Source organism: Mercenaria mercenaria, chromosome 15 (assembly GCF_021730395.1).
Source record: "Mercenaria mercenaria strain notata chromosome 15, MADL_Memer_1, whole genome shotgun sequence".
Lineage (NCBI taxonomy): Eukaryota > Metazoa > Mollusca > Bivalvia > Venerida > Veneridae > Mercenaria > Mercenaria mercenaria.
Window position 1 is genome coordinate 68,099,770 of NC_069375.1, and position 263,401 is coordinate 68,363,170.

A 263,401-nucleotide genomic window follows, 5' to 3' on the forward strand; every position below is an offset into this window, starting at 1 on the left:
GTCTAATAGATAAGCCTTTGTTCAGTCTGTCTGATTACGATCATATGTGAAATAAACGAGCACACATTTAAAAATTGCTTTAAGTAGGACATTTTTAGTTCAACTGACGCTTCTCTTCTCTGGCTTTCGACTCTGAGCAATAACTTTCAAATGGCTTCCCTTTTACTTTTTCTATTAATAACGTATTAAAAGAAGTTGTTTTATAATCCCTGCATACAATAGAAATTATATAGCAAATACTACAATCCCTATTTATATCGACTATGAATGTGTAATGAATGTAATATAAATTTATACGGTACATATAGTTCAGATTCGCCAAATGTCAGCTCACTATTTCCTTAAAAATGAAACATCAATAATAAGATACCTATCCAAAGAATTTAGGTTTTCTTCGTCTTAAAAGCTTCTGACAAACCTGACTCTTGTCCTAAATATAAAAGTGAGAATCTTTTTAATTAGATTAACAATCCCATTCTCGTATTTGCATATATTAATAACTGTATATTTGATATATTTCTTTTTCCTTGTGACATCTTATTTGCCTGCATCGTAGCTAGTTATATTATTGGAAATTAATTATTAATATTCAAGACAGTTCTCAATTCTCAAGTTTTCAAGTATATAATATTTTGTGGTCATTTACGATCGATAAGTCCATTCAATATCCATGAAATAGAATTTGCTTAAATCGGTGCTCAGCGGGGATAATCTTGAAAGGTGTTGCATTAAATGTTTTATTTACCTCTCATGATCATGTCAACCCGAGTCTGTTTTTATTTTAATTGGCCAATGTACAATTTCATATTCATTGTATACCTTTAGGTGGACTGCTATGGTTGACAGTTGGTGAACTCCTGTTTTAGCCGATATTGATAGTAAGGTTCTTTGCATTTTTTTCCCTATGGACATCTTGTGTCCTCCAATAAGAAGGCTTTTTCGATATGATCGTTGTTCCCCCACGCAGAACGATGGAGGAAAACGCTGGTCCATCCACCTATACTAAAAGCTCGGCCCGATTTGTGTGCAGGTTGGCTAGCACAATGGGGAGAAAAGTTGTTTAGAGCAGTAAATATTCTCTAAAGCATTCACTTTAAATGCTTGACAAGAAATTACCCATGTTAAATGTACTGGGTTTCCATAATCTCTATAATGATCAGAGTCTCTGTTGTTGGCAGACGTTTTATATTTATCACAGAAAGTATCCATCTAAAATATAACATTTTATGATTGAGTATTGAATAAAGGATATTTCTTTATGAATAAACTACTTCGTATTGGTCAAAACAGCTACCACTGCCTAAAAATAAATGTTATAATCAATTTATTTTATTGGTTTGGTTGTCAATGTAGGATATATTATACATCGACTTAGTGGCCCTCTACTTGCTAATTTAGCAGAGAACAAAAACAATAAACCGGCTCTGTCAACTTTATTGACATATCCATAGATGATACTTTTGGTGTTATCTACATGTGTCGAAGCAAACACAGCTTTTTCGTTTAGGGTTGATTATAAACAGGTATCAGTAGCACATATTTCCCACCAAGGATCGACAAAACCTTTGAACACAATAGTACTGGAAAACCCAAAGTGTACTCCAGTAACAGTTGAATAACGAAGATAATATCAGTCACCATGCTAAATATACATCTTTCTCCAATTATTTATTCTCTTGCATATACATACGACTGTTACATGTCGTTTGCTGTCACTGCGAATGCTACATATTGAATAGTCCATGATTATCAGTCATCCGGAAGAGAATAGAAATTCAAACCACTAAAATTTGTGGGAAAAAAAAAACAATTTAAAGAGTTTTCATGATAAAATATTTAGAAATGTGTTTCAAACGAATGCCATGATTTACTTATGCAAAAAGAATAACTTGAAAACTTTCCTTTGTGCAAATTCAAAACAACTAATATTTAAATGAATAAAGGTTAAAATCAGACGTAAAAGCTTTTAAAAAAAATTGTAATACATGTTATAATCAGTGTACGTATATGGGGAATACCAACAACGTTTGACATAGGATCTATTTTTATCGACCTCAATATGAACGATTCGAAACTAGGTAGTCCAGATAAAGTCTATTTTCACATAATACTATTCCAAATTAACTGTTTTAGGGCATTAAGAAAATTCACAACATTTGTCTTGCATAAAATCATCACTTGCTCTATCCTCTATACCTGCGACTGCGAACGTGCGTATGTTTCACATATCTACTTAACGGAAAAAATCATTTAAAAAGTGATCGTCGATATTATTTACAATGCACGTAAAATCGCACTTTTATTCAGTAAAGAAAGAGCTATATTCGTATTGTTTCAGTTGGGGTTAATACATAATGGCGGTTCCTTTGTATCAAATATGATAACTGACAATCAGGAGTCCTAACGTAGTCACATCCTTGACTTTAATCTCACTGATTTAGGTGTTAAAAACACGCACTTGCCTTAATTGATAATTCGTCCGTTATCACAGCACTTTATGTATCAATTAGATCATTAATCTATTATTACTAGCAGCTATATAACGCCTACTAGGAAAATATTACGACAGGATACGTACACAGTCAACTTCCTGGTTTCTGAAACGGGAAGACGAGTTTTTTGTGTTTTAAACAATGACAATCTAGATATATGTCCATTTTGGGAACTAATTAAGAGTTAGAATGATTGATGATTCAATGTACAGATGTATAAAATACTTTCATGTGGACTTAAAGTAGGCAGGAAGTTTCAGTTTTGTTAATACAAACTATCTATCATATAAAATACTAGTAAATGAAATATATACATGTACCTATATTTTTATTATTCACATATCAATTTTATCATTTAAACATTGTGGCGATTGCATCTGCTACAAGTCTTAAAAGGGCTGCTAGTACGCAAGTACCATAGCAATCGTGAATCCAGAGTATTCCCAGTTTACCTTAGGGATTTAAGAAAGCTTGAGTAGAAGTTTTAGTGGTGACGTTATGAACCGTCTAAAAGACACTTTGTTTGCTAAATGAACAAGCACGATAGGGCAAATGAGCAAGCAGGGTGGTCCCACTAAATGTGTCAAACTCGCATTAAATTTTATCGTAGAAACAGACAATTGTGATAACTATGTTTTGGAGAAAAGGTTCAAATCAAATATAGGCATCACTTAGGCAATGCCGATCCAGGCTTATAAACGTTATGATGAGATGATCCACAAAAAAGTATTTTACATGTTTGACCACAGTTTTTATACTTGTAACGCTCTTGTATGTATTTGTTTATCCTATAATTATTTTTCTCTTCCAATCAATGATTTGCATTGTGTTTGGGGCCTTGCGCATGTGCGCGTTGTCTTGTGTGCGTCCTTGCTTACACTGATGTGGCTTGTGATCTAGAGAGGCTGCGATCTTGTTGCCTGGCTTTCCCTGTTGAATATATCACTTCTCCAACACCCCAAGCCCTTTTTTCTTACCTATCCTCATGTCAGTATTATGTATAAAATTCGGCCTACTTTGCGATGTTTGATTGTTTTCGAAAACAGTTGATAAAAGGAGGTGATCCTCAGGCTACTTTTTAATGCATTCTAATTCCTTTACAAAGCAGGGTTTGGAAGTTGCTTTCTACAAAATATGTCTTGGTATAATTGTAGATTCTCTATACGCATGATATTACCGACCTTCACCATATCTGCACCCTGCTCAATACAATATTCTTCTGGCCAATCTGATCTTAATTGTCGATCAATTCTCTCATTATAGTACCAATTTGGATAACCACAAAGCAACATTGTTACAACTACAACACTTCCATTTTCAAAAACTAGCATACCAGGGCTTCCGGATGCACCCTTACTAAATTTGCAATGAAACAAGATTCTATTTTCATTTGTTAGCGTATTATAAGGTGGAAATTCATATGACTCGTTCGTTTTTGTATTGTTATACTCCTTTACCAACTGAATGTCTTCTAATGTGATATGATGATCTCTGTTAATAATCTGGTCCACCGTATTATATTTCATTATACTTCCCTCGTGTCCCATCAGTGTAAATCTGCCGGTGAGGTCCGGAAATCCAAACAGTTCGAACGGCGGTGGCATGGGTGTACCATCTAAATTATCCACCAACTCTATAATAGCTGTATCAGTTTCTTCATTCTTGAAAGGTATCGTTGGCTTGAAACGATATTTTCTTTCTTTCTCAGGTTCATTGTTTTTAAAATATTCAAATGCACAATATACGCTGCTGTTTTGCAGTGAATCAATGATATCGTGGTCATTTGATCCAAGTCTTTGATAAGCTGCAAAATATGAGACAGTACTTTAGTTTTTGAATTATTATAAAAGCATTTATCAGTCGATGTTGTGGCTGAAATTCATGTGAATAAGTACATACATAAAGAACGGCTGGAATGTTGAAATCATTGTTCCGGTTCATATCCACGAAATAAACTGTCAAATTATGTGTTGATATGGTTAATATTTACTTTAGATAAGTGGGCATAATTTGGTTCTGGATAAGTTACATGCTGCATCAATTGTATATGGTTAATCATTTTCAGAGCATACAAAACGGTAAATTTATTGAAAAACGATGGCTTCGTCAGATTTATTAACATAATCTGTTAACATGTTATTCCTCTACTAAGCCGTTACTAGTATATAAAGGGACGTGGATTCTGATCGATGCCATATCTTCCTAAATTTAGCCTAGGTAATGTGAATATATATAATTCATATCTAGCATGTAATGCCTATGAACTAGCCAGTCAGACGATTCAAGTTGTGTTGAAGCAGAAAAGTTTAGATGTACTTTAAATCACACAACACAAATATAGATTTTAGTAATACAGATATTTTTTTGGAGTTTTCTGTTTCATATTTTAATATTGGAGACAATCGAACTGGTACAATCATTCACTGAAAGCATCTATTCGATATTATATGACATCTATTATACGCACATGCTGCAAGAATTCCTTTCACGACATGGTATGCAGTCATTATATATTTTGAACCAACTCTGAACCCTGTCCCTGTTCCTCCCGGGAATCGTATTTGGCACACACTGTGAGAAAACGTTTCTAGTTCTTGAATAAAATATATGTAGTCCATAATATGAACATTCCTGTTGTCTATGAAATTGCCAGCTGATACAGAATCAAATGTTCTGTTTTCCAGGTTTGCAGCAGATGTTTTCGTGTATCTACTGGTGAATATGTCTTTTCTTTCTTGGTGTCCATCTGTAAATGACTCATATGTTGTCAATTCATACAAACGTCTATGGCACTTTAAGAAAGTATTACTAAAATTGATATATTGTGTTAAAACTACATTGTTATTATGTTTAATCAACTATACGTTGTTCATAGTTTCATGTCAATGAATATTTCTACTTACATTAATCTTTATAGGGAAATGGTTGACTTATATATATATATTTCAAAACTAGTTTATATTGTCTGCTTACATTAACTTTTATAGGGAATCTGTTCATTTTTATATATTTCTCAGGATTAGTTTACATTGCGTGTTATAGAGAATACCATTAAAGATATATGACGAAATGTCAAATGTATATAATTATTATACGAAATTGGTCCAAAAATTTCAATTAAGACCTGATCTTGGGTTAGGTTTATATCTTTAAGAGATAATGAGTAGTCTAAAGGCATGGAATACTTTCAAACCGCCCAATATAAGGAAATTCTAAGATCAATAATTACTTCCAAAACTTACCCTTTGCAATAGACTTTGTTGTTGTTTTAGATTTGTTTTCTCCAAGGTGATTGATAGTAACATTCCTAGCGTTTTGACCGATAGAAAGTTTGCATGTTCCTATTTCCACTTTATTTGAAATTATAGTCGTTCCTTCGTTTTTGTTTCGTGAATATCTCCTACTCTCAGACCCTGTAGTGTAATGTATAATCTAATATATAAACTAATGTCAAGTGAATGAATTTGGCATGTAAACAGATTTACACTGTTCTTTTAGTTAACACGTGTACATAACTCTTGTGTTATAATTAATGTTACATAGAATTTCATCTTGTTTTGTCTTAAAAGAATATGGACCATTACTAACAATGTTCAGTCTTTCATCAAATAGCTGTTTTGTATCGATATCCTACATAAGATTCCTTACCCATAAACCACGGGCTCTAACCCCAACTGTAGCTTAATATTATCCGCTTCAGTATCTTACAAGGCCACCATAAAAAGCCAGTAGCTCAGTAAGTTATCAGCGTGAGTGCATTGATAACTTCAGTTCATTTTGATATCAGTCCAGATTCGGCGTAATCAATTAAACTAAGCTTGTTGTTAGTTTTCAGTTCATGTACAGATATTCACTTACGTCCAGCCCGTTCATTTATCTTGCGGTCCCTGGCATCTCCGTTTGTTTTTCTCTCATCTACCTTTTTGTTCACACAACATCTGCTAAATGGGTTTCCCATCTAAGATGATATAAGTGTGGTTGTATGCAACTGTTGTTATTATAGAGGTGCATGTTGAAGTCTGTTTAATAATCTAGCGGTCGGAAGCTTGACTTTAAGATAACACTGTTATGATCAGGAAATATACTGTTACACCGGCATTCATGAACTTTATTAATGCTAAGTACTTCTAAATCAAGTCATCCTAACAAAACGTTTCACTTTTTACATGAATGGCTGAACGTAAATGTATTCCTTACCTTTCGTTTTTATGATAAATTGCGATGTTCTGAAACAACAGAAAACTTTCAACGATATAAAAGTTATATTATATCATTAAAACATTTCTGCCGTTTTGACAAACGTTAGGGATGACATCTAGAACACATATCAGTAATTGAACCGTAAATAACCATCAGATGGAAACAAATGCGTATACTGTATATATCACGCGGCTGGAAATTACCTGAAAAGAAAAAAAGTAAATAGACTTAAACCAACGTTAATTAATGTTTATTCACATTGCGAAACGTATGCACCCTGTCTTGTAACTTTAAAATATGGCGGGAAAGCGCAATAAACCGGGTTTTGCCACCTGCCGTTCCAAGATGGTGTTCCATGTGTTCCCTACAGTGTTTGTTTTGTGGCACTGTCTGTTAGTTTCTCTTCAGTCTGGCATTACATTTTATAGCCAAATATAGTTTTATTTCTCATACAGCTTCCAAAAAAAATTTTATATCCTAGTGTTTCTCCAAAGGTTTCTGTAATATCACTCTGTATAGAAAACTCAACAACAGATACTGAATAAAATAAGGGTATTTATTATTAAAATACCATAAAAGTAAAAGAAACTTAAAAATCAGTGAGAGTTTTCTATATCCGGGCGACCAGAAACCGTCGACCCGTAGAACCTTATGCTTTAATTTAAAAGAAACAAATCATGAGTCGTATATTGGTAATTTGATAGTAAGTGGTTGTTAGGCATATAACAGGAAATAAAAGGGCACGTGTCGCATGCAGCACTTCAGGGAGCACCATGATGTGTAAACAAAGGGGCATGGCGACGTGCCACTGTGAAAAGGCCTAGAAAAAAATATTTGTATTTCATAAATTCTTATCACTGAGGCTGGAGAACTATCTCAAAGTTTAATCTTCCAATTTGCGCTTGAAAAGTGAATCAAATGCAGGAATTCAAAGAATGGCCTCCTAATTCAATGTTTATAATCGTCGGTCCTAATATCATACGATCAAAGTTCGATAAAGTTTGTAAAGATTTCAAAACTATACTTCATTCGTGTCATTTAATTCTTTTCAGAAATCAGATATGCGGACTTAAAACAATTAACAGCACACTTACAAACAAAGCAAATTGTAGCAGATCATTTATCTAAAACGTCAAATATAAAGCAAACTTAAGAGGTCAGGTATCGAGTTCATAGAGAACTTAAAAGATAACAGACATGAAGTAGTACAAATGAACAAACGCCGAATTTATTTGAAACAGTAAAACTAGAAGTATTTGATTACAAATATCAAAATGTCGGTTATCTCCGTATAAACGAATATAATTCATGGCACCGAAAAAGATAAATAGTTTCATATTTAAAGTATATATAATCGGCTATATTAAAATGGTCACCATTACTAAACTCGATTGTTGCCAACTGGTAATATCAATCTAGAACGTAATATTAATTTTACGAACATTGCTACATCATTTATGTCTTTAATTGATAACTGCTAATTGATAAAAAAATATCTTACCGGATATCTGTTTTATCCGAAAGTGCGAATTTGGAAAAATTGGAAATTCCGCTACAAGTTGAATCTAAAATTAGAAAATGACTACGATACTAGATCTATTTTCAGAAATGGGATTCCATTTAACAATATGCTACAAGGACTGATAGGGATGGTTAGGTTTTGGGTTATATTAGTTTTAACTACGGCTTTTGAAACTAACATATGTAAACTAATTTTTACCACACTTTTATATTCAATAAAGGCTAAATTTGTTTTAAGATAATATAGCTGAATTTATATTCTGTATTTTGTCATCAGCAAGGAGGAAAGTCCAACAGGAAAAGTCACATTCACAGAACACAGCCACCCATACAGCACTCCCCATGAAAATAGAGTGTATATGTAAATGTACATACGTACAAACCAATTCAGTACATGTATGTACAAGTCAAATGGTTTATCGCGGCCAAAAATTTGTACAAACCGGACAGAAGTTGCGAAATTGTCATTTGTGCATGAAAGAAGCGTTTACCATAATGTCCAGTACTGGACAGGTATAGTGACCATGCACGGACACAGCCAATTTTCTCAGAGGGGGTCCGATCCCCTGCCCCCTGCTTTGAAATTTAGCACTTCATTTTTTGCATTCTGGCAGTTTTATGGACTAACCTGTTAAATTTGGGAAAATGATAAAATCAAGCTTTCTTGAAGGTAAAATTCTTAGTTTCTTTTAGATAAATAATATGAATTATGTCGGGGTCGTATGTAGCAGCAGCAGCATATACTTTACATGCAGTCCTAATGTTGCCTTTTTCGAAAAACATTTTCTTTTCTTCTTGTCTTCTTTCCTTTTTTAAAGATTTTCCAGAGGGGGTCCGGACCCCCGTCCCCCTCCCCCCCCCCTCTGGATCCGCGCATGGTGACATATCATGCTTTCTGTTTATGCAGGTAAACTTGTGTTTGGTTAAATTTCAACAGAGCACAATTGTCTGAACAGTGTACAAACTCATTACTGTTTTTTTTTCAGGCAAGGGTGGAAAAAAAAGTGATAGACAATGAAAGCAGTAATTAAAAAAAAATAAACAATGAGACAAACATTTCCAACATCTTTGGAAGGTTCAAAAATTCCATGTTAAACAGACGATAAAGCCCGAAACGCGTGAAAATGTTCCGAATGTAAATCGGGTGAAGTAGGCGCTCTATGTATAGAGTTAGATTATGCGTCTAGATACTGTACCAGAGGGGTCGGTCAGTTGTGGGTTATTGATTAAACTAGGCGAGTCTACTTACTTATTACTTGAGGATGAAAAAAAAACTTGTTTTTTAAATGTTCCTCTTAAACAAGGGTGGCGGTTGAACTACTAAAAGTACAACAACAGTTAATTCACGACAAATTGTACGGTATGTTTTATAATCAGTAGAAGCTAGTCGTATTTACGCTTATGAGACCTGTTTCACCCATAAGTAAAGAATTCACCTGTCCATCATGTAATATTTTCCCCAGCGCGCATATACTTTACCTATTCAATATGATCGCGGCCTCGGCCGCGATCAATAAACAGAAATATTTACCTGGCGCCCGCCCGCTTAGGTCAATAGGTAAGAGCGTTGGTCTACGGATCTCGGGGTCGCGAGTTCGATCCTCGGGCGGGGCGTATGTTCTCCGTGACTATTTGGTGAACGACATTGTGTCTGATATCATTAGTCCTCCACCTCTGATTCATGTGGGGAAGTTGGCAGTTACTTGCGGAGAACAGGTTTGTACTGGTACAAAATCCAGGAACATTGGTTAGGTTAACTGCCCGCCGTTACATGCACGTTACCATGGGTTCGAAGATCATGTTTTTAATGTAATGCAATGTTATTGGCTCTGATTTAATTCTTTCATCATTTCATGTATCTTATTTTGATAATTTTAAATGTTTTCTTTTATAATATTTATTTTCTAGATACGCTGGTGACAAGTAATTTGCCTTTTATCTTATGCTTTTAAAACAATTTTTACTCCACTTTTTTCTAAAACGGTTAAATATGACATCTTTTAATAAATGAATACGTTTGATTAGATAATTGGTAAGTTTGCATGTAGAATTAGGAAAAAAAAGAAAAAAGATATGGTCAGACGTAACACTCGAACCTACAAACCTGAGTGTGGCAGCCACCTGTACATGCGACATTACATTCATTATGAAACATAAATGCAATAGTTTTATCGCTATAAAATTAATTTACGGAAATATACGGTATATTCATGGGTGCCATGCAGGTCAATACTTACGGACAATACAATCATTAAAGCAAGGCACCTCCTTAGAGCGGCCTGTGTCAAAATAAATTTAACGTGACTACTGTGTTTGTAGAGTTATACTTAAAATTAAATTAATGTATGATATATTTATATTGTGTATAGTTATACATGTACATGTATTAGGATTTAGGTTTGTACTATTTTAAACCTAACACAAACACAAACATGCTAATTTCATGTTTACACAGATGACATAGATTTACATATATGAAACAAGCTTAGAACATAATTATAGTACTTTTAAGACTGAATTTATTGTTGAGAAATATTGTGAGCTTATTCTCCCCTCTTCTCATAGGGCAGCATTAAGTAAATTTCGTTGTGGCGTTGCTCCTATCAGAATAGAGACAGGCAGGTACGAAAATCTACAAGTCCGTGATCGTACATGCCCATTTTGTAATGCAGTAAAAATCGAGAGTCATGTTTTGTTGGACTATGTTATGTACTCCGATTTACGAATAATGCTGATGCAGAGAGCTGTTTCTGTTGAGCAGAACTTTTTTCACTTGCCAGATCTAAATAAACTGAATGTACTTTTCACTAACCTTTCCTTGATCAGACTGTGCCAAAACCTGTCATAATATTTTAAACAGGAGAATGTTTTATTTGTGTAAATAATTTTTAGTGATTATTTTAATCATGTGCTTAGAATCTTTTTTACACCACCCCAAGATGTAGCTGCTAATCAGTTCATCTACGGTCTGACCGGGGTGATATTTGATATTGTAAAACATTTTTTAATCGTGCATTAGCGCCCTTTTTCTTGTTTCAGTTTTTTAACCATATATTTTCAGTCTTAATTAATTTTAAAACAACTGCTTCTCCTTGGTTTTATTTTATAGATAACTGTGTAAACTTCTAAATGAATTGTATTTGTTTTGCATTGTGCATAGTCTTTTATAATTCATTAATTGAATGGCAATGTATTTCTTGTTAATGATGTCTTCTGTATGTGTACATATGATATGTGATCTACATTGAAGAGACTTAAATAAAGATTAAAATCTTTAGATGCTGTTAAGTAAACGAATTTTGGTCTAATATATCTTTAATGTCTCATTGAATATAAGACAATATTACTTAGATTATACATCATTTCAAAGGACTCCGGCCGATTTTCAAACTGTTTTGGTTAGTTTTAAATTCATCGTCGGGACGATTTTGATAGACTTTTTTTATTACAAATTTCAGTAATTTCGGATACCAAGAAGTTTTGACATTTCAATTGTGACTTTATGAATACATCTGCGGATGTCTCTAAATTGTTGAGTTCCGCTCAACCCGGTGCTAGAGGGCGCGAACGGAAGCATGCATTTCCACTACCGTTCATGAACAGGCTCCATCAAACCGGGTCTGCAACATTTTTATTTTTGTATAGATGGGCAACATGCGTATATTGCTCTTTGGTGGATAGTTTAAAAAAAAGTCATGATTCATGTAAAAATGTTGGGGGTGGCGGGGGGGGGGGGGGAGAATAAACAAACACATATTTCACATATTTTAAGAAATCTTCAAAAGCCTGAATTTTACAGGAGAAATATAGATGATATATCAAAATGTTCCTACTTCTAACTTTAGAGACCTTTAAAATTATTACAACTAGTAACTAAATATCGGATAACAATGCCGCAATTCATGAAAACCCCTGTTTGGGTAGATAACGTCTATCTACGTCTGGGATACCATTCGTACATATGTAATTACTAGTAAGTTATAGTATGTACATAAACAATGAACAAAATGTAATAGTACAGTCTTTTAAATAATATAATAGTGACAAACGTTAATAGCAAGTATCACTTTCAATTGTACAGAAGAGCAACTAAAGTCAACTACTCTTATACGCAAATAACAAGAATGCAAATAATAAAGTAGACGTATGAAGTGTGACCTCCTATGACAATTCTACATATTTTTATTGTTTCTAAATAATTCTTTATGAGAGATCTGTGAATTATACGCAGAATGTTACTTATGGTCAGTATTATATTAGGAGCTTCCGTAGCCGAGTGGTTAAGGTCCCCGGCTTTAAGTCACTTGCCTCTCACTGCTCTCGCTTCTAAACCTCTCTTAGAGAGTAGAATTCTTTCATGTGAGGCACCTATCTATCTTGCTTATGGAAGGTCCTTGTTTCTACTCAAGTACTCACTCGTGCCTGACACAATGCACGGAAGATCTTCCTGACTTTAATCCAAGCAAACTAAACAAAATAATATGATATCGTTAAGCCAAATTTGCTTTCAAATCGTAAAGGTAATTGCACTGTTTTTGAATATCACTTCCGGGTTTCCGGGTACGAAAATAAGACGCAGATTATTGGAAAGGACTGTTTTCTTTTTGGTATTCGTGTAGTTTGTAGTTTTTCTTTTTTATTTGACTTTAAGTTTTGGCTTTCTGTATACTTTGTGGTGGGGTGAGAGTTCACATATGGTTTGATTAATAGAAAACATTATCGTCCTAACGAATTCAAACAAACTTTTACAGAAGTTTAAACACTGTCAATATTCCAGGCATAGATGCATAGATGTAGCCCGTACAGCATCGTATGATACTATTCTGGTCAACATTTCAAATATTTTACATTAGCCAAGTTTGGATGACTTTAATGCTTGAAGCTGTCTCTGTTATGCAAAACAAGTTTCTGGTATATCGGAGACAGTATTAACTTTTTTAGTTGTAACACAGATCTTTAACAATTCGTTTAAGTACTACACAATTTCTATTTGAAATTCGTTAATCATACTACTGATCAACTTAAAATAAAACGCTAATCTCGTGTCCAAAGCTCAGAATTTAGCGCAAGTATGAAGTTGCCAGTTCATAAATCGCTGTAAAGTCCCAAAGCGAATATTTTTAGCGGGTGGTGATCGTACTTTGATGGATTTCATCTTTGCAAAATATTTTCGACATAAAGTCGGCCAACTTGGAGCAAAGTTATGTGCAATTAGAATTACGATAAGGATGTACATTACATGATGTCTTTACTGAATCATTTTAGGTTTTCTTCTTATTTTTGTTAGTACTCTTTAAAAATATAATATTTTGAATTAATGTCAACAACACTCGATAACTTCAGATTTTTGGATTAGGTATCGAATCTGTATGATCACTGAATATGTCACGACAAAGGGTTGGATTTTTCGTTGACATGAGATCGTAGACAGATTTCAGATTAACACCTTGCTCCACACAATATTCTTTAGGCCAATTGTTTTTAATGTTGTCTTGAACGGACATGTCGTAATACCAGTCTGGTAGTCCACAGAGCAGCATTGTTACAACAACGACACGCCCATCTTCTAGAATGACCACGCCTGGTGAGCCCGAAGCTCCTTTTGTAAACTTGCAATGAAAAAGATATCTATCAGGGTTAGTTAACGTGTTGTAGGGTGCGGCCTCGTAATCTTTGCGAGAATGTTGTAGACTCATTTGCTTTACTTTAACTATGTCTCTTTGGGTTTCTGTACTGTTCATATCAATTATTCTATCAACGTGATTGAATTCCATACGATTTCCCTCTGAATGTCCAATGAAGGTAAACCTATTATTCAGTCTTGGAAAACTGAAAAACGTGAATGAAAGCGGCATAGACGTGCCAACAGAATTGTCTTCGAGTTCAAGTATAGCAGTATCTGTTGCATCGTCAAAGAAATGAACAATAGCTCTGAATCGAAATTTATGTCTCTCTGTTATTTGTCCTTCCGTCATGTAGTTAAATACGGCATAGACGCTACTATCCTGTAATCTTGAAAATGCGTTTTGCGTTTGTCCAATTTGCTGATAACCTGAAATGAAGGCAGAAATTATGGATTTCAGTCGTGAAAATGCCCTACTAAAAGCAATTTAAAAATGTGTGCTCGCTTTATTTCACATATGATCATAATCAGATAGGATTGAGCGACCTGTGGAGTTTCCACTTTTTCTATTTTAACAAAGGTTTATCTGATAGACACTGATGTTATAACATAACCACTTGTTAAACTGACAATCACAATCAAAGCATTCGTCTCGCAGGTATTCTCAATTCGATCCAGTACAATTATGTATTAAAAAGAGTAAACAATGCCAATATACTCAGATTGATATATGTCCCGGAAGATTGAAACATTATATTCGAGAAACATGACCTTTCCGATAAAAGCAACACCATATTTATGCACGTAAACGCGATAAATTGCTTTAGAAATGGTGTAATTGTATAGTGAACAGTCTACCTATAATAAATATATAACGCCTATTGTTACAGTATGCAATATTTGGGCATCCTTGTGATTTGTATATATAATCACTTTACTGCGCGTTAACGGAAAGGTTACTTTAAATCGACTATGACAATACAACAGAAAAATAAATAGACTGTTTACCTGCATCTAAAATATGTTTCACGACATGATTTGCAGTCATAATATATTTTGTCCCAACCCTAAATCCAGTGCCACTTCCTCCAGGAAAGCAAATCATGCAAACCCAGCGGGATGCATCTACTCGAACAGAGGATTCGAACACGTACTCCTTGACATGGATATCTCGTGTATCAATAAAGTTACCACCAGGCAATGCTGTATTGTGTTCCCATAGTGAGGTAAACTGGCGCTGCTCCTCTTCTCTGGCTGTCGCCTCCGAGTAATAACTTTCAAATGGCTTCCCTTTTTCTTTTTCTATCAATAAAGAAATAAAAGAAGTTTTTCATAATCCCTGCCTACCACAGGAAGTATATGGCAAATACTACAATCCCTGTATATATCGTCTTTAAATATGCAATGAAAGTAATATCAACTTATGGAGTATTATATATATAATTCAGATTCGCTAAAAGCCAGCTCAATACATCCTTAAAAATGAAACATTAATAATAAGATACCCATCCATAGAATTTAGGTTTTCTTCGTCTTAAAACTTTCTGACAAAACTGACTCTTGTCCTAAATATAAAAGTGAGAATATTGTTAATTAGATTAACAATCCTCTTCTCGTCTTTGCATATATTAATAACTGTATATTTGATATTTTTTCCTTCTGCCATCTTATTTGCCTGCATTGTAGTTAGTTAAGTTATCGGATATATATGTTTACGACTGTTTTCAATTCTCAAGTTTTCAAGTCTGTACCATGAAAAAGAATTCTGCATAAACCGGTGTTCGGAGGCGGGGGATAATCTTGAACCAGTCAATCCGAGTATGTTATTATCTTAATTGGCCAATGTACAATTTTATATTTATTGTATACCTTTAGGTGGACTGCTTTGGTTGACGGTTGGTGAACTCTTGTTTGAGCCGATATTAATAGTAAGGTTCTTTGCATTTTTCCCTATGGACATCTTGTGTCCTCCTATCACAGTCTTCTTCGATATGATTGTTGTTCCCCCACCTTTATTTTTGTAAACTTTTCTGCTGCTTTTGGTGTGTCCAGCGTCAGAATCTGAAAGTATGATACAACAACTTGACGAAACTTTTGTATCTTTCCTAGGTATTCTACAAACTATTCGACTGTTCTTATAAAAATGTAAACACTACCCAGAACTTACCACACCATATAAATACTAGTATTTACTACCACTGAAAGTACTTTTTACGTTTCAAAAACCTTGATATAAATTTGGATGACATCTTTGAGTCCATTTTGACAAATTCAGTATTTATAAAACATACACAGGCTGCTATTTTAAAAATGATATACAAAATCTGGAAAGTAGATCCCTCGGAAGCACCGAGAACAAGGCAGACAGTGAAAATTTAAGTTTAACATGTTGCACAATTCAAAGACTTTGTATAAAATATTTTCGAGAAGTGAACGATTTATTCTTATCAAATGGAATAAATTTGAATGATTAAATCTTTGTATTTCACAGCAGAACACATGTAGTGTTTATCACAAAATGATAAATTTCAAAATAATTTTAATTTAGTAAAATAGAAAAAGTGAAAACTTCAAAGGCCGCCAAAATTGACTAAAATGAAAATGTTGCTGGGTTCTGTCCATAGGCGGTAGTGCAGAATGCGTACTACTGTCCACGCCTTCTTGCAACTCAAAATCTACACATATTATAACTTTTTTCTAAGTACCATAAACAATTTATGTACATCTGCACATATATGTTTATTCGGCGATTTCAAAGTTTAGTTCATATGCTCTCAGCTTGTATATTTATAAAACCATGAGATAAATACATTCATAAATGATATAATCATATAATTCCGCACTCATATGAGGGCAACAATATGAGTATATTATTGTCATATTAACATTTATAAATAATCTCTGTTTATGTCTCATAAGTCAGCAGTGTATTAGAGAAACTTTACACGAAGCGTGAATTTACGAAGCACTCTAAGTTAAGTGTCCACTTACGGAAAGGCGCCTAGCTATACAGTCGGACCGGGAAGTGGCCGTTCTGACTGTACAGTTAGGGGCGTTGTCGTATTTGGACACTAACCTTACAGTGCAATATCACATACAGTATTGTTGTGGAAACTATTTTTTCAAAACCATTGTTACAGATAAAAAATCTAAAATGGAATGTATATAGAAGCTTCGATGATACACAGGAAAGACTGAAGATCGCCTAAAGGTATTTTTACATGTCTTAATTTTAAATTAAGTTGATTTTCAAACAGATTATACATGTACCCGAGTCCGAGGATTCTGAACTTGATGATGTCCAAAAATCACTACTGTCGTCACTGCTCTCAGAGTATTTCTTTCGTTTGTGTTTTCTGTGAGGTTTCTTTTCATCTTTCTTTTCCTTATCTTTCTTATCTGTGGCAGCTCTATCAACCTGAAGCAAAAAAAAAACAATACAGACACTGTTGACTTCATATTACGCTCCCTGTACATTTCAAATATTCGTATATGTATACATTTATAGCCCTGCTATTTCTATTATTAACAGAGGAAATGATCGAGTCAACAATATCTAGTGAGTGTTAAAAGTTTATACCATAATTTACGGGTAAGTACATAGAGTATTAATTACAATTACAATGATATAGGCCTACCTCTTTTGTATCAGGTGTTACCGCTGTGTCACTTGCACTAGGAACGTCCTTTGTGGTTCCAGTATTTGTAGCTACTTTCGCATTCGGATCGTCTTGTTCTGGCTGTATGGCTTTAACCGTTTCTTTCTTTTTCTTGTATTTCCTGCCATCTCGTCCGCAGCATTTACTCACATAATTTCCCATTGTAAAATATTTTAAGAAGTTAAATGCTAGCGAAAAGGAAAGTAGGTCATCAGTAATAGGTTGTTAAAGAATTCGTTTTATCATTAAAATTTAACAAATGTACATTACATTAATGTTACACATGACATTATTTATCGAAACATTTCCTATTATAGAAATGATAACACTATCTATAGTACAGGTATGATTTAACAACAATTTATAACATTGGAAATCCCCTAACGCTACCCAGTTCTTTATTTATCTAATACAAGTATAGTCTATTTCACTGATCTGTCTTATCGAATACAGAAATAATTTTACGTATAAATAGAGAACGATAACGAAAACATTATCTGAAAAGTCGATTATGTCTTTATTGGTATTCATGTTTACTTCATGGTAAATCAGGGTTTTCTTTATAGTCAGTACGATTCAAAATTAGTACAACTATTTTGTCTCGGATAATGGTTTCACTACCCGATTCCCCTTTTCTTAATAGTAACATTTAACATGTTATTGTTACAAATACCGTGTGAGAGTAGTAGTATCTAACGCGTGGAAGAGTCTAATACAAGTAAACACGATTTATGTAGTATCTAACGCGTGGAAGAGTCTAATACATGTAAACACGATTTATTCCCCTTGTTTTCGTACCTGGATGCACACATGTATACATAATAAAAACTATTGAGTTCATGTAAAGTGTTTAGAGACTGTCCCTCTGGTGAATTTTTGTTTCATGTTTTAGGCCTCACAGGCATTTGTTTTGCATAAAATATATATCAAACGGTTCGGCAAAAGTAGAAGTTTCTTTCAAGAGAGGTTGATCTGTTCGTAATTATAAATTGTCTCTTGTCCACATTCTGTTTTGTAGAAAATATCAAACTTCTTTTTCAAAAATATTTGGATATTATGTCTATACTTATTGTGTGCCTAAAATATTTCTCCAGTGTTGAAAATGTTACAAATCATCTACGTTTCAAAACATGAAAGTGAAAGTAGAGGTGTCAAAAATAACAAAATACAGCTTTGTTCATGAATATATAAAAGGTATTCATATTTCATTACGTGGGTACCTAATTAAATATGTTACACACACAATCAAAACAAATGTAAAGAAAAATACTTTTAAAAAAGAAGTTTGATAATTTCTACAAAATAGAATTTTGACAGTCGAAGTACATGTTATATTAAACAAAATACACATTCCTATAGAATTTTACCTTTGTATAGAATATTTCCTGTTTTCTCTTAACAATTTAGTACATTTGTTATAAATAGTAATGGTCTATGGCGTATGAATTTATAATAATTCATTGATGTTATTTGCATATACTTCTCCGCAATAAGTAGTTATGTAAATATAGAAGTGGATATAGTATGGTTTATGACAGAGTTAGGAAAAACGTCAGATAGCCAGAGTTGGACTCTGTCTCCCTTGGGATGCAGTGTAATTAAAAGAAAACAAAACTGTAATTTTACACTTGGCGAAACTTTGCATTTTCCATTACTGCTCATGAACAGACTCAATCAAACCGAGTCTGCAATTTTCACTGTTTGCCTTGTTCTCGGTGCTTCCGAGGGATCTACATTCCAGATTTTATTTTTTTAACGTCCCCTTGCGATTTTTGCAATCTATTAAATTAAAGGTAGTCTAAGAGTATAATTATGAAATTATCACATGTTTAAATGTTTTAAATACCGTATTCAAAATTCAGCTTGGTGCTTTTTAAATTCATTTTAAAACCTCCACTTAACTTAAAAGTCACAAAATACGCATAAATGTTTATAAAAACAAACAGTCAAATGAGTGCGTTTAAGAAGGGCATTATATAACAATTATAGACTTCTGTTTCGGTCAATATGTGTTTTACGGACCTGTAAAAACACATATTGACCTGAACAGAAGTCAATAACTGTATATTAAATGATATCATTGCAATTTTATTGAAATAAGAGAATGATATTTACGTTATATTATTTTTATTTCCCAGACATTGTCTCATATAGTATATTTAAAATGCAACACAAAAATGCACACTTTTTTCACTGCACAACTTGTTTTTCTTGTTTTATTACTTTTTTATTACTTTTTTGAGTGGCTTACATCATACACAATAGAACAGAAATATAGAAAGAACTGGTATCCATGATTTTCCATGTGTTTATTTAGATAGAATACTAAGATTTATTGTGATTTTTGTCAATAACTAACTTCTAGTTATATTCTTTTAAGGAATAGATTTGCTTTTGCTTATTTCTGATAGCCTGTATTGTTAAATATGATTTAATACATATAAATATTAACAATACGAGTATAAACTATTACTATAACATGCAAACATTTTACAACATTTTCTTCTTACCCTGATTTTGATTGCATTTGCCTCTCCATGTGATACAAGGTTTAATCTGTTGAAACATTTTCATTTGATTTACTCTTATTGTCTGATACCGCCTGCAACCAGTAACCAAAAAGAACACTCAGTAACTAACAAATCGACTTCATTTTGTACTTGGTCGCGCACTGTCGAAATTCTGTTGCATGCATTTAATTTTATGAAAATCTTTCCTTCATGGGAAATTGTAAGTCATTTTGTTGATAGCTTTATTTGAGTGATTAAACTTATATTCATATTGATACTTTTATTCATTTAGAAAAATGTATAACAGTTTGCATGTTATTGTTTTCATGTAAGGATTCTTTATTTCCTGTCTTATGAAGGGCCGTATCAAGACGCCTTAAACGAACCTTAAATAGGACAAGTTCAATATACTGGTATTAACTTACTTCTTTACAGGTGGCTACGCACCTAACACTGAAACAAACATATATGCTCTGTGTAGTTTACGTCATTAGAAATCAATTAGAGTTAGTTCAGTTACTGGAAATATAATAAATAAATGACTGTGTAAATATTAAAACAATTAATTAATAACTCAGATATGTCTTTATTATCCTGGCGGCACCAGTTGCCTTAAAATGATAGTATTTGGCGGTTGAGCCAGTATTATAAGAATAATTATATGTATTTTCATTTATCTAATCAGGTGTTCAGTCACATTTGTTTTATAAAATTTACTTCAAACGAGGTAATCAAATACATGTACCTTTAATGAAAGTCAGCAGCAGAACCACATTCTATTTTCAACATGTTAGAACACAGTTATAATTATTATTATAAATTAAAGTATGGTCACTGAATTAAATTTTTGTGATGTGATAGTTATAACTAAGTAAACACGTTAAGAGTTCTATGATTAGCGTACTATGCATATTATAACTTTCATATACACATTGACAGTGCATTATGAAACGTTTCTAAACTTTCAACTGATTAAAATCCCCTTTAAAGCATTAGATAGATGAAATAAATAAATAATCAGCATCTCACGTGTCTGAAATTTATAAACATGTTCGATTTTAAATATGAAAACGGAAAGCAAATTAGTGCTATTTCTCTGCTTAAAGAAAATAGGACTTATATACAAATTCTCAGAAACCATTGTAATGTGTTCCACTAAACAAATGTTTTGGGGAAAAAAATTTTTTTTTCAATAATCAGCAGTAGAAGATGATATCTGAAATGCCAGATGATTGTTGTGTCTAGATTTCTTGTGTAAGGTGTAACATACTGCTTAGGATAAACATCTGCATGATAATAAACCATTTTGTGAAATAAAATAGATCTAATGTATTTGTTGTCTTCTAAGTTGCAATGAGTTCCACTTTAAGGCGATCATCTATAATATTTGAGACTGTATCTAGGCTTGCTATAATTGTTAGTTGCAAATCTTGCAGCCTGTCTTTGAATGTTTACTAGTTTGTCTATGTCCTATCGATAGTAAGGACCCCTTAACCAAGAACAGTATTATAAAGTTGATCTTATTAAAGTATTACAAAATGTATAAGCAAATGCCTTGAACATTTAGCAGAATGTATGTTACTTTTTAAGAAACATAGGCTCTGACCACAGGCACGAGTATCGGACCTGGGACAAAAAATATGAACAGACTGAGTCCAAAATGAAAAATATGTAGTGAAATATGATCCTCCTTCAAAAGAAACATATGTCTACAGTAGACATATGCATCTTTTGAAGGGGCCCATATTTCACTGCATATTTTTAATTTTCGACTCATTTAGGATGAAAACACGGTTTTTTTTTTATTAGTCTGGTCATATTTTTTGTCCCAGATCCGATACTCGTGCCTGTGGCTCTGACTAGCTTTACAAGAAATTTTGCTACATGTGGAACCCAATATATATTTGATGTTACTTCCATACCTAAATAGATAGCTTGACTGAAAACAGACAGAGGCTGATTATGCAAGGTCATGAAAGTGTAAACTGTATCATTTATAGGTTTTCTGAACTAGAGACAAGCATATTGTCAGCAGGCTAAAATATGGTATATATTTTGGAAATGGACCCATATTTTCGAGGACCTAGGTTTCACTAAAAGTAACAGAATCTAGCTGTGTATGGACTACAGAGTCTCATACATGTAAATGACAGATGTTGTTTGTGGATTTTAAGAAATCTTACAAATAAGGTAAAGAAGATTTTAGGGTATAGAGGATGGATTGAAAACTGTTGTATATAGATTTAAATTATTGTATGAATTTTCATATTCATTCTTTCACGGACCTGCAAACAGACAATCAGACATATTCTAAAATGTTTGCTTGTTGTGTTGTTTCTCATATGTCATCATATTCAATTCGACTTAATCAGCGTTTATATGTAGTAAACGTCAGAGGATAGAAATTTAAAAAGCTGAATTTTTTTTAAGAGTATACATTATTATAGAATAAAAATCCTGCGAGGTTTGTTTAGAAATGTATTTTAAACTAATAATTGAAGAAAAAAATGACCAAAGCTGTCCTGTACACACTAAATCAGCGCATATGTAAACAATGGCAAGTAGATGAATGAACACATGATTTTCAGTTAAAAGTTAAATGTTTCGCAAAAAAAAAATAGACATTTTATTTTTCTTTTGATATACAGCAAAAAAACTGTTACCATTAAATTCCGTTTCTTTACATTGGAATAATGCAGGTTAGCTACCCTCTATACCCTAAAGCACTGTACGTATATGCTTATATAATTTTTTTTTGTTTGTATGATTTCTGCTCAGTCTAAGGAAGACGATCTCTGGCCGGTATACGAAAAGTCCAAAAACTGGCATCTGCAGACTGTTACACTTTAAAGCATTAGATAGATAAAATAAATAAATAATCAGCATCTCATGTGTCTGAAATTTATAAATACGTTCGATTTTAAATATGAAAACGGAAAGCAAAATTAGCGCTATTTCTCTGCTTAAAGAAAATAGGACTTATATACAAATTCTCAGAAACCATTGTAATGTGTTCCACTTAACAAATGTTTTGGAGAAATATATATAATCAGCAGTAGAAGATGATATCTGAAATGCCAGATGATTTTTGTGTCTAGATTGTCTTGTGTAAGGTGTAACATACTGCTTAGGATAAACATCTGCATGATAATAAACCATTTTGTGAAATAAAGTGGATCTTATATATATGTACCACTTTGGACACCTTATGTACCACATATATGATATATATTGGATGATCATTTTTGTTTTGATTTGATGAAATGTTATATTTTATGTTACTTGAAATGTTTTTTTACTAAATTTAAATGTTAATTGTCATAATTAATAAGGTAAAATTATATGCACATAGAAATGTTTACAACATTCTATGGACTTCAGCTGATTAAATCAAAGTTGTTTTCACAGGTAATTATCACATATTGACAGTGCTACAAAATGAGATACAATTACTATATAATATATAGGTGGTACACTAAGTGTCAAAGTGGTACATAAAGTCTCTGGTACATAAAGTGACTGGTACATAAGGTGTCGCACCCTATCTGGGCTTGCTATAATTGAAGACGATCTCTGGCCGGTATACGAAAAGTCCAAAAACTGGCATCTGCAGACTGTTACACTCTGCTGTGCATGCCCGTTTTTCAAATAAAACGTTACATACTTTTATAGACTGCGGGAGAGGGAGCCTGAGGGAGTGTCGAATTAAATTGTACGGACCGGGACGGTACGGAGTTAAGTCCTTCCGTAAAAGATGGCGGCCTCCATGTTCGAAATTGTTAGTACCGTTAAAGCGGATGGAAATATCCCTGTATCTAAGTACAAATCCAAAAGTACAGGGTTGTCAGTATGTATTGCTGAAGTGGAGGGACCTCTGGTTAATGGGTATTTTTGTCTAGGTATGTAAATGAATACTGACTGTCGCCTGAACTATTTCGTACTCAAAATATCTCGAACTTTATTAAGAAATTTAAATCAAATTAGGTGTGAAGTAAGATAGTATATGGATAAATCATATACTTTAATATGTGACCAAGAAATTCATAAGACTGGTCTTGTCATGAAGCTGTCAGTAAGACTGCGGGTATAAGCTAGAACCCCTAACACCTTTGTCTTTGACGATTGGCAGTGCCTACAAAACGAATGCTACTGGCTAATGAGCTGTGACAGGTGCGGCAGATCCGAGGTCTGTGCTCCATCACTGATGCAGCAGACCTGAGGTCTAGTGCACTGTCATTTTTGTTATATATAAAATATAGCCTTTATTAGTCTAAATAATGAGACCTCGGGTAGACCGATTTTACATTTTGATATTTTACATAGAGGTCTCAACCAGAAACAATCAAAACTGTACATGTGGCGGAAATTGTGGTCGATTGAAATTACGATTTATCGGTAGTCACGATTTTTTTTAGCCCTAACAGCTTACCTGTTGTTTTAAATCATAAATAGTAAATAAAAAAAATTAGAACAGGTGAAGAATTTCTGTTGTAAAAAATTTAAACCTCTAACGGTTCAGTCGTCTTCATGTAATGGCGGTCGGAGGCGTGACCAATGAAAACGCTTCGTGTAGTAATGTGTTTACCTGTACCGGCCATTTTCCAATATGTAGTACACGCGATTTAAACCTCTGAATTTTTTTAACTGCCATAGTTTGAAAGTTTTTTAAGGAATCTAGATAATATATGCATCATTGGAAAGGAAAAATTAAACGCATTCTATGTATGTATTTCTTTATTTCATCCCTCGCTGTATGTTAACATAATTCCCGCCCAACAGATTGCGTTGGGTATTGCGTACGGAAAGAAGAAAACATTGCCAACACATATTTTACCTTTTCTGGTTTGTACTCGGAGGTGGTTATCGACAAGTCCAAAAAATATAACGATATTCAACTCTCGAGTACAATTATTTGGACTAAGCCTTTATGTGAAGTATAATTATAAGATAGATATTATCATCAGTAATATTAAATAATTAATAAACATTAATTAGTCCAACTAATTGTACTTGAGTCACGATATATTGTGATAATTTTTGCATAGGTCAATATCCTTCCTCCACATACAACAAAGCGTCTACCAGGGTTCGAATTTAAGCTCGCATACTTGCGAAATGCAAGTGCAAATTTCAAACTGCGAGGTGAGATTTCAGACACCAGCATTTTTTTGCGAGTGAAAATTTTTGGCCGAATAATGTGCATTTCTAACTGTCGTCTCGATCTTACACTGTTCTTTCTTTAACAACTCGCGGTCATTGCAGAGCATTGTCATTTGCAGAACGAATTTCGGAGCACTCTTTCATCTTTCGTCGTAAACGGAAGTTTACACTCGATACATGTCCCGTGCGCATGTCTTTTCAACTGCTGACAAATACCTGTGCCAATTTTGATGACGTTTACCGCATCCGGTGGGTTTTTTGGTAATCTGTAATAAGTTACTATTTATATAGCGCAAATACGATTGGCTGGACTCGTCACGTGGATGTTTGGTTTCCCAACCTTTATATCATGTTTTAAACAACGCACCCTAAAGTTTACACAAATTTTACATGGCTCCAATTAATGTCATGTGATCGATAATGACCAACTGCACTGTCAGGCTGTACTGAGTGTAATGGCGGATGTGTAAATACAGTGAGGTAGCCAAAATGAAACATATATAGTGTTTACGCTTTATAAACATGTTTTACTGTTATGTTTAAACCATAAAATGATTCAGTTTTATTTTGTTTTACGATTTCATCGTTTTAAGTTATATACTAAGTATATTGCCTGATTGTGTTTTTACCTAAATCTGTTTTCACCAAAGAAAAGGTCTTTACTGGTTTTGACATAAAGAGAGGGATTCTGCCCTATCACAAAAATATCTCAGAATCAGTTCTGACGTCAAATTATTTGGACTAGAACATTATTAAAAGAATGAAGTACGGTAAACCTTGACTTACCTACAGATAAATTTACCATTTTACCTCAACGGGCTAATCTTCGTTCTTCGGCAACAGTAGTATCCGCCATTTACTAAGATATTTCTGAATAATAACATTGTGTCGCTATCGGCAACGGTCGGTTAATAGATCGTTTAGTTATGACGAAATGATTTTAAAGAAGAGCATTCAGTTATGACAGAATGAATTTCATAATTGAAAAAATGATATTAATTTTGAATTTTCATAAATAGCATATATAATTATGTCAATATTCCATACAATAGGTCGGTAGCTCAAAGAGCGCCACAGAGACTATAATTACAAATTATTTACATCAGCTCGCGTTTCCATATTTTTTACGTTAAATGTTACTGTTGAGTTTTTTTACATAAACAAGTTGTCCACACTTACAGTCGCTACAGAACCAGTTTTGAGCTTTGGGTGAGTTACTGATGCATGCCCATTGTCTGTTTGATTTTTCCAACAGAGATAGTGTAGCCTGTACTTGTGTCCATGCGTTATCTTTAAAATGATTGTATGGTTTTATAAGGTCAGCTGGTACTTCTGTTGCAGCCATGAAAATTTTCTCTTTTTAAAAACTCTTTGTCAAATGTTAAGGTTCACTATGGGAAGATGTATAACTGCTGCTATTTATTTTACTTTGTATATCCCTTTGTTGTAATATGTTCACCTTGAGTGTAATAGAGATCATATATGTCCATCTGACTGTCTTAGGAAAGGCAAAAGGGCTTGTATTGGTCCAAATTTCTTGTCAATAAAATATTGTGTTTGCCTTGAATGTCATTATAACTGGATAGTTTTCTTTATAATCATTTACTGCATGGAATGCCTATTAATAAATTTTAAAAGGTAATTATTTCACACATTGAGGATTAAGGCTGTACTTCTCTTCATGGAACCTGAAATTATGAAATAATGACATCTTTCAAGCAAATGTTTTGTAATGTACATGTACGGTGAAAACTGTTTATAATTTCAATATTTGTTATTTAAATATTATTACCGTAATTGCAATAGTTACATCTCGCGAAATCCATGATAAAAAATAGTGAAAGCAGGGTTTTTTCTAGCTAATTTGGGAACATAGCCTATACACACAAAAGTGGGAATTTTGACACGTAAATGTTCCACATTGGGAAATATTTAGTCCCATAGGATATAGTAAGGATGTGTTTAAGCACTATCTCATACACTTGTTTCACATTGTAGAACATCTCTGACATAGCATAGATCTACTTCCATTACAAAATTGCTGATAACTTGGTCATTTTTTGTACAATTTTGATGGAATTTTGTTCAGAATGTAGACTGGGAATTTTTGCATTCATTTTTGGAAAAATACATACTTTTTGGCATTGGGAATATAACCGAATAACGGCTATAAAAATGGCCGGAAAAAAAACTTGGAAAGACTATAAAGTTTAGATTTAGACAATGAGTGAAGGACTACAAATGTAGGCGTTGTTGGATTGCTTGTTAAAGACCAATTAATGATTGGCTTGTGCGTGTTTGTCTTTGGTGTTGGCAGCCCTGATGTAACTCTGACATGAGATAATTCTGTGTCAAATTCAATGATTATTGTTTTTCACTGTTGTTCTCACAGCTTTATTATTGTCAAGATCATGTCGAATATAAAGCTGTTGTTTTCAAGTGTATATGGATCACTCAGAAATATGGTTTTTAGCTCAACTTTTCGAAGAAAAAGTAGAGCTATTGGACTCACCCCAGTGTTGGTGTCGGTGTCGCCGTTGGTTAAAGTTTTTGATAAAGTCAAATATCTCTGTTACTATCTAAGCTATTGACTTGAAACTTAAAATAAATATTTACTATCAGAGTCTACACCAGAAGAAATAATCCCCATAACTCTGATATGAATTTTGACAGAATTATAGCCCATTTTAACTTAGAATATTTGGTTAAAGTTTTTGATAAAGTCAGATATCTCTGTTACTATCAAAGCTATTGATTTGAAACTTAAAATGCTTATTTACCATCCAAGTCTACACCAGGAGAAACAATCCCTGTAACTCTGTTTGAATTTTGACAGAATTATGCTACTTGTTACAGGGCTTTTTCTGGCCATTTTGGGAAAAAGGCCCCTATGCTTTTTGGGAATTTTCGATTCGCGAATACTGCCATATTGGGAAATATATGTATCGGTTAAACATCCAAATTAGGAAAGTATTTCCATAAAAATCAGTCTTTATTTCTGTGACTTCTACTGCTAATATTCATAAAAGGAAACTGCTTTATATTCAAATTCAAGCTGCAAATTCAATATAATCTACAATACAATGGTTGCACCACTATAATTTGCAACAAAATAGGTCTTTAAAAAAAAAAAAAAAAAAAAAAAAAAATTTTTTTTTTTGCTTTGATTGGGAATTTTTGAACAGCTATTGGGAAAAAATATGCATATTTGCCATTGGGAACGGGGCCGAATTTCGGCCCCGTGGGACACACTGAAAAAGCCCTGTGTTAAGTTTGAATTTTTTGTTAGCTCACATGTCACAAAGTGACAGTGTGAGCTTTTGTGATCGTGCAGCGTCCGTCGTCCGTCCGTGCGTCCGTCCGTGCGTAAACTTTTGCTTGTGACCTCTCTAGAGGTCACATTTTTCATGGGATCTGTATGAAAGTTGGTCTGAATGTTCATCTTGATGATATCTAGGTCAGATTCAAAACTGGGTCACATGAGCTCAAAAACTAGGTCACTATGTTCGAAACTGGGTCACGTGCCTTCAAAAACTAGGTCAGTAGGTCAAATAATAGAAAAACCTTGTGACCTCTCTAGAGGCCATAATTTTCATGGGATCTGTATGAAAGTTGGTCTGAATATTCATCTTGATGATATCTAGGTCAAGTTCGAAACTGGGTCAGCTGCGGGCAAAAACTAGGTCATTAGGTCTAAAAATAGAAAAACCTTGTTACCTCTGTAGAGGTCATACTTTTGAATGGATCTTCATGAAAATTGGTCAGAATGTTCACCTTGATGATATCTAGATCAAGTTTGAAACTGGGTCACGTGCCATCAATAACTAGGTCAGTAGGTCAAATAATAAAAAAAACCTTGTGACCTCTCTAGAAGCCATATTTTTCATGGGATCTTTATGAAATTTGGTCAGAATGTTCATCTTGATGATATCTAGGTCAGATTCGAAACTGGGTCACGTGCGGTCAAAAACTAGGTCAGTAGGTCTAAAAATAGAAAAACCTTGTGACCTCTCTAGAGGCCATATTTTTCACATGATCTTCATGAAAATTGGTCAGAATGTTCATCTTGATGATATCTAGGTCAGGTTCGAAACTGGGTCACGTGCCTTCTAAAACTAGGTCAGTAGGTCAAATAATAGAAAAACCTTGTGACCTCTCTAGAGGCCATAATTTTCATGGGATCTGTATGAAAGTTGGTCTGAATATTCATCTTGATGATATCTAGGTCAAGTTCGAAACTGGGTCAGCTGCGGGCAAAAACTAGGTCATTAGGTCTAAAAATAGAAAAACCTTGTTACCGCTGTAGAGGTCATACTTTTGAATGGATCTTCATGAAAATTGGTCAGAATGTTCACCTTGATGATATCTAGGTCAAGTTTGAAACTGGGTCACGTGCCATCAATAACTAGGTCAGTAGGTCAAATAATAAAAAAACCTTGTGACCTCTCTAGAAGCCATATTTTTCATGGGATCTTTATGAAAGTTGGTCAGAATGTTCATCTTGATGATATCTAGGTCAGATTCGAAACTGGGTCACGTGCGGTCAAAAACTAGGTCAGTAGGTCTAAAAATAGAAAAACCTTGTGACCTCTCTAGAGGCCATATTTTTCACATGATCTTCATGAAAATTGGTCAGAATGTTCATCTTGATGATATCTAGGTCAAGTTCGAAACTGGGTCACGTGCCTTCAAAAACTAGGTCAGTAGGTCAAATAATAGAAAAACCTTGTGACCTCTCTAGAGGCCATACTTTTGAATGGATCTTCATGAAAATTGGTCAGAATGTTCATCTTGATGATGTCTAGGTCAGGTTCGAAACTGGGTCACGTGCCATCAATAACTAGGTCAGTAGGTCAAATAATGAAAAAACATTGTGACCTCTCTAGAGGCCATATTTTTCATGGGATCTGTTTGAAAGTTGGTCTGAATGTTCATCTTGATGATATCTAGATCAATTTCGAAACTGGGTCAGCTGCGGTCAAAAACTAGGTCATTAGGTCTTAAAATAGAAAAAGCTTGTGACCTCTCTAGAGGCCATACTTTTGAGTGGATCTTCATGAAAATTGGTCAGAATGTTCATCTTGATGATATCTAGGTCAAGTTTGAAACTGGGTCACGTGCCATCAATAACTAGGTCAGTAGGTCAAATAATGAAAAAACCTTGTGACCTCTCTAGAGGCCATATTTTTCATGGGATCTGTATGAAAGTTGGTCTGAATGTTCATCTTGATGATATCTAGGTCAGGTTCAAAACTGGGTCACATGAGCTCAAAAACTAGGTCACTATGTCAAATAATAGAAAAAAAACGACGTCATACTCAGTTCAAAACTGGGTCATGTTGGGACAGGTGAGCGATTCAGGACCATCATGGTCCTCTTGTTAAATTTTTTGATAAAGTCAAATATCTCTCTTACTATTAAAGCTTTGACTTGAAACTCAAAATAGTTATTTACTATCAAAGTCTACACCAGGAGACACAATTCCCTTAACTCTGATTTGAATTTTGACAGAATTATGCCCCTTTTTGACTTAGAATTTTTGGTTAAAGTTTTTGATAAAGTCAAATGTCTCTGTTACTATCAAAGCTTTTAACTTGAAACTCAAAATAATTATTTACCATGAAAGTCTACACCAGGGGAAGCAATGCCCATAACTCTGATTTGAATTTTGACAGAATTATGCCCCTTTTTAACTGTGAAATTTTTGTTAAAACTTTTGATAAAATCAAATATCTCTGTTACTATTAAAGCTTTTGACTTGAAACTCAAAATAGTTAGTAACTATCAAAGTCTACACCAGGAGACACAATTCCCATAACTTTGGTTTGAATTTTGACAGAGTTATGTCCCTTTTTAACTTGGAAGTTTTTTACTGGCAAAGCTCTAATTCAGAGTCAAGCACTGAGAAAAATGGAGCGCGCTGTCTTACAGACAGCTCTTGTTCAAGAGTCTTATTGCTGCAACAATGAGAACGGACCACACTATGGCAATTTTGGTCACAGTTTTGTCTGGTATCTTTGTGAACGATGGCAAGTTGGTACTCTATGGAATGACCTACCATGCCGTGGTGAAACACATGTGACAGGAGGACTAGGTGCTGTTAGGTTCCTGCAAAATTTAGAAGAATGAAGTCGGCTAAGTTCGACTTAGTGTTCATACAAATTGGCGAGAATGATATGGAGAAATAAAACAACCATCAACTTCTCACACGATGATGGACATTAAAATATGAATGCAACAGATGTGAATGTGATATAATGATTCTGTGATAAAACTTGAATACAAATTTTACACAACTATATGATAATATAGGAGCTGTGCCATGGGAAAACCAGCATAGTGGCTTTGCGACCAGCATGGATCCAGACCAGCCTGCGCATCCGCGCAGTCTGGTCAAGATCCATGCTGTTCACTTTCAAAGCCTATTGGAATTAGAGAAACTGTTAGCGAACAGTATGGATCCTGACCAGACTGTACGGATGCGCAGGCTGGTCTGGATCCATGCTGGTCGCAAAGCCATTATGTTGGTTTTCTCATTGCACAGCTCATATATACACATAAAAGACAATTTAAAGATTTTACAATCTCTCCTGTCATGGAATCCATTTAAGGTATTAGGCCCATAATAGAGTACCTCCTTTCTGAAGAGTATTCAATTCCTACCATAAACCTACTTTGACTGCAAGTTTCGGGGGCGTAGGTTCAAGCCCCACTGGGACCAATTTTTTTTTCTCCTTATTTTCTTTTTTTCTAGTAAGTTTTTACTTCTTTCAATACTTGTTATTGATTTATTATACAAAAGTGGAAAAAAATTCATTTGATAAGCGATTTCTTGCTGTTCAAAGTGAATTTACCTCTGAAACAGATGGGGGAAAAGATAGACATCTTTAAAAATACTGAGTTACATGTGGTAAAAGTGCTCTGTTTTGCCTTCATTCTTTAGATTACATATTGTGGAAGAAATGTAAGTAGGTTTACTTCCGCCCTACGTTATTTTTGAATGAAGTGATCAAAGTTCAAAACAGATCCACAGGATTCAACCTTAATTTTTCAATGTTGGAGTTAGAGTTCTGTCTCATTAAATATGTTTACTTGAGACACCCTAGTAAAAAATGATATTGACAGTTTTATTTTAAGTTTTATAATTGTTTACCAATAGTTTGATGTTTCTTTCATAAAAAATAATGGTATAATGAACTCTCTGCAAACGTTTTGGATAAAGACCACCTCTTTGAAATTTGTCTCTCCTTGACCTTGAGGAAATACCATAAATTAGAATCTACACAAAATTGATAAAAAAAAACGGCACGGTGAAAGTTTTTGAAAATTTGCAACAGTGTGAAACACGGTCAACAGTAAGAATATACCAAGCAAATGCCATTTTTAGCTCATCTGATTTTTTGAAAAAAAATGATGAGTTATTGTCATCACTTGAGCGGTTGTCGGCGTCGGCGTCGGCGTCGGTGTCGGCGTCTGCGTCGGCGTTGCCTGGTTAAGTTTTATGTTTAGGTCAGCTTTTCTCCTAAACTATCAAAGCTATTGCTTTGAAACTTGGAAGACTTGTTCACCATCATAAGCTAACCCTGTATAGCAAGAAACATAACTCCATCTTGCTTTTTGCAAGATTTATGGCCCCTTTTGTACTTAGAAAATATCAGATTTCTTGGTTAAGTTTTATGTTTAGGTCAACTTTTCTCCTAAACTATCAAAGCTATTGCTTTGAAACTTGGAATACTTGTTCACCATCATTAGCAGACCCTGTACATCAAGAAACATAACTCCATCTTGCTTTTTGCAAGAATTATTGCCCCTTTTGGACTTAGAAAATCAGTTTTCTTGGTTAAGTTTTATGTTTAGGTCAGCTTTTATCCTAAACTATCAAAGCTATTGCTATAAAACTTGCAACACTTGTTCACCATCATAAGCTGACCCTGTACAGCAAGAAACATAACTCCATCCTGCTTTTTGCAAGATTTATGGCCCCTTTTGGACTTAGAAAATATCAGATTTCTTGGTTAAGTTTTATGTTTAGGTCAACTTTTTCTCTTAAACTATCAAAGCTATTGCTTTGAAACTTGCAACACTTGTTCACCATTATAAGCTGACCCTGTACAGCAAGCAACATAACTCCATCCTGCTTTTTGCAATAATTATTGCCCCTTTTGGACTTAGAAAATCATTTTCTTGGTTGAGTATTATGTTTAAGGCAACTTTTCTCATAAACTATCAAAGCTATTGCTTTAAAACTTGCAACAGTTTTTCACAATCATAAGTGGACACTGTACATCAAGAAACGTAACTCTATCCTGCTTTTTGCAAGAATGATGGCCCTTTTTAGACTTAGAAAATCATGGGTAGGACAATATTTCTATTATACAAAAAAAATCAGATGAGCGTCAGCACCCGCAAGGCGGTGCTCTTGTTTGAACATCACTATTAGGGGCCTAATACCTTAATACATAAATCGACATAAATAAATGTTAATTTATAAACTAGAATTGAATATTGATATATTATCAGACAACTTCATTCTGTCATAACTAAATGCTCTATTAACTGACCATTGCCAATAGTGACACAATGTTATTATTCGGAAATATTTTAGTAAATGGCAGATAGTACTGTTGCTGAAGAACGAAGATATGCATGTATAGGTAAAACAGTAGATTAATAGGTAAATCAAGGTTTATCTTACTTCATTTTGTTTAATAATGGGCATATTACTGATGACAATATATTATAATTATACTTCACATAAAGGCTATATTTTATATATAACAAAAATGACGGTGTACTAGATCTCAGGTCTGCTGCACTAGAGAAGGTTCACTAGCCACTGCCTTGACGATTTCAGGAGACAATTGAATTTATTTTGCATGCCTGCCGTTGTGACAAAAAACTGATACTAATAATAGTGCTACATTAACTATTTTCATGGCATTGCCCTTTTCCATAAAAATCTCATTTGGCAGCAGTTTCGACAAAATATATTCCTTAAATAGGGCCAGTGTTTGTTTTAAGTTTTGGGGAAATGGTGGCGGGCCCGTAAGGAGGGGAAAATTGCGCCGTAACCACTAAAATAGAGCGGAAATTGGGTCGTGATAAAAGTAATACATGTATTTTTTATAGGTATGTCACACGTAAAAAAGAAAATGATTTAAATTAAAAGCACATTGTCTCCTGTTTTAAATAGTACAGTTTACATTATCATGTACATCTAAAAAGGATTTTGTTGGTTGGGATATGTAAAGATAGATTTTTTTTTTTTTTGTTTGGAAATTTTTTTTTCAGAAAGAGGGGAAAATAACATACCAAATGGCATAAAAAATCACTGAGGGCCCGGGTTTTTACCCCAAAAGACTGAGGAACTCTAGTTCAAACTAATTGTAGTTTTACTTGCAGCCACAGAAGCCCATGATGATGATGGATTGCCTCACACATTGGAACATCTTGTTTTTATGGGCAGTGAAGACTTTCCATACAAGGTATGTACCAGGATTATGATTTTTTGCTCCAAAATTTGGGAACTTCTTGTCTTTATTGGCAATGAATACAATGTGCTTTCCATTCAAGGTATATACCATGATTATGATTGTTTGCCACAAAAGTCTTGTGTTACTAAAAATGAGTATAAGGAAGAAACCTTCATATGGAAATGGTGGATCAGATGGTAGGTAGTACTTTGTAAACAGTGTTGTTCATGTCTTTAGTTATTAAAAGGGATCCTTCTTGTTCAGATAAATATGTCATATGAGTTAATACCAAAGGCCACTCTTACTAAATACAAGTTTTGACACTCATTTACTTTTTAGATGAATGACTTTTAACATAATTATAGTAATCATAAATTGTTATTATCTTTAACAATCTGTGAAGAGAATGGTCTGATGAGAACGCATCCAAACATACAGGTCTGACTGTACGTGCACACATGCAGGTCTGACTGTGTTTCCACAAATGCAGGTCTGACTTTACATCCACACATGCAGGTCTGACTGTGCATCCACACATACAGGTTAGACTGTACATGCACACATGCAGGTCTGACTGTACATCCACGCATGCAGGTCAGACTGTACATCCACACATACAGGTTAGACTGTACATCCACACATGCAGGTCTGACTGTACATCCACACATGCAGGTCAGACTGTACATGCACACATGCAGGTAAGATTGTACATCCACACATACAGGTTAGACTGTACATCCACACATGCAGGTCTGACTGTACATCCACACATGCAGGTCAGACTGTACATGCACACATGCAGGTCAGATTGTACATCCACACGTGCAGGTCGGACTGTACATCCACGCATGTCTGACTGTACATCAACACATATGCCGCCTGTCTCGCGGTGTAGTGGAAACTGGCAACGCTGATTGGCTATACACGGCTATCGGTGACAAGCGAGTAACTCCGCCCACATATTTTTCTCTCAAGTCAAACCTTGTGTATTTACAGATTTATATAATCAATTAATTTTCATTGCGTCTCACTGCAGAAACATGCGTTCGGGGACTCCCAAGCTGCAATAAACGCGTATTCTGGGACCAATTATGCGTACAGGGACGCCGATTTCGGCATTTCCGAGACTGTGTACATCCACACATTCCAGTCTGACTGTACATGCACACATGCACATGGACTGTACATGCACACATGCAGGTCAGACTGTACATGCACACATGCAGGTCAGACTGTACATGCACACATGCAGGTCGGACTGTACATGCACACATGCAGGTCGGACTGTACATGCACACATGCAGGTCGGACTGTACATGCACACATGCAGGTCGGACTGTACATGCACACATGCAGGTTAGATGGTACATGCACACATGCAGGTCAGATTGTACATGCACACATGCAGGTCAGATTGTACATCCACACATTCAAGTCTGACTGTACATGCACACATGCAGGTCAGACTGTACATGCACACATACAGGTCAGACTGTACATGCACACATGCAGGTCTGACTGTAGATCCACTCATGCAGGTCTGACTGTATGTCCACACATGCAGGTCAGACATACTAGTAACACATTTTCTGTGTACATTTAATGTATTTTTTTTATCTAATTTCTGAAATTTTGTTTAAATTTTCATTTACAAAGTTCCAGGTTTTTTTATGCTAATTTTGCTTATATTTCAGTACCAGTTATTTCTTTTCGATTTTTTCCAGGGTGTTTTGGATTTATTGGCCAATCGTTGTTTGGCTTCTGGCACGAATGCTTGGACTGACACTGACCACACCTGTTATACAATGACAAATGCCGGGAGCCAGGGATTTCTAAATCTGATGCCAATATATCTGGATCACATTCTGTATCCTACACTCACAGTAAGTCTAAACAGGTTTTGAAACAGGAAGGACTGGAGAGGGTTTAGGTAAAGAGATGCAGGAGGGTCAGTAATTTTTTTCCAACCAATTTGGGGCCAAATTTGGCCAAAATCCCAGTGGCAAATTGTATTTAGTAGTTTTCAGTGGTTTATGATTGCTAATAATAATTATTGTGTATTGTGGAATATGAACTTTGCTCAAGATCATTTAGCATGGTTAATTGAAAATGCATTGAGGATAAAGTGACCAATTATTTGCCCAGTTTGTGAGCAGTCTTACCTTACGTGCTTAAGGTACCTGTAATTTTGCTTGCGACTGTTACGTTCTTAAGCTGTTAAATTTTCATGTATTTCACGCCTGCTGTATTCCACGAAGCTTTGTAGCCTCTGAATTGCCCTACATCATAATAACGTGTTCATGTATGTTTCTAGGTTAACAGTATTTCACTTTGCCTTTCCATTTGATGATATGTCAGCTGAAGTAATTATGTACATGAGAATTGAAAAATATGAAGATGAGTTTCAACTGTTATCATCAAAGATAACACTCCAGCCACTAATCCATTTCCCCCTTTGCCGCTGTTGACATCTCCATTTTTTCTTGCAACGTGCCATCCAAATTTTCTGGCAAGAACTCTGGGACCATTAAGTCTTGATTTTACTGGATAACCAAATAAAATTTCATGTCATTTATCGACTTTTATTACAAAACATGTATTTTTTTGTCAGGAATCTGGATATATAACGGAAGTTCATCATATAAACGGGAATGGAGAGGACGCTGGTGTAGTTTATTGTGAAATGCAAGGCAGAGAGAATTCTGGAGAGAGTATTACTCACCTGGAACTCATTCGTGCCTTGTACCCTGGTCATTGTGGGTACAAGTCTGAGACGGGTGGAGTCATGAAAAACCTACGAGAGAGCACATCACATATCAAGGTTTTTATACTATTCTTAATAGGGATGTATTCATCATGCACATGTGTAAGATCAAAAATATCTAAGCATCAGTAGCTGATATGAGCCGTGCCATGAGAAAACCAACATAATGGGTTTGCGACCAGCATGGATCCAGACCAGCCTGCGCATCTGCGCAGTCTGGTCAGGATCCATGCTGTTCGCTAACAGTTTCTCCAATTCCAATAGACTTTAAAAGCGAACAGCATGGATCCTGACCAGACTGCGCGGATGCGCAGGCTGGTCTGGATCCATGCTGGTCGCAAACCCACTATGTTGGTTTTCTCGTGGCGCGGCTCATATGTAGATATATGTAGAACTATCTGAAAGGGAATTTTTCAATATTTCAAAAACATGTATTTGTACTCCCTGCACAACAAAGTTGTAAGAGGGGTATACTGGTTTCAGGTTGTCTTTCTATCTGTAGACACAATCTTGTGCACACCAAATCTCCTTATCCCCTTGATTCAATTTAATTAAGCTTCAGGCAAGTGATCAGTACTAAGTAACATAATTGTGCATGGTGCATGTTAGGGTGTTTCAGAAAAAAATGGCAGAGTTACAGGACTTTGTTTTGGAAATTGAGTTACTATACTAATTATAAGTAATACTATAAACATAAGAGTAGGCATATGCAGTCTTGTGCATGCCTATTCTCCTGAACCCTGGCGCATGTTATGTTCTTTCAGAAAATAAATTTCAGTGTTATTGACTTTGTTTTTAGCTCACCTGTCACATAGTGACAAGGTGAGCTTTTGTGATCACGCAGCGTCCGTCGTCCGTCCGTGCGTGCGTGCGTCCGTCCGTCCGTAAACTTTTGCTTGTGACCACTCTAGAGGTCACATTTTGTGTGGGATCTGTGTGGGTCAGAATGTTCATCTTGATGATATCTAGGTCAAGTTCGAAACTGGGTCACGTGTCTTCAAAAACTAGGTCAGTAGGTCTAAAAATAGAAAAACCTTTTGACCTCTCTAGAGGCCATATATTTCATAAGATCTTCATGAAAATTGGTCAGAATGTTCACCTTGATGATATCTAGACCAAGTTCGAAACTGGGTCACGTGCCGTCAAAAACTAGGTCAGTAGGTCTAAAAATAGAAAAACCTTGTGACCTCTCTAGAGGCCATATATTTCAAAAGATCTTCATGAAAATTGGTCAGAACGTTTACCTTGATGATATCTAGGTCAAGTTCGAAACTGGGTCACGTGCCTTCAAAAACTAGGTCAGTAGGTCAATTAATAGAAAAACCTTGTGACCTCTCTAGAGGCCATATTTTTCATGGGATCTGTATGAAAGTTGGTCTGAATGTTCATCTTGATGATATCTAGGTCAAGTTCGAAAGTGGGTCAAGTGCCGTCAAAAACTAGGTCAGTAGGTCAAATAATAGAAAAACCTTGTGACCTCTCTAGAGGCCATATTTTTCATGGGATCTGTATGAAAGTTTGTCTGAATGTTCATCTTGATGATATCTAGGTCAGGTTCGAAACAGGGTCTTGTGAGGTCAAAAACTAGGTCAGTAGGTCTAAAAATAGAAAAACCTTGTGACCTCTCTAGAGGCCATACTTTTGAATGGATCTCCATAAAAATTGGTCAGAATTTTCATCTTGATGATATCTAGGTCAAGTTTGAAAGTGGGTCACGTGCCTTCAAAAAGTAGGTCAGTAGGTCAAATAATGAAAAAACGTTTTGACCTCTCTAGAGGTCATATTTTTCATGGGATCTGTATGAAAGTTGGTCTGAATGTTTATCTTGATGATATATAGGTCAAGTTAGAAACTGGGTCAACTGCGGTCAAAAACTAGGTCAGTAGGTCTTGAAATAGAAAAACCTTGTGACCTCTCTAGAGGCCATACCCTTGAATGGATCTTCATGAAAATTGGTCAGAATGTTCACCTTGATGATATCTAGGTCAAGTTCGTAACTGGGTCACGTGCCTTAAAAAACTAGGTCAGTAGGTCAAATAATAAAAAAACCTTGTGACCTCTCTAGAGGCCATACTTTTCATGGGATCTGTATGAAAGTTGGTCTGAATGTCCATCTTGTTGATATCTAGGTCAGGTTTGGAACTGGGTCATCTGCGGTTAAAAACAAGGTCAGTAGGTCTAAAATTAGAAAAATCTTTTGACCTCTCTAGAGGCCATATTTTTCAATGGATCTTGATGAAATTTGATCTGAATGTTCACCTTGATGATATCTAGGTCAGTTTCGAAACTGGGTCACGTGCGGTCAAAAACTAGGCCAGTAGGTATAAAAATAGAAAAACCTTGTGACCTCTCTAGAGGCTATATTTTTCATGAGATCTTCATGAAAATTAATGAGAATGTTCACCTTGATGATATCTAGGTAAAGTTTAAAACAGGGTCATGTACCTTTGAAAACTAGGTCAATAGGTCAGATAATAGAAAAACCTTGTGACCTCTCTAGAGACCATATTTTTCAGTAGATCTTCATGAAAATTGGTCAGAATTTTTATCTTGATAATATCTAGGTCAAGTTCAAAACTTGGTCACATGAGCTCAAAAACTAGGTCACTATGTCAAATAATAGAAAAAACGATGTCATACTCAAAACTGGGTCGTGTGGGAACAGGTGAGCGATTCAGGATCATCATGGTCCTCTTGTTTGTTACTTTACATTGTGTGTTTCAAACTGCAATGTCAGTGTCTGTGAGGGGTACAGGGGTGCCTGCGAGGGGTACAGGGGTGCCTGTTGGGGGGTACAGGGGTGCCTTTGGGGGGTGCAGGGGTGCCTGGGGGGGGTACAGGGGTGCCTGCGGGGGGTACAGGGGTGCCTGTGGGGCCCGGGGTTCAGGGGTGCCTGTGGGGGGTACAGGGGTGCCTGTGAGGAGTACAGGGGTGGCAAACTAAATTTTCCGTATTGCCCAGATTGTCCCAAAGCTTGTATGGAAAAGTGAACTTTGACCAGAATTTGATATATAACTGTCATACGAACAAGCACAAAATAGCAATTACAAAAACAGAGAAGCAAGTCAAAATTAGATTTCACCCTGCCCAGGGGGTTACATTTATCACCTTCAGTGATACATATAGCTGTAGTATCAGACAAAATTGTCTTTAAGGTAACTGAATGAGATGAAAGGATTATGAAAATTGGACAATGAATTTATGTTTATGTTACTGTCCTCCATAAAAGCTCATATTGCCTTTGTTTTAAATGTGGCTGCCATATCTTTTGTTGCGAACATGAAATATTTCTTATTTCTAGTTTTATTTTATTTTTTTCATTGTTTTCCATGGTATTCCAGAGGTTTAAATATTGATAAACTTGGTAGGAAATAGTTTTGATTACTTCCCTTTGTTATTCTGGCATAGTTTTGATTACCTCCCTTTGTGATTCTGGCATAGTTTTGATTACCTCCCTTTGTGATTCTGGCATAAAATTGAAAGCCTTACGGAACTTTAAGCATTGGCAGTTGTGTACAATATTTGGGTAATCAAGTATTATAGTAATTGCAATCACTTGTAATTGATTACTCAAATACAAGTATTCAAATGTATTTGATTACTCACCTCAATCTTATTACATGTAATAATAATGTAATCAATGACTTTGAATTTTTTTTTTATCAATGTTCTATCAAAAATTCAAACCATATCTTACAAGATAAAAGATTCCATTATCACTTTTGTAGGTTTTAGAATGATTTAAAAAACAAATGGTATTGTCTGATATTTAAAACGTTATCAAGGAAACGTTACAGGAAAAGGTATTGCCAGGTCTTGTATATATTAAGACTTAGTGATTTTAGCGAGTGACTGATTGTCCGTTTCAACATTTGAGTGCTAAATAATTGGATTTAACAAAATTCTAATTGCTTTTAACTAATCAGTTGTAACTTACTCTTTCTACAACTCTTTCTTTCTATGATTTGGTGACGTTCAATTTTTTTTTTCCAAAACCTGGACCTAACTCTTAAGACTATAATAAGATGGCAAACTGCATTTATTATACCTCTTAATTGTTTAGGGATAATAATGAACTGAAATGTTTTTGACTACATTGAACTTATTAGGAATATTTTCCAGAAGAAGTGAAGCAAGCATATTAGAAAATCACTTACATTGTAAATTTAAATATTTCTACCCTGAAGTCATACTATAATTAAGGGGACGCATATTGCTACATTCACAGTTCATACAGCAATGCGGAAGGGGTGCATATTCAAGAAATCGATGGTGGGAAAATAAAAAACATATTCCTAAACTGATATAATACTGATGAACACCTGTAATATTCAGTATTTTGTGGATAAGGATGTGGTACTATGAATGTAATAGGAAAACAGAGGTGTTTGTGAAAGTACATTCAACACAAAATATTAAGCTTTTGTATAAGGAAAAAACAGGTTTTTTACAATAACAGTGTTCCAAATAATGTTGAAGGGATGAGATTTTCTTTCTTACACACCAGGTTTGCTTAAACATGTAAAAATTTAACGCCACGTCAGTTTATCTCGGGATGGACGCCATATTTCTCATTGATAAAAAATGTAAACAAAAAAATCAGAGTGGGATTAGCATTGCAAGGGCATAACATGACATTCTACACAATGAATACCTTAGAACAGATATCTAAGATGCTACACAGGTCAGGCGGGTTAAATGGATAATGTCGATCACTTGAAATTCATCTTGAAAAGGTGGTTAATTTTAGTTTGTTTACATGGTTTTTAATTTTCCCACAACTTCTCGGCGATTCACTGCAAATGTATTACTGCGCCGGACGAAAGGTAACTCTAATAAACAACGGGAGACAACTTAGGTGTCAGCACGTGTACGATTTTTAAAAAAAAAATGTCGATGATTATAATTTCTTATCAAATAATTAATCCTATACAGATATTCGTCTTTAATTAGAAAATTATTAATTTCTGTGGACATTTGTCAAAAAATATTACCTACAGTGGACTACTTTGTGCATCAAACTGGTTTCCGCTTCAGTTGTGAGGCACTTCCGTTATACTTTTGACAACAATAACAAAACACAAAATTAATCAATAAAGTCACTTACAAACCGACTGCTACTTAAATCAGTGTAAGTAAAGTTGTTGTTACAACATCATACATGTTCGTTACGTTATGAGATAAAGTTTATCTTGAACTGCATAATCCATTAACTACGTTTACATGATATTGCATTTACAACTTATTTGACCCCATTTTTTTACGTGAATGACAGCATTCTCGTGCAACTCGTGCAAACAGAGTTATGAAAAGTATGGTGGAGAATTCAAGGACAAATTATAAATGACATTAAAATGAGGATAACTATATATTCGTCCAGTTTTGATCATTGACATTCCTGCTGTGTATTAGTAACTTTTGTGAACAAGATTAGAATGTTGCTTTTGCACATATACACATTGATTGGACCTCTCAACCAAATTTCATACCTTATTTTAGGGATTTTTAAGACAGTACATTTTCAAAAGTTTGTTGAATGTGTTTTGATATTCAAGTGCATTGCAATTCATGAATACCAAGTTAAAAATTAATAATGGCAACATTTCTAGGCCTTTATTGTAAGCCACTAGACTTCTGTAATGATAAATGTTTAATGTATTAAGGGGAATATACTCTTTTAGTTTTGTAATGTGGCATTCCTTGACCACCGTATCTTTTCTTATGCACTACTTTGTAAACAAACTAAATAATGTGTTTTAGCTCACATATGCCAAATGAAAAGCAAGGCAGTGAACTTATTTCACATTCTTTCTTTAAATTAGAATCTGTAGGACATTGATAAATGTTTGGACAAAGTGAAGCACTATTATTTTCGCACCAAAAAGTCTTAATTGTTGACTTTGAATGTACACAAGAAGTCTTATGTAATTCAACAATAGCTTTCTTGTTTCAGTTTTTCTCATTTTTATTTTAGTGAGCAATCCTTTGTGTACTTATAACAGTTGAAACAGTATTCATTTCATTTACCAAAACCTTGTACTTTTTTGCAGGTAAATTTTATAATACCCCACCCACTTTTTTCTAATTTCAAAGTATGCGTCCCCTTAAAGTGTTTAAAAAGTGGTCTGTTTCTTTTGATATGAATGGCATTTCTTGTTTTACATTGGCATTTAATAAATTTTGGAATATTTCAACTACCTGAAACAAAAAACAAGTTTTAAAACAATGTAAAGCTTTGTAATTCATCTATTTCCAAATTATCTTGGTTGCGCAACTGAGATAGACAAAGGGAGGTAATAACAATTTTTAGTTAAATTTGGCAAAATGTTTTCTTTTCAATGCAAATCTTTGACACTTTTGATAAAGTTTTGCTTATATTCATATTATTCCTTACGCAAGTATGTTTATTTAATTTATACTTAATTATTTATGTTAAAATAATGCTATTATGTTCTGGCAACCAAGATAGGAAAGTCAAATTTGAAAAATACTTCCTGTGAAAACTGCGTGTGTATTAAGAATACTGTGAACACAAGTTGGTGAAAATGATCATCTGATTAAATTTTGAACAAATCCATTACTTGACCAAAATCTGATTAACCACTTCAGTGATTTCTTTTGCCCTTTTGGGAAAAGGTCCGGTACCGGATAAATTGGGAAAAATAGCGGGGTTTTTACTCAGATTGGGAATTTTTATAGTTAATTAATAACATCATTTAGAATGCTTCTTCCTTTAATTCCATGTAAATATCATCAAACAAACTGTTTGAATGGTTAAATCATGGTGAATGTCAATGTAACTACGTTTTTCTTCTGCAATCATCAAAATGCAAACTTAATTTGGTCATTTGGGGAATTTTTGGATGATGATTGGGAAAAAAGATTGCATTTTTCAACTGGGAAAAGTTTCTTTTAGGGGTATTTTATAAAGAAGGAAAAAAATCCCTGCCACTTTGTAATTCCACAATACTTTCATCTTTAAATCATTAAACTTTGTGGGGGTCTAATTTTCGTGGATTCTGTGGTTTAGTTAATCCACAAAATTTTATCCCAATGAAAAAGTAAAATTCATTTTATGATCAAAAGTTGAAATCCACATTCATATCCGTTTTGACCAAAACCACGAAATTTCATACTCAGGAAATTTAATGATTTTACAGTATCTTGTTAACTACCTCCCCTGAAATAATTAAAACTTGTAAATACAAGGATTTATCTTAGTAAGGGACAGAGTGTTAGTTTCATCTGAGGTGAAGTTCACAAGGGGCAGATTTTTTATGCCCCCGAAGGGAGGCATATTAGTTTTCAACTGTCCGTCTGTTCGTTAGTTAGTTAGTTTGTTTGTTCGTTCGTTCGTTTGTCACAACGTTAACATTTTGCATGAAGACACTTTACTAGCGAACCCAGGACGCTGATAGTACTTATTGAGTACACGACCCCTACTGACTTTGGGGTCACCAGGTCAAAGGTCAAGGTCACAGGGCCCAATGTTAACTTTTTGCATGAAGGCTCTTTACTCGCGAACCGCTGCACCCAGGACCTTCAAACTTCACATGCTGATAGTACTTATTTAGTACATGACCCCTATTGACTTTGGGGTCACCAGGTCAAAAGTCAAGGTCACCAGGTCAAAGATCAAGGTGCTGTGGGGGCATTTGTCACCATTAGTGACAGCTCTTGTTTTATTGTGTGTCTAATTTCTAAATTTAATTTACTAGATTTTCTGATCTGCCCATATGATGTAGCCTCATATTTTGTGTAGGTCATACTGTTTTTGTTTAACTAGTCATGTATCAGGTATGAGTTGTTTTGTTTTTTTGCCATTTAGGTGTGTTCATACCACAAGGAATTCTACCGTCCTGATAATTTGTGTTTAATTATCACTGGTCAGATAAAGGCTGAGGAAGTGTTCAAGGTGCTTCAACCATTTGAGGAAAAGATTCTGTCCAAGGTAATGCAGTAACTGTTTTTTGTCCCCCCCCCCCCCCCCACCCCCCCCACCCCATGAGTGGTGGGGGCATATAGATTTGGTCTTGACCGTGCGTCCGTCTGTCTGTCCGAAGTCCGAAGTTCGTGACACGCCTAGCTCAAAAAGTATTTGATATAGATTCATGAAACCTTGCATGAGTCTTTATCATGATATGAACTTGCGTTCCTCCTATTTTTCGTCTTGCTCCGCCTCCTATTTTCAGAGTTATGGCCCCTGAAATAGTCAAAAATGCACATTTTTACCTTGTGACACGCCTAGCTCAAAAAGTATTTGATATAGATTCTTGAAACCTTGCATGAGTCTTAATCATGATATGAACTTGTGCACCTCCTATTTTTCATCTGGCTTCGCCCCCTATTTTTAGAGTTATGGCCCTTGAAATAGTCAAAAATGTACATTTTCACCTTGTGAGGCACCTAGCCCAAAAAGTATTTATTATAAATGGTTGAAAACTTGCACAAGTCTTTATCATGATATTAACTTGCACACCTCTAATATTTTGGCTGGTTCCACCCCCTATTTTTAAAGTTATGGCCCCTGAAATAGTAAAAAAATGCACTTTTTCACCTAATTATGTGCCTAGCTCAAAAAGTATTAGATGTAAATTCAGGAAACCTTGCAGGAGTCTTTATCATGATGTGGCCTTGCACACTTGGCATTCTTCTTGAGAATCTTATTCTTATTACAGAGTTATGGCCCTTGAAATAGCCAAACTAGTAGATTTTTTGTTTGTGATGCTCATAGCTCAAAAAGTATAGGGCCTAGAATAATGAACCCCTTTCATAAAATGTTTGTTGAGGCTATACCCCATTAACTCTTCAAACATTTGAATTATTGCCCCTTATTTGTGACAAATGTACCAGTGGGGAGCACACCCTGTGTCCTACAGACACATTCTAGTTTTTGGCTCACCTGAGCCAAAGGCTTATGGTGAGCTGTTGTGACCGCTCAATGTCCGTCGTGCGTCGTCGGTCCGTCAACATTTCCTAAAAAAATCTTCTTCTTGAAAACCACTGGGTAGAGACCGTACCATAGCTCTTCGCATACTTTGATTTTTCAAACTAAAGTGATTTTTACAAGTGCACCGGTTACGATAAAAATGTAAACAACGGACTCTGTCTATGAAACTTTGAAATGAATGAATGACAGTCGATCTCAGTCATAATACTGATTGACAGTGAATGCTAATGACTCCATGTGTTGCAGAAAGGTATTTAGTTTGTAACTGTAATTTCCCGTCAATTGAAATCCTCTCAAAACTGGTAAAATAATTACTTATATTTGGACAAATCTCATCGTCTTTGCCGTTCGGCAGCTGGAAAAAGGGGAAATATAAAAGATTCAGTGTAAGTAATATTTTACTGGTACTGCCAGTTAGTAAGTTCATACTCTGAACAACACGTCAGAGAAATTTGGGCAGATTTGACCAATTATGACGTTGGCAGCATTAGATTATATTTTTTCTTTACACAAAAATTGCCGTTAGGTAACAAAGCGAATACGCCGATAATCCGGAGTTCACCGATTATTGTTCAAGTTCACGCAATGTAATCCAGCAATTAAACTGCATAGCTATTAGCTACTGCTGTTATAGGGAAGTGGTAGAGTGTCTGCCTTAGGGGTGAGAGGTCCTGGGTTCGAGTCCCAGTTAGAGCTTAACTCTATTTAGATTCTGCTAAAGCATAGTTTTGCTGTTAATAGACTGTTCCAGATGTTCTAAATTTTTAGCACACAGTATCATGGATCAGTTGAATGTTAAATCAAATGCACCCAATTAGAAAATATTGACTATATTATGTCCCTTTGATGTTTATGCTCTCCATGTTCAAGAAGAGTTACATTTCCTTGATCACAAAATTTTCGTTATCATGAAAATATTAAATGCTCATAACTCCGCACTTCTGGTTAAAATATTGTCTATATTTCTGTTTTTGAGAAATATATGGACATTTCTCTTCATTTCAAAGCTTTTTAACTTCAAACCTATGATTTGAAAAACTTAGGTACTATCTCTACACTGGGCAGAATTACACCAAACTTCACAGGAATGATCCTTGGGTGGCCCCCTTTCAAAATTGTTCGAAGAATTGAATTCCATGCAAAACTCTGGTTGCCATGGCAACCGAAAGGAAAAACTTTAAAAATCTTCTTGTCCAAAACCACAGGGCCTAGGGCTTTGATATCTGGTGTGTAGCATCATCTAATGGTCCTCTACTAAAATTGTTCAAAGCATCCCCCTAGGGTCAAATATGGCCCTGCCCCGGGGTCACATGGTTTATATAGACTTGTATAGGGAAAACTTTGAAAATCTTCTTGTACAAAACCACATGGCCTAGGGCTTTGTTATTTGGTATCTAGTGGTCTTCTACCAAGATTGTTCAAATTATCCCCCCAGGATCAAATATGGCCCCGCCCCGGGGGGTCACATGGTTTATATAGAGTTATATAGGGAAAACTTTGAAAATCTTCTTGTACAAAACCACATGGCCTAGGGCTTTGATATTTGGTATGTAGCATCATCTAGTGGTCCTCTACCAATATTGTTCAAATTTTCCCCCTAGGGTCAAATATGGCCCCGCCCTGGGGGTCGCAAGTTTTACATAGACTTACATAGGAAAAAAGTTTAAAAATCTTGTCTGAAACAAAAACTCTTAGACCTTTGATATTTGGTATGTAGCATTGTCTTATGGTCCTCAACCAAAATTATTCAAATTGTACCCCTGGGGTGAAAAGAGGCCCTGGCCTGGGGGTCCCATGTTTTATATAGACTTATATAGGAAAAAACTTTAAAAATCTTGTCAGAAACCATATGACCTAGGCTTTTGATATTTGGTATGATGCATTGTTTAGTAGTCCTCTGCCAAAATTGTTCAGATTATGCCCCTGGAGTTAAAAGAGGCCCCGCCCGGGGTCACTTAGTTATTATGTGAGTTATATAGGAAAAATACTTAAAAAATCATCTGATCCTATTTCCAAGACTGTTTAATTATAATTACCTGATGACCCCAAGTAATATGATGTCACTTGATTGTGACCTTGACCTACTGACCTACTTTCTTGTTTTTAAGATACAGCCTTGAAATATTGATGACTTACACAGTTTTGCACACAAATCGTAAAACTGAATTTCATTGACCATGAATGTGACCTACTGACTTTCTTAATATTTTATCATCAGTTTGACATTTGAAACATGTAGCTCATATTACTCAGGTGAGCGATCCAGGGTCATCATGACCCTCTTGTTTCCTATTTTTCTAGCCAAATAGTGGCTGTTTCCTCTAGCCCAAAAAAGCTGTATTTCCTCCTAAGATACACATAGCAAATACTTCACAAAAATCAGCTTTTATAAGCTGTTAGTAAAAGTCTGTGGTTCAGTGTTTGTCGTCTTCTGTCCGTTGTCAACATTCTTCCTTAAACATCTCTTTGAAACTACTCACTGGTCAGAAATACACCAGACTTGGCCTGTAGCATCCTGGAAAGGTCCCCTCAAGTGTATTCAAAATAGGTGCACTTGGCCCAGTTTTAGGGGTCATTTGAGCTAAAAATAGAAAAACCTGTAAACAACCTCTTTTCATGAGCCATTGGATGGAGCTTCATCAGACCTGGCCTGTAGCATCATTGTAAGGTTCTGACACTCAATTTATTCTGCTAGAGCTGAAAAAAGAAATACTTATAAATGACTTCCCATAAAAGGCTTGATGGATCTTCATCAAACTTGGTTTGTAGGATCAATGTAAGGTCTTCCACAGTTTGTTCAAATAGGGTAACTTGGTCCCTTTTAGTGGCAGCTAGGGCTAAAAATAGAAATATGTTTAAACATCTTCTCATTAATTGCTTGATGAATCTCCTTCAAACTTGGTCAGTAGAATCATTGTAAGGTACTCTCTTTCTGTAAATATGGGCACTTGGTCCCTTTAAGGGGTCACTACAGCTAAATAAAGAAAAAACCTTGAAACAACTTCTCATGAACCCCATGATGGATCTTCGTCAGAATTGGTCTATTGCTTCATTGTATGGTCCTCTCTCAATCTGGTTCAAATAGATGAGCCATGCCATGAGAAAACCAACATAGTGGCTTTGCGACCAGCATGGATCCAGACCAGCCTGCGCATCCTCGCAGTCTGGTCAGGATCCATGCTGTTTGCTAACAGTTTCTCTAATTCCAACAGGCTTTGAAAGCGAACAGCATGGATCCTGACCAGACTGCGGAGCCACTATGTTGGTTTTTGCATGGTGCGGCTCAGATGTAAACAAAGAATAACCTTTAAACAACGCTTGATTGATCACCATCAAATTTGGTCAGTTGCATCATTATTAGGTCCATTCGCATTTTTGTTTCAATGGGGGCACTTGGCCCCAATTAGGAGCAGCTAGAGGTAAACATAGAAAACCATTTAAACAACTTCCCATGAACCATCATTGTAATGCACCCTCACAGTTCTCAGAATTGCTGTTTGTCTCGTGTTGTCTTGTTTTCGTGAAAAATTTTGTGAAAGTTTTGCATGTTTCTAAAGTACTTTACAAAATGTTTTCAAATCACGTAAGTTGAGAGGGGTGGTGGTGGGCTATGGCCAATTGGTTAAGGCCGCAGGTATCAAATCATTTGCCCCTTACTGCTGTGGGTTTGAGACATCATTTTAGAACTTTTTCATGTTAGGAAACCATTAAGCTTGCTTATGAAAGGGCGATGGTTCTACAAGGGTAACTGCACTGTCATGTCTCAAATAATTCTTGATGGAACAATGGTTAAGTTAAAGGCACACCTTAACCCTTATCATGCTGGACAGGATTAATGCTGTCGTTGCGACCAGTGCAGATCTTGATCAGCCTGCACATCCATGCATTGTTATCAAGATCTGCAGTGTTCACCATTCAGTCAGTATCTTTTTGGTAAGCCCCCCTTTTAACAGTGAATGGTACTGTCCAATTTGAAAGATGAACAAGCTCATTACAGGGTAAGGGTTACTGTAAAATCATTTAATTTTGTGGACATGAAATTTCGTGGTTTTTGGTCAAAATGTCAATTTCGTGGGGATATGAATTCGTGGATTTCAACTCTTAAACATAAAATTATTGGGAATTTTACTTGTTCGTTGGGATTAGATTTCATGGATTGACTCAACCACGAAATCCACGTAAATTAGTCTGCCACGAATATTAATGATTTTACGGTATTGTAGTAATCTGAAATACTATTGAAAAATGGCTTTTCACCAAACCCATATCAATAAGTCTATGTTTCAGGGAAGCTTATCAAGTTTCTCCCGACCATGGCAGTCTCCGGTACCATCATTACCAGGAAGTGTAGAGAAGCTGGTGAAATATGCTGCTGACGATGAAACACATGGTATTGTTACTGTGGCATGGAGAGGACCTGCAGCAAAGGTACTTACAGCAGGCCTAATTTGCTTTTTAGCTCACATGTCACAAAGTGACAGTGTGAGCTTTTGTGATCGCGCAGCGTCCGTCGTCCGTGCGTAAACTTTTGCTTGTGACCTCTCTAGATATTGGTCAGAATGTTCACCTTGATGATATCTAGGTCAAGTTCGAAACTGGGTCATGTGCCTTCAAAAAACTAGGTCAGATCTAGAACTATTTTGAAACTGGGTCAGCTGTGGTCAAAAACTAGGTCATTAGGTCTAAAAATAGAAAAACCTTGTGACCTCTCTAGAGGCCATACTTTTGAATGGATCTTCAGGAAAATTGGTCAGAATGTTCACCTTGATGATATCTAGGTCAAGTTTGAAACTGGGTCATGTGCCATCAATAACTAGGTCAGTAGGTCAAATAATGAAAAAACCTTATGACCTCTCTAGAGGCCATATTTTTCATGGGATCTGTATGAAAGTTGGTCTGAATGTTCATCTTTATGATATCTAGATCAGGTTCAAAACTGGGTCACATGAGCTCAAAAACTAGGTCACTATGTCAAATAATAGAAAAAAACGACATCATACTCAGTTCAAAACTGGGTCATGTTGGGACAGGTGTGCTATTCAGGACCATCATGGTCCTCTTGTTTATCTTCTATGTTCTGGTTTTGCTCTTGAATAAAATTGCATTTGTTGGTCGAAGATTCTTGCTGTCATGATTCTAACCAATTTCGCAACATAGCCTCGGATTAATGCAAGCATGTCATGTCACATGTTTTTTTTAGCTCACCTGTACATGAAGTGTTCATGGTGAGCTTCTAGAATTGTTGGATGTTTGTCATCTGTTCATCATCCACATTTTCATAAAAAAAAAACATCTCCTCCTGAACCAGGTCAGTTTCAACCAAACTACATAGATATATATGTTTCTTGCATGGTGTCCTTTCACACTCCAAATTTATACCATCCATGCTGGATGCTGGTTGCCATGACTACCAAAAGGAAAAACTAAAATAAAAAAATTTGATAGTGTTTCAAGGACCACTAACAGTATTATTTCAAGGACCTAATTCTGCTTTGCTAATGCACTTAAGCTAGAATCTTTGCAGATTTTGAGCTTTTCAACAATTAGAAATGTTGACATGGGTCGAAGTGAGCTTTTGAGATCCTCCTGCATTTGTTGTAAGTCTCAAATATTTGAGTGATTACACTACGTCCAGTTGTTTTCCTCAATATAGTCATGGACAAGATTGATACTTGCTCACCTTGAGTAAAAAACTAGGTCACGAGGTCAGATCTCTAGAGGCCACATTTTCTATCTGATCTACGTGGAATATTTCTCAATATAAATTAGAGGTAAATTTTGAAATTCAGTCATCTTGGATGAAAAACTAGAGTACAAGGGTGAATTATAGAAGAATCATTGTTATCTCGCCAGAGGCAACATTTCCTACCTGCTCTTCATAAAACACTGTCAGAATGTGTAGCTTTATGTAATTTAGGTCAGATTCAAACTAGTCTTCAGGTAAATAGGTCAATTTATTGAAAGACCTTGTTAACACTCCAGTGTTCAAATTTTCTACCTTATCTACTTGAACTACATGAAGCTTGGTTACGAGGTTTGTCTCCTCAATAACTAGGCCACATTATAAGCTGGATTTACACGTAACCTGGTCAGAACATGTAAACTTTGTCTTAAAATTAAAATTATGATCAAAAGAAGGTCTTTTTCAGGAAAAAAAACAGGTCACTTGGTCAGATTATGTAATTGCACTTGTAAACACTCCAGAGGCCACTATTTTGATCTGATCTACATGAACCACAGTCAGAAGGATTGTCTTTATTTAAAACTGGATTATATGAGATAAAAAACTAGGCCATGGGGTCATACTTTTGAAAAATTTGAGAGAAAAAACCTTGTTAATGTTTTAGCGATCATAGTTTCTTCTTGATCAGTATGGAAGGTGGTCATGGTGTTTGGATTTTAAGAATCTTGATCATGATTGAAACTGGGTCATCTGAGATGGAAAACTAGGTTACCATGTGGAATCACAGGAAAACTAAGTCACTATGTGGAATCATAGGAAAGCTAGGTCACTATGTGGAATCATAGGAAAACTGCATCACTATGTGATATCATATGAAATCTAGGTCACTATGTGAAATCATAGGAAAACTGGGGCACTGTGTGGAATTATAAAAAGACTAGGTCACTATGTGGAATCCTAGAAAAACATGGTTAGCCATCCAGTGGTCATGTTTCTTGCTTGATCAGTATTTTCCTTGTATAATCTTGGCTGAGTTCAAATTTTCGTCATCTACTTTCAAAAACTGGTATCTTTATTTCTTCTCTGTCAATGCTGAAAAATCACTTCACAAGGTAAATCTTGGGAATAAATGCTAACACTCTAGTTACCAAGATTGTTTACATCGACTGTATGATTTGTAAAATGAAATGGCTTCCCATGTGCAGAGCTAGCTTACATACATGTACATGTTTTTACATTTGTTTGAGTTTGTTGGGACCATCATGACCCTGTTGTACATGTATACAGATATTTTTTAAACAAAAGGATAAGCATTTATGCTTTCTGTAATCTTACAAATAAACAACTATTCACAAAAGTTATCCTTTTATTGCAAATAAGCATTAATAAACATAATGATAGGTACAATGACAGCCTTACAATGCTCCAACAAAAGAAGGAAAAGTGAGTCATTATTATATAGTATAAAAAAATAATACTTCTTAATATAAAGAATTCTTTAACATAACGTTTACAAACAAAACTCCAGGTGTTTATAAAAAAAATACATCTTGCTTGTCTCAAGGAGTTCACTACAACAAAGTTTACTGTATGTAAAACATAATATAACAGTTTATTGATTATTTGTAAGACTTTCAGCAACAACAAAGTGCCACTGTGCGAAAAACAAAGTTAGAGTTTTGTGACCAGTATGGATCATGATCAGCCTATGTGCATGCAATCTGATCTTGATCCATACTGTTCACTTATTTTTGCATACAAATAACTAATAATATAGATTTGGGGATAAAGGAATAGTATTGATGTGCGGGCTGATCTGGATCTCATCTTTTCACACAACCCTTACATTGATTTTCTCACAGCAATACTCGAATGTTTCAGACAAAGGCAAAACCAGTTGTGTGCATTGTGAGTGAAGGATTAGCTCAGAGTGAAAAGGATTAATCTAAATCATAGCTACATTAACAAATTTTTTTTTATTAAACTTACATTAAGCATACATATAGGAGTTGCACCATGAGAAAACCAACATACACGTAGTGCATCTGTGCAGTCTGGTTAGAATGTGTGCTGTTCGCTAATGATTTCTCTAATTGTGAACAGCATGGATCCTGACCAGACTGCACAGATGCGCAGGCTGGTCTGAATCCATGCTGGTCGCATATGCATTATGTTGGTTTTCTCATGGCGCGGCTCATACTTTGATTATCATCTTAAAATTTCTCAAATTTGTTTTGCTCAGTACATTTGAATTCTCGGATAACATTTTTGTAAATTTCAAAATGATAGCAAAATTTAAGTTCTTTTTCAGGATGTTTGAAAATTGCCAGCCAACTGCCTAACACCTATTGTGATGCCTTTCTTACCATTGTCTCTTTGCTGCTTGATTTTCGCTTTTGATTGGGAGGGAGTGAGATATCGAAATGTGCCCTCTGCCCTCATTAACAAGTTTTTTCATGCCTTTTTGAAATTTCTCAAAGTTGTGCACGTAGACAGTTTTTTTGGGAGGTGGGGTTTCTTCTTTCTTTGTTTTTTTATTTTTTTTTTTTATCAAATCCATGATTTCACCAAATTACGTGGTGAAGATACATTTTTGAACATTAAATTAATATTAATGATTGATATTTTAAAAATTAAAAAAAAAAACTTACTACCTTGATGAGTTTTAGAATTACTCCAATAGTGTATAATCTAGATTTTTGCAAGATGAAGCCAGAATTCATTAAAAATCCTTAACAGATTAATAATTAATATATGGATGGAATTATTATGCCACAAAAATAATTCTTTAGTCGAGCTTTTGTAAAAAACTACAGTGCCTTAATCTGATGTGTAATTTTTTTTGGGGGCAGAATATGACTTAACATCTGCAGCATAGCAGTTCTTTACAGTCAGTTCTGAAATCTTTTGATGTGAATGAATACAGAAGGAAATTTAGACTGTTGTTTAAGTAAAAAGTAGTTACAGCTACACTGTCCAAAATATAATATTCTCTCCAAGATAAAGTGAGATCAATCCTCTTATAAATATAAAGACGTTGTATCATTGCTGGAATTACAGAGATACAGTGAAGGATCCCTGCACCTATACTTATGCGTGTGAATTTTGTCAGAATATTTTGTCTTCTACCACTGTGTACACCAGATGTTTTCCTCTTGCATAATTTTACTACAGAGATGTTGTTACATGTCGTTATAATTAGAAATGGTATAATACAAAGCAAATATTGTACTGAGATTTCTTGCATTATGTGGAAAATTTGCCATGAATATTCTGTACCCTTGTCTAACAGAAATTTCAGTGGTAGGTCTATTGCTATAAATATAAGAAAAATTTAAACAAATGCAATTTTTGCTCTCCTGCTGGAACCTTTTGTATGAAATTTGAGTGGGAAACATAAACTGAGCATTCGTTCACCACAAATACATACAATGATCCAAGTTGACAGCTGTGGAAAAAATAAACCTAAGGGAATAGAGATTGACCAGGGTAGTACATATACCTTAAAGTAGTAGTCACATTTACTATAAAGGGTGAAGGATAAACTGAAAATATCACTTGCTGATAAAAACTTGAAGTAGGTGGAGCATGCAAGTTTAGTACTATTTTTGCCTCTAACCCATATGATAAGCGATAAAATATTTCCTATTAGTCCGAAAATGTACTCAGAAACTGTAATAGAAAATTGTACTGTATTAAGAGTTTCATAAAATTCTAACCCATTATAAAAATGTTCATCAGTAGAAGAATTATCATCATAAAAATAATACACATCATAAGAAAACTGACTGCTTTCATTTGATTGAGTAAAGTTCATGATTTCATCCAGAATGATTTTTGTAAAAACTGTTCCTGTTTCAAGTTGAATTGATGTAAAGATGACTGATTCTGCTCAGATTCAACTTTTAAGCAAAATAATATCTCTGATTTTTTTCTGGTAAGTAAGATTTAGCGATTGCAAAAAATGTTTTTTTTCTGTAACACAATTTCTTAATGAACTCGACTTACAGGATTCAGTGAGTGAAAAATGTGCCCCTACCCCAGTTGAGCTGTGAATGGGAAAAAGCTCTCCCTGCAACACAGCCTCTCAGTGAATAAATATGACTAAATTATGAATGAAAAATCAGTACTTCTTTCTCTGCAGCACAGCCTCTCAGTGAGTTCATATGACTTAAGTTAAAGCATAAATCAGCACCTGTTTTTCTGCCAAACAGTATCTTGGTGTATTTATATCTTTATATTAATCCAAATAGTAGTACTCTTTTCTCTGCAACACAGTATCTTGTAAGTGGGTTCATATGACTTAACTGAACCAGAAATCCACACTTTTTTATATCTGCAACATGTATCTTAGTCAGTGTAAGTGACTGAATGAACCAGAAATCAGCTCTAAATCAGTATTTTTTTCTCTCTGCTGTGCAGTTTCTACTGAGTTTATATGACAAATTGGAACCAGAAATAAACACTTTTTTTTCATATTAAGGTGTCTTAGTGAGTTTATATGACTAAATAGAATATAATAATTAGGGTATCAGCACTTTCTATTTATAGTAGAATGTTTATGTTTGTATAATTACTTTCCCCGACAGACAAATGGTAGTAATTAAAGTAATGTTTTCTCTGCAACACTATCTTGAAGTTTTACTGTGATTACTTAGTAGCAATTAATTAGTAGTGTTGTTTTTTTTTTCAATAAGAAAACCTTTTCTGCAAGAGCACAACAAATTTGTTTACCCAACAGTGTTATTCAGTTATCAAATAAGATCCCTTTCTTTGAAAGTCAGCTAACAATTCAACATTACTTTTTTCTGTAAGCACAAACTTGGTAATGAAGATTCACCTGCAACATAATTTCTGTGACCACTTTTAAAAGATTTTTCTGCCTTGGAATTTCCAAGTCAAGCAAAAGGTTCTGCAACACAATCTCTGAGTCAATGAACAAAATTTTTCTGCAACACAATTCAATTTTTGAGTTGGTAAGCACAGATGTTCTGCAACACAATCTCTGAGTCAATGAACAAAATTTTTCTGCAACACAATTTAATTTTTGAGTTGGTAAGCACAGATGTTCTGCAACACAATCTCTAAGTCAATGAACAGGATTTTTGTGCAACGCAATTCAATTTTTGAGTCGGTAAGCACAAATGTTCAACAACACAATCTCTGAGTCAATGAACAAAATTTTTCTGCAACACAATTCAATTTTTGAGTCGGTAAGCACAAATGTTCTACAACACAATCTCTGAGTCAATTAACAAGATTTTTTCTGCAACACAATTCAATCTTTTGAGTCGGTAAGCACAAAATTAATGTTCTGCAACACAATCTCTGAGTCAATGAACAAAATTTTTCTGCAACACAATTCAATTTTTGAGTCGGTAAGCACAGATGTTCTACAACACAATCTCTGAGTCAATTAACAAGATTTTTTCTGCAACACAATTCAATCTTTTGAGTCAGTAAGCACAAAATTAATGTTCTGCAACACAGTCTCTGAGTCAATGAACAAAATTTTTCTGCAACACAATTCTTGAGTTATTGAGCAGCGTTTTTCTGCTGCAAAATAAATTTATTAAAGTCAAAAATTAGGTTTTTTTGAATACCATTTCTGAGTCATTAATGATCATAGAGTTATCAGTCTAGTGTAAGATTAATGTATCCTCTTTAGTTGTCTGATGTTCTTCGTGAACACACTTTGCGTCTGTACTGTTATTCATGTATTCAAACTTATTGTACTGTCCTTTAATCTGTTTCTTATTCTTTTTCTATGTTACTGTCATAGAGATGCAATTTTTTCTTAAAGAACAGCATGGCTCTCCAGGCTAGTTTATTTTCAGTTAAAAGCCAATATCCTTTGGAAGTTTTACCGTTAAAAAGACATTCAGTTGCCTGATAGGATAAGAAAAACAAATTTTACCAACTTGTTTATTTTCAGAGACAGTTCTCTGACAACAGATGTTGTCACTGCGCAGTGTTAAATTCTTTACGTATGAATTAATATCACAGTTTGTTTAATATGCTAAGTCCATGGTAATATATATCAAGTCTCACCACAGAGCTGTTCTGCGCACTTGCAGATATGAGAATAGCTTGGGCGGGGTATATGTTATATATACATCCCCAGTAATGAAATATTATTACGTAATGACATTTCATAAATATCACCATCAAATAACATTCTGATATTAAGTGTAGATTTTCTAATTTCTGAAAGTAGAGTTTATCGCCAAAAAACGTTTTTTCATTATGAAATGAAGTAATTAGCCCCTGTTTTACTGATTATATTGACAAAACGGCAAACCATACTCACATCTGTTAACCGGTTGCGAGCAAAACAGTTCGTGGCGGACAAAAGTAAGTATTTTGGGGTAAGTATTTTCAATCCAAGAATCGGTTGGTGCAAAATATGTTAAAGATCTTTATTTCTATAAGAAGTAGCATGAAAAAGAACATGCCAAGTGATTCCCGTTTAAAAGTAATGTTTATTGAGTAAGTTATGGCGAGTTAAAAGTGTGATTTTGTTGAAAAAATGCGAAAACGAATGTTTATCCTGATATATTTAATTCACTTTTCAACTTACGGCTATACTATTAATGTCAACCCTTAAAACAATGTTTACTCTGAAAATTGTCCACCTTTTAACCGACAAAACGCAATATTCAACAAGTTATAGACATTCAAACATGACATAGTTGAAAAAAATGTGTGGCGGCATTGCACAGTTCAAAATTATTTGTGTGGCGAGACAGAGCAGTTCTGCGTCTTTTGTGATTTTAGTTTAATAAATGGTATAAATAGTGATATCAAGCTCGTTACTCATTGTAAACTGACAAAAGCAATCGGTACTAGCTCAACAATGTCTCAGTGAGTGAAAATTTAGACAAACATAAGCCTTGGATTTAGTACCTTTATCTATAGACATTTTCGTAGTTTTAAGAGCCACGGTGCCGGTAAAGCAACGTGCATTGTGTCTGTTTAGGCTGATCACTACCAAATATAGTGTAAGCCTCCAAGGTCTAGTCACAAGTAGACCCAATTAAAATATAGTGCATTTTTTCCCCATTATTAATCCCCCGCCGTGGCGGAGGGATTATAAGAATGGTCCGTCCGTCTTTCCGTCCTTCCGTCCATAACAAAATCGTGTCCGGTCCATATCTCCTAAACCCCTTGAACGATTTTCATGAAACTTGGGTCAAATGATCACCTCATCAAGACAATGTGCAGAACCCGTGAGTCAGCCTTGTCGGTTCAAGGTCAAGGTCACAACTCAAGGTCAAATGTTTGAGCCTGTCATTTTGTGTCCGCTCTATATCTCATAAACCCCTTGAAGGAATTTTATAAAACTTGGGTCAAATGATCACCTCATCAAGACGATGTGCAGAACCCATGAGTCAGTCATGCCGGCTCAAGGTCAAGGTCACAACTGAAGGTCAAAGGTTTGAGTCTTCCATTTCGTGTCCGCTCTATATCTCCTAAACCCCTTGAAGGAATTTTATAAAACTTGGGTAAAATGATTACCTCATCAAAACGATGTGCAGAAATTATGAGTTAACCATGTCAGCTCAAGGTCAAGGACACAACTAAGGGTCGAAGGTTTAAGCCTTCCATTTTGTGTCCACTCTGTATCTCCTAAACCCGTTGAAGGATTTTCATCAAACTTGGGTCAAATGATCACCTCATCAAGAACTCATGAGTCAGCCATGTCAACTCAAGGTCAAGGTCACAACTGAAGGTGAAAGGTTTCAGCTCTGTATCTCCTAAACCCCTTGAAGGATTTTCATGAAACATGGGTCAAATGATCACCTCATCAAGACATTGTGCAGAATTCATGAGTCAGCCATGTCAGTTCAAGGTCAAGGTCACAGCTAAAATCAAAGGTTTACCCTTTCACTATCCATAGCAGTGGCGGGGGATTTAGCTGTCTTTCAGACTGCCTTGTTGTTTTTTTCATTGGACATTGCTTGATGCCGCTTATGTTGATTGTTAAAGTAATATAGGTTGACATTTAGATGACAGAAGTCACTTTGGGTTAGTGTAATAGGCAATTATGAAAACAGGAAGTGATGCAAAAATACCACTGTCAACCGGTGTAAAAGTTGCTGTATTTTGGATGCTGGTCACAGTTTTCTTATATTAAAGTTAACACCCTATTTTCTTTTGATTTTTTTAATTGCACTAACATTCAGCTTTTGAAAAATGGCAGGCTGCAAAATCTGATATATTAGAAAATAGATTTGCAGAACTGGTTTTGAAATGTGGTTTGTATAGACTTATAAGGGATATAAGGGATGCATTTAGTGGTGTTCAGCCTTTAAGGATTTATTATTTAGTACAGCGGAGATGACATTATGCATTTCTTATGCATACACTGATGTAAAATACGCGTATATTGATTATATACATCGCCAGTCCATAGTTGGTACTATTTTACAAGTTTATCTTGAAATAAAAAACTTGAAAAAAGAACATAGAGCCTAACTTGTGGTACTACCCTGTTCTCCGCAAAAAAAGCCCAACCTTTTGGAGGACGAATGGTTTTAGAAACATGGTCTTCTTTCAAATAGTCACAGAGGACGTAAGTTTCGGCCGGGGACTTAAACTCGAACTCACTGCCTCATTATGTATAGCTCTCTCTCTCTAATGATCTAAGTGAGTGGCCTTTGTTCGGGCTACGGACTGGCTATTTATATAAGGATTCTTATAGTTTAATTACCCTAAACATCCAATCAGCTGCCAGGTATTTCCATTTTTACTCACTTATTGGATTAATATGCAGAGTTCCTACCAGTGAGTCAGCAAAGACACTTATTGTCCATTACTACAAAACGTAAATTTATTAAATGTTCAATAAATGATCTGCTGTTGTCAGAATATAAACATTACTTTTTAAGTGTTACAAGCTCGTAGACACGGAACTGCTCTGTCTCGCCACACAAATAATTTTGAACTGTGCAATGCCGCCACACTTTTTTTCGACCATGTCATATTAGGATGTCTAAAACTCGTTGAATATTGCGTTTTTTCGGTTAAAAGTTGGACAATATTCAATGCAAACATTATTTTAAAGGTTGACGTTAATAGAATAGCCGTAAGTTGAAAAGTGAAATAAATATATTATGATAAACTTTCGTTTTCGCGTTTTTTCAACAAAATCACACTTTTAACTCGCCATAACTTACTTAATATACATTACTTTTAAACAAGAAACACATGGCATGTTCTTTGTTCATGCTACTTTTTATAGAAATAAAGATCTTTGACACATTAAGCGCCAACCGATTCTTGGATCGAAAATACTTACCCCAATATAGATGCCGACAAAAATATCGGAGAACTGTTTGTCCACCACGAACTGTTTTGCTCGCAACCGGTTAACGGGTGTGATACTGTCATAACTTAAATGTCAAAATTTTCATGGGAGTGTTTGACTATTACAAATAATTAGCAGTTAATGTTACATAAATTTTAGTTCATGTTAACGTTCAGACAGCTTGCTGTAGGCCCTGGGCTCTGTCAGGAGCTTGCATTTATGCGAAATAGGTAACCTGGATCTTGCAGGAAATTTGTCATACTATCTAAAATTTGTGGGTGTAACCTGAAAGCCAACAAGAAAAACATTGCATTCTATAAAATATAAAAAATTATTATTGTAATGGAGTAGTGTCAAAGATGTTAATAAATTTGTGTTTTCAAAATGACACTGTTATAAATCCAAGACCTGTTGTACTTGAATGATGCAAAAGGCGGCAGCCTGGGGCAAATACAAAGGTCAGTTCATCAGAAAGAGATTTTTTACTACCCACCCACTTTTAATATGGAGAGCACAGATCTGTGAATAGCTATAGAAAATGCTCTTGCATAATGTGAACTGATTTTCATATATAATATGCACCACTGGTTTGAGCCTAAATCTTGTGGGGAATCTGTTGGTGAGTCGAAATAAAATACAGAACAGAAAAACAAGTAGAAATGTAAACTTCTGATGATCAGGTTTAGCTCCGCAGCCTGATTTACCAGCCATAATGTGTTATGCTGTATATTAGTGACTTCACTACGCTACCCCTGATGGAACACACAGTCATTAATTATCAGCAGTTAGCGAGAAGGCCAACTGTACAAGTGCATAACCAGGGCGATAATATATGCATGGGAAAGGGGTGGGTGTTAAAGGGGGTGTGCCCCTCTCTCCTTACATTTTTGTTGTTCAGTTCTAGATCAGTCATTGATCCTGATGATTTCTAATGGTTTTGTATGCTTCCTGAACAAATTTTTTGGAAGGAGGGCATACAGTTAGTGCTTTGTCCGTCAATTCAGTCTTATCTATTGTCTATTTTTGCATAAATAGATATGTTACCAAACCTCAGGGAAGCCAGAGAACCACATATATGAATATAATATAGCACTCAGCCACCTATTGGCAGATCACAGAGGACCTTGTACTTGCATGAATTGAAACTTCCTAGCCGGTTGCTATATTATGTTCATACATTATGTGGTTCTCTGGCTTCCCCAAAGTTTTGTAACTTATCTATCTGGTGTTCGAGGGACAAACAGTTAACAGGTGCACTTCATGCAAAAACTTTCTAACCAGATAAAATGAGCCGCGCCATGAGAAAACCAACATAGTGGGTTTGCGACCAGCATGGATCCAGACCAGCCTGCGCATCTGCGCAGTCTGGTCAGGATCCATGCTGTTGGCTATCAGTTTCTATAATTCCAATAGGCTTTGAAAGCGAACAGCATGGATCCTGACCAGACTGCGTGGATGCGCAGGCTGGTCTGGATCCATGCTGGTCGCAAACCCACTATGTTGGTTTTCTCATGGCGAGGCTCAAATGCCTTTTGCTCTCAGTTTTTGAAACTGATATGTAAGAAAATTAATTGTTATACATAAGGGTAAAGTGACATTATATCAACACAAATGTAAGTGCCTATGTGGAGAACAAGGCAAAATCATAAGGGTAAAGTGACATTATATCAACACAAATGTAAGTGTCCGTGTGGAGAACAAGGCAAAATCGTCCATATTAAGCACATTAGGTAGATGTAATTTGCACAAAATTTAATGTGTCAAGCACATTATATTTTAATCTGATTCAACTCGCTGTACAATGGTTTGACATATGTAAAATAGTTCAACAAACTTTGTTACAGTTGTATTAGCAAATATATGAGCCATGCCATGGGAAAACCAACATAGTGGGTGTGCGACCAGCATGGATCCAGACCAGCCTGCGCATCCGCGTAGTCTGGTCAGGATCCATGCTGTTCACTTTTAAAGCCTATTGGAACTGGAGAAACTGTTAGCGAACAGCATGGATCCTGACCAGACTGTACGGATGCGCAGGCTGGTCTGGATCCATGCTGGTCGCACACCCACTATGTTGGTTTTCCCATGGCACGGCTCATATACATTGGACAGGATTTTCAGTTAGATTTGCATGTTTACTGGAGAATCAATGGTCTATGTATTAATAAGCTCCTCCTACAGTTTTTAAGAGTTACAGAAAAGTATAACTTACTATGAAGATGATGTGCTCATGTGGTCAGAATATACCTGCACAATTTGCCTGATTTATGAGTTATGGCCCTGTGAAATTTTTGCAAAGTGCAAAATTATACTGAAAGGCTTGTTCGACTATCTTCTCAGGATCTGATCCGAACTTAAAGAAAATTTAATGTATCAGTATGAAGTGAATTTGTGCAGATTGAATCATTCTGGCCTCTTAAAAATAACAGCAAACTCAGCTAAACCTTGAAGAAAATGATCTCCAAAACTAATGCGAATCTGTGTGAAATTTACAATTATGATTAAAACAGCTATATTTCTTATTTTATGCCCCTTAACAGGGCTCTTTTTTCTTTCCGGTGATAGAATTTGACGAATGTTTGGAATAGGCAGGTGAACCTTAACCTTGCTAAATTTCTAAAATGGATTGGTCCAACTTTCAATTTGGGCAGAATCAATCTTTAATTTATCAAAGGGATGTTCACTGAAATTTTACTAACTGAAACTGATCTTGGTCTGCACTGGTCGCAAAAGCAGAATCATTTGCCGCCAGCAGGCTAAAGGTTAATACACAGTCTTCTACACTTTGCCAACAACATTAGCTGTATGCAGGCTAAGTAATTAATTATGCGGCTGTTTATTGGAATAATCCATTTTCTGTCACCAGATTGAAATAGTCGGCATTTAGATAAAATAACTGGAGTGTCAACAGTGAAATTTTAGATGAAAATTTGGATGATATATTTTCCACAATTAGGAATTATAAATGGCATTAAACCTATTGTGACGAACTGCATTGCATGTAATATTCATTAATGTACATAAAATCTAGCTACAAAGTCCATAATTTTCTAGACATTTTGCCTCCTTTTAATTCACCGAAATTGCTGCCATGCCAATTTGACATTTTAAAGCACCATAGAAATTAAATGCCATATTTATTTAGATAACAATTATCACCACTAATTTTTATTATATTATATATTGATATGAAATGTCATATAGCCATTCAGAAATCAGTAACATGTCAGTAAATAACACGTACTATCCAGTGGATTATCTGCAGCAGGGGTGAGACAGAAATATTTCAGATGGAGATGAATCATGCATGCAGCTTGCAAAAATAAATCATAAATACTGTAAAATGGGAAACTTTCGTGAGGGATTTGTTTTCCCTACAGTTGCAAACTGTCTATACTTGCGAAATTTATGCTTCAAAATCATTTAAATTTGTAGACATGAAATTTAGTGTTTTGTGCCAAAATGGTTATTTCATAGGGATATGAATTCATGAACTTTTGAAGAGAAAATGGATGGGAATTTTTTGTTGTTGTGATTTAGTTTTGTGGGGCAGCCATGAAATTGATGGATATAATTCCCCTATGAAAATTTATGATTTTTCAGTTTTTGTGAAAGTTATTAGTAAACCTTTAGCCTCTGAAAATATCTATTAAAACTTTAGATTAAGCTGGAATCATGGAATTTTCACAGCATGTAGACTGGACAGAGTTCATTTTTTTAGCTCATCTAAGCAATGCTCAGGTGAGTTATTGTGATCGCTCGATGTCCGGCGTCTTTCTGTCTGTCTGTCGTCTGATAACATTTAGCTTGTGTATGCGATAGAGGCTGATCTTCATGAAATTTTATCAAAATGAATACCTTGATGAACTCTAGGCCAAGTTTGAAAATGGGTCATCTGGGATAAAAAACTAGGTCACTAGGTCAAATCAAAGAAAAACCTTGTGTATGCAATAGAGGCTGTATTTTTCAATTGATCTTCATGAATATTGGTCAGAATGATAACCTTGATGAAATCTAGGACAAGTTTGAAAATGGGTCATCTGGGGTCAAAAACTAGGTCACTAGGTCAAATCAAAGAAAAACCTTGTGTATATGATAGAGACTGTATTTTTCAACTGATCTTCATGAAATTTTGTCAGAATGATAACCTTAATGAAATCTAGGCCAAGTTCGAAAATGGGTCATCTGGGGTCAAAAAGTAGGTCACTAGGTTAAATCAAAGAAAAACCGTGTGTATGCAATAGAGGCTGTATTTTTCAATTGATCTTCATGAATTTTGGTCAGAATGATTGCCTTAATGAAATTTAGGTCAAGTTCGAATATGGGTCATCTGGGGTCAAAACTAGGTCAATAGGTCACCCAGTCAAATTAAAGAAAAACCTTGTGTACGCAAAAGGGGCTGCATTTTATGCTGGATATTCATAAAATTTAGTCAAAAACTAGGTCACTAGGCCAAATCAAAGAAAAACCTTGTGTATACGATAGAGGCTGTATTTTTCAACTGATCTTCATGAAATTTTGTCAGAATGATTGCCTTGTTGAAATCTAGGTCAAGTTCAAATATGGGTCATCTGTGGTCAAAAACTAGGTCACTAGGTCAAATCAGAGAAAAACCTTGTGTATGCAATAGAGACTGTATTTTTCAATTGATCTTCATGAAATTTGGTTTAAACAATATATATTTAACATAATTGCATTTTTTACAATGTTACATATATCAGCTTATAGGATTGTGTAGGAAGCTTACAGCTTTTTTAGAAACTCTCTATCATTCTGACCAAAGAAAAACTTTGTGTATGTGATAGAGACTGTATTTTTTAATTGATCTTCATGAAATTTGGTCAGAATGATAGCCTTGATGAAATTAAGGTCAAGTTTGAATATGGGTCATCTGGGGTCCAAAACTAGGTCGCTAGGACAAATCAAAGAAAAATGTTTTGTATGCGATAGAGGCTGTATTTTTCAATTGAGGTCATGAAATTTGGTCACAATGTTTCTCTTGATGACTTCTAGGTCAGGTTTGAATCTGGGTCAAAATAGGTCATCCAGTCAAATCAAAGGAAAAAGTTTGATAACACTAGAGGCCACGTTTATGACCATATCTTCATAAGATTTGGTCAGAATGTTTATATTGATGTTTAAAGTCTTGGATGTTGGGTTTAACGCCATTTTTCAACAGTATTTCAGTCATGTAATGACGGGCAGTTAACCTAACTAGTATTCCAGGATTTTGTACCAGTACAAACCTGTTCTCTGCAAGTAACTGCAAACTTCCTTACATGAATTATCAGAGGTGGAGGACGAAGATTTCAGACACAATGTCTTTTATCAAATCGTCATGGAGAACATACTCCCGCCCGGGGATCGAACTCGTGACCCTGCGATCCGTAGACCAACGCTCTCTCTACTGAGCTAAGCGGGCGGGCTAAAGACTTGGGTGATTTCGAATGTGGGTCATGTGGGGCCAAAAACTAGGTCACTAGGTCAAATCAAAGGTAAAGCTTGTATACACTCTAGAGCTCACTTTTGCTCAATTCTTCCTGAAACTTTGTCAGAATGTTTGTTTTTATGGAATCTTGGACAAGCACAAATCTGGGCCATTTAGGGTCAAAACAAGGTCACTCAGTCAAATCAAAGAAAATACTTGTTTACCCTCAAGATTTTTGGTCCAATCTTTATGAAAATTAGTCAGAATATTTGTGTCCATGAAATCATTAGGTCAAACATGTTTACACTGTTATGGTGTGTTTCTCAGGGCCCTCTTGTTTGTTTTTTGTGAAATACTAACAATATATTAATGAAGTTTTGTAATACATTATTCAGTTATATCAATAATAAAAGTTATGTAATTTCAGTTAATATATCAATAATAAAAAGTTTTGTAATTTCAGTAACAGAAATAATGTTTTATAATTTCAGGATCAGTATACATTCAACAGTGTAAGTTTGTTGTTGGATTATCTAACAGACTCGGCGATATCACCTTTGCAGAGGGATTTTGTGGAAATAGAGGAACCTTATTGTTCTGATGTAAGTGCTCCATGGAGGTGTAAAATTGTGTTCGCAGATCAGTTTCAAGATGCAGACTTGCTATTGGCCAGTTTTAATCCTTAGCTCACTAGATTTTTAAGATGGAATGGTCCATCATTCAATTTGAGCAATACCATTAATTATTCAAAGTGGAGTTCAATGAAAATTTACTGAATGAATTGCAAACAGTGCAGACCATGATCAGCCTGCACGAATGTGGTCGCAAAGGCAGATTATCACCACCAGCAGGTGAAGTGTCAAGTTTGTGATTACAAACAGCCAATCAGATGCTTACGTTTAAAGACTGTTTTCTAATTTCAGTTTTATAACCTCAGAGTAAGGTCAGATATGAAAATTGAATTTTGTCTGTTTTCCAAGAAACTTTATTATCAGTTCTTGACTGCTTTCTTTGTCTCTTCTTTTGATGCCCGAATCACTTGTCTGTAACCTCTAGAGTTCAAGCCCTACTCTAGGGTCTTCCTCCACCATTTTAAGCTGGTTCAATAGGTGGAGCCTGTCTCACTGTTCATCCATACTACTGTTTTCAATCTACATGTTTGATTTGAACCAAACTTAGCAGGAAGATTAGCAACCGTAACTCTGTCAAAATAACAATGGCAGAAATATGGCTTTTGTTTATAGGAATATGGTATTTAATTCACAAATGACAGCACATGTTCAAACAAATTTTATTTATAGTGCTTAGTTAAAAGGGATCAGCATTAAAAAGAATATTGTTCCTTCATTTAGATATCTTAGACATGAATTTTTTATTCCAGGTTCATGGCAACATGATAGAAAACTCTGAAAGCAGCATTTATATCAAGTTTGACAATGTATTCAAGGAGAAGTTGAATGCCATCTTTCCAAGGTATGTTATGTTGATTTTCCTGAGTAATCTTTGTCAGAAACTAGGTCAGTAAGTTATGAATTTACGAGACTTTTGAAACTTGGTTACCTGAACAAATTACCATATATCGGGTTAATTCTGTGGGTTTTTATTTCTGCTAAATCTGCAGGTCGAGGCTGTCACGCAGAAATAATTTTAACTCTGATATTTGATCATGCATGGTAATGAAAAGGAATCAGATTTAAACATAAATCAGCTGCGCCAACTTCACTGTCCTAGATTCCGACCTAGATAATGCCACTAAGACATAACTGACGAGAACAATATGCATTTCAGTCGTTAATTATGACATACATGTAGTAATGAGTAAGCTATTTCCCATGCTCAGAATTTACTTCCGGTTTATGCAAGCCGCAAAAATTAATTTAATAGGTCGCAGAAAAAAAAGCAACGCAAAAAAACCAAAAATAAAACCGCAAAATTTTTTGCCAGCAGAATTAACCAGCTATATGGTAGGTCAGCCCATATAAAAGTATGCTTGGCACTTGTAGAAGTCAAGTTAATTACTTAGTCTGAATCTTTATGAAACATTGTTTGTCCTTGTACTCAGGTGAGCGTAAAAGGACCATCATGACCTTCTTGTTTCCTTTTAGGCAAAAAAGTTGAAAAATGAAGGTTAAGATGCAGCTAACTGTATTAAAAGGGGAAGACAACTTTCAATATCCTTGCTTTCAATTTGAATGTTCCTTCTAAGGTAGTTTTGCATCTTGATATGAAGACAATTTTACTATGTAGAATTTTATTCAAAACTGTTCATTAAAACGAAGTCAGGATATATTTAGAAAACTGATCTAGAATAGATGGTAGACTGATTTGAAAGAGTTGGACCAAGGGCAAGTTTTCATAATTCAAGTGTATTGGATAATTACAGTTTCAATGAATTTTGACTTCTCTCACCACAGTTGAAAATCTAAGTAAATTCTATCATATGATCATATAAAATATGTCAGTCTATTTGTGTTTTATAAAATCTGAATACAAAGGGCACATGGTGAAGGTTTTGAAGCTGTAGGTCAGGTTTGAATTTGGGTCATCTTGCTTAGTAAGTAAGTAAGTAAGTAAGTTAAGTAGGTAAGTAAAAGCTTTATTTAACGAGGCTATACATTTGGTTTCCCAGTCTTCCATGTGGGACTCAACATACATGTATATACATATACACACAGCAGAGCATTACACAATGTTACAATACAAAACAAATAAGAATGGTACTTAATCAGAATCAGCTAAAAAACGAGTTATTAATGAGCAAACCCACGACCATTCACACTAGTGAGTGCTGTACCACTAGGCTACCAAGGTGGTTAGAGGTTTCATGTAGAAGTTATATTGTACATTTACAGGTTGAAGGACGTGTTACAGAAGATCGGCAATGGGTCAGAGAAGGTTGACATGACGAGGATGGGCAATCTCATTCAAAGAAAAGTCCTTGATGCTTTGGCTTCAGTAAGTTTAGCTAGCTCCATATGTACTAGCACCTGTGTCCTTTTTAATTGATACTCTGTGATTTGGCTCCAACATATACCCGTACCCATGCTGGTTATCTCGGGTGTCAAGGTTTATGAAGAAATTTTTTTCAGCATCGAGTGTAACAAGGTATTTACCTATCAGGTAATAATGAAAAACCAGAGTACAGTATAGATTAGATAATTTTTGCATAAGCTTTAATTGATGATTTCAGGGTAAGCTGCCTTATTCACAACAATAATAATTCGTGAAACGTGAGTGTTTATGTTTTAGGACATGATGTAGGTTAACCCTTAGCCTGCTGGCGGCAAGTGATTCTGCCTTTGCGACCAGTGCAGACCAAGATCAGCCTGCACATCCGTGCAGTCTGATCATGGTCTGCACTGTTCGCTATTCAGTCAGTACATTTTCAGTGAAAACCCCTTCAAATAATAAATGGTATCGCCCAAAATGAGTGATGGACTAGTCCATTTTAGAAATTTAGCAGGGTAAAGGTTAATAGTCACAAAAAATTTGAATTCTTTAGTGTCATTATTCTCTACTATTGGTGAAAATAAATCCATTGCAAAAAAAAAATGTTTGATCTACAGTATTAAGATCAGTTTGCAAGTGTTTGCCAGGCCGTTCTCTACAGGTAAAACAGGTATGTCACCATATGACCATAGTTATTGTCAGTGTGACTTTAAACCCATCAAAACATGCAGAAATAAATCATGCTTTGTCAGTTTATATAGCTGAGACCTAACAACCTTGGAATTTTATGCTGGGTTTCCAACTGTCAGGCTTTACATATTTGTTTATGTTAAAGAAGGTTTTGTTTTCAAATTCTCTTTGCAAACAATTGACTTTTGGACAAATCTGTCAGGTTAGAGGGCTCTAGTTAAGAGGTGTTACTTTCACTGGAAAGAATTTATTTAAGATCAAGACATTTTGTTTTGTTTTAAGAGGTGGTTGCTTTACTATTTTTAAGTGAAAAATGAAATGTCAGAAAGTTGGGGAAAAATCATGGAAAGATCATTTCATGGATAAAATTTGAAATGGCAAGGGAGAATCCCTATAAAAAGAATTTGCTCACTTTGCTCACAAACGGCCTATTGTTATACATTTTATAGTTTCTGTGACATTGTGTATTTGAAAATATTGCTAAAATTGAGTACAGCTTCCATTGCTAATGATTTTTATGCACCCGGCATCTACTGATGCAGGAGGCATATAGTGATTGTCCTGTCCGTCCGTCCATTCGTTCGTCCGTCCATCCGTATAAGGTTAACCAAATGGGACCTTTTCGTCTAGTATCAATACCCCTCACTAGAATTACTTGGTACTAATGCAAAAGTAACCTGTGACCATTCCTCATCTTCAAACATCACCTGACCTCAGTTTGACCTTGACCTTGACCTCATTTTGGACTTAGGTTGCTTTGCATGTACTATCTCTTGGTTAACCAAATGGGACCATTTCGTCTAGCATCAATACCCCTTACTAGAATGACTTGATACTAATGTAGATGTAACCTGTGACCATTCCTCATCTTCAAACATCACCTGACCTCAGTTTGACCTTGACCTCATTTTGGACTTAGGTTGCTTTGTATGGGCCATCTCATGGTTAACCAAATGGGTCCGTTTTGTCTAGCATCAATACCCCTTACTAGAATGTCTTGATACTAATGCAGATGTAACCTGTGACCATTCCTCATCTTCAAATATCAACTGACCTCAGTTTGACCTTGACCTCGTTTTGGACTTAGGTTGCTTTGTATCGACAAGGATGCCACCGGGGGCATCAAGCGTTTATTGAACGCAGCTTCTTGTTTTTATGATATTTGTTCTCTTTTAAGACTGTTTGTTAGGATCTGAAATGTTTATAGTTAATAAGAGTACATGAACAGACTGGTTTCTTTAGGGAAGAAGAGGTCGAGAATGGTGTGTTTGTCAGCAAAAAGCAGTTTTGGGTCTGTGAAAAGTCAGGGAATTTCATTTGTCCTGTTTGATGGCAATCCTGGTAAAGAATAATATTAAAGGTCACATTTCAGAAATATTTTAGCCACAGAGGAATGGTGTAATTGAATCTCAGATTGTGAGAACACAAAAATATTGTTGCTGCTAGCAATTATTTCATCAGGCAAATGCCAGCAAATGTCATGCACAGACATGGCATGTGAATTCAGAAACTTATTGGAAAAATTTTCCCAGGCAAAATAAAAAAAAGAATCAGCTATTAAGTGATCGCATTTTTAGCTTGCCTATACAAAGTTTTAGGAAAGTTGACCAACTCTCTTTGTAGTCTCATATGCAGTAGTCTCCCCTGACAGTAAAAATTTATTAGAATTCTGATAATCAGTTCTTTGTTCATTTGATATTAAACTTTAATTGAAATCGTTCTGTTTATTTCCCTAAAAATTTTACACTTGTGATAAAATGAAAAGATAAATTGAGAATAAGAATACATTTTTTGCAAGTCAGGTGATTATCATATCATGGTCATTTGGCATTGTTTATCATTCAGTTTGGGCAGCACCATTCATTATTCATGGGGGTGTTCACTCAAAATTTACTGACTGAATAGCAAACTGTGCAGACCATACTGATCTTGGTCTGCACTGGTTGCAAATGTACAATCACTTGCCACCAGCTGGATAAAGGTTAATCTACTGCCAGGGGAGGTAATCACTGCAGGGAGTTTGAATTGCATTTGTGTTGGCAATATTTTATGCATTCAGATCTTTTTGGTTCAATTCTGATGTATTTACTTTTTTCCACTCTGTCTTTGAAAATTACTCAACAGATTTGCTTTTTCACACAAACTCATTTTTATCTTAACCCTTAGTCTGCTAGCGGCAAGTGATTCTGCCTTTGCGACCAGTGTAGACCAAGATCAGCTTGCACATCTGTGCAGTCTGATCATGGTCTGCACTGTTCGCCATTCAGTCAGTATCTTTTTGGTAAGTACCCCTTTTAACAGTTAATGGTACTATCCAAATTGACAAACTCATTTTTATCTTAACCCTTAGCTTGCTAGTGGCAAGTGATTCTGCCAGTCCATTATTTTGCTGGGTAAGGGTTAAAAAGTGTAATGACAGTCACTTATTTCATTGTAGAGTATCGCTAAAGTCTATTCTATCGCCTTTCAGATTGAGGACAATCCCCATAACAAGATGGCATCATTTCTCATTGGAGACTTTCTCTTCGGAGATTCACAGGAAGATGTAAGTATTGAACTTGTTTGTTTGTTTGTTTGTTTTGGGTTTATCGCCGTTTTTCAACAGTATTTTAGTCATGTAACGGCGGGCAGTTAACCTAACCAGTGTTCCTGGATTCTCTACCAGTACAAACCTGTTCTCCGCAAGTAACTGCAAACTTCTCCATATGAATCAGAGGTGGAGATCGAATGAGTTCAGAAACAATGTCTTTTGTCAAATTGTCACAAAGTACATACGCCCCGCCTGGGGATCGAACTCGCAACCCCGCGATCCGTTGACCAACGCAGTTCGTACTGAGCTGTGCGGGCGGTTAGTATTGAATTTGATACAAAATCTTCCTGTTCAGTTTACCTTTTCCATAACAGGATATTTTGTCAATTGCTTTTAAGTGTAGAAATACTGACTTACATTTCATCTCCAAAAATAAATTTTTTTATTAAGGTGTATTTGTCCATTTTATAATTCAGCTGTTTTGGACACCATTTTTGACTTTTATTGGTATTTTTGTTCATTTCTTGCTCAGAGAAACAAGTTGGCATATCAGCATCATTTTTATACAAGAAGTAAGTAAACGAAAGAGAAAATTCATTGTATGATAAATTTTTACTCAGTCTAGGATTTTACTTTGGAGAAAAGTTTTTGCTTGTGGAATTGAAGTTATTAAAGATGTCTTCATAATTAAAAGGTTTCAGTTGAGTTACCATTTCTTGAGCCTATGTAGCAGACTAGTTAAAGAAGCCAACTTTGAATCTCTGACCAATGTGGGCTCAAAATCTCACTGGAGATGTAGAATTCTTCATGACTGTGAAGAAGCCATCCAGTTTGCTTACACAAGGTCAGTGGTTCTACTCATATGCCCGCCCAGGCATGAAACACTGTTCAGAGGGGCACCTAGGGTTTTCCTGTACCATCAAAAAACCTGGAAAAGTCACTCTATGAGCAAAATTCAGTATTTCACTGAAAATCATGACATAAAAGTATGTATATTGTTGTATATGATGAGAATTCTCTATTGCAGCTGGAAGGCCGAGTTCAGACGGTAGAGTTATATACAAAGATGAAAACAGAGCTAGAGTCATACTGGGTTGGACTGATTAACAAATACATGATAGATAAAAATCATGTTCTGGTAATTGGTTTTGACTAACATAATCTATTGCAGTAACTAGTGTCTATTGAGAATCAGTCACATTTTCCGCATCAATTAATCAGTACAAAAAAAATGTGTGAATTTTGATCAGTCATAATGATAATTATAATTATCAATTCTGGCAGAAATTAAATGAAAAAGATAAAACTTTTCAATTTTGGGCAATAACATAGGTTAAGTGTTTTGAACACATTGCCCATTGACTGTCAACAACACTTCACATGCGCATTTATATTTAAGGGTGGCAGTTTTACTAGATTCAGCTTATTTAATAGGCTTTATTAGGAAGCAAAATTAGTCTCAATAATAAAAAATGTTTGTTGACAATCACAGTCATGGACTATTTATTCATGATTTGCCAATGCCATGATTATTCAGCACATCACTAGTAAGTACCTGAAACTGTTTTGTTTAAATAAGTAACAGATAAGAAAATTATTCTGGTATTTTTGTTTTGTCCATGGTAGATACACAACACATCCTGGTAATTTGTTTTCTTTGTGGTAAATATACATCATGTCTTGGTAACTGGTTGGTTCCTTGGTGGTAGATACACACCACTTCCTGGTAATTTGTTTTCTTGGAGTTAGATATACATTATGTCCTTGTAATTTGTTTTCTTAGTGGTAGATATACATCATGTTTTGTAATTTGTTTTCTTAGTGGTAGATATACATCATGTTCTGGTAATTTGTTTTCTTGGTTGTAGATATATGTCATGTCCTGGTAACTGCTTTCTTGGTGTTAGATATATGCCATGTCCTTGTAGCTGGTTTCTTGCAGGTAGATATACATCATGTTCTGGTAACTTGTTTTCTTGGTGGTAGATATACATCATGTTCTGGCAGTTTATTTTCTTGCTGGTAGATATTCATCATGTCCTGGTAATTGTTTTGGTTCTAGGTCCCGTGTGATTCTGTGACGATCTGTGTATGAAACCACTGTCTTACAATTGCATGATTATAAAAGGTGAATAATAAGGTCTGAACACTTAGTTTTGCTGTAATTCTGTGATTCCAGAAAGCCCGCCTACTTAGCTCAGTAGGGAGAGCCTTGGTCTACGGATTGTGGTGTCACAAGTTCGATCCCAAGGCGGGGCATATGTTCTCTGTGACGATTGGATAGAAGACATTGTGTCTTAAATCATTCATCCTCCACCTCTGATACATACATGCCATATTTTCAGATGGTCAATAAGGGAGTTTTGCCTCAACAGGGTTTTTTTTAAGGGAGATTTGGGTAAAAATAAGGGAGACTTTTATTCGCTCATTTTTACGCACTAAATAGCCGTTTTCATGAAAAAATCATCAAGTTTTCTATATTGAACTGATGAGTGGAGCCAACAGTTGTGTACAGAATGCATGATTATTACTTACAGCACTTTACTTAATCCAAGGAAATTCAGAATTCGATGAAAGATTGAACCAGGAACTTTGTTTTTGCTTTATGTGTTGATGCTTCTGCATCTGGAGAGAGTGATCTTTTTGACATGTTTAAGCATACAATACTCAAAAGATTGCGGAGATATCATGTCAAAACAATCTTTTAAGGGCAGTCATTTCTTTTCAGAAATGAAGTTGTTAAAACATAAATGAAAGTCGTTCTTTTGCTGGATTGTCCATATTTAGATTAAAACTACATGTATTTAAACTGGGAATTCTTCTCCCGTTAATTATTGCAACATGACTATATCAAAAAGGAATGGCAGTCAATTCTTTGGGCAGTATGAAATGCAATTTATTTCATAAAATTCCCTTATCCGAATTCATGTTTGTCCGAAATTCTGTGTAGTCTGACATTAACCCGCCAATATTTGTTAAATTTTGCATGCTGTGCAAGTATTTAAATTGAGAACCATAAACTCGGTGTTAGCACTAACCTGTCGCATCTTCTGATGGCTCGATAAATATTGAGGTCAGCGAAAATGAAAGTACACTTTGGCAGATGGCGGTAAAATGACGTAATTTTAAGACTGGTTTACATATTTTTTGAAAACTACAGATCAGCGACTTTGATGTTATTGAATCAGTCTAAAATCTCGCATGCACATGTTTACAATTGCCTAAGGGTAAGATTAAATGGTTTATTGTTTGCAGATGGTGACAGTAGATGGAAAGATAATTAATGCCTCAGGCGTGTATCTCTCGATAAACAAGCTAGGGATTATAGACAACTATCAAAATTTTGTTTTAAGAGTATTTCTGGGCTACTCGATATTGAATTTCAAGTATTTTCTAAAGGTCTACATTGGGTTCGAGATACGATTTTTCGACAGAGGACTTTTTTTCTGAATTTATTTTTTTTACGGGAGGTTTTCATGTCCCGGCGGGAGACCGGGAGATATACTGAAAATACGGGAGAAAAAGACTCCCGGCGGGAGATATGACATGTATGCTGATAATTCATGTTGCGAAGTTGGCACTTGCGGAGAACAGGTTAGTATTAATACAGAATCCAGGAACACTGGTTAGGTTAACTGCCCGCCGTTACATGACTGAAACACTGTTGAAAAATGGCATTAAACCCAAAACAAACAAAGTGATTCCAGAAACAGGCTTTCAAGTGGCCCTAAAATTCCTAAAAAATCCTAATTTTTTTAGGCCTCCCTAAAATTCCTAAAAAAACACTCAGAAAGGGCCAAATTCCTATTTGTTTAGATTATCCCTATTTTTTTGTAATTTCTACTAACTTAATTTTTTTTGGCACCAAGTTATGCATATATAATGATCCAGTTAATTTATTGAAGTTAATATTCTTTAAGATTCATTAAGATTCATTTACAGAGGATGCTTCTATCGGTTTCCATGAGTTCCTAGCTTCATGAAACATAGATATACTTCATTGAATGATCAGGCCCGCCCCCAAGCTGGCCCCCAAGTTGGCCCCCAAGAAGTGACCTATATTAATCAAAGTTGCACCAAACTATATTGGCAAAGAAATAATATTTCCTCAAAATTTATGTCCAAAAACGCACCAGAGGCCACTGTTTCATACCTTTATTTAAAAAATGTCCAGGGGGAGAACCCCCTGACCCCCCCCCCCCCATATTATAAGAAATTACCCCTCCAGTTCCTCAGAATTTAAGTAAAAAATGCACCAGAGGCCACCATTTCATATCTGTATTTCAAAATTTTCCAGAGGGAGAGTCCCCTCACCTCCCTAAAATTACAGGGATACCCCCTCCCACACATCAAAATTTAGACCAAAAAATGCACTACAATCCAGCATTTCATACCTGTATTTCAAGATTTTCCAGGGGGAGAACCCCCCTCCCCCCAAATTGAGAGGAGTACCCCTCCAGTACCTCAACATTTAGACAAAAAATTGCACCAGTGTCCACCATTTCATACCTGTATATCAAAAACTTTCATGGGGAAACCCCAATTTTGCCAACACGGAGAGAGGCCCCCCTCCCGTATCTACCCCCTCTCAGCGCTATGCACTGAACCGGCGATGCCTTTTTAGCTCACCTGTCACATAGTGACAAGGTGAGCTTTTGTGATCACCCTTCATCCGTCGTCAGTCCGTCCGTCCGTCCGTCCGTCAACAATTTCTTGTCTGCATGATAGTGGTTTCATTTATGATTTTATTTTAACCAAACTTGCACACAACTTGTATCACCATAAGATCTCGGTTCCTTTCTTGAACTGGCCAGATCCCCTTATGGGTTCCAGAGTTATGGCCCCTTAAAGGGCCAAAATTAGCTATTTTGAGCTTGTCTGCACAATAGCAGCTTTATTTATGATTTGATTTTTACCAAACTTGCACACAACTTGTATCACCATAAGATCTTGATTCCTTTCTGGAACTGGTAAGATTCCATTATGGGTTCCAGAGTTATGGCCCCTGAAGGGGTCAAAATTAGCTATTTTGACCTTGTCTGCACAATAGCAGCTTCATTTATGATTTGACTTTAATTAAACTTGCACAAAACTTGTGTCACCATAAGATCTTGGTTCCTTTCTTGAACCGGCCAGATCCCATAATGGGTTCCAGAGTTATGGCCCCTGATAGGGCCAGAATTAGCTATTTTGACCTTGTCTGCACAATAGCAGCTTCATTTATGATTTGAATTTAATCAAACTTGCACAAAACTTGTGTCACCATAAGATCTCGGTTCCTTTCTTGAACCGGCCAGATCCCATAATGGGTTCCAGAGTTATGGCCCCTGAAAGGGCCAAAATTGGCTATTTTGACCTTGTCTGCACAATAGCAGCTTCATTTATGATTTGATTTTAACCGAACTTGCACACAACTTGTATCACCACAAGATCTTGGTTCCTTTCTTGAACTGGCCAGATTCCATCATGGGTTCCAGAGTTATGGCCCCTTAAAGGTCCAAAATTGGCTATTTTGGCTTTTGCAGCCATATAGAGACTTCATTTATGGTTTTATTTGATATAAACTTCCAAAATATTTTCAACAACAATAAATCTTGGATTCCATGACAAATCAGATCCAATCGTAGGTTCCAGAGTTATTTTATTAGCTCACCTGTCACATAGTGACAAGGTGAGCTTTTGTGATCACCCTTCGTCCGTCGTCAGTCCGTGCGTCCGTCCGTGCGTCAACAATTTCTTGTCTGCAGGATAGTGGTTTCATTTATGATTTTATTTTAACCAAACTTGCACACAACTTGTATCACCATAAGATCTCGGTTCCTTTCTTGAACTGGCCAGATCCCATTAGGGGTTCCAGAGTTATGGCCCCTGAAAGGGCCAAAATTAGCTATTTTGACCTTGTCTGCACAATAGCAGCTTTATTTATGACTTGATTGGTACCAAATTGGCACACAACTTGTATCACCATAAGATCTTGGTTCCTTTCTTGAACTGGCCAGATTCCATTATAGGTTTCAGAGTTATGGCCCCTGAAAGGGCCAAAATTAGCTATTTTGACCTTGTCTGCACAATAGCAGCTTCATTTATGATTTTATATTAACCAAACTTGCATACAACTTGTATCACCATAAGATCTTGGTTCCTTTCTTGAACTGGCGAGATTCCTTTATGGGTTCCAGAGTGATGGCCCCTGAAAGGGCCAGAAGTAGCTATTTTGACATTGTCTGCACAATAGCAGCTTCATTTATGATTTGATTTTAACCGAACTTGCACAAAACTTGTGTCACCATAAGATCTTGGTTCTTTTATTGAACCGGCCAGATCCCATAATGGGTTCCAGAGTTATGGCCCCTGAAAGAGCCAAAATTAGCTATTTTGACCTTGTCTGCACAATAGCAGCTTCATTTATGACTTGATTTTAACCAAACTTGCACACAACTTGTATCACCACAAGATCTTGCTTCCTTTCTTGAACTGGCCAGATTCCGTCATGGGTTCCAGAGTTATGGCCCCTTAAAGGTCCAAAATTGGCTATTTTGGCTTTTGCAGCCATATAGAGACTTCATTTATGGTTTTATTTGATATTTTATATCTGATTACCTCCCCTGATTGTAATCAAAATGGATTTATATCAGTAAATACTTATAGGACTTATTTGAAATTTCATTATTGTCATTAGTTGGACTGAGCCAATCAGGGTAGATAACTATGGACTGTTTTTATGTCAAATTACCTCCCTTTATTTCAAATTAAAATGAGTATATCTCCGTAAGTAATGAAGATACTGATCTGAAATTTCATTTATGTCAACAGATTTATTTGGCAGATCCTTCTTTTGTTCACTTACAGTAAAAAAAATTTTTAATTACTTCCCTTTTACGTTACTATAAATAGCTTATTTTTAGTAACTTTTTTATTATTGGCCATAGGGGAAAACCGAGACCACTTTTCTGTGGTACAATATGGATGGTACTTCCAATATTTAGGTATATTTTGACTTATCTGTACCTTGTAAGAATTTGTTTTCTTTTTGGTTAACTTTCTTCCCTTTGTTGTTACTGTCCTTTGGACTTAGATATTTTTTCTGAGGACCTTCTTGTCCTCAAGTGCAATGATAACAGGTGAGCGATATAGGGCCATCATGGCCCTCTTGTATCTGATTACCTCCCCTGATTGTAATAAATACGGATTTATATCAGTAAATACTTACAGGACTTATTTGAAATTTCATTATTGTTATTAGTTGGACTGAGACAATCAAATAGATAACTATGTACTGATTTATGTCAAATTACCTCCCTTTATTTCAAATTAAAATGAGTATATCTCCGTAACTAATGAAGATACTGATCTGAAATTTCATTTATGTCAACAGATTTATTTGGCAGATCCTTCATTTGTTCACTTAAAAATTATTTTTTTTAATTACTTCACATTTACTTTACTATAAATAGCTTATTTTTAGTAACTTTTTTATTATTGGCCGTAGGGAAAAACCGAGACCACTTTCCTGTGGTACAACATGGATGGTACCTCCAATATTTAGGTATATTTTGACATATCTATACCTTGTAAGACTTTTTTTTTCTTTTTGGTTAAATTTCTTCCCTTTGTTGTTCCTGTCCTTTGGACTTAGATATTTTTTCTGAGGACCTTCTTGTCCTCAAGTGCAGTGATAACAGGTGAGCGATATAGGGCCATCATGGCCCTCTTGTTTCTGAACTGGTGCTCCCCCCATTCAAATATTTCTGTATCCAGGCGTGGTGATGATGAAAAGCAACAATATATATGGTCAAAAGGCAGGCTCGACATGTTGCCTGTGTGCATCTAGTCATAATTTAGCCCTTATTTTTGGCAAAAATAGCCCTAATTTTAGCCCTAATTTTTTGCCAAATAGTGCTTGAAAGCCTGCAGAAAGTATAAAAGTTTTGATTCCACACCTCCAGTTAATGAGATATGAAACCAAAGTTTTTAGTCCTGTATTGTGTTGTGCCCCTTTAAACCCCAATCCACAAATCTTGAGGGTAGATAAATTTTGTTTTCTTGTTCTTATGTTTGTTTGTGGTAGGGCTGTTTCGAAATGATTGATTGAAATTATGTTGTTGTAATTTGTTTTGTTTTTGGGTCATTTGGTCAAAAGTCAAGGTCAAAGTTGCCTTGAGGTTGAATAATCATTTCCTGCAGATAACTGGACCCAGTTCAAGGGATATTACCTTGTGGTCATAAGATGACTCAATTCTCTTTTGGTCATTAGGTCAAGGGTCCAGGTAGGGGCATCCGTGGCCGAGTGGTTAAGGTCGCTAACTTCAAATCGCCCCTCATCGTTGTGGGTTGGAGCCTCACTCGGGGCATTGAATTCTTCATGTGAGGAAGCCATCCAGCTGGCTTACGGAAGTTCGGTGGTTCCACCCAGGTGCCCGCTCGTGATGATTAGAGCTGTCATCGATAGAAACGATATCGATGTATCAACGATATTTTTTTGTCGATTGATTATCGATTCCCATTTTCAAAAATCGATATTTTACAGAGAGAAAAACAATCCAAATAAACACTAGCTCAGACCCTAAAAAACAACTTAATTTCACAAAGTTGTAAATTTGGATGAATGCAAAAAAGGAGTGAAGGCAAAATAAAAATGAAAGATGTTATTAATTTTTATTTATTTCTTTTATTTCATAAATACAAATACAACACAATCAAACAGAAATATGAAAAGTAGGCAGTAAAACTAAAAATAGCATTTACAGGAAGGTATATAGTATGCATATGAACAAACAGGTCGTTAATCTAACTTAATAATCGATATATCGATGTATCGTCGGTATTTGTCTTCTGATATATCGGTATCGTCGATATGCCTAAGACCCAATCAATGACAGCCCTAGTGATGATATAATGCATAGAGGGGCGCCTGGAGTCTTCTTCCACCATCAAAGCTGGAAAGTCGCCATATGACCTATAACTGTGTCGGTGCGACGTTAAACCCAACAAAGTAAATAAATAAATTGTTCTTAAGTTTGTTCATGGTGGGGCTGTTGTGAAATGATTGATTGAAATTGTGTTGTTGTAATTTGTTTTGTTTTTGGGTCATTTGGTCAAAAGTCAAGGTCAAAGTTGACTTGAGGTTGAATAATCATTTCCTGCAGATAACTGGACCCACAGCAGCCAAGTTCAAAGGATAATACCTTGTGGTCATAAGATGACTCAATTCTCTTTGGGTCATTAGGTCAAGGGTCGAGGGCATGCTGTTCCGGAGACAGAAAATTACATACCCATACCATCATAGGGGCGTATGTGATTTAGCAACAGCTCTTGTCTGGTAATTTGTTTTGCTAGATAAATGTCACGTCATATTTTAGCAATTCCATAATGGTAGATTAACATTTATTGCTACTGTTTTCAGATATGATTTATTAATTTCCTAAAGTGTTTAAATGTTAGAGGTAATTTGTTACGGTAATTTCCCCTTCGGTGTTAGATAATCACCATAATTTTGAATAATTGTTGTTTACTTGATATATTAACATTGCTACCTAATATATGATTACTGGCATTACTGGTATGCCTAATTGACCATTTTTTTGTACAAAATACTTTTAATGCACTCATTTTTCTGTAAAAGTCTGTCCAATATACAGCTTATTAACTCTGCAGTACCATATGTGTGAATTTATTTTTGTGGTATATATGGAAGTGGATCACCACCATGTTTTTCATTGTAAATGTTATGGTCATTGTGTGATCTACCATGGTGACCATGTTTTTCCATGTAAATCTCTTGTTTATAAAGAGGACCATCATGTTATGGTCATTGTATGATCTACCACCATGTTTTTATGCCCCCGGCATCTACTGATGTGGGAAGCATATAGTGATTGTCCTGTCCGTCCATCCGTTTGTTCGTCCGTCCGTCCATTCATTCATTAGTAGTCCGTATGAGGTTAACCAAATGGGACCATTTCGTCTAGCATCAATACCGCTTACAAGAATGAATTGATACTAATACAGATGTAACCTGTGACCATTCCTCATCTTCAAACATCACCTGACCTCAGTTTGACCTTGACCTCGTTTTGGACTAAGGTTGCTTTGTATCGTCAAGCGTTATTGAATGCAGCTCCTTGTTCATTGTAAATCTCTTGTGTTTGTAAAGTCGATCATCGTGTTATGGTCATTGTGTGATACACCACCATACTTCGTACTGTAAAATTCTTATGTATATGGTGATCATTTTATATACATACAAAGTATTTAACCTTTAGCCTGCTGGCGGCAACTTATTCTGCCTTTACGACCAGTGCAGACCAAGATCAGCCTGCAAATACGTGCAGTCTGATCATGGTCTGCACTGTTCGCTATTCAGTTTGTAAATTTTCAATGAACACCCCTTTGATTAAAAGTGGTACTGCCCAAATTGAATGATGGACCAGTCCATTTTAGAAATTTAGCAGGGTAAAGGTTAAAGAAACAAGAACAGAAATGTTGTTGAACAAACAATTTTAGATATAAATAAATCGGTAAGAAGATTTTTCAGAAGCAATGACCACTTCAGTAGCTTATTGTTAGAACACCTGCTTTGAGTGGGGAAGTCGTGGGTTCGCTCATTGACTGGGTGATACAAAAGATATGAAAAATGGTACTGGTAGCTTATTGCTTGTCACTTAGCATTAAGAGGATAGGTTTAGCCCAGTGTCAGTATAATGTGACTTGGTTGGGTATCATTTCATGTGTCTGCAGTGAGATATTCTAGTAAGGCAGCAAAATAAAGTTGCTCACTGCTACAAGTAGACACCTTTGTTTCTATGAATGAAAACTTGTCGAAAAATACACCAAACCTAAACAAACAAAGAGAACTTAGAATCAATGAAAACGTAACAAAGCAGGTTAGACTTAGTTTTATTGAGTAAGTTCATATAAGGTACTGAAAAAGGGAAGACTTGGCTTTATCGAGTATGTTCAGAAAAGGCACCAAAAAAGTGCAAAACATTTTTTATGTCCTCTAACATCAGCCATAAGCTGATTGCTTTTAAAATTTATAAAATTAAATTGAGCGGACTGTATGATCGCAAAGGACCATAAATAATAGCAAAACTGAGATGTACATGTAGCTTATTTAGCGGTATTGCTACAGTGTTTTCAAAGATGAGTGAGAATGAATATAAAGAAAAATGAAGAGGTTAACTATTCAGTAATCTTTAACCCTTACCCTGCTATATTTCTATAATGAACTTTTCCATCTTTCTAATGGACCGTACCATTAACTGTTAAAAGGGATGATTACCAAAAAAACAAGGAGCTGCGTTCAATAAACGCTTGATGCCCCCGGTGGCATCCTTGCCGATACAAAGCAACCTAAGTCCAAAACGAGGTCAAGGTCAAACTGAGGTCAGGTGATGTTTGAAGATGAGGAATGGTCACAGGTTTCATCTGTATTAGTATCAATTCGTTCTTGTAAGCGGTATTGATGCTAGATGAAACAGTCCCATTTGGTTAACCAAGAGATGGCCTATATAAAGCAACCTAAGTCCAAAATGAGGTCAAGGTCAAGGTCAAACTGAGATCAGGTGATGTCTGAAGATGAGGAATGTTCACAGGTTACATCTGCATTAGTATCAAGTCATTCTAGTAAGGGGTATTGACGCTAGACGAAACGGTCCCATTTGGTTAACCTCGGACGGACGGACAGACAGGACGATCACTATATGCCTCCCGCATCAGTAGATGCCGGGGGCATAAAAATACTTACTGAATAGCGAACAGTGCAGATCATGATCAGACTGCATGGATGTGCAGGCTGATCACGATCTGCAAAGGTCGCAAAGACAGAATAAATTGTGTCCAACATGATAAGGCGTAAAAATGTTTTGACTGACCAATGATATGCTACAAACCTGATAATATCATTCTCAGGTAACAGTTAGTACAGTAGGATGTCTGAATTTGTTGACAGTAAGAGTTTTCTTCAGTGATCATAACATGATCCATATATTCATGATTTGTTGGTGCAGTGGTTAATCAGCGCATGACGTTATCATGTTTTGGTCGTTATGTGAAATAGCCTACTTAGCCTAGTGGTTAAGTTAGTTGACTTCTTTCACTTGCCCCTCACTGATTTTGCATTAAAAACCTAGCTTTGGGTATAGAATTCTTTGAATGAGAAAGCCATCTAGCTGGCTTACGGAAAGTCCGTGGTTCTACAGAAATGTCCGCCCATGATGAAATAATGCCTGTTCATTCTCTATCATAATTATGGCCTTGCTTTTGTCAGTGTGCCTGTAAAGCCAATAAAAACAAAGAAACAGTTGACGTTTTTATATGTTTTGTCCATGAAATGAGGGATTATAAGCACCAGTTTTACTCAATAAAAACTAAGAAACAAATGATGTCATGAAGTGATGGTTAAGAACCATTTTATTTTGCACAGGATAAAACAACTATGTCTTAGAAACATAATAAATTCATCTTTCCTACTTATAAAGCCATTTTACCAATGTTGTTTTGGTGTGACCTTATACCCAGTAAAACATCTACAAACTGCCACATATATTTTGCAGATCATAGGAGAGCCCAGTAAAGCAGAGCAGGAACGGCTTGCTAGAGAAGAAAATGAAAGGGTGGAGAAACAGAGAGAAGCCCTTGGAAAAGATGGTCTCCAGCAGAAATCTGACCAGTTAGAGAAGGCGACAGAAGAAAATGAGGTAAAAGCGTAGTTGGTATTTGTTAGTGTATAGTCCTATCGGTCAGCTCAGTTAGTAGAGTGCAAGGTTACGAGCCTAGAGTTTGTGAGTTTGGTCCTGGGAACGGGTGAATGTTTCCACAGAAGACAGTGTTTCTTGAGGCATTTGTCTTTCACTATTGATTCTTAAATTGGAATTGATGGTTACTAGTGAAGTTGACTAATGGACATTTATACATTACTGAAATACTCCTGAAAAATGTGTGGAACCCAGTCGGAACAAAATGAAATATTTTTGTTTACACTTGCCACATTTTATTGTGTGGGCAGTTCTTCCAAAAGAGTGACATTTCAACTTTTTAATGCCCCCCGGCATCTCATTCTCATCACTAGTTCCAGTCATTGTTTTCTTGAACAATTAAAAAATATTTCATTTAGTATTACAGACTATATCAGTAACACATTTTGCAATGTATGCCTTGTTGACAATGTAATTCGAATATTTTCAGTGTAATTAAGAAATAACAAGTTCCCATGAGTGGTTTATTGTAGAATAACACATGTTTTGAGTTCTTATGCGTAAGAATATATCACGAAGTGTTAGATAAAAATGGTGTCTACTTTTTACGACTGTGCTATGCACTTGATTGGAAGACTTCACTGCATGGCATGGGTTATCGCAAAGTAACCGTTGACTGATGTTCTTCTGTGTGTATATACATGTAGGTTATTTGCTGGTCGTGTTAGAATGTTGTATAATCTATATTTAAATTGATAGCCACTTGATATTTGTGTTAAGCTTGATTGTTAATTTAAAATTAAATTTGAACAAGGCTATGGACCAAAAAAAACAAATTCAAAATAGGTAGGGCTGTTATTATCACAAAAGCCGGTAATATGGTGCAAATGACATTGCCATTGAAAAAACATTTAAAATAGGCTTTTGTGGCAAATTTACTGAATTAAAACACATTTAGGGAGGTTCAAAACAGCGAAGTACATGAACGGTCGGCCAAAGAAATTTTGTTCATTTTACACTAAGCACATCTTTAGACTTTGGAAGGACATCGATCATGTTTCATCTACAACAAAAACATGCATACCACTGTATTATACGGTGCAAATGGGTTTGGGTATATTTGAATTACTATAATTTGAATGTTGAATACTTTATAGGATCCATACTTTCAGGCAGAAATTTAAAATCTGATGAATAATCTTAATTCTGCAAATATTTTAAGCATGCGAACTAATAATAAGATGTTATTGTCATGTTGTTTTATTGTGTTATTTTAGACACCATGTTGCATTATTTTAGACTACTCTGTAATTTTTATCGTTTGAGATCACTCCTGTACTACTGATCCCAACAAGAATTACTAAAAACACTTAAAAATATACATATTGTACGTGCCAGTAGCTAAAAACTTGTTTAATATGACTTATTTTATACATTGCATATAGCTAAGTCCTTATAAGCACCATAATACAGGCAATGTAAACAGAGAGCGCGGAGAAGGGTTGTGTTGATGTAAACGTGAAAACAAGTAATGTTCAATATTATATTTGCTTGAAAATCAGTATGATAGATCAAGACTAGTGTTGTTTGTTTTTATAATGAATTTCCCATTTTGGGGGAGAAGTTGGCATTTTTAACATTTTTAGAAAATCGAAAAGTCTTAACTGTGCCATATTACTGGCCACAGGGTTCGAAGAATAGTCTAGCTATTTTACTCACCCTGGCGTTGGCGTCAGCGTCACACCTCGGTTAAGTTTTTGCATGCAAGTACATACAGCTATCATTTAAAGGCATATAGCTTTGAAACTTATCGTTTCTTTTTCTAGGTCAGTTACCAGCCTCACTGGTCCCATAACTCTGACCTTCATTTTGGCCAAATTATGCCCCCTTTTGGACTTAGAAAATTCTGGTTAAAGTTTTGCCTGCAAGTACAAACAGCTAATACTAAAAGACATATAGATTTGAAACTTATTTTTAGCTCGACTATTCGAAGAATAGGGGAGCTATCCTACTCGCTCCGACGTTGGCGTTAGCGTGAGCGTCACACAAATGTTAGAGTTTGCGTACCACCCCAAATATTTTCAAAGTCCATTGAGATATTGCTTTCATATTTTGCGTACTTGTTTACCATCATGACCCCAGTCTGTAAAAAAGAGGAGGCAACTCTACCAAGCATTTTGACTGAGTTATGGCCCCTTTTTGGACTTAGAATAAATGTTAAAGTTTGCGTACCACCCCAAATATTTGCAGTCCATTGAGATATTGCTTTCATATTTTTCATACTTGTTTACCATAATGACCCCAGTCTGTAAAAAGGAGGAGGCAACTCTATCAAGCATTTTGACTGAATTATGGCCCCTTTTCGACTTAGAATATGCTTATTGTAATGTTAAAGTTTTACTCATTGCTTATATTATACTATCAAGCACTGAGAATAGTCGAGCACGCTGTCCACTGACAGCTCTTGTTTTTTTTTTTCTAGGTCAATTAATTAACTGCACTGGGTCAAGTCCCATAACTCTGACATGTATTTTGAGCAAATTATGCCCCCTTTTGGACTTTGAAAATTCTGGTTAAAGTTTTGCATGCAAGTTACTATCTCCAAAACTAATGCAGATATTGAATTGAAATTTTACATGTGTCTTCGGGGTTATAAAACTAGTTGATAGCAGCAAGTCCCATAACTCTGACCTTCATTTTGGCTAAATTATGCCCCCTTTTGGACTTAGAAAATCCTTGTTAATGTTTTGCGTGCAAGTACATACAGCTATTACTAAAAGGCATATAGATTTGAAACTTATTTTTTCTTTTTCTAGATCAATTACCAACCTCACTGGGTCAAGTCCCATAACTCTGACATGTATTTTGGGCAAATTATGCCCACTTTTGGACTTGGAAAATTCTGGTTAAAGTTTTACATGCAAGTTACTATCTCCAAAACTAATGCAGATATTGAATTGAAACTTCACATGTACCTTCGAGCTTATAAAACTAGTTGATAGCAGCAAGTCCCATAACTGATAACTCTGATATGCATTTTGGTTAAATTATGTCCCCTTTTGAACTTAAAACTCTTTTGATATTTAACCTTTTTTATGCCCCTGAAGGGAGGCATATTAGTTTTCAACTGTCCGTCCGTTCGTTCGTTTGTTAGTTATTATGCCCCCGAAGGGAGGCATATTAGTTTTCAACTGTCCGTCCGTTCGTTCGTTAGTTAGTTCATTAGTCACAACGTTAACTTTTTGCATGAAGGCACTTTACTCGCGAACCACTGCACCCAGGACCTTCAAACTTCACATGCTGATAGTACTTATTGAATACACGACCCCTACTGACTTTTAGGTCACCAGGTCAAAGGTCAAGGTGCTGCGGGGGCATTTGTTACCATTAGTGACAGCTCTTTTTGGGTAATATTTTCCTGCTTCTGGGACAATATTTCGAATTGTCGAGCTTGGCTGTCTTACTGACAGCTCTTGTTAGAGATATTGTCAAATGTACAATTTCCTGAAACTGAAAAATGAGTTCAAATCTAGAAGGTATTGCTGAAAGTGTTTTTTGGCTTGGGGGCTTTGTCTGCTGTGGCTGTTTGTATCTGGTTGCTGGTTGCTTCAACAAAAGGTCATTTATAGGGAAGTACAGTGAAACACCGCTCGCTCAAGCATCGATGACTCGAGCACCCGGGCTCGCTCGAGCAATTCATGTGGTCCCAGCCGATTTCCTTCTATTTTCTATGTGAAATTACTAGGGCTGTGTCGAGCATCGATAACTCAATCGCTCAAGCATGGCACCTGGTCCCTGTTTATTACTTTATTCTTTGTTTCTGTTGGCAAATTCGAGCAGAGGTGTCAAAATTTTTCACACCTTCGTCAGTCAGAATGTATGTTTTCACACGCCGTAAGAATTGGGTGGTCTATTTCCCGACTACATGTACCTTAAATGTTTGTTTGTTGATATATTTGATATTATAATGAGATTTATTACTGATAAAAGGTTGAAGAAATGTTTGATCAAATATCGATCAATTACTGATTATTTAAAACATCTTACCTGTGGGATCGAGAAGATAGTTATGAGATCTTAGTATTTTAATCAGCAGTTGTTTGCATGCAAATAAAATGAATAATATAGCCTTTTCATAAAATTTAGACAATATTATGATATGCCCTTGTTGATAAATAAAAATAAAAAAGTCTTTGTTGTTTCATCTCAATGGCCATTTACAAATTACATATTGAAATGTCTGTCATTACCCTGCAAATTATCCCGATGACAATTGGTAAAACAAACTTTAATTTTCTTCGTATGTTGGTCAATGTTTAGGTCGCTCGAAACCATGGATAACTCGAGCATTTTGCTGATCCCCTTGTAACCTCGAGCGAACGGTGTTTTACTGTATCTATAAACTGAAGAGAAAATGTTGTGGAAGTATATAAAGCGCTCTCTTTGATAATCAAAAGTCACTAAATAAAGGTGGTTTGTATATGTATTATCAAACTGTAACTAAAATTATCAGGTTGCATCTGATACATTACGTTTTTAAGAAACAATTTGAAATTATGTTCTTTAAGGGTAAGAGAAATGTTAATCTTAGTCAGACATGTAAGATCATTTTTCTTGCTAACCGTTACTATCTTTGCATTATTTTCTGTTATGAACTGAAAGCATAATCATCAGGTCATTTGAGACACACCTCACACATTAAATGAGGAACTGAAGTTGTAATTATCAGGTCATTGGAGACACAATGCACCCGCTCAGTGATGAACTGAAGTTATAATCATTTGTTCATTGAAGAATCATCGCACGCACTCAATGATGAACTGGTAATGATTTTCTTTGACGTCAGTGGATGAACATCAGAATTAAGGTCTTCATTTAAAATAGGAGGTTCTAATTCCAGGAGCAGTATGTGAACATGTACATGTATTTGCTTAAAATTTCATTCAGAGTGATGAAAAATGTCAATGAATGCAAATAATTATTCATACAAGCGTACAAGGTTTCAGACTTCATTATATTTCTTCAGCATGTCCTCCAAACCAGTTAATATTGACTGTAGTAATACTCTGTAATAATCTGTTATATTTGTGAAGCAGTAGTAAAGGATTTTAATTATAAGCTGGTTCTCTTTCATAAAGTGTTGTGGTCGTTGTCACATTGTTCTGAATTATATTTGCCAGGCATCTGCAAATATGGATTTTGGCTGCATTGTTTTTTCGGCGCAAGTTGAGTGACTTTGCAAAATATTGCAAGGCATCAATAGGTCTGTTCTCCTCTTCCATACACTGACCAATAAGGTTCAGTGCAGTTTCTCGGTGACCTAGATTCGGTGTTGTTTCAGCTGTATTCACTAAATGAAGCAGTGCCGTCTGCTGGGCATCTCCCCTGTGTAGTTGTTTGTATATCTTGTACTGCAGAAAATAGAGGTAAGGGAGCGAATCTACAACAGCCCAGTCCATCCAAGATACTTCCCCATCCCCAGCCGTTTCTTGTCCAGTGGATCGGAACATCTCATACTGCAATTCTTTCGGCACACACTTCATTTCGCATGGTAGAAATACTACACAAAATGCTACATTGTTCTTTACAACCTCATTTTTCACCTCCTGAAATTTCAACATATTGATTGTTTCACTTCGTACCATTATATGTGTGCATCTGCATATTGGTTCAACTGTTCGCAGATCGTATTTAGCCTCTGTGATTTGAAGAATTGACTCTGTCCTTTCCATATCTCCAGAACAGTAAAATGTGGAGGCCAGTTTCAGTCTTCCAGATGAAACATCCGAATCCGAGCCTTCGTTGAGCAAGGCTAATGCCTCATTGGACCGGGTGTTGTCGGAGCAGATACCAAACCGAGATGCTAGTATTGATCCATAAAATGAGGAGACGAAAGGTGCAAAAATATTGTGTACTTCTTGCTGAAATTCATCACCACGGCTTGTTTGATGGTCAAGATTTTGTAGAGACGTTTGTAGGAAATTCTCTTTGTCCTTATAACTTTTGTGATGCATGCACATATGTTTGAGGTATGTTAGTTGATGGGATCTGATAGTCACAGCAGTATCGATGAGGAATTGTGCTTTGATGTGGCAGCATATTTCAAGTGGGGTGTCATCTACTTCTCCTTTGATTGGTAGTCCAAGTTTTTTCGAGAATCTTTGACTTAAATCGTCAATCTTTATCGCCTTTGCTAATACAAGCCGGGTGTAACCAGTAATATATTGCATCATTTCAAGTAAATTCTTTTTGACTTCTGCTGAAAATTTGCCTGCCATCAGATTGTTTTTTGGTATGATAAAGTGTGGGCATCTTTCTTCCCGTATACATGCCTTTAACCTCTCCAAGCATTTTATCAGACATTGAGACAAATTGCTTTTTTGCCATTCGTCGGGAAGTGAAGACTCTATGCAGTACAGCAGGACACTTTTGCACATAAAGCTGGAAATTTTGTTTTTCTGTGTTTCCTTCATAAAAGTTTTTATCAGCATTTTCATAAGGATGTAACACCTCAGCTGTGTGATATTCAAGCTGAACACGAGTTGTCGTTCGGCAATAGAGGTTGAAATTCTCCATTCCATTTCAATATCAGGGCTGCTGCCAGTTGGAACAACAAAACAGCCAGCATTCATACACTTTCTTTTCATTTCATCTGTTGGCCATCCTCCTAAACTTGACTGATTTAACCAGTCTCTGGCTTGGTATGGCCACGTTTTACAATGAAAAGCGGCCACTGTATCTTGATCGGTAAAACCAGTTTGACTAGTTCCTGCCCAGGATGGACCATGGCGTTCCCCATGTCCTGGTATAAAATCTTGCATAACTGTGTTCTTGTAGAATATTCGTCCGTCTCTAACCCTGATATAATGATCATTTTTAAGAGTTACATCTTCAGATGAATACTGCAGTTTCTCATTAAGTACTTCTAGATGGCAGTATCCAGGAGCAATGCTGTCATCTTGTACCATAAGAAGGTTCATTGTGTTAGAACTATCTTCGGGTTGGAGCTCCTTTCTATTCTGTACCACATTTATGTCTTTAACGCAGTAGAGACGATCTATATCAGACTGTAGTCCAACGGTGGTCGTACCTTCTGAACGACTGCCAAAGTGATACTCCGGCCGATCATAGCCCCTTAATTTGGTCACTATAGTCCCCAAAGTTTCAGAAAGTAGTTCGTTTCGCCTTCTTCTCTGAACCATTTCATCGTTTACTCCAATTTCGTCAAGAACCTCGCTCAGTTTGTTGTCAAAGTCAGGAATCTGACACAGCTGTGTTTGTAACACTTTATAATGCTCTGGAATTCCAGACATTCTGTAAAGACAATGTTATTTTTTGTTAACATTTTGTAGTAACTTGTTCACATTTGTTTTGATAAAAATAAAATCATCTTTAATGGACTTAGATTTATTGGGAAGTTTATAATTATGCACAGTCTATCAGTCATTCCTCTTAATTTTTTTAACATTTCTACTCCAATATACCACAAAGAACATCCAGTATTATCGCTACTGTTGACATTGTATTAAAAGACCTCAACAGGGACTGCCAGAAAATGGTCACTTTGGTATATTTCAAAGGACAAGACTTAGATATTATATAGCAAGTGCATCAGAGTTTGGAACTGTTGAAAATATTGTACTAGAGTTGTTTTAAGATGTAGAACACTTTTTTAATAGTCACTGACTGTGACATTTATTTGTTTGCTCGACAGTTTGAAAGACCAAGTGATGAAATTTCACATGAATAGGTTTAACATAATTTTCAGGAATCTTTTATTTCTGGCATTCATTTTAAAGGGGGACAACTTTTTGAGACTACTTAAATTATCTAGTTATACAGGACAGTGCAGCAGAAAATAAAATGCATGATAGATTATTGGTTGATCATTTATAAATTATTTCTGCATGTATGTTTTGAAGATACAGTCCTAAAATTAATCTGTGACATAAAAAAATGAAATAAAACACATGGTAGCATATATTATGGTACTGTAAAATCATTTCATTTTCTCGGGTTTGGACAAAATCGACTTTCGTGTGGACATGAATTCATGGATAATTCACCTTTTAAAAATAAAATGAGCCGCGCCATGAGAAAACCAACATAGTGGGTTTGCAACCAGCATGCATCCAGACCAGCCTGTGCATCCGCGTAGTCTGGTCAGGATCCATGCGGTTTGCCAACGGTTTCTCTAATTGCAGTAGGCTTTAAAAGCAAACAGCATGGGTCCTGACCAGATTGGGCAGATGCGCAGGCTGGTCTGGATCCATGCTGGTCGCAAACCCACTATGTTGATTTTCTCATGGTACGGCTCAAATGAGTGATGATTTTACTTGTTCCTTGTGATGTTGTTTATTAACTCAACTGCCGAATGAGTCGGTTTCAAGGGAACCATTGTGTGGTCTGAGTGGTTGAGGTATTTGATTTTGAATCACTTGCCCCTCAATGCTGCGGGTTCGGAACATTGCTTTTGATGTAGAATTTGTTATGTGTGGAGGGTCAGTGGTTAGACTACTTGTTGCCTGTTTGTGCTTGAAGTAATACACGGAGGGACAACTGGGGTCCACAGTCCACCATCCACCATCCACAATCAAAAGTTGAAAAGTCACGATTTATTATGTAGCTTTTGAGGTGACCTTGATATTAAAGGGATAACCTACAGTACAACCTCTTCAGAATTTCCCTAAGCTAAATAACTCTATGAAATTTACCTCTCCAGAACAACAACCTCTTCATAACAGTCAATATTTCTACCACCCAAAGGATGTTGCTGTACAGAGGTTGCACTGTACTCATTTTAGATGAAATAAAATTACCTCAGAATCCATAAAAAGTGAGTACTCTGAAAGTGAGTAGTGGTGCAGACCTACTGTTATTAGATTTTGAAAGATATTCTCATAAATATAGTCAAAAGTATTGTGCTTAAGGTAGTAAACTGTCAAAACATGTATAAAAATTTCACCCAAATTAAAACACAACCAAAAGAGAAACAAAAATATTATGACTAATCCAAATAAAAAGTGAATGATAAATATTTACCTTCACAAAAAGAATTATTCTGATATCTCTCCCTTCAGTTGAATTCACTTTCAACTAGTTTTCATTTGATATTGATTGAACAAGTCTTTGTAAAATAAATAAAAAATGCCAGTTTATTGTACGTTTATGAACATGCACAATGCATTACCTGTATTACAGATGAGATATAATCTAATGTTTGTTGCACATATTTTGTAACAAGATTTTTTCTAAAGAAAAAAATAGAGATTTTACATGAAACAGGATCATTTACCTGAAACAGGATTGTCCTTTTTTAGCTTATCTGTCACAAAGTGACAAGGTGAGCTTTTGTGATCATGCAGCGTCCGCCGTGCGTCCTTGCGTAAACTTTTGCTTGTGACCACTCTAGAGGTCACATTTTTCATGGGGTCTTTATGAAAATTGGTCAGAATGTTCACCTTGATGATATCTAGGTCAAGTTCGAAACTGGGTCATGTGCGTTCAAAAACTAGGTCAGTAGGTCTAAAAATAGAAAAACCTTGTGACCTCTCTAGAGGCCATATATTTCAAAAGATCTTCATGAAATTTGGTCGGAATGTTCACCTTGATGATATCTAGGTCAAGTTCGAAACTGGGTCACGTGCCTTCAAAAACTAGGTCAGTAGGTCAAATAATAGAAAAACCTTGTGACCTCTCTAAAGGCCATATTTTTCATGGGATCTGTATGAAAGTTGGTCTGAATGTTCATCTTGATGATATCTAGGTCAGATTCGAAACTGGGTCACGTGCGTTCAAAAACTAGGTCAGTAGGTCTAAAAATAGAAAAGCCTTATGACCTCTCTACAGGCCATATATTTCACAAGATCTTTATGAAAATTGGTCAGAATGTCCACCTTGATGATATCTAGGTCAGGTTCGAAACTGGGTCAAGTGCCTTCAAAAACTAGGTCAGTAGGTCAAATAATAGAAAAACCTTGTGACCTCTCTAAAGGCCATATTTTTGATGGGATCTGTATGAAAGTTGGTCTGAATGTTCATCTTGATGATATCTAGGTCAGGTTCGAAACTGGATCACGTGCAGTCAAAAACTAGGTCAGTAGGTCAGACAATAGAAAAACCTTGTGACTTCTGTAGAGGCCGTATTTTTCATGGGATCTGCACGAAAATTGGTCAGAATGTTCATCTTGATGATATCTAGGTCAAGTTCAAAACTGGGTCAACTCGGTAAAAAACTAGGTCAGTAGGTCTAAAAATAGAAAATCCTTGTGACCTCCCTAGAGGCCATATTTTTCAATGGATCTTCATGAAAATTGGTCAGAGTTTTCAACTTGATGATATCTAAGTCAAGTTCGAAACTGGGTCACGTGAGGTCCAAAATTAGGCCAGTTGGTCTAAAAATAGAAAAACCTTGTGACCTCTCTAGAGGTCATATGTTTGTATGGATCTTCATGAAAATTGGTCAGAGTGTTCATCTTGATGATATCTAGGTCAAGTTCGAAACTGGGTCACGTGCCATCAAAAACTAGGTCAGTAGGTCAAGTAATGAAAAAACCTTGTGACTTCTCTAGAGGCCATATTTTTCATGGGATCTGTATGAAACTTGGTCTGAATGTTCATCTTGATGATATCTAGGTCAGGTTCGAAACTGGGTCACATGGCTTAAAAAACTAGGTCAGTAGTTCAAATAATGAAAAAACCTTGTGACCTCGCTAGAGGCCATATTTTTCATGGGATCTGTATGAAAGTTGGTCTGAATGTTCATCTTGATGATATCTAGGTGAAGTTTGAAACTGGGTCAACTGCGGTCAAAAACTAGGTCAGTAGGTCTAAAAATAGAAAAACCTTGTGACCTTTCTAGAGGCCATACTGTTGAATGGATCTTCATGAAAATTGGTCAGAATGTCCACCTTGATGATATCTAGATCAAGTTCGAAACTGGGTCACGTGCCTTCAAAAACTAGGTTAGTAGGTCAAATAATAAAAAAAACTTGTGACCTCTCTTGAGGCCATATTTTTCATGAGATCTTCGTGAAAATTAGTGAGAATGTTCACCTTGATAATATCTAAGTCTTGTTCAAAACTGGGTCACATACCTTCAAAAACTAGGTCAATAGGTCAAATAATAGAAAAACCTTGTGACCTCTCTAAAAGCCATATTTTTCAATGGATCTTCATGAAAATCGGTCAGAATTTTTATCTTGATGATATCTGGATCAAGTTCAAAACTGGGTCACATGAGCTCAAAAACTAGGTCACTATGTCAAATAATAGAAAAAACGACGTCATACTCGAATCTGGGTCATGTGGGAACAGGTGAGTGATTCAGGACCATCATGGTCCTCTTGTTCCAGTTCTCTCTCCAGTTCTTTACATGAAACAGGATCATCGTGTCCAATATTCTACCAGCTTTAGTTAATCTTGTGGATTTATTAAAGATGTATCCTTAAAAATGCCCACTAATAGATGGTAAAGGGAGCTAATCCTTTGAAAGATGATTTCTTTGTTGCTTGTGAAATCAGACAGAAATTTTGAAAAGACTTTTCACAGAACTAACTTATCATGTTTGATATGATTGATTCTGACTTTGTGACCAATATAGATCATTATCAGCCTGCACATCCATGCAGTCTGATCATGATCTGCATTGTTCGCCATTCATTCAGTATCTTTTTTGGTTAGCACCCCTTTTAACTGTTAATTGAAAGATGGACAAGCTCATTATAGAAATTTAGCAGGGTAAGAGTTAAGAAACCAGTCAGTAGAAATATTATTCAGGTATACTTGTCAAACCATTGAAAATATTGATTTCTATCTGTTATACAGGCATATAAAATAGAGACAAAATAAATATTGTTTGTACCTTTACAAATCCTACCTGTCTTGTATTACATATTTTGATACAAGCAAAACTGTATTAAGTTCACTGTAAAATGCTTACATGTATTTCATTTTAGTATCAGCTTGTTAGAAGTTAATTTTTTACTGTATATATTATGTAAGTTGACAAAAATGTTAAAGCAGTTTTAAAGGGTAAATCATAACACATATGAATATATCCTAAATTAAAATGATGTTTCTGTCGTGCAAAAAGGTATGAAATTGCATGAACCACTGACCTTCTGTAAGCCAGCTGGATGGCTTCCTCACATGAAGAATTCAACACCCCGAGTGAGACTCGAACCCCCATCGATGAGGGGCAAGTGATTTGAAGTCAGGGACCTTAACCACTCAGCCACGGAGGCCCCTAGAGTAAACATAGTCTAATTGATATATCTCAGATAATTTAGCTTTTCTTCTTTTTTTATGCCCCTGTCCAGTCCATAACTCTGCCATCTATGAAGGGATTTTCAAATAACTTGGCATGAATGTTCCTCATAATGAGACGATGTGTCAAGCGCAAGATCCAGACCCATAGCTCTAAGGTCAAGGTCACGCTTAGAGGTTAAAGGTTAACAGGGTCTGATTCTTGTACAGTCCATAACACTGCCATTGATGAAGGGATTTTGAAATGACTTGGCATAATTATGTTCCCTATAACGAGATGAGGTGTCATGCACAAGACTCAGATCCCTAGCTCCAAGGTCAAGGTGACACTGAAAAGTCAGAGGTTTTTCATGTCTGGTTCATAAAACAAATGTTAACCGTATTGAGAATGTGTGTCACGCTTTAAATAATGACCCGGGCCTCTTAGGTCAAGGTCAAGCTAGTGAAATGATGTGTGATTTTATGACGCATACAACTGCATTCTTGGGTATGCTTCGGAGGCATTTGTCACCAGTAGTGACAGCTTTTGTTTTGAGACTAATAAATAATATATTGTTAGAATAAACTATCAATAGAAACATACTGGTTTTAAGCAATTACTAGGACCAAAAATTGATTATGATTCAGATATGATTGTGTTTTGCTGTCCAATATACAGTCCTAGTATATATTCATGTGAACCCTGGAATTACCAATACTAGAATAATTTGTGTTTCCTCATCTGATCACTGGAGGAAAGTTATCACTGAAGGAAAGTGATCACTGGAGGAAAGTGATCACTGGAGGAAAGTGATCACTAGCTTGTTAGGAATTTTTGGTTTGCAAAAGTGATGGGAGCACAGAAAATCAGAATGGAAGTAGATGACTGTAGTGTAGGATTAATTGACTAAAACAAGCAAAGTAAACAAGTGTGTATTAATTATCTATTTATTGCTTCTTCTCTTGAGAAGGAACACTAAAACTTGACTGAGCATGTAATTGATACAAGGGTACTGTCAAAAGAAACCCATTAACAATAGGGGGATGCCATCTTGGATTCATGCATATTCATGACAGATATTCTCTATGCCCATACGTGACCATGTGTCTTTAAGTCAACCTATTGTGAAGTACAAGTTTGAAACAGCAGGCAGACAAGATAGACTCCTGCCAGATAATCACATGTTAAAATAGTCATTGGTTATGTGATGTTTAAGATCTTTAGCAAAATTTGCAAATGCTGAAGTTCAGGTTTGCAGAATATCGTCATGTCAGCACAATAACTCAATAAGTGCTTATATAATATATATGCACTTATTGAGTTAATGCGCTGACATGACAACTGATGCTTCCTTTCATTTGTTTTTTACATGACTGTTTAGATTTTTGCTTGAGTTTCTTAAATGCATATGAGTAAGTTTTGTGTGTGTGTGTGTGTTTATCTATATTACACAGGTGCTCACATGTGTTAATCATGTGACAAAAATATCTAGGTAGGGCTTAGACTTCTGCACAGAATTCATAGGGGTCAAATGCACGTATCTTAACTGAACAGATTTCTTGTCACTGTCATATTAAGCATCTGTTACGTGATGCCAAAAACAGATTTTCTTAAAAGAAAGAATATTGCATATGCGATAGAAAGAAGGTTTTGCTCAGCTTAAAATCTGATTTTTTTCATATTTTCAGAAAGAGGCCTCAGATTCTGTACTAACTAGTGTAGATGTTCCAAATGTGGATTCCATTAATTTCCATCCCATAGTTCCCAGCTGTAACAGGAAACCTGAACAAAGTGCAAAGGACTCTGGGAAACAAAATGCTGCATTTCCATTGGACAATATTCCATTCAGGTTTCAGCTGGATGATGTGCACACAAACTTTGTGCAGGTGAGATGAGTAATTTAAAGACTAGTCTCCTGCATTTCTCTGTAAAAGAATATCAGCATTCATATTTATATTTTGTTTTCTACATTGTAATTAATTCTCGGAATCATGCGTATGGTTCTGCTGGGCAAGCATGTAAATATCTGCGTCAGTTTACGTCTTCGAACTGTGTACATGTTGTGATCATTTGTTTTAAAAAATAGTCACTCTTATTAATATGCATGCTCCATAAGAACCTTATATTAAGTTTATTATTATCATTGTTGTTACGTTCAAAAAGAGCAAAAAAACAGCAGTAATTTTATTTGCCACTTCCTAGACGTGAGATGTCAGCACCTATATACATCTGAATTCAGTTATGAATAATTAATGAACAGGCCGTTTAAATACTAAATTGATTAGGTATATATATTAAATTATTAATTGATTAATTAATTGATGGACACAAAATTTGGACTATCAACAATACAGTGTCATGTTCTTACATAAATCAGTAGATAATCTGTGATTTTGAAAATTACTATAATTAATTTCTTTAAAGGTCCATTACTAAGGGAAAGTGAGTTGGCAATTTTTTTCATAGCCAGTGCATAGACTTCTGCAAGACACTAAATAATGAAGATTGGCAGGTCAAAATTTACAGAAGGTCTTTGGAACTCAAAGAAATGTATGTGTATTATGTTGAAATTTCAATGAATCGACAGAATGACCCCCAGATTTTTAACTTTCTTCATACTTCATAGAAAAATAATTGTACATATAGTGCGATTTATTTCGAATTTCTACATATCAACTTTCATTTTCCAATAAAATGAAATAGTTTCAGTGCTTTTTAAAAGAAATTAAAATGTTCACTTTCCTTAGTATTGGACCTTTAAATGACAATCATGTTTAACCTTTAGCCAGCTGGTGCCAAGTGATTCTGCCTTTGCGAGCAGTGCAGACCAAGATTAGCCTGCACATCCGTGCAGGCTGATCATGGTCTACACTGTTCGCTATTCAGTCAGTAAATTTTCAGTGAATACCCCTTCGAATAATAAATGGTATTGCCCAAATTGAATGACGGACCGGTCCATATTAGAAATTTAGCATGCTAAGGGTTAAGAATCCTTAGAAACAGAGACTAAGGTGGATTTTCTGGAATGTTTCAGATGCATGTGATGTTAGATTCTACATGTTTACCACAAGATCTGAAATATTTCCTGCCTCTGTATTGTGAATTACTGTTTGAGAGTCCAGTTCTTAGAGATGGAGGTAAGTTTGAAATGGACTATAGTTTCAATACTGTAGAATGGTCTGAACTTGTAGTTTTAAATAATAGTTTGAAATGAAGCTTAAAACCTTTGAAACACTATAGTTTGAAAACTATGGAAGGACAATAGTATGAAAACTATAGAATAGATTATAGTTTGAAGGCTATGATATTGACTATAGTTTGAAAACTAGGGATGATGACTATTACAAAATGTAGAAAGAACTAAGGAATTGACTGTGATATGAAAAGAAGTGGCAACTTATAATCTAGCTTGGAAGGTGAAATAAAACATTTTGTGCCGCACAGGCAGGCACCTTGAAAAAACCCTAAAACTTTTGCAAGGAAGCCGTATGGCTTACTCACATGAAAGAATTCTGCAAGAAGACTTTTCAACCTTTTATGGAATAAATATTTAGAAATTAGCACTTTGTAGCAGATTATATGGCTGAGATAGTGCTTTTTAACTCTCACAAGACGTAGTGTTTTAAATTGGGTTGATATTTTTGATAATACATATATCACCTACCTACATATACATGTGAACTCGTAAGAAACCTCGGGGTGGCACAGAGGTATAATAGGGAATTAAAATAACGAAAGAAAATTTAATTTTGAATTTTTACCTCCTTTTCAGTTTTGGTATCACATGAGGAGATTATATCTCAGTTAGAGGCCGACACATTGAGTACAGAGTCGTGTATTGGGGTGGATGGGGGTAACTTTAGTTGTGGTAGTTTCCCTCAGGTTGTCAAGATGAAAATACAGGTAGGACACGCATTCATTTGTCTTTTTTCAAAGATCGTTTGGAGTTACAAACTGTTGACTGTCGATCATTTTGCTTTATTTTCTGAGCTGTTACAGTAATTTACTTCACAATATCTGAGTAGTTTTTGGAAAATTGCCAAAATATTAATATTTAAAATAAAAAAAATGAGTTGCCAGTTGTTCAAGAAAGATCATTTTGCTGAAATATAATTAAGCATAGCATTACTGTTGGGGAAAAAATTATTTAATGTATATTCTTATGTCAGGAAAAAGTTATTTTGAATGTGTATACTTGCGTCAGGAGAAGCTAGTTTTTAGCTCACAGTGACAAGGTGAGCTTTTGTGATTGCACAGCGTCCGTCGTCCGTCCAAGCGTCCGTCTGTGCATCCTTAAACTTTTGCTTGTGACCACTCTAGAGGTCACATTTTTCATGGGGTCTTTATGAAAATTGGTCAGAATGTTCACCTTGATGATATCTAGGTCAAGTTCGAAACTGGGTCACATTCGGTCAAAAACTAGGTCAGTAGGTCTAAAAATAGAAAAACCTTGTGACCTTTCTAGAGGCTATATATTTCACAAGATCTTCATGAAAATTGGTCAGAATGATCACCTTAATGATATCTAGGTCAAATTCGAAACTGGGTCACATGCCCTCAAAAACTAGGTCAGTAGGTCAAATAATAGAAAAACCTTGTGACCTCTCTAAAGGCCATATTTTTCATGGGATCTGTATGAAAATTGGTCTGAATGTTCATCTTGATGATATCTAGGTCAGATTCGAAACTGGGTCAGGTGCGGTCAAAAACTAGGTCAGTAGGTCAAATAATAGAAAAACCTTGTGACCTGTGTAGAGGCCGTATTTTTCATGGGATCTTCATGAAAATTGGTCAGAATGTTCATCTTGATGATATCTAGATCATATTTGAAACTGGGTCACGTCCGATCCAAAGCTAGGTCAGTAGGTCAAATAATAGAAAAACCTTGTGACCTCTGTAGAGGCCGTATTTTTCATGGGATCTTCATGAAAATTGGTCAGAATGTTCATCTTGATGATATCTAGGCCAAATTTGAAACTGGGTCACGTGCGGTCCAAAACTAGGTCAGTAGGTCAAATAATAGAAAAACCTTGTGACTTCTGTAGAGGCCATATTTTTCATGGGATCTGCATGAAAACTGGTCAGAATGTTCATCTTGATGATATCTAGGTAAAGTTCGAAACTGGGTCAACTGCGGTCAAAAACTAGGTCAGTAGGTCTAAAAATAGAAAATCCTTGTGACCTCTCTAGAGGCCATATTTTTCAATGGATCTTCATGAAAATTGGTCAGAAACTGGGTCACGTGCCATCAAAAACTAGGTCAGTAGGTCAAATAATAGAAAAACTTTGTGAACTCTCTAGAGGTCATATTTTTCATGGGATCTGCATGAAAATTGGTCAGAATGTTCATCTTGATGATATCTAGATTAAGTTCGAAACTGGGTCACGTGTGGTCAAAAACTAGGTCAGTTGGTCAAATAATAGAAAAACATTGTGACCTCTGTAGAGGCCATCTTTTTCATGGGATCTGCATGAAAATTGGTCAGAATGTTCATCTTGATAATATCTAGGTCAAGTTTGAAACTGGGTCACATGCAGTCAAAAACTAGGTCAGTAGGTCAAATAATAGAAAAACCTTGTGACCACTCTAGAGGTCATATTTTTCATGGGATCTGTATGAAAGTTGGTCTGAATGTTCATCTTGATGATATCTAGGTCAAGTTTGAAACCGGGTCAACTGTGGTCAAAAACTAGGTCACTAGGTCTAAACATAGAAAAACCTTTTGACCTCTCTAGAGGCCATATTTTTCAATGGATCTTCATGAAAATTGGTGAGAATGTTCACCTTGATGATATCTAGGTCAAGTTCAAAACTAAGTCACGTGCGGTCAAAAACTAGGTCAGTAGGTCTAAAAATAGAAAAACCTTGTGACCTCTCTGGAGGCCATATTTTTCTTGAGATCTTCATGAAAATTGGTGAGAATGTTCACCTTGATGATATCTAGGTCAAATTCGAAACTGGGTCACATGCCCTCAAAAACTAGGTCAGTAGGTCAAATAATAGAAAAACCTTGTGACCTCTCTAAAGGCCATATTTTTCATGGGATCTGTATGAAAATTGGTCTGAATGTTCATCTTGATGATATCTAGGTCAGATTCGAAACTGGGTCACGTGCGGTCAAAAACTAGGTCAGTAGGTCAAATAATAGAAAAACCTTGTGACCTGTGTAGAGGCCGTATTTTTCATGGGATCTTCATGAAAATTGGTCAGAATGTTCATCTTGATGATATCTAGATCAAATTTGAAACTGGGTCACGTCCGATCCAAAGCTAGGTCAGTAGGTCAAATAATAGAAAAACCTTGTGACCTCTGTAGAGGCCGTATTTTTCATGGGATCTTCATGAAAATTGGTCAGAATGTTCATCTTGATGATATCTAGGCCAAATTTGAAACTGGGTCACGTGCGGTCCAAAACTAGGTCAGTAGGTCAAATAATAGAAAAACCTTGTGACTTCTGTAGAGGCCATATTTTTCATGGGATCTGCATGAAAACTGGTCAGAATGTTCATCTTGATGATATCTAGGTAAAGTTCGAAACTGGGTCAACTGCGGTCAAAAACTAGGTCAGTAGGTCTAAAAATAGAAAATCCTTGTGACCTCTCTAGAGGCCATATTTTTCAATGGATTTTCATGAAAATTGGTCAGAAACTGGGTCACGTGCCATCAAAAACTAGGTCAGTAGGTCAAATAATAGAAAAACCTTGTGAACTCTCTAGAGGTCATATTTTTCATGGGATCTGCATGAAAATTGGTCAGAATGTTCATCTTGATGATATCTAGATTAAGTTCGAAACTGGGTCACGTGTGGTCAAAAACTAGGTCAGTTGGTCAAATAATAGAAAAACATTGTGACCTCTGTAGAGGCCATCTTTTTCATGGGATCTGCATGAAAATTGGTCAGAATGTTCATCTTGATAATATCTAGGTCAAGTTTGAAACTGGGTCACATGCAGTCAAAAACTAGGTCAGTAGGTCAAATAATAGAAAAACCTTGTGACCACTCTAGAGGTCATATTTTTCATGGGATCTGTATGAAAGTTGGTCTGAATGTTCATCTTGATGATATCTAGGTCAAGTTTGAAACCGGGTCAACTGTGGTCAAAAACTAGGTCACTAGGTCTAAACATAGAAAAACCTTTTGACCTCTCTAGAGGCCATATTTTTCAATGGATCTTCATGAAAATTGGTGAGAATGTTCACCTTGATGATATCTAGGTCAAGTTCAAAACTAAGTCACGTGCGGTCAAAAACTAGATCAGTAGGTCTAAAAATAGAAAAACCTTGTGACCTCTCTGGAGGCCATATTTTTCTTGAGATCTTCATGAAAATTGGTGAGAATGTTCACCTTGATGATATCTAGGTCAGGGTTAAAAACTGGGTCACATGCCTTCAAAAACTAGGTCATTATGTCAAATAATAGAAATACCTTGTGACCTCTCTAGAGGCCATATTTTTCAATGGATCTTCATGAAAATTGGTCAGAATAAACGACGTCATACTCAGTTCATGTGGGGACAGGTGACCGATTCAGGACCATCATGGTCCTCTTGTTAATGTATATACTTGCGTCTGAAAAAGTTCATTTTCAATGTATACACTTGCATCAGGAAAAACTTATCTTCCATGTATATTTTTGCGTCAGGTTGAGAAAGAGAAGTATGAACTTGGTGTGAAATGGTTGCGTGAAATCCTCTACCAGACAAAGTTTCCTGCGGATAGACTTAAGGTCGTGGCGAAGCGAATGAACAATGACATCAGCAAATATAAACGAAAAGGGATCGCAGTTCTTAAAGCTCTCTTTCGGAGTATTGTGTTCTCGCCAGGTGAGTAACATACTTTTCATATTCAAACACAGTGGTCTCCCCTTACAGTAACTGACGTCTCAAAAATAAACAGAAGTTGATAAAATGATTATTTTATCATTTGCATTTAGATTGTTATTGACATTGTTTCGGGTATAGCAGAACTTCATTCACTCGAACTAAACTAGACAAGCAAAATTTATTTGAGTTATTGGTAGTTATTTTGTTGTAACCTGACAATGTGTTTGAGCAAAAGGTCACAGGTTTTTGAATTATCCGTGTTAGAGTGATCTAAGTTCGAATGTATTTCCAAGAGAAATAAGGCTTTTACACTTAATAACATGCAAAAATTAATTTACTATAAAGATATGGTCAGACTTACTCGAGAAACCATGTCTATTAAGAGACCACTTGCGTTAAGGATGAAGGATACATTGTTCCCAGGGTAGATATAATTTTATTAACTGTAGCAATTCATAATTAATGTAATTGAATGTTTTAGCTTCTAAAATGTCGTGTTTATTAGTTTATGTCCCTTCAGGTAAATATTTTTACAGGTTTGAAATGCAGGACCCTTTAAAGGTAAAAACAAAGAAAAATATCAAACAGGGAGTGCCACGCACCAAAAGTGCAGCCTCCTCAAAAAACCCCAGCACGCAAACGCGTGCACCACACACACACTCAAAGCTTACACATCAGGACAAAACGAACAACACACACACACACACTTAAAGCCAACACATAAGGACAAGACGAACAATAAGCATACACACACGCGCGCACACAAAGTCAACACACAAGGACAAAATGAACAAACAAAGGAACAATCATATTGAAAGAGGAAGGAAAATGTGGATGTTAAACTCTTTCCAGCTAATTTTAGTTTTGCTCTTAATTATCCATAGAAGTTTGAATTGCTGATAATATATGCATTAGCTTTCTCATGTAACCAGAAAATGTATGATTTATTGGGCTCATGTTTCCCTGGTAATGCAGTTTCTCTCATTTTTTAACAACTATATTTTACAAAGGGTTTTTCGATGGCTTCATTGTCATTTTTCTTATGACATAAATAAGACATTATTGTTAAGATATGAGCGGAATATTAAACGCTTTTAGATTGTATCTTATTGTATCTTGAAGTAGTATGTTACCATGGCAACAAGGATGTTTAAAATATCTTACAACTTGCTTTTTTTCTTGCTTTCTTTTAAAAAAAAGTATTAAATAAATTTATCTCTCCTGTTTTATGTAGCTTCAGAACATCTTATTTTTGAAGTAGGTAATGTATTTGTTTTATTTTCATATTAAAGCTTGAAATAATCACAGCAATACTACTGGACAGACTTCTTTATAGAAAAATCATGTGTGCTTACAGTTTAAACATTCTCACAAACCTTTTTAGCTCACCTGAGCCAAAGGTTCATGGTGAGCTTTTGTGACCGCTCAATGTTCGTTGTCTGTCAGGTGTCTGTCAACATTTTGTGAAAAAATCTTTTTGAAAACCACTGGGAAGAATTACACCAAACTTCTCAGGAATGATCCTTGGGTGGCCCCCTTTCAAAATTGTTCAAAGAATTAATATTCCTTGCAGAACTCTGAAAAACTTTCAAAAATATTCTTGTCCAAAACCGTAAGGCATAGAGCCTTGATATTTGGCATATGACATCATCTTATGATCCTGTTTGGAGATTGTTCAAATTTTGCCCCTAGGGTGATAAACATTTATTACCATATCTTAATGAAACTTGTTCAGAATGGTAATCTTGATGATTCTATAGGTCAAGTTCGAATTTTGGTCAGGTAGGGTTAAAAACTAGGTCACTAGGTCAGATCAAAGGAAAAGCTTGTTAACCATCCAGAGGTCACATTTTTGACTGTATCTTCATGAAACGTAGTCAGAATGTTAGTCTTTATGATCTTTAGGTCAAGTTCGAATCTGGGTCATGTGGAGTCAAAAACTAGGTCACTGGGTCAAATCAAAGGAAAAGCTAGTTTACACTTTTAGAGACCACATTTATGACCATATCTTAATGAAACTTGGTCAGAATGTTATTCTTGATGATCTTTAAGTCAATAGGTCAGGTAAGCGATACAGGGCCTTCATGGCCCTCTTGTTTGTTCTTTCAGACTGTAACCATCAAGTAAACAGCATGTTGAGACAGAATAGATTCTTGGAAAATTTGCTCAAAACTCTGGAATCTGACCCTAAACAGGTATTTCAGAATTTCTTAATTTAATTTAAAATGTTATATTGGAGTGTCTCCAGATTTGAGTCAATTTTTTATGCCCCCAAAGGGAGGCATATAGTTTTTGAACCGTCTGTCGGTCTGTCAGTCTGTCCGCAATTTTCGTTTCTGGTCCATATCTTTGTCATCCATGGATGGATTTTCAAATAACTTGGCATGAATGTGTACCACAGTAAGACGACATGTCGTGCGCAAGACCCAGGTCCGTAGCTCAAAGGTCAAGGTCACACTTAGACGTTAAAGGTCATTTTTCATGATAGTGCATTCGTGTCTGGTCCATATCTTTGTCATCCATGGATGGATTTTCAAATAACTTAGCATGAATGTGTACCACAGTAAGACGACGTGTCGCGCGCAAGACCCAGGTCCGTAGCTCAAACGTCAAGGTCACACTTAGACGTTAAAGGTCATTTTTCATGATAGTGCATTCGTGTCCGGTCCATATCTTTGTCATCCATGGACGGATTTTCAAATAACTTGGCATGAATGTGTACCACAGTAAGACGATGTGTCGCGCGCAAGACCCAGGTCCGTAGCTCAAAGGTCAAGGTCACACTTAGACGTTAAAGGTCATATTTCATGATAGTGCATTGATGGGCGTGTCCGGTCCATATCTTTGTCATTCATGCATGGATTTTAAAATTATTGGGCATGAATGTGTACCACAGTAAGACGACGTGTCGCACGCAAGACCCAGGTGCGTAGGTCAAAGGTCCTAAACTCTAACATCGGCCATAACTATTCATTCAAAGTGCCATCGGGGGCATGTGTCATCCTATGGAGACAGCTCTTGTTTGAAATCTGGGATTCTTTTTCATGTGTTAGTACAGTTACACCTATTGTTCAAGACCACGATGAGCTTATTATCATTATTCTCAGGTTATTGAGAGTTTCGAGATAATAAGGGCCTGAAAACAATTCTTGGGTTATCCAGAGTTTCAAAAATAGAAAATATAAGGATAACAGTCTGAGACCATGCGATTTTTAGGTGAGCTTTTGTGATCGCCAGCGTCCTTGCGTCCGTCCGTAAACTTTTGCTTGTGACAACTCTAGAGGTCACATTTTTCATGGGAACTTTATGAAATTTGGTCAGAATGTTCATCTTAATGATATCTAGGTCAAGTTCGAAACTGGGTCATGTGCGGTCCAAAACTAGGTCAGTATGTCTAAAAATAGAAAAACCTTGTGACCTCTCTAGAGGCCATACTTTTCAATGGATCTTCATGAAAGTTTGTCAGAATGTTAACCTTGATGATATCTAGGTCAGTTTGAAACTGGGTCACGTGCCTTCAAAAACTAGGTCAGTAGGTCAAATAATAAAAAAACCTTGTGACCTCTCTAGAGGCAGTATTTTTCATGGGATCTGTATGAAAATTGGTCTGTTTGTTCATCTTGATGATATCTAGGTCAAGTTCGAAACTAGGTCAACTGCGGTCAAAAACTAGGTCAGTAGGTCAAATAATTAAAAAAACCTTGTGACCTCTCTAGAGGCTATATTTTTCATGGGATCTGTATGAAAGTTGGTCTGAATGTTTATCTTGATGATATCTAGGTCAAGTTCGAAACTGGGTCAACTGAGATCAAAAACTAGTTCAGTATGTCTAAAAATAGAAAAACCTTGTGACCTCTCTAGAGGCCATACTTTTGAATGGATCTTCATGAAAATTGGTCTGAATGTTTACCTTAATGATATCTAGGTCAAGTTCGAAACTGGGTCACGTGTCATCAATAACTAGGTCAGGAGGTCAAATAATAAAAAAAACCTTGTGACCTCTCTAGAGGCCATCTGTATGAAAGTTGGTCTGAATGTTCATCTTGGTGATATCTAGGTCAAGTTCGAACTGGGTCAGCTGTAGTCAAAAACTAGGTCAGTATGTCTAAAAATAGAAAAACCTTGTGACCTCTCTAGAGGCCATACTTTCGAATGAATCTTCATGAAAATTGGTCAGAATGTTCACCTTGATGATATCTAGATCAAGTTTGAAACTGGGTCACATGCCGTCAATAACTAGGTCAGTAGGTCAAATAATAAAAAACCTTGTGACCTCTCTAGAGGCCATATTTTTCATGGGATCTGTATGAAAGTTGGTCTGAATGTTCATCTTGATGATATCTAGGTCAAGTTCGAAACTGGGTCAGCTGCGATTAAAAACTAGGTCAGTAGGTCTAAAAATTAAAAAACCTTGTGACCTCTCTAGAGGCCATACTTTTGAATGGATCTTCATGAAAATTGGTCAGAATGTTCACCTTGATATCTATGTCAGATTTGAAACTTGGTCTCGTGCCGTCAATAACTAGGTCAGTAGGTTAAATAATAAAAAACCTTGTGACCTCTCTTGAGGCCATATTTTCCAATGGATCTTCATGAAAATAGGTCAGAATTTTTATCTTGATGATATCTAGTTCAGGTTCAAAACAGGGTCACATGAGCTCAAAAACTAGGACACTATGTCAAATAATAGAAAAAACAACGTCATACTCAGTTCAAAACTGGGTCATGTGGGGACAGGTGAGCGATTCAGGACCATCATGGTCCTCTTGTTCACTGTTGTGAATATAATACTAAGTCCTTTTGGACAAATACATAGCAGATATAATCTATATTTGGATGAGATAAATGCTGAGTCTCGAAAACTGGTTGTTACTGGTGTGCACGAGTATACTGTCACCTACAAACAGATGCTGTATATACACGGGCAGAAATCCATATTACTCTTTAAGGCATTTTAAGAGCTGTCCTATGAAATATGAAAAATTATGGACTTCCTGTGTTGGAATACAGTACGAAAAAAATACTGCTTTTCGGGACTTTATGAACTGCATATAACCGGAAAACAATAAAAACTAGAGTGGTGGAACCTATGCTCGCGGTATTCCTGTGCTCGCGGTATTTCAATAAATACGCTCTCTGCAGAAGCACAGATAAAAATATTTCATCATACTAAGTTCAACACCGACCATTTGTGAAATGCCTTTACAACAAACATAGCGATAGCCGCGCGTGCCGCTCACGTGACGTATACAGCAACCGATACATTTTACGCAATCTGTTTTCGTCGCACAAATCTCAGACAAATACGTCAAAATCACCCAGCTAAAGTTAGTCTTTTAGAAATCATGTATTGAATTCAGATATAAGATACATTTAAGAGCAATATGTGATAAATGTGATGCCTGGCTACACTACGAGTGCCTGTCGAACCATGAAAAGATCGTTGTTGATCATAGTATTTTGACGAAGTCCAAATGGCTCTAGCTGAAATGTAGGGAGGAGTAATTATCCTACACACCAAAGAAGTGTAGGAAACATTAGTGAGTTAATCACTGTCGTTGTTTGAATCATTAATTCTTGAACATTCTGTTTTTATATTACATTATTATACGTTTTTAAGCTTTGTTCTAATAGTGATTCCATTTCTGTAAGAGAAATATACACATAGAGGCACATACTAAATTTTATCCTCATTTCTTTTGTTTTTCACATAATAATAATAAATGAGTAATATTCCAAATATTATACTCGCATATGCTTGATTGTTCATTTTTAGCCTGCTGAAATTTTGTTTCATTCTTAGTTTGATAGATATATCATACCGCCAGCACAGGTTCCCTTCAGGGCGACATTTCACATTTTCACGTATGCCGTGTCGATAGCTCACAAGACGACTATGTCATGTGATGACGCACATCAACAATATGTTTCGATAAAAGGAGGATAACTTTATGTTTTTGCATAGGCAAATCGAAATAATAATCTTTTCTTGCTTCTTAAAAGGATAATATATTTACAAAATACCGCGAGCATAGGTTCCACCACTCTACTGTTAATGTCATTTAGTAGGAAACAAAAAATATCCATTGGTTGCATTTTTCGGGTGTGAAATTGAAGGAACCAGGCTGTACTTCTTTGTCATACTCTTATAATATACAGTCTTCTGATATTGAATTAAGATTTATCATATTTTATAAAATTTATTGTTACAGTAGAGATGGTACCTGAAAATTCAAATTGCATCTGATATTACTTTCTGTTGAAAACTTAGTACAGGAGTACCTCAATTATGTATTGGTTTAACTTTCATACTTCATTTTTCATGCTGAAAGACAATATTTAATCCGAAAAATTCGGTCCTACTTGGAAAAGTGAAGCTAGTGACAGATAACTCTTCTAGGACTATTTAGTTATCTGAACAAAGTATGCATAGATTCGGCTGTGTTTCCCAAAAATATAGTTTACTTTAAGATCTATGAATAATCATTCAAACACAAAAGTTGAGCATTATCTTTCATTTTCAAACAAACTAATTCAAAGACATTTATTTATTACTGCTGATAATTTACAGGTATGGTGTGATCGTAGGAAAAATATAAATAGACTATATGAATTTAACGACATCAAATCCCACCACATTTTACAAGATTCGTTTGCCAAGAATAACCAAGGCCTCAAAATGTATGATTTAAAAACAGAGCGATAATAAAATGTTTATCGCATAGTGCGGCAGTTTTCCTTTGATCTTTGCAGTATGTTAAACATGGTAACACACATTAATACTACAAAATCTGTGCTGATATTTTACAAAACTGTTACGATATATATCAACACAGAAATCTCTATAGAGTTTCATTAGAAAAAAACTGTTGCGATATATATCAGCACAGTAAAACTGTTCCGATATATATCACAACACTTCTTCTCTATTGAGGTCCTATCAAGGGAGTATAATTTTTTCCTTTCAAAGAAAAGATGATTTTAGCTCCAATTTACAGTTCACAGAGAAAGAATTGTCACAAACACCTACATTTATAAAGTAAAAGAATAAATAAACTAGAATATTTCAAAAACTTGATAGTTATTGCCAAATTCAGAAATACATGAAATATATGAAATTCTGAGATTTCTCAAATGTTTCTTTTTCTTTGATTTTTTTACAAACAAAACAACAAGTTTTACAATATGTCTGGCCAATGACTGAAATGCAAAGATTTAAAACCAATGCAGAAATCTGTTGGGTACTTTTATCTGGGGAACAATTTTTCCTAAAACAGAAGTTTTGTGTTTCAGTCAGCGAGGCGCAGAAAGGGAATCAAAAGAGTAAAAATAGTAATAAACAAATTTAAATGAAAATAATATATAAATTTTAATGATAAACTATGCGATAAAACAGTTATAATATGTAATGCTTGTGTGTTACCAGGATATATCAGAGCTAGGGGTACATCTCGGTATTTTTCTCTTCACATATCTGTCTCGGCCTACCGGCCTTGACGATATGTGCAGAGAAAAAAACCCTCGATGTACCCCTAACTCTGATATATCCTGGTAACACACTCTCACACATACTATAACTATTACATATTCTTTCTGATGGTCACACCAAAACCATACCAAAATCTTTGCCGAAAGAAGTTATTTCACTTTTTGTGACACGCGCCTTGTGTTTACACATGTACCTAATTAGCATATTGGCCGAGGTGTGCAGAATCGTATTTACCTTGCAGAATCTGCCGTTACAGAAACTTCTGGTAATATAATGCAGGTGTTCTTTAGTATAAATAAAATAGTTGTGTTAGATAAAAAGAAAGGACAATCACCTTTCTTTAGCTATTCCATCAAAACACCTAAGCCGATGTCACTGTCAAAAGTTTCTGTATTTACTGCATGGTGCTATGTTAAAATACTGCTAGACTAAGTATGAGTTAAGCGGTATGCACTTCAGTTTAGCACTTGATTTGTTGTTGTTGTCATTGAATACGTAACCTTAGGTACCATCTCTATTTACTGTTTTCCATTTTAAAGATTGTGCTCATAAACAAGACATGCTAGATCCCATTTCAGAATGTGACACATTAGCATATTAGTAATTAATACTGTAAAAACATTTGGTATCATGGTGAAAAAATTTCATGGTTTTGGCAAAAATGTTTTTTTATTTTGAATATGGATTCACAGGTTTCAACTTTTGAACATAAAATTAGTGGAAATTTTACTTGTTTATTGAGATTTTATGTCACTGATTGACTCACGGTCTTCACCAAATATTAATCATTTCTTAGTAAACATTATTTTACAAAATGGTGTCATAATTATGTCTCCCACCACACAGTGGTGTGGGAGACATATTGATTTACTCCAGTCTGTGTGTGTTTGTCTGTCACAAAGCTTGTCCGCACTCTAAGTCGAACATTTCTCATCCAATTTTCACCAAACTTGAACAAAATGTGTTTGACCATAAGACCTCAGCCAAGTTCGATAACTAGCCAAATCGGTCAAGGCGTCTTGGAGTTATGGCCCTTGAATTACCAAAAATCGGTCTTTTTACTCTTGTCCGCACTCTAACTCGAATATTTCTCATCCAGTCTTCACCAAACTTAAACAAAATGTGTTTGACCATGAGACCTCGGCCATGTTTGATAACTAGCCAAATCGGTCCAGGCATTTTGGAGTTATGGCCCTTGAATTATCGAAAAATTGGCCTTTTTACTCGTGTCCGCACTCTTAATCAAACATTTCTCATGCGATCTTCACCAAACTTGAACAAAATATGTTTGACCATGAGACCTCGGCCAAGTTCAATAACTAGCCAAATCGGTCTAGGCATTTTGGAGTTACGGCCCATGAATTATCGAAAAATCAGCCTTTTTACTCTTGTCCGCGCTCTAAGTCAAACATTTCTCATCCGATCTTCACCAAACTTGAACAAAATGTGTTTGACCATGAGACCTCGGCCAAGTTCGATAACTAGCCAAATCGGTCCAGGCATTTTAGAGTTACGGCCCTTGAATTACCGAAAAAATCCGTCTGTTTACTCTTGTCCACTCTCTAAGTCGAACATTTCTCATCCGATCTTCACCAAACTTGAACAAAATGTGTTTGGCCATAAGACCTTACCCAAGTTTGATAACTAGCCAAATCCGCCCAGGCACTTTTGATTTATGGCCCTTGGATTACTGATTGGATCCACTCATCCAGACCATCTAATTGGATCCACTCGTCTAAAAACGTCTAGAGAAACTAACATTTTTCAGAGGGGCAGTTGTGGGAGACATGCGCTTTTCTCAAAAGCATCTCTAGTATTATTTATTATTTTTCTCAACATTTTTGAGAAAATATCTGAAATTATGAGAAAAGCTACTTTTATCTTCATTATTTTCTAAATTAGGTTGAAGAAAAAATGGAGGAAGTTCGTAGATTACTTACCAGTCCAGATAATTTAACCGTCCACATGTCCGTAGATGTTGAAAAGTTGTCAGCAGATGGCTACAAACCAGCCAGTGTTTGGTCCACTCTGGTGCCAGACAGAAATATCTCCCAGAAAAGGTGGGTGAAATGTATTAAGAATGAAAGTCCTGAATTTCTCACTTTTCTAATCAGTAATAATATTGTCAAGTGGTGCAGTTTAGGATTTAAGAGGGCAAATAACTCTTTTTCAATACTGGTGACTTTGATTGCATATCTTTTTAGCTAACCTGTCACATGGTGACAAGATGAGCTTTTGTGACCACCCTTTGTCCGTCGTCTGTGCGTCCGAGTCCATGAAGGTATAGGTAAATTCTATTCATTCCGTAGTGTTTATTGGGTACTTTTTGTCGCTTATTGGGTACTTTTTAACAAAAGAAATACCAAATAAAGGTCCATCTGTGGGAATGTCCGTAAACTTTTGCTTGTGACCACTCTAGAGGTCACATTTTTCATGGGATATTTATGAAAGTTGGTCAGAATGTTTATCTTGATGATATCTAGGTCAAGTTCGAAACTGGGTCACGTGCGGTCCAAAACTAGGTCAGTAGGTCTAAAAATAGAAAACTTTGTGACCTCCCTAGAGGCCATATTTTTCAATGGATCTTCATGAAAATTGGTCAGAATGTTCATCTTGATGATGATATCTAGGTCAAGTTTGAAACTGGGTCACGTGAGGTCTAAAACTAGGTCAATAGGTCTAAAAATAGAAAATCCTTGTGACCTCCCTAGAGGTCATATTTTTCAATGGATCTTCATGAAAATTGGTCAGATTGTTTACCTTGATGATATTCTAGGTCAAGTTCGAAACTGGGTCACGTGCCATCAAAAACTAGGTCAGTAGGACTAAAAATAGAAAAACCTTGTGACCTCTCTAGAGGCCATATATTTCACAAGATCATCATGAAAATTGGTCTGAATGTTCACCTTGATGATATCTAGGTCAGGTTCGAAAGTTGGTCACATGCGATCAAAAACTAGGTAATTAGGTCTAAAAATAGAAAAACCTTGTGACCTCTCTAGAGGCCATATTTTTCAATGGATCTTCATGAAAATTGGTCAGAATGTTTACCTTGATGATATCTAGGTCAAGTTCGAAAGTGGGTCACGTGCGCATGGCGTCCGTCTATCCGTGCGTGTGTGCGTCTGTCCGTAAACTTTTGTTTGTGACCACTCTAGAGGTCACATTTTTCTTTGGATCTTTATGAAAGTTAGTCAGATTGTTCACCTTGATGATATCTAGGTCAAGTTCGAAACGGGGTTACGTGCAGTCAAAAACTAGATCAGAAGGTGTAAAAATAGAAAAACGTTGTTACCTCCCTAGAGGCCATTTTTTTCAATGGATCTTCATGAAAATTGGTCACAATGTTCAACTTGATAATATCTAGGTCAAGTTCGAAACTGGGTCACATGCGGCCCAAAACTAGGTCAGTAGGTCTAAAAGTAGAAAATCCTTGTGACCTCCCTAGAGGTCATATTTTTCAATGGATCTTCATGAAAATTGGTCAGAATGTTCACCTTGATGATATCTATATCAAATTTGAAACTGGGTCACATGCGGTCCAAAACTAGGTCAGAAGGTCTAAAAATAGAAAAACCTTGTGACCTCTCTAGAGGCTATATTTTTCAATGGATCTTCATGAAAATTGGTCAGAATGTTCACCTTGATGATATCTAGGTGAATTTCGAAATTTGGTCATGTGCCTTCAAAAACTAGGTCATTAGGTCAAATAATAGAAAAACCTTGTGACCTCTCTAGAGGCCATAATTTTCATGAGGTCTTCATGAAAATTGGTGAGAATGTTCATCTTGATGATATCTAGATCAAGTTTGAAACTTGGTCACGTGCCTTCAAAAACTAGGTCATTAGGTCAGATAATAGAAAAACCTTGCGACCTCTCTAGAGGCCATATTTTTCAATGGATCTTCATGAAAATTGGTCAGAATTTTTATCTCGATGATATATAGGTCAAGTTCAGAACTGGGTCACATGAGCTCAAAAACTAGGTCACTATGTCAAACAATAGAAAAAACGACATCATACAGTTCAAAACTGGGTCATGTGGGGACAGGTGAGCGATTCAGGACCATGATGGTCCTCTTGTTTATCTAAATGAATACACCTTAGCAGCTTCTAATGAGATTGGTTTGAAACGTTATTTATGTCTTCCATTGTAAGAAATAGTCATATTAGATAACTCTTGATTAAACATTTATCGATATAAATACTTTACTAATATATTGTTATATAGGCTTGTATTTTGTATCTTCTACATGAATATACCAATGCATGATTGCCTCCCCTGATTTTAATAAAAATGGATATATCTAGATAAATATTTATAGAACTCATTTGAAATTTCATTATTGTCTTTAGTTGGACTGAGGCAATCAGCATAGATAGTATGGACTCATTTTATGTCAAATTACCTCACTTTGTTTCAAATTAAAATGGGTGTATCTCATTTGTGCCATCAGATGGACTTGGACAATCAGGGTAGATAACTTTTGACTGAATTTATGAAAAATTACCTCCCTTCTTTTTATGTAAACGAATATATCACAGCAGCTTCTAATGAGATTGGTTTTAAATGTTATTTAAGTCTTCCAGGGTAAGGAATAGTCATGATAGTACAAAAATGCAGCATTTGAGCCTAGGACCCTCAAACTTGGTATGTAAATTGGCTCTGACTAGGTCAAAATGGACTGTTACAAGAAAATGTTTATCCTGATTATATTAATGTGTATGCCTTTGTGCTCTGTGTCAAAACTTGATCATATCATTTTGAGGAATGATACTCAGGTTAGCGATACTGGGCCATCATGACCCTCTTATTTTTAGCTCAATGTCCGTCATGCGTCGTCCGTCGTGTGTCCATCAACATTTTCTAAAAATATCTTCTTCTTGAAAACCACTGGGCAGAATTACACCAAACTTTACAGAGATGATCCTTGGGTGGTCCCCTTTCAAAATTTGTTCAAAGAAATTAATTCCATGCAGAACTCTGGTTGCCATGGCAACCGAAAGTAAAAACTTTAAAAATCTTCTTATCCAAAACCGCAAGACATAGAGCTTTGATATTTGGCATATGAAATCATCTTATGGTCTTTTATCAAGATTGTTCAAATTGTGCCCAAGGGATGAAAAGAGGTGCCGCCCTGGGGGTCACAAGTTTTACATAGACTTATATAGGAAAAAACTTTAAAAAATCTTCTTGTCTAAAACCACAAGACCTACAACTTTGATATTTGGTATGTAGCATTGCCTTATGGTCCTCTACCAAAAATGTTCAAATTATTACCCTGGGGTGAAAAGAGGCCCCACCCGTTGGGCCTCAAGTTTTAGATAGACTTGTATAGGAAAAATCTTCTTGTCTGAAACTACAAGACCTAAGCCTATGATATTTTGTATGTAGCATTGCCTTGTGGTTCTCTTTGAAGATTGTTCAAATTGTGCCCCAGGGGTGAAAAGGGGCCCCGCATAGGGGGTCCCAAGTTTTACATAGACAAACTTTAAAAGTCTTCTTGTCTGAAACTGCAAGGCCTAGGCTTTTGATATTTGGTGTGTTGCATTGCCTTGAACTTTAAAAGTCTTCTTGTCTGAAACTGCAAGGCCTAGGCTTTTGATATTTGGTGTGTTGCATTGCCTTGAACTTTAAAAGTCTTCTTGTCTGAAACTGCAAGGCCTAGGCATTTGATATTTGGTGCGTTGCATTGCCTTGTGGTCCTCTACCAAAATTGTTCAAATTATTACCCTGGGTTGAAAAGAGGCCCTGTCCCAGGGGTCCCAAGTTTAACATAGACTTACATAGGGAAAAAAATCTTTTTATCTGAAAGTTCAAGGCCTATTTCTTTGATATTTGGTATATATCATCGCCTAGTGGACCTTTTACAGGATTGTTCAAATTATGCCCCTGGGGTTATAAGAGACCCCGCCATGGTGGTCACTTGTTATATGAGTTATATAGGAAAAAATACTTCAAATATTATCAGATCATATTTCCTAGACTGTTTAATTATATTTACCTGATGTACCCAAGTGATTACATGTCACCTTACTGTGACCTTGACCTACTGACCTACTTTCTTGTTTTTTGAGATACAGCCTTGAAATTTGGATGACATGTACAGTTTTGCATACCGATCTTAAAACTGACTTTCAGTTACCATGAATGACCTACCAACCTACTTTCTAATATTTTAGCATCACTTTGCCATTTAAAACATGTGGCTCATATTAATCAGGTGAGCTATTTAGGGTCAACATGACCCTCTTGTATTAGATGATTGTCCTTCAAATTCTGTTGTTATACAAGCCTAGCTCTTTGATGCACAAGCTTGTGTTTAAAAACAGATATATTGGAAGCTCTTTAGTGGCGCAGGCTTGTGTGAATAAATCAACAAAGATTCTTTAAGTGATGCAATTAAAAGCTCTATCAAAGCCTGTGTTTATCAATCAGCATTATGACTATAGTGATGCAAAACCTTTGTTTTTATACCAACTTAAGCTCTATAAATTGCAAACCTTTGTTTATTAATCAATATTAACTTTTTAAGGACACAGTTCTGTGTTTATAAATCAGTATATGCCCTTTAGTGACGCAAGCCCATGTTAACAAATCAGTATGTTAAGCTCTTTAATGACACAAACCTGCATTTTTTTCAGTATTAGATTGTTAACAACACAACTCTATGTTTAAATGAGATCAGCTCTTTAATGATATACATGTAAGCCTGTAAATGAAACTGTATTCTCTCCCTTGAATTTAAAATGTGTTTGTTATATTACAGTAACTGTGTAATGAAGAAGACATATGAGTATGTGATACCACTGTCAGAGTGTAAACACAAGTCTGTCATTGTTGGTGTGGGATCTGTGGAGTCCTCTTTCCTTATACAGGTGAACATGCTTTAAACTATACAAAGGCCTTTTTTCTAAAAAATTGCGAACAGGCCCTAGCCTTCTTGACTTGTGAAAAACAAGCAAGATTTCTTTTTCTTTCGTTTTGTTTTCACAAGAATTATAAAGTAAAATGAACAGTATTGACTTGATTTGTGAAGAACAATTTTACATTAAGGATTCAAATATTTTTTCATAAGAGTTATTTTGCATGGGAATTTCCTTTGGATTTGGATTCATGCAGATGCTGTGCAGCAGCGTTTTATGTTTTGAATCTCTTTATGAATTGTGTAATGAATTTGTCTTTTAAATGACTTTTTTTCTGTTGTATGAATGACTTAAATTTGATGGCAGGTAGTCTCCATGCCAGTGTTAGCTGCCAGAAAAAGCCTGCTATATTAGTGTGGCCATGTAATATTACTCCGTGAAAATTGACTTGAGAGGATAAAACCTGGTACACAGAATCGGAATGGAATATAAGAAGATGTAGATTTATGTAATATTTTTAAGCTCATCAGATTTTTTGAAGAAAAAAAATGATGAGTTTTTGTCATAACTTGATCGGCGGTGGCGTTGCCTGGTTAAGTTTTATGTTTAGGTCAGCTTTTCTCCTAAACTAGCAAAGCTATTGCTTTAAAACTTGCAACACTTGTTCACCATCATTAGCTGAGTCTCTGCAGCAAAAAGCATAACTCTATCCTGCAGCTTTTTGCAAGAACTATGACTATGATGTTTTGCATTTAGGTCAACTTTTCTCCTTAACAGTCAAAGCTATTGCTTTAAAACTAAAGCAGCTGTTCACCATTAAAAACTGACTCTGCACTTCAAATACCGTAACTCTTCATTGCTTTTTGCAAGAATTATGGTCCTTTTTGGACTTAGAAAATATGAGATTTCTTGTTTAAGTTTTGTGTTTAGGTCAGCTTTTCTACTAAATTGTCAAAGCTATTGCTTTAAAACTTTCAACACTTGTCCACCATCAAAAGCTGATTCTGTACTACAAGAAACACAACTCCATCCTGCTTTTAGCAAGAATTATAGCTCCTTTTGGACTTAGAAAATATCATAAAAACAAAATGAGTAGACAATATTTCTGTTATACAGAGACAAAAAATCAGATGAGCGTCTGCACCCACAAGGCTGTGCTCTTGTTAATTCTTATTAAATTGTAAAGTAGCAGTTTATCCAATTTCTGCCTCTGTTGTATAGTGCAAAAAAAAAACCTTTTGAGGTACCTACAACATTGTAGTATTTCAAAACATGTTCACAAAATAACCGAGGGGCCTCCATGACCGAGTGGTTAAGGTCGCTGACTTAAAATCACCTGCCCCTCATCGATGTAGGTTAGAGCCTCACTCGGGGCGTTGAATTCTTCATGTGAGGAAGCCATCCAGCTGGCTTACGTAAGGTTTGTGGTTATACCCAGGTGCCTGCTCGTGATGAAATAATGTACGGAGGAGCCCCTGGGGTCTTCCTCTACCATTAAAGCTGGAAAGTCGCCATATGACCTATCATGTGTCGGTGCACGTTAAATCCAACAAAATAAATAAATAAAATAACCGGTAAATAGCCATGATAGTAAATAACTTTTATAATGAAGCAGGTAGGCTTAAAAATTTTTATTAAATCAGTGATCTTTGTTTGGGAGTCAATAAATGACCCCTGCTGACTAATGGGTCAGGATCAAAGAAAGGTCACAGTGACCTTGAAACTGAAAATGATTGCCAATCAATATCTGAATCATTCTTGAAACTATAGCATTCAGACTTAGAATGTTTTCCTGTGGTCATTAGCTGGCTGATATTATTTTGGGAGTCGGTGTTCTAAAGTCAAAATCACAAGGACCCCCAAAGCTGAAACAATTACTGGTTTATAAGTGAAAATTATATACCCGGTTTTGTCCTAAAGGCCATAATGGCAGACATAAGTGTTTTACAAACATTTCTCATTGTTGACACCTTTAGGATCTTGATGAGACTTGTTTAACAGACACCAGAATTGTATTCTTTTTTAGAAGCAGCATATTAAAAATTGTGGTGAAATCACAGAATGTTCTATAGAAGAGGACACATAGGAATGTAAACTGAAATCTTAGTAGCTCCTGTTCCAAATGTATTAATTAGTGGGGAAAAAACTTGAAAATTTATCATACACTTTTTTCAGGCTGCAGAATGTGTAAAATCTAGCCTTGACCCGGATCTTGCAGCTGTTATGGTATTCATACAGTACCTTACTCAGCTGGAAGGGCCGATGTGGAGACAGATCCGAGGACTAGGTCTCTCTTATAATTACAGGTATATTGTGACATTGTAATGCACTAATAAATAGCACAGGGTTTTTGCCTTAACTTACTGGCATAACTAAATTTGTATTAGCAGAAGGTTAATCGCATAACTAAACTTACAGTGGCATAAGATAAATGGCCTAGCTACAACAGCAGCTACTATATTTTCTGAGGTTATAGGCATGACAAATCCTCTATTGGCACACAGTTATTGACTTGACTAAACATATATTGGCACAAAGTTATTGACTTGACAAAACTTATATTGGCACAAAACCTATATTGGCACAAGGTTATCTTGGCACATTATTGACTTGACAGAACCTATTTTGGCACAAAGTTATTGATGACAAAATCTATCTTGGTACAAAGTTATTGACTTGACAAAACCTATCTTGGCACAAAGTTATTGACTTGACAAAATCTATCTTGGCTCAAAGTTATTGACTTGTCAAAATCTGTCTTGGCACAAAGTTATTGACTTGACAAAACCTATCTTGGCACAATGTTATTGACTTGACAAAACCTATCTTGGCACAAAATTAATGAGTTGACAAAATCTATCTTGGCACAAAGTTATTGACTTGACAAAATCTATCTTGGCACAAAGTTATTGTCTTGACAAAATCTATATTGGCACAAAGTTATTGACTGAAGCTTTATTAACATGAAGTTATTTGAATAACCAAACCTGTATTGGAACAGAGCTACTGACATTGCATTTGGCATTCTGATGGACTCAGTAAGTAACTGTATAATAACTCAAGACTATTAATTCAGAGAGCGAAGGCATTTGTCCTAAACCTTTGGGTAATGCGGAGAATTCATTTGTTACTTGCAAAGGGTAAGTCATTTTACTTGTAGAGAGTAAGTCTGTTCTGGTACAGAACAAAAAAAATGTATCAGGTTAAATGATAACTGTTAAAAAACAGTGTTTTGAACCTCCAATTAAGAGAAACAAAATTCATTTCAGTTAAATAAAACTTGGGTTATGTAAGGTGGGACTGGGGTATGATCATGACTGTCATTGTTTTCTATATTTCAGTGCATTAACTGCACTGGGGAAATGCTGGGTCATATATGCAATATTGGGGTACAGTTGTCACTTGTTCTATATTTCACTAAATTAGTCATACTCTGATACTAGGGTTATGCACATGGTGCTGGGGTATGATTGTCACTTATTCTATGTTTAGGTACATAAGCCGTATTGGGACAATGGGATTTTGTATGTTGATCTTGGGTATTGATCTTTATTTCAATATGTATACTATAATGGGTTATGATAGTCAGATGTTCTATATGTCAGTAAATATACAGAACTGGGTTTACATTATCCATTGTTCTCTATTTCATTTTGTGTGTTATACCGGGCTATGATCACTGTGTATTCTGTATTTCCGTATGTATGTTGTTCCATGGTATGATCACCATGTATTCTGTATTTCCATATGTATGCTGTACTGGGGTATGATCACCATGTATTCTGTGTTTCCATATGATTGCTGTACTGGGGTATGATCACCATGTATTCTGTGTTTCCATTTGTATGCTGTACTGGAGTATGATCACCATGTATTCTGTATTTCCATGTATGCTGTACTGGGGTATGATAACCATGTATTCTGTATTTCCATGTATGCTGTACTGGAGTATGATCACCATGTATTCTGTATTTCCATATGTATGCTGTACTGGGGTATGATCACCATGTATTCTGTATTTCCATATGTATGCTGTACTGGAGTATGATCACCATGTATTCTGTATTTCCATATGTATGCTGTACTGGGGTATGATCACCATGTATTCTGTATTTCCATATGTATGCTGTACTGGGGTATGATCACCATGTATTCTGTATTTCCGTATGTATGATGTACCGGGTTACCATCACCATGTATTCTGTATTTTTGTATGTATGCTGTACCGGGGTACCATCACCATGTATTCTGTATGTATGCTGTTCTGGGGTACGATCACCATGTCTTCTGTATTTCCATATGTATGCTGTACCGTGGTATGATCACCATGTTTTCTGTATGTATGTTGTACTGGGGTACAGTCACCATGTATTCTGTATTTCCGTATGTATGCTGTGCTGGGGTATGATCACCGTGTATTCTGTATTTCCATATGTATGATGTACGATCACCATGTATTCTGTATTTCCGTATGTATGCTGTACTGGGGTATGATCACCATGTATTCTGTATTTCCGTATGTATGATGTACCGGGTTACCATCACCATGTATTCTGTATTTTTGTATGTATGCTGTACCGGGGTACCATCACCATGTATTCTGTATGTATGCTGTACTGGGGTACGATCACCATGTCTTCTGTATTTCCATATGTATGCTGTACCGTGGTATGATCACCATGTTTTCTGTATTTCAGAATGTATGCTGTACCAGAATCTGGTTTACTTTACTTTATATTGGCAAAGTCTACACACATTGTAAATGCATACAAGGAAGGTTACTCTATTGTGGTAAGTTAATTTACATTAACATAGTATGTTGCATGCATTGTTACAAGTTTTTTTTAATAAGGTGTGCTACACTAATAATGGAATGTGGTGGCCAACATGGCTGAGAGGTTAAGGGTGCTGAATTTGAATTGCCTCCCACTAATGTGGATTCATAACATCACTTACACTGTAGAATTTTTTTATGTGAGGAAGCCACAAGCTTACAGTTGGGTGGCGGTTCTCTACCCATGTGCCACCAATGCCTGAAACTGTACCACTAGGAGTACTGGGGGTCTTCCTTCTCTATCAAAAGCTGGAAAAATTTCCTTGTGATCTCAGTTTTGTCGGCCTGACAAAACCAAAAAAAAAAGCATTGAATATGACAGGTGATAGTATAAAAAAGTAAGAAGTGTCTGTAGAATTTTGAAACTATTTAACTCCTAAAATGAATGTTTATTTCAAAAAAAGGGTTTGTTTTTCTAAAATAATCTCCTGCGCATCCTCAGTCTAGTCAGAATCCATGCTGTTCACTAATGGTTTCTCTAATTGCAATAGGGTTTGAAAGCGAATAGCATGGATCCTGAACAGACTGCGCGGATGCGCAGGCTGGTCTGGATCCATGCTAGGTCACAAACGCACTATGTTGGTTTTCTCATGGTGCAGCTCATTTGCAAAACTGAGGTACCTCAGCTGAATTATTATTCTGTCTGACTACTCATTACTCTAAATACTAAAGGTGCGTAATGGTTACTAGTCACAATTTTTTAGTTTCTTCAGTTTTTTATGCCTATTTCAGATGAATTACATCAATGGTAAAACAGAGTTGAATGAAATAGAACTTGAATCAGCAAAGAGCAGTCTTACATTTGAAGTGATTGAGAAGGAAACTACGGTGTCTGATGTATCAACACAATCCATTTTGGCCTACTTCAATGATGTGCCCCATACATATAACAAGTAAGTGTTACTTGAAAGCTGGAAGAGTGCAGCTAAATTGAATAAGGGTAGTAGTATGGTAAGAGAGCTAAGGTGAAGAATGTCTGCATCGTATTATACTTAGGGTTGAATTGAAAGGGTTAAACAAAGCATTTTGGTAAGAAAGTCATTATAAAAGTTCGAAGTCTTGGTTTGGGGCAAAGAAATCATGGTTGCTGTATGCATCAGACAGGAAGTTGCTAGAAATAAGTCTATTTTAATATCACTGTAACTTATGCTAAGAGAGTTAGTTAGAATATGACACCATAGCATTATGTTTAATTAGTCAAACTGAGTTGGGATAGAATTATGCTAAGAAAAGGAAAAGTGAATGTACATACATTGTAGTATTATTTTAAGAGAGTGGATTTGAAAGACTTGTATTGTTTTTAGAGATCTGCTCAAACTGATATCAAAGGTGTCCCTAGACGACCTTAAAAGAGTTGGTGCAAAGTATATTGCTAAGTTGTTTGATGAGAAAGAAGTCCGAAGAGCTGTCTGTTGTAATCCGTCCAAAGTCAACGAGGTTGTTCAGACTTTCAAATCGTAAGTATTATTTGTGTACATTGTTTTCATCAATAAGGCATACATGCTTATAAGACACACCCACCAAAATAAGGCTGGCATTCTGGAGGTTTTTTGTGTTGTTGATTAGTTTGCAGAATAGTTTGGGGTAACTACCGAGTACAGACATTAAATGTTCACTGTTGTCTTAGTTTTTCTCATAGGTTTACGATTCCAATTACAATATAGCTTAACATTTAGCTTGCTAAATTTTTCAAATGGACTGGTCCATCATTCAATTTGGGCTATACAATTCGAAGGAGTGTTCACTGAAAATTTACTGACTGAATAGCGAACAGTGCAGACCATGATCAGTGCAGGCAGATCTTGATTGGCACTGGTCATAAAGGCAGAATCACTTGCCACCAACAGGCTAAGGGTTAAGAGAAAGTCTCAAACAGAGATGACACAGTAAATAACAAAACTGAAAATATAAAAATACCAGGCTTTTAAGTTATGGATCATTTACAAAATGTAGCCTTGCCATTGGTCAGTTTTTAAGACTGGGCTCAGAATGAATCAGTTAGATGCTAGAAGTTTGGTTACTCTCCAATCTCATTTGGACCATGTTTATCTATTGAAGTCGCTTTCTTGCACACATACTGACAAAAATGAGATATTGCAGTCTCTAGTGCACAGTCTTCCTCGGGATACCCTCTATGGCAAATATGCCCAAATGGTTCTGTTAAATTAAGGAAACAAAAGTGCTTAGTAATTTTTATAATATAATACACATTCCCATAAATTGCATGGGCCTAAACTTTTATAGCATACTTAGTTATATTGTGTGACATGTTTATAACAGGACTTTTTTCGGTCATTATTGAAGTTAAAAGGTTATATCATTATTCAATGAATACTGTGAAATCATTAATATTCGTGGGGGACTAATTTTTGTGGATTTCATAGTTGAGTCAACCCACGAAATTTAATCTCAACGAACAAGTAAAATTCCCGTTAATTTCATGTTCAAAAGTTGAAATCCACGAATTCATATTGCAACAACAATGACGCTGACCAAAACCACAAGATTTTATGCCCACAAATGATTTTATAGTAGGTAGGTTACCATATTATTACTATAATTCAGTAACTGTCCTTGATTATTGCAAGTATGGCCCAATATTTGATGGTCATTATTTTAATTTCAGAAGTTTAAGGTAGTTTTATCAAAGAGCTATGAAAAATTATTTTATACATCTTTGGTTTTATAGATCTTTTTCTCAAAAGCAGAATTTGACTTCACGGTTCTTTAAAGCTATGATATTGACTTAGGAAACTGAGTGAAATAAAAGAGGTGTAGGCGTGCATTTTTAGAAGACTGTTAAATTTTTTGAAATGTCAGTCAGTTTTCACAGTGGGAGCTTAATGCAGACTTTTCATTTCCTTGTATAAAAAAAATCTTTAGAAATGAAGGACCAGTATGTTGTCAGGCAGATTATCTCTGTACAGTTGCTCTTTCATTTGTTAAATTGATGAATCACTATACCTGGTTGACTTTTACCACTACATGGTCTGCAGCTATATATACATATATTGAGCTGTGCCATGAGAAAACCAACATAGTGCATTTACGACCATCCATACTGTTCGCTAACGGTTTCTCTAATTGCAATAGACTTTCAAAGCGAACAGCATGGATCTTGACCAGACCCCGCAGACTGCTTGGTCTGGATCTATGCTGGTCATAAACGCACTATGTTGGTTTTCTCATGGCGCAGCTCATATGGATAAAGTATGTTCAAGATTCAGGTTTTATCCTAGACTTTACCCAAGTTACAGTTTTTAGCCATGCCTTTTGAGTTTTACAGACATGCATTCTGGTGATTACCTTAAAGCTCCCGAGTAGCAGTTTTTACATTAAATTGTTCATACACTTTATACATTTCAGGATTGGTGTCGAGATGCAAGTTGTGCCTTCCTTGGATGAAGAATTTCTGTGTGCCTTGTAGGTCAAGTGTCTCAGTGCTTTATAAACATGCTTGGATTTGTCAACCGATGCAAGGATTTTATTCCCTGTTCATGCAGTGCAAAACATGCTATTAGGGCTTTATCACTAATACAACATACTTACATGTAGATGCTGAAAACTATATATGACTGAAATATTATTAAGAACATCTTTCATCATAGCATTTTCACTTTCCAACTTGTTCAGTGCCAGTTATTTACTACTACCTAGGCTGTGAAGTGGCCCCAGAATATAAACATTCTTACTGATATTCTATTGTGTGATTTTTTATCCGCATGGTATCCTAAATCACAAACGTATTGTGAATTTCTTAACACTAATTAAGGCTTACCCTGAAATCGCAAAATGAAGCCAATGTGAAAATTGTTCTGTTTACAGTAGATGAAATTTACATGCTTATAACTTTCGGCTGAGGTTGTACATGTACATTATATAAATTTGCTCAACCCTTACCATGCAAAATTTCTATTATGGACTAGTCCATCCTCCAATTTGGGCAGTACCATTTATCATTTGAAGGGGTGTTTACTAAAAATTTACTGACTGAATAGCGAACAGTGCAGACCATGATCAGACTGCACGGATGTGCAGGCTGATCTTGGTCGCAAAGGCAGAATCACTTGCCGCCAGCAGGCTAAGGGTTAACTGCAGTGGTCTGAATTTTGACACCTCTGACTCTATATTCAATCTCCCCAGTAGGTTGTCTGCCACTTTCAAAGTACATGTAATGTTTTTTTCTTGCATTAACAGGTAGAACCCCCAGTAACACATATCAATAGAAGAACAAGCAGAACAGTTAAATTTGAATAACAAACCAGATACTAGTAGATGTGATTTTTTTTTTTAAATATAATTTATAAAATTCCTTTTAACTGTGTCTAGGTTAGCAAGTTCAAGCACTGACAGAAATTTTTTAACATTTTGAGAGAATGTGTTCAAGATTTTTGATGCTATTTTTTCAGAAACATAAAAAAAAAAGAAAACGAAAGTTCAGTTTCATACAATTGTGAATCTTATATGCAAGACTTCCTTTTTGGTGCACATGCTTAATTATAGCATTATATAAGAAATTATCACCAGTGTTGTTATTATGTTTCCCTTTGAAGAGGTGGGGCTCAGGTCTGTCTGCCTGTTGGTAGTTTGGTTTCTTGTTACTTTAGCTTACAGTGGATGATCGCTTGAGGTTGGTAGAAGACTCCCTGTTTTGGTCATAGCTAGGTCAACTTAGGCCAAGGTCATTTTGATCTTCAGACTGGAAATTGTTTCCAGCCTCTAACTGCAATGACCAAACTTCCAGAGATAACTGCCTGTGGTAAAAAGATGGTCCCAAACGTTCAGTTGGTCAATGGTCAAGGTCACAATGATTTAAACTAGACTTGAAACTTTTTTTTCTGTAAATAACTAGAAAATGATTTTGCCAAAACCTTACAATTTCAAAGAAAGCCTGTAGTAAGTAGATGACCTTGTTTTTGAGGGGTCAGTAAGTCAAATGTCAAGGTCAAAGTGATCTTCATACTAGAAATTGTCTCTTATCAAAACATACAATGTTTGAGTATGTAACCATGAGTTTCATGGCATGATTCTCTATGGTAGGTATTATGCCTCCGTCTGATTTTCGGGACATTAGGTCAAGGTCACAGCATGCTTAAGACTAAACACTACAGGCAGTCACTGAGGACATATTTTACCAACAGCTTTTGTTTGTATTGGAGTTAAAGCTACAGTCACACATACCGATATATCCGTGTGTTGAGGTATGGTGCGGATGGGATGGATCTGAGGGGGGGACACAACCAAGGACTGAGCAGTACGTCTTAGTACAGGAAAAATGATGAGAAACGGGGAATAAAAATTACAGGACGCGATTAAGTACTACATTTTACTGCGCCTGACAACTGGCCCAGCACGTGAACGGGTCTGCGCTGAACTTCATTGAACTACGCTTAAGTACGTGCAGCCTTGGATAACTACATTCAGCTACGAATCAATACAGCAAGGTACGTTTCAGTACGGATAACTACGTTTTAGTACGTTTAACTATGGATGAACAAGTTTCAACCAACTTGGACTAAAGTCGTGCTCAAATGGCTATGGATCACTCAAACTTTTGTGCATGTTCAGAAGTTGGAGAAACTTGCAAGTTTGGGATAAGTTTTGAATACGGTTTGACCAAGTGTTGGTACAGATTACTACTTTCTGGTACGGAGCAATACGGATTACTATGTTTCTATCCGTGGCTAAACGTAGCTATCTGCACTGTGTGACTGGGATAACAAGTTGTAATTTTTCAGAACTTTTCTACAGTTACTAACAACAACTAATTCCCATTAACAAAGAGTTGAAGGACAAAAGATTTGGACATGTTACTGTTTTCGGCAAATCCTAACAAAGGATATCTGCACCACCATGGCAATCACATTTAAGTATGAAATTGTTTTTACATCTACCTAAAAGCTACTCGTTTATAAAGTAGCTAGTTGTTCTACAGCCATTTTTCTCCGATAAGCAGTTTGCTTTAAAATCACATTACAGGCCAATATATCACGTACTGGATACTTTCTATACATTATATTTCCTCCTGAATGATGTATTAAACCTCGTATGAATTTTCAAGTTTTGTAAATAAAAAAAATCTTGACTTAAAAATCACATAAATGTAAAGGTATTTACAAGATGTTTAACATCAGTAAACAACACAATGTTCCGGTATAACATTTTATTGATATTATCTTGCCCATCTCTATTGTATGGAGAAAAATAACCACAAAATAAAAAGATTAACAATGTCCCCTATGAACGAGATATATTCAGACATACATGTGTGTGTCTGAATTATTCATCATCCGCCATGGAAAGTTTTCCATCATTTGTTGGCTGTCAATCCAGAAAACACAATAGGAACAAAAGAAGTGACATTTCAGCTTCAACATAGAACAAGATTATTAAATCTCTCCCTCAAAATTATTCAACAAAGATCCAGCACAAAATAAATGTATCAGCTGTGACAGTGTTCTCCATTAAAGGGGCATGCCTCCATATGTACAACAAAATGTCATATTTTGTAAGACATGCTTCTGTAAAACATCAAGAAGACGCCACTTGGACACTGGGAAGGGGACTGGACCAAGTGATTTTGGCTTTCAATTCTGCATTGTATCCTCATAAGGTAATAACAGATGCAAGTTTTATCAAAATTCTTGTAACAGTCAAGTTAATATGGAGTACACTGTCGGACATTAAATAAAGCAATTAGACCTTGGGCATCTAAGTATAACATTGACCTAATGACCTGGATTATAAGCACTAACAAACCATTTTATAAGGTAAGTAATTGATGCTGATTATTCAAAAATTTATTCCAGCTGTTTAGAACATATGGTCCGACATGAAATAGACCTATCTGACAACCGGCCTCCAACTGGCCTCAACTGTAACCTTGACCTACTAATTTAAAAAATGAGCCGCGCCATGGGAAAACCAACATAGTGGCTTTGCGACCAGCATGGATCCAGACCAGCCTGCACATCCGCGCAGTCTGGTCAGGATCCATGCTGTTCGCTAACAGTTTCTCTGATTCCAATAGGCTTTGAAAGCGAACAGCATGGATCCTGACCAGACTGCGCGGATGTGCAGGCTGGTCTGGATCCATGCTGGTCGCAAAGCCACTATGTTGGTTTTCTCATGGCACGGCTCAAATGTGTTTGGCATGTTGCCTTCATGTGGTAAATACCTGATGCCAGTTTTATGAAATTCCTTTCAGCTGTCAAGAACATATGGGAACAGAAATGAAATGATGCTACTGGACTGCTAAGCGAGACATTTACTTTATACCTAAACTTTAATATTTAGGAACATTTGCGTGTAGTTGAAAATCTACTGAACAGTTTTTAAGGTTACGACTCCGGACAGACAAGCTGATGATGTCACCTATCAGTAGTGTGCAATAAAGCAAACACTGATCACATTTTACGGCTTCTGAAACAGAACATGTCTTATCTATATTCTAAACAGCCATATATATTTGGCCTATTACTGGTATAGTTTTATGTCCAGTTCAGCGTTTTCCAACACAACTGATTTCTACACAAAAATCATCTTGAGGTCACATTTCAGTGTCCTCTAACAGCATGTATGTAATTCCAATGGTATTCTTTGAAAGTATATGAATAATGTCACAAATCATTTAGTTCACATTTCAGTGTTGTGCAAAAGAAAGAAACTGATCACATTTATCTCTATACATAAAATCTTAACTGCTCTCAAAGCACTCCCAAATTAAGTCAGCATAAGATGCCACATATTTAAGTCACTTGTAAAACCATTGTGCCTTAAAATCATCTTTGTACATCACATTTCAGCATTATTAAACCTGTTTTCCATACAAAGTCTTAAAGAATAACAGTATAATGCCACAGTTCAGTTTTCTCCTGAAACCAATAGTGCCTTAAAATCGTCTTTTTGATATCACATTTCCAAGTTCTCAAAATAAAGCCTACAAGACTTTCAAAGCATCCTGTGTTGGTACACCACTGATGTCACACATATTGACGTAGGTTAGCACATTACATTCGTACAATCCACCTTGATCCGGACCCATGTAAGCAACATAGTCCTGTACATCTGCATAGGCATCCCAGAAACTGAAGTGTCCCTTAGCTTCCATACTGTACACTCCAGCTGAAATAAAATTTCAACATCATCATTTTAGAGAATGTTGCATTATGTTCTTTTTATCATATATATGAGGGTTGTTGAAATAACTTAAGACCTGCTGCCAAAAGTTGCTTATGGTGTATAGAGCAATGCAATATAATCATTATTACATACATAGAGGATATTAAATGAGTGTCTTTTAATACTGAATTTATTAAACGAGTTGAATAAAATAATAGCGAGGCTCTGTCGAGCATTTCATCAATTTTATTCAACGAGTTTAAAAAATTCAATGTGGAAAGACACTAATGTAATATTCTTTTTGTCACATGGACACTTTTTCAGATGAAACATCAAAATTTCTTCTTTAACTAATATAGACAAAGTAAATTCGCCCGACGTCTCCTATAAATAAACGAGTGTATTATCAAATTTATATAATTGCTTTATTTCACTCCTGCAACGTCAAACACGTGATAAACATTTATAAACTGTTACATTTCAATGGAGCCTTAAACATCAATGTTTTTCCATACATACATTCAAATTTCATATTGGGTGTGACGTCATTTGTGACTTCTGTTTCATGCATTTCTTCGTGTTTAAAAGTTCTTGGAAAGTGGTCTCTAACTTGGTTATGATTTTATTTTTTGTTTTATTTCCGTTAGGCTCAGAGACAAAGCAATACAATTAATGTCATATGGTGACTTCCTGTTTTATTTAAATTTAATGATGGAGGAAGAGCCGAGTTGTTTCAGGCATGGATTGGCACCTGGGTGGAACTGCAAATCTTCCGAAAAGGACAGCTTCCTCATATGAAGAATTCTACACTCTTAATTGAGATTTCAAACCCAAATGGGGAAGGGGGAAGTACTTCAAAGTCAGGGACCTTCATTTCTCTGCCATGGAGGCTCCTAACTTGGTTATGAATGTATGATAAATAAGGAGGATGTCTTATGTTTCAATTCAAGATACATAATTAGTTCTTTAGGCTTGGGATTCAGTCAAAATACAAAAGCCTGAAAATCTACCTTCTAAAGACTGAAATAAACTTTTTCAATAGTTATAGAACGAAATTCTGGCAGTCAAAAATCTGAAATCAGGACCAATCCTGAAAAATCACGGGACTGTTTAACTTAAACTTCAAATTCTTACTAAGATACAGCTTGACTGCTAGTGGCCTAAAGCCCTCTACAGACGGTAGGTTTTTGTTGTACAACACTAATTATCTCAAAGATGTACAATTTTGAAATTGTACATTTTTCACATACAGACAGTATTCCATTCTCATAAAAATCACAGAGATTTACCAAGTAAACATAGTGCATCAGGTACTGAAAAAAATGTAACTACTAATAATAAAAATAATATTCACCTTTTTATGTTCCATAAATTTGATTACGTATGACACAAATGAGTCACGCCATGAGAAAACCAACATAGTGGCTTTGCGACCAGCATGGATGAAGACCAGCCTGTGCATCCGTGCAGTCTGGTCATGATCAATGATGTTTGCTTTCAAGCTCTATTACAATTAGAGAAACCGTTAGGGAACAGCATGGACCAGACTCGGAAACGCACTATGTTGGTTTTCTCATGGCGCGGCTCAAATCATTTAACTTTTCAGTGTCATCCTTTTTCTATTATGCATTAGAAGCCATTTTATATTAAGATTTGTGTTTATTTTTTGGGCAAATGTTTCTGGAATTTCATTCACTTGCCTTTTATCAACTAATTATTTACCAATTTGTTGCTTGTCAACGTGGGTGGTACGTAAGGCAAAACTTACGAAATAGAACATGTCCTAATCTGTAAGTCAAGACTTAAGATTTACGAAATCAAGGAATAGCATCGTACACACAGTAATATTTGGCTGTACATCTTGAATTTAATTGGTGTTGTACAACAAAAACTTACCGTCTGTAGAGGGCTTAAGGATGTAACAGCAGACAGTTAACCTAACCAGTGTTCCTGGGCTCTGTACCGGTACTAACTTGTCCTTCACAAGTAACCACTCACTTCTCTAATGGAGTAGTTACGGCACTGCTCAGGTTAGAGAAAATCTTTCACTGTTAACTTTTGTTCTTCATTTATAACAGTCCAAATAAATATTTGAAACAAAATTACGCTTCATCCAGTCTGGATCTTTGATATTTTGTTCTTCCATATCGGGACACTGGCTGAGCACACCTATCCATGGAATATCTGCATACATCTTCCATTTAGAGCCATCACTGCTGTCGCCTAAAATAATATATGGTACATGTTTATACATTGCTAAAAAAAAATATTTGGTACATGTTTATGCACAATGACACCTATCTATGGATCACACACCCATTGCAATAACTGCTGTCACCTAAAATAACATATGATACATGTACACACGTGTACAATATTATTCTACCAGATTTATATAGCGCCCTTTTCATGACAAACACACTCAAAGGTGCTTTACATAACGTAAAGGCAGCCAATCCAGGTGCAAAATTCATCCTCTACTAGTACAGACACAGAGCGATCTGACCAGAGGTACAGATCGAGACAAATCCTCCAAGAACAGAGAGAGAAATCCTTTTTTAGATACAGGCCTGTCTGGCTAACTTAGCGAATAGACAGTCTGGTTCTTTAATGTGCCCAGTGTATAGTTAATTTTGAGAATAGCAAATTCAAAGATATCAAGATACAACTGTATCGGTCATTTCAATTCCGTTTTCTTATTTTTTCACAGTGATATATTTGGTCCTTTGTTACATACTTTACACAAACGTCTGAAACAAAATGTCAATTAAGCATACTTTAAAGTAATACATGTCTGAAACAATACTGTCAACCAACGGCTGCAAGTAGTCTAATGATATTATTCAAAGGACTGTGAAATGCTTTAAATTTATGGGTTTTCTTGGTATAACTTTTAATGCAGTTAGCACTAGAAGCTTGATTTTTTTTAATTTTGTTGTTATAAAATATATTAAATGAAGACAGGAGCTTATATAAAAACAGTTACAAGTATATCAAGTTCCTTTTTTTGTCCGACATGTCATCGCACTAAATCTCTCCACTTCTCCCTAATATCTCCCCACTTCTGCCTAATCTTAGCTGAGGGAGAAGTGATTTTTCCCTAAAATCTAAGCCTAGCTTAAGTCCCCAGAAACCATGTGTCAGGTGTAAAGTACTGATATAAGTTTGAGGAACCAGAGTTTGAACACAAAATACTTATTCCATAGTCAAGCATTTTATGTGTGCACTCTGACATAAACTACCTATTATGAACTTTTGTAGTTCCAGTGACTGAGGTGATATAAACAGTATACATTAGTTATGACACCAACCTTCTTCGACCACAAGACCTTTATTTGGATGCTCCATTTCATGGAATCTTTGCCAACCATGGTCCATCATCGTCATCCTGAAAAACAACAGCATGAAATTATTGTTGCCGTGATACAAAGTCCTCCCAGACAAAATTCCCCCTTCTCAATCTGACAAAGGCAGACAAAATCCCCCCTTCTCAATCTGACAAAGGCAGAAAAAACCCCCCCTTCTCAATCTGACAAACGCAGACAATATTCCCCCTTCCATTTTTTCCTATCTTACTCGAACTTTTTTTCATTCTGTTTACAAATGATAATTATTAATATCCAAAAAATTGTATTTGTCTCAATTCTGTTCATCTTCAATAGTTTCAAATCCGTTCAGTCTGATCATGGTCTGCTCTGTTCGCTATTCAGTCAGTAAATTTTCAGTAAATCCCCTTCAAATAATAAATTGTATTGTCCAAATTGAATGACGGACCAGTCCATTTTAGAAATTTAGCAGGGTAAGAGTTAAATCGCAGTATAACAACATTGTTGTCTTACGTTGTCATTCTTTCTAGCATACTGATCCATGATTTCATACGTAGTTTGTTATAGTTGGTCTCGCTGGGTTTGTCACTGTAGTCAAATGTCATCACAGTACCGAAGTTGTAGTGTTGGAAATCACCGAAGAACATCAGGTCATCATACAAACTCTCATCCACCTAGCAAAATAAAATAGCACTCATATTTGAAGACATAATGGTGCAAAATAATCACAACTTAAAAACTTAAAAACTGGCAAGTCACATCATTTTGGAATATTTATAGTAGTACACAATCTGTTTTCCAAATAAACAAAGAAAACTGAAAGTACAATGTTATTACGCAATAAAATCACAGTTAGTATGTCAAAATTATTATACAATAGCATCAAACATCATATTGTGCCCTGTAGATAAATACAACACAAAACTGGCAACTATTTGGTGAATATCGTCAAGGATGTATATCAGCAACCTTGAGGGGGCGGGAGGGGAAGAGAGAAATGGGAGTGTTAAACATGGTATCAACACAAATATAGGACACATATTTTGTGAATGAGGAAGACGGAAATCCTCATGCATCCCTTGGCTTCCTCATGTGAAAGCAATTTTCAAACAAAGTAAGGTTTCGAACCCACTGTGGTAAGGGACAAGTGATTTGAAACCAGTGACTTTAACAACATAGCCATGGATGCCCCCCGCCACCCACACTTCCTTCTTTCTCCCTAAATGATACTGTGAAGTCATCAGTATTTAAGGGGCATGATTTCTCATGGATTTCTTGTGTGCATAAGTCTACATAATTCAATCCCAACAAGTGAAATAAGATTCCCATTATTTTTTAATCATAAAGGTCAGAATCTATGAATAAACGTCCCAACAAAATAAACACTTACATAGTGAAGAGGGCGTAAGGACACAAACTTGCTCCTGTTTGGTGGCAGTCTGTATATTTCATCCAGCAGATTGGATTCATTCACTTTCCTACACTGAGACACATGAACATTTTCAAGGAAAGGAGCCTCTTTCAATTTTACATATTTAAGCACTCTGCATCTTGACACTGAAAGAGAAAGTAATGCCAGAATGATATTTTATAAATATGAATTAATTCCAAGTAAAATTTTACATGGATAAGATACCTCTTGACCTGCTGGTCTGACTTTACCCATGACCAACTAGACATTTCAAATTCTGTCTAAATATGATAACAATTTGTTGAGTGGAAACAATGCACTTCCAATAATCAACGGTCAAAAGTCTTGACTTAATGGTTCAATTTGACCCAATATCAAACTTGACTGAAAACTAATAGCCATACAATTATAACTGCCTAAGCTGCCACCTGTATTATGCAGTCACTTGCAATCAGCAGCCAGTCAGCTAACTTCCTAAATCAAATTTTAGTTGTATTAAATTTTCCCTTGTATTAAGAAGCCAATTTCCAGATGCAGCCAGACTGTGTTGCTCCTACGGACACACAGTCCATGTTTGATTAACCCTTACCCTGCTCAATCTCTATAATGAACTTGTCCATCTATTAATTTGGACAGTACCATTAGCTGTTAAAAGGGGTGCTTACCAAAAAGATGCTAACTGAATGGCGAACAGTGTAGATCATGATCAGACTGCACGGATGTGCAAAGGCAGAATCAATCGTGTCAATCGTGGTAAGTGTTAAAATTGTTTCAGAAATATATGTAGCAGCTAAGAATGAAACAACCCCACTGTGGTCGTATGACAGACATCTGACAAACAAAAAAGCATGCTAAGTTAACATTAACTTTAAAGATGTAGGGAAGTAATGTTTCAAATAACATCAATAAAATAACTTGTATCAAGTTCAAAGTCGTATTTCCAAAATGCCATTTTACCTGTTTGTTGGAATTTCATGTCATGGATTCACTCAACCATGAAATCCATTAAAATTAGTCCCTCTTGAATATCAATTATTGCATTTGTTAAGCCTAACCGACGGGACCCCATTTTTTGAAGTTACTGAACTTTTTGAACATACTGTACCCTGGAAGACACTTCTCCTAATATACTTTGATACATTCAAGTCTTCAAATGATACATTTAAGTGATCTGCAAGATTAGTAAATTTGTAAGGAATTTAATTTCATTTTTTAAATTTCAATGTCTGACCTTGATTTTTTGTTTGTTTGTTTTGGGTTGAACGCCGTTTTTCAACAGTATTTCAGTCATGTCACGGCGGGCAGTTAACCTAACCAGTGTTCCTGGATCCTGTACCAGTACAAACCTGTTCATCAAAAGTAACTGCCAACTTCCCCACATGAATCAGTTTGTTTGTTTGTATTGGGTTTAACGCTGTTTTTCAACAGTATTTCAGTCATGTAACGGTGGGCAGTTAACCTAACCAGTGTTCCTGGTTTCTGTACCAGTACAAACCTGTTCTCCGCAAGTAACTGCCAACTTCCCCACATGAATCAGAGGTGGAGGACTAATGATTTTAGACACTATGTCGTTTATCAAATAGTCACGGAGAACATGCGCCCCGGCCAAGGATCGAACTCGCAACCCCGCGATCCGTAGACCGACGCTCTTACCTACTGAGCTAAGCGGGAGGGCTCCACATGAATCAGAGGTGGAGGACAAATGATTTTAGACACTATGTCGTTTATCAAATGGTCACAGAGAACATACGCCCCGCCTGAGGATCAAACCCACAACCCAGCAATCCGTAGACCAATGCTCTACCTACTGAGCTAAGCGGGCGGGCTCTGACTCTGAAGACTTCAAAGCAAAGATTCATCATTCTTATTTGAAGTTGTTATCAAATATTGTATAAATATTATAATCTTACTTTAAATCATGCCTAACAAGAATTCATGGTAAAATAAGCTTGCCACCTTTAACCTTTACCCTGCTACATTTCTGAAATGGACTGGTCTATCATTCAATCTGGGCAGTACCATTTATCATTCAAAGGGGTGTGTAGATTGTGGATGACAAAGACCTACCTGATAATGTTTGTAGATTGTAGCAGACAACATTTAGTTCTGTAATTCCTACAGCATCAATTTTTAAGTACTCTAATCTTCTATGTAGGATAGTCAACACCTGTAGTAATACATAACTTTGAAATTCATCATTTGTAATAATAATAATTAATACTTTATTTAAAGAGGGTTAACTCCTATATGTAGCATACAAATCTTATTTTCAATATGGTCCAGTAACAAATACAAAACCATTTTTTTAAAGACATATGAAAATATCACACTCGTTCAATAGTGCAGACTGGTCAATCATTCAATTTGGGCAGTACCACTTATTATTCAAAGGAGAGTTCACTGAAATTTTACAGACTGAATAACGAACAGTGCAGACCATGATCAGACTGCATGAATGCATAATGGGTGTTAAATGTTTAAGTTTCTGGGCAGACAAAATACAGGACACAAAAATTCTAAAAAAAATGCCCATGTCCACTTCATGTTGATGATTTATACAAAGTTTTATTTGAATCTGATGAAAAACGAAGGAGTTGAGTACACAAGAAAATGTGATGGAAGGAGAGACAGTTCAAACACAGCATGACTCCCACAGGCAGCTGTAAGTTATGAGCTCACAAAACATCTCTTGCTTGATTTGTTTGTCTGTTTTGAGTTTAACGCCATTTTTCGACAGTATTTAAGCTATGTAACAGCGGGCATTTAACCTAACAGGTGTTGCTGGATTCTGTACCAGTACAAACCTGTTCTCCACAAGTAACTGCCAACTGCCCCACATGTATGAATCAGAGGTGGAGGACAAATGATTTCAGACACAATGTCTTTTATCAAATCATCACAGAATACATACACATCATCCAGGTATCAAACTCATGACCCTTCAATCCCTGGATACACACTCTCTATTGAGCTAAGCGTGCAGGCTTTTTGCATGAACAAACTTTTTTCTGCAAAACAGTTGCAAAAATACTTCCTGCCTCTTTAATGCATTTCCAACAGAACTTTATAAGGCAATATTGTATAGTAATCAAACTTTTGAAAAAAATTCTTTTGAAAGAATTAAATAACTACCATACTGTGGTCCTCTTCCCAGACCGGATCATTCGTACTGTCACATTTGTCCGCCACTGATGGTTTTGACCGCTTCCTACCATGGTGTAATGGGCAGGACGGGCTTGGCCTTGGTGTCTCATACACTGAACTAGGCTTGTATCTTCCTAGAAAATAAATGTAGTAAGTTCACCGCCACTGACAATATAAAACGCATTTTGACCTGATGAAGAATGTACGTAGGATTAGGCTGTGGTCTACAAATACAGTGTTTTGTTTAGTTAATACTAATTTGTTTTAGCTCAATTGTGATGAAAGCTTCAAGCTTATTGGAACCACTCTTGAGTCCACTTCCTGGAAAAGCCATATAAGAATGTGCAGTTGTGACCTCAGATGAGTGGCAGACACCTTATGTTTGTTTAGGCCCTAATCAAAAAATTGCATTTGGTAAAACAACCCAAAATGTTTTGTGCAAAAGCTGGGTCCCAGCGATTTTCACGGGTAGGTTGCATTACGGCAAACAGATGTTTTTTTAATGATAGCCTTACTGTACTGTAAATGATAGAACAAGAGGACCATGATGGTCCTGAATCGCTCACCTGTCCCCACATGACCCAGTTTTGAACTGAGTATGACGTCGTTTTTTCTATTATTTGACATAGTGACTTAGTTTTTGAGCTCATGTAACCCAGTTTTGAACCTGACCTAGATATTATCAAGATAAAAATTCTGACCAATTTCATGAAGATCCATTGAAAAATATGGCCTCTAGAGAGGTCACAAGGTTTTTTATTATTTGACCTACTGACCTAGTTATTGATGGCATGTGACCCAGTTTCGAACTTGACCTAGATATCATCAAGGTGAACATTCTGACCAATTTTCATGAAGATCCATTCAACAGTATGGCCTCTAGAGAGGTCACAAGGTTTTTCTACTTTTAGACCTACTGACCTAGTTTTTGAATGCAGTTGACCCAGTTTCGAACTTGACCTAGATATCATCAAGATGAACATTCAGACCAATTTTCATACAGATCCCATGAAAAATATGGCCTCTAGAGGGGTCACAAGTTTTTTTTATTATTTGACCTACTGACCTAATTATTGAAGGCATGTGACCCAGTTTCGAACTTGACCTAGATATCATCAAGGTGAACATTCCGACCAATTTTTAAGAAGATCCATTCAAAAGTATGGCCTCTAGAGAGGTCATAAGGTTTTTCTATTTTTAGACCTACTGACCTTGTTTTTGACCGCACTTAACCCAGTTTCAAAATTGATCTAGATATCATCAAAATGAACATTCAGACCAACTTTCATACAGATCCCATGAAAAATATGGCCTCTAGAGAGGTCACAAGGTTTTTTTATTATTTGACCTACTGACCTAGTTATTGAAGGCACGTGACCCAGTTTCAAACTTGACCTAGATATCATCAAGGTGAAATTCTGACCAATTTTCATGAAGATCGATTCATAAGTATGGCCTCTAGAGAGGTCAAAAGGTTTTTCTATTTTTAGACCTACTGACCTGGTTTTTGACTGCAGCTGACCCAGTTTCAAACTTGACCTAGATATAATCAAGATGAACATTCTGACCAACTTTCATAAAGATCCCATGAAAAATGTGACCTCTAGAGTGGTCACAAGCAAAAGTTTACACACGGACGCACTGACGCACGGATGCACAGACGACGGACGCTGCACGATCACAAAAGCTCACCTTGTCACTTTGTGACATGTGAGCTAAAAAATGCAAGATAAAAACAAACTCAAACGTGGGACAAGGTTGTTCAGGTAGGTACTCTTAGACAGCACATCATTGAGTTCATAGTTAAAGATTACTAACTAATTCATAATTTCTTTATTTAAACAGCCAACACAAACCTGCTTTAATTATTTTCTCCTTATCCTGAGGTTTCCGAGCAGCCCTCTTTTTTCTTGTGCTTTTCTGACTGCAAGCTTTCCTGATGTCATCATTTGAGGCCTGACAACCAATATCTACTGTCTCTTTCACACAGGTGCAACCTGTATAGTGATGAAATTATAACAAAACTATATGCCTGGTTAGCTCAGATTAAGAAGTTGAGAGTCTGATCCCAAAGCAAGTTGTATTTTCCTCTTGATGGTTTGAAAAATGACAATATACCCGACAGGCAGGTATATTTCCTATCAATCTAGGCCAGGAACCAATGTTGTAAACTTGAGACTGGAAACCAGTCAGAATGCAGCCTAGCCATTGGTCAATTTCTAGACTGAGCCTATGATCATTCAGATGCTTGACATTTGAGACTGTATTCAAATTCTCTTATTTTATAAGCTTGTATACAGTCCATAAGAAGCAGGAATCCTCAATCATTTCAGACTATCTATAAGTATTTTTGTCAATATTTTTAAGACCTTCATCACTATCCTACATCTATGACAAACTTTCTCTAAAATTAAGTTATCAGTCATAAATCATAGGTTTCACTTACTTTATTTACAATTGTGTCAAATATATACTGCTGGCTACCTTTGAAAACTGACCACAACTATGTACATACCTTACCTTGAATTCATGAATAACACATACCATTCTTAACTTTTGAATTCTCTTTTTCAGCATCTGTCTTCAAAGTGTCACTTTCTTTTCCCTTTCCTTTACTTGACTTCACCCTACTGACAAGCCCCTTCTTGGTTACAAGGGCCTTTCCTCTCTTAGAAACCACTCCATTTTTACTCCCTACTGGAACCCCACGCCCATCTGAACTTGATTCATTATTTAAACTTTTGTTTTTATCACAGGCTGCTTGATTAGTATTCTTTTGGGTAGTTTTAGAACTTCGAACATTATGAGATATTCTAGGCGACTTTCTGCTGGAATTTTCAGTCTTATTTTTACTCCTAGTTGTTCTTGATGAGCCTTGTTCAGAATCTGTTTGACAAGAGGCATTTCTTGACGTATGTCTGAAGTTATAACGTTCATTTTGATTTTCAAATTCAGCAGCTGCATTGTGATTGGCTACATTTCCCCTATCTCCATTCTGATTGGCTGCCTCATTTTCAATCCCATCATCCTCTCCCCTGTTATCACCTTGACCTTGTTCAGCTGGTGGATTATTGTCTATAGCACCATCATTTGCACCATTTACAGCTGCATTGTCAGCAGCATCATCATCGTCATTGTTGTTCAAGCCACCGGGATTATTCACTAAAGGCTGGGGGTTTATTAATGCTGCAGATATTCCCAAACCAGTGCCAGCGCTGAGTCCAACCCTGGAACAATTAGAATATAAAAGAAAAGATCACACCACGAGCCCCAAAGTTCCACCTTCATAATGCAGTTATCATGCACATCAGACACACTTTTCTTATTAAGTTAAAATTTATAATGGTTTGCATTTTGCTTTGTTTTGGATTAAGCATTGTTATACAGCAATATTTCAGTAATGTTTCTGTGGGCAGTTAGTATAACAAATGTTCTTGGATTCTGTACCAGAACTAACCTGTTCTCCACAAATAAATGAAAAGATAAAGACTACATTTACCCCAAATATTCTATTTTATTCTGCCTGAATCAACTTGTTAATGTGTAAAGTGGCGGGTTGGGTAACTAACCATAGCGCGAACAAAATATTGTTGAAAATTAGTATAAACAATGTATCTTGGAACAAAAAAAAAGGAATGGAAAGTCTGAAGTAATTGTAAAATTATACCTTGAGCAGCCAAGTGGAGGTTCCTTGAATATTTCTCGCAGTGTGAGGTACCGTAGCTCGGGTAGGAATGTTAGAAAGGCACAGAATTTCTCAACTCGCATACTGTGACAATTCTCCAAGGTCAAATCACGAATATGTCGTAAGTAATGCTGGCCTACAAAGAAGAAAAACATTTTAACTTATATCAAAAAGGAACAGAATTTCTCTACATTCAATCTTTGAAAATGCTCGAAATTCAACTCACAAATACCATAAATTCTGAAATTTTTATGAGAATAAAAATTAGCTTTATGTGAATTTGTAACTGGTTAGAACTGCAGATATAGTTAAGATATATGTCCAACTTTTGTCATATGGACGCTGTCTGTGTGAATACCAACAGTAAGTAAATATAGCAAAATAAATACCTCATGAAAATTTCTGATTTTACAGTATGATGCAAGTTATACTACCATGAAAAGAAACAAAAGACAGCTATATCCCCCGCTGCTGTTATGGATAGTGGTTCAAACCTTAGACCTTGAGTTGTGACCTTGACCTTGAGCCACCATGGCTGACTCATGGGTTCTGCACATCATCTTGATGAAGTGATCATTTGATCCAAGTTTCATGATTACCCTTCACGGGGTTTAGGAAATACAGAGCAGACATGAACTGGAAGGCTCAAATCCTTGACCTTGGGCTGACATGGCTGACTCATGAGTTCTGAATATTGTCTTGATGAGGTGATCATTTGACCCAAGTTTCATAATTATCCTTCAAAGGGTTTAGGAGATACAGAGTGGACATGAAATGGAAGGCTCTGAATTGGAGCTTTGCCAGTAAAAACAAGAGCTGTCACAGGAGACAGCGTGCTCGACTATTCCGATGCTAGATAGTGAAACTGGGCACATCTGAGGAAACTAGAGCTGTCACTGGAGTGTTTAATGACTCCAATTGTGGATGAATATATTGCTCAATAGCCTGAATCTATGTCAAAAATATCAACTTAAAGTAATAAGAGAGGTAAAGATAAAATGTATCAAAACACTATATAAGTATATGCTAAGCAAAAAGGGGCATAATTCATTAAATATTGGTGCCAGAGTTATGCAGCTTGTGTCATATAGTGTAGGTGATGATGTTGAACAACCATTTTAAGTTTGAATCAAATCCATTCAGTAATAACAGAGACAGAGTGAAAGTGCATCAAAACTTTAACCTAAAATTCTAAGTAAAAAGGGGGAATTTTGAATCAAATCCATTCAGTAATAACAGAAACAGAGTGAAAGTGCATTAAAACTTTAACCTAAAATTCTAAGTAAAAAGGGGAAATAATTTATGAAAAATTGGTCCCAGAGTTATGCACCTTGTGTCATATGATAAGGGTAATGATGTTGAACAACTATTTTAAGTCTGAATCAAATCCATTCAGTAATAACAGAGATAGAGTGAAAGCGCATCAAAACTTTAACCTGAAAATCTAAGTGAAAAGGGGGGATAATTCATGAAATATTGGTGCCAGAGTTATTGCCCTTATGTCAGATGATGTGGATGATGATGAGGAATAAGTATTTCAAGTTTGAATCAAATCCATCAAGTAATTACAGAGTTAAGTTGAAAAAAGAGAAAGTGCACCAAAACTTTAACCAAGGTGGGGACGCGGAAAGACGCCGACGCTGGGGCGAGTAGGATAGCTCTCCTTATACTTTGTATAGTCGAGCTAAAAATCCCAGTTAAAAAGGGGCATAACTCTGTCAAAATCCAAATCAGAGTTATGGGAATTGTGTCTCCTGGTGTAGACTTTGATAGTAAATAACTATTTTGAGTTTCAAGTCAAAAGCTTTAATAGAAACAGAGATATTTGAATTTATCAAAAAATTTAACAAAAAATTCTAAGTTAAAAAGGGACACAATTCTGTCAAAATTCAAATTAGAGTTATGGGGATTGTTTCTCCTGCTGTAGACTTTGACGGTAAACAAGTATTTTAAGTTTCAAGTCAAAAGCTTTGATAGTAACAAGAGATATTTGACTTTATTAAAACTCTAACCAAAACTTCTAAGTTAAAAAAAGGGGCTTAATTCTGTCAAAACTCAAATTAGAGTTATTGGAATTGTGTCTCCTGGTGTAGATTTTGATAGTAAATAACTATTTTGAGTTTCAAAGCTTTCATAGTAACAGAGATATTTGACTTTATCAAAAATTTTAACAAACAATTCTATGTTAAAAAGGGGCATAATTCTGTCAAAATTCAAACCAGAGTTATATGGATTGTTTTTCCTGGTGTAGACTTTGATGGTCAATAAGTATTTTAAGTTTCAAGTCAATAGCTTTGATAGTTACAGAGATATTTGACTTTATCAATAAACTTTAACCAAAAATTCTAAGTTAACAAGAGCTCGTCGAACACGAAATGCCCCCTTTGATGCATTCAGTAATTGCACAAGGAACAGAAATTATATGCTCACTGTAAACAGAAGTTCTACCATTCTGGTTTAATCTGACCTTGACCTTTAATCTATTAACCTAACAAGAGATTACAGAGAGATCTTGGCGCCATCCACTCAGCCATTTTTGAATGTTCCAAATTTCAAGACTGCCTCAAGGTCAAAATCAAGGTCAAATTTCATTTCGGTACAAAACAAAGTGTATGTGGTCCAAATTTGAAAGCTGTGGCTTGAGAAATGTGAAAGTAGGTCACTAGATCAATTTCAAGGTCAAAGTTTATTTCTGTAGACAGAACTATGCATGTGCTTCAAATTTGGAGGCTGTAGCTTGAGAAATGTGAAAGTAGGTAATAGGTCAAAATCAATGTCAAATTGCAATTCAGAACACAAAAATAAATATGCATGCAGTCCAAATTTAGAGCCTGTAGCTTCAGAAATGTGAAAGTAGGTCACTAAGTCAATCTCAAGATCAAAGTTCATTTCGGTACACAAAACTATGCATGTGGTTCAAATTTGAAGGCTTTAGCTTCAGAAATGTGAAAGTAGGTCACTAGGTCAAAATCAATGTAAAATTTACTTTCGGAAAACAAAACTATGCAAGTGGTCCAAATTTGAAGGCTGTAGCTTGAGAAATGTGAAAGTAGGTCATTAGGTCAGAATCAAGGTCAAATTTTATTTTGGAACAAAAAACTATGCATGTGGTCCAAATTTGAAGCGTGTACCTTCAAAAATGTGGAAGTAGGTCACTAGGTCAATAACAAGGTCAAAGTTTTTTTCGGTACAACAACCTATGCATGTGGTCCAAATTTGAAGACTGTAGCTACAGAAATGTGAAAGTAGGTCACTAGGTCAAGATCAAGGTCAACTCATGTCAAGGTTCATCTTGCCACTCAAAACTATACATGTGGTCCAAATTTGAATGATGTAAGTTATGGACATGAAGATTCTAAGTTTTTCCCTATATAAGTCTATATGAACCATGTGACCCCTGGGGCGGGGCCATATTTGACTCTAGAGGGATAATTTGAACAAACTTCATAGAGAACCACTAGATGATGCTACAAAATATCAAAGCCATAGTCCTTGTGGTTTCGGCAAGAAGATTTTCAAAGTTTCTCCCTATATAGGTCTATGTAAACCATGTGACCCCCAGGGCGGAGCCATATTTGACCCTAGGGGAATAATTTGAACAATCTTAGTAGAGGACCACTAGATGATTTCATAAACAAAATATCAAAGCCCCAGGCTCTGTGGTTTTGGACAAGAGGTTTTTCAAAGTTTTTTCCTATAAAAGTTTATATAAACCATGTGACCCCCAGGGTGGGGCCATATTTGACCCCAGGGAAATAATCTGAACAATCTTGCTAGAGGACCACTAGATTGTGCTTCATACCAAATATCAAAGCCCTAGACCCTATGGTTTTGAACAAGAAGATCAGAAACCTTAACTGTTCCTGGCCAATGTGACCTTGACCTTTGACCTAATGACCTCAAAATCAATAGGGGTCATCTGCTGGTCATGGCCAATCTAACTATTGATTTTCCTGACACTAGACCCAAGCATTCTTGAGTTATTGCCCGGAAACCATTTAACTGTTCCTGGTCACTGTGACCTTGAACTTTGACATACTGATCTCAAAATCAATAGGGGTCATCTGCTGGTCATGACCAACCTCCCTATCAACTTTCATGATCCTAGGCCCAAGGGTTCTTGAGTTATCATCTGGAAACCGTTTTACTATTCAGGGTAACTGTGACCTTGACCTTTGACATACAGATCTCAAAATCAATAGGGGTCATCTGCTGGTGATGACCAACCTCACTATCAACTTTCATGATCCTAGGCCCAAGAGTTCTTGAGTTATCATCCGGAAACGGACAGGTCTACATTCTGACCAACCGAGCGACAGACATCTGCAAAACAATATACCCCTCCTTCTTCGAAGGGGGGCATAAAAAGGGGCATAATTCTGTCAAAATTTAAATCAGAGTTATGGGGATTATTTCTCCTGGTGTAGACTTTGATAGTAAATAACTATTTTAAGTTTCAAGTCAATAGCTTTGATAGTAACAGAGATATTTGACTTTATCAAAAACTTCAACCAACAGCGACGCTGACGCCAAATCCAAGGCGAGTATAATAGCTCTACTTTTTCTTCGAAAAGTCCAGCTTAAAAGCAAAAGAAGTCAAATCCCCAGCTTAAATCACATTTTTCCTGTAGGAACATTCCTACAGACCTCCTCTCCTCCACACTGATGCACACTACCCCACCACAAATGGTCTGTCTGCACATTTCTGACAGAACATAAATTTTGGGCTGGCTTACAGCCTGATTAGATAAATAATTTTATATCAAGATTTTACACCTAATACAAATATATATATATAAGACTGTAATCACAAATACCACTTTTTTAAAAATTCAAACAACATTTTATCCTCAAGTCTAATGGCCCCTCACATTTCACAAAGCAACTGAAAGAACACAGCGATTATTAGGCCAATCAAATGCAGAAATCGTAAGTACTTACCAGGAGTCAACCACAGTAAAGGATTGATCAAATTTGGACAATTGTGTATCTCTAACTTCTTCAATGGCTGAAAACACTGTCCAACAAGCCGCATACCAGAGTCAGTAATGCGAGACTGCGACTCTGGAAGATCTGCTAGGCCCTCCGCTACCAGCTCCGCATTGGTCCAATTTTCTGTATAAACAGAAAACATAAAACTAAATCAATCCTTATAAACTACATTTACACTTGAATACTAATAATAATCTCAAAAACATCACTGGGCAGAATCAAATTAGCTACCGTAAATAACAACTGAACTGAATTTTGCTTGTAAAATATTCTACGGGTTTAACAGCTACATTCATACAAACCATTAAATGGGACGGCCTCCTTCCATCCTAGACAAAGCTCTTCAAATCCCGGGTTGATTGTGACATCAGCTATCGCCAGAGCTGAAAATACTGCATCTTTTGTGAGACTGGGCTGTATCCTCAATGCTTCAATACTGAAATACATAATGAGCCGCACCATGGGAAAACCCTAACCACCAGTGCATTTGCGACTAGCATGGATGCAGACCAACCTGTGCATTCATGCAGTCTCGTCAGGTTCCATGCCGTTTGCTAATGTTTTCTCTAATTGCAATAGGTTTTGAAAGCGAACAGCATGGATCCTGACCAGACTGCGCAGATATGCAGGCTGGTCTAGATCCATACTGGTCGCAAATGTACTATGTTGGTTTTTTCATGGTGCAGCCCATTATACCAATGCATATTTTTTGGACAAAATATAAGACTTACCAGTTATAAGCTCTGTATCAAGAAATATGCACTAGTTCTGCAGCAGGAATATTGTGTGACAGCTGCAATTTTCCCCGAGGCAAAGCTAATAATCTTATTATAACATAGGTTTTTTGTTGGTTTTTTTGGTTGGTTTTTTGTTGGGTTTAATGTCGCACCAACACAATTATAGGTCATATGGCGACTTTCCAGCTTTTATGTTGGAGGAAGACCCCAATTCCCATCCATGCATTATTTCATCACAAGTGGGCACCTGGGTAAAACCACTGACCTTCCTCACATGTAGAATTCAACGCCTAAAGTAAGACTCCAAACGCCATCGATGAGGGGCAAGTGATTTGAAGTCAGCAACCTTAACCACTCGGGCCACAGCGGCCCCCTTTATTACATAGCTACCTACACATATTAATATTATATAAATATCATGAATTTTTTCAATAACCTGAATAAAATGACAATTCTTACATAAAAAAAAAATACACAGCACACATTTAAATGATGTCACACGCGCAACATGAAATTATGACATCAAAATTAGAAATCTGAAATTATGCATTCATAGATTTCTCTACTGAACCAAGCTAAGAAATTCAAACCAAAGAAAAAATACATTTCCAGCTGACTTATAATTAAAACTGTACACAAGCTTATTTAAATCACACTCAGGAATCTGCAGAAACCAGTACAGGTGTGATATCATGGGAAGGTGCAGTCATGCTCCCAATTAGGGCTTGAATCAACATCCTCATGGTTGAGCCACTACACCTTATACACAAGACCACCAATCTCAATTAAACTCCATTTTACTTACTGTGCAGCTGCAGCTATAATCAGAAAGCCCAGATCAACATCAAGAGCATTCTTACACTCCCCCATTGTGATACTGTTCAGTCGCCTAAACCCTCCATCTTGCCAGTTATCTTCGCATAAATGTTGGATTACTCCCCCTGAAAATATATATGCTGAATTAATCCCCTTGAAAATGTATTCTAATCACTAGCCCTGAAAATATAACCTGAATTACTCTTCCTGAATAATACAGGTGCGTAGCTAGGGCATTTTTCATGGTCCACAGAGGTAATAGGGGTGGGGGTCTTGTTTATTAATGTAAGAACAGCAAAATGTGTGCATTTTAGCATGTATTTGAAGCAAAACCTTATTCTTTCTTATTTTTGTTTACCTTATTCTTTCTTATTTTTGTTTTATTTTACTAGATATTGCACGTGCATTATGTGGTTTAGCAATCCATGTTACATCTGAGCAAGTATCAATTCATAACAAATGGTGACAAACTTTCAAAATATCATTGTGATTGGATATATCATTCAAGAGATATGTCTGTAAGTATAAATACGATACTTAGTCTATTAGCTGCCAAGTCTAGAAACTGAATACTAGACGAGTCAACAAGGACTTACTAAGTTTCATGACACTGATACAAATGTACCAAATATGAAACTGATACCTTGCATAGGGAAAGCATCTACATTACATCAACTTTGTTAAAGGTATTTCCTTCATCTTTTTTACAACTATAAAACAGTATTCTGCAAAATGTTTTCACATCTTTTGAATTTCTTTCGTGGTTTCGCCACCCTGATATCGTGCTTCATGCAGCCTTTGTTAGCCATATGCAAAGCCCTAGATAACCATGGCGAAGCGCATGATCACAGTGGCGAAGTGACAAAGTATGAATTGCAGGCTTTAACATAAGCAGTGGGTAAACATTGTACCAACAATACTGAATCTTAAAAACAAGAGGGTCATGATGACCCTGAATCGCTCACCTGAGTAATATGAGCCATATGTTCAAATGGTAAGCTGATGCTAAAATATTAGACAGTTTTTTGTTTTTTGTTTGTTTTGGGTTTAACGTTGCACCGACACATTTTAGGTCATATGGCGACTTTCCAGCTTTGATGGTGACGAAAGACCCCAGGTGCCCCTCCGTGCATTATTTCATCACAAGCGGGCACCTGGGTAGAACCACCGACCTTCTGTAAGCCAGCTGGATGGCTTCCTCAAATGAAGAATTCAACATCCCGAGTGAGGCTCGAACCCACATCGATGAGGGGCAAGTGATTTGAAGTCAGCGACCTTAACCACTCGGCCACGGAGGCCCCTAAAATATTAGAAAGTAGGTCAGTAGGTCAAATTCATGGTCACTGAAAGTCAGTTTTAAGATCAGTATGCAAAACTGTACATGTCATCCAAATTTCAAGGCTGTATCTTAAAAAACAAGAAAGTAGGTTAGTAGTTCAAGGTCACAGTGAGGTGACTCGTAATCACTTGGGTACATCAGGTAAATATAATTAAACAGTCTAGGAAATATGATCTGATAATTTTTGAAGTATTTTTTCCTAATAACTCATATAACAAGTGACCCCCAAGGTTGGGCCTCTTTTTACCCATGGGGCATAATTTGAACAATTCTGTTAGAGGTCCACTAGGCAATGCTACATACCAAATATCAAAAGCCTAAGTCTTTCAGTTTCAAACAAGAAGATTTTTAAAGTTTTCTCCTATATAAGTCTTGGTAAAACTTGGGACCAACGGGGTGGGGCCTCTTTTCATCCCAGGGGCACAATTTGAACAATCTTCACACAGGACCATAAGGCACTGCTACATACAAAATATCAAAGGCCTAGGTCTTGTAGTTTCAGACAAGAAGATTTTTAAAGCTTTTTGCTACATAAGTCTGTGTAAAACTTGGGACCCCCAGGGTGGGGCCTCTTTTCATCCCAGGAGCACAATTTGAACAATCTTAATAGAGGATCATTAGATAACGTCACATGCCAAATATCAAGGCTCTATGCCTTGCAGTTTTGGACAAGAAGATTTCTAATGTTTTTCCTTTCGGTTGCCATGGCAACCAGAGTCCTGAATGGAATGGAATTCTTTGAACAATTTTGAAAGGGAACCACACAAGGATCATGCCTGTGAAGTTTGGTGTCATTCTGCCCAGTTGTTTACAAGAAGATCTTTTTAGAAAATGTTGACGGACACACAACGGACGCCTGATGACGGACGACTACACTGCATGATGCACGACAGACATTGACCAGTCACAAAAGCTCACCATGAGCCTTTGGCTCAGGTGAGCTAAAAAGTAAAAACATTGCGTGACAGTTGATATATTTCAACGACATCTAATTCCAAGTATTGCACTGAAATCTTGATTTGAAAATTTTTAGAATGTTGTTTAAGGTCATCTGAAATATAATACATAGTAGAGTTTAGTTACTTATTAGGCCATTAAAAAAATTGTTAGAAAGAACATATTTATCTCACTGTGAATTGGTTGTCAAATACTGTAATATCTTACAACTTGTACTGGTGTCAAACCTGGGCTTTACACATAGGATTTAACTAGGTAATTGTTTGTTTTCTATTATATTTTCTACAACACCGGAACCATGCCATAATTGATTATTTCATACATTTAAGTACAATAATAAGATATGTCTATGATATCTGATACCTATATAACGTAATTATTATTATGCGTGACAAATTACGTCTGCAGTTTTATACAAAATGTCCTATTCGAAAGCTTTTAGGCATGAAAATGTCTCTTTGCTGATTTCTCAACCAACATTTTATCAATTTTTGACACTGTATTATAATTTTAAAATAGAAATTTGCCTCTTTAAACCGTTAGCATTGACAGTGTATGATGGTAATATTTCACATGTTCAGGAGTTTTACAAAGTAAGCAATCAATTAGTAGGATAATGAACTAAATTGAAAAACTGTACCTAAATTGTCATAAACTACAAAGACAATTGGTGAATTTCAATGTACTTTAAATTAGGGCCGGGACGATTTCAAAATTTTGAAACTGGTTAATTATTTGTATGAAATCGAATCGAACCGGTTAATCAGCCCCATATTGAAAATGCTCTTTGCTTTCCTGATGACCGTATCAAGGTACTTCAAGCAGTCAACTTCATTAAGAACTTAATACTTTATCGTTTGCAAGCAGTTTAAAAATTAATAAATAATATTTTTGGTGAATTTCATTTTGAACATATCCTGTCAGGCAAATCCGAGACTATTGATTACGTTATGGGATGTGTTTTAGCAGAGATATACTGTGGGTCAATGTGCTGACCAGTCAAAACAAGAGCACCGCCTTGCGGGTGCTGACGCTCATCTGATTTTTTTTGTGTAATAGAAATATTGTCCTACCCATGATTTTCTAAGTCTAAAAAGGGCCATCATTCTTGCAAAAAGCAGGATAGAGTTATGTTTCTTGATGTACAGCGTCCACTTATGATGGTGAAAAACTGTTGCAAGTTTTAAAGCAATAGCTTTGATAGTTTATGAGAAAAGTTGACTTAAACATAATACTCAACCAAGAAAATGATTTTCTAAGTCCAAAAGGGGCAATAATTATTGCAAAAATCAGGATGGAGTTACGCTGCTTGCTGTACAGGGTCAGCTTATGATGGTGAACAAGTGTTGCAAGTTTCAAAGCAATAGCTTTGATAGTTTAAGAGAAAAAGTTGACCTAAACATAAAACTTAACCAAGAAATCTGATATTTTCTAAGTCCAAAAGGGGCCATAAATCTTGCAAAAAGCAGGATGGAGTTATGTTTCTTGCTGTACAGGGTCAACTTATGATGGTGAACAAGTGTTGCAAGTTTTTAAAGCAATAGCTTTGATAGTTTAGGATAAAAGCTGACCTAAACATAAAACTTAACCAAGAAAACTGACTTTCTAAGTCCAAAAGGGGCAATAAATCTTGCAAAAAGCAAGATGGAGTTATGTTTCTTGCTGTACAGGGTCAGCTTATGATGGTGAACAAGTATTCCAAGTTTCAAAGCAATAGCTTTGACAGTTTGGGAGAAAAGTTGACCTAAACATAAAACTTAACCAAGAAATCTGATATTTTCTAAGTACAAAAGGGGCCATAAATCTTGCAAAAAGCAAGATGGAGTTATGTTTCTTGCTATACAGGGTCAGCTTATGATGGTGAACAAGTATTCCAAGTTTCAAAGCAATAGCTTTGATAGTTTAGGAGAAAAGCTGACCTAAACATAAAACTTAACCAGGCAACGCCGACGCAGACGCCGACGCCGACACCGACGCCGACGCCGACGCCGACAACCGCTCAAGTGATGACAATAACTCATCATTTTTTTTCAAAAAATCAGATGAGCTAAAAATATATAAAGATAAAGCACGATTTGTGATGTGTATTGTTTAAGAGCAATAAGCGGTTTTGCAAAATTGAAACCGGTTTTACATAGTTATCGAATCGGATCCGATTAACCGAGTGAAAGGTTTGAATAAAAGAAAAAATTATGTTAAATTTTTTTAACCAAGACTGTCAATATGAATCCACAGAAATTTGAAATACATTATGGCAAATATACTAGCAACTTAATGCATTTATGACCAATTTTTTCTTAAATGTAATATCTGAATAAAAAATCAAATATCACTTTTTTAACAATTCACAATTTTGATGTTTTACGAAGCAATTTTCCCAATTGTAATGGAAAAGGTCCAATTACAAAAAAAAACAAACAAGAGCTGTTTCCATAGGATGACACATGCCCCCGATGGCACTTTGAATGAATAGTTATGGCCGATGTTAGAGTTCAGGACCTTTGACCTACGGAGCTGGGTCTTGCGTGCGACACGTCGTCTTAATGTGTCACACATTCATGCGTAGTTATTTTAAAATCCATGCATGAATGACAAAGATATGGACCGGACACGCCAATAAATGCACTATCATGAAAAATGACCTTTAACGTCTAAGTGTGACCTTGACCTTTGAGCTACAGACCTGGGTCTTGCGCGCGACACGTCGTCTTACCGTGGTACACATTCATGCCAAGTTATTTGAAAATCCATCCATGGATGACAAAGATATGGGCTGGACACGCCCATCAATGCACTATCCTTTAACGTCTAAGTGTGACCTTGATCTTTGAGCTACGGACCTGGGTCTTGCGCGTGACATGTCGTCTTACTGTGGTACACATTCATGCCAAGTTATTTGAAAATCCATCCATCGATGACAAAGATATGGACCGGACACGCCCATCAATGCACTATCCTTTAACGTCTAAGTGTGACCTTGACCTTTGAGCTACAGACCTGGGTCTTGCGCGCGACATGTCGTCTTACTGTGGTAAACATTCACGCCAAGTTATTTGAAAATCCATCCATCGATGACAAAGATACGGACCGGACACAAAAATTGCGGACAGACAGACTGACAGACCGACAGACGGTTCAAAAACTACATGCCTCCCTTCGGGGGCATAAAAATCAACAATTACCTAAGACTGGGACTCTCTGTAGCTCGAGACGTTTCAATCCTCTTGCTTCTGCGAGAGCACTCAGTAACGGAATGTACTTGAGTGCACTGCTTGGACCAATGCAATGTGACATCACAAATGTCTTTAACTTGCACGCTGAGAAATCCTTGAATGGATGATGATGGACGAATTTCACCATCCTAGAATAAGACAAAGGAATTCATGAGCTAGACATTTCAATAGAAAAATATGTTCCAGTTTTTCTCTGTAAGAACCAAAATCATATACTCTTTTAAGGGCTCTTGTACACTTTTAAGTTTCAAGCAAAATTAATACATATATGTTTAAGACATCAAAGTCCAAGGTTCCAAGCTTTTAAGTGAAATCTGGAGACAAATTAATCTGATTGGCTTCTTCAAGCATAACCTAGAACTTGACCAATGGCAAGGCTTCATTTAGACTGGTACCCTTATTCAGTTTCATACTCTTGGAACCAATGCATATCAAGATCTACAGTAACTGTTGTTGTAGCGCATAAAGATTACTCTACACTCGGCCTGGAGGCTGATAATTTGAATAATCTCTCTGGCTTTCATTGCCTTGGAGCCACACCCTGGGTGTAAAGATGTAAATTGAGTTTGGAGAGTAATGGAGACCAAATTCAAAATGGAGGCTTCCTATTGGTCAATTTCAAAATGAGATCAGGATCAACCAATCAGCTTCAGCAATTTTGAGGTAATAATCTCGAAAATGATTCAACTGAGCGTTCCATTTTCTACACGACTGAAGTAAAACTTTCTCGTTAGGCCATAAAAAAATCAGAGTTAAGGATTATCATTCTGATGGGGAAAAAAACAGTAAATATGCATTTTTTTCGTTCCTATTTTTTTTCCTTCAATTATTTAATTTATAGAGAAAGTTCCATAAAATAAATATAGCTATAATTCAAATTTCATATGACTGAATTTTAACAAATGTTACCAAATTCCCTAAAATTCCATTCTGACAGCACAACAGTCTCATTGTTCCATCAAAATGAAAAACACTCTGGTTGGGGCCTAATTTAAGGGTAAGTCAGGTAACCCTAACCAGCGTGGGTTTTTTTCCTGGCATTACATATCTTGCACACCTACCTCAAGTAAAGATGCTCCAGGTGACTGTCCATTTGTGGCATGTAGTACACAGAACAACCGACTAGATGAAGATTTGTAATTCTCGAATCATCTTTCAGCACCGTCGTACTGCCATTTAGCACCGGAAACTGTGGATTACGGTTCTGAAACTTCCCAATAATCTTCGGATGAGAGGTTTTTGACACAATATTTTCTAGTAGATCCATGTTTGATATTTCTATACCTTCTAATGATTTACACGCAACAAGAGTATCAACAACTGCTGCAACAGTTAAAACATCCGAACTCACATTTAGGTACGATGAAATGTTTGCTGGATGAAAGTTATAAATAAACCGTAACCTTGGCAACTTACTGAGAAGACTGGAAAACATTTTGTTTGTCATATTTGGTAGATTATTCTCAAAAAGTCTCTTATCACAGACATCCTCGTTGAAATCGATTTCCTCTCGTATTGATAAACTAGCCTGGACAGCTTTCTGAAGCTTTTTTGACAACGATTCAAACCGTAACATCTCTTTCAGAGTCAAATATTGAAATATATAGCATATCATCTCAACAGACAGTACATTAAAATAATCCACTGCATTTCTTGACTTCTTATCTTTGCCTGAAGCATCTCTATTAAGAAAGGTTTCAAACCCGCCTGTCAGTTTCATGAATTGTTCATATCTTTTACCGCAAGGACATCCTCTGATTAGACCCCCGTCGGTAAAAATGGAAAAATAAACATTCTCTGAACAGTTACAAACTTTATCAAAAATGAAACGAGTCACTCCAACCTTCTTTGCTCTCATTGACCTGGTTGTCACGGTAGCAGGTAACTGTGTCCTTGACCTTTTACAAGGTCGCTCATCACCAGAAATTCCTCCATCTAAATATGAAGCACTTTCCGTACTCTTCCTCTTCCTTTTTGTACCAACCTTTGACTTTGAACTGTCGTTTCTATCTTTAACAAGACCCGATTTCTTCCCCCTTTTCTTGGTCTTCTTTATGAAATTCGATGTTTTTCTATTTTTCTTCCTTTTTGCAGCAGATGGTACAACGGAAGCTGGGCTTGAAGCTGAGGTTGCTACAACACGGTTCCTCAAGTAACACCTTTCCTGAACCATGTTTCTCTTAGCAGCATTGATCACATTTTTCTCATGAATAACAGGAGCACCTGATTCTCGTGACCTTGATCTTTTCAACTCTGTTCTGGTTCCCAGTTTTCGTCCTCCCTCTCTTCTTCTTGAAATATTCTTCTTCAGCTTCTCTAAATTACTGGAAACATCCTTCCTGGTACTAGGCCTTCCTTTTACTTTACCTGTACCTGGCTTTCTTTCATCAATGAGTCCATGGGTTTTTCTCTGTCTGCTTGTGCCTGGCACCTGATTATCCGAAACTATATTATCTGTTTTACGTCTTCTACCCATACTTTATCAACTGATGATTAAGCTTTGTTCCTGAAAAGCCAATAAAAAGTTAAATATGAAACAAGAAACAAGTCAATGTCAAACAAGAGGGTCTTGATGACCCTGAATCACTCACCTGAGTAATATGAGCCAATGTTTCTGATGCTAAAACATTAGAGAGTAGGTCAGTAGGTCATATTCATGGTCACTTAAAGACAGTTTTAAGATTGCTGTGCAAAACTGTACATGTCATCCAAATTTCAAGGCTGCATCTTAAACAAGAGGGCCAAGATGGCCCTAGGTCGCTCACCTGAGAAACACACCATATCATAACACTGTAAACATGTTTGACCTAGTGATTTCATGGAAACAAATATTCTGGCCAATTTTCATTAAGATTGGACCAAAAATGTGGTCTTTTGAGTTTAAACAAGTATTTTCTTAGATATGACCTAGTGACCTAGTTTTTGACCCCAGATGACCCATATTCGAACTTGATCTAGATTTTATCAAGGCATTCATTCTGGCCAAATTTTACGAAGATCAATTGCAAAAAATACAATCTCTATCGCATACACAAAGTTTTTCTTTGATTTGACCTAGTGACCTACTTTTTTACCCCAGATGACCCATTTTCAAACTTGACCTAGATTTCATCAAGGCAATCATTTTGACCAAAATTCATGAAGACTAATTGAAAAATACAGCCTCTATTGCATACACAAGGTTTTTCTTTGATTTGACCTAGTGACCTAGTTTTTGACCGCAGCTGACCCATATTCAAACTTGACCTAGATTTCATCAAGGCAATCATCCTGACTAATTTTATGAAGATCAATTGAAAAATACAGCCTCTATCGCAAACACAAGGTTTTTTCTTTGATTTGATTTAGTAACCTAGTTTTTTATCCCAGATGACCCATATTTGAAATCTGCCTAGATTTCATCAAGGTAAACATTCTGACCAAAATTCATGAAGATCAATTGAAAAATACAGCCTCTATCGCATACACAAGGTTTTTCCTTGATTTGACCTAGTGACCTAGTTTTTGACCCCAGATGACCCATTTTCAAACTCAGCCTAGATTTCATCAAGGCAATCATTCTGACCAAATTTCATAAGGATCAATTGAAAAATACAGCCTCTATTGCATACACAAGTTTTTTTCTTTGATTTGACCTATTGACCTACTTCTTGACCCCAGATGACCCATATTTAAAATCAACCTAGATCGCATACACAAGGCTTTTCTTTTATTTGACCTAGTTTTTGCCCCCAGATGACCCATTTTCGAACTTGGCCTAGATTTCATCAAGGTAATCATTCTGACCAATACTCATGAAGATCAATCGAAAAATACTGCCTCTATCGCATACACAAGGTTTTTCCTTGATTTGACCTAGTGACCTAGTTTTTGACCCCAGATGAACCATTTTCATCAAGGTAATCATTCTGACTAAATTTCATGAAGATCAGTTGAAAAATACAGCCTATATCGCATACACAAGCTAAATGTTGACGGACGACAGACAGACGACTGACACCCGACATCGAGCGATCAGAATTGCTCAGGTAAGCTAAAAACAAGAAAGTAGGTCAGTAGGTCAAGGTCACAGTCAAGTGATCCCTAATTGCTTGGGTCATCAGGTAATAATAATTAAACAGTCTAGGAAATACGACCTGATAATTTCTTAAGAATTTTTTCCTATATAACTCATAATTATAACAAGTGACCCCCAGGATGGGGCCTCTTTTCACCCCAGGGGAATAAATTGAACAGACTTGTTAGAGATCCACCAGGCTATGTTACACACCAAATATCAAATGCCTAGGCCTTGAACATTCAGACAAGAAGATCTTTATTTTTTTTCATAGAGCGTCTATGTTAAACTTGGTACCCCAAGGGCAGGGCTTCTTTTCACCCTAGGGACGTAATTTGAACAATCTTGGTAGAGAAACACTAGGAAAGGCAACATACTTAATATCAAAACTGAGGCCTTGCAGTTTCAGGCAAGAAGATTTCTAAAGATTTTTTTCCTATGTAAGTCTATGTAAAACATGAGACCCCCCGGTTAGGGCCTCTTTTCACCCCAGGGGCATAGTATGAACACTTTTGGTAGAGAACCACAAGGCAATACTACATACAAAATATCAAAGGTCTAAGTCATGTGGTTTTAGACAAGATTCAAATGTTTTTACTATATAAGTCTATGTAAAGCTTTTGACCCCCGGAGCAGGGCCTCTTTTCAACCCAGGGGCACAATTTCAACAATCTTGATAGAGGACTATAAGATGATGTCACACGCCAAATATCAAAGCTCTATGCCTTACAGTTTTGAACAAGAAGATTTTTCAATTTTTTACTTTCGGTTGCCATGGCAACCAGAGTTCTGCACGCCATTAAATTCTTTGAACAATTTTGAAAGGGGACCACCCAAGGATCATTCCTGTGAAGTTTGGTGTAATTCTGCCCAGTGGTTTTCAAGAAGAAGATTTTTTAGAAAACGTTGACGGACGCACGACGCACAACTGACACTGAGCGGTCACAAAAGCTCACCATGAGCCTTTGGCTCAGGTGAGCTAAAAATCAGGTTTTCAACATATGGCCTTGACCCTAGTGGCCCTAAAACAATCTAAGCTAAGTTTTAAAATCAGCTTGATGAACACAAAGTCCATACTGTGACAATGTATGGCTATCAGCTGTTTTATCTTTTTTAGTAACATCAAACATCCAAACAGTCACGAATGTACTCTAAAGCTTGGTCTCCATCATGGGCAGATCCTGAGGGTTAGGGGTGGGAGGTCAGGGGGTCCAGACCCCAACCTAGAATTTTCAAAGTTAATGGTGAAAAATTTTAAAGCTGCGCTCTAACAGTTGAACAAACAATACCAAAATCATATTACAATTTCTGCGACTGCGGGCATCGTGAATCTAAACAATACTTGCTGTGTATAATACTCCATCTCCCTATCAAGTTTCATGATCCTAGACCCAAGCGTTTTCAAGTAATCGTCCGGAAATGGTTTAACTGTTCCCTGTCACTGTAACCTTGACCTTTGACCTACTGACCTCAAAATCAATAGGGTTCATCTGCTGGTCATGATTAACCTCTCTATCAACTTTCATGATCCTTGGCCCAAGCATTCTTGAGTTATCGTCTGGAAACCTTTTAATTGTTCCTGGCCAATGTGACCTTGAACTTTGACTTAATGACCTCAAATTCAAAAGGGGTCATCTGCTGGTCATGACCAACCTCCCTATCAATTTTCCTGATCCTAGGCCCAAATGTCCTTGAGTTATCATCCAGAAACCTTTTAATTAGACCCAAGCGTTCTCAAGTAATCGTCCGGAAATGGTTATACTGTTCCCTGTCACTGTAACCTTGACCTTTGACCTACTGACCTCAAAATCAATAGGGTTCATCTGCTGGTCATGATTAACCTCTCTATCAACTTTCATGATCCTTGGCCCAAGAATTCTTGAGTTATCGTCCGGAAATCTTTTAATTGTTCCTGGTCACTGTGACCTTGATCTTTGACCTACTGATCTCAAAATCTATAGGGTTCAACTGCTGGTAATCATGACCAACCTCCCAATCAACTTTCATGATCTTAAGCCCAAGCGTTCTTGAGTTATCATCCGGAAACGGATTGGTCTACATACCGGCAGACTGACCGAAGTGGGGCATAAAAAGTATTTCAAACAAACATGGCAATTTTTCTAGGATTTCTTCCAAGTTATCCTCAATACCTCACACTTACCTGGATCCTGGACTGAACTCCACTGACAAGTCATTTTGCCAGGCTTCTAGGGAGTGGAGATCATTTTGTAAAGGTTTGATTTAACACGGCACAGGGTAAAACGCAGACAAAAAAGGGAAAGAGGAGTGCAGACCAGTTGAGTTATATAGGGGATCTGCAAAATGCAGACCACAAAGAATATAATAGGTATTGGAAAACGCAGACCACATAGAATGCGTGAAAATTTGGAAATAGCTGTTATGACACTTGTGTTTTATAAGTGGACATGATATGATGACATTGGAATGTTAATTACAAATTATTGTGAATTTGTAGAACTTCATTGAATAAAGAGACTCATTTTTTTGTTGTTATTTTTTTACAAAATTTATCTGCATACATTATTAAAATTCAACATAGTCTAATAATCATTTGGGAGACTTTTATCATATCAAAAGTCGAATCTTTAGTTTATACAGAATTTATTTTAGGTCGATTGTGAAGGAAGTTCTACAACTTATATTAATCACTTTCGACACCTCATTCCTGATGGAAACCATCGCCATGAGGGTATGAGAGAAGAGGCCAGTTTCCCTTTTAATGCCGAGTGCCAAGCAAGGGAGCTACTGGTACCATTTTTCACGTCTTTGGTATGACGCGGCCGGGGATCGAACCCACGACCTCCCGCACTCGAAGCGGACGCTCTACCACTAGGCTATCGAGGCAGTTAAGTTAAGTTAAAAAGAAATACACTAGTATTTTGTGAAAGTTTTACCTTTGTAGCTATATAATACAACTATATTTATAAATTATAACATTTTGGGTACATTTTAACTTATTACTTGGGTATGTCTTAAAAGGCCTAGATGGGCTACTATATAAGTGCCCACCCACCTCCAATCCAATAAACAACTCCCGTCTTATCTGCTGCTTATCAGCGATTATGCAACAGTATAATTTCCTTGTACTAACAAACAGTATCTGCCAATATATCATTTGTCATTGAATTTCAAGTGAATGTGGCCATCAGTGGATGATGGATTTCCTGGTATTTTGTGAAACTGCATTGAAAGTTGACAGACACTATGATATATAGGTCATGAGTACCTTATGTACTGGCGAGGTGATTGCAGAATTTTCCATATATATATAATGATTTCTACATGAGAGAAACAGCTTACTTATTCTTATGTAGTGACATAGAATCTAAGGCAAAACCCTTTATGTGGCCAGGGTACTGGCTTGCCTAGGATAAAACTTAGCAAACACATTAGTTCTATACACTAGAAATACGGTCAAATTGCCAGATTTTCTTGTATCCACCTGTTGTCCCCCCAGTTTGTTTAAATGTCTAAATGTTTGTAATGTATTTTGGGAACAGTTTGTAATTAAACCTTCAACATTTAAAGATCTTTGGTTCTTTTATGTCTTTTCAAGCCATTTTGATATGTTTTTGCAGTGCTTGTTGACTTTTGTGACAAGGTTTTTTATTTTTTTCTTCAAATCACTCCTCACCCGCTCCAAAAGTAGGTGAAATCCAAAAACAAATATTTTCATTTTTATTTCGCTCGCTCGCTCCTTAATTTTTTGGAAAAAATCAGATGACCAAGAAATTAATTTGGTGTGGCCTAACAAAAAAAATGAGTTTCTTTATTCAATGAAGTTCTACAAATTCACAATAATTTGTAATTAACATTCCAATGTCATCATATCATGTCCACTTATAAAACACAAGTGTCATAACAGCTATTTCCAAATTTTCACGCATTCTATGTGGTCTGCGTTTTCCAATACCTATTATATTCTTTGTGGTCTGCATTTTGCAGATCCACTATATAACTCAACTGGTCTGCACTCCTCTTTCCCTTTGTGGTCTGCATTTTACACCTTCCCCTGTTAAATATTTAACAGTCAGATAAACAATAGTGCCATCTCTTTTCTGTAGTGATTCAAGGCTTCTTGTTAACCAGGAGTCTGGTTAGCTCAGTTGGTAGAGCACCTGACTTACAAGCAGGGGGTCATATGTTCAAGTCCTACACTGGGTAGACGACTTTCTCACCAAACTAAACATTGGCGGCAAGGTAAATCGGAAAGTGTGGGCTACAGCACTTGGCCAGTTTATGTAGAGCATGCAGTTTACAGGGGCTATACTCTGTTGGAAACTGAACAGTTGATGCCCCCCTCTACAATTCCACTTTAAAGGAAGGCTATGTGGCCAGTAAATAGAGCAAGCGGTATCTGAAGCTCGGCTATACTCGGTTGGAAGCTGCACAGCTGAAGCTTCCCTCAATGATTCAAAGATATGATTTAAGTGAGGAGGAGTGTACAGATTTGAGGCTTCTGGTTTACCTGTAGCATGTTTAGCTCAGTTGGTACAGCACCTGACTTGCAAGCACTGAAGCAGGGGGTTTTCACCAAAATACAACACATCTACAAATAGAGTCAGTGTACCCGGTTTCGCACTGTACGCGGTTTCGCACACCCAGTAAATTCATGTAATTTGTGAGAATAAAACAGAAAATTTAACAATTCTTTGTTATTGTTTCATGAAACTGAGTTATTCCCTACATAATTTGACACAAGGGGTCTTTCCCCACTGGAGCCTCGTTCTGGTAAGTGCAGACGAAAACAATAACAATATCAATGGATACCAGTAGGTCAGCTGAAAAATATTAAGTTTCATGAAAAAAATGACTATGCAAACAACAACAAGGTGCAAAATAAATTGAAAAATCACTATTCTATCATACAGGTAAGTATTTACCTACTACTTTACCTAAATGAAAAATATTTCAACAGTTATTGAAGTTCTCCCAACCTGCAAAATGCCTTCAACTTGATTGTTTGCTTTACGTTTTTATTAAAACAGAGAACATAATCGAATAATTAGACTTGTGGTGTTCTTTTGTGATTCAACAGCTTCTATTGTTTTATTTTTGTTTCATGTATTCAGTAGTTTTAGCCTTTTCTGCTTTTAGAAGTAAAAACAGGGTTAGGTACCTAGCTTTCACTTTCATAACTGCTTTTAAATTTCACTTTCAGATGTTTTATGGGAAAATACATGTTTAAATTGAATTATATAAATGGTTAAAAAGTTAATTAATATTTTTCTGTTGAGTAACTGCATTGTTATCACTGAGTTCTATAAATAGCAGGGTGTGCGAAACCGGGTACACTTAAATGCAACAACTGGTCAAAATATGTTATCCGAATCAAGTACACTAAGAGGTATGACGTCATTGTAGCGGGAAGTGAAAGTAGCGTGTTTCAAACCGAAATAAGTGTGTTTATTAAAACATATAGAGGTAAATTCAAATTTAATCATTTTTAGCTAGATAGGAAGGTATTCTTAGGAAATGTGTGCGAAACCGGGTACACTGACTCTAATTGCGATTTTAGTTTTTACTTTTTTTTTCAAACATGCAGCAACTAGTTTCAACCATTATGTGTTTAACAGTTTTCATGATTCGTGCTGAACATCTGAGACTAACTGATACAAGCTTAACCCCTTCGTGTCAAATTGTGATAAAAAATGTGAAAGTCAACGTCGCGAAAACTTATTATAAATGCTAACCTTTCAGATTCTGTATCGTTTTGAGTGTTTCCATTTGACAGGAAATAATACTTAAAAAGTTTATGACTAAAATGTGTCACAAGAAATGTTATTCCTATTGCAGCTAGAAAATAACGACGATTTTTTGGCATCAAAGTATTGTCCCCCATTTTTACGGTGTGTCATTAGATCTGATTTTTGTGAAATTCGCATTTAAGCACTATGGTATCCTACCGAGAAATTCATTGAGGTATGAAGGTATTAAATGCATCCGCTGCTATTTTCTATATAAAATTAACAACTTATAACATATTTTTATCAAGATTTCTAGCCTTTCACTTCCTGCGAGACTACCCTTGTCTTGAAGGTCTGTCTTTAGGCAATCAAAATATACCAAAAGAATATGGGGTTGACCATAATGCAGTGAAACCATGGTCACGTGACTGAGACACGTGATGAAAACGTTAATATTGCGTAGGTAGACATCAGGAAATACCTACTTTCACTTTCATTTTACAAGGCAGCTTCCAATCATCTTCTGAAGCATATAACGTAGCTTAAAATCATCTGCGGACATTCCTTTTTACAATCAAGCACAAATAAAGCTTATATCTGGCATGAAAATGGCCTTTACTAGGCGGGAAAATTGCACTATATATTGATATGGACTACATTCGAGTGGACCACGGAGGCATATCCGGCTAATTGCCCCCTTCATGCCTATAAGAAAAACCAAAGTTTTCAAAATCGTTCTGTTGCAGTCAATTATTGTACGTAAGTCAATTGTCAACAATTTTGCCAACTTTCAGTTTGAAAGAATGGCTACTGTTGGAATTATGCCCCATTCAGACAGACAGTCCACACCTGCAAAAAACGTGTCAGGGGCATAGATAATGCCAATTTTTCATTAAATATAGTATCATACGGCCTTACTTATCTTATTTCTATTATTTGTTTGCAAGAAACAGCTAGAAGTACACGAAAAATAATCGATTTCTGTCATTCTTACCTAAAATGGTGACGCTGATGCAAAACTGAGATGTGGGGAATCACCTTAAAAATCAGAATTTTGCCTACTTTCCGAAAAAATCTCAAATTTGCCCAAAATATGCAAATAATATGCCATGTTTGTCTTAAAATGGTGCTTATTGCTCAATTCTGATCAGAAAATACCAGTTTTACATCGGTTGAAGCAATTTTCACGAAGTGCGAATTTTTCATTTTATAAGAAATACCAAAGTTTTCAAAATCGTTCTGTTGCAGTCAATTATTGTACGTAAGTCAATTGTCAACAATTTTGCCAACTTTCAGTTTGAAAGAATGGCTACTGTTGGAATTATGCCCCATTCAGACAGACAGTCCACACCTGCAAAAAACGTGTCAGGGGCATAGATAATGCCAATTTTTCATTAAATATAGTATCATACGGCCTTACTTATCTTATTTCTATTATTTGTTTGCAAGAAACAGCTAGAAGTACACGAAAAATAATCGATTTCTGTCATTCTTACCTAAAATGGTGACGCTGATGCAAAACTGAGATGTGGGGAAGCACCTTAAAAATCAGAATTTTGCCTACTTTCCGAAAAAATCTCAAATTTGCCCAAAATATGCAAATAATATGCCATGTTTGTCTTAAAATGGTGCTTATTGCTCAATTCTGATCAGAAAATACCAGTTTTACATCGTTGAAGCAATTTTCACGAAGTGCGAATTTTCATTTTAAAAGAAAAACAAGTTTTCAAAATCGTTCTGTTGCAGTCATATTGTACGTAAGTCAATTGTCAACATTTTGCAACTTTCAGTTGAAAGAATGGCTACTGTGGAATACCCCATCAGACAGACAGTCCACACCTCAAAAAACGTTCAGGGCATAGATAATGCCATTTTTCATTAAAATAGTATCATACGGCCTTACTTATCTATTTCTATTATTTGTTGCAAGAAACAGCTAGAAGACACGAAAATAATCGATTTCTGTCATTCTTACCTAAAATGGACGCTGATGCAAACTGAGATGGGAACACTTAAAAATCAGAATTTTGCCTACTTCCGAAAAAATCTCAAATTTGCCCAAAATATGCAAATAATATGCCATGTTTGTCTTAAAATGGTGCTTATTGCTCAATTCTGATCAGAAAATACCAGTTTTACATCGGTTGAAGCAATTTTCACGAAGTGCGAATTTTTCATTTTAATAAGGCATGAAGGGGGCAATTAGCCGGATATGCCTCCGTGGTCCACTCGAATGTAGTCCATATCAATATATAGTGCAATTTTCCCGCCTAGTAAAGGCCATTTTCATGCCAGATATAAGCTTTATTTGTGCTTGATTGTAAAAAGGAATGTCCGCAGATGATTTTAAGCTACGTTATATGCTTCAGAAGATGATTGGAAGCTGCCTTGTAAAATGAAAGTGAAAGTAGGTATTTCCTGATGTCTACCTACGCAATATTAACGTTTTCATCACGTGTCTCAGTCACGTGACCATGGTTTCACTGCATTATGGTCAACCCCATATTCTTTTGGTATATTTTGATTGCCTAAAGACAGACCTTCAAGACAAGGGTAGTCTCGCAGGAAGTGAAAGGCTAGAAATCTTGATAAAAATATGTTATAAGTTGTTAATTTTATATAGAAAATAGCAGCGGATGCATTTAATACCTTCATACCTTGAGATATCCGATGCGTAAAAAAAATGTTTGTTTCCGGTATCCCGACCTACCCTATATTTTAGGCCCGATCCTAAATTTTTTTATGGCCTTGGAGATTTTTTTTTCAACTTTCTAACATAATGAAAAAAAAAAAGATATTTCCGACCTAGAGTCTACCTACCCTAATTTTTTTAGCATGTTACCGGAAACATAGAATTTGTTAGGCCTTAAGGACCGTGTCTTAAATTAGTGAACTTGCTTTTTTTTTTTTTTGGGATATTTATTGTTCATTTTTAATTTTCAGGGTAAACAGTAGGCTACAGTAGACATTTGACTTGTGTTTAGGACCACAACTCCTTCTAAATGCGATAAAGCAAATTTTGGACAAATGTAATGAAACGTTTATTACTGAATATCAGTCGTCATAATTTCATGAGCTTAGTAACTGCTTAAACAGAACAGCTTCTTATCCCGACATTAGAAAAACTCCAGTTTAAAAAAAAAACTACTGCCGGTAAAGAGCTAGCATGACTGTAACCAAGAGCTCAGAGAATCAGAGTAAATTTTCTGCTGCAAAACTTTCCGAATAATCTACGACAAGACCAAATGAGCCGTGCCATGGGAAAACCAACATAGTGGGTTTGCGACCAGCATGGATCCAGACCAGCCTGCGCATCCGCACAGTCTGGTCAGGATCCATGCTGTTCGCTAACAGTTTCTCCAATTCCAATAGGCTTTAAAAGCGAACAGCATGGATCCTGACCAGACTGCGCGGATGAGCAGGCTGGTCTGGATCCATGCTGGTCGCAAACCCACTATGTTGATTTTCCCATGGCACGGCTCATTAATAATTAAACATTTTTCAGGAAACGTATTATTTATGTAATGATAATGATTTTGTTTCTGACAAGTCACAACTTGAAAAATCAGTCATCGTTGGTTTTCTCATGGTGCGGCTCATATTTTATTAAACTCAGCTATATACCCTATTAATATAACATCTTTTAATACATTGTAGATTATCAAATCGTCAACAAAATCTTACAAGTGTAATTTAAACCTTTAAGATATATTCGACCCAAATTCATATTTGAAAATACGCACATTTATAATTGACGTGACAGTAGTGTGTGTTAGGATCAAAATAGCACGCACATGATTTGATACTTGTATATTCTGTACGAAAATTGTCTTAGCACAGCCTGAATGCACACGACTAATTAAACACTTGAAATTTTCCACCAAATGACCATTATACATGACATTAAATTGTGAATGCATATCATTTTAGTCAAGTCAAATTAATTTGATGTTGATTTTTTACATATAAGGTGAAATTATACAAGTGATAGATGTGCATCGGTATTTAAACTGAATACTGGACAGGTATAATCATAGTCTATAGCACTTTTCTCGTATTAAGTCCTGACCTGGAATAGGCTAGGTCAAGTACAATTACACAACGTACTTATAATTAATGGATTATTTACAGCGACTTGTTCACACATGAAAGATTCATTACAAGACTCGACTCGAACACTATATTATAAAACTATTGCAAATTTTATATTTCAGGAATATTTGGATTATTAGACAGTTTATAAACTTTATAATTCTATAAGATTAAGAATTTCCTCTTATAGATTGAAAACTGAAACAGGTTGGCGGTCAAGGTCATTTAGAACCCTAGAGAATGATAGAAAATGTGTATTTTTTCGCAACAAGTAGAATATGTTTGGTCAAATGGTATAATATAAGCCATATTTTAATTATTTAGCATTTATTTTTGGCTTATAGTTTGTTAGAAAGAAATATTCGATAAAACATTTTTCAAAATGACGGATATCCTGAAGAAAACGCTCGTACATCCTTAATACCTTGTGTGTCCTCCCATGGCTCTCACAACATGCACATACCTCTACCTCGTCGACAGCACGTAGTTCCGGATGACCCATTGGGGAATATTCCTCCATTCCTGCACAGGAGTTGAAGACTCGGACAACCTGTAAAACAAGAGCTGTCGGAGGACAGCAACGCTCGACTATTCAACAGCCTTGTCGATTGAATGAATACGAAAGTCGAAAAAGGGACATAATTTAAAAAAAGCAAAATAGGGTTATGGAACCTGCATAGTGCTTATCAGCTCATGACAGTGGACAAGTGTGTGAAGTTTCAATCCATTCCCATTAGAGGGTACTGAGATACCAGCTTACATATAAGAATTTAACCCAAAACTCCTAAGTTTAAAAAGGTGCATAATTTTGTAAAATGCAAAGTTGAGTTATTGACCCTTTGCACTGCATGTCATATCATGACAGTGAACAAGTGTGTGAAGTTTCAATCCTTTCCCGTTAGTGGATACTGAGATACCAGCTTAGATACAAAACCTTAACCAAAAAATTCTAAGTCGAAAAAAAGGGGCATAATTTTGTAAAAAAGCAAAATAGAGTTATGGAACCTGCTTTGTGTATGTCAGATCATGGCAGTGAACAAGTGTGTGAAGTTTCAATCCATTCCAATTAGTGAGTACTGAGATACCAGCTTACATACAAAACCTTAACCAAAAAATTCTAAGTCGAAAAAGGGGCATACTTTTGTAAAAAAGCAAAATAGAGTTATGGACCTGTGCAATGTAAGTCAGTTTATCACAGTGAATAAGTGTGTGAAGTTTGAATCCATTCCCGCAAGTGGTTACTGAGATACCAGCTTACATACAAAACCTTAACCAAAAATTTGTAAGTCAAACAAGGGGAATAATTTTGTAAAAAAGCAAAATAGAGTTATGGGACCTGTGCAGTGTAAGTCAGTTTATCACAGTGAATAAGTGTGTGAAGTTTCAATCCATTCCCACATGTGGTTGCTGAGATACCATCTTACATACAAAACTTAACCAAATCGGGACGCGGACGCCGACGCCGACGCCGACGCATGGGCGAGTCCAATAGCTCTACTATTCTATGAATAGTCGAGCTAAAAATTAACTCAATATTTCACTGATAAATGTACATATGTATTATAATTTATTGTGAATAGATTAATCTTTTAAATATTTGCAGTCGAAATATCGTTATAAAAATAAAATTCGATTTACAAAGCCTACGTGTCTGAGTGAATGTCCGACATACAACATGCCGATTGCGCGACCGTGCTCTTGGATATTCATCTTAACCATTACAATTTTAATAGCTAAATTATGGTGCGTTTATTTTTTTTTTCAGGGTGAGAAGAATTCTAGAACAACCAAATGAAAATAAAAATCGATATTTTTGCTTACCAACATTTCCCCATGCAAAGTGTTGAAAGCGTGCACATACCAGGCGCAAAACTGCTGAATCGTCATTATAATTTCTGTACAAGCTAATTTAGCCAAACAACGTTATGTATAGCTTCAAACTAATACATTGAACCATATTCGAGAAAACGGAATATAAAAAGTGTCGGGTTAGAAATGGCCGTAAATATATTGATGTTAAAATAGGCAGCATGTCTTATGTTTCGTCATTGTAAGATCGGTATTATAGCTAAACACTAGTTAGTTTTGTCTTGCTTTGTCTTTTTATGTTAATTTGTTACTGTTTGACTATATAAATGTAAGGCATTCTAATTTCTTCATCAAGAAATTCAGGATGTATAATACAAAAAATCTGTTAACTTTCTTTGCATAAAGAAATACATCTATAATATTCTATGTCGCATTTGGTGGAAATGAACATGTTGAAAAAAAAAAAAAAAAAAAAAAAAAAAACATTCCAACTGTGAGCGAGTAGCTTAAATGTCGGAATGGTTATCAATGAAAGGCTTTATTTTTTTTATCTGATATTTGACCTTAATCTGCCTAAAACGGGGACATGCTGTGTTAATGTGTATCATTCTTACTTTAGAAATTGACAACATTGAATTATAACTTGATTTCTTTAAAATACAATTACAACAAAAAAATGAGTGCCGCTATGCGAAAACCAACATCAAATCACGAGCTTTGCGATCAACAATGTACTTTCCAGATGAGTGAACATCCAAATTATTCGTGTATCAATTTCAGTGATAACACATCAGTGTGGATCTGTATCAGACTTCATGGATGTGCAGACTGAGTCTCGATCCACATACTGGTCGTCGAGCTCAGTCGTTGGTTTTCGCGCAGAGGCGTTCATTTGCAGAACGGTATAACCCTTAGCCTGCTAAATTTCTTAAATGGACTGGTCCATCATACAATCTGGGCAATACCATTTATTATTCGAAGGGGTGTTCACTGAAAATCTACTGACTGAATGGCGAACAGTGCAGACCATGATCAGACTGCACGGATGTGCAGGCTGATCTTGGTCTGCACTGGTCGCAAAGGCAGATACAATTGCCGACAGCAGGCTAAAGGTTAAAGGTATAAACTAATTTTATTAATGAACTTCTGTCTTCAAGTCAACTTTGATGAATACATATCTGTCCCGTTAAGTTTAAAAATGTTAAACGGTTAGCTGATTGTGACAATGTGTTATGACTACCCCGATTCAAATACCGTTCGTGTGTAAAAAAATATCGTATTTAACAACTACTTAAAATATGACAGCGGCCCTTCTAGATTAACCATTTAAACTTTCACAGTTTGATCAAAGACGCTACGCTTATTACATCACGTAGAATATATACTATTCCAAGTTTATACTTGCATTTAGTGTAGTTAATTATTGAAATATTTATAACAGAGTGCTGAAAAGACACAATTATTGACCGAAAATCTATATTTGATCTTTTAACAAAACTTTTGAATGCCTCCACTACAGACGTAGTGATTTTGCCTGGCAACCGATGTAAACAAATACACACGCTAATACATGTTTGTTACTTATACGGGTATATATTATTATACTCTAGTTAACGCGTTAAATGTTCTTACTGAATAAAATATTAGCGTGAAAGATCGAAGTGAGTCCAGCGCATTATTCGTGCTTTGTGGAGTTACATGCAATGCCACTAGTTTCCGATGCGGGAATAGTATAATTATACCGGTGTTTAACGGTTCAAAAATCAATTGCGAAATAGGACACACTAAATTTATCTTAAATATTTCAGCGTTTGAAATTGTTTGGAAAAAAAGAAAGTGTAAAGACCACGTGCTTTCTATATTGTTTCACGGAGACTTTCTGTTTTATAGGAAAACGGAAAATTAAAGTGTCGACTTAAAGTACTTCCGTTATTTATATAACTGTGGACATTATTTCAAAACGTGCATCGATTTCTACTTTCAATTTAACTTTGTGCTATAAAGTAAATGATAGCATAACTCATCGTCAGGCGTTAGATGTAGCAGTAAATATAAATAGATAACTAAGTTCACGTTATTTATTGATGAAAATGTCTTTGTTAAGCCGGAGTGTTATTTTATGTCTGTTTATATTGGCGGTTTCAGCTTCATTAACCGAGAAGATTTTGAAAATACCGCTTTTTGAAGTTGGAGAAATATGGGTAAATTCTGTGTACAAACTGAATGAACGGTTAATTAATTATTTATGGGACATTGTTGATATATATTCACCCGTATTTTACTTGACATTGTCTGTTTTCATATTTTCCGCTTATCAGATTTGGGGATTGGTTTTCCGGCCTATTAACAGAGTTCGAATTTTAGGAGATTTAGGTTACCTTCCCGACGGAAAATTCACTAAAAAGGAAATAGCAAATAGCGTGAAGAAACGACGAGCTTTTGGTGACATTCCGCCGATATATCCAAACGGGTGGTATGGAATTGTTGAAAGCTGGAGACTTAAAAACAGAGACTCGACAAACGTTGCCGTTTTAGGTAAGTGTCACTGGTTATCTGATCAAATGCCATGCACATATTTTCTTTTAGTATTGCTTTATCATTGAATGTTGCACGATGCTCTCGTGCGTTCTCTATGTTACTCGTACGTAAAAAGAGACGTTTGGACTTAGATTAAAAGACAGAAGCATTTCTTTTATGTCAATAGGAATAGACTTTAAAACTACACAATGACAAGGGATTTATACCTGTTCGCGTTATATTCCCAGCGCTTTAGGCCTTCCCCTGATATTTTGAAAATATTCTACACAATAGTTACGCACTATACACGAGCAGCGCCATTTTGTAATGGAAAGTACACGTGTTCCTAAAAATTTAAACGTATCTGTTACAGTTGTATATAATTCTATTTCATAAACAACTTATCCATATTATCCATATTTTGCAACGCGGAATTAAATTTCAGTGTATCAGATATGTGATATATATTTAGGACAATAAGGTATCAGATACTACATTATAAAATTGACAATTTGTTATTTAGCCTTTGTAATTTGATATATCTAACTGGATGCTTGAAATAACATCTTTATTGTCGGAATGGTTCAGTATGAAATACTATTTACAAAACTTCAGTGAATTTCGAAATACCATATTTCAACATACATGCGCAGAGCTCATTCTAGAATTTTCGTAGGCGGGTCTGGAGGGGTGTAGCGGGGCTCAGGACATCACTACAGTTTGACAGCCATACATTTAGCATATGCTTATAATAAAAATCTCAGTCATTATTAACGTCATTGACTTGCAGTAACACTCGGCAATTTCCGTGCGATTACATTTTCTCGTAAGGCAATGATTTGACATTTTTCGGACGTAAATAAAGATCAACATGCACGTAACTTTCCAAAAAAAAAAAGCCGGAGAATTCCGATTGTCGTTACGGAGAATAGTCAGTTCGCTTCGTGCTTACATATATTATCGAGAGTTTATTATTTGAACGCATGCAATCTATTTATCGTTTTATACAACATATTCCCTCATCTCTGTGGATTCCCCATCCCTTATGCCCAAACCATTAACGCCAAATTCATTATCCACTCTCAGTGAAAATCAAGTCTGTAAACATACTTGCCATCTTTCAGTATCTTTAAGAAGTTATAACCGACAAATCAAAATGCATAAATCGTTAAGATAAAACATAGCTCTTTGTTAACAAGTCACTTCAAAGATAAAGAAATGTGAACGGTATTAAAATTTTAAAGAAACTGGGTCATTTAAATGGATACTATGAATAGTACTTAACCTTTAAGGAAACTGGGCCATATTGCAAATGATTTTGACGAGAGTCATGTTGTAGTTGGCAATTGATTCAGAAAGATAACTGAAAGTTTTAACACTTGACCTGTGCTGTGGCGGCTGTTTTTACAACAGACGGGTAACACAATATATCTATTCTTTGACCCCATGCAATTAGTGGGAACGACTAAAATGTTATTGCTGATTTTAAAGACATGATGATAGAGATTTGCAAATGAGCCGCGCCATGAGAAAATTAACATAATGGCTTTGCGACCAGCATGGATCCAGACCAGCCTGCGCATCCGCGCACGTTATATATATCATTTCACTTCAGGATCATTAAACCGCCGATGAATGGGAGCGAAAAATGTCTTTATTTTTAAGTGTTGACACAGCTGTATGACAAGTCAATCCCAAATTGTACAAGCCGGTGAAAAATGGCGGGGATCAAGGATTAAAAAAAAAAAAAAAAAAAAAAAAAAAAAACCTAGTACAATTCTTTATCCTGAGATCAATCACTGAAAATGTTTGAATTAGCTATATTTTTCTTACGGTCCGCTGGGAGTTTGCAGCTCATTAATTTACCAGCTTGCGAAATACGCCACCTCTAATATTGTTCGTTAATATAGGATACACACATGCAATTCAGTAATTGGCAATGAATCAATAAATCTCCCGATATATTTAAGGCAGTCATTTGTTCAAGTTTCTTTCATCAATTTAATTGCCACCTATATATATCTCTAAAGAACTGTAAAAAGGGTATTTACATATAGAAAGAAATTTCAAAATGATCGTTGTGTTTTATCATGTACCACGTGCAGATTAATCAATCGTATGCGATAGTTTTTGACCGCCTTTTCAATATATGTCATACACCCATAAAAGTCATCTGACGGTGTTTAATAGACGAAAATATACCCGCATTGAGAGATACTTTTCACGCAAACATAATTCCCATGGTCATAGTAAGTATCTTTAATATGATATTAACTATGATATGAATCCTCTTAGCCTTTTTTTTCATTATGATGCTGTACATCTCTGTGTATGTTGGTCAAATACCAATATTAAATTTGAGTCATATAGATCTGATATATCCGAGGAATGATGCAGGAAAACTCATAAATGAGCCGCGCCATGAGAAAACCAGCATAGTGCGTTTGCGATCAGCATGGATCCAGATCAGCCTGCGCATCCGCGCAGTCTGGCCAGGATCCATGCTGTTCGCTAATGGTTTCTCTAATTGCAATAGGCTTTGAAAGCGAACACTGCGCGGTATGGATCCATGCCGGTCGCAAATGTACAATGTCGGTTTTCTCGTGGCGCGGCTCAAATATTATACCCGCTGATTATTTATGACGAAATACTAACGTTTAAGTTTTAGCTGTTAATACTATACATATATTGAATGGCTTGCCGGTCAATAATTTTGACTGTTCACCGGTAAGCCATTGAATGTGTGTTTAATTACATAAGTATTAAAAGTAGTCAAAACTACAAAAACTTTTTAAAACAAGTCACTTTATTTTTAACCAACGTTGTTTAATTATATAACATCAGAAATAAAATTTCACATTTTAATTTCTTCAAGTTTTGACTCTATCACAGCAAAATAGGGTATTTAACTGGTCAGTAGCACAAACTATGGACGGCGATTTATATAAGGAATAATGTAATATTGCAAATAAATAAACGCTCCCAAACTGTTGTATACAACTACGATTGTAATGTAACCGTTTTATTTTTTTTTTGACGATATATTATATGACATGGCGCCTAATCTACGTTTTCCCTGCGCGTAAACACATAGCTTTAAAAATATCAATATTAATGGATCAAGGTAAAATTTTTGACGCATGACAAACTTCAAATACAAAATGACGGAATGCACGTAATCTTAAAAATGCGTGTCAATAAATAGGACCATTGCCTGTTTGTTTGTACGTACGCTTATTTATAGCCGCCACCGGTAACCAATATGGGCGACTCCTCCAGAAGACTGTTAGTTATGTTAGCGTGAGGATAGTGCAAGATACAGAAGACGCTCCAATTCCAGAAGCTTCCCTGGTTCTTTAGCGTGCCTGGTGTAAAGCACCCATACACGGGACTCTTATCCCAATGTTAGTAATTTTTATTTGGATGAGTGGGGGCTCGACCTCGCGACCATTGAAGTGACAGGCCCCTCCCTCACATCTTTCTCCCGTCTTTGTTGAAAAGCTAACCAATGTGGATGTTGCATTCTGGGATTGGTATCCGAACTCAGTTTTATAACCTGGGGACCAGTGCCCCGCTAAAGGTAGTGATAATATAGGTAACGTGTGTGGTTCCTTGCTTTGCATATTTGTGCCTCTCTTTCCGGTATTTCAGCTTAGAAAAATTCTAATTCTACGGTAGGCCTTTACCGTCCTACAGGAGTCTCATTTCGATATACTGGTTCTAATTCTTAAATATCATCACGCTCATACAACGCTGGAGGTCATGGGTTCGATGTCCGAAAGCAACGGAACAGAATTCCGTTTTCACTAACTCGGTGATAAACTCCTGTTGAACAGCATGTAATATTTATTAAGTATAAAAACTTTACAACAGTTTGCAAGATTATAAAAAGATATTTATACAAATTACGAAAATGGTTTCAAGTTCTCTCAAGCACTTGTGTTTAAAAGCACTTCCGGCAGTCTTATCTCTGACGCAGGATATTATGGAAGGTGGGGGCTGGGTGGTCACGTAAGCCTAGTGTTGCATACGCTATATCAGTGGCGTCGCATTCCATAGCGCTGTGAATATCAATAGGTAAACACTATTTTAAATCAATTATTTACGGGGGGAAATTTCAATAAATCAATAACACAAACAGTTGACACTACTTAAAACAAATAAAAACTTTGTCAAGCATTATTTGCTTTATTTAGAGGTTTAGCTTTTTTTTTCTAATTGATTAAGAAACACTATATAAATAATGTCACTAATAAAATTGCATATAGGTAGGTCGAACTAATCTGCCGCACTGTTGTTTGTATGGTCGGTATATATTCACAATACAATTTAATAAATACACTTCCTGCTTTTGTTTGGGGATATTTGTCCGGTTCAAATACTCGGTAATAAACAGTAAAGACTAATTCCGTATTTTCCAGAAATGAAATACTTATTTACGGACGTAGATACGGAGACGCATAAACTGGAAAATTGTGTTTGCGCAAAATAAGCAATCCGGAATTTCGATAATTGGTAATATTGACTGACGACGTGACTGTCAATTGTTTATTGTTGTAGTAGGTATAAACTGCTAAAATTTGTACAAGTATTTTAAGAATAACTGAAAATGAAATTACGAAAATGAGTTCATTTTAAGGCTTAGCTATAGAGTGATTTGCATTGTTGGAAAATGGTCAGAAAACTTTAAAAACGGTATAATAAGATACATTCATGTATACATGTACACAAAAAGAAAACATATTGTTCAATGATATGTATTTTACGCCTGAAAATTAAACTTTCCTAACTAAATATAATCATCCTACAATACTTGAAACTTACAGATCCCATTGTATGAATGGCATGCATTGAGTATCATGTAACTTAAAGGGCTCCGCAGAAACCTGATTATCGCGTCCGTATGTTTATTCGCCTCTGTGAACATCACGATGGTGATAACGCGATAGTACGATGGTGATAACGCGACAGTACGATGATGATAACGCGACAATACGATGGCGATAACGCGACAGTACGATGATGATAACGCGATACTACGATAACGAAAACGCGATATCACTATATTACGATGGTGATAACGCGACAGTACGATGGTGAAAACGCGATAGTATATCGCATTATCATCATCGTACTATCGTATTATCGCGTTTTCGTTATCGTAGTATCGCGTTATCATCATCGTGTTGTCGCGTTTTCGTTATCGTAGTTTCGTGATTTCGCGTTTTCATCATCGTACTATCGAGTATCGCGTTTCAGATCAACACATACAAAGGCGATGGCCCTAACGGAATTCCGTAGTTAATAGCTAGTGTATAAAGAGCAGCTTGATTTAGTGGTGTTCGACCTCTAGTGAAGCAAATTACATAAGCAGTTATATACTTATCATGTATATATATACTATTTCAGGTGAACAGCTAGCTGTGTTTAGAGATGAAAAAGGAGACTCACACGTGCTGGACGCTTACTGTCCTCATATGGGAGCCAATTTAGCGGTCGGAGGCCGGGTTGTTGGCGACTGCATAGAATGTCCATTTCACGGATGGAAGTTCAGGGGTCACGACGGAAAATGCACGACAATTCCGTACGCGGAGAAAAGTAATCATAATCATATAATTTTTTTTGCAAAATGTCATGTTTAATAGATACCAGAATTTTAAAACATGTTATTGAAATGTAGCCCGTCTATGAAATACAAGTGCGACTCATATGTTGTCCTAAACATTTTTATTTTCATGAATTATTTACTTTCATGGAGTAAACAAAAGTTGTTTCTTCGATATTGAAGTGCCAGATATATGTTATTTATCAACTCGAAATTTCTAGTAACGTTTCTCGATCTATCGGATAAATATTTCGAAATTTTGACTTAGTTACTCGAAAATTTCGAGGTACCTACTATAGTGTATACTACCATAGTGTGCGTAGATATATAGGTCCTGGTCAATATTAGATATCTTGCGAATCCCTCGGGAAGCCCTAAAGGGTCATTAAAAATATGACGGGGCAGCGTTCAATCTTAAAATAACATTATTTTAACCATGTTTAAGTCGGGAATGCTTTCGACCCCCTTTCAGCTCATAGCAAGAAAATATAGACGTACGCTAAAGTCCCACCATGACAGGGTACCTGGGTAGGTCTAGATTTTGAAGAGTAGACATACAAGGTGAACAAAGTTCGAACAAAGAATATTTCACTATGATTACCATCCATGGAAGGTTTTCGAATTAGTTCAATCATAGGACATTAACTAAACTTGTAAATATAAAAGTATATATATCCTATTTGGAGTAGCTCTATAGAGGCTAGGATAGGCCGTATATCTTTGTATGGTAGTATATGGTCAAGTACTTATACATGCTTGGTAAATATATGAGTGTGTTGACAGATGTATCCATTTATTTTTTTATCATTTAAGAGTAAATAAATATATCCCACTATCATTTTTGTGCTTTGACAGACGGACAGACGTTCAAATTTGCAATTGAAAAGGCCAGATACTTAGTCGATATGTTGAATTAGTATATCAAAATTTCGAGTTATCAAATAACATACACCTAACACTAATACTCTTCCGTAAAAAATAACTCGTAGAAATGAAGAATGTTTTATGACGTAAATATACTTTAAACTTCCATTTTCAGTAAACACGAAGGTTAACATACAGCGATTGCAAATAAATTGACATTGCTGTTGACAATGTAATGCAGCGGTCACATATGTGACTCTATCTAATATCGTGGAATTAAAGAACACAATCCGCTTCTGAATGGAATAAATCGCCTTAAAGCTGCCGGGTGTCATTGGTATTAGGACACTAAATCTCTCAGGCACTGCAGTTCCGTAGACTTAAACGCTTAAAGGTTTTTAAAGCAATTCTTAAAAATGCTACAAAAGTAAAGTCAACTTTAATCATCTTTAAATCATACAACAACAACAACAAACAAACTTATTTTATGAATAAAAAGCTATTTAATCAAATGCAGTCATATGATACCTTTAAACGCTTACACAACTGTTGGGTTATTGTCATTATCTTAATTTGTAGAAGCTTCTGGTATAATACAAATGTATCTTCTATGCCCGGAATCCTGCTTTTGCCATTGACTTTCAGCCACTAAAATTTTCCAGTACATATCTAAGCACAAGAACTTTAAATTTCTTCTCAGAGTCAGCGAGAGGTTGATATTTGTGCGACAACTATTGTATCAAAAACTTTTTCGTATTTTCACTGTAAATTTACAACATTATAAGTTGAAAATTGGCGGAAACACGATTCCGTACAATCACATTACCACTGAAGTCGAGTTTTTCTTCACCAAACAAAACAGTGTCTCTCATTTTGTTTTATCACATTGTACATACGTTGTATGTATTGATCGCTATATCGCATCAAACTGACGTTATATGTAAGATCGCTACATCGCATGATACTGACGTTATATGTAAGAATGCTACATCGCATGATACTGACGTTATATGTAAGATCGCTACATCGCATCATACATAGGGTGCATGTAGTGATCGCTACATCGCATCATACTGACGTTATATGTAAGATCGCTACATCGCATGATACTGACGTGATCGCTACATCGCATGATACTGACGTTATATGTAAGATCGCAACATCGCATCATACTAACGTTATATGTAAGATCGCAACAGCGCATCATACATAGGTTGCATGTAGTGATCGCTACATCGCATCATACTAACGTTATATGTAAGATCGCTACATTGCATGATACTGACGTTATATGTAAGATAGCAACATCGCATCATACATAGGTTGCATGTAGTGATCGCTAAATCGCATTAAAAATATGTTGCACATCACATTATACTCACGGTTTATGTATCGATCACTATAAAGCATAATATATACATTGTATGCATTGATCCCTATACTTACGTTATGTCCGAGCGTATGAAGGCCTTTTTTCAAAATTGTGATGTTTGAAAATCAAATTACAGTATTTGTCTTTTCCTTCAGTCCCTGAAATTGCCAGGGTTAAAGCATGGACCAGTATTGAAATCAACGGCTGGATCTACCTGTGGTACCATGCTGAGGGTATCGAACCTAACTGGACACCGCAAGAGATAGAAGAGATCGCAAATGGCCAGTGGCAGTATAAGGGTCGTACTGAACATTTCATTAATTCACATATTGAGGTAAATGAAGTGTTTTATACATGAGCAAGATTTAGTATGACTTTCTACATTCACATTTCACTGTAATGGGTTTCGTTAAAACGCTTGTCTAATTCTCATTTTCAATTACTGGTGAAACATTAAATTTGATTTTAATTTTCGTTAACGTTACTGCGTGCGCATGCGCTTGTCTATTGATTTTTCAAAACCCTTCATTGTTTTCCCACTTAATCATTTATGATACTGGCTAAATGATCATTTAACTTAATTATCCGTGTTATCCGTGTCTGCGATTTCACTTCAGCGGGCACAAAAAAAACAACGTATTTTAATTCAAACACGACGACAGTAAACGAGCTGCATTTTTTTAACAATTTTGAATACCTTCTTGTTTTATATCATTCTTTCGAATCTTTTAACTTGTATGTGAAACAGAAGGTTATAATATATGATAGAACTATTGTCTGGTAGTGATCGGCATTTTCCGTTGGATTATGTATTTTCGGTATGTGTAATCGGCAATTTCCGGCAGGTATGTTGGAACTACAGTAACGACCGAAGAATAGCGAAATAGAATTTAGTGATCACGTGATCACGTGATCCACGGAAATTGCCGAGCGCCATTACTGGTTAAGTAGACATACGTGACGTCAGCGCTAGTGTGTTATTTTCAAAATATACACGATTTTTCATATTAGTTCAGAATTCTATATGATTTATCATTTCAATTTCCAGGAAATTCCAGAAAACGGGGCGGACGTCGCTCATCTCAAACAAGTTCATCAACCGTTTATCGCCGCTGGCATTGATTTGGTTGGCATGTGGAACAAGTATTTGAGCTGGGGTCAGCACAACTGGACAGCAGCTTGGACCCAGATGCCTAGCCCTGATGGACACATAGGTTCCCTTAAGCTCACACATGATCTGACTTTCTTCGGCATCAGTTTACCGTTTGTCTTCCTGAACGTCCATGCTTTGCAGGTAGAAACTTAAACTTCTACCCATAGTCCGTGTCATTTTATTTCAGTACCATGATTTTGTCACATCTGTTCACATCAACCATTATTTCTCTGACATTCAACTTAAAATTAAAGCTTGTTCCTATTCTGTCCGTACACGCGGGACAATATTGATATGAACCAGAAAAATAGTAGGCCGAAATAAACTGATATAATTTTTTTATGTCGTTCATTAAACGCTTTTGTTTTTTGATATCTAATGCGATTTCCCGCCTATGTAACAATGATATGACCGTGATATTCGTCCATACTGTGATTGAGTTTTACGTTATGATGATTGTTATATAATCAATGCATAATTCAGAAAAATGATAAATTAAGAATACTTAACAACTTGGAATGACATAAACATGGCATCTCACATTAGTTTTTTCTCTTACCTAGATCTACTTCGATTATATGAGAGTATCGAACGTTAAAATACTTTTCAATTATTTTCAGATTGGACCTGGCATCGTGTACCTTAAGTTTGACAGCTTCTTCGGTAAGGGCGTGTTTATCCAGTCTCTAGTCCCTGTGGAACCTATGGTCCAAAAACTGGTGCACAACATTTACATACACTGGGCGGTACCAAACTTCATAGCAAAGTTTTTCATGCTGGGAGAATCTATACAAGTAAGTTATGAAATCACCGAGGAGAAAAAGGAAGAATTTTAATTTAGATATAAACGTTTTAAGACAGAAAAATACGGTGACACAGGTGAGACATAGAAATGTTTTATGCTACTGGAAACATAATCAGTTACTTCCCCCTGATTATGTCCAAGAAGTAGATTGGTCCTTTCTCTGCTTTTATCGTTGACTTCTTTGTAATTTTCAAGAGCAATATCTGTACTAAATTTCATTGGATTGAACAAAGATAAAGGACAGGTTTTCTTTCAGTGGCTCTGTGCTAAATTTAGGTTTGATTCATCATTTCGATTTAAAAACCTAACTAATTCGTGCGTTTGCAACAGCTAAATTAAATGTGAAAATTGTGCGTTTCGCTGTTACAGTAACCAGTTTGTACATATTCACACACGGAACAATAAGTAACATATTGACTATTTTTGAGACATTTTGCGAGAACTACGAGCAGTTTTGTTTTGAAATGTAAATTACAACTTTTTTGGAAAAAAATATATATTTGTCTGGTTTTCTAAAGTAAATGTTTGGTTAAAAATATTATTGAAATTCTTAAACTTTCTGGATAATTTCATGGCCCTTATGTCTTTTACTGAATATCAGATTTCATTATTGCTGTTTTGTATCTTTTAGGTGGAACGGGATATAATGATCTGGAATAATAAGAAATACGAGGCAAAGCCGGTATTTGCCAAATCAACGGAGGACAGTTTGATAGCCCGTCACAGACGCTGGTACCAACAGTTTTATTCTGAACACAGTCCAAGACTGAAGTTCCAGAAAGACACGCTTGATTGGTGATGGACTATATATTCTGATTACAGTACAACAAGAATCGCTCGACTTTTGACGAACGTTTTTTTCATCCTGCTAGCCCGGGACCCTGATAATATATAACACATTTTCCTGTAATAGAATATTTTTATACATGGTAATGGACCTCATCATCATCATCATCATCATTATCAACAACAACAACAATAACATCACGGTAATTATCGCCACTGGCATTACTAGCAATCATCCTCAGTTATTCACATCATCACCATCATCATTTTATCATCATTGTCTCCGTTGGCACAATGTGTTTAGATTTTTTCACAGAATTCCAAACTTGACATGTATAAAGCGAGGTCAGACAGTTTATTTTGCTCAAGCCGAAATTCCGTAAAATCAATCTAGATGTTAAAAAAACGTACACACATTTTTGTGCTTACCATCGTTTTTACTGCATCCTTTCCAACAACGCTGTGATAGAGTCAGTATTATCGCGTCATGTACGCCGCGTCACATGTACGCCGCCTTATATGTACGCCGCGTCACATGTACGACGCGTCACATGTACGCCGCGTCATATGTACGACGCGTCACATGTACGACGCGTCACTTGTACGATGCGTCACATGTACGTCGCGTCATATGTACGCCGCGTCACATGTACGACGCGTCACATGTACGCCGCCTTATATGTACGCCGCGTCACATGTACGACGCGTCACATGTACGCCGCGTCATATGTACGACGCGTCACATGTACGACGCGTCACATGTACGCCGCGTCACATGTACGCCGTGTTATGTACGTGTCATCATCATTGTGTAAATCAATCTCCCTAAACGGCAATATATCCATGCTATTTGGTCTATGGTGCATAAATATGAAACAGTGTTCTGAAACCTTAAACAAGCTACACCAATTATAGTCATTTTCAGTTTTTGCTACGTTGGTTCTCGGAAATGAAATCTCACACTGTGGGGAGTGGGAATCCAAGCGGATTGACTTATGTTCTGTTAAGATGATTTAAAGTATTAAGAGGGAGTGTATGATCCGCTTATTAAACATAAAACAACTGGCTTGACCTTACTTTGACATTTGTACCGCCTTATATAAATATTATATATAAATATTATATATGTGCTATATTTATTTGTACTTTTGTGCCGTGAAACACTTTCATGAGTTGACTTTTATGTAGCAATATTGAAAAATCGTAAAATCGTAGAATTAAAAGAAAATTGCATAATAAGCACTGAAAACCTTTAAAGCGACTCTTGCACACATTTTAATTAGTTGAAGGCAATGAAATCCTGGTGCTGTTAAAGTGAAAAGTGATATAAACCGATTGATGTATGATTTTTGCAAGGTATCTGAATAAATAACCAAAACTATTCTGCAGAAGGGAGTAAACCTTTGAAATGTTTTTGAAATTATGGAAAACAGTCTTCTTGCTTTTCCCTTTATCTTTTTTTTTCAGTGTAGTATATAATTTTCTATGGCAAAATTGCTGGAAATGAGCGTGTTGGAAAATTTCACACACAGCTGTGGGCGAGTACCTTTAAAGTTAGAGGAAGGGGCCTCCGTGGCCGATTGATTTAGGTTGCTGACTTCGAATCGTTTGTCTCTCACCAATGTAGGTTTGATCCGCAATCAAGGCATTGAATTCTTCATGCGAGGAAGCTATCCAGCAGGCTTATTTGTAAACGGAAGAACGGTGGTTCTAACCAGGTGCCCGCCCATGATGAAATAATGCTCGGAGGGGCACCTGGGGTCTTCCTCTACCATCAAAGTTTGAAAGTCATCATATGAACTACAACTGCGTCGGTGCGACTTTAAACATAACAGCTAGAGCAAGTTTTATAAGTTCGCTATAATTTTACAGAAATTGTAGGTCTAGGGCAAAACCGTTATTTTGCGTTTAATGTATAAGTCCTGCTGAAACGCTAACTCGTTATTTTTATTTTCATTATTTTTTTTTGTAATTGCTCAATTTGGCAGACCTATTTTTTCGCTCGTTATTCTTTGTACGACCGATTATTACCTGTAAATCTTATCTAGACAATCTCTGAAGTGCCACGGACTGAAGTATATTTTCACCACGTGATTATTTTGGTATTTCACGTGTTTAACACGTTTTCACGTGACCATTTTGGTATTTCATGTATTTTACACGGTTTCACGCGACCATTTTTGTGTTTCATGTATTTTACACGTTTTTGCCTCAAATAGTTTTACCAGCAATCACAAATGAAGATGTTGCACTTTTTATTTATCAAACTTTATATGAATGTTGCTCACGCTTAGCTTTTTAGCGTTTAGAAACAATGCAAAGATTGTTTGTTTAAAAAGTATACATGTAGGTATTTTAGACGTTATGACATGTCAAAAGCACTCGATCGCAGATTATTTTTGGTAACTACATCTATTTCGCGGAAAAAAATACTTTGAAGCTGATTGAACAATACTAACTTGTTAAATTTATAATTGGTTTACAAATCATTCCGGATGTTAACTGTGTCTGGGTTTCCCTTTAGATATATTTATTACCAGTCAGTTTATTAAGAAAGTACACACTTGAACAATAGAGCGACACATGTTCTTATTTGATCGGCGTGAAGTTGGCAGTACAGCAGTAGCAGCAGTAGCAGCAGTAGCAGCAGTTAACTGCTGTAACTGCTGGCAGTAGCAGCAGTTAACTGCTCCTACTGCCAGCAGTTACATCAGTTAACTGCCGCTACTGCCAGCAGTAGGAGCAGTTAACTGCTGCTACTGCCAGCATTTACAACAGTTAAATTGCTTGTACTACCACAAGTGAAGTGCTGCTATTGCCATGAGTTAATGTTCGGTTTTAAAGTTAGCGATGCTTTATCCTTTTTATAAAGGAACGGTCTATAGTTTGGATAGTGTTTGCAAATACAATATAGTAGTAAAGATTTATTTTGTATAATAATTAATTTTAGCAACAAAAAGATGAACCGCCAAAATAGCTGTGATAGTATGGTAGGTATAAGCATTGCTTAAATATCAATCAGTATTTTAATCAATATAAATTTTCATCTTTAACACAGTGTTATGTAAAGCCACAACATCAAACGAAATTATATGGAAGTCTAATGCGTATTATAATATTTTTTTTACAAGTAAGTACAAAATATTTTATATAATGCACAATGGATGTGATGCATGCATGTGCAAATCAAATTATTTATAATTTTATGACATTCTTGGCTAGAAAAAATTATACTGTGGACTCTGACGAATTAGCTGGCGAAACTTACCAATAATGAAAATTGTGCATGGTACTTTTTGCGTTAAGATGAAAAGAAAAATAGAAAACATATAAGTGAAAGAATGAATTAATTTTATCGCACATAAAAAGGTTAATAAAAAATGAATTGACAGAGTCCCAACCGCTTACGTGAGAATACTCCACGCTTTATTTAGACAGGAAGTGAATATACATTTGTAATAAAACACGGCAGATTTACATAATCGAGAGACGAGCCTATAAATTGAACTCTCAAACATCAAATCAGTTTATACAAGAGTGTATTTAACTCTGAGTTTGGCCTTTACTATGATGCAATTACCTCCCCAGATTGTATGTTAAGAAACTGAAAGTAGAAAATCCCGCGATTTTCTAAATGGCAAGGGATGGTTTCGAATTTGGCCCGGGCACGTTTTCTGAATAAAATCAGTACATGTATTTTATAGGCATATATATTCAAATAGTTATTTTTAATGATAACTGAAGTAAAAATACAGACAACAGTTTGAAGGAAGTTGTTATGTGCTAAAATCGAATTTGCCAGCTCCCGACTAAAAATAGAACTGCGAGGAAGATCAGGCAAACCAAAAAAGGACAATTATCCATCAATGTATTCATCCATGTACATTGTATAGATTAACATCATGACTGTTAAATAAGACAAAAGTTTGGGGGTCCCCAGCTCCGCCCCAGACCTTGACTTTTGGATGGGACCGGGTGGCCGTTGTAGAGGGGGTCGTCCCCCACCCGGCACGGGTGGCCGCCATTCGGGGAAAACTCTTGTTTGGGAGGAACCCGGGGTGAGGTGTGAGGCGGGGGTGGCCTAAAATGCTTACAGCAGTTAATAGGAGGACCCTACGGGACCTTGACTTTGGGCCGGGACCGGGTGGCCGTTGTAGAGGGTGACGGTGTATGGGGGCCAGCATAGCGGCTACCCCGGGAAAACTCTTGTTTACTCGTGAGCGGGTCTCAAAGTTGGTCCGAGGCCGTTTCTGGAAATGTTCACTTTTTTTCAGTTTGGGCACCCCCAGCTCCGCCCCAGACCTTGACTTTTGGATGGGACCGGGTGGCCGTTGTAGAGGGGGTCGTCCCCCACCCGGCACGGGTGGCCGCCATTCGGGGAAAACTCTTGTTTGGGAGGAACCCGGGGTGAGGTGGGGCGGTGATTCCAAGGATAACTCTTGTTTTTAGGAACTCGGGGCTGAATGCGGCTTGAGTGGTTTTCTTTCAGCAGTAAATACACCAGAAATATATTCGAAACTGGTAAATTGCTCTCGTTGGCTTTAACAGGAGCCTTGTTTTTTGCTGTCATGAGCATTTTACTGCTAGCAGTAAGAGGAGCCTTGTAAACATTTAATCGCTGGTAGTTACATGTAAAAAAACTGGTATACTGGTCTCATAAACCGTTTGACTGCTGCCAGTAACACATAGAAAACTCAAAAAAATGTTTTCATTGGTGATTTCACTGCTGGAAGTGACATGCTCTCATTACGGTGTACCGTTTGGACATTCGTGACATTTTATTGAATCCTAAACCGCGATGCACGATGTTACGATGACGAAAACGCGATGGTGCGATGGCACGATGATGAAACAACGATGGTTCGATGGTGAAAACGCGATAACACGATGATGAAATCGCAATGATGCGATGACGCGATGGTGAAATGTCGATGTAATATCGCGTTTTCATCATCATACCATCGCGTTTTCACCATCGTACCATCGCGTTTTCACCATCGTATCATCGTACCATCGCGTTTTCATCATCGTACCATCGCGTTTTCACCATCGTGCCATCGCGTTTTCATCATCGTACCATCGCATTATTACCATCGAACCATCGCGTTTTCACCATCGTGTCATCGCGTTTTCACCATCGTACCATCGCATTTTCACCATCGTACCATTGCATTCCGGTGGTCATGCGCAGTGGTACAGTTTATATGTCAGTAAAATACAGGCTTGATACAATCTCATTTTCACATTGCACTATATACCTTCTACATCCTAACAAGAATAAGCTGAGTTTGAATAATATCATGTGACTATTACACCCAGCTTTTTATTTACTTTCATGCATACATAAAATACAAAGGACGTAGCCTTGAAGGTTTTACACAGTTTTAATGAACTGAGCATGAACATTTTGTAAAACAATATTGCAAAACAGCAGAATCTAAATGGTAAATTTCTTCTCACAAAATACATTAAGATACATTCATCTATTGTTGACAAAAAGTACAAGTGCACGGGACTAAGCATTTCCAGCCGGAAGGCGATGGTACGATGGTGAAAACGCGGTGGTACGATGGTGAAACCACGATGGTACGATGGTGAAACCACGATGGTACGATGATGATAACGCGATGGCACGATGGTGAAAATGCGATGGTACGACGGTGAAACCACGAAGGCACGATGATGACAACGCGATGGCACGATGGTGCGATGGTGAAAACGCGATGGTACGATGATGAAAACGCGATATTACATCGACATTTCACCATCGTACCATCGCGATTTCATCATCGTGTCATCGCGTTTTCACCATCGTACCATCGTTGTTTCATCATCGTGCCATCGCGCCATCGCGCCATCGCGCCATCGCGTTTTTGTCATCGTATCATCGTGCATCGCGCTTTAGAATTATATAAAAAGTCACGATTGTCCTAACGGAACACCGTATCTCATAGACCATTCTGCTGGCAGAAACATAAATGAGACGAGAGAGACTTGTAAACCATTTAACTGCAGGGTACATAGTTTATAGGAGAATTTAATGGTAAATGGGACAATTTCCTATAGGGCAAAAACTTTTCCTACGGGCAGTATTTCTTTAAACTTTGTATACTTACTGAGAATCAAGTTTAGAACGAAAATATGTATTAAAATCATAGGTACCCAGGCTTGATCCTGAATTTTTTGCCCTTGAAAGTCGGTTTCAAGGGCAGAAAATTCTTGATAGAAATAGATTAAGAACGCTTCAATGATCTTTAAACGATACGGACAAATGTATAAGCGGGAAGGGTAGGTTTTACGGCCCATTACACATCTGAAGGAAACTTGTAAAACTGATTTTAATAACACAATTTAACTGCTGGCAGTATTATATGTAGGACACTGACAAAATAAATACCTTATGTCATTCTCATCATCTGGAAGTACAGCTTTATTAACTGTTATAATTGCTGGCAGTAGTAGCAGTTAACTGGTGTTAGTAAACACGATCAATTGCTGTAACTAGTGGTAGTTAACTGCGACAGGCAATAAACTGCTGTAACTGTTGGCAGTAGCAGCAGTTAACTGTTGTAACTGCTGGCAGTAGGAGCAGTTAACTGCTGTAACTGCTGGCAGTAGGAGCAGTTAACTGCTGCTACTGCCAGCAGTTACAGCAGTTAACTGCTCCTACTGCTGCTACTGCTGTACTGCCAACTTCACGCCGATTCTTATTTGAACAATACAAGTGTTAGACACGACTGTCAAGGGAGGTAACTAGAGCAACGCAATGGGACTACTTTTTTTTTAAAGAAAAAACTATTTTTAGATGCCACGTTGCCTTACTTATAAGACAAATATTTCATGTGAAAGTGTATTTATCGAAAATTAAATTTGAATTATTAATTGATAACATGACATCGATTACCGTACATTGTCTGTAAGTCATTTTTTTGTTCCAGGATCTGATGTCTGTTTCAATATTACTAGTAACGGCGTGTATGTTTTATTGTTAGACGCTTTATTCAGTTTGATTGTTAAATGTTGATTTTTTTACATATTATTCTATTTTCATGTATTTATTTTATTTAAAAAATGTTTGTAGATCTGTATATGTTTTCTATTAAAAAATCTTGGAAAAATAAATAAATTTCTTTATAAAACATACCTAATGTCCAGACTTTTTATTATCCAATATTAAGCAGCCGGAGCGAGACTTCAACCTTGGACGTGGGGGTCTCCATACCTATCGAAATTATTATTAAATTGAAACTAACAATATTCTCCTCAATCTTAGGCTACCGAAATACTTCTCAAGCTTAAAGTACTGAAGTTCTTCTCAACCTGGAACCATCAGAATTCTTCTCGATCTGAAACTATCGAAGTTCTAGATTGGAGCTACCGAAATTCTTCTCAAAATAATTCTGAATGAAGCAATTCAGTTCAACTGTATGTTAACCTGAATACCATTCGCTTTGCATTTCGAAAAGTATGTTATTATAATGTATTCAAAATATTCAAAGTTTAACTCCATGCCTGTCATTTAGTGGTTTTCAGCCGTTTCCCCTGCCTATTCTACACGAGCATTACAAGCCGAGAACCCCTCTGTGAGTTCTATCCCCGAGTTCATTATGGGGTTTAGTATTATAGGCTGCCACATTATTATTTATAACAAGTACGAAAGTTGCTGCAAGATGCAGCAAAAGGAAACTCCGCGGTAAACAAAACAGTGAATGTAGTAGTAGTATGTGTGTGTGTGTGTGTGTGTGTGTGTGTGTGTGCGTGTGTGTGCGTGCGTGCGTGCGTGCGTGCGTGCGTGTGCGTGCGTGCGTGTTCGGGTTTAACGTCTTTTTCAGTCGTATAAACGACGGTATCTACTTGTAGCAGTGAGCACAATGTCCAACTTTATAGTGCTGCCTCACTGAGATATCACGCCGTAGACACGTGACAAGATTTCCCACCAAGTCACATTATACTGACAGCGGGCTGACCAGTCCTTGCACTTCCCTCTTTATGCTGAGGAAGCGACTAGTACCATTTGTTACGTCTTTGGTATGACGCGACCGGGGATCGAACCCACGAACTCACGCACTCGAAGCGGACGCTGTACCACTAGGATATCGAGGCGGTTGTATGTAGTACTGATAGAACATGAGATGATATAACGATGTTGTAGACCCTAGGCAAACAGACAGTCTGATGGGGTTTTGTGAATGTTGGATATTATTGTTGTATTTAGCGACCAATATGCGAAATTTCGATTTATGAAATGAAATGTATTGTGTACACAAGGTTATGCTTAAATGCAGACTTACGTAGTGACTGAGCTATAAACTTAGCTCAGATGTTATCAACACCATTGTTCTGATAAATGTCTAATTAGGAATGTGGACTCTGTATGATACTTTCATGTTAAATGGTGATTACTTATAGGGTATTGTTGTTGTTCTTGTTTGGTTCACCTTCTCCTTAGGAGAACAACTTCTGAATAGGCAGCAATGAGTACTGACTAAACAGTTCACTACTATAAACAACTTTTAATACCTCTATATACAGTCACATACTGATCAATTGAAATTTTGGAAGGACAAACGGTCAATGTTGTGCGATCAGCCAACTCTCAAGAAAGACCATTGTTTTGATATTGCTAAAGGTCAGCCTGTAAGAAACCTACTTTGAGATAATAGAGCAAGGATACTTTAAACTGCAAGTCACCTTGGTTCAAAGCCCAGTTTTTTGCCTTATTGTTAGATGACTTTTGTAAAAGGTTTGACTATATTATGCATGTCAAACATTAAACACACAAATACTTAACTTAAAAAATAAATAAAGTATAAATGAGCCGCGCCATGAGAAAACCAACATAGTGGCTTTGCGACTAGCATGGATCCAGACCAGCCTGCGCATCCGCGCAGTCTGGTCAGGCTCCATGCTGTTCGCTGACGGTTTCTCTAATTCCAGTAGGCTTTAAAAGCGAACAGCATGGATCCTGACTGCGCGGATGCGCAGGCTGGTCTGGATCCATGCTGGTCGCATACCCACTATGTTGGTTTTCTCATGGCACGGCTCAAATGATGTTTGTTCCATACATATACGTACTGTGTTATAAGTTTAGTGTTGGTTACTAAATGAGAAATAGGCAAAGTCGTGCCTATATTAAGATGACAGGGCCTTGTAGCCTTGAGTTACAAACTTAATACAGACTAGACACAACGACATAGTAACAACTTGATAGTCAGCCTACAGCAATTCTCAACAAATGCGCAACAATCCTTTTTTAAAAGTACTCATTGTAGTGCAATAGGTCGCAAGTTTACAAGTTTACAAGTTCATTGAAAATTATTCAAGGCCCATGTGACATACAGACTTCCGGGAGAAAATTGAATATTGCTTAAATGATTTTTAACAGGTAAATGTCCAAATATTTGGCAGAGATTTTTCATCCCGGGTAGGTTGCTACACTTTTCCGACTAATTGATATGAATTTGAATGTTAGAGAAGATCCATAACCTCAACCATTACGATGTGAGCCCATTAAAAATGAGTTACTCCTCTTTGAGCTGATGTATTTTCGTCACGCTGCAAAATTTACATCTCCATTCATGTTTTTCATATTGATCTCATATTACAAATACTTTCGACACGTTTTCTTTATATTTGTGCATTGAGCAATGCATGGCTTGGTTAGTAGTACGCTGAGGTTATTAAAGGAGATGTTTATAGTACTTAAGATATAAATACAACATCATGAAAACTAAAATTTAATAATAAAACTAAGTAATAACGATAATAATTATAATACAAAAATGGATTTACACAATATATATAAAACTGGATAAAATAAATGGATTTTGTAACAGCATTTTGTAAAAACTAAAAATATATGAAATGTGGCTGGTCAGTAAATTAGCGATGTGTGTTTTAGTCGTTTTTGTTTCGGTGTTAGTGAACGAAGAAGTTTTTGAACTGACGATCTGGGCACAAACCATTTCACGAATAAACTCCAGTATACGGAACACGGATATTTTCTCGCCGTTCTTATATGTTGTTATTGCTCTTGTAAGTTTTCTAACGTATCATTTATACAACTTGTTGTTCCGTCCACTGGACAGAGTAAGAATTTTGGGCGACCTCGGTTATCAAAAAGATGGAATATTTTCGTTGAAAGAAATTGCAAATAGCGTGAAGAAACGACGAGATGTTGGAAAAATTCCACCGGTGTATCCAAATGGCTGGTTCGCAATCATTGAAGGCTGGAGACTAAAGACAGGGGAAACCAAAAGTATACTTGCTATAGGTAAGTTTTAGCTTGCCGTGTAATGTTCAATGTAAGTAATAAAATCAAAGGTGCATTGAACAGGCCAATGCCTCATGCTATATACATTCGAGTAGTGTTGAAAGAACCCAGTTTTACGACATATTGAATACTTTATGTTATAGATCCCCGATATCTAATCCATGGTAGATCAACTTATTATTTTAGATCTAAGGTCATTTAATCCATGGAAGAACAACTTAAGAATCATGGTCATTTACACCAACGACTTTATGCTACACACACTAAACCGTGAACCGCTTAATACTGGTAGACTGATAGCCAGGATGTAGATAAAACATACTGTCCGTATCTTTATCAAATCAGGTGGTTCCAACGCTGTTCGAGAGGTGAATTAAACCCGAAACTAGAAGAAAATTTTCGTTCTTGTAAGAATGATTTAAAGGAATTTAAAACTCTTATATTCCGAATCAAATGCAAACGATGGGTGCACCTGGAGCACAAATTTGTCAGTTTCTTAGCACATGCGTTCATTTAGTTGAGATTTGTGCCGTTTATGCACTTCTGTGTTATACAAACACTTCTGTATACAGTCCACAGGGGAAGGAAATTTTTGTCAGCTTTTGACAATACATGTATTGCATCCTATACAGTGCTTATCGGGAAACACTTCATCTTCTAACGGTTGCGTCTAAACTGCTGACTCGGTTTGATTGAGTCTGCTCATGAGAGTTAATTGGAAGTGCAACACCCCTCATGCCCCAATGCACCGGCTAAAATTATATTACAAAGCTCACGAATGGACTCCATCATCCGACCAGACCACAGTATATAACATTTAACACTGAAATCGCTAATTTAATTCAGTTTCCATTTTTAGGTCAAGAGCTAGTGGTATTTCGAGATGAAAACGGTGTGGCCCATGTTTTAGACGCTTATTGTCCACATATGGGAGCTAATTTAGCAGTCGGTGGCCTGGTCGTAGGCGATTGTATACAGTGTCCTTTTCACGGGTGGAAGTTCAGAGGTCTTGACGGGAAATGCACAGGAATACCGTATGCAGGCAAAAGTAAGTTGATTTTGTTTCTATATTCCGAAGTAACCGTTGTCAATACTGTATCAAACATAAAAGGGAAACAGCTGCCGATTATAGAAAAAGTGGTATTTTTCACCACGCGAAAACATATATCGATATATAAATTAGATCTATGTAAATTTAATCACTTACAATTTTAACATTTTGTCAATGTTGCTTTATGCATGCATGACTTACAATGTTTTAATGATGAATTTGATGTGACAGTTTATTGAATACTACTGGAACACTTAAAAGGTGGTAGCTTTGATGTATATTCGTTCCCATCCTAGTTTAATGTTATGTTTAAATTTTTCATATATACGCGGGAATCTCTGTGTTTGCGATACGCAAGCACCGACAGGGAAATTGGCCTATTTAGGCTTTATTAAAATTTACAAGGTATCTACCTTTTTTGCATAGGGAGGGGACTATATATAAAATTCTGAATGATAGATCATTCCGTCCACCCCCTGCGTCCCCTGAAAGGCTTTTGATACAGGCCCCTATGCATCAACACTTAGGTAAACATACTAATCAGTTGCATATGACTGGTGTTTACAGTTCCTGATATAGCCAGGGTAAAATCATGGAACACTGTTGAAACAAATGGATGGATAAATATATGGTACCATGCTGAGGGATCGGAGCCCTACTGAACATTGCCGGAAATTGAGGAGATCACGAACGGAACGTTTCGGTACAAAGGACGGACGGAACACCACGTTAATGCTCATATAGAGGTAAATCTTTAAAAAAATTAGATCTATTGATAACTATATGTAAGACAAAATACTTCATTCAATTTTAAAAAAAATCTCTTCAAAATGTTAAAATTTCTGGCAATATTAAAATGATTTCTTTCTTTATTTGTTTGTAGCATATACAATAGCCATGTTAGCGACGGCAGTTTTTCCTGATAAAAACATTGGCCAATAAAAACTTCATATTTATGTATCATGCTGTTCAGTGTAATGCAAAATAGCTTGATGTTTTTAGGATACATTGCTGTACAGGTTCATATACGACAACAGAAGTGTCAACAGAGAAAGGCTATATTTGATGTTAGTTTCTACAAAAACAAACAGCTATTTGATCACTTTAAGCATTTAATTTTCTTTCCAGGAAATCCCAGAAAACGCCGCCGACGCGGCACATCTTAATCAAGTCCACCGCCCATTTTATGTCGCCGGTTATGACCTGAATAAAATACGGAATAAATATATCAGATGGGCTCATCATCAGTGGGAAGCAACTTGGAGCCAGAGATCAAGTCCAGATGACCATATTGGCTGCACGGAAGTCACGCACGATCTGAAAGTGTTTGGCTACAGTCTGCTTCCGTTTTATCGTTTGAACGTGAAAGCCATGCAGGTAAGAGTGCCGTGCAACGGTGTTCCCTGGCGTTACGACCAGAGCGTACTTCCGTCATGCACGTACATGTACAATAGCGAAGCTATCTTATAGCATACCTTCGTCATCGTACTTCGCACTTTGCGTTGATATAGGGAGCACGCACTGACTCTATCAGTACAGCGTATTTTGAGATCTTGATGGTTGCATTTTAAACGGGATCGCCTGGTGGAACGCTTTTAAATATTCTAACTTGTTTTCTGATTTGAAAAATATTTGCATTCAGTTCTCTCAGGAATTTTTCTTCACTACCAGTAGACACAAGAAATTAATAAAGCGATATTCAACGATTCAAAGTTTTGTCATTAAGGCTATCGGAATGTATGTATTCTAACAGGAAATTTTGAATGAAATTAGTTTTACAAAATTTACTATATTTAAATTATTACATGCACAAATATAGTTAACTACCTTCTTTAAATATAAGAATTATTTAAAATGTGTTACAGATTGGTCCTGCAATTATGTACCTGAAGTTTGACAGTTTCTTTGGTAAAGGCATATATGTCCAGTCGATAGTTCCTGTGGAACCTATGGTCCAAAAGCTGATGCATAATATGTACATTCACTGGACCGTACCCAACTTTATAGCAAAGTTCTTCATGCTCGCACAAGCCATACAGGTAGACAAACCGAACAGAAAGGGATGTAGTGTTGAACTCCTGTTCCGGAGGTCACAGGTTCGAATCTCGGAAAAGAAAATAAGTGAAAGTTTGACCCAGGTAACTTCAATATCGCAACAAAGGCATGAGTATTGGTATGAAATCAAGGAAGCAGCTGTCGGTGGTTTTACCCAGAAACACCCGTGTTAAAAGCTAGGAAGTCGCCATGTGAACTATAATTGTGTCACTGTGATGTTAAACCCAAAAAAAACATACCGAGCATTTTTATAATTTATCAATAGTTTACGTTTTTTCTGCTGACAGAAACGGTTTTAAGCAATACATGTTCGGAACTTAAAGACGTTTTTCCGTAAAGGCATACATAATCCCATTTTTATCGAGATGAGTCATGATATCAGTTTTTTATATTGAATATGAGATTGATTGACATTTTTTAACAGAAAGAAAAGCAATAAATTTCTTTGTTGTTTCTTTAGTTGTGAATACTCTGCTCATACTGTACAGATTGGTAAATTGCTTATGGAACAGTATGGATTGTGCGTCTAAATTTATTTTTCAAAAAGGTTTTGAGAACGGTTTCAATTTACGTTGGGTATTGTGAATCATAGGTCTTTCGATCAAAGCGTGCTTAATCAATGCCAAAAAAAATTTGGTCGAAAAAAAAATGGGAATTTCAATCGCGGAGCCCGTGACAATATTCTGTCGTAGATGCGTAATCTAAAGTTTATGTTCATATTATTTCAGTTCATTTTTAGCCACCTCCACCGTCATTTCCCACTAATATTTTCTGTGGTTTCTGCCACTAGTTTAAGAGAACGGTTGTAATTTACGCTTTTTGATATAATTGACAGATTTTTCGATCAAAACCAGTACTCTGTGCCTAATGAAAATCTTATGTTCTTGTTATTTCTTGTACCCCTTGCACCTCCTACCAACCCCCACTTTCTTAAAACATGCTGACCTTTTTGAATTTCAGGCGGAACGGGATATAATGATATGGAATAACAAGAGATACGAGGCAAAGCCGGTATTTGCCATATCTGCAGAGGACAGTTTGATAGCCCGTCACAGACGCTGGTATTCCCAGTTTTATTCTGAGCACAGTCCAAGATTGAAGTTCCAGAAGGACACATTTGATTGGTGATAACATAACTATTCCGAACACAGTCCAAAATTGAAGCTGCAGAAAGACACGCTTGATTGCTGATAAAATGAATATTCTGAGCTTAGTTAAAGTTAGTCTGTGTTCAGACCTAATGTTTTGTTCATAGGAGAGAACTCTTGAGACTATTCAAATTCTGTATAATTATGTCCCTTTTCTTCTCAAAACATTAGAGCCAGGACTGATGAAGTCAGAATTATTTACAGATTTTTTTTCTAAAAAGAAAAAGATTATCTAGTCGGTAGCCAGACTAAGTTAAAGTTTGAAGTTGCAGAAAGACACACTTGATTGTTGATAACATAACTATTCCGAACACAGTCCAAAATTGAAGCTGCAGAAAGACACGCTTGATTGCTGATAAAATGAATATTCTGAGCATAGTTAAAGTTTGAAGTTGCAGAAAGACAAACTTGATTGTTGATAACATAACTATTCCGAACACAGTCCAAAATTAAAGTTGGAGGAAGACACGTTTGACTGATAACATAACTAACTATTTCGAAGACAGTCCATTATTGAAGTTGCAGACAGGCATGCTTGATTGGTGACAAAATGTATATCCAGGGCATAGTAAAAGGTTGAAGTTTGATTGGTGATAAAATGAATATTCTGAGCATAAATTGATGTTGCAGACAGATCCGTTCGACTGGCGATAAAATATATATTCTGATTACACTTCAAGAAAGAAGTTCCAGTTAGAATCGCTATCTCGATGCACATATTTTGGGCACAGCTCAGGAGCGAAGTGCCAGAAAGAATCGGTCGAATGGCCGTAATGTATCCAGATTAATTGAACGTTTGCCTTTACTTTAGAATAAGAAAAACGTTCACATTTTTATTACATGTAAAATGTTACAATAAGAAAATTGAATTTTAGACCTTTTGATAAGTGAAAACAAAATGAAAAAGTTAGTATAGTCCGAAAAGTAAGGAAGTACAGACAAAATCAAGGTTGTTGCTAAGGTTATTACGATTTTATGAACATCTTCATTGATTTTCTTTTTGAACCTACTTCCGTGGTAAGAATGAAATAAAAAATGCAGTAAGATTGTAAAACCAATGTTCATGTCTAGTATACACGTGATGCTCAGTGTGCTGAATAAGGCAATGTTGAAAAACTGATGATAGCGAAGATGACATATTTAATTGCTGAGGATATTGGCGACATTGATGATGATGATGATGATGATGAAATAGATAATAATTATAATGATGAGAATATTGATGATGGTGAGAGTGATTATGATGATGATGATGAGACTGTTAGTGATGATGCAGATGAGAAAATGACGATCATGATGTCATTGTTGATGATGAGAACGGTGATGGAAGTTCAGTGTCATATAGTTCTGTGTCATATTGACAGTTTTGTGCTAAAATTTTGTTGCAAGGAAACATATATTGATATATGAATAACGTCATGAGATTGTTACATGTAATCAATGCTCAAAGGCAAAACCATTTGCAATCGCTGCCCTCACCATATAAACCTTTAAGTTAAAGCTTTATCTCGCTAACCCCTTTATATATTGTCGATCAATCACAAAATCCTTCCTTTATTTAGAAAGTACTTACTTACGCCGGAAAAGGGTGGTATATTTTCAAAGTATTCTCCTCCATCAAAGTCCGGAGGCGAACGGCCAAGAAGGACCATGTTTCAAGTGATGCTTTAAACACTGGTGCATCCACTTGCTGTCACTGTGCGTTCATATGAATTTTTCTCGGAAAGAAATGCAACCAATCTTTGTATTTGCTTATCTTTTAGGTTACATAAAGAATTGGAACACAGATGTAAAGTATGACGTTTTAATTACATGTATATTCAGTCCAGATTTCACCGGAATCAAAATTAATAATAAATAACTTTGCGAAGTATGTGTAATTAGGGCACTGTCATGAGCAATATCAGTACTTTGTTTCGCCTACTGATTTGGCAGATATGCTTTGTTCTTGGTGGCAATAAAATGTATTTAAGAAATGAAATGATTTTTTTTCGGTGCGATTCATATTTAATTTGCTGATCCTATTCTGTCGTTCATTTCACATAAACACGGTAAAAATAGTGTCATTTTTTAATATTTATATTATATTTTCTTTTCATTTGTAAACAAGATAATATTATGAATTGCACATATTTTGTGGCAAAATTTGCTTCCCGGCCATTCTGTGCACCAGACGGAACAACTGCGGCGTCATCTAAGGAAGGTTCTCCCTGACTATACGCGGACGTCGTCAAAACAGCGGCCGGTTATCACTAAGCAGCGATAACGTAACTTTCGCGCCTTTCCTTTTGCTGTTCATATGAAATGAACGTCATAATTTTCAATGGAAAAGAATAGGGCGAATGTAAATATATAAATCTGAGTTTCATATTTTAACAACCAAAAGCGGAATTATATACTTGTAGTATGTGTTAATCTTTTAATTTTAGAATCGTCTATGTTTTCTTAAAGAAATAGCCCGGACAAAGTTGACATTGACTCCAAACTTAGATCGTTGCATAGAAAACCTGAGCGGAAGTTTTCGTATGTTTTATGTGAATAAAAAAAAACAGTTTGAAAAAACAAAACAAAAAAAACAGAACAATAAAAAAACTCAAATTTATTTCGAAAATTAAGGTTTACATACGAATATTGGCAATACTGAAAAACAAGAACTAATGTAATAAGCACCATAAAAACTAACAATTATTGATTAAAAATATTTTTGGACGAATCAATTTTGTCATTTTTCGGATGTCTATTGACTTTTATATATACCGAAAAAAGAAGGATCAAAACTGTCATTACTTATGTCAAGTAGTCGCTTTATATGGATTTTGGCGAAATATTATATTTCGCCTAAAAGGTGTGGGTGAGTCCCTTTAATACCCTCGAAAAAATAATTAACAGAAACGTTAAAACACAACACATGAACTCGCGATGGCATGTTAAATGTTTGTTAAATTTTGACATTACTTCTCTATATGCTTACATTATTTCGAGAGTGTACCTTTAATTGCATTGACGGCACGTAACTGGGTTAAGGTCATTAGATATGTGGAGTTTGCTGTTAATCGATAGCTAACTAATGACACCGGAAATCCAATATAAACACGACAAAAATACATCTGGATTTATATTGTGTTTAATGGTTATTGCAACCAAATGTGAAGTTCGTACTTTCGGTTTAAATATAGATGTAATCAGTTCATATTCAAGTTAGTCAAAATTCAATTAAAAAATATATTAAATTTAAAGGACGGCGATCCATTTAAAATGTCGGCGATAAGAATACTAGTGGTTTGCGCTTTTGTTATTTTGTTTTCTGTAATTGTTAACGACACCATACAACCGCTGCTCCGCTTGACCACTATACAGTTGGAAAAAAATGTTGCACGAATAAACTCCAGTATACGGAACACGGATATTCTCTCGCCGTTCTTATATGTTGCTATAGCTCTTGTAAGTTTTATAGCGTATCATTTCTACATCTTGTTGTTCCGTCCATTGAACAGAGTAAGAATTCTAGGCGACCTCGGTTATCAAAAAGATGGGAAATTTTCGATGAAAGAAATTGCAAACATTGTGAAGAAACGACGAGATGTAGGAGAAATTCCGCCAGTGTATCCAAATGGCTGGTTCGCAATCATTGAAGGCTGGAGACTAAAGACAGGAGAAACCAAAAGTATACATGCTATAGGTAATTGTGGGTATATTTCAGTTTGTACTTCAGTGCAGTGTAGCTTTTAATGGTAAATCTGCATTAAACAATCTAAACATACAACTTCGAAAGGTATGTTTCATTTGACTGGGTGACTAACTTGACGCTATAGACAGAAAGTCATTCATTCCATGGTGGAACAACTTAATTTCATAGATCTATACAATTCATTCAATATAATCAATGGTCGAACACTTTGCTGTCACAGATCGATGTAATTTATTTCATTGTGGAAAAAATGATTCAATAGATCCACATCATTTATTCCATGGTGGAACAACACAAAGTATTCATTTCATTGTGGAACAACTAGAATTTATGGATCTGTATCATTCTTTCAATTGATTTTGTATGTCCATATCAATTACATATGGTGGAACAACTTAATTTCATAGATATATATCATTTCATTGATTTTATAGATCCATAACATCATTTCCATGGCGGAAAACCTTGATTCTTTTATATGCATATTTTTCATTCTATGGTGGAACAACTTGATTTTACAGACCATGCCATTCCTACTACAGTGGAACAATTTTCTTATATATATCCCACTATTATCCACTCTATTTATTCCACGGTGGAGTAGCCTGAGCCCGATTTCATAGATGTATATCATCTATATATATCATCTATTCCGATGTAGTGGAACATCATTCACTTCTTGGTGGAAAAAAGTTATTTTTGAATTAATGACATTTATTCTGTGATTGAATAGACCTATATCTTTCAATTCTTTGCCTAAATCTTGATTTATGAATCCATGTCATTTATTCCATGCAGGTGGGACAATTCTATGATGGAACAACTTGATTTTATAGATCTATGTTATGCATTTTATGGTAGATCAACTTGATTTCATAGATTCATTTCATGATGGTAAGACAAGTCGATTTTATACATCCATGATAGCATTTATTCCATGGTCAAACAACTTGATATCATTCAGTCCATGCTAAACAATTTTATTTAACGTGAATCCATTTCCTTTTATATCAAAGTAAAACGACTTGATCTTATGAGCCGTCGACATAGCGGCAAAGTTCTACAATGATTGGATATGATCATGCAAAACACTCTTGCAAGTACTGAGATCATTTGTTTTGTAAGAGACATTTTTTTCTATTTTTTTTATCAAACTTTTCATGGTTAAGAAAAGCATAATGTGGAAGGGAGTATTGAAAAGGAGAATGACTTAAAGCACTTGATGGTCCAAATCATGCGATGTTTAGTTGCAAGGTCAGAATGTGTTGTTTATGATAACATTATTAAAACAAGATAACATTTGATAACTTTAGGACACATTTGAGGTGGCGTGATGTCAGTATGATATCTAGGCCTTAAGAGGTCGAAAACGAGTAAAAAAATCATTACCATACGATTATAAATACTTATGCGATGCATAGCTACCGTGTTGATAGGACAAAAAACCCTCCCCAACCAGCAAACCCATAAACCGCTGGGAAATAAAGAACATTTTCACTAAATTGAGTGGGTGTAAATTGATGGACTTCGTGTGTGGTCATGTTTGATGCGAATAACTATTTTCAATCAAACAGATCAAATCGACAAACATCTCAGACCCACAGAATTGAAATGGCGGTGCTCGAGCTGAGTTTCATGACACATTTAATACTGAAATTATTTATTAAGTAATTGCTAACAAAATGTCAAGCATATATGTATACATGCCATGTGAATTCTGCAGGTATACACAATGTGGTGTGAAAAAATAAAACTTAACTTTAATGCACCATCCTTTTCGAGGCATTCGGTCCAGTATTAATTTAGTGTGACTATCCGGCTTTAAACGACGAAAGTCAGTGTCGGGAATTATTTAAAAAATCAAATTTATAGGGAACAAAGGTTTTATTTCGACCGAGTGAAAGTTTTTTTTACACCGAGTTTTCATTTTTTTATTCATATTTTAGGCCAAGAGCTAGCGGTTTTCCGAGATGAAAAAGGCGTGGCTCATGTTTTAGACGCTTATTGTCCACATATGGGGGCGAATTTAGCAATCGGTGGCCTGGTCGTAGGCGATTGTATACAGTGTCCGTTTCATGGATGGAAATTCAGAGGTCATGACGGGAAATGCACAGGAATTCCATATGCCGAAAAAGGTAAGTTGACTTCATATATATGCTAAATATTATAAAGAGCCTTTTTGCACATAATAAAGTGATATAAAAGACATGATATGATAAAGAAAACCAAAATTCATGCATTTTTAAACTTTACGCGTCAGCGCGTATGCCGCATCACTTATTAGATGTTTCCTTGCGAGTATTAGACATTTACGAATTAAGTCTACGTGGACTGTGAACACCTAAGACGATCGATTTTTCAAGGGGACCGTCTCAGCATGATTATTTTAATTTATGTGTGGTAGGAAAACAATCCTATAATGATGTTAAGGTCTGGCTTATTATGTCACCGCACAGGATAAGATTTGGATGTGTCTGTCCGTCTGTCTGTTCGCAAGAGAGGTGTTTTGTTATGCATATCGCAAAAAGTATTTGATCTAGCTTCATAACACTTTCCTGAAATGTTCTTCAATATTATAAGTTGCACATCTGCGACAAAATTGAAAAGATGAGCTAATCTGTTCGCAGTGTATCCGTATTTCATCGTCGTCGTCGTCGGAAATGAAAATAATATTTAAACTTGGTAAGCTGGGATCATAATGTAGGTTAGCATGTAAAACACTGTGAAAACTGTAGAAAACGTAATATCTTGCGTCTCCATTCCTTTGTTGTTATTATACGCCCGAAGGAACGTATTTTGGTATACCCCAGGTGTTCATCTGGCCGTCTGTCTGTCAGTGTGTCTGTCTGTATGTCCGTCTGTCCGTTAGCAATTTCTTGCCGACTCCGCCCTATAACTCGAGAACCCCTTAAAGGATTTTAAACAAACTTGACAAATGTTCTCCACATCAAGACAACGTGCAAAGCGCCTGTATAAGGTTGCTGGCTTTAAGGTCAATGTCACACTTAGGTGCCAAGGTCATATGACTTTGTTTCGTGTCCGCTCTGTAACTCTTGGTCTCTTTGAGGGATTTTAAAGAAACATTGCAAAAATGTCCACCACATCGAGACAATGTCAATGTCAAACTTAGGGGTGGGGTCAAAGGTCATGTAACTTTGTTTCGAGTGCAATGTGTAACTCTTGAACTGCTTGAAGGATTTGAAAGAAACTTGGCACAAATGTTCACCATATTATGACGACGTGCAGAGCGCATGGCTCGCTTTAAAACTTTTGGCGATATGTGTACCATAACTTCTCTCTGATGGACAGAAACACGCAACAAGAGCATTCAGTAAGACAGCGCGCTCGACTTTTCTTGATACTTGACTCTGAATTAGAGCTTTGCCAGCTTTTCCATGTTAAAACGGGACATAACTCTGTCAAAATTCAAACCAGAGTAATGGGAAATATTTCTCCACGTGTAGACTTTGATCATAGTAAAAAGTATTTTAAGTTTCAAGTCAACGGCTTTAATAGTAACAGATATATTCGACTTTATCAAAAATTTTAACAAACACAAGTGAAAAGGGGGCATAATTCTGTCAAAATTCAAATCAGAGTTATGGGCATTGTTTACCCTGTTGTAGACTTCGAAAGTAAATAACTATTTTAAATTTCAAGTCAATAGCTATGATGGTAACAGAGATATTTGACTTCATCTAAAACTTAAACCAAAAATTCTAAGTTAAAAAGGGGCATAATTCTATCAAAATTCAAATCAGAGTTATGGGGATTGTTTCTCCTGGTGAAGCCTTTGATGGTAAATGAGTATTTTAAGTTTCAAGTCAATAGCTTTAATAGTAACATAGATATTTGACTTTATCAAACAATTTAACCAAAAATTCTATATTTAAAAGGGGCATAAATCTGTCAAAATTCAAATCAGAGTTATGAGGATTGTTTTTCCTGGTGTAAACTTCGAAAGTAAATAACTATTGTAAGTTTAAATTAAATAGCTTTGAAAGTAACAGAGATATTTGACTTTATCAAAAACTTTAACCAAAAATTCTAAGTTAAAAAGGAGCATAATTCTGTCAAAATGCAAATCAGAGTAATGAAGATTGTTTTTTTTCCTGGTGTAGATTCAATAGTAAATAACTATTTTAGGTTTCAAGTGAATAGCTTTCATAGTAACAGAGAAATTTGACTTTATCGAAAGCTTTAACCAGAAATTCTAAGTTAATAAGGGGCATAATTTTCTCAAAATTCAAACCAGAGTTATTGGGATTATTTCTCCTGGTGTAGACTTTGATAGTAAATACCTATTATAAGTTTCAAGTCAATAGATTTGATAGTAAAAGAGATATTTGACTTTATCAAAAACTTTTACCAACGGCGAAGAAAAGTCGAGCTAAAAACAGGCACATCCGAATTTATATCACCTACCGCATAGTGATGATAGTGATGATGACCGTATTGCCGTTATAAACTCAATATCCTACCGCGCATAATATGATCAAATTATGTTGAGACGGTCCCCTTGAAAAATCTATCGGCTTAGGTGTCCAGAGTCCACGTAGACTTAATTCGAAAATGTCTATTAGTCGGTGTAGTAACAGAATACAAATATAGTTACACTGCCTTTTCACTTAGTTTGAACTTGTTCGTGTTATATACGGCAAGTAACCTATAGAGCTTCGGAGTTTACGGCTTATTTCCGGCACAAATCCGGCGGTGTTCTTATATTTATCTGTTGATGGCGTAGTACCATCTTTGCAAGCTGTCAGGCAGAGTCAGGATTTTTCACTCGGGGTTCGAACTCCTGACATCTTATATTGGTAATTTGATACTGTACGTATTTGTAAAGTCGAGCAGATAGACTAACGGACTAGGGCGTACGACCGGTTAATCTGTTGTTAACCTTTAAGCTGCTGGCGGCAAGTGATTTTGCTTTTGCGACCAGTGCAGATCAAGATCAGCCTGCACATCATGGTCTGCACTGTTCGCTATTCAGGCAGTAAAATTTCAGGGAACATCCCTTCGAATGATAAATGGTATTGCCCAAAATGTATGATGGACCAGTCCGTTTTAAAAATTTACAGGGTCAAGGTTAATCTATTTCTAATGTTTACAGTTCCCGATGTAGCTAGAGCGAAATCTTGGAACACTGTTGAAATAAATGGCTGGATAAACGTGTGGTACCATGCCGAGGGATCGGAGCCGTACTGGACATTGCCGGAAATTGAGGAGATCACGAACGGAACGTTTCGGTACAAGGGACGTACGGAACATCACGTTAATGCGCATATAGAAGTAAAAATATATTGTCACTGAAAATAAGTTTCGCCTTTAAACCAACTGGAAATTAGTTAGATATTGAAACAACACAATTAAAAGTGTATAGCTCAGAATTTATTCTGAGCAGCTTGCAGTTATTTCTTGTAAATTCATCGAACATTAGGCCTAGTATTATTGATAAACTTTCGAGAACGTGTAATTTATCAGAACACGCCCATTGAGAAAGCGTGCGTTTTTGCAAATAATTCAGCATCGGTATTATTTTAGAAATATTTTGCTGGGTGTAACGTCGCAACGGTACATAGGTCATGACTGTAGTGACTTTGATAGTGGTCGAAGACCCCAGATCCCCCTCCATGCATTATTTTATCACGGGCGGGCACCTGGGTAGAACCACAGACCTTCCATAAGCCAGCTGGATGGCTTCCTAACATGAAGAATTCAACGCCCGAGGCTCGGACCCATATCGGTGAGGCGAAAGTGGTTCAAAGTCAGCGAATTTAACCTGTCGGCAACGGAGGTCCCCAATCTGACTAAAGTACATCTCCTATTACGCTACGCATAGGATCTGAAAACGACCTATTCATTGCCTCGTTCTGACGGCCCTTTCACTAGCCAATCAGAGCCTAGCTTACAACATCTTGCAAATCTACCTGTAGCATTGACTTTTGATATTTACAATTCTTATGTTGTAATGTATCAGATAGCCGGTTAGCTCAGTCGGTAGGCCACTTGCTTTGTAAGCGAGGGGTCCCGGGTTCGAGTCCTGGAATAACTGTATATTTTTCTTACTCTTTGACAATCGAACAAGTCGTCTGATTGGATAACATAAAAATAGCAATAATGGAAATCCAAAATATACAGAAGACGAATGTGAATGGGTCGTTCTCAGATCTTCGTTTAGAAGATCAAGCACTTTAGTCAGATTGCGGAGGTCCCCTGCTTTTACTCACATACTAGCTTAGAATAAGAAAATAAGACAATATAAAAAGGAAAGAGACTTATTATATTTGATGTTTAAAGAATGTGGCAGTGACTAAATTGATAGCACTACCTTTTAAGGTAATTAATCTATTCAAGGCAGGAATCAATAATGACAATCGGCAGTTTCCGTTCGATTACGTATGCGATTTCGGCATTCTCCGGTTCTTATGAAAAAAAATCTACTTTGTCGAAGGATGCCGAAATGGCATACGAGTATACGTAGTTGCGCGGAAATTGCCGATTGTTTTTGCGAACCTACTACATTAATTTCACTTTCAGGAAATCCCAGAAAACGCAGCCGATGCGGCTCATCTGAGGCAAGTCCATCGTCCATTTATTGCCGGGGGTTATGACCTTAATAAAATGTGGAACAGATACATCAGCTGGGCGCATCATAACTGGGAAGCAACATGGAGCCAGAGACCAAGTCCCGATGATCATATTGGCTGCATGGAAGTCACGCACGACTTGAAATTTTTTGACTGTAGCCTGTTTCGTTTGTTTAAGTTAAAAGTGAGAGCAATGCAGGTAAGAGGGCTTTGAGCAATCGTGGCATTTGTTGATTACGTAAAATTGAATTATCAGGTTGAAATTCAACCTTTTAGAATTTTTATAAACGTACAAAATATAGATTTGTATAAACTACACCTAAGGGAGACCACTTGAACAGCCCTAAATACACTTTCAGTCCACTGAGCTCATTGAGTTACTTCCCTGTGACCTGACCCAGTCGTTGATTACAACTGTATTAACACACTAACGCCTTATTAATTGTTTCTTGACAGGATCTTGTTGAAATTTGACCAGTAGTTAAGTAGTATTCTGTAAACTATCCAAAACTGTTCCCCGATCTCCATCCAAGAACTGTTTACACCAAAAACGCTGAATAAGAGGTGTTTCATGTGAAATAGTTCCATGCTGTTTATAAATTACCGTTAAGGTTTAGGAGTAAATTATCAAAACACAGAAATACTTAATAATATGAACTAAGGCAAAGCCTCAAAGCGAGCTCAAAGAAATCGGATTTATCTAAAAATATTATACATCATTTATTTGTCACAAAGAAACTATTCACTAGTCACAAGAATTCAGGAGAACCTGTTCACTATAATGAAAAAGTCTACATTTAGTGTCACCATGCCTATAACAGTGAATATCATACGTTGCAAAATTTATGGGAAGCCGGTGTCACGGTGACGTCATTACCGCGTTCCCGTTTCTTTCTGCTTATTAATGACATTTTTTCCATTTTCTGGCCGATGCTTGATCTTTTAAATGCAAATAATATTTTTTTCAAACAACTGGAAATCATTCTTTCATTATTGTTGAGTGATGAATAATTTTTAGCAATTGAATCAAGTTCTGTATTCACTCCGGAAAGAAGTACTTCCTGTGAGCACCAATCCGCTAGGGTGCGCTTTTTTAAAACTTCCGACGAAACTTTTCAAATCCATCACCAAGTGTGAAAGTATACTTGCGTTACCGTAAAGCTCGATTCTCGAGCAGGCCCTTCGGGCCTGCTCTTCGAGCTCGCTAATATGAAAAAGGCAAAGCCTCTGAGCGAGCGTAGGCTTAAACGGCAAAGAAACTATTCACTTCTTAAAACAATTCCGAGAACCTATTCACTTGAAAAGAAACAAAAATTTAGTGTCATTATACCTGAAACAGTGAATATCATGCATTGCAAAATTTATGGAAAGCCGGTGTCACGGTGACGTCATTACCTGTTTGTGGCGTTCTTATGGCTTTATGCTTATTTATGACATTTTGTTCCATTTTCTGGCCAATGCTTGATCTTTTAAAAGAAAATCATATTTTTTTCTACCAACTGGAAATCTTTCTTGCATTATTTTTGAGTGATGGATAATATTCAGCAATCAAATGAAGTTCTGTATTCACTGCCAACAAAGCATTTCCTGTGAGCACCTGCCCTCTAGGGACACGCACTTTGTAAAATAAAAGCAAAATTGAAATTATTTCCGTAACATAACGTTTTTAAAAAATAAAGACACCTAATGAACATAGAGATTGTAACTCAAATATAAAATTTAAAAAAAAAAACAAACAATTTTCCCGACTTTGACGGAAGTAGAACAAAATGGCGGCACCCAAAATGGCGGCGCCCAGACGAGAGGAAAATTTTTCAGCTACATCACTTTGCCCCATTCGGCACACCTTTGTTATATTCGCCTACACATTGCCGTAAGGCGAGCTACGCGCTCGCAATTGCGCTTCGCGCAATTGCTCGCGAGCTACGCTCGCTATTAAACTAACAACATATTTACCAACACTTTTGTATTATAATATATACATAATTGATTATTCATGTATGTAGTACCCAATGTGTTATGTCAATTAAATAGACTTTTTCAGTAACAGCAGATTCAAATAAGTTTAGGTAAAATTAATATCGAACAGTACAGAGCAAGATCAGACTGCACGAACGTGCAGGCTGATCTTTGTCTGCACTGGCCGCAAAGGCAGAATCACTTGCAAAGGTTAAAGATATAAACTCCATTTTCAGATTGGTCCAGCAATTGTACATATAACGATGGAAGGTATATTTTTCAAGTGTATTTTGCTTCACGTTGTTACGCCGATGGAACCTGTGGTTCAGAAGGTTGTGCAAAACATTTATGTGCACTGGGCCTTGCCAAATATCATCGCAAAAATCTTTTTAGCCGGCGATGCCATTCAGGTAAATACTATTGAGTTGTGTTTGTAAATTATCGATTTTTTTCCTTTAGCCAAGTACTATTGTTTTGACTATCTTTAATTCAGAGATGCTGTTAAATAAATGCAAAATCATTTCTATTTTACGGTCAAGTATTTTACCTTTTTAGGGGAAATAATTATGCAGTATTTCACTTAACATTAAAACGAATAAAATAGTCAGAAAAAATACAAAAAAGGTCATTAAGGTCATTTGAATTAAAAATTTACAATGAAATTATTTATATCTGTACAATGAAACGGAGGCATTTTAGTTTATTTTCTCTATGAATGATAATTATCATTATGAAATATGACATTTATGGCAAACTTGTGCTAAATACAAATAAATGTAGGATTTTAATTTAATGTTTATTTTGATATTTAAAAAATTAGACTGGCTTATTTGATATTTTTTCAGGATCTTTCTTGTTATTTATCAATTTACAATACACAGAGGTGCAAATATATTGTAGAACTGTGTTATCATTGTAGCCTAGAATTTGCTCGAATGGTCCGCCATTGTGTTGGAACAGATTCTTCAACATTTATTATACTTGCACTTTTCGTACTATTTTCAAGTATAATTTCTTATTGCTCGCGTGTTCGCGTTTTCAGCCAGAATCGCACGACAAATATGCAAGTCGTCTCGTTCGTTACGACAAAAGGAAAACACGACATGGCTTAAATAAGCAACACTATTTATGATCTTACTTTTGGTTTTTTTTTTGTGTTTGGAGAAAAAACAAGAAATTGCTGAAATGAACCACCAAAATATTTACACGTTTTATTTTCATAAGGCGGGGCAAACTCCAACGCAGTGATCTCCTTTGCCGCTTCGCTCACACAACATTCACGTGACCATTGTTCATCACGTGATGATCGGTTTTAAAATAAACTTATATGTTGATATAATATAGAAATCTACCAAACTTTTGACAATAACATATCTTGGCCAGCAGGAAAATATTGAAAAGCCTCTGTTTCGGCTTGGGATCAATGGCAGCATAATTATCTTGAACGGATAAGTTTCAGCATACTTAGCGGTCTTATAAATAATTACCCATTTTCAATCACAGTCGTTATTTTTTTTATTATTGGACATTTGCCTGTGCTAAAAGAAGTGTAAACTACGAAAACATTGGGGTAAAATTAACTAAACAATTATATAATTAAAAGAGGTCTACTTAGCTGAATTTTAGCTAAAAACATTGTGTTGGCAGAGCGGCAAGGGAGATCACTGCGTTTGGAGTAGACGCACGAAATGATAGGTATTAGTCACCGGCATATATGTGTTCATGAAAACAAGAATGGCAGAAATCAGCTACCATTTATTATCATATTTTATTATTATTTCATTATTATTACACCATATTAAATTATGTTTGGTTTTATGTTTGTCAGGTGGAGAGAGACGTATCTATTTGGAACAACAAGAAATTTCAGTCCAAACCAGTGCTAACAAAGACCAAAGAAGACAGTTTGATAGCACGCCATAGACGCTGGTATTCTCAGTTTTACTCAGAGCACAGTCCGCGGTTAAAGTTCCAAAAGGATACGCTGGACTGGTGATATTAAATTTCCAAATGGAAAAATGGATTGTTGATGTTTTTCAATGTTTTGACAGGGTATTACATGTGATAAATGTAAAACCGATGAACATTCCATTTCTATGTTAAAGTTTGTGATAAAAAGAAACTAAAAGTTTCAGACATTGACAGAAAGATAAGCTGATCTGGTCACGGATAAATTTGTTGTCAGTAAAAGACAAGAAAAAAAGTAATTTTATATGCCATACGTTTCTTCGTGTACATATACGGGCATGATCAATCGCCAATGAGTATTAATGTTGCATTAATTGTATACCTTTGATCTTATCGTTAATTGTACTTTATGTGGTTCTGGGACGTTCTATGTATGAAAAGAATTGGAACCACTGCCTTATCCTTGCTTGATCGTAAGAGGCGACTAATAGGGTCTTAACACTTGGTTTTGCTGTAACTCTGTGAATCCAGCAGGTATGCAAATTTTGATTCCATACCTCATGTTTTTATTTCGATGTAAATGAGATGTGAAACCAAAATTTGTAGTCCTGTTTGGCGCCATATAACCTATACTGTGTTGGTGCGCCGTAAAATCCAAATATAAAATAGATTGTACTTTATTTCATATTTAAATTTGAAATGATACAAAGTCTTTAAGAACACCTCATCAATATTATCTCATTTATTTCATTCTACCTTGTATTCAAATACAAATGTTACCACATTATTACCCTTTTACTGTTAGTATTTTATAAATAGATATGAGCCGCACCATGAGAAAACCAACATAGTGCATTTGCGACCAGCATTGATCTAGACCAGCCTGCGCATCCGTGCAGTCTGATCAGGATCCAAGCTGTTCGCTAACGGTTTCTCTAATTGCAATAGGGTTTGAATGCGAAAAGCTGTTGGTAATGTTGGTTTTCTCATGGTGCGACTCATATATGCATTACGAAATCTTCTCAACTTCATAGATAGGGCCAGTGTACACCGTTTGATACTTTTATCTAAGTTACAATATCAGGGTACATCGGATTTTTTGTTCTGTACACATTAAATATCACCATCCCTATATAAAAATATTAAATTATTATTATTATTATTATTATTATCCCTTTTATAGTTATATTTTTTCTGGTCCTTTGCGATCAGGTTATATATTCAATGAGTTCACCTAAAACGCCTGCTAAGGCCTAGACAAAAACATTGTTTGTTTCCGGTAACATGCTAAAAAATAGGGTAGGTAGGTCGGTATTTTTTAAAAAAATGTTGTTTTTTTTGCGGGGGGAGTGGGGATTTCTTTTATTAAGTGGGACTTTTCGGCAATAAATTTTGTGTCAAAAAATGAATACAAATAAGGGGGTTATGCATTTAGAGCATCAGTATGTTAATTTCTAACATCACTGACCATTTTTAAAGCACAAAAAGTGCATTTTTGTAACTTTTTGTTAAAAAGTTGAAAAAAATCTCCAAGGCCATGAACACATTTAGGGTCGGGCAAAAAAATGGGGTAGGTCGGGATACCGGAAACAAACATTCTGTAGGCCTAAGGGAGCGCAAGGGTCGTTGCACAATGGACATGACCAAACTTCAATATCAAAGACTGATCATTTTCGACAAAATCTGCAGTCCTGTCCCTTTAAGTTGATGACATGATTATACCCGGATAATTATCATTTTGATAATGTTATCATCCTATACTGTCATGAACATGTGTAATCTTGACCTGTCCTAGTGACCCGACACATTTAATCACAATATCATATTTTGTAAGGTTCTCACTCGCAGATGGAAGTTTGCTTGTTGTCAGTAACTTGCCTCCGCCCATTCTGGTATCTCATTCACATAATGGTACATGTAAATAGATTTGCGCCCGCCCGTGAGCGCAGTTCTACGGATCGCGAGGTCGTGAGTTAGATCCTCGGGCGAGGAGTATATTCTCATTTTCGTCCTCCACCTCTGAATCATGTGGCGACGTTGGCACTACTTACGGAGAACAGGTTATTTTTAAATCAGTTCCGGCAATGTATGCGGTGCAATAACATTATAAGCAAAATACATTATAAGGTCGGAATATTACGAAAGTTAACAAATACTGCCGAAAACATCCGACGTTGGCATTTTGCATTGTTAACTCCGCTTCACGCGCCATTCAGTCTCACAGTCCTTAATATTCAAAGTACTGCAATGGCATTCAGAGTCACAAATAATAACTGCGCTACCTTTTCGCTTTTAACCTTTACCCTAAATTTCTAAAATGGACTGTTCCATTATGCAGTTTGGGCAATACCATTTATTATTCAAAGGGGTGTTCACTGGAAATTTACTAACTGAATAGCGAACAGTGCAGACCATGATCAGCCTGCACGGATGTGCAGGCTGATCATGGTCTGCACTGGTCGCAAAGGCAAAACCAATCGCCGCCAGCAGGCTAAGGGTTAAAGACCATTATGCCAAATCGTTTTGATCCAAGATGATTTTTGATATTTATATGCGTAACCTTATGAAAATTACCCTTGCATCAAATCCCATATCAGATGTTTCATATTATCTTGTCTTGCATATAAGCACTGCACATATAAGTAGAGGCTTTCGTACTGACACTTGTATAAATACAGCATAAAGTGCTACATCAATATCAGAACAAAGCCATGGCGTTTCATAGATTAACATTTTGTCCTTAAAATGTTGGTGTCACGTTCACAGATTGCATGAAGATTTGACTCTTGGTTGTAACTTGCCTTCACAAATCTTGGCATATTCATAGTAAATCTTTAATGGAAACAAACTTACATTAGTAACAGAGAATATTAACTCTTGCCCTGTTAAATTTCTATAATAAACTTGTTCATCTTTCAACTCGGACAGTACCATTAAATGTTAAAAGGGGTGCTTAACAAAAAGATACCGACTGAATGGCGAACAGTGCAGACCATGATCAGACTGCACAGATGTGCAGGCTGATCTTGGTCTGCACTGGTCGCAAAGGCAGAATCACTTGCCGACAGCAGGCTAAAGGTTACAGTTAAATTAGTGATAATTTTATTAATTACATTTAATCCTAACATGTTTCAAAACACGTTATTGACAGGTCGCTTTAACATTGTTAAATGATGTACCATTTAGTATCATGTCGCCAAGGTTATAGCGAACAAGGATACCAAACTGGTGCGTATATTGTTTGCGTTTTGCAATACACCACGATGTGCACGTAATTTCTTCTGTATTTGATTTCAATGACAATTGTCATTGAATTACTTGATACAACTAAGCACATTTCAAATTGCTCATGCATATTGATTTAAAAAATGCCACTGAACTACTCCTAACGTAAAAAACCAAACACGGTATGGCATGGCATTTTTAGGAAATCTATAGTAACCCGAGCCTTTTTTTAACACGGGCGCGCATTTTTCTCCTCAAAACCCTTCAAGGTCGGTCGACGACAGAAGATCTGTAATGCAATTTAAAAAGATACCGGCTTGTGTATTAGGTCACAGTGATGATGTCATTGTGGTGTGATATTACTTTTAGTAGAAGAAAATCATATTCTCAGCTGAGCACTAAACATTTGAACTCCACGAACAATTTATTTTCAGTCTGATAAACTGGCTTAAACTTTGTTAGTGAATAGATAATTAAATGAAACAATTTTTTTTACTTTAATCAAATTTAATTGCATATATATATATTAAACATAAAAGCGATACGTTCAGCGAAATGAAATGAGTTATGCTTAAGTGATTATCAAATGCGTTGTGCTTAAGTTATTACAATACAGCACTGATGTTAATGTAACCGCTATTCTGTGATTTTATAAGCCTATTCTAATATGATTGTTTCTGTTAAGGAGGTAGGTTACCTTGTTACAAGGGTAAATTCAAATTAGTTGAACCGCAGCATCTTTTTGTATTTCGTGTAATATGAAGTTTTAACTGCTAAAATCTCAGTTTCGTTTGTCTCTGTCCCTTCAAGTTCAATTTTTACCCAGGTTTGAAGAACATGACCCTCCAAAGGTATTTCTTATTGAAAGAAGAAGGAAAATACGGATATTTAGCACTTTTCGGTGTATTTTAGTTTCATTGATATTCATAGAAGTCCGCATAATCTATAATTTTACTAGTATGCACGTTAGCTTTCTAATATAAGCTTTAAATGTATATGTCGCGGGGCTCGTGTTTCTATGGTAACGCATTTTCTCTCATTTTTAAACAATTATGTATAAAAATAGGGGTTTTCGACCGCTTCAGTGCCATTCTGTTAATGACCAACATGGAATATTTGGGTAATATTATTAGCAACATACCAAGCACTATACATGGTACCTTATTTTTCTTAAAGTTTAAAGTAACCATGGCAACAGAGACCTTTAAAATGGCTTATATCTTGCTTTTTGACGTAATTTCTTATAAAATAATATTGAATAAGATTATATTTCTAGTTGATGTAGCTTTAAAACATATTATTTCTAACGTAAGTTATATTTTCGTGTTATCTGCATTTATTCAAACAAATTTCTAAGCTTAGAATACTTACAGCAGTACCCCTCGTCTGGCATTTTTCATGGAAAAATCGTTCAGCATGCTACTATTATTCTCATGGATATTGTTGAAATGAAAATAAAAAGCCGAAGCTGTGTTTCTTAAATAGACTAGTGTCAACGCTTTTGAATTTTACATTTAGATACATAGGTCACGGGCTTCGTTTCCATGGTAACATCAATTCATTATAAGAAACCACAATTTTTTACTGAAATTTGAACAATTTTAGATCTTAGTTTTAGTATATAAGTAACAAATATCAACGGAACCTGAAAAATAGGTATTACAAATGAAACTGCTAGATTTTTTATTTGAAAATGGCCGTAACAAGTAACCTCTCACCCAACTATATTCCAAATAACAATGGTTACCATCATCCATTTTCTTACATTCCGCATAACATTTCAATATAACTACATAAAAGAAGCAAAATATTGATTATTATTCAGAGCAAAAGACTCCTAAAAAATATTTCAGCAAATAATGGTTATTTGAAAATAGTTTGAATAAAGAAAATGCACAGAATTACGTACTTTCAAGATAAAAGCTATTTATTTTGCGCGGTAACTGACACGTAACGTCATGACGTCAATGACGTCATTTTAAGGCAACATTGTTTTGAAGCGTTTCTGCGGCAATTTATTCATTATTTCTGCATTATTAAACCATAAAGCGTCAGATCGAAGACAGGTCTATGATTTGTTTTTAGAAGAATGAATATACAAACACATTTAGTTTGTCGTAAACGTCGTCGTAAATCGTCACGTTAGCTTCCGGTTGGACATGCGCACATACAGATATAAAGGTAACCTACCTCCTTAAAACACGCTTACGCTAAAATGACGTCACGTTAACGTGCGATGACGTCAATGTTTTTTGTTGGTAACAAGAAAGAGCACTACAATATTTTATCCAGTTTTAGATTAAGGGAATAATGTATAGCAAAATCGTGTTTTACCTAAATTAATACACTCAAAATCGATTTTACGTCGCCAGAATAATTCACGCGGGCTACGCCCTCATGAAATTATTCCGCAGACGTATAACCACTTTCAGTGCATTAATAACGTTAAAACACTGTTTTTCTATATATTATTTCTTAATTAGTCCCTATTCGTCAACTTGGTTTTAAGTTTTTTATCGTTCTCCTTTAACCCTACGAAAAGTACACAGCACGCGGAAATGACCCGATATACGTTATCATAAACACTTAATGCATCACTTCTGACGAATTATCTTCCGCTTATCAACATAAACTTGGCTACATTTGCTCAAAAATACGTACAATCATATTTCACTAAATGATTTCACCGTATAATTGTGTTTAATAATTAATCATAGCCACGTATGTGATGTGAATTCTGACAGGAATATTGATTGTCAATAAAATTGAAAGGTGGCAATCAAATTATAAATCAAAATGCCAAGTATACGTGCACGTTTTATTGTATTGACGGTAACCGTGTCAGTAGCTGCCGCTGCAAATGACACACTTTTTAAAATTCCACTTTTCGAAGTTGGTGAAATTTACATGAAGCGAGTAGTAAATTCAGGACTAATGGACGAAATGCCGAATTACATGAATTTGTATTCTCCCACATTCTATATTATTTTGACCGTGTTAAGTGTAGCGGGATATATTCTATACGGATTAATATTCCGGCCGATTGACCGGGTACGGTTTTTAAGTGATGTTGGGTACCGCCCGGATGGAAGATTTTCCAAAAAGGAAATAGCGAACAGCGTAATGAAGCGGAGAGTCGTCGGGAACATTCCACCGGTGTATCCTAACGGATGGTTTGGTGTTATGGAAAGTTGGAAGCTTAAGAACGAACCAGTTTATGTGTCTGTGTTAGGTATACAATTTGTCTGTTTGTCTTTTAGATACTCTATGATGTAATAGAACCCACGGTCATTCGATTGTAATTTAAAAATGACCGACCTACCTACATTATTAAACCGTCCAGCCGACATTTACTTGAAGGAGACATATTCTTCGGATGAAAAAAAAATCATATCTCTTGATACTGTGAAAATATGACGGAATATTTACGCAATTAAAAATATATTTCATTAATTTGCATTTACTACTGATATGGTTTTAACAGATACCGAGCCATATACTTCATGACAGGATCATTTTCCTAATATACTTGTATTTCTGATCCAGGGTAACTCAAAGATCTGGCAAAGCGGCGACTGAATTCTTATTATTTTGTTCACGTTGAGCTGTCTATATCATTTTCCTGTAAATTTTAAATGACTCCTTTTTATTATCTAGAAACACTGTAGGCCTAATTTGAATTGTTTTGTGAAAAAAAGAAAGACAGATAAAAAACCAAAACATGGATAGGAAATATTTTTGTTTTGAAAAAATTCATATCTTTAAGTTGCTAGACCATGAATCATTATGCAAATGACGAATGTGCTATTTTAACAAATTGATTTATTTCAACCTTTCACTTCGCGATTTTTCGACTGTCGTTTAAACTTGAGTGAATATATGTAAATAAAACTGCTATGTCGACAAATTAAGATATCAACATTCTATTTATTTACTATAACCACAACTAGAAATAACGATGATCTATATTTTTACCTGCTCTAATTATTAGACACGTGTTCTTTTAGGTTAAGTCAATTGTCAAAGCAAAATCTGTTGTCGCTGCATTGAAAAATAATCATATTGTCAGTTGATAAAGCATCCCAGTTTTTTTTCTATGAATGGGTGTATTTCAAAACGGTAAATCTAGTTACTTGTCGCGTATTGGTTCTAAGGTTGTATCAGTCTCAGAATGCCAACTTGCCCCTGGTCAATTTCAAAAATGAGCTGAGACTGGTCCTCAAATACAACATGATAACATTACACACTGACCTATCACATTCACGTGATAATGGGTCTGTGGCAATCCGTTAAAGATCCAAATGAGAATGGATAAGACACTGAATATAAAATGCAGACGTATGTGCGAATACACAAAAGAAATCATGACGGCACAGTTGAACAACTAAATGTACTTCAAACAAGCAACAGATTGTATGTCAGGTAAGCAACTTGTATGTTAGGCTAGCTACTGATTGTATTCCTTGCGAGCAAATAGTTATTTGCCTGGGAGCTTGATCAGACCGGCAACTGGATGGAATTCTGCTGAGCCACTTCTTATCTTTCATGCAGGCGAGAAATTGCTTATATTTAAGGCATTCAACTTGTCGTTTTCCATGGGAACTGCTAGTTGTATTTCAAACAAGCAACTTTTATAGCGTTTTTTTTGGGGTGTGGGGGGTGGGGGTCAGGCAACGAGCTGTCTCTCAACAGAGCAACTAATTTTTTTATACCGAGCAACTGATTGTGTTTAAAGCGAATCACTTAGTCTTGTATTTCAGGCGAGCAGCTGGTTGTATTTAGAGGCGATAAAGGGGAGGTCCACGTTCTTGACGCATATTGTCCTCACATGGGAGCAAATTTAGGCGTCGGGGGTCGAGTAGTAGGTGATTGCATAGAATGTCCTTTCCACGGATGGAAGTTTAGAGGTCACGATGGAAAATGTGTTCAAGTACCATACAGCGAAAAAGGCAAGTTTTGTAACTTGACTAATGTTTAGAAAAATGACCAGTACAGATTCTGGGAGTTGTAGTAACCTTCATTTAAGGTAACTGTAATGATAGTATTCTTTGTATGCGATTTCGGAATTCTTCGGTTTTTACGGAAAACCGTTTCCGCGTTGAGCTGCATTTATGTCCGAAGAATGCCGAATTGCCTTATGAGAATACGTAATCATACGGAAAATGCCGAGTGTCATGACAAGTCGATTACTTTATACAGAGATTCGTCATAGTTCAACCAGGGAACCATCTTATGCGAATATGTACTTATTATACGCCCGAAGGGACGTATTATGATATGACGCCGGTGTCCGTCTGTCCGTTAGCAATTTCGTGTCCACTCTGTAATTATTGAACCCCGTGAAGGATTTTCAAGAAACTTGACACAAATGTTCACCGTATCGAGATGACGTGCAGAGCGCATGTTTTGGATGGCTCGCTTCAAGGTCAAGGTCACACTTAGGAGTCAAAGGTCATATGACTTTGTTTCCTGTCCGCTCTGTAACTCTTGAACTGCTCAAAGTATTTTAAAGAAACGTGGCACAAATGTTCACCGCATCGAGATGACGTGCAGGGCGCATGTTTCGGATGGCTAACTTCAAGGTCAAGGTCACACGTAGGGGTCAAAGGTCATACCTTCAGGCGTATATTGCTCCGCATTGCGAGGCTGTTGTTCTAATAGCAAATGCACCCGCACATGTAATCCATGTGTTCATTACAACGCAAATTACTTGTGTCACAACTAGTATATGCAAATATCATGTTAAAGATACGTAATGCCAACTTTCTTTATTTCTGAAATGTAAACTGTTTATTTCTGAATTTTGACATTAGTGTCAATATTTGACTTAAAGTTACTTTGATTATCATTTGAACTAGACATAAATAATTTTTATTAGCTCCCTTTTATGTAATTGCTATCTGTGTACGAAGAGATAACTTCGAAAATTCTTCATTGATTTTAGTTGGCATGATAGGAGCAATGATACACGTAGAGTAAATATATTCAGTTTATTAAATTATTTCAGTGCCAGATTTTGCCAAAGTCAAGTCTTGGACAAGCGTAGAAATCAATGGTTGGGTGCACATTTGGTACCACGCGGAGGGAATTGAACCGACCTGGAAACTGCCAGAACTTGAAGAGATTTCAAACGGAAGGTGGCAATATAAGGGGCGGACTGAACATTACATAAATGCACATATAGAGGTAAGCAGGGCTTCAAATTTTAAAGGTATATTAGATCCAAGTTTCATATTTAATAACACGGACAATGACTTCATATAGTTTATTTAAACATAGTATTAACAAGTTTATGTCTATTAACAGTACTGTGCATTAATTTTCAGATAGTACACACTATATACATGTATAGATTATAAACACAGTATAAATGTGTACTACTACTAAAAACACTGTGTTTTAACTATCAACTGTTACTGCATGACATTCAGTTATGATTGTAGCCCTATATGCAAACATAATTCATATATGAGCCGTGCCATGAGAAAACCAACATAGTGGCTTTGCGACCAGCATGGATCCAGACCAGCCTGCGCATCCGCGCAATCTGTTCAGGATCCATGCTGTTCGCTAACGGTTTCCCTAATTCCAGTAGGTTTTGAAAGCGAACAGCATGGATCCTGACCAGACTGCGCGGATGCGCAGGCTGGTCTGGATCCATGCTGGTCGCAAAACCACTTTGTTGGTTTTCCCATGGCACGGCTCATATTAAGTAAAGCTTAATATAATTGTTGAGGAGTTTATACATTTGAAGTAATTACCTAAAGATAAAATATTTCAATAAAAGGTATGCCAAATTCGATATCTTTAAATAAATAAACGAAAACGTGCAGTTTGCCGCGTTGTTAGCAGTTCATGTATCAGTAATATCAGTAGATGAAACAAAATAAATAGAGGATGTTAATTTGTTTCAGTGTACTGAGACCGAAATATCTTTCACAAGTGAACACCAGATGAGAGATAGCCACGAGCGAAAATGTAACAAATCGTGTTCATGAGTGAAAGATATTTTGATCTTACATGTAAAATAATCAAATTTCCTTTTTATTTTCATGTTTCTTACCATTTAAACTATATTTTATTCTAATATTTCGGTAATTCATTGAAAAATATATAATAATTTAATTATATCCTATTTCGTTATATCTAAAATACAGTGATTGCATTTTTATAAAAAAAGCAATTTTTGTCGAGATCGCTTGCGGAAGCGAAAACATAGTTGTCCAAATGGCTGTTCGGTGTATGTGCGTGCGTCAGTGCGTGCGTTCGTCCGGATTTGTTTGTCCAGGCCATATTTTTGACATGCATGGTTCAATATTGTTTATATTTGGCATGAATGTTAACCTCAGTGAGACCGAGTGTCATTCACAAACTTCCGGTTCCTATCTCAAACGTCAAGGTCACAGTTATAGGTCAAAGCTCATGTCAGATCTTGTCCGGCTCATAACTTTGACATGCATTGAGGAATCGTGTTTATATTTGGCATGGATGTTAACCTTAATGAGACAGAGTGTTATGTGCAAACCCCAGGTTCCTATCTTAAAGGTCAAGGACACAGTTGGAGGTCAAAGGTCATGTAAGATCTTGTCCGGCCCATAACTTTGACATGAAATGAGATATATTGTTTATAGTTTGCGTAAGTGTTAACCTTAGTGAGACAGAATATGTCATGCGCAAACCTCAGGTTCCTATCCCATAGGTCAAGGACACAGTTGGAGGTCAAAGGTCATGTCAGATCTTTTCCGGCCCATAACTTTGACATGCATTAAGGAATCTTGTTTATATTTGGCGTGAATATTAACCTCATTGGGACGGAATGTCATGCGCAAGGGTTCCTATCTCAAAGGTCAAGGTCACAGTTGGAGGTCAAAGGTCATGTCAGATCTTGTCCGGCCCATAACTTTGACATGCATTGAGGAATCTTGTTTATATTTTACATGAATGTTTCACTCATTGAGACTTACTCTATCTCAAAGGTGAAGGTCACAGTTAGGTGTCAAAGGGTGGGCTCGACATGTTGCCCGATGGGCATCTAGCTTTAAGTATAGTATATATTGAATAAAGTGGAAGATTACTTTCACTGGTATACATTGGTTTTCACGCTCGAGAGTGTTCGCACAACGAAATCAGCACGATTTTCCTTACCTTATTTAGATTATAACTACTTGAAATGACGTAGTGGTTGAGTGATGGCCGCCTGTTCGAACCTCCGACAAAACACGTTTCGTAAAAAAATTGAGGTGTATATTCATTTCACGATTTTTATTGTATTTTATAATGATACTTTTTCGGCGACGCCGTCTAAATTCATTTTCGTTACCTATGCCACGTGACTTCAGTTTGCAAATCAAACTACTTGATAACGCATTATAGATAATTTATCAAAATGGAAGATTTATGCAACACTCTGCCTGATTGGACGAGAGTGTCAATTTCTTTCACTCTTTTGGTTGTGCTACGCTGACTGAAATGTAGACAAAGCGTTTATCCTAAACGACGCTGTTCACAGTTTTAAAGCTAACTTTGGCTCAGTATATTTAGCAAGAATATTGATATATCTCAATATGATAAGTAAGTTTAATAAATATGATAAAAACCTGTTCAAATACCAACATATATCAAATTAAAGAAAGAGCTGAATACGGTCTGCGTATCACATGAATAAGGGTGTGATAAGAGCCTTTTATGTAGAGAAGTGCTTTTTAAAAGATTTTCCTTGTTACAATTGTCGTCTGTATATGAAAAGGTTTCTTGCTTTTGTGACTTATTCAGATTGCATATTAAAATGAGTACTTGTTTGCTTTGATATATTTGTTATAGATTATTTAACTGATTTATTATATATGAATATTTTTCTTTAGTATGGTATGCATATATTGAACTCAGTTGAAATCTGTTTTATTATATATATGCTATATAATGACTGAATCTCATTACACTGAAAAGAAGGTACGCTGCGTACAGTTTATCTATGTGATAAGACTACGGTCAAACTTTGCTTATGAAACAGAAATATTAAAATAATTACACTTGTATGTTTTGCTTGACCTTCACTTTTTTATAGGTGTGACGTCATTGTCCAAAGATTCATGATTAGCGAATATGCATTTGTTAAAGCGGGATCAGTTGGCCTATTTTAGAGTGTAACAATATCGTAAGGTCTCCTGCTATTTTGTTACAAATGGGGATAGGGACCAATTTAGCTAAAAAAGTAAAAATATAAACACGTTTAATGACCTCTTCTTATGAACCGCTTCATGAATCTTCATCAAACTACTGCTGTAATTATTCGTCTAAGGATAAATGAAACAAAATTGCAACCCTACGAAACCTTTGCAAAAAATTAAAAGAGAACCATTTAAACTGTTAAAGTGCGGTGTTTAGTTTTGCAATTTGAAAAATGTTAGATGAAATATGAATGTAAGATGAAAAATTCATAAACCACTTCTTTCCTTATTACAATTCGCCGACCATCATTTTTAAAGATATTTCTTGTTTTCATTTTCCTTGAGAAATATTTATACCAAACATTTGATGGAATAAATCACGTTTGAAATTGACATATTTATTAACTTATTTGCGCTCGTTTAAGAAAATTTCAAGAAGGTACATCCTGTATATTTCTATTTCAGTACTTCTGCAAGGTTTCATCTGTCATAATCAATCCACATCTTCGAAATATTGCAGTTGCCAGACCGTCTATCTAAAATAAGGGTGACTTCATGGACACAGGCACTTTGGGTTAGCACCCCTACGCCCGCCCCCACCACCCGCCCCTGCCAACTTTCATCAAAATATATTTTTGCCTTCTACACAAACTGAGCACAGGTCACATGTTTAAAAAAAATCTTTCAAATACTATCAATGCCCAGAAAAAATCGTAGTATGATGGATGTTTTGGAAGTTGAAAAATGTAACGACATGTGCTCAGTTTGTTATAAAAGGCTGAAATATACTGGCTGAAAGTTTGCAGCGACAACGAGGAATGGGGTGATATTCCCCAAGTGTCAGTGTGCAGGGCCATATAATATCTTACGCTCTAGATGGAAATAACTCGTATTTACCACTTTAGTCGTTTTCATTTTTCATTCAGTTGATGCGTTTCGCCTTCCAATCCCATTCAGCAAGCCGTAACGTATGCAAATTCAATATCTAAAGCTAGATATCCTTCTACTTGATTTGGCATAAAAGCAGCACAGCGGTCGTTACATTGTTTACAGTGTGCGAAACGTTGCGGTTCGACAAGGTTTGTAGACGCTTGTTGTCACAACCGAAAAGCGTCTTCTCCAAAAAAATCTGAAAATAAACGCTTAGTGCACGTGCTGTGCTGGAAGGACATAATTCATAGCATAGTTTCAGTTGGTATCTCGCATGTTTCCGTACAAGGATTACCTAGATTGATCCCCTGTTATGATACTTGCAGACATTGTCAATAAAACCAAATTATAGAGTTTTCACTATATTGAAAAACATTTAAACCGTGACCGATCCTTAATTTCATTCTTTGGTTCCTCAGCAAGTTCCCCTCTTAGGTCCTCTTTGAACATGTGGAAGCGTCTGGTGCTAGCAGAGAGATTTAAATTTGTCCTACGTAGGACTTACTATCTCCTACGTAGGACTTAATATCTCGTACGTAGGACTTAAAGATACTATGTCCTACGTAGGAGATACTAAGCTCTACGTAGGAGATAGTAAGTCGTACGTAAGACAAATTTAAATCTCTCTGCTGGCACCAGGACGCTGCCATATGAACAACATACTAGTATAGGGCCTGAATACAGACTGCTAAAAACCCAGCAAACGAGGATGTGAAAAAGTAGGAAAATTATGCGAACTTCAAATTATTTCTGTAAATTTCAGGAAATTCCAGAAAACGGGGCGGATGTTGCACACTTGAAACAAGTTCATGAACCTTTCATGGCTGCTGGTACGGATCTTACCACAATGTGGAGCAAGTATTTTAGCTGGGGTCAGCACAAGTGGAAAGCTAGCTGGCACCAGATGTCCAGCCCAGATGAGCATGTTGGCTGCATGACAGTTTTCCATGATCTTAAATTTTTCGGAATCAGTTTGCCACTTGTTAAAGTAAAAGTAAATGCGATGCAGGTAAGGTCCCTTAGATACTGTCCATGGTTTGATTATTAAACATCATTTTCTGTACATGAAATGTGCGCACGTTTGTTAGTACAATGACTCATGATATATTTTTAAAAATTCGGAAGAATTTACAGTATATTATAACAGGCCTTGGTGAATAAAGCCCTGGTCCGGTCAATAGACTTGAATATTTACCAGTTTTCTCGTACAGTGTTTTAATTTATGACTACACTTAATAAAGATCATTATGGTTAATATCTAAGTTTTATTATATACATATTTAAATTCTGTAAAAAAGAAATCGGCTTGTATTTCAAAATTAAATATGAACAGGCAGAAAAAATCCGTATTGTACCTTTTTAATTCCGTATTGTGCCTCTTGTATTGTATGCTGCCGGACTACTTTCATTAACATGCATGACTTGACACAGTTCTATAAATAGCGCACATAAAAACTTCACTTAGTTCCATTTTAATATCGATAAACATTGAAGATTTCGTTCAATAACAAAGCAACAAACAAAAAGGTAGAGTTATATAATAAAACGGTCATTATAACAGTAGCTAGATCTGGGATTTTGTATTCGGCTCACGTGGATTTTGCACGGCGCTTGCGCGCCTCGTGAGATCCGATCTGCCAAAATCCACTCGAGCCGAATACAGCATCCCAGATCGAGCTACTGTTATAATAACCCTATTGTATGATTAATATCTCAGTTGGATTGATCTTAAGAAAAAAAACAGTCAATACATTTTTTTTTTCGAAATGTATCGAGGCTGCTGAATTTGATAACGTGTTTATGGAAACCAGATATGATTGGTTTGTGTTTGACAGATCTGTATTTAATATAGCGCGTGCGTTTATTTTGAGCAACAGTTGTTCGGTCAAAGTTTGTTTTCACGGTGAATATCACTGTCTGTGGACCTCCATGTATCGACCAATGAGATGAGCTAAATTAACGAGTCGTAAAATAAACTAGTATGCATGTCGAATTTTTATTGCTACTCAGTTTTAATTCCTGTTGGACACCAGTCTCAAAATGAGAGCTTGTCATTGGTTAGTTTTAAAATTGTATTCAGAGACAACAAATCAGATGTTCAAGTTTTGAGACTGGTGCTAGGTTTAAAACATTTAACTTGAAAGGAGGCAAACATCATAGATTATGTTTCTGTGTTAAATAAATAACCCTGAATTAGTAATAGAAAGAGTAGGGGTTCGCGAAAATAACCTTATTATTCGAGTGGCCCCTGCGCTTTCTGTTTTGCGCTTTCTGTTTTGTATCATGGTCCGCCAATATGAACAACGCATTCGGCTACTAATTTTGATTGACAAATTAACATTTCATTTTAAGCGTTGGTACTATCACGTGACAAGCGTACTCTAACTGAAATAGAGAACGGTTTCAGAAAGTTCAACATTTCCCTACAGTATTCTATATGTAGGCGGGACCTGAGACTTGTTCTCTAACTTAGTTAGAGTACGGCTTATAGCCACGCCTCTTCCTCTGTTGAAGAATATTACAGATAGAAGTTAACAGATATAATGACACTGCAGGTAAACCATGATACAAAAAGGAGTTATGTGATGACGTGGTATTTCAAATTTGTACAAAACGACGAAACAAACCGCGATAGAAATGTCATAGAAACTTAATTCAAATAAGAAAGTATGGTCCCTTGGAATTCGAGATACGGTGTTTCAGCTATATTTTATTTTTCAGATTGGACCTGGCGTTGTTTACCTAACAATTGATGGTTCGATTTTTAAAGGAGCGTGGCTTCATTACCTTACACCTGTCGAACCGTTGGTACAAAAATTGGTACACAACCTTTACATGCATTGGACTGTACCAAATATCGTCGCCAAATTTTTCATGTTAACGGAAGCTATACAGGTATTTTCAGTATAAAAGAAATCTACAAGTTTTCACAGGATAAACTTTGTAGGGATAACGCATGTTATTTCGTGTTATAACGTCTACAGAATCCCGAGGGATTCTGAAGATGTTATAACACGAAAATAACATGCGCTAACGCTATTCTAGCATAAAACGCGAAAAAAAAAAACTAATAAATGAATACATTATCCCTCAACGTCATTAAATTTCCATGAAATGCGCGGGAATATCTGAGTTTTTTTTTCACGTTGACGTCATTTCCATTTGAATTATCCGTTTTGGGTCCGTAATACGTTTACGCTTGCCACGGAACGCGCATATATAAAAAGGGTGTTATAACAGCACGTGACCGCGAGAATTTCTCTGTTAACAAACGTTTTCTCTCTTGTTAAATGACAAGAACAGCAGTTTTATGCCAGAATGTAGGGATAACACATGTTTTTTCGTGTTGTAATGTCTGCAGAATCCGGAGGGATTGGTTGGTGCCCGAGCCCGTAGGGCGAGGTTACCAACGTATCCAAAGGGATTCTGAAGATGATATAACACGAAATGAACATGCGCTAACGCTATTCTAGCATAAAACGCGGAAATAATTAATGCATTCTCCCTCAACGTCATTAGATTTCCGTGAAATGCGCGGGAACATCTTAGTTGTTTTTTGACGTTGACGTCATTTCCATTTGAATTATCCGCTTTGGGGCTGTAATAAGTTTACGCTTTGCCACGGAACGAGCATATACATGTATAAAAAGGTGTTATAACAGCACGTGAGCGCGAGAATCTCTCTGTTAACACACGTTTTCTCTCCTGTTAAAAAAAACCCTGAAAAGTGACAAGAACAGCAGTTTTATGCTAGAATAAGTGTTTAAAAAAATGTATGAAGGTACAAATAAAATTTACAGTCGTGGCTGAAAAAAAAACCACACAAAAAAGACATACAAATTAAAATTTGGAACTACTTTGTACTTCATTTCAACGCAACTTCCGGAGAAATTGTTCTCGAAAAGAAGTAAAGTATCACAGAGGACACGAATAAATAACTTTAAATATTGCGGCATGATATATCACAACCCCCACATAAAGTTGTCGTTCTTACATTCGCTTTGTTCAAATATGTGCAATGGTTAAGTTATAAAAACATACGTGTGTAGTAAAATTCAGTATGTTTTATTTATTTATTTATTTTTTTTTTTTTTGGTTGGGAGTGGAGATTAAATAAGTTATTTTCCAGCATGTATTAAATGAACAAAGGAGTTCTAAAGATAGGGATTTCGTATTACGCCCGTCACAGAACTGCCCGGATTCCTTTCATATCCGATCACTGTTCAGTTTTTAAATAAGCTATTCAATTAACACTTCTAACCAAAGATCAATTAAATAGCATATGTTTGTTGTTTTTGCCGACATATCGCTTGTATTGTCTTTCAGATTGAGAGAGATATAATGATCTGGAACAACAAGAAGTTTGAGGCAAAACCTGTATTTACTAGAACAATGGAGGACAGTTTGATAGCCCGTCACAGACGCTGGTACCAACAGTTTTATTCTGAACACAGTCCAAGATTGAAGTTCCAGAAAGACACGCTTGATTGGTGATAACATAACTATTCCGAACACAGTCCAAGATCGAAGTTCCAAGCAATCGCGCTTGATTGGTGATAACATAACTATTCCGAGCACAGTCCAAGATTGAAGTTCCAAGCAAACGCGCTTGATTGGTGGTGATTCCAGTTAGTCAAATCTTTGATTAAAACAGCATATAGGAACACTGTAAAATGGCGTTAAAAACCTAGAATAACTTCTTTTGATTTATATATATACATGTACTCATAAAAAAATATTTAATTTTATTGAGAAAAATATAATGTGCCACCAGTAACAGCTTCTTTTCAATATTCATTTTTCAATCGTCACCTGATTGGACCATTCTGCCATTATTATATATAACTTATTTATTTATTGCTATTTTTAACAAATGAATGCATTTCTGTTTCAGAGAATATATAATTTCACTACTTCGTTGAAGTTTGATTTCAACTTAGCTTGCGAATACATTCCTGAAAACAGAAACGTTAATTTCGCATTTTTTTCAATTTAATCGTCTCATGTAATCAAAACATTGCATTACACGATTCATATGTCATTGCATTTGAATTCTTGCTAATTTATTACATTTTTCAGACTTATTTATTACATTATTTAGACTTGTTCATAACTTTTTTCAGACTTTTCTATTACATTTGTTTCGGTGAGTTACGGGAATGTAAGAATGAAATAGTATACTAGTAAATCAAGAAATTGTTAAACAGGTAAAAAGTTATCTTAAACATGAAATAAAAAAGAAAACTTATTTCTTTTAAATGTAAGATCAAAATATATTCACCCGAGAGCGCCATATCTTGATTTTTTACTAGTTGCCAGGCCACTCTTGAGAACATGATCTGGTATTCACTTATATGGAAAGATATTTCAGTTATACATTGTAATTTTTAATGAAGAAAAATCAAAAGCTTTCATTCAGTTCTAATTTGTGTATAGAATTTCACCATTAAAGAAGCATGTCTCAAGATTTTTGTCAATTTTACGAAAATTAAAATTAGTTTAAGGTTGTTACTTTTAGTGAATAAAACGTCAAAACACATGATGCAATAGCAACTTGAATAAGAAAACTAACGTAGACTGTAATTGTATTGTGTTATTCACGCAGTAAAACATTGATGTGAAAATAGTAGGATTTTAACTACATTTATATTAAACTAATAAAGTATTTACTTAATAAATTTTGATTTCTGAATTATTTGATTTATTTTTTTATTTTTTTATACTTTTGAAAAATGTTTTTATATAGAAGTTTTTAACGTAATGTAAATCTGTACATAAGCTTGGAGCGTTTTGTGTTAAACCCAAACATCGAACTACAAGACTGTCAAATTTAACCTGTCCACATATCCTTTCCGCAGCCTTAACGTACTAAAACGTATTGGCGTCTGATGGCCCTTTCACTCTTCCGTAGAAAGAACATTTATTACACGAAACTTATTTTGAAAATATTTCTGAAATGTGTAGGTTCGCAGCTCTCAAATACGGTTATATCTTACATCTGAGGCATATACTGACACTCTCAGACAACATCAAAAATGACAATTTGAGCGATTTGATGAAGTTCCGAAATTATCAATGTACCCTTGGTCCGTTACGGAGCCCTGTGGGATTTGTGTTTATCCAGAGCTAAAATACTTTTTAATAGATTAAAAGCTGACATGCTGTACTAAAGCCCAGATAATTTCAATTCGTGATAAAGTGCTGAAAATTGGCTCCCCAATAGCAAAAAAAAGAAAGAAAAAAAAAAGAATGAAGTCCACGCGCATACTTTTAGACCTGGTGACCCCTGCGCGTGACCTCTTGACTATCTACGAATCAAAATGCGGCTTTCGTTTTCAAGTTTAGCATTTCTACTTCCATTTTATTTACTTCCGGAAATAGCTGAAGGTCGAGTGACGTCATTTTCTGTGTTGTCAAAAACATACGTATACCTGGCGAGATTGCATAAATATGTGCTGGCCGTCCTAAGGATATAGCATCAATTTTATTGGCAATGATATTGATCAAATATCACTTATGAATATTTATTTTCCGTCAAAAACGAATTTATGAACATAATAATATATATTATTTGCTTAACGGCACTAGCCGTGTCGCTATTGGTGGAATGTCTTTGTTGTTTCGGAGGTCAGTTGTCTTAAGGACCAAAGAAAACTCAGATTAAGGCAGTGGACCCATGCTTACAGTAGGAAAATTATCATATGTATTTTCCGTATGCTATTTGAATATTCTCCAGTTTTTGTTGAAAGTCGTTCGAGCTATAGGCCTAACTATAGTAAAGGAGCCAGCGTGGGAGCCATCTGGTCCAGTCGCATAATGGCTGCCAGGTATTTGAATACTAATGTTTCACTTGGCCGAGAGGTCTAAATTAAATTTCTATTTAAATTTCATTGTGGGTGTATTTTTGACATTTTGGTAGAAAAATTGGGAGAGGAGTTTGCATTTGCTGAAGTGAAACTCAGTTTTATTATGAGTAGTACTTCCAGGTCACAGCAGTATGATTTTGATGTGATTTTACAGTAATCAAATGTGACAAGAGAAATCTCACTTAGAAGATGTATGACGTCTACTTTTCTCTTCATTTTATGTCAGTTTTATCATAACTCTTTAAAATGAAATAAGGATTTGTTCTCTAAAATGGGTCTAGCTATGTTTGGAAGCTCATTAGAAAATGTCAGTCTTATATAGAATATATAGGGAATACTATTTATGCTATTGCGACCTATAGTTAGTCCGAAGAATGCCGGAGTGTCTATCGAGGATACGTAATCATACGGAAATTGCCGAGTTTCATTACGGGTCCACTCACATAACATAATTTTTTATTGTTTTGTTTCTGGATATTAAGCCAGGAAGTATAAAAGCAAGTGCTTTTGATTTTTGCATAATAGCCAAGTACCATTTGAGGAAGGTCCTTGCCTTTTGGGGTCAGTGATTTAAAGGTCAAGGTCACGGGGACTCAACTGTATTTGGCTACCATGCAACTATATTGGCTGATTTATTAATTGTTTAAAAGAACAGAGTCAACAAGGGTTGTACAATTCAATATTTTATTCAATAAAAACAATGCACATAAAAGTTTCTTTACATGTACATTCAAAATGAGTACATTTGGAAGACTCTGATTTGCTGTCAAGGAATCACCATCGTGCTCCTTTTTTCATGTTGCTAAAGAGACATAAGTGTTGTTAGATCATTCATTAGATTATTACAATTATCTCCCCTATCATATTGGAACGCGCAGCCGATCCCTTTCTACAGTCTGTTAAATTGATGAAATTGTGATGTTGGTGATCCTCCCAAAAGATATAGCACTTTCATTTGTTTAAAATTGGTCACGTGATGACATTCAGTTTTGCTGTGGAAGGTCAGAAAAGTATCATGTCCAAAGTAAAAATTAAGTGGTCGATAAAACAAATTAATTATAGGGTTTGTTAGTAACCCTCCACAGAAATATATGGGGTCGGTATGATAATTATTGGGACTCGGCTGGAGTTTCGCATCCCATTTATGATCCAACATATTTCTGTGTAGAGTCACTAACAAAAATCAAGGCTAACACGAGAACAAAGGGCCAAAAATTGGATTAAAAAAAATGAGAGGCTAAATTTGAGGTGAACAATACAACGGTCTATGTCATTAGGCGAGAACGACTATCCACGGACTAATGGCAAAATCAATATGAAATAATATACTTAATAAAGTTATAATATTGAAATTATGGAACTAAGGTGTAGCGCTCTTGAGCGATTTTAATGACTCTTACCCTTTCGTTTGGCTAAGCAGTGTGTATCAACATGTAAATATCTGACATTTGAACAACAATTCCCGATCCCTAAGCAAAAGTAATGTAATAGTTGCGCAAAACAATGTACAAATGTGTAATTAACAAATTGAAATGATAAATATTGAAATACACGTGCATGACTAGATTACATCTGGTTTTAATTAATGTTGTTTCAATGCATAATTAAATGTTAATGAGAAATATATACAGAATTGTTAGAACATGCTAACTGGTTGCCTACATCGATATAACATGTGTAAAAGTTGATCTAAAATACAATGAACACATATGTTATTGCTGGAAGACAAAATATTGCTGATTTGTCTTGATTTTCATGTTGAAATATTGCACAAAACCCCTAAATGATGAGTACATGGTCTTTGAAACTCTGATTATCTTGTAATGTCCATCTACGCGTTTGCAGTTCCCAGTTTTGACAATTTTCAAACGGTGCATAACTTTTATGCGATCCAGTAGCCAAAACACCTTGAGGCTTTAGTGGGTGTGTGGACATCACGGTGATTGCTCAACTTTGTCAAATGCGGACGATGAGCCACCTATACTTATAGGGGATGTCATAGTTGATGAAACAGGCGATAAATCTCGTGACGTCATACAAGGGGATATCCTCCCAGAATTCCTTCGCATGTCATCGATTTCCTGCGGAACCGGAAGTACTGGAAAACGTAACAACATTTGCCGCGAGGTTTGAAGGAAACTCATTCTTTGTTGACGACGCCATTTTGCTCGTCTGTTTGAGAACCATACCTTAAAAAACAAACATATATACTGAATTAGAAAGCCTTTCACTACCATCTCATTGTATAAAACGTGAATGTGTTCATCTGAAGTCAGAAAATGATGTAGGCGTTATTATACTATGAATGTAACGTAAACTTCCGGTTATTGGTACATTGTTTAAATAAGGTTGTGGACTCGTAATGATAGTCGGCGTTTTCCGTGAGATATTTTGATTTAACCTTATTTTATTGCTCATATATACATGCAAACAGAATTACAACAATACAAAAGCAAATGGGTTGGGCAACAAGCTCTAACAAAATTACACAAAGCCCTTCTCAGTGAGATAAAGTTGGCAACTGGACATTCTTCGGAAGTAAGAAACCTAACACGCACATGACCTCTGTAAAAACCGAATAAAGCCGAAATCGTATATGGAGAATATAACTTTCCAATTAATTTATCGCTTCCGGTCCGCTACATAATAATTTTAATATAATATATTTAAAACATTACCGTACAACTTTAATAAGAAAACTTCATATTACTTTACATATCAGACAAACTTTATCACCGAAACATTGTATATTTGATTTGATTTCATCACTATACCTGTACTCTTGCCTCTGAGAGGTTAGTTTTGCTTGCCAGATCTTCCCTCGTATTGACTCCTGGGTAGTGACTCCTTTCAAACTCTTGTTCGAGGACATCTAATTGATCCTGGGTGAAGGTCGTGCGATTTCTGCGAAGTTTTGGTAGTGACATATCATCAGACTTTTGAGGATCATATATTTCTTCATCAACTGAAAAATATTACATTTTCTTTCATTTTTTTTTCTGTCAAGAATCGTTTCGAAATACTTAAGACTGCTTATCAAAATTCAGCTTAAGAGTCATTGGATCAACGTGCCGTGTTTACAGTGAAAGTGCATGACTTCGAAAATTCAACCGGGGCGGGGGACTGTCCTTGAGATTCTTAGCCAAAGCGCGACTCATCAACGCCAATTTGCCTGAAAGTTGTGTATGTGTTTAATAGGATTCGGGATGATTATCTCGTTTTTACGTGCATCGAATTATTTCATTCAGACAGACGAATTATCTGCCATCTTGTTTAATTTTGCTGATCGAAACGATGAGCAATTTCCATCTTTACAAAAAACAACAACAACAAAAACAAAACCCATGGTGTTTTTTTTACAATCAGATCTAAAACATTTACTTCTTTTTTTCCATCATGCAGAGTTGAGATCACACTAAAGAACACGAAAGTACAGGTAAAACTGTCAGGTAAACGAAGCAAAATAATGGCAAACGCATTCCATGCAAAACTAATTTTAGAAACACAGTCAGAAATCTACATTTCAGATGTTGTTTATTTTTGCATAAACTATTTTGATGAATTCGTTCTAATGCATAATTTTTTCAACATGACGTCATTTATTAGTTTGAAAATTGAAGTTTTACCTGAAACATTAGTTTCATCATCCGATTTTGAAAGTTGTTCATCACTGCTGGCGGATGAATCTGGGACTCTCACTGCGCATGTGTAGTCACGTGGTGACGACATTGACCATAACTGAGGGTACAAGTGCATAAATGACCTGGAAGCTATTTTAGTGTATTCAACGGCCGCACGTTCTGCTGCTCTGTTACGTAATATACGATTGATGGAGCTCACACTTGGGACATTGCTTGAAGTGCAAATGCCTGTAGGACAAAAAAAACAGGAATGTTTACAAGAAAACAATTCAACCATAAAAAAAAGTGCTCAGGAAATAATTCTGGAAAAGATACACAGAAGAAGGATTTTTAAAGTTTTTTTGCTTCATTTTTTCCTCATATTTTTTTTTTCAACAAACTAGAGAATTGAACGAAAGGGATGAAGTTTGTAACTAAATGTTTATGATTTAAGGGTAATAACTATTACATATTATTTTCTCGACGATTCGTCTTCTTTTCTCAGAGAAAGATTTATTAGGAAAAGTAGTGCTCTTAAAGTTTAAGCCACAACGTATAAATTAATTACCATCTGTTAAAAGTTTGTCTCTTATTTCCCAGGCAAATATCGTCGGATTCTCGCGCTTGTAGAGTTCAATTTTCTCAACGACACCAGGTGTCGCCACCTTCGGTTTACTTCCGCCTATGGCGCTCCTGCGCAATTGCATGACGGGATCATAGTATCGACCTAAAATTGCACAAATGCATAAAATACATTAGAAATATCTCACTACTTTGACAGAAAAGCAAGGTCTAGGACAAATAAATGTGCATTTATTTATTTTCAAGTCTATCACGGCAAAAATACTTCAACTACAGTCGAATCGAAATGGAAATCTGCATGTTCAGGTACTGATGTAATCTACCGATTAGACTATTTTGTCGCAAAGGAGTTTTCAGTGTCTTAACCAGTCCAAACAAAGTTGAGTGTTGTGGTTTGAATAGGGAAGTCCACCACAAGAACTTTAATTAACAGGCTCCGGAAATGGAAGTAGATTTGAAATTGAGGCTTGTTCTTAACAACTTCAGACCAATTTAAGAAACTGTCAATAAATTAAGGTAGTAATTTATCTTTACCCATAAGTCTGTCCACATAGTTTCCGGTTCCGTTACTTAAAGAAGCGTACGGATTGGACAAATACGGACTAGGAACGAATGATGTCATCTGTGATGAGGGTAGAGGTAGATGTGGCACATCGCAGCAAAGTCCTGGTATCGGGCTTATGTCGGGAAAACGGTTCATCGCTCTCTTGCCTTCACCTGCACAAAAGTATGGATTAAAATAAAATAGGACTGATTTTTTTACAAAAATAGAATGCAAATAGAGATCTATTTCAATTCTATCATTTTTGGAAAATGCACGTGTTAAGTTTCAATATGTACGACTTTTATTTTCGCCTATTTATTAACTGGACCTGCAGTAGGTGTATTCTATGTTGAAGGTGCCATTACATTTGTTTGTGTTTTTTTAACCTTTAGCCCGCTGGCGACATGTGATTCTGCTTTAGAGACCAGTGCATCCATACAGTCTTATCATGGTCTACACTGTTCGCTATTCAATCAGTAGATTTTCAGTGAACGCCCCTTCAAATGATAAATGGTATTGCCCAAATTGAATGATGGACCAGTCCATTTTGAAAATTTAGCAGGCTAAGGGTTAATATCAGACTTCGGTGACTGTTTGTTTAAGTAGGCCTAACAGCCTTCTGAAAGCAGGGTATACTAAAGTATATGTTCTTCATGAACATGAAAGAAATCCATATGTAAATCAGGGTTTCAAATCCACAATGGTAAAGCCTTACACAAAAAATGTCTGTTTCCAGTAAAGAAATCAGGGTAGGTAGGTCGGTAATTTATTTATTTTATTTTTTTTTTTATTTTTCAATGATTGTGTGGGACTTTTCAGTAATTATTTTTGTGTCAAAAATAAATACAAGCAAGGGGATTATGCATTGAGAGCATCCGTAAGTTAATTTCTAACACCAATGACGATGTTTAAAGTGTAAGAAGTGCAGTTTTGCAACTTTTTTGTTAAAAAGTTGAAACAAAAAATTCGGGCCAAAAATAGGTCAGGATACAAGAAACAAACATTTGTCAGTCCTAAATCGGAAATGTTTTGAAGTCAAGGACCTAAACTACTCGACCGAGAAAACCCTTGTAATTATAGGCGCATAAAACAACTTGAGCCACACCATACGAAAACCAACATAATGCATTTGCGAGCAGCATGGATCCAGACCAGTCTATGCATCAGCGCAGTCTGGTCAGGATCCATGCTGCTCGCTAACTGTTTCTCTAACTGCAATAGGCTTTGAAAGCGAACAGCATGAATCCTGACCAGACTGCGCGGATGCGCAGGCTGGTCTGGATCCATGCTGGTCGCAAACGTACTATGTTGGTTTTCCCATGGCGCAGCTCAAATGTAATCATGATTATAAAATAATATTATAAAATGATGTGTAATCATGATTCATTTGACGTATTTTCTTTGTCCTTTGGAAATTTCATATGTTTGCGTTGATTTATAGCCTAAAGGTACAGGATTCATTTTTATCAAAACGTAAATATTAGGTTTTCTGACACATACAAACATATTAACAATTTCACCATTACAAAATAATTTATATATGTCACAGCTTCCTTATGAATTAGACTGGCTAAAATGTTTATGATTATTTGACAATTAGATAGATTTAAAGTATGTTAATTTCTACATTGATCATGTAACTAAACTCTGTTTAAGATACAAATGAACTGAATTTGAACTAAAATTTCAAAGGAAAGAAATGAGATACCGTATACATAAGAAGCAAATTTACAAGACAGACATCTGAGCCGCGCCATAAGAAAACCAACAAAGTGCATTGCGACCAGCATGGATTCAAACCAGCCTGCGCATCCGCGCAGTCAGGTCAGGATCCATGCTATTCGCTAACTGTTTCTCTAATTGCAATAGACTTTAAAAGCGAACAACATGGATCCTGACCAGACTGCATGGATGTGCATGCTGGTCTGGATCCATGCTGGTCGCAAACTATGTTGGATTTCTCATGGCGCGGCTCATTTAATGCCCATCTATGATTGATTACGTGTTTAAGGTTATTGCCCAATTGAAAAATTAAGGAGTTTTGCGTAGATTTTCTATGTTGATTATTTTATAGATATAAAGATACATAACAAAGTGTCTAATCTACATCTAGTAGCGTCATAACTGTATTTAACACTTTAATATGTTTGTTAATTTTTATAAATTCTGTTGATACAGGCGCTACACCGACCAAAAGCGTTTCTGAATAATAAAAGTACAACGCTTGAGATTAAAGAAACAAAGCTAGGAGAAAAGTCTGCAAATGCAAATTTCCAACTGGTTAGAATCAAATCTGAGCTCAGAACGCAACCTTGCTTTTGTTTGGAATCAAATCTGAGCTCAGAACGCAACCTTGCTTTTGTTTGGAATCAAATCTGAGCTCAGAACGCAACCTTGCTTTTGTTTGGAATCAAATCTGAGCTCAGAACGCAACCTTGCTTTTGTTTGGAATCAAATCTGAGCTGAGAACGCAATCTTGCTTTTGTTTGGAATCAAATCTGAGCTCAGAATGCAATCTTGCTTTTGTGACTAACAAGTGATATCCTAAAATAAATTTGTGGTATCCATAAATAAATCAATGATATTACAGATTTAAAATGAAATAGTGAATAAGTAATAAAACGGGGCCTAACTTTTTAAATATATTATGAGAATATCCACGTCTATTCCTCTACAAACACATACGAATTACATGTATCAGTGAAAGATTCAGGTATCGTGACATTATAACCATACCATTTTTTCGGATATTTTAATATTGAAGACTTTTAATTAAACAATAGGTAATGTGTGCATGTTTAAAAATATAAAAGTAGATGTATTAAATATCGTAAGAGAAAAGTAGACTTTAGAAAACTTTCAATAAAACACAAATTCTATGTTTCAAAAAATAAAAAATGAGACAATATGTTTATATCTTTATCTGAATAACATCGCAATGCCGTGCGGCGGACGTAAAACGTCGTCCGTAATTTCTGGTCCTTTGTATAGGTAGTGCGTCTGGAGGCGTGAGGGGTGTTGCATAGTTCATCATCTCTCATGATTAGAAAAAGTTAAATCGATTCTGTTGATAATAACTTATTATTTTTGCCTGACTGCGTTTTATATTCCCCGTTGATTTAATTGTTCCAGTATTTCTCGAGTTTATTAAGAATGTCGGCATACATTGCGTCAAAACACCATGTTAAAAAAGTAAAACGGACATTGCCTTGTCCTAAATAAAAACGATTTTTTCTTTCGGCCTTATCATGTTATCATAAAGAATCATTTTTTTTATTTTAATTTAATCACAAACACCTAATCGCCAGTTGTTTCCTTTACAACTGCGATTGGAACTTTAAAAAAAAAATCAAAAGCTAGACGCCGGCGTTTATAAAAAGAGGAATTAAAATCAGATAACCAGCCGCTGTGACAAATGCACCCTTTAATGAAGAGATATATCTTTAAGATTATATTATTATGAATTAAAATGAACATGATATTATGACATGTTGTTCATTTAATAAACATTTTGTAGAGATAACATTATTCGTCTGGTCGTGTGAAACTATTCGTAACTTTTAAGTGTGAAAAGTCTTATTAAATATTAATTTATTTTTCATCCACCCCTCATGCAACGCGTTTAGGTCTGATGATATTAAAACTAAATATGTTCGAGTGAATTAGTGACCAGCTGGTCATTAAATATTTCATGGTTTTATATCCATTCGTATCTCAACAATTTTTGGCCATCCAAGTCTAACTAACGGGCGAATTTGTTCATTAGACTGTTTTCTACAAATCTACAAAGTTATTTGCTTTATTTAAACGGTGATTTGTAACAGGATTATAACTTTAAGGAACAGATGAGCAACGTTTTTGAGGTTCTTCAATTATGTATTTGAAATAAGGTTTTAAGATGCATATTAAGGGGACGCATACTTTGAAATTAGAAAAAAGTGGGTGGGGTATTATAAAATTTACCTGCAAAAAAGTACAAGGTTTTGGTAAATGAAATGAATACTGTTTCAACTGTTATAAGTACACAAAGGATTGCTCACTAAAATAAAAATGAGAAAAACTGAAACAAGAAAGTTATTGTTGAATTACATAAGACTTCTTGTGTACATTCAAAGTCAACAATTAAGACTTTTTGGTGCGAAAATAATAGTGCTTCACTTTGTCCAAACATTTATCAATGTCCTACAGATTCTAATTTAAAGAAAGAATGTGAAATAAGTTCACTGTCTTGCTTTTCATTTGGCATATGTGAGCTAAAACACATTATTTAGTTTGTTTACAAAGTAGTGCATAAGAAAAGATACGGTGGTCAAGGAATGCCACATTACAAAACTAAAAGAGTATATTCCCCTTAATACATTAAACATTTATCATTACAGAAGTCTAGTGGCTTACAATAAAGGCCTAGAAATGTTGCCATTATTAATTTTTAACTTGGTATTCATGAATTGCAATGCACTTAAATATCAAAACACATTCAACAAACTTTTGAAAATGTACTGTCTTAAAAATCCCTAAAATAAGGTATGAAATTTTGTTGAGAGGTCCGATCAATGTGTATATGTGCAAAAGCAACATTCTAATCTTGTTCACAAAAGTTACTAATACACAGCAGGAATGTCAATGATCAAAACTGGACGAATATACAGTTATCCTCATTTTAATGTCATTTATAATTTGTCCTTGAATTCTCCACCATACTTTTCATAACTCTGTTTGCACGAGTTGCACGAGAATGCTGTCATTCACGTAAAAAAATGGGGTCAAATAAGTTGTAAATGCAATATCATTAATGGATTATGCAGTTCAAGATAAACTTTATCTCATAACGTAACGAACATGTATAATGTTGTAACAACAACTTTACTTACACTAATTTAAGTAGCAGTCGGTTTATAAGAGACTTTATCGATTCATTTTGTGTTTTGTTATTGTTGTCAAAAGTATAACGGAAGTGCCTCACAACTGAAGCGGAAACCAGTTTGATGCGCAAAGTAGTCCACTGTAGGTAATATTTTTTGACAAATGTCCACAGAAATTAATAATTTTCTAATATTAAAGACGAATATCTGAATAGGATTCATTATTTGATAAGAAATTATAATCATCGACATGTTTTTTTTTAAAAAGCGTACACGTGCTGACACCTAAGTTGTCTCCCGTTGTTTATTACAGTTACCTTTCGTCCGGCGCAGTAATACATTTGCAGTGAATCGCCGAGAAGTCGTGGGAAAATTAAAAACCATGTAAACAAACTAAAATTAACCACCTTTTCAAGATGAATTTCAAGTGATCGGCATTATGCATTTAACCCGCCTGACCTGTGTAGCATCTTAGATATCTGTTCTAAGGTATTCATTGTGTAGAATGTCATGCTATGCCCTTGCAATGCTAATCCCACTCTGATTTTTTTGTTTACATTTTTTATCAATGAGAAATATGGCGTCCATCCCGAGATGAACTGACGTGGCGTTAAATTTTTACATGTTTAAGCAAACCTGGTGTGTTAGAAAGAAAATCTCATCCCTTCAACATTATTTGGAACACTGTTATTGTAAAAAAGCTGTTTTTTCCTTATACAAAAGCTTAATATTTTGTGTTGAATGTACTTTCACAAACACCTCTGTTTTCCTATTACATTCATAGTACCACATCCTTATGCACAAAATACTGAATATTACAGGTGTCCATCAGTATTATATCAGTTTAGGAATATGTTTTTTATTTTCCCACCATCGATTTCTTGAATATGCACCCCTTCCGCATTGCTGTATGAACTGTGAATGTAGCAATATGCGTCCCCTTAATCAGATATTTCCAACATACAAAGTATATAGGCTAAACGATACAGAATACCAAGCTTTATAGTGCATTTTTAAATTTGTTGTCTTCCTTTACTTTTAGTTATTTTACTATTTTACTTACGCAATGGACACAATAGGAAAAGAGGTAGTTCCACTTGTCGCACAAAATGACAAAAAAAATGAAAATGTTGCAGACTAGGTTAGCTTGTCCGTGGACGGTAGCGAAAGTGCATGCTACCGTTCACGTCCTCTGGCCTCGGGGTGCACAAAACTCAACATTTGCACATGTTATAAGTACAAAATCGACGCAAGGCTGTGTAGAAAATATACTATAGATAATGCTTATACGTATTTATATATATGTAGAAAAAAAAACAACATTGTTCTGGCAAGTTGTGTTTAATAAATAAAGATTGCACTTTAAACTGCTTTCATATTAAAAGCCTATAAAACTTTTTAAATTCTTTTGCCACAAATTTTGCGTGCGTCCGGTTAAAACGCTCAGAAATACCTTCTCATTCGGGATCCGTGACTAATCAAAATTGGAACTGGAAATAGATATTAATTGATAATGACTAAAGACAACTAAAAATATTTCAAAGGAAAAGCATTGAAAGGACAACATGCTCAAGGTCCATAAGGTTTAGGCTTGAAATTATTTTTTACTGACAAATGTGGGTATAAATATATCAAAAAGAGGACTTACTTTATACAACGTAAGGGACCTTTTATCTGAATTCTTCCTTACACAGGAGAACAAGGTCAATACATTTTTTGCTGCTGTTAATTACAATCGGTACAGGCGAATTGTTATTTAAAAAAGAATAAAGAAATGAAAAAAAAATCCATAAATAAGATAAAAAAAGAAAAGTCATCGTTTTCTGTCGGTTTTAGCGCGCCCCCCCCCCCCCCCCCCACCTAAAAAAAATCCGTCGTGTTTGTACATATAGTCAAGTAATATATCAAAGAATTATCAGTTTCTTGTCGAAAGTAACATCAACTTAAATTTGATATACATCTAATGTAAGATTTTCTTGATTCAAACATTTAGTTCAATAAGCTATTCCACAAAACAGCAGTGCATGGCAAATGTTACATAGGTTAGCATTTTAAACCTGGTAATTGTTGTGTCAACTTAAAATGTACCTGATTTAAAAGTCAATGAATCTATTTATTTTTCCACAGTCTTTAAGATTTTTTCCTTTATTTAAATTTTGAATCTTAAATCTTGATGTTATCATCGCATAAGCATGGATATAAAACAGATCTATAATCTAAATTTCTATTAATTGTAATAAAAAAAAATAAGCACAAAGAAACACTTGCTTATTATAAAAACTAATGTTATAAGAAATTAATTTTGTCCATATAAGGTTTTGAAAATATTCTATAAAATATCCATTTTAACATTTAAACTGTCATGATGAAGTTTTATATTTGCTTTGGTTATTTTGAATTTAGAAATAAATGCAATATATCTCATCGCATTTGTGTGATACGTTATCGAATATTATTTTAATCATTTTCTAGAGATCACCATCGCATGTTATTATTTTTTCTTCTAAAATTTATATCTGTAGTAAAGTGTACTTTACAACATCCATTAAATAAATTAAATTTGAAACGCATGAATTTTACACAATATTATAAACTTTTATACATCAAATTTATATAAAATTAAAATTTCTACTTACTATTTCAATCCTTTATTCCGAACAAGGCAATTCTATGATGATTTTTGTAATAATTTTCTTGTTGTTGAAGTCGAATTTAACTGACCAGTGGCTGAAAATTAATCCAATTATACCTTTTTATATTACCCCTTAAATGTAACAGTTAATTGTTATTCGATAATCAAGTAAAAATAAAAGACGCCGCTTCGCCGGTACCGCCTTTGATGTTACGTACCAGCATCCGATAAAGTACCGTTAGCCAATGGGAAGAGACTATTATCAGTGACACCTGAAGTCGCAACCTATTATGTGTATTGATTTTAATTACGCGTTATCTAGATAACTCATCACTTTGCCTAGTACCGCCTCCATTTTACCAATATGCCAAGTATTTTCTTCTACGGGAAATCTGAAATTACGAATAAAAGCAAACAACATAATCTTGTAAGATAATTGTATTAAATGCTCTAATATTTTTCGTCGTATGTACGATTTTAGTTAAAATATCATTTTACAAATGCTATAAATTTTCTTTCAGAATTTCAAATTGCGCAGAAATGGAGCAATCTAAAGGAGCCAAAGACATTTTTTTCACTTTACTGTTATGTGTAATGGACATTGAAAATATACATGGAATGTCAAGATTTAGATGTAATGTAAAAACATGATGTCATCTAAATGAAAAAGTCCACTATCTCCAATTTTCAATGCAGTTATTCGAAGTAAAACTGAACGGCTAGAATTGTCACGGATACCAATAAAATTTCATTTAAATTTGACATTTTTAGTTGAAATGTAATTTTATTTTTCATGTTAGACAGACGTGAAAATTATTTTAAAACAGAATGAACAGAAAATGAATTTTAACAGTTTGAATTTATAAATTATTCTTTTCTGTTCAGTTGCTATGAAAGTTTTCGGTTTAAACACCGTTAACAATTTTTTTCTCAACATTAGAATTTTCAGATTTTTTATGACATATTAGATACTTTCGTGATGTGTAAATGTTTCGTAAAACACTTGCGTTTATTTAAAATGTTCTAGATTTGAATGGCTGAACAAAGTTATTAAGTCAATGATTTAAACGTGTTTTATTTCTTTGTAAGTTTTGTTATAAATATTATTCTTGACATCCTGTTTTGTATACTTTGGTTTTTTATAGGTTCCATTGAGAATTATTCATGATTAATTAATAACGGTGAACTGTGGAACACAACTTTCTTTTTTTTTAAAGCTTCAGTTTATGCACAGGTTGACGGCGGCGGGAAGGGGGTCATCCCCTCCCGATGGTACGGGTTTTGAGGTATGCGTCCTTCCCCATAAACATGTTTATGTCTGGAATATGTGTCTATTTATGGAAAATGTAAAAAAAAAAAGAAAAAAAAAAATACCTTCACAACAATTTCATCATCTGGGGGAATTAGCCCCGGGAGACAATGATCATATATAAGACAAAAAAAAACACAACAACAACAAAAACAAACAAACAAGGTAAGTTAAATTTGATATACCCAACGGAACACCTCTTTTCCTCGTTTTATATATTATAAAACTCCATTAATTTATATAACATCAACACATTTTTTTTCAGGTAAAACTGATAGCCATGAAAATATCAGATGGATCGTCAGTAAAAATTTTGCACATAAAAAAAGTTAAAAGTTTACGATACGACATAGTTAGCTTTTATATTTCTTTTTTCTTTCTTATGTTAGTACGACGGTGCCTTTAAGGCCGGAATGTTTGGCCCCCTCTCCTTTGCACATTCAAAACAGGGCTCAAGATGTAAATTATTTTGTCGATGTGAGGAAGCTGTCATCGTAGCTTGCAGAAAGTTGATGCTTCTACCAGAAGACCCGTTCATGTCGGAAATAATGTTTAAATTGTCACCGGGATCATCTGCAACCTGTAAAGGCTTTAACGTAATTTTAACAAGCGCTCGTACTTGTAAAATATTCCAATTTTGGTTTCTTTTTTCATCATTTTCTACTAAATTTTCCTATAATTCAGATTTTATCTGCACTATTTAAATGATACTGAATCGTAAGTTACATTCATTGTTGAAGACACTTAAATTACGTTTATTTACTAATTGGTAAAACATTTTCCACGAAAGAAAGCGGAAGATTTGTATATTTTTAGTTATGATCATATATGTCATCTTTGCATTCACAGGGATTTTTTTAATTATCGGTATGGTGTAATCGATACCGATGTGGTCGTATTTAAACATCTGAGATTCGGGTTTTTTTTAAATCTTTTTGCATACATCTGCATAATTATAATGTAAAAGGTACTCTCAAATACATATGTATAAGCTGCGTTGTACATACTTTCTGTAGGTACTATTTGTATCAATAGAACCACAATAATGCTTTATCAAACAAAAACGAACTTAATGAAACTAATATAGATAAAACTGGAAGTAATGAATTAACTAACCACCCTTGCTTGACGTTTATTTAATTTTTCCTGTGAAACGCAAATTTGCGGAATTCTCAATTTTACTCTGCCCTGCCCCACTTGGGTAGCAGTTAGTAGTTTCCAGCCTTAGATGCGAACAGGCCGGGCTCAAAATCTTAAAATAAAGGTAAGTGTCAAAACTGAAGGCCCTGTTTGCATTCAAAACGACATTCAATGTGGATGTTGTGTTTTGTTGATTGTAATGGGCATTTTAAAAACTTCTGGCGAGTAATCAGCAGACCTGAACGGAATTAGTGTCCAGAAGTTGGTCAGATGCGAAACTGTAAATATTGATCACTGGCTCTATCTGCAAATGTAAAAATTCAATAAGGAGTACTGAAAACAGTAATCGGTTGACAGATAGTTTTGATATGCAGAACAGGTACAGTAGAGGCTTGTGTTCAAGACACTGTGCATTGTTTGACGCCTGCTTTACCCCTAACATTTTGCCTAAAGGCCGAATATGGTAATATTTTGGAAAACCTATGTTTCACTTTCACTATTAGAGGGTCTTATAAATGGCAAATATTTCTATTGGATTTTCAGGAAGCATACAAATACATGAAAACTATATCCTTTATTTCTTTCAAATATCATTTTTAGTTGATTTCTGCTGAATGGAAGGAAGATAGTCTCCGGCCTGCTTGCGAAAAGTCCAAAAACTGGCATCTGCTACCTTAAGAACCAAACCGAAATCTTTTTTTAAGTGTTTTTCGCTGCTTAATTTTATTTCTAGAGTAGTGTTTAGCACATTGTATAAAGTTTTATGGACTAACTGATTTACTAAAAGAATGTGGTTTAAGGCGCCAAACTAAAGGGAAATAACTTGATTTTTATAGGAAAGTCACTTTGTGGTGTAAATAATTATAGGTTATTAGCTTTGTATCGGGAAATATGCACGAGTTCTTCAGCGGAAATATTGCGCGACTTTAGGAGCGCAATATTCTTCCGCTGAAGAACGAGTGCATATTTTCCGATGCAAAGATAATAACCTTTTTATTACATACGCATCTACACGTATAAATATAATGTAAATATCCTAAATTTGTTCAATAGCCTGAATAGGATTGACAATACTGAACAAAATAAAAAAATAGTGCAGCAACACACACACAGTTACGTCATGCACCCGATATGAAATTCAGGCGTCAGTGTATGGAAAAATATTGACGTTTCCGGTATCAGTATATCTTAACGGGGAATAGAAACGAGTATGTAATAAGCAATGATATTGTCTTATTTGGCCGCGTATAATCTTTTTAGATCAGATTGAAGTCTGTAAGAAGTTAACTGTAACGTAAACAGGCTTAGTTTAAGGAAATTTCATTGCCAGTATAACCATTTTAATGTAAGCAGTGTGAAAATGGACTGGGAGTTGTTTGGAAAATAATCGTCTGCGGCAATTTGTCCGGAAAAATAATTTTTTTGCTATAATTCAATTGGTTGTTAATATCCATATGTTGCTGAAATGATATAAATACATGTATTATAAGCAATAAAATATGTTTAAACAAAACATCGAAGACAAAAAGTCGTAAATTTACGGTATGGACACGTGTTACGGTATGGACATAGTGTTACGGTATGGCCACAGTATTGCGGTATGGACAAGAAAAAGCGTTTACACTGATTTCAGGGAAATATGGGCCTTTGTAAATGTAGCACTCTGTATAGTTCTGTGAATATTGACTTGAAAGCTAAATATAGGCCAAATTCATGCATTTTTTCGACATTTTCAACTGCAACTATTTTTATCAGACTAGGCTGGACATATGTTGTAAGATCTTTTTATGTTAAGAATAGATCAAATTTCACGATACAGAGTAAATATGGCGATATGGAAGCCTAGCCAAAGTTATTAAGTTGGTAGATTACATCCTTAGATGCGAATTGGCCAGGTCTCCGGCCGGCTTGCGAAAAGTTCAAAACCTGGCATCTGCTACCATGGACATTTAGCAAATCGAAACCAAACGTTTGGGTTTAATGTGCGAACAAGAGCAATTATGCGTCATTTGAAGGCTGGCAGCTGGCCACCAATCTATGATCATAAAAACTTTCACGAAAAGAAGACGAAGGAGAAATATTTTTTATTTATTGAAAGATATGTGATAAACCCTGAAGTTTTTCTTTTACATATGAAAGAAAGAAGTTTTGGAAGCAGTAACCTTGAACCTTATTGCAATCAGTCCACAGAATGTTATAACGCCGGAATTATCGGAGCGTAAAAAGTGGTCGGCAATGCTGTAGACACATGTTTCATCTTTTTTGTGGTGTAAGTTATTTTTAGCCGTATTCTGTCAACGAAAAAGGCAACGTTTTGAAAACACACACATTTATTTACTTTTGTCTTTCAAATATTCCAGACGCTTAAGAAAAAAAAGAACCTAGACCGGTTTAAATAAATGACAAACTTGCTAGTGCCCAAAAGAAATGATAATTTACCACTTGCAATCTGCACGGAAAATATCAGATATGATAACCTTAGCATTAACAGCATGATGTTGATTTTATATTAAGCGAACAAATTACAGACAGTATTAATTTGTTTTTAATGCACGAAACTTAAAACGACCTTGCGATGGTTTTTGGGGCTACTTGTTTCGAATATGATATTATAAAATTTAAAACTCTTCAATTAAAATTTTCAAAATTCATAATGATAAACCCTTATACATCATCCAGATAGCTGTTCTGAAATATTACAGACTGAAGCTTCCCGTCCCCTGAGATGATTGAGTTTTATATACTTGCCCACCCCCACCCCCACCCCCATCCCATGGACTGTCAGCTTACCTGTGGAAGGTCGATTGTTCGACCCACGTTCCCGCCTGTGCTTTTATTAATATTTAGCGGGGATCTGGGCACAGGGAGGGGCACAAGGTGAGCTGGGTAGGAGGAGGGGGGGGGCAAAGGGAACTGGGCATGGGGGAAGGCAAAGGGAGCTGGGCATAGGGAGGGGCATAAAGGAAGCTGGGCATAGCGAGGGGCACCAGGGGAGCTGAGCATAGAGAAGGAAAAAGGGGTAGCTCGGCATAGGGATGGGTACAAGGGGAGCTGAGCATAGAGAGGGACAAAGGGGTAGCTGGGCAAAGGGATGGGCACCAGGGGAGCTGAGCATAGAGAGGGGCACCAGGGTAGCTGGGCATAGGGACGGGCACAAGGGGAGCTGGACATAGGGAGGGGCACAATGGCAGCTAAGCATAGGGAGGGACACAAGGGGAGCTGGGAATAGGGAGGGGCACAAGGGAAGCTGGGCAAAGGGAGGAGCACAAGTGGAGCTGGGCATAGCGAGGGGCACAATGGGAGCTAATCATAGGGAGGGGCACAAGGGAAGCTGGGCATAGGGAGGGGCACAAGGGTAGCTGGGCAAAGGGACGGGCACAGGAGGGGCACAATGGGAGCTAATCATAGGGAGGGGCACAAGGGTACCTGGGTATAGGGAGGGGCAGGTAGCTTGGCAGAGGGAGAGGCACGATGGGAGGTCGGCATAGCGAGGGGCGCAAGGGGAGCTGGTTATGGCGAGGGGCACGTGGTTTCATCCTGCGCCATTAAAGCTGGATAACTTCACGTTTCACCCATTGCTGTACTTCAAACATTTCCTTACCCCCACCCACCCCCTCCTGATAGCTCATACACACGAACGCGCGAAGAAAGAGACACTGCGATAATACAACCCAAAACTTCAGTGAATGCAAGCGACAGCTGGACATCATTTAGAAAAAAGTGTGTCCCCTAATTCAGTTTAAATATCTAATTAAAAAAAGAAAACAAAAAAGAAAAGTTAAAATAAAATTAAATTATTTCCAGTGCTTACATTCATTTTACACTTGACAGATAAATAACTTTGTTCATTTCATAACTTGTTTTATTTTTTCTTTCTTTACAAATTCTCGTCGTCTTGTCATAATTTTATTCTCCCATACGTATTTTAAGTTAAGTATAAAGAAGGCAATAGCAGTGACACTTTTGATATTTTGATTAATTCACAAACAAGTGAGCTTAAAAACAGATTGCAGAAATTGGAGAAATTAGAAACAACGTTTATTTAAAATTACAAAACACGGAATAACTTATTAACATATCTTGCGCATTAATCTATGATCACGTACAGAATGTTGCAGCTCATTAAAAGGGATTTAATCAACTGAGTTGTAAAGACATTTTTAATTGGGCAAAATAACCGACTTTATCCCGGCTTCATAAAACAACCGGAACTGGCATAGTACATTTAAGGTATGACATATAACAGTGTACCTGACCAATATAATAGTAAACCTGACCCATATAATAGTGTACCTTCTCTTTCCCTCCGGAGCGTGCACGTCGCGGAGAAGGCACAGGGCATCGCCAGATGTGAAGCCAACACAACTGTCGGTGTCCTGACTAATCTGGAGGGAGTGGCCCTAAAAGGGACTGTTTGTGAAAAAGAGCTACGTACTTGGCTGACGGCTTGCTGTTCAGATAGCCTGCAGAATACAGACGGTCTGAGAATACAGACGGCCTGCAGAATACAGACGGCCTGCAGATTACAGGTATTCGGCCTGCAGAATACAGACGGCCTGCAGGATACAGACGGCATGCAGAATACAGACGGCCTGCAGGATACAGACGGCCTGCAGAATACAGACGGCATGCAGAGAAGACCCGAGCTGCTCAAACTAGACGCTCAACGTGGGGTGGGGGCGAGCGGGGAGGGGCACAACACCCGCAGTGGAGGAGCGGCGGCGGATTCCAGAGACGACAACAGCGGCTTGCAGCACTTACCGCCCTTTTAAGGGCGCCTTTTTGCAACCACGTCTCTTTACGGGTCTCTGTCGTTTAGGTCTCATTGGCCGTGCACATGACAGTGATTCACTTTTGGCTTCAAAATTTATCTTTGGCATACACTCTACGGAGATTGCGTAGAGGTAAATTTTCAACACTTTAGCTTCAAAAAGCACCTTTAAGATTTTAATGCCTGGTGACATGTCGGAGGTCTATTCTCTTACATAGCGAAAAGCTATACTATGCCTGAAAGGGCAGATGGACCCTTAAACTTAAATACTGACTGACTGAAAATAGCATACCTCCTTTTGAAGAGTATGCAGTTTCTACAATAAACCTACAGTCGAAACTCGGTATCTCAAACTCGCTTACCTCGAAATTCCGCTTAAGTCGAAGACATTTTTAAGTCCAGTCAAATTTCCTTCTTTATATATGTAATTCAACTTCGGTTACGTCAAAATTTGACTTACCGAGACTCCGGATGTGTCGAAAGGGATTTTCAGTCCCGTCAATAAAATTCAAGTGCATTGTGAACTCAGTAAGTCGAAGTGAGAAAAACATGCGATAAAATTTGTATTTTGACTTAAATTGTGAAGGTTAGCATAGGTTCAAGCCCCACCGGGATCAAATTTTTACCCTTATATATTCCTTTTTTTCTAGTAAGTGTTTATTTTTTTGAGGACTTATTATTGATTGATTGTACAAAAGCGGAAAATTTCATTTGATAAAAGATTTCTTGCTGTTCAAAGTGAATTTGCCTCTGAAACAGAAGGGGCCAGAGTTAGACATTTTTAAAAATACTGAGTTCTCTATTTCACCTTTACTCTTTAGAGTACATATTGTGGAAGAAATATGGGTAAGTTTTAGTTTTCCCCAAAGTTATTTTTGAATGGAGTGAGCAAAATTTAAAACGGTTCCACAGGACTCGACCTTATTTTTTTCAGTGTCTGAGTTAGAATTCTGTCTCATTAAAGCACCGTGGAAAAAAGAAAAACAAAAATGATATTGACAGTTTTATTTTTCATTTTATAAGTAGATATATACCAATAGTTTGTCGTTTCCTTTATCAAAATTAATGGTAAAATGAATTTTCCGCAAACGTTTTGGACAGTCGTCATCACTTCGAAGTTTGTCTCTATACTTGAGCTTGAGGAAATATCACAAATTATATCAAAAAAGAAAAGAAAACGGCACGGTAAAAGTTGTTTAAAATGCAAAACAATGCGAAACATATCAACTTTAAGATTATTCCAAGCGAATGTCATTTTTTAAACATTACTATATGGGGGTTAATACCTTAAGGCAAAAGACTCGTTGCGACACCCGGTAAATAACGTAATCTCCACGTGCGATTTCGGCATTCTTCGGTATTTTACGGCAAGGCACGCGCGCGTTGAGCGATATGTACGTCTGCCTAACACCTGCCGGACATTGTCAAGTGACGGTACGGTTCCACTTAGTGTCTGAAAAGGATTGTATTCAAACAACGAAGCCACGGTTTTGAAAAGCCGACGCAATATGTCGCGTACAACTACACGTACGAAAGTAATTATTTGTATAGGTAATCAAAGTCATTATTTTACTTTTCCTTTTTTCATTTTTTTTCTCTTTTTTTTTTTCCTTTTTTTTATCTAATACTGGTATTCGCATGTTTTGTTGCTTGTCATTTTCAGTTTACAAAAATACCAAGTTTTGTCTAAATGAAAGTTTTCACTCAAAATGCGAACTACTCTCTATCTTTGAAAGTTTTCACTCAAAATGCGAACTACTCTCTATCTTTGAATTAATTATATAAGATGACATTGGTAAAATTTGAAATCTGGCCTGATGATGGTGAAAATGGGCTACTTTGATTAGAATTTGATAGATAATGACAAATTTATTGCATTTTTGTTTAAAATGAGGATAAAACCCAAAAATATCACATTTTCAATGTTTTGAGTGTGCTTTTTTCAAAAACTGCATACTTATAGCCTGTTGATTGCTAATTTATGGCCATCAGAGGTAAAAGTGAACATACTTAGCAGTTTAAATGTGTAATTTGTATGCAGATCAGAGTAGAATATGTCAAAACGGGGCAAAAAAAGGCTGCATTTAGGGTAAGTGCTTCAAAGTTATGTCGCGACGCCTATTTTTGACAAAATCTGACGCTTTGTCTTAGGGTACTGAAAATGCCATAAAACCTTAGAAACTGTTGATTTTTTTTGTTAAAATCACATGACATATCTATGCTTGACATGTAGGTAGCATTTTCATAATGAAATAACAACGTGACAAAAATGTTCATGGAAACCTAGATAATACACCACCAGTATAATTTGGGGTCTCATTTTTTAGCTGATTTTGCAGTTTGTGTGTTTGACTGAAATTATTTTTCTTGCATCAAACATGACCCCCACTTTTCCTCTGATTTTTATTTAGCACTGACCATATTCTTCAAGAAAATGTAGGTTACAGACATTTAAAATGGGTCCTGATGTGTGCTGCGGCCATTGGAAATAGGTCAGTTTTTATATAGAATAAAGAACAACATCTATTTAGTGTGTTATAACCTATACAATGTACCGTAGTGGACCCCGAGATGACAATCGATATTTGTCGTTCTTCGTACGCGATTTGACATTATCCGGTTTGTTCCGTTTATGGCCGAGGAATGCCGAAGCAGCATTTTACGAGAATACGTATTCGCACGGAAATTGTCGAATGTCGTTACGGGTCAACTAAGAACTTTTATTTATCAAACTTCCCTGACCACAGAACTTAAAACGCATATAGTCGTTTGTTGATGACAGACAGACATATTTTATGCGTTATTTTAAAGAACTCCTGTGATCTTGAGATAAGCTGTACCTATAGAAATGAATTTAATGGATGTTTTTTTTGTTCTTTTTTTTTTCTTTTTTTAAGAGCAGAATAATATTAAATAAACAAAGTTTCAGCACAAAAACGCGGGTGAAATAAGTTATCATTTTAGAACTTTCTTGATATTTCAACTCAACTCAACTCGTAGTTGATTATAGTATAAAATGACGATTCTAAAATAATACAAAGCCATTCTAAAATTAGAATTACAAGAGATTGTGCAAGTTATCAAAATTTCATTTAAAAAACTATACAGTTTAAAAAAATGGAATGAAATTTATTTCACTTACTACAAAGTATCATCTCCGCTATACATAGACCTAAAATTAATGGTATTTCTAAACTCACTTAAATGTGATCAACTGAACTATCTTTGTAAAACTAGTTAAGCTATTAACAAAGCGGTATTCTGAAACTGATATTACATCTTTTAAAATCAAAAAATCTACATGAGTCTTAATGGTTTCTGCGTAACATCAGTACCAAGAAGGCCATGCGTTCATTTTCACGCAACAGAACCAATAGAACGAAAAGGCTCAACATTGACCCATGTCGTTAATGAATACTGTGTTCTCACACAAGTTAAAAAAATGAATTACATCCAATGCTTTTTCTTATTATAATTCTTTTTCATAAAGCTTTAATATCGGCTATTTTAATTTAACTGCTTATCAGCAACGACAGTAATGTCCATTTATGAAACAGATGTGACAAAAGTACTCATGGTTCGTATGACATATCTTGAATAACATCTTAAAAGGCTATCGTAATAAATCATTTTTAAAAGTCATTAGACCATTGCCTTGCCTATGGATGTATTCAAACACCTGACATCTGATACCACGGACGCTTCTAAATCCCAAGAGCACGATTTGAACAGGTTTGGCAGTGGACATTTACAAAATGTTTAATGCAAAATATTTAAGCTCTGGGTTGTGCGGTTTAAGAAAACAATATTTTAAAACCTTCATTTGTATAAGGCTATGTAAAACAAGTGAGCCCCGGGTCAGGGGTAATTCTAAATCCGGGGGCATGATTTAAACAAACTTTGTATAAGGCCACTACTAAGGTGACCTAAATCGGTTCCGTTTGCACAGGCGCAACTGGGCTATCTACATTTTATGGCAGAACAGAAAAAAAAAGGAAATCGTATAGGAACTATATTTTTTTCTCGTTAATGCGGAGTATTTTTACATTTAATATGTAAGATTGGTATATTGATAGTTATATTTAATCATAATGCAACTGTGAACTATGAAACGGATGTGTACAATTAATCGAAAAAGTCGCGTGTCAAATGAATGCTTTATAAGGCAAATCCTATCTCAAAAGTCAAAAGCTAATTAAAGTTTTCCTAATCATTTTCTTGTTTATGGAATAGTCAAACATGACAATTATGGTATCTTGATCACTATAACGTCGTTTTCCATCGCATCAAAGAGCAAGCGTTCATATGTGTGGAGAGATTTCCGTGTCGTAGTATCAGCGACTGCTACGGTGATACCCGAGGGGATCCAACCTCGAAAATAGACTGGTACAGTCATGTTGAAAACAGAGAATACCAGTCCACCTGCGTATTAAGCGAACATTAAAAGATTATATTTGGTAATAATTAAATAAATGTATCGTCCAGAAGTCGACATACTACAAAGTTACTTAAACAGTAAAATGAGCGTGTCCCAGTGTAATAAATACATTAGAACGAAGCGGGAGTACATCATAACTTTATTCAATGTATAACAAATATTTGGCAAGCAGTTATTAAGTTTGAATAGGAAAGTATTTTGATTTCAGTGCTGCACTTTTTGTTATCTCTTAAACAGACTTAATAAAACCGAGTCAGCTATTGTTCTTCATTGCGTTCTGTTTCTTATAGATTGTATCAAAGCTCCAACAATAGAGAGATGGTCTATATTAAAGCCAATAATCTTTCTTTCAAATTGAAGTTTGGTCATATTGTGAACATTAGAATATGAGATTTTGTTTCTAAAATATTTCAAAAATTCCAAATCAAGAGAAAAAAAAAAAGATGACCGCGTCGGGAATCGAACCCCGGACCGCCAAGGCAATCGTTGTAACCAACAGCGCTATAGCGGAAGTAGTGGATTGTGACTTCAAAATATAGATATAGAGACAGTTTACCTCGACTAAAAGCGTTACAAACGCTTTTGATTTTCATCGTAAGAAGTAGTAAAACCAGCAAATTATCGCTGTTTCCGTAACATATAGTTTGTCAGTAATTAAGTTTTAAAGCCTTTTTAAGAAATATAGCATTTATTTCCAGATATCTAAAAAAAAAGATTTTTTTGTCGTCGAATATCTGGAGGCCAGTCCCTTTAAAGGGACTTTTTTTACAATGTCAACACACAATACTGAAATTTAATAATGTTAAACGCTATCACAAATGTTACACTTCCACATCCATTTTAGGGTAATTATGCAAAATGATATGTCATTATATTTGGCGAAACTTTGTGCGTAAACTACACTTATAGCCTATTTTAGAAATAAAATCAACGATTCTTAAACGCAGTAGCAGCGATTTACTATAAATTGCGATTTCAAACATTTAAATGTAATGGGACTGCAACAAAGTTGCTGCTTTGAGGAGAAAAAAAATACCGGTAAGGTTTGAATGCTTTTTTCACACTTATGAGTATTTCGATGTACACATTGATTGCCGAAACCGATTAACATCACGATACCAGTTATTTGAAGGAGATACTAATTACCCTTTTCTGAACAGCCAATGAAAATCGATTGCAGGTGTTTTCTGCCGAGTACCGCTGATTGTAACTTTTGATTGGCTTATTGGTTACGAAACTGCGCACGCAATGTCGCGGTTGATCAAATGAAAACTTTGTTCCGTTTTTCCACTTGAGGCGAAATTGGAAAATTCCGTCGCGATATTACAGATAAATGAAGCTTTAGATTAGAATAGATAGGACCTTTAGAAAACGATTCGTTCCGAACGTGAATTTTATCATACAATTAATTAACACCAGAAATTTTATTTGTACATTTAATTAGGCAATAAAGTGGCACCTAAACACACAGCTGTACGTAAGTAAATCAATAAAACAAATGAATATTTTGTAACGATACAGATAATTCCACATAATAAGGTGTGAAATATTGTGATGTTCCATATTTGTGTAAGTCGCTATTTAGTGGCTTTCAAACAATTAGGTCGGTGCGTACTAATACCTCATTGAATAGTTCGAGAAAAGGTCAAGCGCACTACTCTTTACACGAGAAACAGATTCGAATCCCGATCAGAGCGGAATTTGAACGCGATTTTACGAGCCCTGGATTAGAATCCACGAAACAGTCGTCCTCAAGTTCTTCTGGTAATGATTTACATATGAACCTATGAAACGTGAAAAGTCGCTTACGAATGAAATATGAGATTCAAGAATTAAGTTTGTACGCTTGCCCGCCAACTATGTGCGTATGTGTGTGTTTTTTTTTTGTTGTTGTTTTTTTCGCACAGGTCGTTTTACATGACTGCTTTCGAAGTTACACTTACGTTACATGAGTACAACTGATGGTATGCTAAAATATTTCATAGACTGATCAGAATTACTAGATTGGTGGAAGCGTTTCGCTAGAACTCCACCGTGATAAAAAAAAATAGTCCAGGTAGTCGTGACGAAATATATCACATGTTCAATCCAAATAAGCGTAGTGTTTGTTACTTTGTTTGTTTTGAATTCGTTATGACAAACGGCATTTTCCGTTCGATTTCGGTAGTCTCCGTGTGCGATTTCGGCAATCTTCGGTAAGAAATTCTGTTATGCTCGAAGGATTTCGAATTGGCAGACGAGAATTTGCGTATTTGCACGGAAATTGCCGATTGTGATGATAGGTTCACATCAAACAGACATAGGTCAAACAAAGTACTTAAGGCCATTTGAGCTTAACTACTCGATCACTTTTTTTCTAGAAAGTTATCCACTTCCAGTGCAAATATGCAAGGGACCGACAGCATCATTATAAGATGCGTCAACAAAACCCATCAAGGGCTTGTGTTTGAACATAAAAGCGGAACAGAAATTAAACACCGTAAACCGCTGATAAAGTAAGATTAGGTGCGGTATGCCGAAGTTTGAAACTGATTGAATTTAAATGATAAAAAATATACATTTGCTTTTCAATATTCGAATAAAAAAATGCAATCCCACTAATGACAAAAGTATGCTCAAACGGGAATTAATGGTTCTCGGCAACGTATTAGTTAGTTGTGATAGCAAAAGGTGAAATAGATGAATTTTATCGCATGCTAATAAGGGTTTCATTGTATGCCGTGGATCATCTCCTAATTAACGTATTAATTAGAGAAAACAGCTCTTATTAGTTAAACGCTTTGTTCGGAAACCTATGAATAATAATGTGACAGCGCCTGCGCGTGAAGAGCTAAGGCCGTACTGTGTTTGTCGTGCCGTTTGATAAAAAAGACGAAACAAGACTTAAAGCAGTATAATGCTTGTTACTTCAAAGTTATCAGCAGAAGATTATTTTTGTAATATGCTGATAACGTTACGTTTTTCATCATCTGCTATGAGAATGAAAAATGTGGAACATTTAAAGCTATTTTCTCGCATATGAACAAAACTGATCGATAAGTATAGGTTAATAAATGGGAGAGCGGTGCCTTTGAGTGATAATGGCCCTGGCAAGGTGATAATAGCCCGAGGGCTTTAGCCCGAGGGCTATTATCTTCTTCCAGGGCCATTATCACTCAAAGGCACCGCTCTCCCATGTATTTACCTGTTTATTACATGTTTACCTATAATATAGTAAGAAAGGGTTTTTTTCTGTCATTTTATGGGTACTTGCATCTTCTGGCACAATAAATTTCAGCTTTTCAGTTTCTATATTATTTGTATAAGTATAAAATCAAATAACTGGATAGTTGTACTTACTTGCTTATTGCATAATTTAGGGATAAAAATGCGTTATTTCACGAAAAAATACACGATGTTATGCTCAAGATGATAAAATAAAACAGAAATATTCGCTGTTTTACCTCCATGAAACGCCATGACGTCATTTCTGTTTAAGGACGTTAATTTCCCGCGCTAACGCCAGGGCCATTATCGATAATGGCCCCGGGGCTTATTATGATAATGTGATAATGCATGACGCAATGCGATAATGGGAGAATTTTCAGCACAAATTTGTTACTATTTATAGGTACTCATGTAATAAAATGCAATAACACCGATATACCCGACATTGTACATTAGAAAAGGGATTAAAGGGGGAAACAGTATTAAGATAAACTTAAACAAAATCGTTCGTTTTGTTTGATATTTAGAACTATTCAAAACAAAATTAGCGCTATTCATCTTAGCTATTTCAAAAAAGTATAAAACACATTTATCTATATAGCTCTTTGGCTATTTCAAGAGTCAAGTGGCCTTATTTCGTATTTACCTACAGATTCCTGGGATACCGCTTTGAATTTTATAGATTTCCAAGTCAAGTAGCAATTCAAAACGTTCAAGGCTGCTTTGGATACGAAACTCCAAATTTAATTAAGTACAAATAAAGTTCACCAATATGCGACTAACACATTTAAAATGTAGGTTATCCTAGAAGTTTAAAATTTAAAACCGTCTGTGTCCGTAAGTGGATAAATAAAGCAGCACCTGAATTATGGATCAGAACCTGCATCTATCTTTAACCTTGTTAGAAAAGTAAGTCGAAGTTTGAAACATTTTATGCAGACTAAGGGAGACAAAGACTTTAACCCTTAGCCTGCTGACGGCAAATGATCCTGCCTTTGCGACCAGTGCAGACCAAGATCAGCCTGCACATCTGTGCAGTTTGATCATGGTCTGCACTGTTCGCCAATCAGTCAGCATCTTTTTGGAAAGCACCCATTTAAACAGTTAACGGAACTGTCCAAAGTTCATTACAGAAATTTAGCAGGGTAATGGTTAAGTGGACATGATTTTTGCCATTGTGCGAAGATCTTTGAATGCATATTATTGTATTATCTAGCAAAAAATACAGACCTCCGAAATCATACATAAAATTATCAATCAACGGTAAACGATTACGGTCCTGCGCGATTCGCGTTTCCGTATTGCAGTACTGCTGTAACAGAAAACATAAATAAGCCGCACCATGAGAAATTCAACATTGTGCATCCAGACCAGCAGTCTGGTCAGGACCCATACTGTTCTGTAACGGTTTCTTAATTGCAATAGGCTTTGAAAGCGAACACCATGGATCCTGACCAGACTGCGCGGATGCGCAGACTTGTCCAGATCAATGCTGGTCGCAAATGCAGAGTTGATTTTCTCATGGTGCGGCTCAAATTTAGTATATCCACAGATGTCGCTAATTCAATGAATATTTATTCATACGCTTTTGTACATTTGCACAACAGATATCTTGATATTGCAGCATCTCTCCATGCTTCACATTGCGCCGTCCATTTTTTTCAAAAATAATTTCTTGCTTTTGAGGGGTAATAAGAGTTAACACGTTAACCCTATTTTGCATAATCAATTTAAACGTGTAAAATATGCGTTTATAAAAAAAGTTTGCCTTTCATTATTAATGTGGGTATTTAATGCTTAACTAGATTAACATCCTAACTTCAGTAAGATTTTTAAATCAGAACCCTGCATGACTGATGAGAACGAAATAACCTATTTTGTGACTCTCATTTTTCTCAACACGTTTCTTTAAATCTTAAAATGAAAAATGTCTAAATTATGAACTCATTTTTCAAATGTACATACAAGCAAACTAATTGTATTACATAGCAGTACAATTGAATCGAGGT

General features: G+C 36.0%; 9 protein-coding genes and 1 pseudogene across 12 annotated transcripts; 5 read left to right on the forward strand and 5 right to left on the reverse strand.

The window, feature by feature from the left end:
- Positions 1-2,742: 2,742 nt before the first annotated feature.
- On the reverse strand, positions 2,743-8,343 carry LOC123557304 (uncharacterized). The gene is made up of 6 exons (XM_045348720.2): positions 8,194-8,343; positions 6,690-6,895; positions 6,351-6,450; positions 5,735-5,905; positions 4,960-5,238; positions 2,743-4,296 (listed from the first exon to the last, which is right to left on the reverse strand). The coding sequence occupies exons 3-6, from the start codon at positions 6,448-6,450 to the stop codon at positions 3,590-3,592; spliced, it is 1,257 nt and encodes a 418-aa protein (XP_045204655.2). The 5' UTR covers positions 6,690-6,895; positions 8,194-8,343; the 3' UTR covers positions 2,743-3,589.
- Positions 8,344-12,223: 3,880 nt separating this feature from the next.
- LOC123557314 (uncharacterized) lies at positions 12,224-18,829 on the reverse strand. Its single transcript, XM_045348730.2, has 5 exons — positions 17,475-18,829; positions 17,107-17,254; positions 15,706-15,897; positions 14,845-15,138; positions 12,224-14,265 (listed from the first exon to the last, which is right to left on the reverse strand). The coding sequence occupies exons 1-5, from the start codon at positions 17,655-17,657 to the stop codon at positions 13,553-13,555; spliced, it is 1,530 nt and encodes a 509-aa protein (XP_045204665.2). The 5' UTR covers positions 17,658-18,829; the 3' UTR covers positions 12,224-13,552.
- Positions 16,787-129,418, forward strand: LOC123528508 (uncharacterized protein C05D11.1-like). 2 transcript variants are annotated; one of them, XM_053525515.1, is made up of 24 exons: positions 16,787-17,047; positions 34,568-34,650; positions 36,363-36,521; positions 37,250-37,459; positions 45,231-45,353; positions 50,640-50,780; positions 67,265-67,375; positions 68,155-68,246; positions 69,626-69,728; positions 72,883-72,957; positions 73,970-74,080; positions 85,497-85,640; positions 99,573-99,770; positions 100,919-101,021; positions 101,657-101,787; positions 105,528-105,708; positions 107,818-107,903; positions 115,100-115,257; positions 119,968-120,076; positions 122,240-122,370; positions 124,762-124,855; positions 125,631-125,791; positions 126,203-126,355; positions 128,265-129,418. In XM_053525515.1, exons 2-24 carry the CDS (start codon positions 34,624-34,626, stop codon positions 128,323-128,325), a joined length of 2,862 nt encoding a protein of 953 aa, XP_053381490.1. In that variant the 5' UTR covers positions 16,787-17,047; positions 34,568-34,623; the 3' UTR covers positions 128,326-129,418. The 2 variants fall into 2 exon arrangements, with proteins under 2 accessions (XP_053381490.1, XP_053381489.1); XM_053525514.1 differs by lacking the exon at positions 16,787-17,047 and adding an exon at positions 23,742-23,904.
- Positions 90,103-94,832, reverse strand: LOC123557324 (uncharacterized). Its single transcript, XM_045348741.2, has 2 exons — positions 94,680-94,832; positions 90,103-92,951 (listed from the first exon to the last, which is right to left on the reverse strand). The coding sequence occupies exon 2, from the start codon at positions 92,948-92,950 to the stop codon at positions 90,746-90,748; it is 2,205 nt and encodes a 734-aa protein (XP_045204676.2). The 5' UTR covers position 92,951; positions 94,680-94,832; the 3' UTR covers positions 90,103-90,745.
- A 1,628-nt stretch (positions 129,419-131,046) lies between the features above and the next one.
- On the reverse strand, positions 131,047-175,182 carry LOC123557346 (F-box only protein 38-like). 2 transcript variants are annotated; one of them, XM_053525513.1, is made up of 17 exons: positions 175,070-175,182; positions 170,980-171,066; positions 157,721-159,165; positions 156,609-156,787; positions 151,120-151,255; positions 149,880-150,013; positions 149,527-149,700; positions 144,568-144,721; positions 143,445-144,127; positions 142,757-142,897; positions 140,889-141,034; positions 139,824-139,923; positions 137,736-137,902; positions 136,859-137,019; positions 136,331-136,407; positions 135,126-135,242; positions 131,047-133,022 (listed from the first exon to the last, which is right to left on the reverse strand). In XM_053525513.1, exons 3-17 carry the CDS (start codon positions 159,133-159,135, stop codon positions 132,838-132,840), a joined length of 3,969 nt encoding a protein of 1,322 aa, XP_053381488.1. In that variant the 5' UTR covers positions 159,136-159,165; positions 170,980-171,066; positions 175,070-175,182; the 3' UTR covers positions 131,047-132,837. The 2 variants fall into 2 exon arrangements, with proteins under 2 accessions (XP_053381488.1, XP_045204705.2); XM_045348770.2 differs by lacking the exons at positions 170,980-171,066; positions 175,070-175,182 and adding an exon at positions 166,431-166,606.
- On the forward strand, positions 173,875-188,024 carry LOC123557339 (cholesterol 7-desaturase nvd-like). The gene is made up of 6 exons (XM_053525530.1): positions 173,875-174,860; positions 180,252-180,440; positions 182,839-183,017; positions 183,732-183,977; positions 184,457-184,630; positions 185,273-188,024. Exons 1-6 carry the CDS (start codon positions 174,410-174,412, stop codon positions 185,438-185,440), a joined length of 1,407 nt encoding a protein of 468 aa, XP_053381505.1. The 5' UTR covers positions 173,875-174,409; the 3' UTR covers positions 185,441-188,024.
- Positions 188,025-195,043: 7,019 nt separating this feature from the next.
- On the forward strand, positions 195,044-200,180 carry LOC123528575 (cholesterol 7-desaturase nvd-like; annotated as a pseudogene).
- Positions 200,181-202,947: 2,767 nt separating this feature from the next.
- LOC123557356 (cholesterol 7-desaturase nvd-like) lies at positions 202,948-214,849 on the forward strand. 2 transcript variants are annotated; one of them, XM_045348800.2, is made up of 7 exons: positions 203,513-203,633; positions 204,441-204,536; positions 205,589-205,777; positions 208,756-208,934; positions 210,183-210,431; positions 212,428-212,601; positions 214,020-214,849. In XM_045348800.2, exons 2-7 carry the CDS (start codon positions 204,488-204,490, stop codon positions 214,185-214,187), a joined length of 1,008 nt encoding a protein of 335 aa, XP_045204735.1. In that variant the 5' UTR covers positions 203,513-203,633; positions 204,441-204,487; the 3' UTR covers positions 214,188-214,849. The 2 variants fall into 2 exon arrangements, with proteins under 2 accessions (XP_045204727.2, XP_045204735.1); XM_045348792.2 differs by lacking the exon at positions 204,441-204,536 and having other exon boundaries at positions 202,948-203,633.
- Positions 214,850-219,935: 5,086 nt separating this feature from the next.
- LOC123557370 (cholesterol 7-desaturase nvd-like) lies at positions 219,936-233,113 on the forward strand. The gene is made up of 6 exons (XM_045348807.2): positions 219,936-220,556; positions 222,085-222,273; positions 223,332-223,510; positions 228,185-228,430; positions 230,143-230,316; positions 231,748-233,113. Exons 1-6 carry the CDS (start codon positions 220,121-220,123, stop codon positions 231,913-231,915), a joined length of 1,392 nt encoding a protein of 463 aa, XP_045204742.2. The 5' UTR covers positions 219,936-220,120; the 3' UTR covers positions 231,916-233,113.
- Positions 233,114-233,978: 865 nt separating this feature from the next.
- On the reverse strand, positions 233,979-239,200 carry LOC123557379 (paired box protein Pax-6-like). The gene is made up of 5 exons (XM_053525534.1): positions 239,024-239,200; positions 238,476-238,634; positions 237,914-238,156; positions 237,062-237,252; positions 233,979-236,476 (listed from the first exon to the last, which is right to left on the reverse strand). Exons 1-5 carry the CDS (start codon positions 239,187-239,189, stop codon positions 236,222-236,224), a joined length of 1,014 nt encoding a protein of 337 aa, XP_053381509.1. The 5' UTR covers positions 239,190-239,200; the 3' UTR covers positions 233,979-236,221.
- Positions 239,201-263,401: the final 24,201 nt, after the last annotated feature.

What these genes read in the sequence shown, in the direction of transcription:
- LOC123557304 (XM_045348720.2), bottom strand. Translation starts at nt 6,450, where the DNA reads ATGGGAAACCCATTTAGCAGATGTTGTGTGAACAAAAAGGTAGATGAG. An exon ending in GATAAATGAACGGGCTGGAC is followed by an intron (nt 5,906 to 6,350) that starts GTAAGTGAATAT and finishes ATTACACTACAG; the next exon opens with GGTCTGAGAGTAGGAGATAT. An exon ending in GAAAGGAATTCTTGCAGCAT is followed by an intron (nt 4,297 to 4,959) that starts GTGCGTATAATA and finishes CATATTTTGCAG; the next exon opens with CTTATCAAAGACTTGGATCA.
- LOC123557314 (XM_045348730.2), bottom strand. Translation starts at nt 17,657, where the DNA reads ATGGGAAATTATGTGAGTAAATGCTGCGGACGAGATGGCAGGAAATAC. An exon ending in TAACACCTGATACAAAAGAG is followed by an intron (nt 17,255 to 17,474) that starts GTAGGCCTATAT and finishes TTTTTGCTTCAG; the next exon opens with GTTGATAGAGCTGCCACAGA. An exon ending in CCAAAGCAGTCCACCTAAAG is followed by an intron (nt 15,139 to 15,705) that starts GTATACAATAAA and finishes CTTTATTGATAG; the next exon opens with AAAAAGAAAAAGGGAAGCCA.
- LOC123528508 (XM_053525514.1), top strand. Translation starts at nt 23,760, where the DNA reads ATGGCGGCCTCCATGTTCGAAATTGTTAGTACCGTTAAAGCGGATGGA. An exon ending in AGGAAAAGATTCTGTCCAAG is followed by an intron (nt 45,354 to 50,639) that starts GTAATGCAGTAA and finishes TCTATGTTTCAG; the next exon opens with GGAAGCTTATCAAGTTTCTC. An exon ending in TTGTCAAGATGAAAATACAG is followed by an intron (nt 101,788 to 105,527) that starts GTAGGACACGCA and finishes TTTTTGCGTCAG; the next exon opens with GTTGAGAAAGAGAAGTATGA.
- LOC123557324 (XM_045348741.2), bottom strand. Translation starts at nt 92,950, where the DNA reads ATGTCTGGAATTCCAGAGCATTATAAAGTGTTACAAACACAGCTGTGT.
- LOC123557346 (XM_053525513.1), bottom strand. Translation starts at nt 159,135, where the DNA reads ATGGGTAGAAGACGTAAAACAGATAATATAGTTTCGGATAATCAGGTG. An exon ending in ACAGAGAGTCCCAGTCTTAG is followed by an intron (nt 151,256 to 156,608) that starts GTAATTGTTGAT and finishes ATATATTTTCAG; the next exon opens with GGGGAGTAATCCAACATTTA. An exon ending in CAATCTACAAACATTATCAG is followed by an intron (nt 137,903 to 139,823) that starts GTAGGTCTTTGT and finishes TTTCTCTTTCAG; the next exon opens with TGTCAAGATGCAGAGTGCTT.
- LOC123557339 (XM_053525530.1), top strand. Translation starts at nt 174,410, where the DNA reads ATGAAAATGTCTTTGTTAAGCCGGAGTGTTATTTTATGTCTGTTTATA. An exon ending in GACAAACGTTGCCGTTTTAG is followed by an intron (nt 174,861 to 180,251) that starts GTAAGTGTCACT and finishes ATACTATTTCAG; the next exon opens with GTGAACAGCTAGCTGTGTTT. An exon ending in TCATTAATTCACATATTGAG is followed by an intron (nt 183,018 to 183,731) that starts GTAAATGAAGTG and finishes TTCAATTTCCAG; the next exon opens with GAAATTCCAGAAAACGGGGC.
- LOC123557356 (XM_045348792.2), top strand. Translation starts at nt 203,210, where the DNA reads ATGTCGGCGATAAGAATACTAGTGGTTTGCGCTTTTGTTATTTTGTTT. An exon ending in CAAAAGTATACATGCTATAG is followed by an intron (nt 203,634 to 205,588) that starts GTAATTGTGGGT and finishes TTCATATTTTAG; the next exon opens with GCCAAGAGCTAGCGGTTTTC. An exon ending in TAAAAGTGAGAGCAATGCAG is followed by an intron (nt 210,432 to 212,427) that starts GTAAGAGGGCTT and finishes CTCCATTTTCAG; the next exon opens with ATTGGTCCAGCAATTGTACA.
- LOC123557370 (XM_045348807.2), top strand. Translation starts at nt 220,121, where the DNA reads ATGCCAAGTATACGTGCACGTTTTATTGTATTGACGGTAACCGTGTCA. An exon ending in ACATAAATGCACATATAGAG is followed by an intron (nt 223,511 to 228,184) that starts GTAAGCAGGGCT and finishes TGTAAATTTCAG; the next exon opens with GAAATTCCAGAAAACGGGGC. An exon ending in TAAAAGTAAATGCGATGCAG is followed by an intron (nt 228,431 to 230,142) that starts GTAAGGTCCCTT and finishes TTTATTTTTCAG; the next exon opens with ATTGGACCTGGCGTTGTTTA.
- LOC123557379 (XM_053525534.1), bottom strand. Translation starts at nt 239,189, where the DNA reads ATGAACCGTTTTCCCGACATAAGCCCGATACCAGGACTTTGCTGCGAT. An exon ending in CTATGTGGACAGACTTATGG is followed by an intron (nt 238,635 to 239,023) that starts GTAAAGATAAAT and finishes GTGCAATTTTAG; the next exon opens with GTCGATACTATGATCCCGTC. An exon ending in TCTCAGAGGCAAGAGTACAG is followed by an intron (nt 236,477 to 237,061) that starts GTATAGTGATGA and finishes TTGTTTTTTAAG; the next exon opens with GTATGGTTCTCAAACAGACG.